This window comes from Mauremys reevesii, linkage group 6 (genome assembly GCF_016161935.1).
Source record: "Mauremys reevesii isolate NIE-2019 linkage group 6, ASM1616193v1, whole genome shotgun sequence".
In the NCBI taxonomy this organism is placed as follows: Eukaryota; Metazoa; Chordata; order Testudines; family Geoemydidae; genus Mauremys; species Mauremys reevesii.
The window spans coordinates 94,509,026-94,745,634 of NC_052628.1; the positions used below are offsets into that span (position 1 = coordinate 94,509,026).

The window sequence follows — 236,609 nt, forward strand, 5'->3', positions numbered from 1 at the left end:
AGCTCAGTATGTGTGGGGCCATGAAGGCTTTAAGCTACCTTTGCACCCTCTTGATCCTGGACTGCTTTGTGTACTTGTCATAACTGGACAGGCCTGGGAACCAGTCAAACTTATGGCAGCCTCTCTGCATTGCCCTATGGGTGGAAGCCCTGCTCCGAATCTCTTCAGTGCTACCTGCTGGAGTCCCATCCCAACCCTCCTTCCTCCAACATATCCACCATGCCAGAGCTTGTAATTGGGTCCTCAGAAGGCAGCTTTACAGTGGTCTTCCTCAGTTCCAGCACCAGGGGAATGGTTTCCTGTTTGGATCCAGGATTTTAGAGGCCTTTTATATCCCATGCCAGCCTGTTTAACCTGACACAGAGGGCAGAGAGAGAGAATCTCAGCCTGGTCCATTATTATTACAATCAAGTCTCGGAACCAACCAGCCCAGAGGTAACAGCTTCAGAGAAGTGCTGGTATCTTGTTCTTCAGAGTCTCAGCTTACTTTTTTTTTTTTTTTAAATGAAAGTGTCTAGTTTATGGTGTTGTGAAGAAAACCACCAAAAAGGCGAACTGGGTGTAACTGATGCAGAGATGTCCATATGATTTTTACAGAGAGCCTGGACCAGTAGCTTTGTGGTACAACCTGCCCCATTCCTATAATTAAAATGTTAACTCAGATGCCCAGTGACTGGCCATTTTAAATGTCTATATTGTTGACTATTCCATTCCTCATGTAAGGAAAGAAAGGAAGGACCACAGAGCTGCAAACTTACTGTGAGAGACTACCACCTTTTTTTTTTTTCTTTCAGCAATCAAGAAAAAGCTCAGCAAGCTGCTCAGTAGAACCCCTAAGTATATTCAAGCCCAAATGAGGAGGAGCCCAGTGGAATGCAGAGAGCCACAAAGTCATATTTTGAACATCTGCACAATGTGGTGAGTGGAATCTCTTTCTGGTGACTCACATGGGTGGAGCTTGAAAGACTACCACTTCCTCTGCCTACCACCTTTAATAGTGCAGTGTCATTGAGAAGCCACTTGCATTTTCAAATGAATACTTGAAAATGCAGTAGAGCCTCTTCCTGAACAACATTCTATGGAGCGATCAAACTGATCTAGTTCACATGAATATTTCAGATGCCAATCATATAAAGCTAAACTGACTGCATCATTCGCAGTTTCATCTTTGACAGCTTATTCTTATTTTAATGTATAACATGAGTCTGCTTCAGGCCTATGTTCTGGGTTCTTTTATATCATTCACAGGTCACAATATTAAAAAAAAAATACAGACTGTGTATCCTAGGGTAACAAATATCCACCAGTAGAGCCCTGCACAGGACTATATTTTTTTTTTAAATCCTTCTCCTGTCCTGCCCACAATACCTACTCCCACTCCCTCCTGCTCCTTCATTGTTTCTTGCATTCTTATCTCACTTTCACTCACAAAAACCTTAGATTCCCCCATGCTATGTTTAAAAAAAAAAAAAGTCAGTTAATATATGAAAACTGAATTCAGATACAATTTTTACCACTAAAAGAATAAAACAAATCTTGCTTAAAGCATCTTGTTATAAAAGATATCAAATCTTTCTACTCCTTACTTAAGTATTAAAACCTTTATTTTTCTTGAGAGACACTTGCTCTACATTGCTGAAATTCTGTTTATGATAAATTGATGTGAGATTTAGTGTTTTCCTGCAAATTACCGCAGTCTGTATTTTTGGTGGTTGGTTGGTTTTTTTCGGGGGTGGGGTGGGGTGGTGTTTGTTTTTTGCCCACCCAATCCCGCTTGCAACACAGTACATTTTTTCCTGCTATTGTGGTAGCGGGTTCTCTGGGACCTATGGAATCCCAGTCCCATTGCAGGACTCTACCTATTAGCACACAATCATAAAAATAACCCCCCTCTACAGCAGGGCTAAGAGCCTTGTCAGCCCTCAACCTACCCCTTTCCCAAATGCTAATGTCCAATTTAAAGAAAGGGAGGGTTCTAAAGTTTGTTAAAATGTCAATTGTGCAGAATATTTGCTTAGCGTGTATGATAACATTCTTCCCTTTCTTTGAATGGCAATGATGACATGCTAGCCAGCTTCTCTCTTCCTCCTACCCCCAAACCACGTGGTAATTTACATGCTATCGAGTAGGAGTGTGTGACTTATCTAGTTCATTTAGCCGTTGTAGCTATTGCTTGCAGCACATGGATTCGTTACAACATTCATCAAACTGCAGAATGGAGATTCGGGGACCATTTTTCAAACTAAATACAGTTTTTAGGCAAGTGAATGGCTACGTAAGTACCCAACTCTTGTTGCAAGTGTATTCATTTGAGTGCCCAAACTGTGTGATCTGGTTTTTAGGCTGGGATCCCTGAGTCTTTTTAATTTTTAGAAAGGTCATACTCTCCAAAAAGGACAATGGCTGACATAAAACTGAAGTTTTTCAACAGCTCAGACTGATTCATAGTGGGGATATGAACTCTGCCAAGGACATTTTATAGATTTATATGTTTTCACCATACATGGTTTGTGACTGAGTTTTACAGAGCTGGGACACAGAATTTCTTTCTCCTTCCTGTTTGTCCTCTGTTTATCAAACACCACTCTTTCTCTCACACCCTTCTCTGAAATGCTGTCAAGACTATTTTTGTTTACTGCCTTGTTCATCCTGTAGGAAACCGAAACTATGTCCAAGTTATATTTTAATAACATATCAAGTGCACTACATTGTTTTGAGGGCCACACAAAAAGTGACACTATTTTAAAAAATCTTTGATTGTAAAACAATTTTAAAAACACAGCAAAAATAGCAAAAAAAACTTTACAAAAACTAAAGTTTGATCTATCATTCCACCTTATTCTCTACCACACTCCTAAAGACTTTCACAATTGTGCTTTTCTTTAGATAAGAAATAAATATAGACCATTATCACAACCTATCCCAGTCCCCCTCACTGGACAAACACCAGTCTGTTGTAAGGGGACCCAATCTCTTGATTCCATCTGCTTCTCAGGGCCTCTAGGTATGGATAGTTACAGGTCTCTGTTCATAGCTCTGGGTCTCTTGAGTGCAGACCCCATGTCTGACACTCTTCTTGGACCTACAGTCCATTAGCTTTAGACCCCAGCCTCAGTGTCACAGCCCTCCTGAACTCTCTGTTGTTTAGACATGTTTTCCCAGAGCCCACCTAGCCAGGGCCGGCTCCAGACCCCAGCGCACCAAGCGCGCGCTTGGGGTGGCATTTTGCCAGCAGGGCAGCAGGCAGCTCCGGCAGACTTTCCGCAGTCATGCCTGCGGGAGGTCCACCGGAGCCGCGGGACCAGCAGACCTCCCGCAGGCATGCCTGCGGAGGGTGCGCTGCTCCTGCAGCTCGGGTGGACCTCCCGCAGGCATAACTGTGGAAGCTCCGCTGGAGCCGCCTACCGCCCTGCCAGCACACCCTCCGCAGGCGCGTCTGGAAGAGGTCCCCCGGAGCCGCGGGACCGGCAGCACGCCCCACAGGAAGTGGGGACAACTTTGCCTAAGTGGACTTTACTAGCTGCTTTAAAATGGCTCTGCTCAGACTTCAGATCTGCCAACGCATTCTCAGTTGTCATCAGCCTCCACTGTTTCACAATTAGTAAGTACAGGTGCCCCAGGTCGTTAGCAGAACACTGAAGGAGCTTCCCACACTGTTCCTGAGACCTCAATGGTACTGCAGTCTCCCTCAATGACGAAGTCATTCAGAAAGTGTCTATTTGAGAACAGCAAATGACTTAAAGCTATAAAAAGACACATTTCTATCCAAGTTTGAGTAGAGTTTGCATTAAACTGTCAACAGAATCTTTAAAAGAACAGGAGTACTTGTGGCACCTTAGAGACTAACAAATTTATCTGAGCATAAGCTTTCGTGTGCTACAACCCACTTCATCAGATGCATGCAGTGGAAAATACAGTAGGAAGATATATATACACACAGAGAACATGAAACAATGGGTGTTACCATACGCACTCTAATGAGAGTGATCAGTTAAGGTGAGCTATTACCAGCAGGAGAGAGAAAAACTTTTTGTAGTGGTAATCAAACTGGTCCATTTGCAGCCGTTGACAAGACATTGTGAGGAACAGTGGTGCGCCGGAGAGGATGGGGGGAGATAAACATGGGGAAATAGTTTTACTTTCTGTAATGACCCATCCACTACCAGTCTTTATTTAAGACTAATTTAATGGTATCCATTTTGCAAATTAATTCCAATTCAGCAGTCTCTCGTTGGAGTCTGTTTTTGAATCTTAGAGACTACAGCATGAAAAATGGCATAGAATGGTATTGTGGAGCTAGACTTGCTGGAAGAAAAACCAAAGAAGGATATGAAGTAGTATTTGGATTCCTGAATTGGGGATTTCATAGCAATATAAATGAACATGGCATTTAAAGATAGGTCAAGGAGACATGGGTTTTATGAAAAGAGACATACACAAAACAAAGGGAGGACAGGACAGTGAATAGAAGGAATGTCGGCCAGAGACACAGTAGAGACCTGCGTGGATACAAAATTTGTATCTGCATCCGATTTGTGATCTGCGAACATGGTCCACAGATATCCACAGATTTGAAGGGCTCTAGATATAAAATTAGGATCCTCATCCATCCACAATCTGCAAACATGGTCCGCAGCTATCCACAGATTCACAGGGCTCTACGTATATGGTCTTATGTTCTACATTAGAACAAACAAGAGGTTGAGGGGAGGGTATGGTAGGTCAAAGATTGTAAAAGAGAGCGTGAACTTGTTCATCGTTGCTCATTTGGAGATGGCTGGTCTGAGCCACTGATTTATGGAGCAAAGCTGAGGGATTCCTGTACGTCCCAGATAAGCTATGAATCAGACAACTTATAACATAGATACCTTCAGGCTTACAAAGCACTGACATGGAACACATATACAAAGTTTTTAATTATTTCAGAGTGTCAAAGAAAATGATGTACCAGTCACCGTGGTAATAATCTTTCAAACGTTTATGCTATTTATAGGATAAATAAATCTCTGAAGGTACACAGTCGTTATAGCTACACAGCTGTGATGGCGTGTGTGTAGGGGTGGTTTTCCAATGGAAAAGCTTACTAGGTTGCATGGTATTGCTGTGAATGGGATTAATTAGGGCTAATGCGTATTAAAAAATTGTAGTCACATCACTGAGATGGGTGTGGGAGTAATTTATAACCAGGGCTAGAATGAATCATCAGATAATCCTCATACTGTAGCATAAAATAACTGACTCACAGTAATAAAAACATTTAATCAAAACTAAGACTATTTTTGGTGATTATAGCTAATGGATTATTGCAGTGCAACTCCCACTCAGACCAATGGGGTGACATGCTATTGTTCTTTATTGGGGCTGCATGGCATATCAGGCCAGGGGTGAAACAGTGACACATCCCTGCCTTGAGGGGCTATAATCTGAAAGCCCAAGTCTACAAACCCTTTCTGGTAGATTTGTTTTCTTTCACAGGCGTAGTCTCCTTGCCTCCAGGCCCAAAGTGAGACCTGATACAATAGGGATGACAAATAGTGGGGGAGGAGGTGTGTGAGAAAGACAAGAGCTGCCGCTGCTGTGTAGTATAAGGGCACAATATACAATTTTGTTGGTTCCTTTTTATAAGGACCGTGGAGTTGGAGAATTTGTTTTCAGCCACACAGCTGCCAACCTTGCAGGGTTCTGTGTGTACGGCATTTCAGTGTTCCTGTGATGGCATTTCCAGTTATATAGTTCATTAATTATCTATGAGCATCATTATTAAAGAGCAACAGGACAGTAGCCTGAGCCCTTTGACCCAGGCAGGAAGAAGATGGGTTTTCCCTAGGGTGACCAGGTATCTGGTTTTCGACAGTTGGCGGCACCACACAGCAGGGCAGGAAGGCTCCCTGATATCCTCCACGCTGTGTGGCTCCCGGGAAGCAGACGGCATGTCCCCTCTCCGGCTCCTACGTGTAGGGGCAGCCAGGGTGCTCCGCACGTTTCCCCCGCCCCAAGGGCCGCTCCCATTACCTGGGAATCACGGCCAATGGGAGCTGTGGGGGCAGCACCTGCAGACATTGCAGCGCACAGAGCTGCCTAGCCGTGCCTCCATGTAGGAACCTGAAGGAGGACATGCCACTGCTTCTGGGAGCTGCTTGAGGTAAGTGCCACCGAGAGCCTGCACCCCTGTCCCTCTCCTGCACCCCAGCCCTGATCCCCCTCCCATCTTCTGAACAACCTCGATCCCAGCCTGGAGCTCACTCCTGCACCCCAAACTCCTTGTCCCCAGACCCACCCCAGAGTCTGCACCCCCAGCCTGAGCCCTCCCACACACACCCACACCCCAAACCCCTGCCCCAGCCCCGATACCCCTCCCACACGCTGAACTCCTCAGTCCTAGCCTGGAGCACCCACCTACACCCTAAACCCCTCATCCCCAGCCCCACCTCAGAGTCTGCACTCCCACCCAGAGCCCTCCCACACCTCAACCCCCTGCCCCAGCCCAGAGCCCCCCCACCCACACACTGAACCCATCGGTCCTAGCCTGGAGCACCCTCCTCCAGCCCAAATCCCTCATCTCCGGCCTCACGTCAGAGCCCACACCCCCAGCCAGAGCCCTCACCCCCCGCACACTCCAACCAGGTGCCCCCGCCCACACCCTGAACCCCTAAATTCTATCCCCACCCTGGAACCCACACCCCACAGCCCATACCTCCTCCCACACCCCAACCCCCTGCCTCAGCCCAGAGACCCCTATCATATTCCAACCCCCTTGGCTCCACCCCCTAGCCCAGAGCCCCCTCCTGCACCCCAAACAGGGGCGGCTCTAGAGCCCAGCGGGGCAAGCACCCGCCTGGGGCGGCCCTTTCCCAGGGGGGCGGCAGGCTGCGCCGGTGGACCTGCCGCAGTCATGCCTGCGGGAGGTCCTCCGGAGCCCCGGGACGACCGGACCTGCCGCAGGCATGACTGCGGACGGTTCGCTGGTCCCGCGGCTCAGCTGGACCTCCCGCAGGCATGACTGCGGCAGCTCAACCGGAGCCGCCGGACCAGCGAACCGCGCGGGAGGTCCAGCTGAGCCGCGCGACCAGCGGACCGTCCGCAGTCATGCCTGCGGCAGTTCCGCTGCTCCTGCAGCTCGGGGGCGCCTCCCGGGCATGATTGCTTGGGGCGGCCAAATTTGTAGAGCCGCCCCTGACCCCAAAGCCCCCATCCCTGGCCCCACCCCAGAGCCCACACCCCCAGCCAGAGCCCTCATCCCCTCTCACATCCCAACCCACTCCCTCAGCCCAGAGCCCCATCCTGCACTCTGAACTCCTCATTTCTGGCCCACCCTGGAGCCCTCACCCCCTCCCATACCGCAGCCCCCTGAGCCAGCCAAGTGAAAATGAGAGAGTGAGTGAGGGTGGGGAGAGCAAGCAACAGAGGGTTGGAGTAAGCAGGGGCAGCACCTCAGAGAAGGGACGGGGCCTGGGCAGGGTCTCAGAGGAGGAGTGGGGCAGGGGACAGGACAAAGGTGTTCGGTTTTGTGCAAGTAGAAAGCTGGCAACCCTAAGCATGACAGAGCAGTGAAGCACACCTCTTAATGCTAGATCAGTTTAAAAGGTGAATGGTATCAGGTGAGTTGCCTAAACCACATCTTGCTCATAAAGTTTCCCTGCCTGTTGATCATTTGTTAGTGGGAGGAAATATAGCCCAGAGCATTCTCCTGACAAGAAAATGGAGGGACTTCCTCAGGTGATGGGGACCATCTCAGGCTTGTCCAGCAAAAGCCCCTATTGATTCAATATGTGCCAGAGGAAAGTTAACTTTTTGTGCCAATTAGTGCTAAACGTTCCCTTTGTTACTGTGCCTCTGAATGACATTCATTCTTTTCACTGTTCTCCCTTTGTTTTGTGTATCTCTCTTTTCATAAAACCATCTCTCTCATGCCCATCTCCATTGCTTCCTCATGCATGTCTTGCATTTTGCTCTTTCCTTTCTGTATTTAGTTCCCTGTTTTTTGTCTTCACTCTTTCTTCAGGATGTCTGTACTACAGCTGCAGCTACACCACTGTAGCATAGGTGCTTCCTATATTGATGGAAGGGTTCCCCCCCCCCCCCCATCCATGTAAATAATCCACATGTAGGTAATCTCCAAGAGATGGTAGTTAGGTCAATGGGCACAACATTTTTCACAAACCTGAGCTCCAAAGCCAGGCTGATCTAAGTTTCATGTGTAAACAGGACCTTATTAGTATTTTCTTGATTTGTTTTGGGTCCCCCCCCCCCCGCAACTTCTGTTCATCATCTTCCCAGTAGTCATTTATTTCCTGCCTTCTCTCCCTTCTTCTGTTTCTTGCTGTCTAGTTGCCTTCATCTCTTCCCACTTCCCAGTCTCTGATAAGTAAATATTTCTTCCCTTTTTTATCCCCAAAGGCTAAATCCTTCATTAATAGTCTATAGTTCTCCTCTCCATTCCCCCAAGGTTGATGGTTTAATGTAAACTCTACCAAAACCTCAAAAGAATAAAGGAGCAGATGAAGATCTTACAGGCTCTTGCTGACTTTAATGCTGGTCTGTCATAAGCCAATGCTTTTATATAGTCTTGTTTTCTCTCTCTCACTTCTTCCTCCTTCCTCGAGGGAGACAGTTTTACATCTAGAGCCTCAGGAGCTGTATGGGAAGCACTCTGTGGACTCTGAAATACCTACCAGAGAGGCAAGAAGTTTAGGTATTGACATTTCTAACATTTTGAATTGTTCAGAGATTTGTGTGTGGGGGGAGCGGTGTTTTTGTTTATCTGACTAGATATCAGGAAGGAGATTTTTGTAAATGATTTCTGCATGTGAATCTAATGCTACTGAGGAGTGCTCGCTGCACATCCCTGAAGAATGTCATGATAATAAAATATAAGCAGCAGTGCAAACTTCGCTGCATTACTCCACCAATATTTCTCAACCCTGAGCTGAAGGGACTGACTGTGAAAGAACCAACAGTTCATTCTTTACACCTCATCCTTCACCTCTCAGAGTGTTAATAAGGATCCTCATTAGTGCCAGTTTTGCGATATGGACACCTGTCCATTGGTCTGAGACCACCAAGCATTTAATGCAGGTCAAACATTTTTCAGACGGTAACAGCTTTCAGTTGACACAATCTGAGTTGGGTTCAAACTGGCAACCAGTAGGTAAAAGATTCATTAACCTTTTGCCAAGAGTGAATCAGAATTAATAGCATGCGTGTGAAATGTGAAAGGGTAGATAAAGTAGAATAATTACATGTTAATGATGTATTAGCATTGCTCAGGGCAGGCTCCAGACCCCAGTGCGCCAAGCGCGCGCTTGGGGCGGCATTTTGCCGGCAGGGCGGCAGGCGGCTCCGGCGGACCTTCCGCAGTCATGCCTGCGGGAGGTCCACCGGAGCTGCGGGACTAGCGGACCTCCCGCAGGCATGACTGCGGAAGGTCCGCCGGAGCCACCTGCCGCCCTCCCAGCGCACCCTCCGCAGGCACGTCTGCAAGAGGTCCCCCGGAGCCGCGGGACCAGCAGTGCGCCCCCTGCGGCATGCCGCCATGCTTGGGGCGGCCAAATTCCTAGAGCCGCCCCTGGCATTGCTATCTAATATAATTACTGGTATTCCATTTTTCTGTTTCAGAACTGATGCAATATAAACTATACACATTAGAATGCACCATGATAACACAAGGCCAAATTCTGACTCCACTGATACTAATAAGTTTTGCTAATGAAGTTGATAAAAGCAGGATTTAGCCTATAGAAATTATTTGTAAAGCTAATAAATTAGAACTCCCTTAAATTTTTATATAAAATCTTGACATTGAGTGAACAGAAATTGACTTTAGTGCAGTACATTTAAAAAACACACCTGTTTTTAATGGCTTTAGCTTTTTTTCTGATTTGATTGCATGATGCACATTGGATTTCCATAAAGGAAAAAAGGAGATAGATGCTGTGAGTAGATTTCTATAATACTCATTGCACAAGGGTTTTTTCCTTACTCAATAGATAAGTGTTTGAATAAAATTCACAACTCTGCAGAGGGCCAGCACAAGGCCTATTCATTATTTAAAGGTTGAAATTTACACTTGGGTAGAATAAGACTCAATAGGGATTTGGTTTTAATTCAATAAAGCTGAGTTTGATAGTAATATTTTTGAGGAAGAGAAAAAGTTGTCCTATACGACTTATTCTTTAAAAAAAAAATTCATTTCCACTGTGACTCAGCCGTTCCATCTGGTACCCTTCTGAAAGCAGGTGTAATGAACATTTATGGTATCTTGAGTGTATTTGACTTATACCCATATAAAAATGGATATGGTGCATGGCTAATCTCTAATACTGTCTGAGCACAGACCCTTCTGAGTGGGAACAGCAAACACTGGAGAAACAAAAGCTCGATTTCATATTCATTCTTCTGGGGGAAGAAGGAATAGTTTGCCACCTGCAGTGGCACTTAGGGGTTCCACATGAATCAGGTGGAGCATCAAGAGGACACCCAAGGACTCCGGCCTTGCGCAGCTCCCACATAGCATGGTTATTGCAGTAGCTAGGGAGGAGGAAGAAGCACAAGTTAGTACAACTTCAGGCTACTTTTACTTGCACACTTGTGAAGGGGAGACTCTGGAGGAGCCTCGCTGGCTCCTCTGCCCCCAGAGAGCTGGAATCCTAACAATGTCACTGTGACGGAGCTTCTAGGGGAGTGGGGTGAAGGGGCAGCATGCTGTGGCCACCAAACGCCCACTTCTGCTGGAACAGGCTGTTCTCCGTGTGCAAACAGACGGGAGGCACGAAGCTCAAGCATTTTAGGAAGCTGGGGTTAACTCAAAAAGGGACGTATGAGAGTATCTACTTTTCCTGAGGGCTCTACTGCTCCACAGCAAGCAGTAGGGTACAAAACCAGCCTGAGCCAGGCACAGTGCAGGAAGGAGCTGTGGAAACAAATGCTTTATCAGTGAGCTCAGTATTTCCCCTGCTATTCTATTTCTGGTCGCCTCTTGAGTACAGATAGCTGATCATGCAGAACAATAGTTTAAGTTCTATGTAATAAAATTTCTTTATCAAAAGAAATAGCTGACTTCTAAGTCACTTACATGCAGATCATCACATCTATCGCTGCATATTTTTAAGGTGAAAACAAAATTAGTCTGGAAGCCTCCACTGCAAAAAATCTCATTGCTGAAAGGCACATATAACTTGCTGATTTTTTAACTACAAACTTGAGAAGTGAAAGGCTCCCCAGAGCCCTGCTTGCATTCACCTACGGAAAACCCCCAGAATAAAAAGAGAACAGGTCATGTCCTTAGCATGAAGAAAGGGAAAACACAGCAAAAAGGGCAGTTAAAGCATTTACATTTAGAAGAGAAAAAGATACAGGAAATAGCAGCCCATTACAAAATAGCTACTTTAAGGCTACAGCTGTTTGACGTTGCTCAATTTAAACAGCCAGCCCACAGGAAGGAAGGCATGCTGGGGGGAAAAATCCTATAAAAGGGCATCCCTCCACACCAGGAGGGTTAATAGGAATTAGATAGTCTGGAAAGAAGGTATTGCTAGGGAAAGGGTTCTTGTGCTTTATATACTTCTGTTACATGAGCATGAGAGAGATAAATAAAGTGAAGTGTAAAACTGCTGTTTTACAGCTGTGGAGGTCTCCTATATCATGAGCCAGGGTGGTGTTTTTTTTTTTAAAAGACAGTTTTCCAAATAAACCTGTTACTCCCCTAGTCAGTGGAGGTATTTAGATGCATGCTGATGGATTTAAGTCCTCATTGTTTCCTAAATATTAATTAGGCAATTGTCAATCACTCTGTGAGGTAGGGGAGTAAAAAGTAAGATCCAGGAGTAGTAATGTGCATTTTACAGCTGGGAAACTAAGGATAAGTGACTTAATTAGGGTCCTAGGGGGAGCCAGGATTAGAATGTAGGACTCCCTTTCTCTCATACTAGGCTGCTTCTTATACTACCCACTCTGTGGCAAGAAGCAAGGTTGGCTCCACAACCACAACTATAGATAGTTGTCTCGGACAGAGATTGTATTGCCTTCGGTAGGGGACTGGGAAACATTGCTCTCAGTGACCAACTGAACTGGGTATGGAATTTGGAAAACTGGGCCATGCATTTTGTAGGTGTAGAAGAGCAGCCCTGCACTAGTCAATTAGCTCATATTTTGAAAGTTGCAGTATTGCAAACGTAGGCATTCAAAAATCATGAGCCCAAAAAATCACAAGTGTCTTGAAAATCATGACGCTCCTGTAATGTTTTGAGCTTTTTGTTTGCCTTTGTTTTTTGAGAGTTTAGAGTTTGTTGTTGAGCTTTACTGTGTGACAAAAAACTCATGTGACTTGCACTAAAATCAGAAGATTTGTCAACTCTGAAGCTATCTCCACAATGAAGAGTGTTAGAAACTTACTTTTATTTTTAATGAAAATTGAGATCAGTCTTGGCACTTACTTTTACTCTAACTGTATGACTATAAGCCCCAAAAGCTGACTTGGTAATAGCAGGTTCTTGCCTTAGAAGGTATAGCATAGCTCAGATTCTTTGTCCATCACAGAAAACAATTCACTTCTCAATATTTTCTGTTATTGCATCAAAGAATGAATCAACCTGAATATAAATCATTGGGAAGCATGGAGGCAGAAAATTAATGCAGTCAGGGAAAGAGCATAGCAGTGTTAAATCCACTGCACTCACCATGATATATTTCCCTTCAAGTTTGGACTACAAACTTAATTCACAAGAAACCGCCATTCAAAGCAAAGTTTGTGGTAAAGGAAAACATGCTTTTTCAGCTTCTGAAGAAACAATAAAGGAATGAGAATAGATGGCGTTCACATTTTAACAGTGTAACTAAGTTCACGCTAGATTCACATCAGGCTTTAGGGGGAAAAAAAACCAAAGAATCCCAAATATCTGAGCTGCTTGAGGATCACAAAATATGTTTGGATAACTGGGGATTAATAGAAAAGGGATACACTTTAGCAGTAAATTAGCGGGAGGTTTGGATAATCAGGATTCTGCTCTATTTCTCTCTGGCATCCATGTGCAAATAGACGTTATCACTGCACTAATGTCCACAGATACTAAATCCATCAATCGGTGGCCTGACACTAGCAAAATTATTAGGAACAGTCAAATATCAGATATTGTAGAGAAGAAAAGAAAAGGGAAAGAAACAGTTTAGAGTTCTGATACCTTTCTAGCTACCATATATACATGTACTATCAATTATTATAAACAGTCATCATGCATTTTGAAGTATTTGCAGAGTGTTTTATTACAGAAACTATATCTGGGTTCTCTCTACAACATTTAGTCTATAACTGGTCCATAATTATCATATCTCAATAACTAATTGCAAACAAAGTATTTAAACTACAACAGTAATACTAACAAGAGTTAAGATTCTAGAGAAGGCCCATCCAAAGCAAAGAAATCCTAACACATAACTGTACATCCCCAAGGTTTGCCATATTTTAGCTACATGTAGGAGGGGACCTTAACTGCCAATTTCTTTACCTTCTGTGCTCCTCTGTAAGTATCAAGGGGCCACAGCAATTGAAGACTTTAGCAGAGATAGTCCTGTTTTCTTTCTATGCCAAGTCTTTGGGAATAAATGTGATTAGCTTCAGTGGAATGAGGATTTGGACACGTGGTAGGAGAGTTGGATGAGCACCTGAAAATTTTATTTAACCCAAACATGAATATTTTGCAAGGAGTTTGTGGGGAAAGTGAGATGGCCAGAGAGAGAAAAGGAAGATAGGGGGAGAGAGGTAAAGTTATTTGTAATGACTTACAATAATATGATGAGTGAAGTGGCTAATTCTTTCATAGACTATGGTGAATGATGGAAGGAAAGCATCAGAGCTATCAGAATAACCTGTAACATTGTGAGCTACAAAAAATTTGGAGCAGTGCTGAAATGAGGCACTTTTAATGCTGGATTGCAGCTTTTTATTTCTGAATCAGACATACATATTGTACATACAGTGATATTACATATCCTTGTATTGCTTAGTCTACAATTTAGTGAGCATAGGTTTTTTGTTTGTTTCTTTTTTTAACAAAACAAATCGTAAGTTAATTTATATCTTGCTCTGAGCACTGATACATGGTAGGGAAAAAAATCTGTGTATAAAAGAGTACACTTGTGCAATTCTAATACAATATTCCTCTTTGAACAAACCACTGATTTTTTGGTTAGATATTGCATATACTTGTTAGTATAATATATTGTTGCTATATCAGAACATTAATATATTTTAAAAATATATTTTTAATGAGCAAAGATAACCACACCTTTTCTTTAAGCCACAGTGATCTTTTTTACACCATCATATTGGCAGTCCTATTTTTTTTTTTAACATGACATTTGGTTTAAATGTGTCCTTTCCATCACCAGATGCCGTTATCAAATTAGTCTGCTCCGACTGATCAAATAGTTTTGCATGAAAGTGCCTCTAGAGTGAAATTCACCTCCTATGCAGAGGGCCAGTGCAAGACTACATGGCACTTAAGCCTCAATCGGGCTCTGAAAATAGGTGCATCGGATTTCTGTTGAGGCCCTGCAGCGGAGTAAATTTCACCCTCCATGAACATTTCTGTCCCCCAGAGTGTAATATATGTGATCCAGCTCATTCTAGGTTGCTTTAACTGCAGGTTTACAGATGATATGAGTTCATGCTGTTATGCATTTTTAATTATTCATATCCAGATTAATCTTAATTAACATCTGGAAGTTTAACACAAATATTAATTCCTAAATAAAGCGTTTATCTCCAGTATTTTAAATAGTATTACTTCTGTAAGCCATATCAAAGCCAAGACTCAAATATCTGGAATATTGGGCAAACAACCGGATACTAATTTTGGGCTCGTCACTGTGAAGTTAACAGGAATTGATGATCAGCACCTCGTAGGATCGGGCCCTTTCCCTGTGAAAATTCACAGGACTTGATAGAAAGCAGAGATAAAATATATTATCTGGTATAACCTATTAATGTGATGACATTTCAGGTTTGCTTGGTGGTAGATAAGTAAGATTTTGGCAACTTCTTGTCCTTCTGACACTTAATCTGCATTAGAGTAGCTGAACAAATGGGCACACAATGATATTCATTCTCTTGTTTGCAGTATGACTCATTATTGATATAAGAGAATAATCTACAGAGACGGAGATGTGCTCACTTTAAAACAAAAATGTAGATTTTATTTTGCTATAGGACAAAAACAGATCAGATTCTGTTCTCACTTTAGATTTTACTAAGAACAATTCTCACATCATTTCTGTCCTGACTAACCTCTTTGCTCTCAGTCTAGTGATTCTCTCTTCTGTTAATTACTAATACAGGATGCTGAGAATTAGTTCACATGTAAGCTGTGAGATGAACAAAGCATCTAGAATTGCTTCCTACAATGATCTGCTTATTTCAGCCAAATCAGTGCTGAATTTTGGGGCATAACAGTGACTCTGAGTGGTGAACCATGTTTATTCCAAACTCTGTGTTTCCTACAGGATCTATACATCTACTACCAGACTCTCTTGTTTGAAAGAGACAAGTAGAATGAATTTGGTTATCAATTACATTGTCAGGCCCGCCCCCAGGCATATCAGCATATGCAGCTGCGTAGGGCACCCAAAAATTTGGGGCACCCTCGTGCCTCTTCCTATCCCTGTTCTGACCCTTCCTGCAGGCTCCCACCACTGCTGGCTGCTGCAGCCTGGTGAGTCTTCCTCCAGAGGGGATCTAGTACTTAAAAGTGAAAAAGCCTTCCAGCCTGCCAGACCTATTAGCACAACACTGAAACTGTTAAAGAGCCATTCAAGTGGTAATGAGGCCATTGAACAGGCATTTGCCAACCCCCAGGTATATACCATCAGTTTCTGAATTCACTGACAAACAGTTGTGCATAACTGTCACATTTACTTTACTCAGAACATGTTAGTCTACAGGACCTTAGTTTAAATTTTGCTTTAAAAGTTGTTCATTAGTGTGTTGCTGAAGATGATAAAAATCACATCTCTAAAAAATCCTTGCATAGATTTTTTAGATGCACAATCTGAGTATTCATCTTTAGCCTTAAATACTTGGATCTTCAGACATACAGTTTTTTAAATAAAGCCTTCAAAAGACCCTTATCTAAAATACACATGAGAGCCCGGGCTACCATCAGGCATAGGGGCACCAGTTTAATAATACTGTATAGGGCCCCATAAATCCTAAGGCTGGCCCTGCATTCTGTTATGCAAATACAGTGGTCACCATTAGAAAAAATCAACATTTACCCATCACCACCACAGCAAGTATTTCCCATGTTTAGCACACGGCCATGCTGTAATGTCTTACATACCAGAATGTGATATAGCAGCTGTGAATAAATGTTATTTTTGGGGGGTGGGGGTTATTTTCTGGTGAGTTCTCTTGCTACATAACTCAAATTGCTTTTCAATCATTACTTTACTGATATAAAATATATTCTCAGACTATTTTGATAAATACATTGAATGATCATGGCACCACGCTATAGATTTGTATATTTTATTTAGCACTTTGAGGATTTTCTGTGTTAATACTACAAACCTGGAATAATCAGCCTGTCTTACTTGAGCTAAAGATGCCGTTTTGAATTATCACAGTTTTAGATATACTGAGTTTGCTTTTTTTAATTTTTCCAACACTGTTAGATCATGAGATAATCATTTAGAATATTAATCACTTTAAAAAAAAGACTGACATTACAAAATAAAAGCACTGAACTCAATTACTAAAATAAAACTTTCAATTAGTTATTTTCTCTCTGAGAAATCTCGTTAATAATTCAAATATTTATTAAAAAATTAGGCTTCTCTCTGGCCAAGCAAATGATTATGTAATGTTATCAGTAGCACAACCTGAACAAGTAGCGTTTCACAGACAGCAAGAGCTATCAACACAGTCAGAGAAAAATATGCAGCTTCTCTAGAAGTATTTTAAACAGTAGTGTTATAGCTAATCTGTGAAACAAACTAAGCTAAGTGTTTATTGTAATAATATCACTTTGTTAAGATAGGCATAAATGTTAAAATACTGAAGACAAAACATAACTACTCCCTTGTGAAGGTTCCACTGAATTACCCATGAGGCACATTGTTGGTTAACTCTGATATTTTTAAATTAAAAATATACACAGTTACATAAAACAATGCTAAATCCATTTTCTTATTGCAAACGATACCTCTGAAGATAATCTACAAAGTGAGAGCCAAAGCCTGCAGCCTCTATGGCAACAGGGTCGGGCCCTTAGCTTTCTTCAGAAATTCTGAACAGCACGGAGCTAATCATAAAACTAAAGGAAATGAACCAAACTGCCCCTTCCTCCATGGCCTTCTGCGTCAGAGAGACAAATCCAGACAACCCCTCTTCTTCGAGTGCCTGGAAGTTATGGTTTTTCTTTTTGCAGCGTCACATCAAGTCTTTAAAATAAACAAAACAATAAGTCAATGCTATGCAACACATTGCTACTTCTTTTCCCAGTCTTGAGGTTCCAGTCCTGCAGTGTGCTGAGAACGCTCATTGACTTCAATGCTTCAGTGTTAAATACTTCAGACAGTCCCTTTGGGCCCTATCTTGCTTCTACTTAATATGGAAAATTTAAAGGCCTGATGCTGCTCCCTTTGTTGTCAATTGCCAAATTCTCTTTGATTGAGCTGGAGTAGAATTGGGCCCAAAGTGTGGAGGGTGGGAGAAACTAGGCTACACATTGGCTTCATTAAGGATGTATCCAGAAACACATTTTTGCCATCCATCTCAAAGAAGCCCTGGCAGCAATGTGGTCATATTTACTGGAATTTAAAATAAACTTGCAATGCAGACACCCCATATCCTGCCAGCACAGATGGGCAACTCATCCATTTGCTCGAGCACGTTGATTACTGAAATCTGAGATATACTTATAAATGGAAGTGAATGTAGATTTATATTTGTACTATATCATTTTAAAGCAGAGAGCTAGATTCCTTAAAGGAATAATATAGAGACATTATTTATGGAACTTTCTGCCATGAAAATGAAGAAATGATTAGACTAATAGTTATTCCTAAATGTCAATATTTATAGAAGGCCAGTGTTTTATTTTAAAAAGGCTTTGATCTCTAAAAATACAGCAAGGTTCATTGCAAGGGTGGACTTCCCCCTGCCATGCTTTCTGCTGCATCCGTTGGCTATGCCCTTTGTATACATTTCTTCCTCTGAAAGACAGGCACAGAAACCCTGGAATGGATGCTTCTACCACCATTAACTCCTGTATGGCTGGTGAATGAGAATTCTCTTGGGTCCCTGAGGGACCTGCCAGGGACAGCAGAAGTTCCCCATATCCAAACCATCCTCCGACCCCCTGAATGTGCCCCCTGTCCAACCTCTGGTTGTGCCCTGGCCCTGCAGTGTTCTTTAGGAGGGGAGCATCATAGATTTGGGATGTGAGAAGTATTCTATGAAGCTCTTGTTCATTCCTTCCATATCCCTGTTTCCATCCCACACAGCTTTGCTCCCCTCTATCTTTGCAAATCGAGAAGAGAATCAGGGCACCAGTAATCAGCAACATACCTGTCTGTAAGTGATGGTGTCTCTAATTGTAATAAGAGTAGCATTTATTAGTTAAAATTAAAAATCTGAAAAATATCTCCCCATTATGCCTTTGATGAATCCATCCCCCAGTTTCATTGGTATTCTTTAGAATAAGGAGCTACCACCACATTAGATCATTATTTTTCTTTGTAGAATACAGAGTGCTGTAAAGCGCTCCTGGAGGCATACTGCATATTTATGTTCCCACAAGATCAGTATTGTTTTTAAAACATGCAAAATGCTTCAGCGTACTGAATACTTTGTTTAAAGGAAAAAAAAGAAAGTTGTCATTCAAACCACAAAACAGAAAACATGGGAGCACACCACCAGACAAAAGCCTTGCAAATGGATATAAAGAAAAAAACACAACAAGCTAAGGGCTGGGCAGACTCCAGAGAGGCTTCAGCAGAAAGGATATTGAACAGATTTGTGCAAAACTATCAATGTCAATGAGAGGGTGTTTATGGGTGAAAACTGATTTTTGCAAGAATTAATTTTTATGAACAAGGGTGAATTTTTGCCATTTTGGAAAATGGACACACATTTTTTTTGGCATGAGAAATAGCAATTCAGCTCAGAATTCATCCCAAATGTTCACACATTAGACCCAATGAAAATTTGATGTTCTCACTGATGAACTGTGTCATTTTTGCTGCAAAAACAGTCTTTTGCTTTTGTGGAAAACAGAAAAATTGGTGATGCCATAACATTTTTTTGCTTTTTTGTCAAGCCCCATTATTATTTTTAAAATCTGTTTTGATAGTGGTACACATTTTTTTCCCAGAGCTCCAAGACTGAGGCTATGTCTACACTACGGACCTTACAGCGGCACAGCTATAAGTTGTGTCGCTGTAAGATCTCCTGTTTAGCCGCTCTTTGCTGGCAGGAGAGAGCTCTCCTGCTGGCATAATTAAACCACACCCAATGAGCAGTGTTAGCTATGTCAACAGGAGACCCTCTCCTGCCGACATAGCACTGTCCATACCAGCACTTTTGCCGGCAAAACGTATGTCGGTCAGGGAGGTGTTTTTTCACGTCCGTGGCCGACAAAAGTTTTACTGACAAAAGTGGTAGTATAGACAAAGCCTAAGTTTTAACTAGGTATCCTATGCCTGGGGGGAAAAAAATATATGTGTGTGTTTTAATAGGTGGACAGGCCTGCATGCCAGGGTTCTATTCTTGGTTCTGCCACGGATACCAGGTACAACCTTGAGACAGTTTAAAGTACAGTTTTATTCTGAAAAGCGACTATATAAAAATGGTTCCTTCTTATTCCACATCTCAGTTCTCCATGGGAAGTCAGAGTCCTATCTGCTTGCTTATTTATAATTGTGCTACTAATAGAACAGAATTTTTCAATGAATCAGTAATGCTATACTGCTTCCGGAATTAGGAGTTAACACCTAGGGAGTGCTGTTTTGTACATTAGAGACCCATTTTTTGTTGATGTGATTTAGAATGAGTTTAATAGACTATTTTGATATGTATAATTAGTCCAAAGTGAAATAGTGAAAGCAATGTTAGGGTAAAAGGTTCAACAGCTGATAGATACTGGAAGTCAATGGAACTGTTCAAAGTATTTATAGCTACACTAAAATCTTTTTTTTTTCTTCTTTTTTTTTAATTTTAGAAAATTTGTCCATTTTCTTGATTTTAATTTTTAAAATTGACATTTTTGGGGAAAACCCTTTAACATTTGGAATTTTCTTTCAATAAAGATTAGTTTTCACAATGAAATATTGTAAAACTTCATTGAAAAGCAACATTGTGGGACCATGAAGCTGCTCAAAATGAATCTGCAAAATTTTAAATGAAATTTCACACAAAAGTGGTAATTCTTGCATGGCCCAAGTGGTTGTTTTAAGGGTAGAATCTATATTTTCCCTGAATTATACAGCTGAATAAAAAAACCCAGTGACAATAATGAAAAGTCCCATTATTCCCTGTTTTGGCACATTTCCAATTCATTATAGACAAGATCATGATGTTATACTTCACCCTAAGTACCAGGCAGCAGCTGTTGTGCTGCCCCTGGAGCAGTCTGAAGGGGACATTGCGACCCTGAGTGTCCCAACCTCCATCCTGGTCTTCCCAGTGCTCTGGTGAAGGTATTAAACAGTGCTGGGTCTATCCTTGGTGCAGTATTATAACACACTGCTACACAGCCCAGTGCACTGGGTGGGTATAGCCAAGGTCTACCCATAATGCACCCCTTCCCACCCACCAGTGCAGGTGGGGCACGTAGCAGCTCTGTGGAACCTGCTGCCCATCACTGGCTGCCACCAATGACAGGAATTGGCAGTGCAAGAAAGAACCTTACATGCCTTACATACCTTTGCAGCCATACAGGATGGGCCGCAGTCTTACCCTCTGCTCGCCTACTTCAGTTATGAGGTGGCTTTAGGAGCCGTGTGCCAAAATACTGTCTCAATGTTAACAACTGTGACTGATTATTGAACTGCTCCCATTACCCAAAGTCCAATTTTGGGAAGGAGGGGCATAAACACACTGGAAATGAAGTCAGGGATTGCTGTGAAGGACATCAAGAGAAGAAGGGAATTTAGAGCCTGATCCAGAGCTCATTAAAATAAATGCAATGACTCCCATTTACTTCAATGAGCTTTGTAGCAGAAGCTTGGAATGTGCCATTGAAAAACAAACTTGTAACTAGTGAGACGTGCCCTTCATCGCCCTGATCACTTTATACCTTTTCCAATTTCCCCCACCCCACCTGCCATATTTAAACCTGTACAGTCACCAGGACAAGGACTGTGTTTGCCTCTGTTTGGAAAGCAGCTAGAACATTTTAAACTCCACTGCACTATAAATACGTACAATTCAATCATCTTGAGTGCAGCAATGAAACACCATTTTTTCTGTTTGAACACCCTGGATTAGGCTCTTGAAAAGAAAATTGAAAAGCATTTGGTTTTGCAACAAATGATATGGAGTTTACCTAGCCCTCAGAGTCAAACCGCATGGTCATAACATTACAATATTATTGTCATTAGTTGTGAATTCTTACTCCTGCTCCATAGAAGTCATTTCTGGCTCATTTGAGAGGCAGCTAGTTCTGGGTTCAAGAGAAAATAGGCAGCAATAAACATTTTCTCTGCATTTCTCTCTTAAAATATGAAATTATATTTTGGGATGTAACTAACTGTAGTGAATACTGGTGATTGGGCAATAACATAAAACGATGTTAACATGAATATAACAGTTCAGTGTGTACATTACACTGATTAACTCAGAGGAGTCTTTTTATGGCTATTTCCTTAGAACATATTTGACTGTGGATGGGACATGTACTACAAACAGACTCTGTACACCTAACAATAATGTCCCCACATGCCTCTCCAGTCCCCCCTGCACTTCCTGTGCTATAATTTGCAACCTACACAGGAAAGGTTATTAACAAGATAGCAATTTTCTCCCATGCAGTTTTCCTTCTCAGGTATCCTGATTTATTTGGCACATACGGAATGCTGACAGCCCACAGAAGGATGTTTTGAATAGAATGGATGCAGTCCCACTTCTCACCGTGTTCTTCTTCTGTCCCTGTTTTAGGTGTCTGGGTAAATCCCTGATGGCACATGCCTGATGTGTCATGCCCACAAATGTCAGATATTTGCCGTTTACAAGACAGATTTAAATGTGAGTTTTTGCTACAGGCACCGAGTCAGTCAAGTTTCTCCAGGACTAACAGCTGGTGTATATAAGGTGAATACAAGTATTTTGGATTTTTTATGTCAGCTTTCTCTTCTGTGGCTATATAGGCTGAATTCTCAAAAGGATTTGATGGGAATGTCTGACCACAAATGAGAAGGCATCAGGAATCAATACAACAGACATAAAACTGCATGGCTGAAAATGTAAACTGCATAAAGAAAAAGAGGGGGACTGAAGAGAATCTTCAAAAACAGTGGCTGGTTCCAAAAAAGTAGGGAAAGAAGTCAGATAGGCCCTGCAGATGCAACCTCCTTCTTCAGAGACATTACGACTAATGTGCACAGAAAAAAATAGACTTTACCAAAAAAATACACTATCATCTATCTTTTGGTGTAGCACTGGAATAACAGTTTAATCATCAAAAGGGCAATTTGAATTAATGTCTTTGATAAATTTTAACTTCTTCAGAAATGGCAATGTTGAGCCATCTATATAGTTATGAATCTGAAATGGAAAACCAGGATTGTATTTTAAGGCTGTGCTGGCTAAAGATCATGCAGTTAATTCAAGACCCATTTGCCAGAACACTGCAAAATTGCTTTATCCCAGATAAACTCTGGAACAGGCCATATTTTAAAAGTTTTTGCAGGGCCACGCGGGGGGACAAGTGGGGCAATTTGCCCCGGGCTCCGCAGGGGCCCTCACAAGAGTTTTTCGGGGGCCCTGGAGCAGGGTCCTTCACTCGCTCCAGTGGCCCCGGAAAACTCTTGCATCTTCCGCTCCGGATCTTCAGGGGTGGGGGGTCCTTCCGCCCTGACCCCCCACCGCCGAAAACCGCCGAAGCGGGGGCCCCCCGCCGCTGAAGACCCCAGGCCCCCTGAATCCTCTGGGCGGCACTGAGGTTTTGTCATCATAGTATCCACTCTCATTCCCCATAACTTGGTGAAAGTGAAGTGTTGTGTGTCTCTAGGGATTTCTACAGTGCTCTTCTTCCATACTGTCTGAGTGTGTCTTAGGGTCAGAGCAAAGGCATGGGAGCCAGAAGGGTACTAGGGTCTGATCCCCAGCTGAACCACTGATTTACTGTGTACGCAGTTTAAGGTATGTCAGTCAACCCATCTGGCAATTTGAGTACATCATGGTCCAGCTTAACTGAGTAAATCAGTGGAATTTTTTGTTTCTGAAAAGTGTCCAAACTCCATACTATACATGGAGTAAGTCATCTAATGAGTGGGGTAGGTGGATCCTAGAAATCAGTTTGCCGCAGAAAAATGTGGAATTTGCATTTTCACAAAGAATCTTTAGTTTTATTTTGTGAAAAACTAAAAACATATACAGCAGAACCCTGTTTATCTGAGGCTCCATTATCTGGTTCTCCGTATTAACCAAACCGGGGCTGACAGTCTGAGCCCCGCAACCTGGGGCTGACCCTGGTCCCAATTAGACCAGATAAACAGGGTTCAATAAACCATTGTGTTCAACTGATACCTATATATATTGTGTCTAGGGAAGTTAAACTTCAGCGTTTCATTTTAATCACAGAAAAACGTGGGGGGTTATGTTTTATTGGAGAATTTGGGTTTTTTATCACAGAAAACTAGGTCCCTGCTGGTCAGGCACTCACTGATGTCAAGAGCAAAACCTTTGTGAGAGAGGAGGAAATGGATTCTCGAATGTGGCATCCTTATACAGTAATTCAGATAATGATTTTCAGTGCTTAATTTGTAATGAAAGAGGTGCTGGGGCTCAAGTAAATAGATGCCAGGGCTCAAGCAACTGTTTTACATTCATAACTGATGCAGCAAGCCCAGAGGTGCTGGGGCTATCAACTGCCAAGCCTAGAGGTACCAGGGCTCAGCCCTGAAGCACTGATGATCTCATTGCAGTGGCAAACATAATGTGGTTTCACCCAATCATTCCTGTAAACCAAGTAAACGTAATGCCAGCAGCTAGCTGAAAACTGTCTTACTTAGCTGTTTCTGATGCTTCCCTCAGCTCTTCATCCAGTCTGCGTGAGTAAAAGTTATTGATGTAGAGAAGAAACAAAGAAGAAGCAAGCAGAGCATAAGAGAGAAGCAGAGCAATAGCAAAGCAAAGAACAAGTAAGGTACATGCTTCTAAAATATTCACTCTATTTTCTGCACTGTCCCTAACGTTCTTATATTCAATATTGCGTCATTTCTGCCTTTTACCCTCTTTTACTCTGTAACTCCTTGTTGAGCTCATCTGGAGGCAGACACATACAAGTAGCAGGGGTTTGAGGCATGCTCGCTGGATAAAGCTGAAAACATTCCATTGCTCTACCAGATACAATTACATTAGCTGCAGCCTCGGCCAAGACAAGGATTTTTCCAGTTTAGTAGGTTTTAGTTGCAAAGGAGGCTGATCTCAACAGCTCGAAGGGGGAAGTAAGACAGGAAATTACATAAAAGTAAATGCACAGGAAACCTCTCTCAATCAGCTGTTGAGGTCACCTATATGTGAAAGGCTGTTTCACACATGTTTGCTCCATTATGGACAGTAGCATGAGCTGCAGAGCAAGAGTTTTACCTCATTCTTCTCTTAAAACACTTCTCTTCATCATACCTTACAAGATAAAAGTGAATGAAGGGGAAACATCTATAAATTCAAATAATATAGAAGTAGAAAAATGAGCAAACTTTATTTCACTGTTGTCCTCAATTAAAAACCAAACCAAACCCCAAAACAAAAACCTAATCTATTTTGAATACCTCCTGATTAAAAACAAAACAAGAAGAAAAACTGGCATGAATCCATCTTTTGTCCATGGGTCCAGCTGTCCCAAAATATCGGGACACATGGGTGGGGGAGAAGGTCCTGCCAGTGGAGGGGAAAAAAAAAACAGGAGTGCAAAATATCGGGACAAATTGCGTCCCGACCGAACATCGGTCAGGACGCAATTTGTCCCGGTCTTTTGCACTCCTGTTTTTTTTTTTCTCCACTGGCGGGATCTTCCCCTCCCCCCCTCCATGTGTCCCGATATTTTCTTCATCCCATCTGGTCACCCTAGGTCCAGCAGACTTGCTATTGGTTAAGGGGCAAACCCTGCACTAGTCAACAAAGGAACCAGGATGCTAACTGTTGCATTCTCTGCTATATTAATTCTTCTGATCAGAGCAGGATTACTCATGGCAGGCAGGGAGGAGGCAAACTGGAGCACAGTATACTGCTCTTCTTGCTGCTGGCAGCAGCATATGCCCTCACAGCCTGAGATGCAAGACACATCTCCTGGCCCCTCAGATCACACCCCTTGTACAGATACAGAAATGTGTACAGGAAAAGTAGGGAGGGGGAAAAAGAGACAAGGGGAATGACAATGACTTAAAAAAGGATCAAGAAGGGAGGGATGAGAAAGTTGCCATGAAGTACAGAAGGAGAAAGGAAAGAAAAAATAAAAGAGAAAGGGTTGCGGACATTTGTAGAGAGCGTTTACACTTTTCTGGGACATCAATCCATTTCAACTTTTTCAGATCAAAAACTGCTAGCTGAGTATTATAACTACTCCTCATCAACACATTTATCCTGCCGGTAAAGTAGTTGCACAGACAATTTAAATATCCTCGATCTGTGCATCATCTTACTCCCCAGAACATCCTTCCTCAATTGCACTGAACTGTCTTTACCAGTATCACTATGCTTTCCAGAGCTATTGAACCTGAGGAGCTTGCATGTCTCAAAACATCTCATTTCCTGCCCCCTGCACCAATATGTTTTATAAATGCAATTGAAAGATGTTTGTTAAATCTATCGTATAGATTGAGGTATTTTTGTATGCATCTCTGACAGCTACACTGAATAGCTTGTGAAATATAGGACAGCATCCATACTCATCTCAGATTGTCATCTACTGCAGAACTGAAGACGAGGGAGAGGCTGAAATTATTTAGTAAGATTAAAAAACTTGGAAAACAATCATAGTTTCTTTATGGATCATTATTGCAAAGCTACATTATCTCTGACATGCATTATTTTTTAATTCTGTATGTTAGACATACCCAGTTTTGAACAAGGCAAAGGAAGTGTGCTAAGACCCCTTCTTTGCAAAATAAATCTTCACAAAGGGAAGAGTATGTACACCCTAGTGTGAAGAACCTTTCTTTTAGAGATGTCACAAGCACCTCCAACGAGGGCCGGTATTTCCTTGCTTGCCCCACTACTACTTATGGAAGCAATATGGTTTCCTCACCAGGCTAATATGATTTGACAAAAGATAATAGATGAGCCCCAGGACTTTCACTGTGCAAAATATAGTGATCTTATCAACTGGCTATCTTTGAATTGTTGCTTCCGTCCTAAATGCAGTAAGATTAAAGACAAAAAGTACAGTAAGACTTAACTGCAGAGCAATCATTCGAAATGCAGTGTGATACTCATGAAAGGATTAAGCTTTCCTGTGTGGCCTTCAGGTTACGATTAGTGAATGAAGAGTTTTCTCTGATTAGATAATAACTCTTTCTTGTGTTTCATTGACTGAATGCTTTACTGCTTCAGAGTGGGATGGAGTTCTTGTGGAACCAGGCAAAACTGGAATTGGCTCACTCCTGCTCGTGCAGCTGAATTAGTGCTGACTCTTAATAATTCTTAATAAAATTAAAAGTTTTCTAACTCCCATACAGACTCTTGAATACTAGCCCTCCAATCCAAACATTGTAAATAATCACATCACTCCATGTGAAGTGGGATTTAGAAGCATAATCTGGTTACAGTTCAGGCTTGCAAATAACAATACCTTGCTTGGATGATGGTACCTTTTTTCACCAGTATAAGTACATTTTTTCTTATTATGCTTCACTTACTTGACAATACTCTCTGGTATGTGTACATATTCCATTGGAATCACATCACTGAGTTCTGCCAATGTGCCAACATACTGGATTTTGCTGCTGAATTTTGAACTGAAACACAGAAATGCCACAGATGATTTCATTTCCCCCCTTCACAATCTCACACTTAAAGAAAACATAGGGGGTGGAGCCTTCCCTTTTGTTGTGAGTGCTCACTGAGGGATTACCTGATTATAACATAAGAATAGCCACACAGGCTCAGACCAAAGGTCCATCTAGCCCAGTATCCTGTCTTCCAACAGTGGCCAATGCCAGGTGCCCCAGAGGGAATGAACAGAACAGGTAATCATCAAATGATCCATCCCCTTTCAGCCATTCCCAGCTTCTGGCAAACAGAGGCTAGGGACACCATCCCTGCCCATCCTGGCTAATAGCCATTGATGGACCTATCCTCCATGAATTTATCTAGTTCTTTTTTGAACCCTGTTATAGTCTTGGCCTTCACAAAATCCTTTGGCAAGGAGTTCCACAGGTTGAATGTGCATTGTGTGGAAAAAAATACATCCTTTTGTTTGTTTTAAACCTGCTGCCTATTAATTTAATTGGGTAATCCCTATTTCTTGTGTTATGAGAAGAAACAAATAATGCTTCCTTATTTACTTTCTTAACACCAATCATGATTTTATAGACCGCTATCATATCACCCCTTAGTCATTTCTTCCAAGCTGAAAAGTTCCAGTTTTATTAATCTCTCCTCATACAGCAGCCGTTCCATACCCCTAATCATTTTCATTGCCCTTTTCTGAACCTTTTCCAGTTCCAGTATATCTTTTTTGAGATGAGGCGACCCACATCTGCATGCAGTATTCAAGATGTGGCATACTGTGCTATGGATTTATATAGAAGCAATATTATATTTTCTGTCTTATTATTTATCTTCCCAACATTCTGTTTGCTTTTCTGACTGCCTATGCATATTGATTGGATGTTTTCAGGGGACTATTCACAATGATGCCAAGATCTGTTTCTTGAGTGGTAACAGCAAATTTAGACCCCACCATTTTATATGTGTAGTTGGGATTATGTTTTCTAATATGTATTACTTTGCATTTATCAACATTAAATTCATCTGCCATGTTGTTGCCCAGTCACCCAGTTTTGAGAGATCCTTTTGTAGCTCTTTGCAGTTTGCCTGGGACTTAAACTATCTTAAGTAGTTTTGTATCATCTGCAAATTTTGCCACCTCACTGTTTACTCCTTGTCATAAACAGATAGTTAAGGGTTAATGCCTCTTTTACCTGTAAAGGGTTAAGAAGTTCACCTAGCCTAGCTGACACCTGACCAGAGGAACCAATGGGGGAACAAGATGTTTAAAAAGGAAGGAGGGAAGTTTCTGTTGTTGAGTCAGTTTCAGTTTCACTCGGAGAAAAAAAGATCAAGGAACCAGCCTCTTATCAGAGTAGTAAGTTTTAGAAAGGAATAAATAGGTTTATGTTTATTTCTTTGTAGCCTGTCTTGTGCAATTAGAGGAAGAATCAAATTGGGTATTTGGGTATTTTTTTGGTGTAACTAAGGTTTTGCCCAGGGGAACATCCTCTGTGTTTGGAATCTGTTGTCTGTGGGAGTAGCTGGTATGCTAATCTCTCCCAGAGGTTTTTCTTTTACCTTTCTTTTCTTTAATTAAAAGCCTTTTTTAAATAACCTGATTGATTTTTCCTTGTTTTTAGATCCAAGGGGGTTGGATCTGGATCCACCAGGAGTTGATGGGAGAAAGGAGGGGGGATGGTTAATTTCTCCTTGTTTTAAGATCCAAGGGGTTTGGATCTGTGTTCACCAGGAAATTGGTGAAGTCTCTCAAGGCTACCCAGGGAAGGAAAGTAGTGCTTGTGAGTGGTGGCAGCCAGACCAGAACTAAGCTGTTAATTGAGCTTAGAGCTTCTCATGCAGGTCCCCCACATCTGTACCCTAAAGTTCAGAGTGGGGAAGGAACCTTGACACTCCTTTTTTCCAGATCATTTATGAATATGTTGAATAGGACTGGGCACAGTACAGATCCCAGCGGGACACCACTATTTACCTCGCTCCATTCTGAAAACTGACCATTTACTCCTACCCTTTGTTTCCTATCTTTTAACCAGCTACCAATCCATGAGAGAACCTTCCCTCTTATCCCATGACTGCTTACTTTGCTTAGGAGCGTTTGAGGGACCTTGTCAAAGGGTTTCTGAAAATCTACATACACTATATCCACTGGATCCCCTTTGTCCACATGCTTGTTGAGCCCCTCAAAGAATTCTAGTAGATTGGTGAAGCATGATTTCCCTTTACGAAAACCATGTTGACTCTTTCCTAACAAATTATGTTCTTCTATGTGTCTGACAATGTTGTTCTTTACTATAGTTTCAACCAGCATTTACAAGAAAACTGAGGATAAAGGCCTGTTTTCATTTTCATCTTCAGGCTGGATGTGCAGCTCAGTCATTGCTCTCTGGCTTTTTTTAAGTGCCGATCAGGAGCTTGAGCACTGGACAATAAGTAATTAAGTAATCCACATCAGGAGTTTTCTTATTAAGAAATTTCAATAAAACACCCACTTGGGCTTTGTGCAGAGGTGATCCAAGATACCCTTAACATTTTTTAAAAAATGAGAGTCCCACTTGTACACACAAATACAGATGTCCAATTGTGTGCCTCTGATATATGCAATTTATTACTCCAGTTGTTCATGTGTATTAAGTTTTTGCAAATATCCGAATACATACTTCATCTTTCAGAACTTGGGAAGTGATGTGCAGGGACTTGTAAATTAAGCATGCGTCTGTGGAAGGTCATCAGGAACAAGCAAGTCCTGTGCTAAAGCCATTTCTGACCATTCATGGGCTTCTATGTTTTGAAGGACACTGAGTGAAAATAAAACTGACGTGTATTACATACCTTATAAAAGGTCGCGTCACTGCTAGAATAGTTCTGATAAACCAAGAAGGGTGAACGATTATAAATGATTTCAAATTCTTCCTTAACCTAAATTGGAAAGAAAAATGCTTCATCTTAAAAATAAAAATGTCACATAGAAAGACTATATGCAATCAATAATATAAAAGCAGGCTCGATAATAAGCAGTGTTAAAGGATGGCATTTAAAACAGGGGGTGTGGTCAAGGAGGAAAATATACAGTGCTCACCGTCGATCAATCATCTGGTAACATTTTTTCATCCAGCCAAATCCAGGCATCTTTCTTCGTGGTGTTGCTCCATTCAAGTAAACAATCATATAGTCTTCAGCTACCATCAGCTCTAAGGTACTTATTACATATCTGATTGGAGGATAAAAGCCTGTGAGTGAACAATCTTTTATCCATTCATCCCTGATCAAAACCACATAATAAGGCATAAATTAATTAATAGAAGCACACTTAGAATAAAACAGCATTTCATTTTGCTTTACATTACAAGCAGACATTGACAACTGACTCAAAGCTAGTTTGTGGCAGCTTATCCTGCAAGCTATACACATATCTTCAGCTTTAGAAAAATGTAGTTTCCTTAGGAAAACTTCCTTTCAGAAAGTGAGTCTGGAACACTTCCAACATTACGGGTGGGGACAGAGTCAACAAGGGAGACCATGATAATTACATTTCAAGTGATGCTGAGATCTAACTAGTGCAGTCAAAGAGAAACTTAGCTTCATCATTAATCATTGGCATGTTTCTGAGGGAAAATATGACCCAAAAAAAGGAACATAAAGACACTTAGTTGTAATTCTTGTTCTGAGAAGATGCAACAGATCCCATCTCCTGAGTCTGTGAATGACAGGTATTACCTGAATTCCAAAACTATTAAACCAGCTAGGAGGCAGTGTGAAACTACCTGCTTCTGCTGAGGGGATAAAATACCCCTTAGTACTTCTAACCATAGGGTCCTTTTTTTAACATAAAAATCCTGAGGCATACATAATACTAATATGAATTCCCAACCCTGCAATAGTTTATGACAGGACTGCACTCTGTTGGCCAGATTCACCCCCATGGGAGTAGCCACTAACAGGGCAATTTAAATTCTGGTCCTGTCTCCACAGAAGCAGATGATCACCTCTCTTTCCCCTCCGCCCCCAACCCCATTAGGTCTCATCCAGCTCTGCAACCCTGATGCCACTGGTAGAAAAGCTGAGCACATTTGCAGAGTCTTTTCCTTTGAGAGAGGAAAAAGTTGAACAACGACCTTCAGAAATGGGATGTGTGTTGTGCCTAAACATAGCATCTTCCATGAAAGGCCTTGTTATCACCAGAACAGCCTAATGCCTGGGCAATCTGCTGAAATGTTTGTTAGAAGCCTGTAGATGTTAGCAGAACAAAGCAACTTTGCTCTGAAATAGTTAGAAATTGGCTTATATCCTGAAGCATCAAGTTTAATATCCCTTCCAAAAAATTTTGGACTCCACCATCCAGCCCCAGGGCTGTGTCTGTACAAAAATAGCAGGGGAACCTTTACCTGTGTATTAATTGGGCCTCATCACTATTGTTTTTGAGCACCTCACAGTCTACTCTCCTCCTTTAAATCCTTTCTTGAAATATTGTTCTTTCAAACAAGAATCTGAAGGCAAGTTCTCACCTCCAGGAAGTGCTTGTAATCCCATTTTAAATAAATATAAGGATACATTAATTACATTAAATGCATGGAACTATCCAGACTAGTGTCACACTTCACTACTGATTCACAGTACTATTGCCTCTCTTCCCTTTTGCATTTGTATGTACTTAGGCCTCAATCCTGCAAAGACTCATACCTATGTTGAACTTTATGCACTGTGAGTAATCCTGTGGAATTTAAAGCTGCTCTCTCATTGCAGTGAATCATCAGCGGGATTACTCACAATGCAAAAGGTTAAGCATGCGAGTAAGTCTTTGTGGGACTGGGACCATGGAAAAGGGAGCAAGTCTTTTTATGTGTATAAAATGCAGAGGGTTGGTGGGTGCTATACAAATAGTCAATCATAATAAACATCAAGAATAAAGAGAGTGATTTATAGATTTTTAAGACTAGAGATGACCATTATGATCATCTAATCTGACCTTCTGCATAACACAAGCCATAGAATTTCACCTAGTAATTCCTGAAGTGGAGAGACTGATTCCTCCCTGTTCCATTAGTGAACACTACTGAGATCAATAACGTGGCTGAATTACAGCAACTGCCATTTTAGGGAAAAATAGCCGCCCTTATGATGCCTGGCTCCTCATCTACCTCATGAGAATGAAAGGTTTGTTCTTTTTTTTTCTTTTTAATAAAATAAATCGTGGGTGAAAGGAAATGTCTTAGTGACTGGAGCGATTCTTCTGCAACGCTCTACTTGAGTTTGAAAGCACAAACTCTCTCTTCAGACTTAAGCAAATAATTTTAGCAGGTTGTGGACTGATTCTTGTGTGGAACTTGTAATTGTTTGCCGCTAACATGCTGAGGATTAAGCAGCTGCAGCTGAGACAGCAGGCATTTCAGTCTGGGTCTACAGCATCCCAGGGAAGGGCATCAGCAGCTGCTGTCTCCTGGGGTTTGGCTCTCGGCCCAGACTCTCACTATCCAACCGGATTAGTCAAGGTAACAAATTGATGACAGAAAGCTTTGATGACCCACAGGGCATCGTAACCGCAGTAGGTAAAATATGTAAACAACTAAATGCACAATTGCTGGTCATAGGCTGAAAAATCACTGATAGGGAGCTGACATCTGGGGAATACAGCATTTCAGTTGTGGGCTTATCTATGCAAAGTACTTTGCTTAAGGCCAAGAAGTGATAGAAAATAAAATGAGGGAGCGCAGGACTCCCCGAGATTCCTCATATGATTAACTAGGAAGAATTTGTGCGCATATATTCGTAGCCTGATGTACTAGGGATCAGTATACTGACATCTCTTTAGTTCAATGAATATACCTCTTCTGCCCCACAAACAAAATAAATGGGTGGCCATATACTTCCTCTGTAGTTTCATTATCCTGCACTTCTGCGTATAAAAGAAACAGGAGTCTGTCAGTTGCAAGACAAGTTGAAGACACAGATCCAAATTCTGCTCTCATTTACACTGGTACAAATCTGAAGTAATCCCAGTGAAGACAATGGAGTAAAAAAAAAAAAGGGTGGGGGGGACCCTGCTGCTAGCCTTGAGTGGGGAAATCTTTAAGTCCTGAAGGCAACAAAATTACTTTGTATTTATTGTAGCATAACCGAGAGAAGAATCTGGCCCTTAACTCTTAAAAGATTTCTCCTCTATAAGAGTCTATCCTGGTTAGACATAACTTTACTTAAAAACTGAGGGGTTCAATTAAGTCACAGAATAATTGTTCAATCTGAGTCATAATTATGCTCTCTTGTTTTTTGCCAGGTTTAGGACTATTGCGGTATTTCTCCCCACCCCCCCTTCATATCTTGAAGATGCTACTCTGATTGCTGGTGATGATAGGTAGGATTTAGATGCAGCATCTGCTTTCAGAAGAATAGTAGTAATGATCTGAACAGGGAGGAAATCAATTGCTGTTGTTTTTCTGTTTATGGTGGTGTTGCAGGTAGGGGTGCTGGAACAATTTGTATAGTGGGGGTGTTGAGAAGCACTAAACCAAATGGTAAATCCTGTATATAATGGAAACCACTTCAAGCCAGTGGATGTGGCAGCACCCCTAATTCCAGCACCTATGGTTGCAGGGTTTCTTTTTGCTGTATTGAGTTTTGCTTACCTTATCAGGGTATGCTTCAAATATGATCCACCATTAAGGCTTATATTGTATGGGCCATATTTTATCCGGAGCTGAGACAATCTTTCTTATGAATTAGGCATGAAGCCCCTATTGGGGTTCCAGGGGATGGAACTACAGGGAGTTGTGCTCTAATGGTCAGGTTCACCATTTCCTTATGCAGCAGCCTCTGCAAGGTCAGGCTTTGGTTGGCATTTGAATTGTGCATACTTACCAGGACTAGAGAATACTTAGTCTTGCCATGAGTGCAGGGGAATGGACTAGACGACCTCTCGAGGTCCCTTCCAGTCCTATGATTCTATGACTTTCATTTTAAACATGGGCCTTGGAGGGTCAGGCAGATTATGATTTCAGCAGCAAAGAGAGGCAGACTGGAGACAGCTCAGGGCAGCCATTGCCTTCTCCATCTATTTGCTGCCAGAACAAGTTGCCATTAGGAGTTACCTTTGTTGTTAAAAATTAAAACAAAGTTGGGTTCACTTGGTCAAATTCGTATGTCCTTCCTCACTGGCAATTGCCATTCGTAGTGACTGACTCAGAAGCAGCTGGAGTCGGGAAATGTCCTAAACTCTTTGGGGCAGTGACTGCAGGGGTGCCATTTAGGGAAGGTGGGGGAGGGGAGTACCTGCCCCCTCCTCTGAGTTTTGTACCACATTTGGGTGAAGTTTGCAGTAGGAGGGAAGATGCTGCCCTTCCTTCCCCCTCTGCCCTGCTCCACTGCAGTCTCCAGCCGCCACACTGCCCCCGCGTCCCCACCACGGAGCCCCCACTGGCCATGCCGCTTGGGACTGAGAGCCTGCCTCCTGATCTGCTGTGCAGAGCTGGCCGCAGGCTGACGTTGTGGAGTTCCACTCCTCCTGCCCATTGTGTACCTAGGTGGGCAGATCACGCCCCTCACCCCAGCTCCTGCCCCGCAGATCTGCCCCCACTGTGCCAACTAGGGACTGAGCACACAGCTGGCCCAGCAACAGCAGCAGCACCACTTTAGATACAGCCCCTCCCTGCACCTTGAGCTCCACTCCTGCCTGCATGCCCCTAGCTACCCGTGTCCCTGCACCCTGAGCGGTTCTCTCCTCCCAGTACACAGCCCCTAGATATCCCCTGCCTTCACCCTGAGCGGTTCTCTCCTCCCAGTACACAGCCCCTAGATATCCCCTGCCTTCACCCTGAGCGGTTTTCAAACTTTTTGAGCTGAGGCACCTCTCCTTGAGTTATAATTTTTGGTTGTGCCCCACCCCCTTCTATCTGCAAAAAACCTAGAGTTTCCAGGTTTCTAAGTAACCCTTGGAATCATGATTAAATTTGCCCCTCCTCCCCCCATCTGAAATGGTGCCCCTGTGTGACAGTCTTTTTGTTCTGTGTTTATGCAGCACCTAGGACAACTGGTCCCTGGTCCAAGACTGAGACTCTTAGGTGCTACGCAATACAACAAATAATATTTGAAAAATGAACTGAGGGTTAAAGGCAGGGAAGGCTGCTCTCCCCTACAAGTAGGTCTGGCACTCACTGGTGAAGTGGTTTCAGGATTTTAGAGCCAAGGAGTGCTTCATTGAGCATTCTACCTAAGGCGGTTTTTTCCTATAGTATTCAAGTCACCCCCTTTAATATCTTAAATTATCTCTTACTTAAAGACAGGTTCTCTCAGTATGTAATTATACATATTAACACAAAAGACTGTCACATTGTTCACACATATCACTCACAGGAAAAGATTTTCCATGACATAGTTGTAATCAGCTCGACTGCTGTCTGGCAGGAAACATGCAGCAAACACAATGATGGCATTTAGACCATCACCATAGTATCCTGTGGAACAAACAAAAAGGCATTTGTCTCTCAGTAAAGGGCTTTTAACAAGATCATCTTAAAAAGAAGAATACCGGTAATTACGGTAGGCCTGGAATATGGTGATTTTTTTAATCTAATTTTTTAAGCCTAATGGAGATCAAGTAAATCTCCCTCCTTTTTTTTTTTTTAAGTCCAGTTTTTTAAAATCCCACCTACCTCTGCCGCCAGCAGAGATGGAGACTTGGTATATTCACAAGGGGGGCATGCATGAGTTGGCTCCCATAAAAGGGAACACTAGCTCAGGACAAACATTGATTGCTGTAGTTAATCTAAAGAAATGGAAATCACCAGAGCGTTAGACATATCAGCTTGGCAATGAGAAAGCTGAGAGAAATTTAGTTGTGGGGGAGAGGTGGTTAGAAGATTATCCTGGTAAGGGCAACCCTGACTGACCTTTTCCCTGGACAGGAGTCATGCAAAACCATTCCTATGGAAATGTAGAGGAGACCCTCCTGAATCTAGTAATGAACACCTGATAAACAGGTTGGGTGTAGGAGCAAAAGAGGAATTCTCTCTGTGCAGGAAGAGCAGCTGACAGGCTGATCAAGGAAGATCAGAGAGGACTAGGTTTTTAGACATGTAAGAGTAAGAGCATTCTTTTGTCTCTAGAACTAAGATGAAAATGCCTTTCATAATTTAGCTAGTAAGAAGGTAAGCGAGAGATAGCTGTATTAGTCAAACTGTTCCTTATGTGTTAATTCCCTTTTCTCTCTGTTTTCAATCTTGTTTTAAGGAAATCTGCTGCTGGGTGGGTATTTCAAGTAGACCACTCCTCAAGGGAGCAAAGTTTTCAACATCTAAAGAACAGGAGGCAAAAGGATTTCTGGAGATTAATTCCCCCCCTGTTTTATTCTTCCTTTTTTTTCAGACTTAAGTACCAATCTCAAAGGGGAGAGCAGCAGCTGATACAACCTTCAACTGAGACAAGATGGGTGAGATAATATCTCCTCTTGGACCAGTTTCTGTTGGTGAAAGAGACAACATAGCCTTCAGCTAACCAATAACATGAGCTATATTAGCTGTCTTAAATAGTGGGCTCTATTAAGTCCATATACCGGTATTCAAGAATAAGGCAGTATTTTTCGCCTCTTCTTTGAAAGTTGGGATGGGATTTTCTTGCTTATGTAAATTATGAAATCTCCAGGGATTCCCTATACAACTAACACAGTGAAATCAAGAGCCAGTCCTTTCCGCTGGCCCAGGAACTTGGCCTTACCAGGACACAGTGGCAGATGTGTCCAGTATTTTATACAGTGCTGCTAAGGGCCTTATCTTGCAGTTCCACATTAACCCAAAAAGATAATATGCACCTAACCACCTAGAAAAAAAGATTCCACAGATCAACCTAACACACACTATTTTTATGCTCTCTTATGGACAAGCAATGTTCATGCACGACAGTGGTGCTTTTTAATCCTTCACCAGAAGACGCTAACAAGAGTTGGCACAAATTCCTTGCCCACAGTTCAGCGGAAGCAGCCAGACCGATCACTGAGGAATTTCCCCAGGGGCGGGTGTGGAAGGAAACCTCCTCCCTAGGCTGTAGAGCTGTATCCACTATCCATTCCTCCTCGCTCACATTCTGGCCACCACTCAGATTCTGAACACCACCATCCCTCTCAGGAGTATGGCCAGTGAATCAATATAGTGGTGGATCTAGCTAAACTCTAGTTAATTTATTTCTCAAGCACCTTTCTTTGCTATCTAAGCTGACAGGCTCCACCAGCCCCACTCCTGCTCCTGAATATCTATGCAAAGGACTCTGATGGAGGTGGACTTTGTAGTAATGCCATACCAATCGCTCAGGCACTCCAAAATCCTGCCCCATGCATATGCAATGAAATTGCATCATTTCCACATCCACAGCCCGGGGAAGGAAGGATCTGACTCTTGATAAATAAAGGTTGTAATCTCATTGACTTCAGTGGGCTCAGGATTTCACTCAATGTTTCTAAGTTGGTCAATGTAGTGTCGGTGTGTATAGCTGATTCTTATGCTTCCTTTATGAGAATTAAACTAAGTTCTAGTTGCAGTAGTTTTGAAAGCAAATCATGCAGATTCAAGGTGTTGGGCTAGAAGACTTAGTAGAGGTTTCCAGCTCAGATTTGTGTGGTTCTTTACAAAACTTTGCATGGGAATGAGAACATCTGCCACACTTTTCTGTCTGAAGAATAAGAAGATGCCAGAAAAAAATTCACCAAATAGCACACAGCTTGCTGTTGTGGGTGAACATGTCATGCACATATTGCTGATAAAACATCAGCCATGTCAATGACCAGCTGCTCACTATCTCTTAGCACACAACAGCCTGGAAAGACGGAAGACTGCAGAAGCAAAATAAGGGGTCAGTTTAACAGGTTATTATCCTGAAGAAAATGGTCACCACTTCCAAAATGAGTGCTAGAGGTGAGGCAGGGCCACTTCTCTTGGAAACAGTATTATCATAAATTACTGTCACAGCAGACAGCTTCATTTCTACTTTTGGCAGCTTGCCAGATTCAGCTAGTGTCACCTAATTTAACTGGCTCTTTCATGCAAGAACAGGATGAACAATAAAGTTGAAAGCATGTGTCAAACAGATATGAGACAATTCACACTTGTTATAGAGCTGCACAATGCTCATCTTTTTTCATTCAAGTTAAGTCATCATTTGTATTACATTGATGTAAACCTGGTGTAATGCCATGAAGAATCAGACCCAGAGCACCTAAATGGTAGGGAATGGGTTAGACCACTTGGCTTTTACTCCTGGAGAACTGAATTTAAATCCTAATTAGTTCATACATAAAACTGAATTGAGTGGTCTGGTCCCCAATGGGAAAACTGTCTATGTTTACAAAGCCATCAGAGGATAAGGTGGAGTTCAGCACAAAAGTAACTTTAACAGTAATATTGTGTGACAAAGAGCCTGTTCCTGCTCCCACTGAAATCACATGACAGTCATATCACGGACTCATTTTCATTTTAACAGAAACCATTGTAAATGCATATATAAGGGCATGAATCTGGAAAGTTGTATAAATGTTTTCATAGTATATGCATCTAGAGTGTTTATTCGGCACATACATTAAAACGTAAATAAATACCACTAGCAATGTTGCAATTCTTTGTTTTTCTGTAATGATACTGTCCATTTATGAAATACCTCCAGGGTCTTTAATTGTGTTATGGTTGAAAACTGTTTTTTTCTGGCTGTTAAAATGTTTTTATTAGCTTATAATTAATCCTTTTGTGCACTCGGTGATGTGAGTCTCTGCAGGCTTTAACACAGGTCTGCAGGAGGTCACACTAGATGATCATGATGGTGCCTTCTGACCTTTAAGTCTGTGTCTATGAGTGATTGATGTACTTCTGTAATTCTATTAACTTCAAGGGAGCTATACTGCTTTATACTAGCTAAGGATCTGGCCCTGAAAATGTAGTGGAAATTATAGCTTAAATTTCATTAACACAGCTAGTGAGCAACACTGCAACAGTGGAAAAACTCATAAGACCTCAGTGGTTATACTGTGTTAACAGCCATTCAAAGTTAATAAACAGCACTCCCATTAATCTTCTCATATGCACAGTGTATCCAAAGGGATCATGAACCTGATATGTCAATGGAAAGACATTTTTATTTATTTTTAATTTTCTTATTTTAAGTATCTATGGTAACAAGTCCAATGGGGTAAATAACTTGGGGTGGGCTTAGCTACTGTATCAACACTGGTGGTGCTCTTAGGTTGTTAGTGACCAGAAAGATTGAGGAAGACCTGACCGGACCTGAAGTAGAGTCTGTATGGCTTGATAGCTTGTCTCTCTCACCAACAGAAGTTGATCCAATAAGATACTATCTCACCCACTTTGCCTCTCCAGTACTACAAGTACACAGCTTAAATGGGGTCACTTTCCTGGTTATATTTGATGGATTGTCTAATAATTACCAAGTATGCGAGGAACACGGAATAAAATATTTGCTCGGATTGCTGGTGAAAGGCTGATTGATGCTCATGAATGGCATAAAATAACGTTAGCAATGTTCCAGGTTAATCAACGGCACATATGCTGAAGCCCCAGGGAAGCACTGCATACATTATGGGCAGTTTTTCCTTTAACCGCATGTCCTATTTGGAACTGTACACCCTTGCTCTGGAAAATGGTTGCAGTCATGCACAGAATAAGAGTAGATTAATGAATCATAGAACAGCATACTTCATGAGGCAAAAACTATTACATCTATAGCCTACAGAGTAGATTTTTCAGTCAGCTGGCTATAGAAAAACCAAATCATTCCCTCTTTACTGAAAGGGAATTTTATGCTATGAGTATCATGTTGCTAATAAGGCATCTATATTAGTATATTTGCTGTTTGAGATGCTCAGGTATTTAAAGTACCTATCATTGGAGATTTTTAAGAGCAGTTAGACAAACATCTGTCAGGAATGGTCTAGATAATACTTAGTCCTTCCATGAGCGCAGGGGACTGGACTAGATGACCTCTTGAGGTCCCTTCCAGTCCTATGATTCTATGATCATCTCATTTCTATCTTTGCCAGGTTGAATCAAACATTAGGCCTGACTTAGGTAGATCTCCCTTTACACCAGTTTTACACTGGATGAAATCAATTTACTTCATTGGGGTTACTTCTGATTTGCCCCAGTGTAAGTTAGAACAGAATCAGGCCCATTGCCTCTCCCAGAAATAATTCAGCACAGCAAGGGATACTGCTGAGGGATGTAACCCATACCCCATTGTTGGAGGTAATCTAGTCTTTTCAAGTGAACTTCCAAACTCTGTGAGTTAAATTCACCCATGGAACAGAAACATGAAAATGATAGCTCCTTGAACCAGTTGATCTCCCTGTATCTCCCAAAAGACCACCTACCCTCCCTGTAGGGTGAATATTTCTATACAATTATTCTCCTATGCGGTTTCTGCCACAGATGAGCGGCTTTCAGTTCCACTGGGGGCGCTATAAGATCCCAGCTGCTCAGGAAATGTGCTGAGTCAGGGCATGTCCCCTTGCTGACAATACCACTCAGTTTTGGGTCTAAGCTAGTGGCCCACTGGCCCTCTGATGGACAGGCGTTTGCAGCTGCTTTTTTGCCATCACAGTGGACTTTTGGCAAATGGGGCTCTGCACCTGGGTCTTCAGCAACAGCCCAGGCATGAATCTGGCCCCCTAGTATTTACTGTAATGTGAGAGTCTGAGAGTTGTCTATACAGGGGCTGAAAAATGAACTCAGTTTTCCCACTGGCTGATGAAGCATGGTTTTTCACATCACTGTAAAAATGCTTTTAGGAGTTCCCTACCTCCATGAGAAATAACTTTTTTGTAAGGCTCAATGACTTTCATATCAATCCTCTGCTCCTGTTCGCCAATCACTACCGTTCTCCATAACCTGTTGTCTTGTCGCTCTTCCTCAGCAGTATACTCTGGAATGGATTCAGACTCTTCTTGGAAAACATCCTTAACAGGTGCTTGGTCTTCTGAAAAAATAAAACAGCACATAATACTATAGTATCTTCATAATTGGAGTGGTCCAAATTTGTGGTAACTCAGTGAACTCAACTGTCCCTTTAAAGCCATTAGAGTTAGTCTGGATTTACAGTGCTATAAATGAGAACAGAATGTGACCCTGTAACAGCCACTTGGTCAGATCTGCCTCTCTTTTCACCATTTTGAACATGATAATAGTAAATAATCACAGTGCAGAATTGCCTTTATGTTTTGCAGGTAACAAAATGGAATGTAACACTGATCAGCAACTTGCAGTGGCTATTGAACTGCAGCTCTTCAATGATATGGGTTGCTGGTGTGATAACTATACCAAAAATGTAAAGTACAAAGTTAAAATGGAAAAATTAAGCCCTTGGTCATACCAGTGCTTGTCGAGGGAGGGGGCAGAGAAGGAAAACAATAGGGCTGCATTGTTCTCAACTTTTTCCCTTTTATCAAGTGTTCCTCCTCTTTTTTATTTTTTTGGTGGACATCAAAGAGGTCTGAAATTGAGAAATATCAGATTAAACCAAACAACATTCAGAGTACTACTTCACATCCAAAAACATCAGACTCCACATGGCTGGCTGCTCCAATATATTAAACAAAATTTTCAGGGTGTGCATTTTATTCCTTGTAATCCCTTTCATCTAAGGATGAAATCTTTGTCCCCTGCTAAAAAGATCAAATAAAAGCATGGATGGAGGAACTACAAACTCCCTTCCTGGACGTAAAGTGTGGAGCAGGGATTGTGATGCACTGGTACATAAAATTCAAGCACTCAGCAGCCACACTCACATTCAAAGCCCACAGAGGCCTATGGAGTCCCTCAGTACAGCCCCTCTGTTTCCCAGTCCCCCCAGCCCATGCAGGATGTCACTGTATTTCTGCTGCATTTTGGGAGTTGCATAGTCACAAAAGATGCTGCAGAATTTAGTTCTAAATTAGGAGTAAATAGATTAACGGAATAACAAGGGACCAGAGTTGGTTTCTGATACTCCTGCGAGTATGTCAAGTAATTAGCAAAACACATATATCCATTCTGCATTGAAAAGCATGGCTGCTAATGTATGTCTAATTATATCCCCGGTTGTGAGATTTAGTGGCTGGCCACATAAAAATTAGCATACAGTACTAACTTCATTTGTAGTTGGAATTACTTAATTTCTTTTCCTAGCTATTGACTACAATATAGGATTTTTGAGTGAATCTGTTCCTCGTTTCCATCCATTTTTTATTAATCTTCCTGGGGCATTTTAGCATTGTGAACACACACCACGAATAAGCAGGCAGTCTGAGCAAACATCTCCTCGTCAGAAAGAGAGGAAACAGCCCTGAAGACAGATATGGCAGAGAAGCAGAGAATTTTTTTCAGTGCATGACACATATAAATAGCAAAAAAAACAGGAGTACTTGTGGCACCTTAGAGACTAACAAATTTATTTCAGCATGAGCTTTCGTGAGCTAAAGCTCACTTCTTCGGATGCATAGAATGGAACACACAGACAGGAGATATTTATACATACAGAGAACATGAAAAGGTGGAAGTATGCATACCAACAGGCAGAGTGTAATCAATTGAGATGAGCTATCGTTAGCAGGAGGAAAAAAAACTTTTTGAAGTGATAATTAAGATGGCCCATAGAAGGTGTGAGGAGAACTTAACATAGGGAAATAGATTCAATTGGTGTAATGACCCAACCATTCCCAGTCTTTGTTTAAACCACAGTTAATTGTATCTAGTTTGCATATTAATTCAAGTTCAGCAGTCTCTCTTTGGAGTCTGTTTTTGAAGTTTTTTTGTTGCAAAACTGCCACCTTCAAGTCTGTCACTGAGTGGTTAGAAAGGTTGAAGTGTTCTCCCACTGGTTTTTGAATGTTATGATTCCTGATGTCAGATTTGTGTCCATTTATTCTTTTGCGTAGAGACTGTCCGGTTTGGCCAATGTACATGGCAGAGGGGCATTGCTGGCACATGATGGCATATATCACGTTGGTAGATGTGCAGGTGTACGAGCCCCTGATGGTGTGTCTGATGTGATTAGGTCCTGTGATGGTGTCACTTGAATGGATATGTGGACAGAGCTGGCATCGGGCTTTATTGCAAGGATAAATAGCAAGCTCAGTCTTAAGTGGAAAGACTAAATATAGCTAGCAAGAAAATTTGGGGAAAAAATGGAAGCATTTTAAACCCTAACAAAAAAACCCCAAGAATCTAATTAGTTTGGCTGAATTGCCAAATATATTTATATTTTGTGTTTATTTTGACATATCTGTTCTGTTTAATGCAGCATTCCTAACTGAGCTGACGAAGACACACTATTTTAATACAAACAGTGTCCACATTAGCCATGCATACCCATGTACTGAACCACTGTAGTTTTGCCCTATGTGCATGCTAGCATTGTCCCCTGGGTATTTGTCCTGCAGTTCTTGTCACAATTTCCCAGAAGCAGTGGTTTCTGGGCCTGGGGGTTTGAAAGGCCACGAGTGTTCTGTGGGGCAGTAAGGGGACCATTATCTGAAACACTTCAGTCTGAACTGTTTAGTGATGTCGGTACTGGTTCTAAACCAGTGCAGGCTGAAACAGATCCAACTGAACTAATACGGAGCCCTACTGAAAGCAGAGCTTTGGCCCACATGTAACTCACTTGGAGCACTTCTGTGTATGGACTAAAGGGGACAGCTCCTCAGCTAATGTAAATCAGACTAGCTTCACTGTTTTCAAGGTGTTTTACAAGCATGCTAAGAGGCCCAAAGTTTCTTATCAAATTCTCCAGTGCAAACAAGGCCTTAAGCCTTCTAGGAGAAAAAGGCCAGTATTTCTTGTATTACTACTCAAAAAATATTCATGAATAAATCAGATTATTTCTGTAAACTTTTGAATTAATGAGCTGCTGAAACTTCTGGTACTTACCACCATGGGGGAAAAAGAAGTATGTATTAGTATTTTATATACAAGCTCTTTTGCAACAGTCCCCATTTTGTGTTTAAATTACGTGTTTAAATTCATGGTCCAGAAAAAGAAGATGACTAGTTCTTCAGGATACAAAATCCAGGTCTAGTATCAGAGATGCTCAGAGACAGTAGATCCCACTCCAGCCATACCCTTACTCGATAAGTTGATAGCAATGAAAAACAGGAGAGCTAGAGTTGTCATTAACCACCATTTGCACAAACTGGGCTTGTCTGTCACTTGTGCTGTACCAGAAAGATAATGGCTCTGCTCCTTTCTTAACTTCCAAGATCAAACTTCAATTTTATTGAGAAGGATCTGGAGTCTTGCTCTTTGGATTTGGGTACTTGAGACAGAACGTGTTGACACTGTGATTGGCTATAGAGGTAGTCAGGGTTCCCTTCCCCCCACTCTGAACTCTGGGGTACAGATGTAGGGACCCACATGAGAGACTCCCTAAGCTTATTTCTACCAGCTTAGGTTAAAAACTTCCCCAAGGTACAAATTCCTTTCCTTGTCCTTGTATGGTATTCCTGCCACCACCAAGTGATTTACACAAAAATTCAGGAAAGGGTCACTTGGAGTCTCTATTTCCCCAAACCCTTTCACCTCCTTTCCTGGGGAGGCTTGAGAATAATACACCAACCAATTGGTTAGCAATGTGAGCACAGACCAGACCCTTTGTCTTTAGGACACTGAAAATCAATCAGGTTCTTAAAAGAAGAAATTTATTTATAAAGAAAAAATAAAAGAATCACACCTGCAAAATCAGGATGGAAGGTAACTTTACAGGGTAAATAAAAAGATTTAAAATACAGAGGATTCCCCTCTGGCTCAGCTTCACAGTTACAAAACAGGAATGAAACTACCTCTTTAGCGTAGGGAAAATTCACAAGCTAAAACAAAAGATAACTTAATGCAGTTCCTTGCCTACTTACAATTTCTGTAATTTTAGATCGATCATTCCAGGTATATTTTCAGGAGATGTTGCTTGGTGTCTCTCTCCATCCGGAGAGGGAACAAGAAAGAGAGCCACAAACAACCCCCACTTTCCCCAGATTTGAAAGTATCTTCTTTTCTCTTGGTCCTTCCGGTTAGGTGCCAACTAGGTTATTTGCACTTCTTAACCCCTTACAGGTAAAGCGATTTAGAACAGCTGCCAAGGAGGGATTTTTATGCTACCCTTCTTTCTATGTTTATGACAGAGGTAAATCAAATAATTTGATTCAGACCCTATTTTCTCACTATACACAGCTTTGTAAAGACACGAATCCCCAAGGAAGATTTTCTTCCTACTCAGCCAGTCTGTTTTCTGATTTTAATGGGTTTTTTTCACATGAGGTACATGGAGCACTTAAATCAACTTAAAGCTTTTTTTTTTTAATGTTTTTTTTGGCTAATCTGAGTAATGGAATAAATTCCCTGAGCAAAGTTCTGTCAGTTCACATAGACATTTCAGGTCCAATCTAGGACATAACCCTCCAAGTATAAGAAATAATAGGAATGGAAACCTTGAACTCTTTAAGTTAATGGTACTTGGCAAATGGCTCATATTTAGTGAGTAAATGATGAACTGTCTGATTTAGAAAGTGACATAAAAACATGGGGCCAAATTCAGACTTGGAGTAAATGGGAACAATTCCCATTGAAATCATTGGTATTTGCATCCAGCTGATTCCTCCCTCCCCCCTTAGCTAACTATTTCTGAATATAAGAATTCATCCAGTATTCAATATAGTCAAATTCTGAAAACCTCTCTGCAGAAACCAGGGATTTTTTTTTTTTTTATTTTTTTTAACATTTCAACCATCTAGTCAGCTCATCATCACTTTCCACATCTGCCCATAACAAGCTTTATCCTCTAACCGGAGGTGACATTAGAAATGCTTATGGATGGCTGAGTACACACAGTGATATCCTCTTTAGCAATAACAGCTTAAGCTGACATTACTGTTCCTTGCATGTTTAAATGATCATTCCAAGTACTTTTAATTTACAATGTCCTCTCTGGTAACAGAACATTTATATGCAAGGAAGAATTTAGTTTAAATGTATTAAAAAGTTGTCCTCTGTTGTTGGTTGTGAATGTGTGCTTCCCCACATAGAAACAAATTATAATTATTATTCATTTACCCAAATTGTATATAAGGCCAGTTATGTACCAAAAAAGAATTAGCACAATAACCAGATCCCTCGTACTATCAGAACAGTTGAATTAAGCAATGCTATAAATTGTTTTACATAAGTAGTATGAGAGAGACAATAGTATCTGGGTTAAGGCACTAGAATTAGATTCAGTTGATCATGGTTCAGTTACTTGGTTCTGCCATATGCAAGCTTACATGACCTTGGAAAAATCCCTTCATCTCTGTGTCCTTTAGCTCCCTATATATGAAACAGGGCTAATACTACTTCCTTCATCCAACACTTTGTCTTGTCTATTTAGGCTGTATAGTCTTCATTGCAGGGACTGCTGTGCCTAGCATATCAGAGCACAAGAATTGGTTGCAGCTTCTAGGCAATACTGTAACACAAATAACAATAATACATTCATTGTGAAACATGTTAAGTTTCACTGCTGACTTTCAGAATACTGCTGATCAATGCAACATGCACAGTAGATTTGTTCTGGTAAATGTCAAAGTCTGAACTGACTTTTATTCAGATATAATATCTGTCTAGAACTATATGAGCAGAACAAAAAAACTCTCTGTCTCCTTATCTGATGACTATCAAGATTTGGCCAGGTGTTCACAGAAATTTTGTAACAGGGTGACTTTTTTCTGCTGTAATATGTCCCATAAGGACTTTCATTGTACTGTGTTTTTTCTTTGCAGGACTGCGATTACAGGTGCACATGCTTCATTAACTGCATATAGTTTTGCAGCATTTTCTCTAAAATGGGAAGAGAGATTAATATTAACTGATATTTTATTATAAAAACTTGCAGTCCAAATACTGACTCCAAACAATGATGTCCATTTATTTGCTAGCAACACAAAATCTAACTTGCTTTAACTTAATCAAGGAAGAATGCTGAATTCACTAGAACTCTACAGTCTATTACAGACAATCCATCCAGCTGGAGAAGCATTTCATATACAGAATTAAGGCTTTGGGTAAGTAAACGCATAGCATGTGCTTAAGTTTGTAGTAGTCCCATTGACTCCAAGGTCCTAAATGCAATGTTGGATTAGGGCCTAATGGGCAATAATTTAAATGCCGAACCAGCTTTCATCTTAATAACATGTACAGTACTCTATAACATAATTAGGGCCAGATTAATTTCCACTGGTACAGGATAGGGTAGTAGTTTGGCCCACTGCACCAGATGGGGATAACTGCTGTGGAGGGTTGGTGGTGTTTGCACTGACACCATCTCTCAGGGGAAAGACAGCTTTAATTTCTGCCTGGAGCTCAACAGGAGCTCTGCCAGCACAGGTGCTTAGTCAATGCACTGAATCAACACTTCCCCTTCTGTCCTGGGCCCTCCCTGTCAGTGATACACGCTTTTGGAACTGCAATGGTCCTGTACGTTCCATTGCTGGCACATACCAGAATATCCCTTACTGAAATTATCCCTTTATCTCTAAGAACAATGAGCTTTTCATATTTTTTTACGATGAGACCCTTATTTTTAAAAAGGCACGGAAAAGTGGGCTTGTACCAAAAGTAGTAAGGATGGTCTTGTCTAGTAAGGAATCCTGTGGCACCTTATAGACTAACAGATGTTTTGCAGCATGAGCTTTCGTGGGTGAATACCCACTTCTTCGGATGCAAGCAGTGGAAATTTCCAGGGGCAGGTGTGTATATATAAGCAAGCAAGAAGCAAGCTAGAGATAACGAGGTTAGATCAATCAGGGAGGATGGGGCCCTGTTCCAGCAGCTGAGGTGTGAAAACCAAGGGAGGAGAAACTGGTTCTGTAATTGGCAAGCCATTCACAGTCTTTGTTTAGTCCTAAACTGATGGTGTTAAATTTGCATATGAACTGGAGCTCAGCAGTTTCTCTCTGGAGTCTGGTCCTAAAGTTTTTTTGCTGGAGGATGGCCACCTTAAAATCTGCTATTGTGTGGTCAGGGAGGTTGAAGTGTTCTCCTACAGGTTTTTGTATATTGCCATTCCTAATGTCTGATTTGTGTCCATTTATCCTTTTCCTTAGAGACTGTCCAGTTTGGCCGATGTACATAGCAGAGGGGCATTGCTGGCATATGATGGCATATATTACATTGGTGGACGTGCAGGTGAATGAACCGGTGATGGTGTGGCTGATCTGGTTAGGTCCTGTGATGGTATTGCTGGTGTAGATATGTGGGCAGAGTTGGCATCGAGGTTTGTTGCATGGGTTGGTTCCTGAGCTAGAGTTACTATGGTGCGGTGTGCAGTTGCTGGTGAGAATATGCTTCAGGTTAGCAGGTTGTCTGTGGGCGAGGACTGGCCTGCCACCCAAGGCCTGTGAAAGTGTGGGATCATTGTCCAGGATGGGTTGTAGATCCCTGATGATGCGCTGGAGGGGTTTGAGCTGGGGACTGTATGTGATGGCCAGTGGAGTCCTGTTGGTTTCTTTCTTGGGCTTGTCTTGCAGTAGGAGGCTTCTGGGTACACATCTGGCTCTGTTGATCTGTTTCCTTATTTCCTCATGTGGGTACTGTAGTCTTGAGAATGCTTGGTGGAGATTTTCTAAGTGTTGGTCTCTGTCTGCGGGGTTAGAGCAGATGCGGTTGTACCTCAGTGCTTGGCTGTAGACAATGGATCTTGTGGTGTGCCCGGGATGGAAGCTGGAGGCATGAAGGTAGGCATAGCGGTCGGTAGGTTTTCGGTATAGGGTGGTGTTAATGTGACCACCACTTATTTATCTTCCTAGACACCACAGTGCAAATAAGTGGTGGTCACATTAACACCACCCTATACCGAAAACCTACCGACCGCTATGCCTACCTTCATGCCTCCAGCTTCCATCCCGGGCACACCACAAGATCCATTGTCAACAGCCAAGCACTGAGGTACAACAGTATCTGCTCTAACCCCGCAGACAGAGACCAACACTTAGAAAATCTCCACCAAGCATTCTCAAGACTACAGTACCCACATGAGGAAATAAGGAAACAGATCAACAGAGCCAGATGTGTACCCAGAAGCCTCCTACTGCAAGACAAGCCCAAGAAAGAAACCAACAGGACTCCACTGGCCATCACATACAGTCCCCAGCTCAAACCCTCCAGCGCATCATCAGGATCTACAACCCATCCTGGACAATGATCCCACACTTTCACAGGCCTTGGGTGGCAGGCCAGTCCTCGCCCACAGACAACCTGCTAACCTGAAGCATATTCTCACCAGCAACTGCACACCGCACCATAGTAACTCTAGCTCAGGAACCAACCCATGCAACAAACCTCGATGCCAACTCTGCCCACATATCTACACCAGCAACACCATCACAGGACCTAACCAGATCAGCCACACCATCACCGGTTCATTCACCTGCATGTCCACCAATGTAATATATGCCATCATATGCTAGCAATGCCCCTCTGCTATGTACATCGCCAAACTGACAGTCTCTAAGGAAAAGGATAAATGGACACAAATCAGACATTAGGAATGGCAATATACAAAACCTGTAGGAGAACACTTCAACCTCCCTGACCACACAATAGCAGATTTTAAGGTGGCCATCCTCCAGCAAAAACTTTAGGACCAGACTCAGAGAGAAACTGCTGAGCTCCAGTTCATATGCAAATTTAACACCATCAGTTTAGGACTAAACAAAGACTGTGAATGGCTTGCCAATTACAGAACCAGTTTCTCCTCCCTTGGTTTTCACACCTCAGCTGCTGGAACAGGGCCCCATCCTCCCTGATTGATCTAACCTCGTTATCTCTAGCTTGCTTCTTGCTTGCTTATATATACACACCTGCCCCTGGAAATTTCCACTGCTTGCATCCGAAGAAGTGGGTATTCACCCACGAAAGCTCATGCTGCAAAACATCTGTTAGTCTATAAGGTGCCACAGGATTCTTTGCTGCTTCTACAGAACCAGACTAACACGGCTACCCCTCTGATACTTGTCTAGTAAGGCACTGCATGGGGAATTGGGAGATGTGTATTCAGTTCCCAGCTCAACTGCAGACTCTGTGTGTGACCTTCGGCAAGTTACATAATTCACCTTACACCTCAGTTCCTTCTCTGTAAAATGGGGATAATTCCCTAACTCACAGAGAAGTTGAGAGGATAACATCCATTAATGATTGGTATCTCAGCTCCTCACATAGTGATGAGGATCAACTAAGTGCCTAGAGAGAGTATTGCCCAAGAAATAAGTAAGCGTGATCCTGACAATTCTTTTATAAGTCTCGCCTCTGTCTCCAGGAACACAATAAACAAATATGGAGAGAGGAAAAAAATCACTATACATGTAAAGGATAATGGAACCATGTGCAATAAGAAGCATTGCTTATTAAGAACTAGTCTTGCCAAATAAATTCAAATTTTTTTTTAAAGAGAATTACTAAATTAATAACTGGTAAATGAAGGAAAAGGAGTAGATAGAATAATTAGGATTTTAGTAAACCATTTACTACAGTATATCATGAAATTTCTCTCAATATTAATTCAAACTGACTTGGATGTGAACAGTCCCACGGTATAAAAACTGGCTGAAGGTCCACAAAGGGTTATGACAAAACATTAACTTTTGGTTGAGGAAGTTGTCTACTAGGTATTGCCAGGAACTGTGTTCGATTGAGTTTTATGTAATATCTTCATTAATGATCTAGATTCTAGAAGAAGAGGTAAAGAGAACTTTTATGAAACACATAAATGTTGTTATCCCAAACACTGATGAGGACAAAGAGAACACAAAGGAACCTAGGGAGGTTAGACTAATGGACAGAAAATAAAAAAATAAGATTCATCTTGCTAAAATGCAAGCTATGATATCAGCAAAAATAATCTGAAACAAAGATATTAACTGGGAAGGCGAAATCTGGAAATGAATAATGTCAAGAGAGACTTAGGATCACATTTTCTAAACTGCCAACGTACTTCCTAGTTATGCAATATAAACATACTGAAAACCAAAGTAGTAATACCTATAACTGTACCTAACCCAGTACTGTCTGTCAAAGAACTGGTAAATTCTAAGATATGTTCCTAACCAAAGAGGGATTTTTCTCAGGACAAGTCCCAAAGTAGTGCCAGGGAGTGAGAGGAGTCTGAACTTCTGCATTTCTATGGCCAGCTGTTCTTACCTCCATGATAATCAGCTAATCAGTTAAGCTAATTCTCCGAGTGGCCCTAAAGAAGTAGACACCATTGATTATCTTCCATGGAGAAGAGACAGATGTTCCTTATAAACGGAAAATGGAACTATTTGGAAACCTTGCCTCCAGTCTGAAGTATTAGATTTACTTACACTGCCTAAAGCCTGACACACAAGAGACAGCAGCAAAGAGTCCTGTGGCACCTTATAGACTAACAGACGTATTGGGGCATGAGCTTTCATGGGTGAATACCCTCTTGCATCCGAAGAAGTGGGTATTCATCCACGAAAGCTCATGCTCCAATACGTCTGTTAGTCTATAAGGTGCCACAGAACTCTTTGCTGCTTTTACAGATCCAGACTAACACGGCTACCCCTCTGATACTTGACACAAGAGACAGACCTACGCCCATCTAAAGCAATGAGGAAAAGCCTACTTTATTTCTGCAACATGTCTTCCAGTCTAGTTCATTACCATTTCCAGTGTATTCAAAAGAATCTGCTTCATCAGGTGTGTCAAGGTCATCTACATTGATGTCAATTTCATCTGGTGTATCCAGATTATCATCAGAAAGGACAGACCCTTCACTTCGGTCCAAAGAAAGGTTGATGTTTGGAGCAGTGAGCTTTATCTTTCTGGGATGGGAGCCATTAAGATCCAGAGAATTAGGTGGCTCTAAATAAATATGAAGAAAGAGAAGAGCATCTGTATCAGATAAAACTGCTCTATTGAATGCTTTTGAATAACGTCAAACACATTTAACAAAGAGATTTTCTATCAACCAGTCATTTAAAATTGTATAATATACAAAATCAATTGTAAAAAAATGTTTACAAGAAACCAAAATAGAATTATGTCTTCAGAAATGTCAAATGTACCTAGAAGCTCTAAATTACATGAAGTCCCAATGACCTCAGTGAGATACATATAGAAGCATCCACAAGGACAGAATTTGGCCCCATAAATGTAGTAAAAATTATCATTATATTTAAATAACAGATGAAGGATTTGTATTGCCATGTTCCAAACTCTAATAGTAACACCATTATTAATCATAATCACTTTCTCTTAAATTGTTCAAAATGGGATCTAGCTCCTTTGAAGACAGGCCGGAGCTAGAAAGTTCAGATCTGGTTCCCACCTTTTCCAAAATTCTGTAATATTTAGATACGGGTGCACTTTTTTCTTATTACAAAATTATGGGTCAAAAGCAAAGTTCAGATGTGCTTCTGAGAGTATATGTGGATCACACAGTTCATTTCAATGTTGACCCAAGGTACCTTTGAATCCAGAAAGAATGAATACACCTCTAGGTATCTATTGTAGTTTGTGTTTGGTATCACTCCTGTAGTATTATTTTGCAAATATGCTGCTTTGCATTTTTTCTGATTATATAATGTCAAATTCTCTACAGTGGTAGTTACAAATATGTAACATAACCATGTTCCTCATAGCTGGGTGTAAATTAAGGTATTCTCAGTTAATTAAAATATAAATTGGCCATGGTTTCTTTCCTGCTATCGCATTTTACGCAATATTTTAAGCTCTTTTCTTTGGATTAGTATATTTTAATATCTGAACTTACTTACCCCATTTAGACTGAAGTCAAATTTAGCATACTTAAGGCAGAGTACTTAATGCATTTAGTTCTTGTAATAATTAACAGACAGATGACACCAAGGCACCAGGGAAAATATGTGGCACATTGCTAATTATTATCATTTGTCAAGTGAAGTACAGAATTAACTAAATAAAACAAACTTAACACTTTTTTTTTCCTAACACTGAAATGATGCCTTATCAGCACAGAAACATCCTTCTCACTGAATAATTAAATGTCATGGAAATCAGACATAACTGAATGAATGAATGAATAAATGTTTCTCTTACCAGGTCTGATCTCTGTAGCATTAGGACTTAGTACACCCTCCTCAAAGGGGATGTCCATTCCCACATCCTCTGGTACCAATCTGGGGGGAAAAAAAAAAGGGAACACCTTAAATTGGTATATTTTATGTGCAAGATGCCCAAGATCAAAAGATGATAATTTGATCTAATTTGGAGCACTGTCTTTCTTCAGACATGTCTAATTTTAATATTTGATTTGCAAACAGGCTACAGTAATAAAGAGGTGACCAAAATGTGGCTGATGGAACGTGTCTAAGTAGCTCTTAGTTACCCCTATTGTTGATATGGAGATGTGGCCCCTGGAGACTGTAAACCCCACCACATAATCACGCACTTGCGTTTGGATTAAGACATAGCATTGTGTAACCACACTTCAGCAGACTGCAGTTGTTTCGATTTTATGCAAATTAAGTGCAGCTCTTGGGCTTCTCGCAAGTTGCCAGTGCAGCATTAGGCAGCAGAAAGTTGTGGCTATCCTGAGCCACTGCCCGCAAATCTCATATCATAGCAAGACTTCCATAATAATTTAATTACCATAATCACATTTGCTGTATATCAACATTAAGACTAAAAGGATATTAAATTATTTTGATTTTATTAATATTTTAGGGCTATTTTGCAGGAAAATCCATCATTTCACACCTTTAGAGAAGGTTGAATATGCATGTGAATCAGCTAAAGTGTCTCATTCTGTCATGGAGTTTCAGAAAGGCATGTATAGGACTGAAAGAACTCAGAAGCACAAAAATAATATCCTGGAATTTTGTGACAGGTTTTCTGTTGCAAAAACTCCTACCAAATGTTTAACTTTCATATCAAGTAATATTAGAAAAATATTAGGGAATTATACTAATAATTATACCTAAAAATGACTATTAATTGGGATAATGTACAGCAAATGCTGGTGGGAAATTCATTTTTTTTTTAAATAAATCATTTCAGCTGTGTTCATTCCCCTTTTGTATTCACTTTCTATAAAAAATTTACAAATAAGTTTGCTAGTAGGAATGTCACAGAAACAGCAAATTTGAAATGAATGTGACAATATTAATTGAAAGTGAATTTCAGTTTCATAACTGTGACTATTTACACCATAAACCTTATTCTGAAAAGTTACACTAAATCAATCAGAATAAACATACTGCGTGACCTATGTGTCCTTTCCAAACAGCTCAGTTTTAAATTATGAGTACTGATTACGCAAAGCAATATTCGCAGGAAACAATTCATAGGAAATCCAGAGTGAAATATCTTCACATAAAAATTTAGTTGAATAACTTTAAAAAAAGAAAAAAAAATTGTTTTAAACATAATTTTGTTTGCAAATAGTTTGTGAACTGAAAAAAAAGGCCATAATGCGATGGCTAAATAGCGTTTTGAGAATAGGCAACCAACTCTTTATAAACATCCAACTGGAATGTTGTAAATAACTACTAATTAATTATTGAAAATAAATACAAGATCAAAGATGTTAATGTAACAGGGGAGTTTCTAATACCATCATCAGACCAGATCCTGCTTCCCTTGCTCACTCAAAAAAATATCATTGATTACATTGTGAAATATGCCTTCTTATGGAAGGCAAGGACACACAAAACACACAGTATTCATGTAACTTTTAAACTTCATTATAGTGAATATGCAAATGTGTAGCCTCAGGCATATTCTTACAGTAGCAATTTAAATTAAAAAATAGTCTGACTTTTTTTTTGCTTTTTTTTTAGCAGCAGAAAAATAATTTTGTTTTCACATCTGGATCACACAAAACTGGCTTCTCTCCTCCCCCCCTCAAAATCACACTCTGGATCTGATTTTTGGGCTGGGACTGGATATTCTAGTTATGGAGATATCATCTGCATCATCGTGAGATTATGACCATATGCAGAATGATGTTATAGCTTGTCCTGTCCAGATGAGAAGACCTGTTTTGATGGAGCCAGTTTCCATTCAGTTGTATCTATAGGAGGCTCTGCTTATCCACTGAACAGCTCTGCTAATGGTTTAGGACAGGGGTCGGCAACCTTTGTCACGTGGCTCGCCAGGATAAGCACATCCCTTGGCCCGCACCGCTTCCTGCCACCGCTATTGGCCTGGAGCAGCAAACCGCGGCTAGTGGGAGCCACGATCGGCTGAACCTGCAGACGCGGCAGGTAAACAAACTGGCCTGGCCTACCAGGGTGCTTACCCTGGCAAGCTGCGTGCCAAAGGTTGCCGACCCCTGGTTTAGGAGAATATTATAACAATTGACTGCCACCTAGATGTCTCCTGTACACATTATCATCATCACAGGGTGCCAAGGGAAACAATCTTGGAATTAAGAATTGACAAAGAAGGAGGTTAAAGTAATGGTTGTGGAAAAGACAGTATGAGGCAGATCAGTTGCAGTATAGAAAATTTTAACATTCCTATGCTGGAGCTGTGATAAGGGCAAAGTAGTAAGTATTTTCCTCTGATATATCTTCAGCAGAGTCTCATCCAGCAGACTCATGTGAACTGATGGGGAGCCTAATTAATCCAACTTGCCTTAGTTCTTTGTTACAGCTTTCCTGGCTGTACATTCTTTCTATATACTTTGCTGGGGAAAAAAAAAATCCTATCTGGCTGTTTGGCCAGCACCCTGGGAGCAGTGTCAGAGCATGGCCTTCTTTGGTTATTTATTATTATTATGTATTTATCGTATGACAGTAGTGTATAGAGACCCCAACCAACATCTGGGCCCTATTGTGCTAATCACTATGCAAACACACAGTAAGAGACAGTCCCTGCCCTGAACAACTTACAATCTAAATAGACATGCCAGACAAAGGGAACTATTACCTCCAGTTTACAGATAGGGAACTGAAGCACAGAATGTTTAAGGGCCCGATCTAAAGCTCAATGATGTAAATAGAAAAATTCCACTGATTTCAATGGGCCTTGGATCAGGCCTTAAGTGATTTGTGCAAGGTCACAGAGGAAGACTGCGGCATAGGAAGGAATTGAGCCCCAAAGTACTGATTCCAGTCCAATTCTTTTACCATAAGATTAGCTTTCCTCTGACAGAGTGTCACCCAGCTCCTTTCAATGAGCTCTTAGAATTGGTGGTCTGTACAATCTCCCTAGATATCAATCAGCTGGGCAAACCTATGCCCATGAAGGAACATCAGAGGAGGCACCTTATTATCTAGCCTCATGCAACAATGCCATGTCTAGACTCTGCATGGGCCGGAGCTAGGTGGACAAGTTTTCATTTTAGGATTCCATGTGACTATGGAGGCTGGGAATTGTATAGAGGACCAAAGGCTTGTACATTCTGGATTACGCATGGGCAGGCCTTCTCCCTAAATGAAATGCTTTGTCATCACTTCACTAGATTTACTGCACAATGAATTTTCCATGCAAAGTTGAATAACTTGAGTACTGAAAAAGGAATTGTTTTAATTACTTAATTTCATCTACAAAACACACCACTTTGGAATATGTCTGGTGGTTGTCAAAGAGGCTTTGTATTTTTCTTTCTTGTTTTGGACAACAGTAGAATAAATGAAAAAGTCTCATCAAAGCACCCTGCTAATGGATAAAATAAATGGCATTACATTGTTTGTAAGTGTTAATACTAAATAGTAGAATCAAAATAAATGTTATCTGTGCACAGAAGCTCTACAGAAAACTGACACTTTGAATGTCATCACTGTTTCCTTACCAAATGTAAATACATGATTAAAGATTTAACTGCTTTGACCAATACATAGTAAAATTCTGTTATTAAAACTAACTCATCCTTTTAAACTAACATGAAATGAAGCCTGAGTTTTATAATGACATTTAGATGTCCCAGTAAAACTAAATAAGATACTATATGCAAACATCAGTGGGGGAGTGAACATATTTGTGAATATATTCACTTAAGTGTTCACATTCAGGTTTTATTTAAAATGTGTTTTATTAACATTTTAAAATTTAGGTGCCTAAATCTAAGCATGAGAACTGCAGGAGTTCAGCACTTCTGAAAATCAGGCCACTTATTTAGGTGTCTAACTATAGGCACAAGTTTGAAAAGGTTGGCCAATATGAATAGACATGTTTTCTTGATATTGCAAAAATGTTGCTAAAATAGGGTTTGATTTTAAATTTAAATTTCCCTTATTGTTCTGTGAAACAGAAAAATATTCTGTCATTGCATAAGTATCAGAAAGCAACAGTCAGCACAAAGTGATTATAAAGAGAAGTGAAAGTGACTAGGTAATTTTTATTCCTTATAATGAGCAAAAAGCAAAAATAAAACAGGCAACATAAATGGAGAACAGTAAATTTAAAAAATACTTTGTTTCATAATCTCAGGTGTAAAGATACATTTAAAATTAGTTTTATCCCAATTGTGTCCATTTTAATTAAAAATTTTCTGTAGCAAAACAAAAGACCAACCTAAGATATTATTGTAAGCTCTTTGAGGGAGGGACCACCTTTTTGATCTGTGTTTGTTCCATGCCGAGAGCAATGGGGTCCTGGTCTCTGGTTGGTTTCCTAGGCGCTACTGCTATTAAAATAATATCTAAAAGAGCAATTTTCTGAAATGAATTAAACTGACTTAATAATTTGTTATTAATGAGCTGTTAAAGTTTTACACCCCAAGCGTGAATTGAATCTCTACTGCAGTGCAGCTTCGCCTACCCCTATAAACTACATCCGCTTCAGAGGTTGAACTAGTCCATTGATTTCAATAGCAGTGAAAGTCAAGTAACTGAGAACAGAATTTGGCCAAGAATCTCTAAGCTCAATTTGATGGAACAGCATTTTTTATGTAATTAATATACAATATTCAACATGAGATATTTGTTGTGTGACAGCTGTAGAAGCAAGAGGGGACCCTCCTCCAGATGGAGACTTGACAGATTTGGGACACTGCAGGTACGTAAAAAATAATTTAAAATATTATCATAAACAGCCTTGTTGACATAAGGTCATCTCCTGCATTTCAAATCAAAGCGGGGCACATCTTATGGCCTTACAGCAAAGCTGAATGTAAATATCTAAGCGGTTTTTGCTGAGATAATGCTTATTTTTTCAGTGTCAAGTTTGCTTTTTCTATGAAATAAACAATGAACAATGAGAAAAATATGTCCTGAGAATGATAATATTTTTAGAGTCCTTGTATATGCCCTAGACCAGTGGTGGGCAAACTTTTTGGCCTGAGGGCCACATCGGGGTTGCAAAACTGTATGGAGGGCCAGGTAGGGAAGGCTGTGCCTCCCCAAACAGCCTGGTCCCCACCCACTCCCACTTCCCGTCCCCTGACTGCCCCCCTCAGAATCTCCGACCCATCCAACTGCCCCCTTCTGGGACCCCCTGACCCTAACCACTCCCCCAGGACCCACCCCCTATCCAACCCCCCCTGCTCCCTGTCCACTGACTGCCCCAACCTGTATCCAGACCCCGCCCCCTGACAAGGCCCCCCGGGACTCCCATGTTTATCCAACTCCCCCTGCTCCCCATCCCGACCGTCCCCCCAGAATCTCCACCCCATCCAACCACACCACTCCCTGTCCCCTGACTGCCCCCCTGGGACCTCCTGCCCCTTATCCAACCCCCTGGTCCCGGCCCCCTTACCATGCTGCTCAGAGCAGCAGGTCTGGCAGCCGCGCCACTCGGCCGGAGCCAGACACTCTGCCGCACTGCCCTGCAGGAGCTCGCAGCCCCGCTGCCCAGAGCTCTGCCCGCAAGCAGCGTACCTGCGGGGCAGGGTGGACAGCAAGAGAGGGCCAGGGGGCTAGCCTCCCCGGCCAGGAGCTCAAGGGCCGGGCAGGACGGTCCCGCCGGCCGGATGTGGCCTGTGGGCCATAGTTTGCCCACCTCTGCCCTAGACTGACCGACCAAGCATGTCATGCTGGAAACATGAGCTCTAATATGGTCAGTAAACATAAAGTTTTTACAAAATGAAGACGTGATTAATATGTATTTACTTATAAATTAATATGCAAAGCAGACATTTAAAAAAAATAGACGGGAACTAGCCTTAGTTACTCTCAAATGACTATTGTTTTCACTTCCCCTTTCACAGCCAGAGTGAGTAAAATCCTGGTGGACTGGGGGAAGGGCATGGAATGGAGAAGTACTGCTTCTACTGTATTGTACACTTCTTCCTCAAATTCCCCAGCAGGGCAGAAATGGGCACGGTGGGAACATGTTGACTCTCTGCAGCACTATCACCCCAAATCTTGCAGGATTTTTGTAAAACCTGACGTTCTCTGCATTAACGGACTTGGGTTCCTCCACCATGTTCTGAAGGGAATTCTGGAGGCAGCAGATAATAGAAAAATCCTTGGCAGAGCGTAGGCTGGAAGCCCACTTACAGGCACTGGGCCTCCACAAATGTAAACAGAATCCTCTGGTAATGCAGGCACTACAGTGGGCAAACCCTTGCCCCTCCTTCACCCACAGAGGGAAGCATTAGTACATCGGAAACCCCTTATGCCCATGCTTGAAGAATTTCCTGGCACACAAGATGACGGTGACCACAATATTAGGAAAAGAGAGAATACTTTTTCTTTCCAGTGAATGCTCCTTGCTGAAAGACTACTCAGTTGCATTAGAGGCTCCATTACAGTCATGCACAATTTAGTGGATTGATAAAAAGATGTTTTCTCCTGAAACTGAGGTCAAAGTAAATTAAACTCTTTGTGTCCTAAATGACTTCTTTTGTGTGGTACACAGACCAGTCATTCAAGGATCAGCTGCATTAGGAGTCATATTACGGAACACTAGCTTTGATACATAAGATTTGCACAAAAGTAAGTCCAAAAAAGTGTATTTCTTAAAGGTAGTTCAAAGCCAGATATCAGATTTGTCTGAGAGGGGATAAGGGTGGGGAAAGCTGACTCGCAGCTAAACTTTTTTAGAACATTCCCTTTTTATGGTTTAGTCAGCCACACATCTGATGAAACATCCTCTAGAGCAGTGGTGGGCACTCTGCGGCCCGTCAGGGTAATCTGCTGGTGGGCTACCAGACAGTTTGTTTACACTTTCACAGACACCCACAGCTCCGAGTGGCCGCGGTTTGCTGTTCCCAGCCAATGGGAACTGCAGGAAGCAGCGCGTGCCTTTGACCCTCCCGTTTTTTCTGTGGCTACATCATGTTTAGGCTGGAGAAGGCCCCTACGCCAGGAAACTGCACATTGACATTTTCTAAGTTTTTTCACAGATCTTGCATATTTTCCCCATCTGTGCTCAGAAATGTATTTTTTTTTTATTCTACAGGACACTACGTTCAGGGTTTTTGTAAAGTGGTCAAAGAAAGGTAAATGCAAAGAATGTCACGCCCATAATCACATAAAAATTCTGCTTATCCATGTTTGTTTTAAAAAATAATAATGGTAAGACTGGAGACACAAAGTACAAAGAGAATGCCATTCAGAAAGGAGACTGGAAAATTAGGCATATTAAAAACAAACAAGCTTCTCAAATTTCATAGATAGCCCAGGTGCACCATGGCCTTGCAATTAACATCAGGCTTGGTTAGTGCTTGTTTTCTCACTGATTCTCAATGAAAGACGTGAAAATGAAAGCCATGTGAGATGGCTCAATAGATCTAAAAATAATGTTAGGGGATTTGAGATCCTCCCTCTATTGCCTCTGTCTAGTGGATTTAAAACAAAAACAAAACAAAACACAGTATAGAATTTATTCTCTATTCATTCTTATCCCAATTTCAGATATAATACAAATCACAAAAATGAGGGAAGGAAAAGTAGTAAAACATGGTATTGGACATCATAATGCAATTTGTTTTTTATTCTTGTTTCTTCCTCCCTTATAAAAATCCTTCCTTGTGTCCCTTCTTTCACAAAAAAATTATTTTGTCTCTCCAAGGAGCCAAAGTAGCACTCCCTTCCTGCTCAACATGTGTTCTCTTTCCCCCTCCACTTGTAATCTGTTCTTTCTTGCCTACCCTTCTCTTTCCCTTCCTAGGGCTCGATTCTGCAGAGCTCAGTTCTGCTGATCCAGCAAAGCACTTACGCGTGTTCTTAACTTGACTTCAGTTAAACTACTTTCATGCTTAAAGTTCAGCATGGATTTGGTGTGCTCAGTACCATGTGGGATCCAGCCATCAGCTCTTTCACCTTACCATTACCAGCACTAACCTAGAGCCAGGCCTGAACTATCCAATGCTGGCCCAAGGACTTCTTCCCCTTCCTCAGGGGCGGCTCCAGGCCCCAGCATGCCAAGCGCGTGCTTGGGGCGGCATGCAGCGGGGGGCGCTCTGCTGGTCGCTGGGAGGGCGGCAGGCAGGGTCCCTTCGGCGGCATGCCTGTGGAGGGTCCGCTGGTCCCGTGGCTCCAGTGGACCTGCACGCCTGCGGGAGGTCCACCGAAGCCGCGGGATCAGTGGACCCTCTGCAGGCACGCCTGCGGGAGGTTCACCGGAGCCATGGGACCGGCGACCGGCAGAGCGCCCCCCGTGGCATGCCGCCGTGCTTGGGGCAGCGAAATGTCTAGAGCCGCCGTGCTTGGGGAGGTGAAATGTCTAGAGCCACCCCTGCCCTTCGTGAGTACTTACTCGGGGCCAACTAAAATCTGGCCCTCTGTCTGAATGAGCCAAATTAATATGACAACAGAATGGAAGTTAATGGAATTACACCGGGGATGAATTTGGCAAAATATCTTTGCTTAATTGCTAATGATATTTCTCTTCCATTTACAATTCTATGCTACAAAATAAGACATCTTTTTCAGCTTAAGGCACATGGATCCAAAATAATCCCTTCAGATAACACACATGGGGTAACTCTCACTAGTTTCAATGGGGGGAGGGTCATATATCCCTTTCCAACATTGTACCTGCTTTAACTTTCCCTTTAGCATTCAGGTAACACAACTGCAGAACCCATCATTACTGCAGATCAAACTCTTGTCAGACATACATTTTTTAGAATTAGAAACTGTTTGGCAGTTTTGCTTTTATTCCAAAAAGAAAAGGCCTTTCTGCTTTCTTTTTATTAAAAAAAAATTACTACGTGTTTACGTGATTGTATTGTGATGTCCTGTAACTAGAGTTCTTTCCCTATTTGGAAAGATAACTGAATACCAGGGCCTTTCTCTATCAATATTTCTCATGAGAAATATTACCATAAATATCAATGTTCTAGGGTCATCCACCATTCTTGGGCTACTTTTTCAAAATTACAACAGAAAAGATTAAAAATATAGTCAGTTGGTGGTGCATTCTGAATAGGAAACTATTCTTCTGGCATCAGATGGGAACTAGATAACTGTTACAAATGAGATGGGTTATTTCAAGTGACATATTAAGCTACAAGAACTAATAGGAAAGTACATTAATTGTATGTGTGTGCTTTTGCTTTTTGAAGCTGATCATCTAACATGGGCAAGTGGAAGGGATTTGCAGGCTCAGCCAGAAACATGCTATGCAGACAATATCAAACAATCACAACAGAAAACAGGAGATTCAGGAAATACAGTATCATTATACACAATTAGGAAGGGAGAAGATAGAGTATTTGCCATAAGCTCCCACTCCAAAAAATATATATAAAAGTTGTCAGTAAGTACTCAGCTAGAAAGAGAAATATAAACCATAAGTAAGACCCATTAGCCCAAGCCAATCAAGGGAGAGAAAAAATATATTGACATGAAAATCTTCAAAATGACTTCCTAGAACCACTTCCTAACTACAACATTTCTGTGCTACAAATCTGTAAGTAGGAAATTTCTACAGCTTGTTTTTAAAAGAGGCTTTAGGAAGGGATTCTTAGTTGGTAAACTGAAGATCCCCAAAATACAGTACAATATTTAACAAATCAAAGTAACATGTATTGCGCAGCTTGGATTCAATGGAGGAAGGACATTACAGTTCAAGTGGACTTTTTAGTGGTTCCCTATCACACCTATATCTGCATGCCAAAAAAAAAAAAAAAAAGAGCAGCCTAGAGAGAATCCATATCTGGACATCTGAGATTAGGAAAAAGAAGCCATTACTTTTACCCACAGTGGTGTAACAGATCCTGTAGTATAATCATATTACATGCAAGTGACTAGTGTAAGCTGATTAATTATTTCTAATTAAGATCTCCAAATTAAGAAGAAATAAGTCCAGGGTTGATTTAATCATGTAGTACAGAATATGTCCACATGGTTACTAAATTTAATTCTTGGGAGGTAATAAAATTAAGGTAGAAAAATCTAAATCCTAAATGTTGGAATTTATTCATCGCTAAAAAACCTTGACTCATCTTTCTAGTTACATACTATACAATATTGGACAATGGGTATGCAAGTGCCATTATTCTCATTTTATAGATGGAGATACTGAGATAGACAAGTTAGATGACTTACCAGAGCCCTTAGAGGTAGGTAGTCATTTTCAGAACTAGGATTCAAACTCATGACTTCCTAGGTCCCTGTCCTGTGTGCCTCACATCTAAAAGTTGTTTGACAGTGAACATTAGAGCTGGTTGAAATTTTCTGAATTTCAATTCTTTTAGTCAATTTTTCACTGACATTTCAAAGTTAGAGCAGAAAAGTGATTGATTTTGTTGTAAAAATTTCCCCCTAAAAATGCATCACGTTGTTCAACTAGATATAAGCTAAATGGCTGAAATTTTCTGAATTTCAAAATTTCAGTGAAAAATTTTGTTGAAACTTTAATTTTGACAAAAAGGGATGGATTGTTCACAAAAGAAATCTTGAAGAAGTTTTCCTATTTTTCAATTAGCTTTAGTATTTGTACTGTTTATCTTATTTGTGTCTGTTTTTGCCATAATAGAAGATGCAGAAAATCTTCAGGAAGGTGTATGTTGTGCTCCACACAAGGACTTCCAATATGCTTGGCACTATGAGAATTCCCCTTCACCTATTCCTGTAAGACTAAAATTTCTTTAAATAGTTCTGATGAAGAAATTCACAATGGCCTTGACAATTTTAAAAGGCAACTAGTGTTATTCCTGTACAACTGATCTGTTTGTCTCTGCAACTTTGTTGGCTTTCTCCAGTGTTATTTTTTTTAATTAAATCTTTTTTTGTTTTTCATTGTCTACCTTTTGCACTGCTTAACACATTTGCCTCTTTTGGTAGCGATGTCTACCACTGTCCTCTATTGGATGGAATCAGATCTGTCAACAGTGGGTCAAAGGTCCTATTCTACTAACAAATACACCCTCTTTTTTCTCAAAAAAGATTACTCTTTAACACAAGTGATGGAGGCTTTTGGGCCTGATTTTCAGAGGTGTTAAGCATCCACAACTCTAGCTGAAATCAATAGGCACTGCAGATACTCAGCACTTCTGCAAATTGGTTTATCAGAACACTGGGATCTGAATTCAGTTCCTTTGTTGCTGCCAAGTTCAGAATTGGCACGATTTGCAGTATATTGATACTTTTAAAGGGGTATGTGCATACAAATTTCTTATGCTACAGATCCCTTCTCATTGTCACCATATCTGTCTCCATGTGGCATTTGATTTTACCTTTTTTCCTATGTAATATTTCTATACTGTGCAATTGCACCTCTAGTCTAACATATAATTTGCTACATAACCCTGAACATGATTCTCTTACCTCTTTTTGCTCCTTTTATCTGTTGTATTGCTTTCTCTTTTATTCTCTTGCTATTGCTATACTTCTCCCTTATTTTTGCATTTTTACCTATTTTTCCTCTTTCCTACAATATCTAGCTTTTTCCCCCCCTTTTGCATCGTTCTACCTAAAATTTTAGTCTCAATTTTGAATTTCTGTAATTTCATAGTTCAGGTTAGGACTTCAATATAAATGTATATCTTAAATTGCTGTAGTGAGCCTGCAGCTCAAGATATAAATTTATACTGAAGTTCTAACCTGAACTATGAAATCATAGAAAGTCAAAGTTAAGACTAAAATTCCCCCATCTGGACTTGAAGGGCCAGCCACAGGTCAACTGACAAGAAAGGCAGGGACACAGAGCAATACCACAGCTTTAGAAGAACAGGTGGGTGAATGGATACTTTGGGACCCTTTAAGAACTGGATCCCAGAAGACATCTGACATAAGAAGCAGGGAAGATCTACCCCCTTAGTCTCATCTGAAGGCCTCAGATTGTCTTACAGATGCAGTGTGTGTGTGTGTCACGGAGATGAGAGAACAGGGGAATGTGAGAGATGATGCCACTCACAAGCTGGTCCTGCAGGTGGCTTTAACGGGAAGCAGCCCAATGGCTGTAGCAAGGAGCTGCTGAGGACAGGCAACAGCAAGCCATTGTAAGGTGCAGCCAGGAACAATGTGAGGCAGGTCCATACAGGAGCCAAAGGAGGTCGTCTGATCAAGCAAATAACAGCTAGCTGAGGAGAAAGCTGGCACCAAGCAGCCTACTTCTGCAGCCTGTGGAAGGAGGGTGTTCAACTGAGGGAGACTCTGAAGCATGGGAAGTGGCCAGGCCTGTAAATACATGTGTGAGTGGGGGACAGGCTGGGCAGAGAATCACCATCAACTACCCGAAGAAGACAGCTATGATAAATCAGTGGGGCCCTTGAAGCCAGTAAGAGGCTGCAGACCAGCCAAATCTGGACACACAAGGAAACATTGGTCAGACAGGGATACTATGAAAGTGCCAGAGCCAGTGTGTCAGGGAATGCATGGCTGACAATAGCTGGATTGGAACCAGGGAAGAAGGAAAGCAGGGGAGCCCTGAGACTGAAAGAGAAAGCCGTTGGAATGCAGCCAACGAGCTGGATAGACAGAGCTTGTGAGAACTGATCCAAGGATGTTTTATTCAAACTGTTCAAAATACCCTTCTATAGGCAAATGTTCCCAGGGCATTGTGGCCTAACCTCACGGAAGACGAGCATGAATAAACCATGCCACAGGCCTATGCTGGAGGGGCCTCAGCTGTGCTTAAAATGACAATGACCACATCAGGATGCATTGCCTAAAAGGGACAGGATCTCATATTATGGGGTCCTAACTGGGGCAGTTTCCAGCCCCAGGAGAAGAGGGAAAGAAAATTGAAAGGTCGGGAATAGAGCCAGTAGGAGAAGTAGCATGCAGGAGACACTAGGTGTGGCAAACCCAAGGGGAGGAGTTAGGCAAGGGGCTCATAATCCAGTGTCAAGGAGAGACCCTTGAGCAGAGCATGCTGGGCTACTGATACAATTATCCAGCAAGGGCACAATGCACAATGGCCCCAGAAAGAGCATTAGTGATGTGCAGGGCATCAGATATAGGGTTTGGAAGGTAAAACATCATGTCTGTGAAATCAAAGAACAAAGGGTCAAGGTCAGTTCTCGTGTAAGAGGGTGCAGCTGACATCAGTGGAGTTACACCAGGATTGAATATGATACAAAGACTTTACAAGGGAAGATGGGTTTAAGTCCACAATTCAGGAAAACTTCAGCACATGCTAGGTCCCGTTTAGTTAAAGTTCAACACATACTTCAGTGCTTTCCTGAACAGGGATGTTTTCCTCAATTAGATCTTAAATGGGCATCTTGGAGAGTATGCTCTATAGCCCTTTTCCAGCCTGGGTGGATTGCCCTGTGGCACTTTAACTAAGAGTTTCATGGCTTTATTTATTTCATAACCAACAACAAAGTGTGTGCACCAACTCTGCTTGCACCCTTTCCTTTCTGCCTTTCTTAATAAAGACTCCTTTCCTGTCAGACATATAATAGTGTCTCACATCATGTGCTACAGCATATAGGGACTCCTGTTTGAAACACCTGCTGAGTCTGTGGCATACCCAGTACAATACCATGTACCTACAGCCACGTGTTTCACCATGAACCTCACAATGACTCTAGTGGCAGCTGGTTGGAAGGCTATACTGTATCCATGTACACCACGCAACCACTTGTGCTATCTGTGCAGATGAGTGTGCAATATAATGTTCACTAATTGTGCCCCAGAGTTCTCTCCAACATTATCTCCTGTACTGAATATATGTTGAGAAGCTTCCTCTCCAGGAGTTGATATTTCTGGGAATGACATTTCATTGCCATCTCATTGGCATTTCTGGAGCAGGAATATTATTTCCATAAGTAACACATCTCATGTGATCCTCCAGAAAGGACATGTGGCATTCAGCACATGGGGAGTTGACAGCTGACTCTTTTTGAAGGGAATTTCACAATGTAATATTTATTCCTTATATTTCAGAACTGAAAGCACTAAAATTTCTAACACTAAGGACTAGCTTCCGCTTTCACTGGGAACAAATACAGAAGAATTTGTTTTACTATTGAAAAGTAAATGTGCCTTTTGCCTCTAGATATTTGGATTGAATCTGTTCCACATCAGCAGTGTATGAAAGTCATTAGCATATGTGATAGCTATTTGATGTCTATTGTGAAATGAGAGTTGATGGAGTCAATCCACATCCTACTGGGCAGGTTTCCACATCAGAAAAAGCACCATCATAATTTTGGGCAGAAAGCACAGAGGCCTGGGATAGAATAGACACTGATCTCCCCTGTTTCATCAGGACTTTATCCTTGTAGATCAAAGGTTGGTGCACTTTGGTGTGGGGTTGGCTATAGGTCCTGCTGCTTTAGGTAATTTGGCAAATGTTTGATCCGTACTAGCCTGCAGTCGCTCACACGAAGACCATTTCTATACATTTTGCTGTCTATAATATTTTCCTGCTACAGGCAAACACCTTTCATCCTCTGTGAGAGAGCCAGCCCTGTATTGGTGAGATGAAATAGGGAAGCTTGCAGTCTTGCTGTCCAATCTGCATTTATCCCATAGATAAAGGGCCTCTGTCTCCAGAAGTATAAATCTTTTGCAGGACTAAATTTGCGTAACAATATTTTAATCAGTTAATGTGCTGTCAGTCCATTAACAAGTAAGCCATTTTTTTCAATATTCAAGAGAGAACAGTTGGTTCAACCACATGACATTATTATCGTCACTCTCATTCTCCTCTGCTTCGCTCTTCTTGTTTATTTTTGCATCATATTGCATGACTGTATCTTTCTATGTGTTTGCACAGCATCTAATACAATAGGGCCCCATTCCTGGGACCCTTGGGTGCTACTGTGATATAAATAATCTGAACCATATTTACTTACGCTGACAGAATTGCATTCTTTACCACCTAGGACCCATATCTTACTGATTTTTTTAAGCCCACACATTTATCTGAACACAGGGATTTGACTTAAACAGTGACTCTTCCTTACTAGAGTAGCTGCTCAGATAAGAATGCCAATATATCACAGGCTCTTAACATTTATTTGCTCTGCACTGTAATTGCTTTTTCCAGCTCTGATCTGTCATTTTTCCCGTTTGTCTCTGCTGTTAGAGCTAGATGTTAAGGGCATGCTGTAAAACTACAATGAACTCCTGTTATTAGGTTGGAGATGGACTAGCAGTAACCACTGGCTAACACTGTAGATAGATGTAACTCTATGGACTTTCTGTAGCTCTGCCCTGATACACTCCATGCTACTTTTCTCCCATGCAGGGAGAAACCACACTCTGGATGGCGGGACAGGAGAGTGTGGTCTGAAGAAATGAGTGAAGGTAGCTAGGACTATGGGGAACATTAGTGGCCTCGAAAGGATGTGTCTTGACAGGGTGAGGGAAGGGAAGGGCTCCTCCCCGCATGTGGCTGGATGGCTGTTCTGGCTTGATGTATGGTACTCAGGGCCGGCTCCAGGCACCAGCTTACCAAGCAGGTGCTTGGGGCGGCAACTCCGTTGCGGGGTGGCACTTTAAGGTATTCAGCGGCAATTCAGCGGAGAGTCCCTCACTCCCGCTCGAAGCAAAGGACCTCCCACTGAATTTTTTTTTTTTTTTTGGCTGCTTGGGGCGGCAAAACCCCTGGAGCCGGCCCTGATGGTACTTTTCTTTTCACAGCCCAATGTGTTCCCCCAGGAGACAGTATGACTAAGAAAGGCATGATGCCTCCTGGCACTGCTGAGTGCCTGCTCCCTCTCCCAAGCACAGCTCTGCTTCTTAAGAGGTATAAATGAGTCCAAATCGTAACCCCTCATTTACTCAAAATTATACTTAACTACACCTACCAACACAACACATTTCCTCCCCACGCTGTTTTAAGTATGTCATAGTTAGATATTCTATATATATTCTGCAACTTCTTCTGCACCACTGTCATTTCTCTGGACTAGATAAAAGTATTTGTTTACAAAAATTCCTCCACAAGAATAATTTTCATTCTCTCTTCACAGATTAAAAAATGAAAATGAGCTAATAAAACCGGTAAGCTCCTGACACTAAAAAGAAATGAAAGTAATTCCTGTACAAAGCAACTTTTGCAGTAGTTCTTCAGCACTCATATCGGTTGACATTCTTAACTTTATAATTCTTGTAACCTTGTGAGAGAGAGCAAAAGATCCCTTGCTCCCTCACAAGGTTACAAGACTCTTTGTACTACAATAATTTAAAAGGGTGTTGCAAGGGTGGGCAGGAAATGTTACATGCTTCAGTTGATAGCAAAGGACCAAAAACAATAGACTGTCAAGTACTGCACTGTTAGTGCTGTCTCAAATTCTTGCTATGCCAGTAGTTAAGCAATCATTTAAAAACACAATGACAATGCCTCGGTTTTCTCTCCCCCCTTCCCATGCCCTGAAAGCTATGCAAATGAACTGAAAATACACTGTAATCAGAAGTGTTAGGTGATTGATTGTACACTGAAGTTTTGTTCCCTAATTATAAATACCACGTCTGCTCCCTGACAAAACAAGTCCATCGAATGGATGTAAGCTCCTCTCTGAAAGAGTTGCAGCATAATTAAAATACAGCTGCCTGATTTTCAGTAATGATGAACTAGATGCTTTGCAGCCTGCTAACAAACATTCCTCTCATCCCTTCTTTTTTCTCTGAATGAACTGCAACAATAGAACTGTTAACCAGAAAAGCACTTTGCATATCATTCTCATAATGCAAAGAGATGCTTACCTTCCAAAGACTTGAGGAGGGGTTTTTTTTAGAGGGAAAATAATACAGATGCTTTATTGCTGCACTTCAGCATCCCTCTTCCTGTAGCAGTTTACTGGGAATACAGATCCTCCACCATTTTCTGGTCACATGACTAGTGGTACTTCTAAATAAGGATGATCACCTGCCTTCGGGTAGCCTGCTGTATGTACCAGAAACCACAGCCACTCTGGTTGGGTGAATGAGAGAGAGCTGAATGGAACTTTATCTGTGGGAAATATCTTTGTAATGGTCCTGTGGAGCTCTGTCACAGTATCCCCAAACTTTTATAGGGGGAGTTAGCTGTCTGTTGTGAAAAGCTGCTTGCTGTTTCATTTCAGAGCCTGAGGAAAGCTTGCAGTGAGAGAGGAGACAAAAGTTCGTGTGGATCCAGCTCATCCCAGCCCTCATTTTTGTTTGCCTCTTGTGGTTATATAACACATACAGATTCAAGCGTGCTTTAGGTGACTTGTTTCAGTTTAATAGTTTAGTTATGAAAATGTAAATATTATTAAAACCCTCATATGGAGCAGGGTGTGCTCAATACAACAATATCTCAGGGGCTTTACTAAAGGCTCTATGCTCTCCTCTGAGAGCACAGGAGGTGGGGAACCTGCACTTGCAGGAAAGGGAATTTCTTCCCCTGGAGCATGGTGAGCCTGGTTCTGTGAAAGCCCCATTGGGGGCATGGTCTCCTTGTGCTTCCAGTATTACAGAGAAGGAGAAAAAGAGGGGAGTGGGCTGGGCTTTTCTGGATTTTTCCCTCACAGTCTTGGAGAGAAGGGGGACACAGGAAGTCAGTAGCCCCTGAGGCTGTATTAACTTCAGCTGGCCTGTGAAACTCCCCTTTCGGCCAGACTGTAAGTATATCAGGGGTGTTTGCATGATCAAGCCCCTAGACCGCAACCATCTCAGGGCACAGGCCTGCTATTTTTTTTTAATTTGTCTATGAATTCCTTGCAAGCCTACAGCATTTCATGAAAAAAGATTCAGACATTGTGATCTCGTGCTGCATTTGAATCAGTATTCCAGCAGTGAAAGATCTTGGATTCCATTATCAATCTCCTGAGTAATCAGCCCTCCTCCCTTACCTTTTAAAGATACCAGACAACTACTGAGCATTTAAAGAGATATAAAACATGCTCCTTCTCAAAGATGTTGCTGTAGAAATGTGATTAGTAGTGCTGCAGCCAGTGTAACAGTTCTTTAAATCAAGTTCCTTTATGATTGTTGGTGGGGTTGTTGGGTTTTGTATTGGTTTGGTTTGGTTTTGGTTTTACTAGCAGACTTCCAATGTGTCTGAAATTTTAATCTCATTTTATGCTGGGCATTTAGGAAAAAAAAATCCGTAGTAAAAAATACAAAATTATGCTTCTGCAATGATAGACAAGGTGAGTGAGGTAATTTATTTTATTGGACCAAACTTCTGTTGGTGAGAGAGACAAGCTTTTGAGCCACACAGAGCTCTTCAGGTCTGGGAATGGTACTCTGAGATTACCTCACCCACACTGTCTCTCTAATATCCTGGGACCAACACGGCTACAACAACACTGCATACAACTTGTGCAATTATGTCATTATTAACCTGATAATCACATACCCCAATGAAATTAGAAATGTAATAAAAGCTAAGTTTCCAGTACGACAATTAGATCTACTACAATTAAATTCCCTGTGCAGAGCCCCACCGACTTCACTGTGACTCATTGCCAGAGTGAGGGTCAACCCATGTGGATCAGATTGCAAGAATGGGGTCGGCATTGTTAATGCTTTGAGCTGAAATAGAGTACAGCTGATCTACAGTGAACAGAACGTAGTACATTTATTCAGAAAAACTAGGGTTGGATAGGAGGGGGAGTTTTTCGTATAACAGATGCACTTTAGCAATAACCTACATTCAGAATAATTTTATTGTTTTTACTTTAGAAGGAGATCTATTATCTGTGTTTCCTGAATTAAATAAAAGATACAATTCACAAAGTGAGTTAGTAATGGAATAGCTGTCCAGGTCTTATTAAAAGCTGGTTATAAAGTACTTGTTGTGTGGCATGCGGTAAATAATAAAGCTGTTTTTTTTACAAAAATGGGATTATCACCATATTGGCTTCTGCTATTTTTTAAAATCTGGCTCTTCAATGCAAAACTGGCATAAAATTGTAATTATTTTCCAGCATCCAAATGGTAGTATCACCCCAAAACTGGCAACAAAAAGATAGTTGGCATGGCTTGCTGGGTCGCAGGAAGTGTGGGGGAATAAAGGATGTTAAGAAAGCTAAGTGTGAAAAGTAAGTTTTGTTATTTCCATCATGTTAAAACTTCAATAATTCAATTCACTGTTATTAAATTGGAGTGATGCAGAAAATATTGGAAAAAGGAAATGCTTGAATGAGGTCAATTATGTATTTACTAAAGTGCCCTAAAATGCATCCAGGCTGGGTATGCCTGTTTCATTCTTCTACTTTCATAGAAGTAACTTTGCAAATGATGATAGTATCTTTGCAAATGATGAAATATCAGTAAAAAAACATATAATGAGTAAAGCTGGGTAGGAATAGTTTTCCCATCCTGGGAAAAATTGGGTTTTGAAACATTTTCCTGTCTCAAATAGGGGTGAAATGTCCAAATCTCAAAAAAAAAAAAATTGAGAACCAATAATCTGGAAAAAAAAATCAGTGTGGGTCAGTTGAAATATTTCATTTTGATAATTCTGAAACATTTAATTTTGATTTTAAAAAACAGCAAATACTATAAATTAACTTACATTTCAAAACAAAAAGTTATTTTGAATCAAAACATTGACTTTTTTTTTTTTTTGAAAATGTCCAGATGGGATGTTTTGACAAATTCAAAAGTTTCTTATTCAAAAGCTTTTCAACACAGCAATTTGTCAAAACTTACCCTTTCCCATGCACACTTTGTGTTTTGCTGAATTGGCATTTTTGAGACAGCAATTCCGGACCAGTTTTTATGACAAGTCCATTGTGGCATCCTAATGGCAATTAATATGGTAAGGTACAAGGGGCTGGGATCTTGCCAGATTTAGTACTTGTAAAGCACCATGCCACACCTATGATGCTGTTTAAATAATAATGAATAACAATGCCAGTAGTAATAATGTGCTCTACTGTCAGACCTCGGTTCAAATCTCCGTTCAAGTCTCTAATCCTATATTTCATCAGGGACTGAAAGTACTACTAAAGCAATATGTTCAGTCCCCAGAGTGCCTGGCATTGCTGTAGAGTGACACTGATCAATTAAGGAACAATTGTGGTAGGAGTGAATAAAGTCCTGTCCACTTCTCCTCAGGTTTCAAGATGATGGCTTTGAGAACTCCCTAGGGAGAGGCTGGCCTATAAAGCAGCATGGAGGCGGAGGACTACAATGCAGAATACTGAAGAATCCAGCTGTTCATGATTACAACAAATGTAAAGAAATATTTTTTGCTTAATAAACATAATGGGCCAGATTCTCTGTTGGGCCCAGATTGTGCTGACACAGAAGAGACGGGACACCAAGGGTCCTGCTGGCCTTCCTGATTCTCTGCCCAATAGGGTGACCAGACAGCAAGTGTGAAAAATCAGGGCAGGGGATGGGGGATAATAGGAGCCTATATAAAAGAAAGCCCTTAATATCGGGACTGTCCCTATAAAATCAGGACACCTGGTCGCCCTACTGCCCAACCGTGGCCTTGGGTTCACACTAGAGCAGACTGAAGAAAAATATCTGCAGTGAAATCCTGAAGTCACTTGGAGTTTTGCTATAGACTTCTTTGGGATCAGTGTTTCACCTTAATGTTGGATTTTGGTATCTGAACTTTAAAACAGGTGGCCTAAGTCACTAATGGCTTTGACATTATATTATGTGCATTTGACTAAATAACACAGCCCATTTTCAAAGTTCCTTGAATTTGTCTACACTAAAGGGCTCAGAAGGGCAGAACTGACCCAAAGCCCTGTTATTCATGAAATAGTCACAATTTTTTTCCTCCTCGGTATTTTATGATCTTTGATCTCTGCTAATATAAACACAGGCTCTCTCAGTCAAGATTTCCTGTACTGTTTACATGGCATAACAATTTGACCCTTTCTCTGAAGAGCAATGATGGTGACCAGAGGAGGGCAAAAAAACCTTTCCCCAGGAATCATGTTACAAATGAGAGGAGGGCCTGGAATCCTCCTCCCTGTAGAGTACTGTGGGTTGGGGTAGAAAAGGAGCTGAAGCCTCCCCTGTGGAGAATGGAAAAAAACATTTCAGGGGAAAATGCAGATTCAGTAACACTGAAATGTTTTCCCAATTTGTATCAATTTTTCCAACTTCTCATTTCTGGGGAAAAACACACCAAAACTCCCCCCAAAATTGAAATATTTTGTTTTCACATTTTCAGAATGAAACATTTTGATTTCTCAATTCAAAACAACTTTACATTTTGAAATTTCCTTTAACTTTTTAAATTCTTTTTTAAATATTAAAAATGTTTTAAATCAAAACAAAGCATTTTGTTTTGGGCCAAACAAAATGTTTTATTTGACCCAAATCGGTTATTTTTCTTTTTCAGAATTGCTGAAGAACTAATAAATCTATTATTTTGCCCAGCTCCTCTTCTGTCCTGCTCCCCTTCCCATATACACCTGATTCTATTACTGCTCTCACCAATCCTGACTCCTCAAACAGCCCCTTCCTGGCATTCATGATCCCTTCTCCAGCTCATTCTACCCCTCTTTTCCGCCTCCCACAATTCATCTTCCTATCTGCCTGCCTCTCCAGCAGCCATTCTAGCTTCCTTACCTCTTACTCAATTCTCCTTGTTCCCTAGACTGAACCATGCTTTTATTCCTGCCCCTCCATCTCCTCCTCCTTCACCCTTCCGTTCTGCCTCAGCCTTTTTGGTTTGTTTGTTTGGGTTTTTTTAAAATCATCCCCATCCTTTAGCTTTTTTTGGCTACACCTCTTCTGTTCCACCAGACAGCCCTCTTGAGGTTCATGGCTATCCTGACCTTTGAGCTGCAGAAATTATTTTACCCACTGGTAGGGTAACCAGACAGGAAGAGTGAAAAATCGGGATGGGGGTGGGGGGTAATAGGAGTCTATATAAGAAAAAGACCCAAAAATCGGGACTGTCCCTATAAAATCGGGACATCTGGTCACCCTACCCACTGGGTTCTTATTCTTAAATCTACTTCTAATCCTCAACTATCCTGACCTGTGGTAAGGGGAGGAGGTGGATGCAAGGGGTTTATGACACAAAAACATGAAGGGGGAACAGAGACAATGTGAGGGCATGAGTCTACCGGCCAAGGACAAACAGGCGCAGGGCTATCACTGGGAGAGTGTACATGCTTCTATATGTTGTTCCAGTACCTATCATTCCAGTGCTTGTGAGATGAAACCTCTTTCCTTGAGAAATACTCTTATCATTTCCCACCACCACTATCTACCATACATGCAAACATACCTGGGATGATGCCTACAGTAGAGCTGGGCAAATTTTTTGGGTTGAACAGTACATTTGCTGAAAAATGTAAATCAAATTAGGCACATAGTTTTGTATGGATAAAAAATGGAAAAAAAATAAAAATAGAAAAAGGTGAAATGTTTTGATATTTTTAAATGAAACATTTTGATTTTTTGTTTTGCAATTTAGCTAGATGTGTTTTTTAAAAGAGTAATAAACACCTGAAAACATAACAAAATAAAACAAAAAAATTGAATAATAATTGGTTTTGTTCAAAGAAAATGTTTTGTTTGATCCAAAATATTTTTTGTTTTGTTTTTTGTTTTGGCAAGAAAACATTTTTTTTTTCAGTTTCAGTTCACAACGAACAGGGGTTTTTTTTTAATTGTTTTTTAATTTTTCAGTTTAGCCACCAAACTGGAAAATCAATTTTTCCTCTCAGCTCCAGCCTACAGAGCCTCTTCCAATGACTGCTGCTGCCTCCAGAGGAGAAGCGAGAGGGGAAGCCCCAACCCCAAAGCACAGATAGGGGGCAGGAATATACTTCCAACAATATTTTACAGCCTTTCTAAAAATGACGTATTTTACAAACATTACTTTGAACATGCACAGAAAAGAGTGGTTATATGTGAGCTAATACCACCATCTATTGTGCCTCAGTCCTTAATTACTGTGGCACTATCCAGTTTCATATAGTTATGTAAGATGAGTTACTCTGCCACAAAAAAATGACCTTCAGACTCCGGAAATTTTACTGTTGGCATCATATCAGCGCTAGCAGAGAAAGATGTTATTCTAGACATCCTAGACCTGTACAGTACTCCATGAATTTTTTCTTTCTAAATTAGTCATTCTTGGCTGTTCACGTAAGAAAAGCCATATAAAAAGCTATTTTCTTTCCAATGAGAATGACATTAATAATGTGCTATCAGATCTTTTTGCATTTTACATGAGGCCAAATAAATGGCAGGACTTAGTATTTCTAGTGTTCAGCTCTTATTGACATTGGTTTATGGTCTTTCTTACATATTTTAATGCAAGAAATAAATGTTTTAAAAGATTCTGTGAACACAGTCTGCCCTGTGTTATTACATTTCTTATTGCTTCTGTTTTTCTGATATTGTTGTGGGTGTCTCAAGGTACGGCAGTAGGAAGAGGACATTCATGGCCTACTACAGACCCTCTCGCAACCTGCTTGACCCCCTTCTACCAACTCTTGACAAGGAATTTCTTGATCTGCCACTAGGAAGTGACAGGACAGTGACTGATTTAAGGAAGGGGGACTTCAAGTTTTTATGTCTTGTTTTTATTTATTGTCTCTCGTTCATAATTTCTTCCCCAACAAAACAGTCAAACTGACTACATTGAATTTTCATAGCTGAACTGTCAGACAGTGACTGGAGGAGGGCCGACAATTATGTAACCTGCATTTTCTCCCTCCCCTCATTCTACCAATTGAAGGCCCTGATTCAGCAATCGACCAAAAAGAGAATATCCATAGGTTGTTCCTTTACATGGGTACATGGATGCTCTTGTGGCAGTATCTTGTGCTAACCAGCCAGTCATTGGATTGAGAAATTTGTGCTTCTCTGCTGCTTCAAACTTTATCCTCTAAACAGGATATTTATTTCAGACAAAGGAGCAGCCCCCAGAGGGATTTCATCCTAGAGCAAATTAAAGAAATATTTTTTCTTTTTTAATGTGTCACCAAAATGCATTTAAAAGAGTCCCTAATGACACACACCAAATCAGAGTAGTTCCCAAGTTGCTGATTGCTTCATTTATACAACAGGCTTAATAAAATCACTATAGGACCTTGTAAATAATTGTTCCTACATGTGTTTTGTCCCTTTCCATTCAGCAAATACATGTATATGTGTTTTTAATACAGCAGCAGCCTAACTGGCTCACTTTCCTTTACTTCTTTGGGCCTCAACATTAATACAGAGAACAGAAATACCTGGAGCTGTGGGAAAGGCACTTGGTATTTAGCTGTCACTGCAAAGCCAGAGGGGGAGAGTAGACTCATATAATAGGATGTGGCCACTCTAGAAAAATTTGATGATAGCCGTATTATATCAAGAGCTAGCATCAGTGTAGGTGCAAGCTGCTACTGTAGACAGAACTCAGGTAGTTTTACCACCGTGGGCAGTGGTGCTGGAACACTTTGTATAGTGGGGGTGCTGAAAGCCATTGAACCAAACTGTAAACCCTCTACATGATGGAAACCACTTTGTCAGGCAGTGCGGCAGCACCCCTAGTTCCAGCACCTCTGCTTGTGGGTACGTCTAGCTAGACTGCAATCCCTAAGTGTGACTTCAGCTTGAGCAGACATACCTGAGCTAACTAAGGGCTTGCACTGGTCATCCAGCTGTGTAGGAGCAGCGCTGGTGTGTAGCCACATTTGCAACATTTTGCGGCATTATGGGCAGCTATCCAGCATTCAAGTGTGGCAACGTGCTTTTCAAAAGAGGGGGTGGGGGGGGGGTGTGTGTGAGCGGGGGGGAGGGAGAGGGATTTTGGAGCCAACACTGTGTGTTTAGCTTCCTGCATTGAAAAATCAGAACATCAACACGGACTCCCCGCTGTTCACTCCTCCTGTGGTGTGTACTGTGACGGGAGGGGGGAAAGAGAGAGAGTGGATTTTTGAGCCAACAGTTTAGCTTCCTGGATTGAAAAAATCAAAATGTTTTCGAAAACCCTTAATTGCTTGCAAACTTGATGAGCAGCGTTGGATCACCAGCGCGTGCAACACCCCCAACCTGGGCCAGGTGTACAGCCAGCGCTGCAGCCAGGAGTTGTTGCGCTGGGATGTGCTTGCAGGTGTGGGATTACTAAACTGCAGCGCTGAAAGCTCTACCAGCGCACGCTTGCAAGTGTAGCCAAGCCCTAATACAGCTAGCTCGGGTCCCAGAATAGTAAAGCCACTGCAGCGTGAGCTTCAGCGTTGGCTCACCCCGTGACTAATTACCCAGGGCTCCAGACGGGCTAGTTCTACCCACACTAAAGCACACGCTGCTACAACTTCACTGCTCCAGGACCCAAGATAACTAGATTAAAGCTAGCTCAAGTATGTCAGTTTAAGCTACAATCCTACCCTTTGATTGCTGTCTAGACACACCCTGTGCCACAAACATGCTCTGAAAAGCCTGAGGGTATGGCTACAATTGCAGCTGTACAGCGCTGGGAATTAAACCTGTCTTCGTACAGCTGAGTAGGGAAAGCGCTGCAGTCTGTCCACACTGACAGCTGACAGCGCTCTGTCGTGGCCACATTTGCAGCATCTGCAGCGGCATTGGGAGAGGTGCATTATGGGCAGCTATCCCAGTGTTCAAGTGGCTGCAACGTGCTTTTCAAAAGGGGTGGGGTGGAGTGTGACAGGGAGTGTGGGGGTGGGGGAGAGTGGGTTTTTGGAGCCGATACTCTGTCAGCAACTGCCTTGCAAGTTCTGACCCTCTCCCCCACCCCTCTCTCGCTCACTGAAAGCAAATATCCCTCTTTGTTTTTTTCCTCACAGACCAGATAAGCAGCCGCTCCTAAACGGACCCCCTCTCCCGCCCGCCATGCTGCTTCTCTCCTCAAGCCCCTTCCTTCCCCCTCTCTTCAAGCAAACACTAGCTGTGGGTGTTCCAAAGGGAGCTCCCTGCCTCTGCTTTGTCACAGCAAACAGGAGCTGTGTTTGTTTTTTTGATAAGCAGCTTCAGGAGCCCTGAGTTCACAACAAAACAAACAGAGGCATCGCAACAAAACAAAGAGAGTTATCTTTACTTAAAAGGATTATGGGAAGCTTCCGGAGGTCAGTTACAGCGCACTAAGATTATTCCCTGTTTACACTGGCACCCAGCACTGCTATTGTGTGGCCAGGGAGGTTGAAGTGTTCTCCTACAGGTTTTTGTATATTGCCATTCCTAATGTCTGATTTGTGTCCATTTATCCTTTTCCTTAGAGACTGTCCAGTTTGGCCGATGTACATACAATAGCAGATTTTAAGGTGGCCATCCTACAGCAAAAAAACTTTAGGACCAGACTTCAAAGAGAAACTGCTGAGCTCCAGTTCATCTGCAAATTTAACACCATCAGCTCAGGACTAAACAAAGACTGTGAATGGCTTGCCAATTACAGAACCAGTTTCTCCTCCCTTGGTTTTCACACCTCAGCTGCTGGAACAGGGCCTCATCCTCCCTGATTGATCTAACCTCGTTATCTCTAGCTTGCTTCTTGCTTGCTTATATATACACCTGCCCCTGGAAATTTCCACTGCTTGCATCCGAAGAAGTGGGTATTCACCCACGAAAGCTCATGCTGCAAACGTCTGTTAGTCTATAAGGTGCCACAGGATTCTTTGCTGCTTTTATTCCTTTCGTAGAGGTGGAGTACAGGCAGCGCTGTAGCCACGGAGATACAGCGCTGTATGTGCCTTGCCAGTGTGGACGGGGAGTGAGTTACAGCGCTATAAAGCCACCACCAGCGCTGCAACTCTCAAGTGTAGCCAAGGCCTGAGCCTTGCCTCTACTAGCACTTACCCCATTGCTACCACTGGTAGTAGTTGCTGTAACAGAGGGCCAGATTTTCAAATGCTCAGAACCCACAACTGGGCTAGACTTACAAACAAGCTCAGCATCCAACATGCCGCATTCCTTTGGAAATCTGGCCCCCCTGGGCTCCCAGACAGGACTGAGATCTTCTGAAAATTGGGTTCCAGCAGAGGGTGCTGAGCACTTTGACAAATTCAGGCCTACAGGACAACCGGTTCCTATAAAAAGTCTGATTTAAGGAGGGGGTGGGGGGGGGGGGGGGGGGGGGAACTTGCCCCCTAGTAGAGCTGAGCTCCCCCCCGCCCTCCTTGCCGCCCCGGGCTCAAAGCAGGATGACTGGGAGCAACAGGATGGTGTTCTTTGCCCACCCCCCTTTGCCTACAGGGACTCATTTTTCTAGTGTCTGTGTAAGACCAGAATCAGCCCCCATATTTTGAGGAATCACACCAAAAAGTTAGCTATTTTGTGTTTGCTTCTTCAAAACTTTTCTCAGATCCACAGCGGTGACATAAAAATAACAGTGAAAAATGGATATTTAGAATTATTCTCACTTCCTGTGTGAAGACATTAACACCACTGAGTAGTGCAGGCATGGCAGGCGAGAAGCCTAGGATGCTGACTCCATGTAATTAATCAGGGTGACTTAAGCAGGGCCAGCATCTGGCAGCTTTTAATTGAAAATGCTTTTAGTGGGAGGCTAAAGAGCCTACAGCTGACTTGCATTTGTGAGACTAACAAACCCACACCTTTCTTAAGTAACCCGTCCAATTTGTTGTCCCATTTGGACATCTGTTCTGAAAGTCTCAAGGTCAAGCACTGGGACAGAGTTTCCATTGCATTACTTTTTTACTGCACAGAAATTGATAAGCACTGACCGTCTCTGCCTTCAAACCCCTCCTGAAGATTTGCTTCTTCCTCTACGGCAATAAATGTTAACCGGTACCAGTTAAGCTACCATCATCCTCAATGCATTCTTGTGCTGTCCATCTATTGACTATAAATAATTTGAGATAGGGACAGTGTATTCTTCCTTTATGTTTTGTACAGCAACAAACAATGTTAGTTTTTTGAACAACTAAGGCGCCAATCCTGCCAAAAATTTATGCAGGTGCTTAACTTTCAGCATGCAAGTAGTGCCATTGAAGTCAAATGTTTGCAGGATCAGGGCCTACGCTTAGAATGAAACCAATGTTTATCTGAGATAAAAAACAAAATAGCTGAAGTATTCTACAGAAGGTTTTTTTTAACCATGTGTGGATTGAAACAGAACAGGAGAGGGAGGTCTCTAACTTGTCTAGAGGGAAAAAATCAGTGAGGGAACTATTAAGGTTCTGAGATTGCCAACATTAATCTTAGATGAGGTGGGTGAGATTATACCTTTGATTGGACCAACTTCTTTTGGTGAGATAGACAAACTTTTGAGCTTACACAGAGCTCTTCTTCGGGTCTGAGAACTATACTCGGAGTGGTGTCACGGCTATATACAAGCCTTGTCTCTCCAATAGCTTGGGATCAACACAGCTACAAAAACACTGAGTACAACATTAATCTTATTCAAATGTGATTTGTTTTTGGCCAGCAAATTGTAGTTGTTTGGTATATTACATGCTGTCAGTACATGCAATTATCAGTGTATGCTGCCGCAGTAATGCATGCAGGCCTTCTTGAAAACAGGCTGACTGTCAACACTGCTGCTTGTTAGTGAAATTTTCAGGATGCCTAAAACAATATGTAAACCAATTATAGCAGGGTAATGGAAGTTCTAAATGTCATCAAGCACTCTGTTTCCAATTAAGTGCCAATGCTGCTATGCAATAAGAAATATCCCTCACAGGGGCAGTATCTAGCATTTCAAATGAACAACTTCCCCATTAAAAAAAAAATGCCACCAAACTGCAGCTGTAAAGGGGCAAAGCAAGAACAAGCCAATTAAATCCTTTTATTTGATTCCCAAAAAGAAGCTTCCCTCACATTTCCCAGGATCCTTACTTTGAAAAACAAAGTGAGGGTCAGGTTTAGTTATAGGACTATTGTTTTAAAATGATGGCGTAGGAAGGGGACCCTAACAGGAATAAGCCCAGCCTACTCCTGAAACATCAGAAAGGGAGCCCCGTAGGATTCCATCATGGCAGGAGCAGGAGGAAAGCAGACTCTTCGGCAGCTGTGGGGCAGGGGAATAGACACAAACACCCTAAAGACAGTTGTGAAGCAGACGGAAGACAGAGGAAGTACCTCCACCCCCAAAATACTGCAATCCTTGGTGCAGAGGAGGGTAGTCACCAGCAACTCCCTCTCTCCCTAGAGATACTCAGCAGAGAGGGAGCAGGCATCAGTGGTACATAAGAACATAAGAACGGCCGTACCGGGTCAGACCAAAGGTCCATCTAGCCCAGTATCTGTCTACCGACAGTGGCCAATGCCAGGTGCCCCAGAGGGAGTGAACCTAACAGGCAATGATCAAGTGATCTTCCTCCTGCCATCCATCTCCATCCTCTGACAAACAGAGGCTAGGGACACCATTCTTACCCATCCTGGCTAGTAGCCATTTATGGACTTAGCCACCATAAATTTATCCAGTTCCCTTTTAAACATTGTTATAGTCCTAGCCTTCACAACCTCCTCAGGTAAGGAGTTCCACAAGTTGACTGTGTGCTCCGTGAAGAAGAACTTCCTTTTATTTGTTTTAAACCTGCTGCCTATTAATTTCATTTGGTGACCCCTAGTTCTCGTATTATGGGAATAAGTAAATAACTTCTCCTTATCCACTTTCTCAACATCACTCATGATTTTATATACCTCTATCATATCCCCCCTTAGTCTCCTCTTTTCCAAGCTGAAAAGTCCTAGCCTCTTTAATCTTTCCTTGTATGGGATTTATGACTTATGAGGAGAGGCTGAGGGAACTGGGATTATTTAGTCTGCAGAAGAGAAGAATGAGGGGGGATTTGATAGCTGCTTTCAACTACCTGAAAGGGGGTTCCAAAGAGGATGGATCTAGACTGTTCTCAGTGGTAGAAGATGACAGAACAAGGAGTAATGGTCTCAAGTTGCAGAGGGGGAGGTTTAGGTTGGACATTAGGAAAAACTTTTTCACTAGTAGGGTGGTGAGGCACTGGAATGGGTTACCTAGGGAGGTAGTGGAATCTCCTTCCTTAGAGGTTTTTAAGGTCAGGCGCTGGGATGATTTAGTTGGGTTTGGTCCTGCTTTGAGCAGGGGGTTGGACTAGATGACCTCCTGAGGTCCCTTCCAACCCTGAGATTCTATGATTCTATGATTCCTTTCCAAACCCCTAATCATTTTAGTTGCCCTTTTCTGAACCTTTTCTAGTGCTAGAATATCTTTTTTGAGGTGAGGAGACCATATCTGTACACAGTATTCGAGATGTGGGCGTACCATGGATTTATATAAGGGCAATACTATATTCTCAGTCTTATTCTCTATCCCCTTTTTAATAATTCCTAACATCCTGTTTGCTTTTTTCACCACCTCTGCACACTGCGTGGACATCTTCAGAGAACTATCCACAATGACTCCAAGATCTTTTTTAGCCCCCATCATATTGTACGGTTTATCCACATTAAATTTCATTTGCCATTTTGTTGCCCAATCACTTAGTTTTGTGAGATCTTTTTGAAGTTCTTCACAATCTGCTTTGGTCTTAACTATCTTGAGCAGTTTAGTATCATCTGCAAACCTCATTGTTTACCCCTTTCTCCAGATCATTTATGAATAAATTGAATAGGATTGGTCCTAGGACTGACCCTTGGGGAACACCACTAGTTACCCCTCTCCATTCTGAGAATTTACCATTAATTCCTACCCTTTGTTCCCTGTCTTTTAACCAGTTCTCAGTCCATGAAAGGACCTTTCCTTTTATCCCATGACAGCTTAATTTACGTAAGAGCCTTTGGTGAGGGACCTTGTCAAAGGCTTTCTGGAAATCCAAGTACACTATGTCCACCGGATCCCCCTTGTCCACATGTTTGTTGACCCCTTCAAAGAGCTCTAATAGATTAGTAAGACACGATTTCCCTTTACAGAAACCATGTTGACTACTGCTCAATAATTTGTTTTTCTATGTGTCTGACAATTTTATTCTTTACTATTGTTTCAACTAATTTGCCCGGTACCGACGTTAGACTTACCAGTCTGTAATTGCCAGGATCACCTCTAGATCCCTTTTTAAATATTGGCGTTACATTAGCTAACTTCCAATCATTGGGTACCGAAGCCGATTTAAAGGACAGGTTACAAACCTTAGTTAATAGTTCCACAACCTCACATTTGAGTTCTTTCAGAACTCTTGGGTGAATGCCATCTGGTCCCGGTGACTTGTTAATGTTGAGTTTATCAATTAATTCCAAAACCTCCTCTAGTGACACTTCAATCTGTGACAGTTCCTCAGATTTGTCACCTACAAAAGCCAGCTCAGGTTTGGGAATCTCCCTAACATCCTCAGCCGTGAAGACTGAAGCAAAGAATCCATTTAGTTTCTCCGCAATGACTTTATCGTCTTTAAGCGCTCCTTTTGTATTTTGATCGTCAAGGGGCCCCATTGGTTGTTTAGCAGGCTTCCCGCTTCTGATGTACTTAAAAAACATTTTGTTATTACCTTTGGAGTTTTTGGCTAGCCGTTCTTCAAACTCCTCTTTGGCTTTTCTTATTACACTCTTGCACTTAAGTTGGCAGTGTTTGTGCTCCTTTCTATTTGCCTCACTAGGATTTGACTTCCACTTTTTAAAGGAAGTCTTTTTATCCCTCACTGCTTCTTTTACATGATTGTTAAGCCACAGTGGCTCTTTTTTAGTTCTTTTACTGTGTTTCTTAATTTGGGGTATACATTGAAGTTGGGCCTCTATTATGGTGTCTTTAAAAAGGGCCCACGCAACTTGCAGGGATTTCACTTTAGTCACTGTACCTTTTAACTTTTGTCTAACTAACCCCCTCATTTTTGTATAGTTCCCCCTTTTGAAATTAAATGCCACTGTGTTGGGCTGTTGAGGTGTTCTTCCCACCACAGGGATGTTGAATGCTATTGTATTATGGTCACTATTTCCAAGCGGTCCTGCTATAGTTACCTCTTGGACCAGCTCCTGCGCTCCAATCAGGATTAAATCTAGAGTAGACACAAAGAGCTGTGTGCAACACACATCATTTTCAGATTTCCTCAGCTATCACTCCAGTCAGAGTGGGAAGAGACGCAGAAAGGGAGCACTGCAGTTGCTTTCACTGGCTCTTGGAATCGCTCATGTGAACTTTGAACTCCCTCACTCTCTTTCCTCTGCATGTAAGAAGGATTGCTTTTTCACTTCCTAAAGGAGGGCAGCCCTTTGCTTACTGCCGGAAAGGCAGAAGAAATGAAGGGATTGTGTCTGACAAGCCCCCATCTTTTCTTCCAGTCTCTCCTCCCTCTTGACAGAATTATGGAAATAATCCTTCCCTCCAAATCCCATCTTTATTGCAGCACCTTGCAGTCAGGTGGGGCTTGATGCTGTCCTCCCAGCTCTCTGCTGGCTGTAGCAGATCCTACTCTTGTTAACCCTCTTCTACCCTCCCCCATCACAGCCACTTCAGATTCAGTCTACCCTGGAGGGACTTTCTCTGAGACATAGGGTATGTCTACACTGCGAAGTTGTCGATAAAACTTTTGTCTTTCACTAGTACTTAAAAAAGCCTCCCCCCCCCCGCAAAAGACAAAAGTTTTGTCGATGCAAATGGCAGTGTGAACGTGGCTTTGTGCTGCTGACAAAGCTAACACTTCTCGCGGAGCTGGAAGTTTTTTGTCGGCAAAACTGCTGACTTTTAGCAACAAGGCTGTGTTGCTAAAAGCTGCATGGTGTAGACAAGCCCATAGACTGGGATTGGAATTATTTCTGTGAGGGAAAGGTAATCCCTGGAGTTCCTATAATCTCCTTCAAAATTATGAAACAATTTTAAATGGACCCACTTTGAGCCAGGGCCGCCCAGAGGATTCCGGGGGCCCGGGGTCTTCGGCGGCGGGGGGCCCTGCTTCGGCGGTAAGTCGGCGGTGGGGGGGTCCTTCCATTCCGGGACCCGCCGCCAAAGTGCCCCAAAGACCCACGGCGGGGACCCCCCTCCGCCAAATTACCGCCGATGCGGGACCCGCCGCCGAAGTGCAGCCCCCACCGCGGGTCTTCGGGGCACTTCGGCAGCGGGTCCCGGAATAGAAGGAGCCCCCCACCGCCGAATACCCGGCTGCACTCCGGCGGCGGGTCCCGCTTCGGTGGTAATTCAGCGGCCGGGGGTCCTTCTGCCCCGGAGAGGAAGGACCCCCCGCCAGCAAAGACCGGGAGCGAAGAAGCTCCGGGGGCCTGGGCCCCGCGAGAGTTTTCCTGGGCCCCCGGAGCGAGTGAAGGACCCCACTCCAGGGCCCCCGAAAAACTCTCGTGGGGGCCCCTGCTGGGCCCGGGGCCTGGCGCAAACTGCCCCACTTGTCCCCACCCCGTCTGGGCGGCCCTGCTTTGAGCTATCACTAACCTAGGCTGTGTTTGTTACAAAAGGAGAGAGAGAAATCCTGTAAATACAACTAATATTGTATTTTTGAATGTTGTCACCTTTGTTTGACCCCACCCCCATCTATTTAAATAACACTGACCATAGTTTCCTAGAAGATTCTCATAAAGAGAGTGTGTGGGCGTTTCCTTACCCTGATACTCGATTTAGTTCTCTTTCACTGTTGAGAAACTCTGTTTCCTCCTCCATTTCTTGTTCAGTTACCATGCCATCTCCAGGATGCTGCTGTGATTGCACTTCCCATATACCATGACCACCAACAACCTGCAATAAAAGAGCATCTGTCCTTATGATGCTTGAATTCTTGTCCTCCCTCATCAGACTGTCTAAGGGAGAATATTCCTCTTGTTCAAATGATTTGTGAGGGGTTTTTTTTAGTTGAACTCCAGATTGTTTGTCATGGATCAACTCCTGGTCTAAAACTGTTTCCAGTTCTTTGACAGAATGTCCAGACCCTGAGTCCATTGTTTCTGTCCTGCTTGAAATGTCTTCAGGTGATATATCACTGGCTTCATTTTTGCCCAGCACTGTCCAACCGTGATCTTGCACAGGGCTTTCAGGGGATCTCTTTTCATCACCCAGTCTTTGAGGCAAAACAGAAGGACTTTTCTCTGCTAAATGAAAAGAACCCCATTCACTACTCAAAAAAGATTGCTCTTTACTTTCATTTATTATGGAGATTGACTGAAACATATCCGAGGAGCCTGCTGAAAAGGCTTCATGAGACTCTGTTTGTTCAGCCACATTAGCTTTTCGAAATGCAAAATCACTTTCCTTTGTTTCAAGGATATCCTTCTTCACAGATCCATTTTCTTCAGCAGTAACAAGAATGTAATCCATCTCTAGTGCAGTCTGATCTTTGTTCACCTGTGTCCTCATATCTTCCATACTCTCTGTACTTGTCAGTTCAGGGCTCTCAGTGGAATTTCTTCCATTCCCCTCAGTATAAAGGGGGTCACTGGCAGCTTCTAAAATGAAAAACAAACAAAATTTTAGTTTTATCAGTTAGCAATTATTGTTTTTCAAATGAGTCCTGTAAAATAAACCCATTTTTATTTGCTTTTGATAGCCTATGTTCTGTGTTAATTTATTCTTGAATTTTATATTAACTATTTATTATTATTATTATTATTATTAATTTTTTATTTTGTGGTAGTGCCTAGAGGCCAGTGAGGCTGGGGTCATTTATGCTAGGCATTACACAAATATGTGGTAAATGACTCTCCCTCCTTCAAAGTTTCAGTTTTTGATCTAGCTACAATGAAGAGAATACAGGTCTTTCCAAGGTCCAGAATTTCAGGAAGACACATGTATTCCCAATGCCATTCAATTAAAGTCTCACCATTCATTAATTACACTGTATCTTACTGTTCAGTATCAATACTCTTTCTCAGACATTTACTACTTTGTCCCATTAACTTATTTTATTAGACAGTGCATAATTTCTTACCATTGGGTGATCCTGTGACTCCACCTGCTGGTGAATCAGTATTACTTGTTTCTGCTTCATGTTCTAATCCTTTCGAGGTATCAGAGGATTCAGGCATCACTTCAGACTCTAATGGTAAAGATCCCAATGCATGGTCTTCCTGGTGGCACTCTGCAAATGTGTCAAATGACTGATCTTTGGTAATGCTGTCTTTGGTCTCTAAAAAGCCCATTTCATCTTTTTGAGGCGTAAGTGGAGATAATGGCATTTCCACTGAAACATTGCCAGAAAACTGCTGCTTTAATGAAATCTCCTTTACATCAGATGGAGAAGAGTACACCACTGGTGACTGTTCATTAGGTGTTTCTTTAAACCAAGGATTATGACTCTCAAGCACATTTTCAGGTTCTTTTACTACACTGTCAGCATGCTGACTAACTGCAGCATCTCTATCATTATCATCCAATGAGGTTTTTAAGAAGAGTGTTTGTTCATCAGTTGCATCCCTTTCTACTGCTACTTTGTGTTTACTGTCTAATATTGTCAGTTTGCTCACTTCACCTAATGACTGGATGTTAGTGATTGAGGTATTGGAGCTATTTTCAATACCAGTCTCATTCCCATCAACACACATGTCTGATATTTCTACTTTATCAATAGTCACTGCTGTATGGTCAATAGCAGGAATTTGGCCAGTTTCAGCTGAGACACTCAGATCTTTTATGCTTTCTTCCAAATTATCAAGGGGAAAGAAAGCAGTGGCAACTAAATGTCTCTGGGAGCAAACATTGACAGAAGCTGCAAGATTATTATTTTCATAGCAAGTATCTTTAAGATTTAAGGAAGCCATTCCTAAATCTTCAGCAGAGGAGCCTGCTGAATCCATTAGTTCAACAACTGGTTTCTTTTCTAAATCAGATTTTTTCAAGATATTTTCCTTTCTGAATTCAGAAGCTTCAAAAGCTTTAGGAGATATTAGCTGATCAGCCTGTGTTCCATCATTATTTTCTGGACTATTTCTATCAGGATATGTCTCTACTTTGTGAGTTACTAATTGCTGTTTAAAATCAAAGTCTGCTTCTTTGCTTATATTTGACATTGTGAGAACCAACTGACTAACTTCTCCTCCAGCCTCAGCCAAAGCATGAGTAGATTGTGAAGATGCATGCTTAGCTTCATATTCATGGCAAACATCAGGCCTTTTTGAGGCCTGTGAACTGCTGTCTTGGTCACAGTGACTTAATATATCAGGATTTTCACCATCAGCTTTCAAAATGAAAAGCTGTTCTGCATCAGTCCACAAATCAGGATCTACTGAGAATAGCTGATTACTTTCCTGAGTCTTGTCCTGTAAAGTATATGGGGAACATGTAATTTGGGGAACTTCAGCTAACTCATTCCATCTCAGGCTTGACTTTTCTATCAATTTTGGGGATGAGTCATTCGCAATGAAAGTATTTTTGAGGGAGCTGCAAACTTCTAAAGTTCCACTGGTATTCCATTGTTCTTGAACAAATAGATCTTTATTTGAAGTGTTGAGTATTACATCCACATTATCTCTTGAAAGATCAAGTATTAGGTTTTCCTGGGCGAATGTGTTTGGCATATCTGGTTGCCACTTTTCTGAAAAAGGATTTTTAGAAGTATCTTGATCACCATCAATTGTGACAAAAGGTTGCTCTTTTAAATCCCTTTCTTTCTTATCCAGTGCCAGTGGATCAGATAGTTTAAGCTGTACAGTATCTGGATCAATTTGACTCTCGTGAATATTCCCGGAATACACTATACTTTCATATTTCTCTTCATTAAAGTACAGAGGGGGAGACTGATTTGTGTGGCTACCTGGATAAGCAGGATATGCATCTTCTAGTTCTTCACTTTGTACTGGTGCTCCCCAGGCATCAAGCTTATTGTTTGCTAATTGATTAATTTCTAAACCATCATCTGAATTAGAATATTGCCCTTCTATTGGCTTGTCTTTATGCGGTTGTGAATTCCACCATTCTGAATTGTCATCTGGAAATCCAAATGTTTCCATGGTGGACCTTTCATTTATTTCAGAATCAGCCTGCAATGATATATTCCATGTATCTGAATTCTTTGAAGAATATTCTTTGTTATGTCCTGTTGTAGAAGTTGGGGCAATACAGTAATCCATTGTATATGAATTCCAAACATGTGGATGGTCTGGATTTTCATGGAAAGTATTCACTTGAAATTCTCCCTGACTTGTTTCCCAACCATCTAAATATTCAAAAGCTTCACATGTACCATTGTTAGTTGTGTTCAAGTGTATAATATCCTGTTCCATTGATATATTCCAAGGTTTTTCATTTTCAGAGTTTTTATTTAAGATGGCCATCTGCACCTCTTTCTCCAGTTCAGTTTCAGCATCTAAACTGTCTTCAGAACTCACTGCATTGGATTGTGCATAATCATGTTCTTTCGTTTCAGAAACTTTATGCTCATTTGCTTGATAGTTGGAATCTATCTCTATCACTGCCTGAGGTGCCTCTGAATTTTCAGAATCCTCATTTGCTTCAGGACTTGAGACAGAGGATGCTGTATCATCATCTACGTGTGCATTCCAAAGATCTAAATTTTTAGGAACTCTGTGATCATTGTTCTCTTCAGATTCTTCCTGACTTTTATTCTCAAAGCCCCCTTTTTCAGGAACTTTTTCTAATTTATCATTGGTGATATTCCAAATGTCTTCACTTTCTCTATGATAGGTAGCGGGCATGCTTCCCCAAACATGCACATTTGCAGAGGCATCACTTATATCAGGGCTTGTGGCACTGGACTGTGTATAATCATTTGTTGAACCACTCCATACATTATCTTCTTCACAATCACTTTTGATTTGTGTATCTCCTGGAAGGCTACTCATGGTGTTTGTCATTTCAAGAACCTCACTTGTCTCAGGACTTCTTCTAGGAGACTGTGTATCTTCAGACGTGTGTGAATTCCAAACACCTAGAATTTGGGGAAAATCATGATGAGATGTGATGTCAACATATTCCTCATCTGGAAGTTTGTTCCCAGATTCTAAACCTTCAGAAGCATCACTTCCCCCAGAATCCATTTCATGTGATAATGAATTATCCACCATAGACATATTTGTAATGTCAGGCACTTCAGCAGATTCAGAAGAGGGATTCACTTGAATTTTAATCTGCAGAGTCTCGCTCATGAAAGGTGTTTCATGAGCATCACTTATCTCTGGACTATGTTCAGAAAAACCTAATTCAAAACTGCAGATGTCTAAATTGCTAGGAACTTCCTCACATAAACTTTCTTGAGCCTCTCTTAACATCTCGGGTGCTTCATTTATCAAAGGACTTGATGCAACTGATTGAGAACTACTCTTCGCAGAGTCATTCCAGATATCTAGATTTTCAGGCACTATAGGAGAATAATTTTCTTGGCTATCCTCGCCTCTGTTATAACTTTTAGAGGCACTTTTCATCTCGGGACTTGTTGCACCCTCTGTAGCAGTACTTTCCTTATCAGTATTTGTAGGAAGTGACTGTGATATGTTACTTTGGCTGTAATTTTGTGGATGATAGAAATCTAAATATCCAGAATGTCTTTCTTCCTCAGGACTTGTTGCAGAAGATTCTGCATTGTTCTGCAAAGGTCCTTTCCTCTGTTGCTGATTGGCAGGGTTAGACGGACAAGAAAAGGGCATATTTATTTCTGATTTCTCTGTTTCTAAAGCTTTGTAAATGTCACAGTTCCTTATTTTTTCTGGTGAGTTAGGAATTTCAGATGCTGATGTACTTTCTTCTGAATCTGTTATACATGATAATTTAGATAACACTGATGGTGACACTTTGTTATCTTGCATGGTTGTGTTCCAAACGTTGCTAATGGTTAGCTGTCCACTCATCTCATCCATTCTTTTATAGTCATCTATTCCTTGTTGAGAAGTACCAGAGATACCATTATTCTCCCATCCTGCCTGATGATTCTGCTGAAGGTGTACACTCCACAGATTCAACTGTGGCTCTGAAAGCTGAGTCCTCACCTCTGAATCTTTATTAATGCTTCCTTGTACTTGCCCATTAACTGAAACCTCATTTTCTAAGTCACTTGCTTTCAAGTCCAAACCCATCTCTGAAGTTCTTGCAGATAACTGTGTATCCCCAAGGATGACCCTGTTCCATATTTCTACATTTTTTTCAGTTGCAGTTGGTTTGGTATTCAATCCACCATGTGGCTGAGATAAATGGTTGACTCTTTGATTATACACCTGCATGACTCCAATGTCCTCAGAACTAGAATAACTTTCACTGATATTCTCATCACCTGAAAAATACTTACTAGCTATTTGTTCTGAATTCAGTGAAACTGTACAAGTGTTTGGAAGAGCAGTAATCTCAGAGTTTTCTGCTTTTAACTGACTGACATTATTAAGAGACACATCCCACATTTCTGTGTTTCCTAAGCTTAGAAAAGGCATGCTTCTAGTGGACGGCTGTGGTAATGATTCCTTATCTGTTTCCTCCAATATTTTAGGTTCATCTGAATTTGAGTTAATCACTCCATCAAAAATTGTTTCTCTGTCAAAATGCTTGTCCTCATTTTCCCTTTCGTCCCCTATAAATGTAGGTGATATGTATGAATCAGATGTTGAATAATTGGTATCTGGTGGAGAAACAACTAAATCTTCACCTGCATTTGATGAACTAAAGTCTGAGCATCTATATGACAAGACAGAATCTTCCCATGGAACCAGAGTTTCTAGTACATCTTTCTCTATGTCTTTTTCATACAGATCCCAGATATCCATATTTTCAAATTGTTTTGGTCTACATTTAGTGTCACCTAATACATTTTGATTTTCTATGGCTAGATTTGAATTGTTCTGAACATTATCAATACTGGACTTTGTATTTTCAAATGTGCTGTATTCTTCCACTGGATAAGCTCTCCCTTTGTTCCAGGCTTCTAAAGATACTTCATTGTTTGGGTTTTCAGACTCATTTTCTGCAGTGATTTCTGAAGAATATGAAAGACTAGTTTTGGACATGGCCCAGGCTTCAAGACTCCTCACGGAAGTTTGATCAGTGTCCAGTTTCGGCATACTCCATACGTTTTCTGAGGGCTTAGTACTATCTTCTTGATCAAACTCTGTCCAAACATCATAAGATTCTGCATCAAGTTGTCCACTTTCACCTACAGTGTTACACCATGGAGCTGATGTCACTGGGGTCAGTTGACTGGACTTCCACAAATCAGTAAATGCTTCCATTTGTTGCTGTGTCTCCTCTAAAGATGCACTTTGCCCATGTGAGTGTTCAGTGCTTTTCTTCTGCAGCTCTAAGCTATGTTTATCTTGGACAGGGTTAAACTGATTCTCCCACAGACCTGTTCTTGAATATTCCATCTGCCTTGGTTGTTTTTGCAGGAATACAGAATCTGAGGCTCTTCTATCAAAGTGCTCCCGAAGTAATGGGCTTGCTTTACGATCTTTCCATGAATCAGGGCTTTGAAATACAGATTCTTGTTCACTTGAACTCCACGCATCAGCATTTTTAGAATCCAATTCAAAACCATCCCACCAGCTTCCGTACCTAGCACGTGACTGAGAATAGCTTGCACTATCTATTTCATTAATTTTTTTAATTACATCTTGTGGAAAAAACAAAGGTGGTCCATTATCTAATGGTGAACTTTCTACAAGACTGTTCATAGGAGTTGGTGGAATTCTTGTTTCAACATTTTTCAACACCCCAGGCGAAGAAGAATCATCTTCCACTAAATCTGTCAAACTTGAAGTTTTTTCAGACAAATCTCCAGGATTTTCTTGCCTAAATCTATCATCAAATTCTACTAAATTGTCTTCTTCATTTGTAGTCATTAGTAAATCAGTTGAATAATTAGCCATGTCATTTTCTGATAGATTTGTCTCATCAAGTTGTTTCTGCACAATAGGTGGTTGTCCTTCTGATGAATCACTATTCAAGAAGAAGTCATCTGCTGGGGAATAATCAACAGAATGAGAAGAAGATTCAGATCGAATTGTAACCATAGGTGCTAGATCAAAACTGAAAAGATCAAAGTTATCACTGTTGTTTCTAGATTGAGGTTGTTGTTCTTCTGGTATTACCCCTTCAGGAATGGGGCTATAGGAATCAAAACCTGGAATGAGACTGTGATGAGCACCTTCTGCAACTGGGCTATCATCACTGAGAAAAACTGAGCTCTCCTTGGAAGACCGGCTGCTTCTAATGGTAGCCAATCCACTGTCTGGACTCACAAGGTCTATATTAACATCAACATGGGCTTGGATAGAGCCATTGAGATCTTGAGGATTTTCTATAAAGTTGACAGAACTGGGCTGTGGTTCTATGTCAGAACCATATAGCTCCATGATACCAGAAGATCCCTGTGAAAGTGGAGCACTCCCAGCAACAGCTTCAGTAGAAGAAGTTCTGCTGTTTGGTACCATTTCTGGCTGTCTCCTGTTAATAACTTCTTTAATTATTAGAAAAATTTGATCACCAGTCACCAAAGTATTGTCTTGGTGATAAACGAGGAATTGGTCACATCCACATTCTAAAGGTTCCAGCTCCAGGCAAGGATTCTGACATTCTTCTAATTCACAGCAAATCTGTTGGAAAATACAGTGGTTTCAAAAAGTCATTGTAAGAATAGTTACAAATGTAAACTAATAGTATTACTGCCCACCTATTCTTGTCGGTTGATTTCTCAGCTATCTTGCTTTACCTATCTTTTTAATGAACGTTGAACACACTAATCCCCTTAAACTCAAGGAGCAAAGAGTCCTGTGGAACCTTATAGACTAACAGACGTATTGGAGCATGAGCTTTCATGGGTGAATACCCACTTCGTCGGATGCAAGAAGATCATTGCATAAAATTTATTATTTAATAAACAAATAAACTCAGATTTTTGTTTGCTATTCTAAGAAAGCTGACAAAAATCTGTAAAAGGTGAAAAAGAAACTGAATGCTCCCAGAAAGTGTTAAAGAAATGCATTTCTACACCAATGGGGGGAAGTACTTATTTAGGCCACTGTCCTGCAATCAGATTCATGTCCATGAGCTCCTGGGATGGTACAAAGTCTCCTCAAAGTCAAGTGGGCTCCACCCTGGTACAAGGCTCTGCCCATGCAGATCCAGTTGTGGGATTAGCACCTCAGTGCGCACTGCACTTAAAATCATTAAAAAACAAGTCTAGAATACTAAAAATCATTTTCATTTAATAGTAAAACTATATGGTGCTCAAAGATCCAGTGAAATATTTATACTATTCATAACATAAAATCAAAACCTTGAATCGGAACCCTTTCACATTTTGAATAGGTAGCAGGAGTCTGATTTAAATTCCTGGATCTCAACCAATTCCAGTCGTCTGGTTTACAGGTTGGAACCAAAACTAGAAATTTGTTTCCTCTATTTCTGGTTTGGATGTGGCCAAAATTACCTTGTGAGATTTTCACTTAAGATGAAGAAAATCTTACAAGATGGGCTCAGAGTGGAGCTCAGAAGCACTTCCATTTTCGACCAAAATGTTTGTTGCTGTTAAAACCTAAACTCAAATCAGAATATGAACTTTATCTTGTATCTAATCCAAATCTAAACATGAAAACAATGAAACACACAATCAAGTTAAATCAACACAAACATGTTCTGAACATTTTTTACTGAAAAGTCTCTGTATATCCCCTTTCTCTTTCTTTTGACCACTGGATCCTGCTGTATGACTGCTCTGGAACACTGACAAATACAGAGTGCTTTGTTATGCAATACATAAACAATCCAAGAGATAAAGTGCATGTGGTAATATCTTTTATTTGACCAACTTTTGCTGGAAGAAGGAACAAGCTCAAATCTGGGGAAGAGCTCTGTGAAGCTTAAAAGCATCTTTCTCCCGTCTTTCATAAGCAGAAGATGGTCTAATAAAAGATACTGCATCACCCACTTTAACTCTCTCATATGCTGGGCCCAACATAGCTTCAGCAATACTGCAAACATAAATAATGCAAAAAGCGACAGAGTCCTGTGGCAGCTTATAGACTATCAGACGTATTGGAGCATAAGCTTTCGAAAGAAACCAATATATCTTTGAAAATAGAAAGAAACCAATATATCTTTCGAAAGCTCATGCTCCAATATGTCTGTTAGTCTATAAGGTGCCACAGGACTCTGTCGCTTTTTACAGATCCAGACTAACCCGGCTGACCCCTCTGATACATAAATAATGTAGTCATTCTATATCCATGACAATAAAGTGTTGTAGCACCCACACCATCACGTTAAATGGTTATTCAGTGTTTAACGCATTTAATTATACAATAACTATTTTCAAGCACACTCAGTTAGGAAGGACAATGTTTCATTCTTTCTTTATAGTACTTACTTGATTGCATAGCTCTAAGTTTTCCGAGTACACCACTATCTGTCGCTTAGTCTGCTCGTCCTCTGATAAATAGTTGGCCAAAATCACAAGAACATCAAAACCATATTTATCTATAAATGCTTTCAGGTCACCAGTGATATTCCTATGAAATATGCAATCCTGGAATATGACAAGAAATTATATATTAAAGGATTTGATAGCTTATTCCTAGAACTCATCATCAAAGATATATTGGTTTCCACAAAACTTTTGTTAAGAAGGGTCTGGGGTGAGAGACAGACACTCTACAGCTAGATGGTTAGGGAACTGACCTGGGATGTGGGACATTCTCTGTTCTTTCTGATTTAGAACTGAATTTTTCATCCTACAGCACTCAAAATCAAGAATAACAGAGACTTGACCCTGGGTCTCCCACATCAGTGCCTTAACCACCAGGATACCTGTGCACACATGCACAAGACCTTTTTTGTGAAAATATTTGAGAGGTTTTGGTTTTGTTTGCGTTGGAATGAAAACAAATTCTGAAACCTTGAGAATTTTCATAAAATGGAATTGTCATCCTCCGGGCAATTCTTATTTATTTCCCTTGCTCTTCAGAGCTGAATGTTTGGGCAAGCCAGCAACCATGTTAAAGTACAAGTCAGTGTGGTAGCATGGGTGTAACTGAGAGCAGAAACATATCCTAATCGTTATAACCACTATCACCAGCCTTAATAAAGTCAAATAACTGTTGTGATTTCAAGAACCATCCTCACAGCACAATTAAAAGACACATTACTTTTCATAATTTTTATTCACCGTTTGCAGTATATCTACCCTCTTAGAAGTTTGCAATTATCCTTGCCTCACCTTACCTGATTTGTTATTGTAGGGCTGCTTATGAGCAATGGGCTGCTGCAATGTCCAGAATGGAAACAAATATTTCCAAAAAATGTAGATATAAAGGATTTATAGATTTTTGTCATAATGTTACATTTAAAATAATGATGCTAACAGAATGTTATTAAGGTTGCAAAGTCAAACACTGAAAAATTAGGAAAAGCCACATTTAAGTTGCCCATGCAACTTTAATTTTGTCCCCTTTACATATACATTATGATATAGCCTTTAATTATATTATCACAAACTATTTTATTCACAGAATTCCTGCCTCATTCAGCGCCTAAACCAATGCTCTTTGAAGTCATGCAATTCTTTCTAAAATAGTGACAGGTTGTAATCTCCAGCAATAGAGATATGTTAACAGGTTCTATAAGAAACAGGTGTGACACAATGTAGTTTTAAAATTTGTACACAAGAGTGGCTATCATAATTCACTGAATAACAAATACACATAATTAAGAAGAAGAAAATTGCACCAAATACTATTGGGCTAGATTCTCATTTACTTAAGGCCCCTCTAGACCACTTTGACACTGTAAATGAGCTTTAAAGTAGGTCTAAATATACAAAATTACACTACAAAATTATGTTGACCTAATTTACGGCACCGTAAAGCCACTGCAGTAATTAAATGGCTTTTGCATGTCCACACTACTCTCCTTCTGTCAGCGATGAGTGTCCTAACCAGGGTATTTGAGTGGATTTAGTTGCCTTATGTCAACCTAACTCTGTAGTGTAGACCAGGCCTTAGATTTTCCAACACAAACCAGGTGTAGCTCTTTCAAGTGTTGATAACAGAAATACATGCAGTATTTATGATCTCTGTCTTTCTTTAGTTCTCAGTTCTGACAGCCACCCTGTGAAATAATGAGCAAAGTCTGAGAAAACATTTGTATTCTTCCCTTATGCTTGTGCTATTTGTATTTGAGATAATTTATTGTTGTCTTCTAGCTAAGCACGTCATATGCTGTGATGGTTCTTCTGTTGCTGCAAAGCTATGCTGTCCCTGAATAAACAGTAGTTCATCATCAGTACAGCACAACTGTATATACACGTTGGCATTTTATTCCCACTCCCATTTCCCCAGCCCCCATCTGACTTCTATCTGATAAATTGCTGTTTTGGTTACATGTATACAAATACTATTTATTAATCTGCCCAAACATGTTCAAAAATGTGTTTCATCTTCCCTTAAGTTAAAATTAAAACAAAAAACTCTTTTTGTCAACTGTTTAATGTAGAAAAACAATATTTTTACTTTGTAAAGATTCATGTCCATCTTGCTATTTGTATGGTACGTAACAATGAGATTCAATGAGTGTTAGGATTGCTACACAATGAACACTGAGTGTTAGAACAATGAGTGTTACTAGGACTGCTACACAAACTGATGGTAGCATCCTATTGTTGGGCCTCCATATCAGGTTCCAATAGACTTACATCACAAATAGTGCACAATGGCAAAAAGCCGTGAGAGACTGTGGTAAAATGGTCTGAATTTCCAAAATAAACACATTGTACATCTATTATCCTTTCTGAGGGCCAACTTGTCAGATGTGCTGAAAAAGCCCAGTGTGCACCTACATTGGGAGCATGACTTTCTGCTACCTTTTTGCTCCTGGGGGCAGCCAGTGGCCACTGCAGTCTCTAGTGTAACTTACAGCAGCCTGAAGACCACATAAGTCACATGGGTTCATAAAAATCTCCTAGAGGATTGTATATGGTCTATGATTGCAGTCATGCATCCTATGCCAAGGGGCAGCTGGAAGGTGCTGACAAAGAGCTGGCTATGCAGACTCAAAATCATCTAAGGATTCTCCCACAGCAGGGACTTTTCAGTTTATAATACCTCCTTCCCGCCCCCTCCCTTTACGCTACTGGAGCAGCATAAAGGGGACTTAACATGGGCCAGAATCTGGCCTGCAGCCTGTTTGTTGGCCATACAAAATAACATTAGTTAATTAGAGCACTAAATTATGTTTCAATCCTGGACCTCATACTAACATTCCTTTTTAGTTTTTATATTGGATTTTTCTCACGGGAGTTGTAAAGGAGTTATTAAACATTCTTTAGAGAATAAAATGATCCAGTTTAACAAGAAGCTAAACGAAGATGGATTTGATTGTCAGAATTCCTATCTCCATTGGAGCAGCAGGAGTAGACAGCAGAATTGTCAACAGGCTTTAGACTGAACCACATTACTATAAACTGTGACTGGTCAATATTATACGTCATTACAGATGCTCTGACCAAAATTGGCCAGGTGCTATACGTTAGATTCATGCTCTGAAGTCTGGAGTTGAGCATTCCTTGTTCACAGTGTCACCAGAGGTGCCAAGGATTGAAAGAAGCATGAGGATGAACTATAAAGATACTATCTCTAGACATTTTCCCTCTCCAGTTCAGGGATGAGCAACTCCAGGAGGTCAGTGTGCCCACCATTTGCTTTCAACCTCTTGTGCAGATAAAGAGAGGATTGTATCAGCAGACTGGGATTCTTTCTGTCTTTCCAGTCATGATTTAGGAATATCAATATGGCAACTTTAATTATTTTAAATGGCACTAAATAAGTTCTAAAATACAAAATACAGAAGCTGGATATCTTGATTCAAAAAATAAGAGTCTAGTCATACTTTTTTTTTCTCATCACAGGAAAGGTTGTGGGGAGTGGAGTGCAACCAGACAGCTGGATTCAGCTCCTTGATTCCCGGGATAAGTTATGGCCCTGATGCAACTTATTGTCATTATTATTTATTTGTATTACCATATGACTAGGAGCCCTAATCATGCACCAGGACCCCGGTGTGCTAGGCTGTACAAACACAGATCAAAAGACAGCCTCAGTCCCAAAGAGCTTACAATCTAAGTACAAAACAAGAGACAAGCAGATGGGGGAGTACAAGGATACAATGAGATAATATTGGCCAGCATGCTAGGCTGTGATCTAAGCACAACAATAGGCTGTGATCTAAGCACAACCTAACCATTGTCAAGTTGTTTGTAGACACCAGTGCAACTGGTTTAAAATAAATGAATGGATTTATATCAGTGAGACTGAGGACAGAATTTGGCCAAAGAATGCCAGATTGAACACAAGCTTCCAAGGTCAGGAGCATCTATGGGAGGACTGGGATAAGGCTGTGTGAATAGCCTGAGCCTAGGTTTGGGAACCATGGCACATTTCTAATAGAACTGAACTCCAATCCCCTCTTGATTTCAAATGGGTTCTGCATTCCATGCAAACTGCTCACACGGCCCTAATATAAACACAAATATTCTAACTGAAACCGTTCTGATTTATGCTAGCCAATTTCCATTATTATGTTTAAAAGATTCAGTATTAATAAATTATGGAAATGTTGACAGGAAAATGATTTATGAGAACATAAAATGCATAAATTATAAATGTTATTTATTCACTTTTTGTCATTCACTCTACAACTGGTAAACAAAGATGTTTTTCCATTTTTGCCACAAATTGGTTTTCTATTTATTTTCATCAGGCATCCATGGAACTTGTGGGATTTAATATTTAGGGCCTGATTCTCATTTACACTAGATCCTCTTTGCACCTACCTGGCAGTGTAAAGAAGGTCTTAAAGTGCATATACATTTAAAATTTTTTGCCTCAGTACACTCCTATTCTGAATTCTACCATCCCAACATGGTCTGAAACTTAGATTCTCCATCACAAAAGACATTAATTCCATCTGAGAGGAAGACTAAAAGTTGTGAAATCATTACTGCAGGGGAGCAGCAAAAATGGAAATGGAAATACTCATTTTTGCATCTTCAAAGGTGTTTTTACTAAATAGATCTAGCTAATTACACTGCCCCCAGAGCTTTTTTGTATCTGGTTCTGTTTGGGTTCTGTACTATAATAAACTTATATTTCTTCAACTTTCATATATTGTATGATATGGGTGTAGCCCACGGGTGGGCAAACTACTACATTTTAATCTGGCCCTTGAGCTCCTGCCGGGGAGCAGAGTCTGAGGTTTGCCCTGCTCCACATGTGCCATGGCTCTGCACGGCTATCGGAAGCAGCAGCATGTCCCCACTCTGGCTCTTATGTGTAGGGGCAGCCAGGGGGCTCCGCACGCTGTCCCCACTCCAAGCACCACACACATAGTTCCCATTGGCTGGCAACCATGGCCAATGGGAGCTACAGGGGTGGCGCCTGTGGACGGGGCAGTGTGCAGAGCCGCCTGGCCGTGCCTCTGCGTAGGAGCCAGAGGGAGGACATGCCCTGCTTCCGGGAGCTGCTTGAGGTAAGTGCCACCCGGAGCCTGCCCCCCTGCCCCCCTCCAGTGCCCCACCCCACTGCCCCAGCCATGATCCCCCCCCCGCCCTCTGAATCCTTTGGTCCCACCTTCCTGCACCCCAGAGCCTGCACCCCCAGGTGGAGCCCTCACACCCACACCCCAACCCCAGCCCAGAGCCCCCTCCCACATCATGAACTCCTCATTTCTGGCCCACAGTCCCAGCCAGAGCCCTCACCCCCTCCCACACCCCAACCCCCAATTTCATGAGCATTCATGGCCCACCATACAATTTCCCTAGCCAGATGTGGCCCTTGGGCCAAAAAGTTTGCCCGCCCCTGTTGTAGCCAGTCTGGCAATTTTGGGAAGTCTGACTGTACCATTTATGTATTCTGGTTCATACTATAAAATTGCTGTATCATGGAAGGCCTCTCTGTCGCTGAGGATCCACCTTTGCTGGTTAGCCTTTAGGCATATACCTCCCAGACCAGAGACAATACCTCATAGTTAAAGACTATCAGTGCCTGAATAGGCCTTCCTTGGGGAGAACAAAAGAATAACTGTCTCCTAGGGGGTAACCAATTCTCCTTCAACAGGTAGTTGGGAACTCAGAGTGTGGAACCTTACCAAGGACAGAACAAAGATACCAAGGTGGTGATACTATCTTGTAAAAATGACTCACAGGAGTAAGACCCAGGGAAACACACAGGAATTTTGGGGAAGAGGATGGTCTGACTAAGTTCAGGGAAGGCAAACTTGTGGGAGAAGGCCCAATGTTTCAGAATCCAAGCAGTGCACTAAAGCAGAAGGACCCTGGATGACTACCCATTACTCTGGCCCAACCCCAAAGAATGCTCTAGAAGAGTGGTGAGGGAACAGAGGGAGGGAAACATGTGTTGGGTTTATTAATTTTTTGTAGATGTGTGTATTTCTCGTGCTATTAAAGAAAGAGCAATAGGGTTTTAGAATCCTGTGCAAAGTGCCTGTGTGTGTTAAGTGTTACACCTACCAAGTGCTCTCTTTAAAAGGTAAACCAGGAGGCGCTCACCTTCTAGTGGAGTTATAGGAGAGGGTGTCTTTAAGTAATGGGAGAACCTGAGTGGTCAGCACTGGTTTTCAGGGCTGGGCAAGGAACCATGTGGTCACAGCTCCCAGGAGAGGCTGCCATATAGAAGATCTGTACCCCAAGAGTGTGCCCAGAGGCCCTAAGACAGCAGGAGGGCCTGGACTTTGTTCAGACTGTGGAGGCTTAACACATATGGCATCCAATGACTGGATCCTCTCACAGCAATCTGGTGAGTGGCCAAGAGGTGGCTCTTGGTGGAGTTGTGACAGCCAGGGATTCTTATCTTGGGACAAGATAGAAACAGTGGCTCATTTTACATGCCTTCCTTTCATTCCATTCTCCACGATCTCCTAGAAGATATCAGGAGGAAATGTCTGAGTTGTGGCTGTGTTGTCTAGGGCTTACCCTTGATTTTTGTGTGTGTGTGACTGCATAGTCTAAGGGGAAGATTTTCAAAGGCACACAGGGGAGCTAGGTGCTCAACTCTCACTGTAAGTCAACTGGAGTTAAGTACCTAACATGCTTAGACACACAAGGTGAGATTTTCACGAGTGCCAAATGCCCTGTTGAGAATCTTCCTCCAAGTCTTCTGTATCTGGTGATGGTGAACATGAAGAGATGGAGGATACAACCCAGAGAGTAAAGCTAATAAGGTATTTGGGGATGTGTCATGGACTGAGTGAATATTTCCTAAGAGTATATAGATTGTCTCAGTATTTTCCCAGGTCAGCCTTCATATCACATTTTGCTGTTCAGAAGTTGGCTTTGACAAAGGAGATGCAGTTGGCTTTTTATATTGAAACCACCAGTGCAGTATCCTGGTTCAATTCAGACAGCAGCATAGCATCTCTCCCTAACACAGCAATATATAAGGAACGAGGAACGGCCAGCTCTGTAGTTAACATTTTGAATTACACCCAGGGTGGACTGGCAGCCAGTGTAGAGTACAGAGGAGTAATATGCTCACTTCTGACTGTCCCTCTGATGTGGTAAGCAGCCAGTCTGTACTAGTTGAACCTTTTGGGGTGGGGTGGGGTAGTGGGTTACAGTAGTTAGCTTGGAGATGATAAAGACATAGAAAACTCAGACAAAGTCTGCATCGGAGAGGAAAGGGCACAATCTCTGTGACAGCTGAGCTGATAATAGGAAAAAGAATTTCTGGCTACGGATGCTATTCGGAAATCTGAGAACACTGATGGATACAACAAGACCCTGAGATTTCAAACCCACTGAGACAAAGGGAAGGGACACCTATTCAATAGTGAACAGTCATAACCTCAATCATTTCCTCAGAATACTCTCCCCAACCATCAGTGTCACTCCCATCTCACAAAATAAAGAATTCCTCGCAAAGTAAACCTGCACCCCTCATTCCAATAGATTCCATGGTGATTGAGGCAAGACAAAGAGATTCCTGCCTCAAGAAGAAAATTTGTCATGTAACAGTCAAATACAACTAGTACTCTGTATGGTAGCTCAGCGTGATGCAGTTCTCTTATTTCTGAGTCAGAGGGCTTCAAGTTCAAATACCAGCTGAGGAACCCAGCCATGCTCCCTCGAATATTACCCAAGTATGTCTCTGAGATGCTGTGCTGCTGATAGCGTCATTCTTCAGAAGAGACATAAAACCAATGTCTCCTTATTCACTCTGTGTTGTCAGGAAGATTTAAACCATATGGCCAACAAAATGACAACATCGCTCAATTTAGTATTACCAGACAGTAGCTACCATTATTTCAAATATTTAAGAATGGCTGCTTGCTAGTAAAAGTTTCTAAAGTTTCCTGAATAATGCTGGTATATCAATAATGATATATGTTTCATAAAGTGCTTTTGAATAGTCACTTCAGTGAAGTGTGTCCATAAAGTAGCTAAAACAACATGTTGTACTCTGAGATAGATTTCTGTAATTATTCCAGCTAACATAAAATATAGGCTTCATTTGTGACAAGCAAGATAAATATCCTCTTAAAAAAAAGATTTTCTACTACTCATCATCATAAGTCAGGTTCTTCCAAATGGCAGAGTATCACAAAATGTAGACAATTCATGGAAGATTGGAACTGTGGAACCTTTAAGAACAAACTTTCTATAGCTGAGTAAATAATCATCAGTAGAATACTGCATTTATTGCAAATGTTAACTGGGAATATATTATTTCCTGCAGAAATGGAAGACTACCAATGATTTCACAAGATTAACTGCCACATTCAAAATTCATTATAAACACTGTAAAAAAATGCTAATTGAGTTAATGAAATAGCATAATAAGAAATACAATGAGGGCCCAATGAAACAATGGTAAGGTCAATTACCTATTACTTTTTGGTAAGATTTTTTTACTTTAATATTTTAGCTTTTGTTGGTTTAAAAATTGTTTGCACAGCACTCTGCAGCTTGTAAAGCACTATGTACATGTTTTATTAGTTTACATGCTGTCCTTTATTTACTTCTGCAAGGAAGGCAAAACTATTGTGAACAGGTACAGTATAATTTTAAATAAGTGTCCCAAATTATGTGTGTAGTGATCAGCTCTTTGCAAGAAAAGCCAATATCTTAGCATTCCTACAACAAACTCCAAACCACTTCCTTCAAAGTGTGAGTTGTGAGTCAAAGCAGGTTGTATACATAATGTATATAAGAAGGCTCATATTAATATAACATGATGAAATGATGTAAATAACAAAACTGAACTGTAAACTTTAAAAAAGAATATTTTGTTTTCTTTTCCAGGTCATTTACCCAATGTATTCCCCAAAGGAAACTTGAGTTTAAGAAATCTGAATAATTTTCAAGCATTTCTAGGCTTGACAAATTCAATAATTGTGTCTTTATTTTAACTTACAGTAAGTAGATTACATATGTTTAATTGTATTGGTAAAAATGAAACTATCTTTTCTCCATGCAAGGTAATGTTTCAGCGGTTATAGGAATATTGTCTATTTACCAGTGGTCATGTTTGCAAATCTGAACAATTTTACTTGACAAGAAACCTCTGAACAATACTCAAAAGTGAATTGTAATTTCTTCCTCTCTAGTAACACCTTCTGATTTATGACATCCAACAGTCAATTACCCAAGTGATCACTGTAAATGTACATTACACACACTTCTGAGTCTTCTGAGCTAACTGTGTCAATATTAACCTGACCATATTAAGAACAAACTGTCTCTTTTGTTCTCCACACTTCTCACATGGAGAGCACAATATGGCTTTTGTCAGAGGTGCTCCATCATTTTGGCTCAAGGAAACTGTCAGTACAGTTTGGGATTCGTTATTCATGGGCAGATATCCTGATGGGTCTAATGAAGCCTTTCTGCTGACAACTCATTTGCTAAAAATACCCAACCATCACAAAGTAAAAGTGAGGAATATAATTGTGTCTCTGTTATAATTTTCTCAATAAAAGCAATTATTTCTAACCATAATGATCCACAAGTTGAGACATGCTTTATCTCATTAGACCCTCTTTGTATTTCATGGTAACTACTTCTGCTTTCCTGTTTCTTTCTGTGTGCTCACTGATAAACTTTATGACATACGTAAATTGCAGTATAATACGGTAAACACCAATGTTATAGCACACATGCAGAGCTAACAGTCTGTATGCCATTTGTTGTAAATTCAGACTAATTACCGGAAGCCCCCTCCTGAAAACAGACACAATCCACTTTTATACAAGTTTTCAGGTAAGGTCATGAAATTGAAAAAAAATTATGGAGAAATAATATAGATATTTATCAGAATAGATCTAAAGCGCATAGATGCATTTATTGTTCTAGCCCTCTTTGGTATCCACCACTGGTGCATCTGCTTAATACAAAATCCTTTGCTCTTTTGGAGACCATGAGAGAGGTTTATGTTCATCTGGCGTATGTACCAATCTATCTATAAGCAGTTTTGCTGTTCCCACCACTAATATTCAAGCACCATGTATATGAATAAAAGTAATATAAGTCTGCCCTAAAAAGGATCTAAATTCTCCTCTTTTTATAGCTGCCATTCTAAGCTTCCAGGAAAAGGTCAAGTGAAGGTGCTAAAGCAAAGAAATAGGAAGAGAAGTGGTATCTGAGAAAGCCGCTTCTATTCTATTCTATTCTATTCTATATAAGTTCCGATAGCACATTCTTCACTATAGAATCTGAGCACCTTGTATCTTGAGCATAGCCAATTAAGGAATTTAAACTTTAGGTCCCATATCCTGAAGTAGAATTTGAATTGGATACAGAACAATTAAAAAGCACAATACCCAGGTGTCTCTGCTGAACATTAATTGTAACGATAAATTCTTGCTCTTCCTATTCAGAGCTGTGTTGCAAGAATAAAGTGGATTGGTGATGGTTATGTGGCTCAGCAAGAATCACCCTGCCTATGTAAGGCAGAATAATTTTTCAGAGAAGCATAGAGGAAATGAGACAATGGAAGTAAACCAAGAATTGAAGTATAACCAATGGAATTATCACATTGTGTTCAATGGAGGTGTGGCTGAATAGTTTCACTGATGCATTACATTCTCCACATCAGACATACATTTCCTGTTTGTTCACACAGAGTATAATAATCCATGCTTTTGAAGGAGTAATCCAAGATAAATAGCCTTTATCCACTGTTGATAAAATTTCAGATGAGTACGGATTAAAACTCTGGTTTGTCTATTTCCATTAGTCTTTTTTAACAAATCATTGTAACTAATTTAAAATGGCTGTGCTTTATATGCATGTAGCACAAGCCGAGATGGGGTTCTGGGAGTGCAAAAGCTGAAAAGTTTCAAAATTCTGAAAAAAAAGTTATACAGGTAAACAACCAAATCTCAGTTAACCAGCATTTTCAAAGCTGTGTGGGGCAGCCAGCATATTTTAGCCACGCTTTGGGTTTGGTAATAGCAGTATGTCCTTTCCATATGTTTAGAAGAAAATGAGAACTGTTATATTGGTTCAGGCCATTGATCCAGCCAGTGGAACATCCTGCCTTCAGCAGTGGCCCGCACCTGACAATTCAGAAGTGACTCATCCACCACCATAATAGACTTACATAAACTGTGCATTTTCCTCCATAGGTAAGAAGGAATCCTTCTGTTATGGGTAGGCAATATATACCCTAGACTAGAACATTGACTGATTACCCTTTTCAGAGTCCTAAAGCCCAATCTTTGAAACATTACAGTACAGAAAGTTCACTAATACGAGTAGTTTCATAGCTTCCGATAAGTTTGTTAAGGCTTTTTGAAAGTCTACACAAATTAACTTAACATGCTCAAAGAATTTTGCTAGAGTGGAAAGGCAGAAGCAGAAATAATTGGTTAACTCCTGTTGTTACTGCATGAGAGATAAGAAATGATTAAGAGAGACAAGGTGGGTGAGGTTATATATTTTACTGGACCAACTTCTGTTGGTGGAAGGGACAATCTTTTGGCCTTCACAGAACTCTTCCTCAGGATTGGATGTTCCACAGAATGTTACCCTAGGTGTGAGGAAGAACATTGTGAAGGCCAAAAGCTTGTCCCCTCCATTACTTCACCCTCCTCGTGTCCCTCAGATCCTGGGACCAACACTGTTACAACACCACTACAAACAAGAAATGATTACTCCATCTAATATTAAATAAACAGCAACTGACATTTGTCAATGGTGTACAGACTGAGATGGTGTGCACTGGTATAACATGATGGCACTTACTGACTGGAATCATTAAGTCCAGCAGAGGCAAAGTTGGGTACAAGTTCAGGAGTTAAGGTCGGGATGGGTATGATTCTGAACTGGTGAGCTAGAGGGGAAACTCTCTGTTTACCGTATATTTGCTTGCCACATTTAAGAAAAGAAATTGATTTGCCCAAGAGCTGGTAAATCTTCCACTTGTTAATGGCTTTAGGCTGTTCCTTTTTAATCAACATATTGTATCTATTCCTACAATAATAAATGAAACTGCCACTTTGACTACAAATGCTTTTGTAGCTTTAAGTTTTTAAGGTTTACACTTCCCCATAGGCTGAAGCCCCAGCTTCCCTTTTTCAGGTGCATTTTGGGCCTGTACAATTTGTGTCTATAACTTTGTCCCTGAAAAATAAATTACAGGAGCAAACCAGAGACTTTGCATTGCTAACTGCCTGATTTGTGTCTATATCATGGAATTGCAATCACAAGTACTCAGATTTGCACCCACCATTCATACTGAGGGCACAAAAAATGGGTACAAATTGTACGGGGGCAAATTGGATATGGAAAAAAAGAAGTAACTCTTTTGAAAATCTAGCTCTATACATCCAGGACAGAAAGATATAACAGAAGAAGGTATATGTTAGGGATTTGCTAAAGCGCTGTACTTTTAAATACAGGCCCACCTGCCATTGAAAAGAGCAATTATATCTGTTTATACCCTTGTCAGTATTCTCTGTATTACATTTTTCTTGCTATGTAATATGCTAAGAACTTATATCCAAATTTTCAGTTCTTTTATTACAGGAAATCCACTTAAAATATTATTGAGAAAACACAAACTTGCCAGGTGCACTCATAAGATCAATGCTGAATCAAGTGTAATATTTGATTTCATTGTTGACAGAGTAGCAAGAGATAACAGGCAATATTAGCATGGGCCATCCTGCCGGGTGTGGTGTACTAAGCTGTACAGAGACCTCACTAGTATACATACTGACCAGGAGCTGTACATTTTAGCCAGATAACTCTCAGATGTAAATGTATATGCAATAATTCATACCTTACAAAATAACTCGCATGCAAACATGGTAATAAAAAAACACATTTCTAGCTGTCAAGAAAATTTCTGGGAAAATTAATCAACCATTCATCCATTCAGGCTCTTTGCATACCCTTTTGTCAAAGAGGGAATACTAAGACATTTCTTTCCTCTTCCACGCACTCATTGCAATGGTTTGTAGAATCCATCAAGCTTGAGTTGATTTATTGAACTGTCTCTTAGCTCAGCAGTATAACTACGGCAAATGAACTGATAACTTTTCCAAAAACAGCCGTGATTCAACAATATCTGGTTTATTTAATTCCTTCAAAGTTCAGATTAAAGATTTCTTAAAGGGCCTGACATGCATTCTTCCACAGCTCTATATGCAACCTGATCCTGAATATTTCACTTAAATTCAATTTCTTAGTGATCCAATGGTTTTGATTTACAAATGGCTGAACCTAGTATCAGCCAAGTATCTTTATACTAAATAGTGCAGTTCTACAGTTAGTTTGTCTGCAGAGACATTACATTTTAATTCAATGTTTTATAAAGAGGACAAATTAAAATTGTTTATTTCATTTACGTGAGGTACTTTACATACTGTAGTTTCCCATGTTCATTATCACTCTAAAAACTCGCAGTTCTTCAATCGCTTAGAGGGGTTGTTTTATTTTTTTTTCCATTTAAGCAAATAAGTTGCATGCAAGCTAAAGTTATTTTCATATTTATTTCAGATATATCACGGTAAAGAAGATGATTATAAAGGGTACTTAAACTATAAAGAATGCAGATATGCCAAACAGCCTGCAATACTGTTTAAACATGGATTTTATCCCTGAGCACCGTCCACTGAACCCCACAGAGCACATTCATCACTCACCAGCTTTGCATTTTTCTTCACAAAGATATATGACCTTTGCCTATTAGATTTCATTAGCAGGGCACCATACAAGGCTCCTCCGCAGATGACAGGATAGAGAGCTAAACATCCTCGCCTGAAGGATTTGTGGGAACAAGCCCATCTTCAATCTTTGTCCCTGGGAGGCACTTTTAACACCTGCCAACCACAGCACTATCATCAGAAAAACATTTAGAGATTTATCTTCAGGCTGGTGATTATAAGAGATAATTTGTTTGGAGTATGTATAAAGTTGGTCTAGCATAAACAAACTAGAGGTTCGAATTACATCATGAACCTCATTAACTATTGATTTAACCACTGCAAACCCGTGAAGGAACAGACATTATCTCAAAACATTAATTCTTCCTTAACATAATCAAGAAATGCAGGGCATGACTGTTTAAAAATGCTCTGTTTTAATACTGATTCTTACAGACACTTTTAGTTTTCTCCCCTAGGCTGCAATTGGAGGGTAGTTACAAAAATGATAATGCAAATATCTGTAGTTTTCTTTTTTTTTTAAAGTGCTATATCTCACAGGTCATCATCATCATACTAGGGATACAGTTCCCCCTTAACTTCAGTGGGACATTTACCTGAGAACAGCAAGACTGGGCCACTGTAGAAATGGTTTTGGCAGGAGGAAGCTAGCTATACTATGGGTGAAGTTCTTTGCACAATGGGTGCCATCGGACACACATTGCCAGAAAAATGATGTACCAGTGTGTGTCTTCAAATCTTTGGAAAACGTGCTCATTCAAGTTAATAAAACATCAGTTCATTTCTGAGCAAAGAGCATATTTATAAAAAAATGCAATTGGATTTACCTCTGAAGACATTAATTCTGTAGTATGGTGTTCACCCCATACAGTCCAGAAAGGATGAAGGAAGCTGAGAAAGGGGCCAATTAGTGAGATGACCACACATGCGAGGTTTAGACTGGAGAAGCAACCCGATTGGAAGATGGAGCTCAGCTGAGCAGTAGCGGCTGGGCTAGTATAAAACCAGGATGTGGACAACAGAAATGGTTGCAGTGAGGCAGTCTGCAGCTACCCTCTGTGCATTAGAGAGGGAAGGAGGGAACCCAGGGAAAGAGAGCAGAAAGTTCAGCAAATAAACATCCAGGATATGAGAATTTCTGTATAGTTAAGTTGTAAGAATAAACGACATATAAATGTAAATGTACATCACTTCACTTAGCATGAAGTGGCTGGATATCCAGAAAAAATGGAACAAAGGAAACAATTGTGGTTGAAAATATTTTCTTTATCAATGATGCTGTTTCCTATAGAGAAATGCAGCCACAGTGCCAAATGTACAGCCAACTGTAAGGGTCCAGATTTACATACCTCTCACATTCTTTTGGCTCACTCTGCATTTAAATTACACCATCTTAGAATTAACCTCAGAATTTGGCCCAAAGTGTCAACTTAAAATCCCTCTTAAAAGAGCCAAATTGTGGATTTTATCTAACAATGTCATATTTTCTTCAGTAAATTATCAGCTGGCATTTACCCGAAAGAAGCTACTCAGCGCAATAATGGTAGGTGGGGAAGAGGTTCTGCCCTCAAGGTTCTTTGCTTAACAGGGTATTTTTGACAATTTTGCCACTAATGTTTCCACAATCTCAGCCCTTCACACTTTCTTTCTTCTTCTGGCAACCTTTCTTCTAGTCCCTATCTTCAAGGAACTGCTGCTCCCTTCTCTCTCCTCACTCTATCTCACATTTTGTTTGACTCCTTCCCACAATCTTTCATTCCTCCAATCACACTCTCTCCTCCAGAACTGCATTGTAAACCCGGTCTGCAAGACCAGGTTTGTGGACTCAGTGTTTTCAAGCCCACACTTAAGTGTTCACACTGCATTGTAAACCTGGATGTACAATTGCTAGACCTGTGTCTCTCAGTCATGCTAGCACATCCATACTGCACTACACAGACCTTCTGGCTCAAGTCTGTGGTTTTAGCTGCATCCACACTGCAAACCAACAGGGTCTCTGGCTCTGACTCACCCTCCCACCAGCAAGGTTCTACAACCCAGGTTCTGAGTTCTTGCTGATCTGAATGAGACCAATTTGTGTGTGGATGGAACAGGGACTTAGACTCAAACCTGAGTCAGTGCCTGTGCCTAGTATCAAGTGTAGATATAGCCTTTCTTCTTCTACAGTCTCTTTCTCCACTCCAGTACTGCTGCCACTTCCCAGTACATATTCTCTCCTTTGGACACCTGGTAATGCTCACAAGTTTCATGTCACCATTTCCAAATTTGTCACTCTCCCTGTTACTGGATGGCCAGCTGGAATTGCTGATACCCATTCTATTTATTTGGCTAGTTATATCTAATATTTGACCATTTGAAAGTCTCTCAATCCTCAGGTTGTGCATATAGCTGGTCTACCCAACCATGTGGTCCTGTCACTGTTATCTTTCTCCTATCTTCCCTATTCTGTCCTTGTGTTTATACTGTCTTCTCTTAAATTATACTGTAAGATCTTCAGGACGGGGACCATGTCCTTCTACTTGTGTGCACAGTATTCAATAAAATGGGGCCCAGATCTCACTAGAATCTCTGGCATTACTGCAATGCAAATAGTCATTACTTGCCCCATCTGTCTGAATCCATCTGAATCCATTACTTACTCATATTGCATTCCTAGGCAAATCCAAAGCCCACAGAAGTTAATGGAAAGACTCATTAGTATCAATGGGCTTTGGAACAGGTCCGTATTACTATTTAAATACTTCTTGCCATGATCAGCTCACTCAGCTGAAAATTGTCAGTAGCCATACCATTTCTGGAGGCCCGTGACTAGCAAAATGTACCACTTTCATGGAACAGCAACCCCACAAACTTTCAAAAGGTGAGATCCCATAAATAAATTCTTAATCCATGAAGCAGAATGGGTGTGTAATTTACCTCAGTATATTATCTCAGCCATTAGTACCAGATAGTCTAAACAATGTTCTACTCACACTATCCAAAAGAGAGAGAAATATAATTACAGTATATGTTATTTTTTAGTACATTTGCTTCCCGTAAAATGAGCTGAATTGGGATCACTGAACTGAACCCTACTATTATAGATTCAGCATGGGCAGCAGCAAAATAGACCATCACATTTTCTTATCAATGTACAGGAACCGTGACCTGGAAAACTTCTGAGGTGAAAGAGTAGTTCATTCTCCGTGCTCATTCAGTTCTTGACCTCTCTGCTGAGGCTATCCAAGGTTCTGATCCAGTTCCCCCTGAAGTTAAGGAGAATCTTTCCATTAACTTCAATGGAGTTGGATCTAGTCTAAAAGGGCGCCATTTATGATGACTGTTTCAGATTTATGATGTGATGTGGACACCTGTCCATTAGGAACTGGACAGAGACTACCAAATATTTTGGATCAGCCACCAAAAAAGTTCCAATCTGTTTACAAAGATTATAGCAGTTCTTTGTAATTCACTGAAGTTTTGATAAGGATACTAATAAGCACTCATGGTTACGCGAGTTAAGAGATGCCTTCAGCAACTCATTTGTTAAACAGTCAGTTCCTTCAGATGAGATATAAGAGTCATTATCTACCCAAGCAAGAAAAAAAAGTTCTTTGCAGATGCTTATCCTATGCCATGCACTCAGCTACACTTGGTGAAAGCTCAGCAACTACATATGGGTTTGTTTTATACTGAAAATGGCGAAGGCAGAAAGAGTAAATGTTGAAATAATCAAAGGTTCTACAAACAAAATATAAGTGGAATCACTTAATGAGTGGATTGCACAGGTATTAATAAGGAGAGAATCTGGCTCAATCGTACTGAACTGAAAGCTATCAACATGCAAGGCCTAATTCTCCACTGTTCTACAACTTATTCAACTGTATATTTTATAACAGTATGGTTTTGCACTCATTATGCACAGGTATAAATGGATACACAATGTGCAAAGCAGTGTGTCTAAGTCCCAGAGTTTCTAAGATAACTTATTTGAGATTCAGGGCCAGATACACTGCTGTAGGGGCATTAAAGTGATAAACCTGGCTTACCTGACCAGCTAATGCAGTGGCACAAAGCAGCTGGAGTGTACTGGTGAATCTGGCACATATTCGCCACTTACTTCTTGTAAGTAACACCCAATGGTTATAACTGAGAATGTGTATGTGGGTGGCTAGGGGAGAATATCCCTCTTTCTCTGCTAAAGAATGATAGTAGCCCAATGGGAGTTTAGTAAAGAAGTCAAATCTTGTGCTTGCTTGTAAGTTTCCATAAATTGCTAGAGTGGCTTACAAAATATTTACCTCCAAATAGGCTCAACATCCAATCCATTCAGCTTCCAAGGATGATACTACACTGATCTTGGTAGATGTTAGGTCCACTTGGTATTTCCACAACAGCACAAAGCAGATCTAAAGCTGGCCTATGTGGCTCGTAGAAACGTCCACCAGCATAAGGTGGGTGTTCATGTCAAGGGTGACTGCTCCAACGATCGTTAGATGATATAACAGCCTTTAGGGGCTGTGACGCTATTGACATAAACTGTGACTGTATAGATCATTGTTGCAACCACTGTTATATATTTGCAGCAAATATTGTACAAAGGTTGTCGTGTGAGGTGTCTATAAAAAGGTTATGATTTGCTGGTTATGATTATGCTAGCTGTATGTGTGTATCATTTTTGTAGTTGAAATTATGAATATTGGCTATGTACTTGTATCTCAATGTGTTTGATTCTAAGTAGCATTAGTGAAGCATTTGGTCAATTTCTTGCAGATTAAGTGCCCAATCAAGAAACAACGGACCTTGGAAGACTCCCATCCACATATGCAAAGTCTTCCTAAGACGTTCAATGTAGCATGTGATCAATGGCTGCCGCAGGCAAACCGAGTCATGCATGGACATGTGACTTGCACAGGTGGCTACAAATTCCATCTTGTTGCTGTGATTTTGCACAGGATAACAAAGGGGTTTTTGCCCATGAGAGAATATAAAAGGTCCTGGAAACCCCTCCATTTTGTCTTCAGTCCTGCTTCTTACCTCTGGAGGAACCTTGCTACACTGAAGCTCTGAACAAAAGACTGAATGACTCATCCAAGCTGTGGATATACTCCAGAGACTTGATTTAAGCCTGCAGTTTATTCCATCACTGCTATAAGCCTGAACCAAGAACTTTGCCATTATTGTATATAATTGATTCCATTTAACCAATTTTAACTCTCATCAATATTTCTTTCTTTTTATAAATAAACCTTTAGATTTTAGATTCTAAAGGATTACAGCGTGATTTGTGGGTAAGATCTGATTGTATATTGACCTGGGTCTGGGGCTTGGTCCTTTGGGATTGGGAGAACCTTTTCTCTTTTACTGGGGTATTGGTTTTCATAACCATTCGTCCCCATAACAAGTGGTACCGGTGGTGATACTGGGAAACTGGAGTGTCTAAGGGAATTGCTTGTATGACTTCTGGTTAGCCAGTGGGGTGAGACCAAAGTCCTCTCTGTTCGGCTGGTTTGGTGTGTCTTAGTAATAAAGGACACCCAGCTTTGGGCTGTGACTGCCCTGCTCTAAGCAATTTGTCCTGAATTGATACTCACAGTAATGTCCCGCCAGATGCTGCATCATTACAGGGACTCTTTACTAGCTGGCATAGGTTAGAACACCTTAGAGCAACCTCTCCTACCGTTTAGGTCCTGAGTTAAGTGTTGTCTGGCTGGTCCCAAGGCTCATTTCCTACATAAATAAAGGTGTACGCACACTATACAGAGAACATTTATAAAGTTCATTCCCATTCTATAGCTAGTACCATGTATAGCATCATTTCTCAATTTAAACATAGGGAATACCACTCAAACCTGTAATATCTCTTAACACAGAGATTACCGTATATACTCATTCATAAGCCGATTTTTTTTTAGTAAAAAATGGAAGCACCAGAGATGGGGGTCGGCTTATGAATGGGTATAGAGAGGGAGAGGTGGGACACAGCCCCTCCCCCCCCACAAGTGAGCAAGGAGAGGCAGCACAGCCAGCAGAGACAGAAGGGAAGAGTCGGGGCCAGAGTCTCTCCACTTCTGGCCATGCTGCTTTCCCCTCAGCCTCCGAAGCAGCTGCAGCTCCAGGGCTGGCAGGCTGCAGCCGTGCTGCTCAGCCCCCCCACCACTCCCCGAGCAGGCTGTGACCGTGCTGCCCGGGCACCTGCTGCAGCCACGCCATCCGGCCCAGCCCGCTGGAACATGCTGCAGCCACGCTGCCCGGTCTGGCCCGCTGGAACATGCGGCAGCCGCGCTGCCCAGTCTGGCCCACTGGAACATGCTGCGGCCGCGCTGCCCAGCCTGCCGGAGCAGCTCCAGAGACATCCTCCCCTGGCCCTCCCCAGATAAGGTGGGAAGGGATAGGATGGGGAGAGTGTGAGGGTCCCAGGCTAGGGGTGGGGTTATGTGGGGGGTGGTCACAGGGGTTACTCCCCTGACTCCCAGCTTCCCTCCCCCCCCAAAAAAAATTTCCCCACCAGTTGTTGTCCCGGCCCGTCAGGGTAAGCAGCTGGTGCTTTCTTTACTTAGGTTTACCTCCGTGCCTGCGGGTGCTCGAGGTAAACAAACCATCTCAGACCACCAGCAGCTTATCCTGATGGCCCGGGAGCCAAAGTTTGCTGATCCCTGAATTATAGGGTCATCTTATGAACAGGTTATAAAAAATTTCCATTTTTACTTATCCATCTTGGGGGGGTCAGCTTATAAACGAACTGCCTTATGATCGAGTACATACGGTAACTTTTAAAGTACATCTGCAGTACATAGCCATACACAATACACTCCGCTGCTGTATATAAAGTTATCCTTCAAAACTTTTCTTGATCTAAGGAAAAGGCTAGAATATTCTGTGAATGAATCAAATGGAAAGTTTCACTAAACAAAGTAAAGAGCCAAATTCTCTTCTGATGGACCTCCATTGACCTCAATGGAGCCAGATGAGAATTTGACCCCAAATATTTAAAAATAATTTTTCAAATTCTAAAATTGTTTTCATGCATAAATAGTAACAAGGCTAAGCAAAAATAGAGGGATCAGTGCAGAAAGCAGGAATGTGTTCATAACAGGTAGCAACACTTGTAGCTCCTGATACAGCAAATCACTTCAACATGTGCTTAAATCCCATTGAAGGCAATAGTGCTTAAATGCCGGCATAAAGTTACAAAGGTGTTTCAGTGTTTTCTAAATTAGGGCCATAGTACAGAGCATTCTATTGCTTTCTACCAAAGAGTTACATGTGCGTAGGGGAATTTCTTTTATTTTTCATTTTTACTTCTTAAAAGACGCAGGAAATTCCATACCTGAAAGTTACACTGCTGCAAAGCAAAGCACTAAGAGGCAAGAAAATAAAAAAGTTAAGGCTGTACAACCTTAACTCTGCACCCTTCTGTGTATACATTATGAGAGGTGGCCTAAATCACCATTGTGTTCCTCTGGTTTCACAGTGAGGCAATTCCACTGATTTATGCCAGCACAAAACTGGAGTAAAGCAATAGTGAATCAGACCCATAGCCTAACTACATAACTACATGCTATATTTGTCTCAAAACTCCTGCCTCATTCAGTGGACAAATGGATGATGTTCAGTGAATATTTTTGTGTTCTTGTCATTCAGTTTGTGGGTTTTTTTATTGTATACCACCTAAATTCTAAGGATTTTTAAATAAAAGATATGTGAAATCTTTGGTACTTTGTGGCTTCTGAATGCATCTTATCAGTCTTTAAGGTAGCTTTTCTAAGTGGATATATTGTAATTACACTTATAGACAATAAGGGTGAAATTCAGGGTCACATGCTAGAATTATAGCCACAGTTTTATATATTAAAGGTGTACATTATTTAAGCAATTCATGATAAAAAATATTACTGCTTATTTTCTTTAAAAGTGAACAACTGGCACAGCAAGTAATTTCCAAGTAACTTCCTCCATATTCTTCCCACCCCAACATCTTGAAAAATATTTAAATAACTTAACGTGAAGTACTTTCAAGCCCAACTCAAGTGGCAGTTTGCTTCCAGCTTCAGGCAGCTCCACTGTGCTGTTTAGCACAGCTGCCTCCTTATCACCCAGCTGGCCAAATTCAATGCCAACTAGAAGAGACCAAAAATACCAGCAATAGTATGGGACCTCTGCTAGGAGGGGAAATCACAAAGTATTGGCAGCTGCTTCAGCAGTGCTAAGATATTTAAGATGTTAAAACAATACTGATTTCTCTCCTACTCACTCCCACCCCTAGGAATGTGCTCTGTGCTGTTGCCACTCTGGATTTTCTTTGCATGATAATAGGGATACACAACAGTAAAGAACATTTGACAGCCCTACTGACAGGCAGAGGAAGGAAGATATATTAGTCTCCCTTTCATCTGGGCAACTGGGTGAGGATATACTGACACCTCACTGCCTCTCCAGAATGGACCATGGGAATGCAGGAGGAAGAGGACATAGTATTAATTATTATACTTTATTTGTATTATAGTAACTCCTCAGCCTTTTGTGCAAGACACTGTACATATATATAGTAGTAAGAGACAGTCCCTGCCCTGAGGAACTTACAGTATGAATATTATGAAGTCCCCTCCTTCTCTTCCATGGAAGAATGAGCCACTACTGGGGCAGGAGGGAGACTCTTCTCCCTCATGACCATGGTATTCCATTATTGTTGAGGGGAGTAATAGAGAAATGGGTTGGGAGTCAAGAAAAAGAGTTTTAGGGAAATGGAGGGGAGAGTTTGGTCAAAGACTGGGTTTGGGCTAGGAAACAGAAAGAGTTGGAGGTAGTTTAGAGCACAGACAGGGAGGAGAGTTAAGTTGTTGGAGCATGGGGTACAAGGAGCAATTGAAGAAGTCTGAAATGGAAAGGAAGAAAAGAAGTAAATATAGGATACACCAGGTGTAGGAAACAAAGGAAATAGGACGGTATCAGTGGAAAAGAGACGAGGAAAGGAAAGAGAAAGGAGAAAGGGCAAAGATAAAGACAGAAAATACTGAGGGGAGAAAATGAGTAGATAGAGAACTAAGAAAATGAAGCAGAATAAGAAAGCAAAAACTATACTGGAAAGAAGGATAGTGTTAGAGAAAAATGAACAGATGAGAAATATTGTGTGTGTGTCTATATATACAACTGTCCATAAGTACAAACATTATTTATAAAGAATTCTCTGACAAGGTATTCAGAGCACTGTAGAGCAGTAGAATAAACATTATAAAACTATCAAATAAAATTAAAATAAACCAAAACATCATATACTCAAAGAGACAGGAAGCAAATAGTACACTCAGCAAGAACTGATTATCCCATGTTTAAAACGTTGAAATTAAGGTTTAGGCTGCTACACTTTCTCATCCACCAGATGGCGATCTTGAAGCATCAGTGAATGGTAAACAATATATATCTGCTTCTGGAGAGTTAGTCTAGATTTAACTCTAATAATTGAATTGTTCCTGTAAGAGGAGAGTTCCTGTATTATATTTGACTGCACATTTTTCAAAATCTCATTAGAAATCTGACCAATTCTGGCAGAAACATGAACTGTAGCCTGCCCCTCCCTGAAGGCAGTTGGCATCCTATACGTTATGAATCTGTAAGCAGGAATAGGCGACAGTTCCGAGTAAACTGCAATACTTTAAAAATAGTAGGATTGTTTGCTTTTTGTTTGTGTTTTGCCCCTTAAATTACAAATATGGAAATATTTGATCTACGTAGGAAATATATTTTTGCCAGTAGCAAAATAGTGATGGAGAAAACCTTACACTTATTCGAATCAATTTGTTTATATTTGCCCAGTGACATTTAAATTGGAGAATATGCAGCATTCTTCAAAGTTTGATTGGCTGGTGCAAGCAAAGTACATAATTGGTGCTAATCTCCTAGTCTGTTGCCACTGTTTTATTTAATCTAAAGATTTTTGGTAAAAAATATTTAGAAAGAAATGCTGTTCAGAGCAAATGATGCATCAAATTCAAAGAGGCCATCAAGATTGCTAATGGATTTTAATAGCAGCTATTACAGCATAATGGTATTTTCCCAACAGCTGTTTGTTTATAAAAATTTCAGTTTACAAGACCTTTATGTCCAATCCCAGGAGATATTTCACAATTCATCTATAATCATTTGCTTCAACTTACAAATAAATGCTGTCCTATTCACATTGTGTGTAAGAGACTTGACCAACTTCCACTTCAATTAAATTGACAGTGAACATTACAAGCTAAATTCATTAGTTATTATCTCTTGACTGACAAAAGGAAGGTTTTGTTGGTTTTTATCCTCCAGTTAGCCCTGAACACCCACCACAGGAAAAAGACAGCAGGCTGGATTCTATTGCATTTTTTGTCTCAGACATGATTAAGTTCCAAATAGGTACATCTGTCCAAGGCTTTTGAAGATAATGAAATAACACAAGTATCACTAGGGCATAACTAGAGATCAGTGAGGTCATCTGGCCTGCCGAACATTTATCAATGGAGGGGAAGCATTAGATAGAAAGTATCCTGCTTGCCTTTCAGAGCTTGAACTGAATTAACAAGTCTGGTAGTTAAAGAAAAAAAATTAACTTAAAAACTGAACATATTTGACCTGAAATCACTGATAGGACAAACATGGAACCCCACCTTGCCATTTTCATGGAGTCACTTTTCAGAGTAGAACAACGCTTTTAAAACAAGCGATTTTTTTTTTTAGGTAGTAATTGAGTAGATAATTGGGAAAGGACGTTAACTATTAATTAAGAGGAAGAATTTGATAATTATATTGAGGATTTTTAAGAATAGGAAACACTTCTTGAAGAAGGCCCAGAAAGAGCTATTGTTTTACCCAATCTTCTCCCTGCCTCTTAAGCATTGTGTGTATGGAATAAATTTGTAAATAAAAGTTAATGGTGCACTCTGGCTAATGGTCTTTATTTTATTATATATGTTCATGGACAAGTTATTTCCAGAAACACCCAGATCCAATTAATTTGCATACAACTTGTTGTTTATAACATTTGAGGGTCTTTCAGGATGTGACTAAAGTGGAAAAAATAAGTGTGCATTTTACTGCTTTAGATATTTTTTCTCTTAGACACTAGGTGGCTCTGACTTTCCAGAGAAAAGAAGACTTCTCTAAAATTCTCAGCCATGACAATGACTTAGTTTTCTCAGGTCACAGGGAAATACCTGACACTTTAAAACAAGGATTCTCAAACTTTTTCAGAGTGGAACACACCTGTGTAAAGAGCTTGTCTGTGGGCCTGTCCTCTTTGCTTGATCGAGGCTCACCTCCTATTTCACTCCTAGCTTTGCAGATCACCTCTCCCATTCATGATCACAAAACAAAGTCTTTACTGCAATTGCTCAAATAACTTCAGTAATTTCTTACATGGAAAAATAATATTAGGAAAGTATGTAGGTATTTTTAATGGTCTTAATGTAATTATGGTTTTTTCTTACTATTGTATCTCTGTTTCACATTTGTCCTGTTCCTCTTGCTCTGCCATATTGCTTGGGTCCTTACTCCCCTGAACATGCCACCCACACCGCTAGTTCGCTTCTCTTCCTGCTCTCCCCACATGTGACCAGCCATCCTTCTGTGGGCCACCAGCACTGGAGAACAAACGCCCGGATTTGACACAGAAATGTAGACTCAAAAGTTTGCTGATGTTCTGTCCCACATGCACCCATGGTCAAGGATGTAGGGCTTGAAGTGCTACTAAATTTGCTTTTCTCCATCTATAGGCACAGAGACTGTATTTCACGACAACTGTACCATGGCTCACTTGTGGAGTTGGTTTCAAGGGTTTCCTCCTGGGAACTGCAGACAGTCTGAGGTTAGCCTGTGGAGATTCCAGAGCAACCCTCAGTGCTCATCTTTCATGTGAGACATCAGCTCTCTTTCCCACTATCCTGCACTTGTCTTATTGCAATTTTTCATATAAGCGTCATAGAAGTTAGACATTTTGAGGGGGTTTGCTTTGTATGAAGCAGGGCTAAAAAGATCAACAAGACCCTTTCTTCCTGAACGCTTGAATTAACTAAGAGCATTTGCCTCTTCCATTAAAAGTAATAGAGCCACACAAGTTTTACACCAGAAGCAGCCTCTGGTCCATGTAGATGATAATAGGAAAGAAATTGGAATGTAAAATCTAAATGTCATGTAAGTAAAGAATATATCACTTATATGCCCATCTTTAAAAAGGGGGGAAAGGAGGAGCTGGGGAAACTATAGACCAGTCAGCCCGACCTCGATACCTGGGAAGCTATTAGAGCAATGTATAAAACATTCAATTTGCAAATACCTGGAGGAAGAAGGGGTGATAACAAGCAGCTAGCATGGATTTACCAAGAACAAATCATGCCAAAGCAGTTTGATTTCCTTCCTTGATAACTGGTTTGGTGGATGGGGGAATGCAGTGGACATAATATACCTGGACTTTAGCAAGACTTTTTACACAATCCCACATGACATTCTCATAATTAAGCTGGAGAAATATGGGCTCGGTGGAAGTACCATTAAGTGGATATGTAACTGGTTAAACAACTGCAAACAAAGCATAACTATTAATGGAATGATGTCAGATTGAAAGGAGGTCTCATGTGAGGTTCCACAGGGATCTGTTCTGGGTCCTGTGTTATTTAACATCTTTATTAATGACCCGATTGTAGGAATAGAGAGCATACTGATCAAATTTTCAGACAACACAAAGCTAGAGGAGGTTGCAAACACTATGGAGGAGAGAAATAAAATTCAAAGGGATCTTGGTAAATTGGAGAACTGGGCAATGGACAACAAAATGAAATGCAACAAAGACAAATGCACCAGTTAGATCAGATTGCAGGGCCTATAGTTGCCACCCTTAAAAGGGTGTCAATTTTTCCTACAATAACCAGATACTTCATTTCCTAAGGAAACTCTATTATCTAAACTTCATTCTCGATTAACACACAGGCTTCACAGTCATGGGCTCGGGGCCCCAGCCCCTATGCTCATGTGTTTACATGAGACGTTCAGCTTTCATTTACAAAAGATTGTTTCTAGCTGTCATCATTGTGAAGAACACCTTGAAAACATGGCTCATGAGCAACTGATGCAGTGATGTCAAGTCGCAGATGACATGAAACAAATGCTCTAACAGGTCTGATCTGCCCCATTCATCTTATTGGGCTGTTAAAGGGTTAAGTTACTAGAAGAGTACTTGGGATGACTGGGGCCTGAGTCATTTCTCCTCCAGAATAGACAGGGAGTGGTAGTTTGGGGTGCGTCTGTCCAAAGAAGTATGATGATGGGGCTCAACCAACCCTGCAAATTATTTGTGTATGGGTGGCTTCTTCCACTACCACCCAGGCAGGGCAAGGTTTAGGGTAACCCCCATGTGGGATGTTTCATGGGGCAGGCCTGACTTGCTTTAATGGAGCCCTGCTTACAGTATTCTACATACTGTAAATATGAAGGAAAAGTTATTGATTTATCTAAGGCACTATCAAAAGTTACTGGAAACTGTATTAAGAGCATAGAACTTGGCTTTTACAAGCCACAGAAACTTCAAAATACGGGACCAGTTACCATGTGTGTAGTAAAATAAAGAATATGTGAGGCTGCTCCCCCAATTTGATTAAAAAGCATTGTGTGTGGGAGTACGGGGTAGCCTTTATACAAGCACAATACTAACAGCATGACACTCAGATTTATTATTATACCTAATAAACAAAACCCATGTGTTAGATTCAAGATAATTCACAATTTTACAAGTGAACAAACTCAATGAAAATTAACTAAGAGTAGTTACATTTTACAATGTCTTTACATTTGAAGACACTTTAATTAAAAATATTATTTCATGAATAACATTTAGGTGAGCTGCTAGATAGACAGATTCCCCACAAACTGAGATAATAAATCTTACTACATATCTTATTTGCCTTTTACTTGACAGTTTGTTCTAGTTCTCACTACATGTGCTCAGGGACTTTTCAAGAAATTAGATAACATGATATGCTGATAACAAACAGAAGAAAGTAAGTGGCTGACTTCTAAACTGAGGTTAAGCTTCTCATGGCTTCAATGTTGGCCAGTCCATTGACTGAAACTCTGTCCTGCTGTAATCACATTTTAATCAAGCTGCCACAATACCCAGAGTAGAAGAACTAGAAGTTTGCATCCACAATCAAAAGGAAATTTCAAGCTCAAATGAATCAGAAGCAAGAACGCATAAAGAATGAAAAGGGAGGGTCTGGTGAGAGTGGAAAGCACTCTGCACTTCTCCCACTGTAATAGTCACAAGCTACCTTCTAAGATGAGGAAACTGACAGAAATCAAAGCCAGGGGCTGAAAGGAAGAGCCTATAAACTTAGCGAGCACAACATTCGGACTTGAGGGCAATACTTTTCCCTACAATTATGAGCTTTTTAGGGGAAACAGTCTAAACAAATCTATTCATATAAGGGCAACGCTCTAAAGTCCTATTCTTCAAGGTATCTCTAAGGGCTCTATGCTGTTAGGAATTGAGTTCTCCTTCGAGATGCTCAGCACCCTCAACTCCCATTTAAGTCGGTGGAATGAAAGCCAAGCAACATGTAGGATCTTGCCCTGGGTAAAAAAATCCAAGTCAATTGAAGAAAAAGTGCATCATATAAATGTGATAAGTTACAGCAGAATTGTTTTCTCCCCCATTTTAAATCATGATTTCAAAATGACCCATAAAGTAACATAGGCCATATCCTCAGATTTGGATTTGCTCTGCTCAGTGCAGGACCCAAGGTAGGGGAAGAGCACCTTTAACCGCCTGGTACTAGGACTGTCTCTAACTTGTGCCCAGTTGCAATGGGCCCCAAGGGGTAGTCTAGAACTTAATAACTGCTGGAGCACAGCAGTTCTCTGGCCATACACCTGACCACAGCAGAATCAGGATCTAGCCCATGACTGACAGGTCAAGCATTTCTTCTTCAAAACACAGTTTACTCAGACTATATTTGCTAAAACATATCGTACGGTCGGCTATCCAAAATAGCACAGCCAACAGAAAGGGGGAGGGATGGTCTTGAGATTACAGGAGGAGATTGGATTCATTTCCTGGATCTGTTAAAGACTTTTGGGGTGACCTTGGACAAGTGACTGGGGGGGGGGGCTGATTAAAGGCCCACTGTAGTCAAGGGGAGTCTTTCCATTGACTTCAGCGTGCTTAGATGAGCCCCTTAATCTCTTTGTGCCTCAGTTTACCATCTGTAAAATGGGGACATTAGTACTTCCCTATCTCACAGGGCTATTTGTGAGGATGAACACATTAGTGACTGCAATGTGGAAGGTGCCCAAACTAAGCAATTCTTATCTACTTGTAATGCCTAAAAGTATCAGCCCCATTGTGCTAGGAATACTACAACCATATAACAAAGCGATGGTCCCTGCCCCTAAAGAGCTATCATTGTAAATATAGCACAAGAGACTACAGGTAGAAAGATGGAGAGAGCACAGTGTAACTGAGATGATACTGATCAACGTGAAAAACTACGGTCACCAACAAAAGTCACATTTGTATAAGTCTTTTACAGTTTCCAACACTTTCATTTGGTCTTATTTATAAATTGAAAACAGTTTTCAATACAAAAAAGAGCCTATAAGAAAGCATAAGAAAAAAAGGAAAATTGGCTTCAGAAGCAGTCAATAGAAAGATAAAGTACTTTTACAGCTCCAGATCTAAAGAGACGTATCTCTCTTAGCCCTCTTTTCCCATAGACTGCCTATGTGCTCCTTGCATTTTCAGTTGTATTCCTCACTTTCTAGTCTGAAATATTGCATTGGGTCTCTTTGTATTGTTAAACAGCTGTCACCCTTCTACACAGAGAAACTGTTGATGAATGAAGTGAGAGTGACATAGATTAAATATAGACCTTGATGTGAGGGAAGGGTGTTAGTAAGTACTAAGTAAGAACTTCAGGATTTGGTTTAGGATTCTAAGTGTTATATAAATATAACGTTGATTGTTTATTATCATTATTTATTATTAATGTATTTCAAACTACTAGAATGAAGAGCGTGTGGAGCATGGCTCTTCCTCAGAAGCACTATAAGAAATTAATATTCACCCACTCAAACACTTTGTCCAGATAATGAGAAATATGGCTACTACAGAATGAGAAAACTGTCCAAATAAACAAGTTGCAGTCCAACATAGATATAAAACATATGACACAGTATAGACAGTGTATAACTTTCCATGGCAACATTAAACAGCCTTTAAAGGAGATTAACTGATCTTCAATAATTTTGAGTCAAATATATTTTCTCTTTTCATCAATTTTATTTTAAATCAAGTGCATTTATGTAACTCATTGAAAAGAAAATTCACTCTAATTTTGTGTTCACAGGTCTCCATGTCCTTGTAGGCTATTTCTACTAAATATATCTATGCATTTCTTGGAATATTATTTATTGTATTGTGCCATTTATATACAGCCAAATGCAGCCCTGATAAATGGGAATGGGAGAGGCACTTTCTTACCTCAGGACTGAATTTAGCCCACAGTTTCTAGTTGCTGTATAATATTTTAAAAGGCATTAATAAATTGTTAACTACTGCCAACTTTGGAAGGCAGTCACTCTCATCTTTATAGCACCTTAAATATATGATTCCACACAAGTTCTGTACCTTCTCTTGAACTAGCTTGCCTCCTGTGTGATTATTGAGAATTATTTTATGTGCAGTATATGTAATTTTTTTGAACATTTACGACACGTCACACAATGGGTCAGATTCTGATCTCAATTACACCACTGTAATATGAAATAACTTCAGTTAAGTCAATTTAAGTCATTTGAGACAATTTACACTGCAGTAGTTGAGATCAGAATCTTTCCCAATAACTTTATACTGAAAATTGTCTAGACATTGCGAGCTTTAATGTCGCTCATATTTCTTCCTGTTCCACATTGTATTGCTTGCAGCATAGCTTAGGGTCTTGTGACTTTTCTGTAGAGTTACTTTAAACTAATGGATAAAATATTTCCATATGACAAGATATTTCATCAGGAAATTCAAAACACTGTCCAGGATACTCATAAATACTGTAATGTCTGAAATGACTTATCTCAGTAGTGACTTGGGCTCAGATTTATTGTACAGTTCATCAACTTCTCAGCATGTTAGATAATGAATGTTTCATTTACATTGCTAATTGCCAAGCCATGGTTCCTTCAACCTTTAACCCTTATGCTTTATCACATTATCACCATATGTCAATATAATTGCACTTAACATTCCAAATAAACAAACTTTCGCTAGTTGAAGAGAAACATTTTTACAAAATATAACCTCAGAAGTAGCTACAAACCTTAACAAGAGAGCAGGACTGAAGCAGCACTGCAGAGATATTGCATAACTACTATGATCTTTTCCTCAAGAAAAAGTTACTCTAATCTTTTGACCAAAAAAAGAGCATTTTCCAAAGATTTTTGTGTAGCTTGGCCTAATTAAACAGCAACAAGCAAAAAGTTCTCAGTTAAACTTTTATGAAGAGCTTCAACAGTACTTCCCGTGCTTATGTCTCAAATGCTATTGGATACAGTTCAGATTCAGTATAAAACTCCCTTCTATATTTGGATAGTGGGTGTTTTCCTCCAGTTTTCTTTAATCTATGGAATTGGCATTAATTTTACATACCATATAACCATGATAGACATCCCACTTTCTCTAGAAGGCAAAATGTTTTGGTTTTGAGCACCCCAGATTCTTTTAGTCCTTTCAAAACTCACGTGTAACACGAAAACCATTCAGAGACTGAACCCATTTCCGAGAAAGCTCTAAACCACCACAGGAGAAGGCTCCCAAACAGACAAGTGCATGGGGTTAATAAGTACCAACCTATTAGGATTAAAAAGAAAAAAGGAGGGAGAGGGAATCGAAGACAAAAAGACAATGGAGCAAACACATCTGTACACATCACATAGCGGAATGTCCTGTTTATCCAGATATGTAGGTGACGCTTAAGTGAGATAGTCCAACATTTCTCACGGAAACAAATCAAAGCACTGTGAGAAAAGACACTGCTTATACAAGGCATTACATATCCATCTATCTCTATTTATATAGATGTCTCTTTACCTCACATACAGCGTTCAGAACTAGTCATCCTATCTCTGAAAGTAGTGGTTTTCTACATTTTACTGTTCCTGTGTCTTTTTTTATTTAGATCAAGTTCATTTACAGTACAAGGGATAGAGTTTCAAACCAAGATTTTAATCATGCATTGAGGGACAATTCAGTGGCACAGTTTGATGTGCAAATACCAATATTTTCGCAAGTGCAATTTAATATGTAATTATGTTGAGAAATTGTCGATGTAAAAATGGCACCTTCTTAGTCCATAAATCTGCTCTTCGTGTCTATTCTGGGTCACACCTCATCTCTTGGTACCCCTCACTCTTCCCCTGGTGCTATGCTCTGCCATTTCAGCCTGCCTGGATGCTCTTCTGCTTGCCTTTCTCACAGGGGACTCTGTCTCATGTTGTCCCCTACCTCTAAAATGGCCTCCCTGACCTGGTAGACGCTGCAAACTCACTCTCCTGCATCAGGCTCACTCCCGTCAGTTACCAGTCATCACTGACTTCCACCATGGACTCTTTTCCTGACTCACTGTCGAAATATTAATATATTTTTAAAACACCAAACTAACATGAAGTGGATGGTGTGCAACAATCAGCTTATCTCATGCCTTGCACATGCCCTCCCTGGAGTTATTGTTAAATATATTTGGTTTTAAAAACCAACATACGTAACGTTTTAAAAAAGAATAGTTGTTATACTAATTAAACGATGGTCTTCGTGACGCACCTTGTGGCAAGCACACACTGGGGTGCAGTTAGAGACAGATTAAGATTTATTGGGGCCCTGGGCACAAAGAACATTTGGACCCTCCACACCCCAGAAGCCCCGGGGGGCCCAGGCCTCCCTTCACTTTTAAAAGTGTGAGCGCCATGTCTGCCCCCTTTTTAACATGGGTGTAGTAGGCTCAGGTAAGCGCGGCGCGGCGGTGGCAGGGGCTGTGCTTCGCGGCAGGAGAGCTGATAAGGTGATACGCTCCCCTCCCATGAAGCGTAGCCTGTTAGTGGTGCCAGCCTCTTCCCAGTAGGAGGCTGAGGTGGGCCTTAGCCCTCCCTCACCAGGGGGCCCTGACCCTTGCTCCTCCTCTTCCTCCCCAAGGCCCCATCCCCTGGCCAGGCCAGAAGCTGGAGCCAGGCAGTAGTAAGAGCTGCCCGGGGAGGGCCGAGCTGCTGTGGGGAGCCCCGGACCCTCCCGTTGCCCAGGTCAGAGTGCCCTGGGGGCTGAGGACATAGGTTGAGGGCTGCTCTCTGGCACCCCGCCCAGGGCAGGTGGAGGCCCGGGGCTCCCCACGGTGGCCTGGCTCCCTGGGCTGCTCTTACTATGGCCCAGCTCTGGCTTCCAGCCTGGCCAGGGGGCAGGACCTCAGGGGGAAGAGGAGGAGCAGGGGGTGAGGTCACAGTTCTAGCACCAGTGACCCTCCATTTCTACACAGGTTTAAGTGCTCCTGGGGGGACCTCCAAATTCGCTGGGGCCCCTGGGCATGAGCCTGTGCAGTAGTGAGGCAAAGGGCATAGAAAGTTTCTCCCACTATGCAGCAACTAGTGAGAGAGAGGAGAAACATGATATCAGGGTGAGCTACACAGCACAGCCCCAAGTAGGTGTGGTCTGATGGTCAGAGGATATGGACGGCTGCAAAGTTGGCTAATGTGCATAGTGGTGTCAGCAGCAGGCATTCGCCATGATGTACGCTGTTCCTTTTCAGAGGAGCAGTAATCCACACCCCAGTGTAGAACCCTTAGCCAATCCCTTTGAAATCTTACCCAGGATGTCATGGTCCCTGTAGCATATTATGCACTGGGGAACTGTGTTCCTGTTCCCCATCACAGTACAGGCTAGTGCAGGATTTGGCCTTTCATTACCAATAAAACACAAGGAAAGATTATGAAATCATTGGCATAAAAAGTTTTTGGACTTGATTATCACCTGAAATGTATGGTCCTTCTCACCAATATGTTCCAAAACCCGTTCAACATCTCAGAGAGATGAAAAGAAATACAAATTCTGGATTGCCACTAAACAACGAATATTCCCAAATTTATTCATGTACCATACCAACTGCGTTCCAGTGCAAGTATTTTGCTCAAAATGAATGCTAACTATGAGGAACTTTTAACAATATATATCAGTGTGCATCTAATGGTAGGAATTAGATTTATGCATATTGCGGTTGTCCACTTCCAGCTGCTTTTGTGGAGTCAAACTTTTTTTTTATGTTAACACATCACATTATTATCACATCTAGAGAAGAATAATGGCATAGGGTGTTGATACATCATTGGCAGCGCACAGTGTCATTTGAAAACATGCTTGCCTTTTGAATCTGTAATAATGGGTCGAAGATTTATTCTGGATTTAGCACCTAGTACTTGCTCACTGGTTCCAAATGAAATAAATGAGTGTCTATTACATGTGAGATGTCTTATCCCTTAATATATAAGAAACCCTAACTCTTTTCCAGTTGGCATATGAAGCTGTAAGTAGAGTTTTTAATAGGCTGAAATTAAACTATTATTGAATGTGTCTGTGGGATCTGATGGGACCATTGAGTCCAATTCATTTATGGATTTAGGATGGGATTTTTCTAAAACACTTAAACGTTAAGGGATACAAACCTCCATGCTTCTGGGTACAAGAAAACTCCTAACTTACCAGGATTCAAATTTTCCATAATTGGCCAATACACGATTATCTTGCACCTTCTTCTTAAGCACATGGACACAAAGAGGCAAGATACCTGACTAGACGGACCACTGGTCTGATCTGGCATGGAGATCCCTAAGTTTCTAACCAGCATTGGTCAGAACACCTCTGGAAAGGGAGTTAGTAAACTGTTGTTGCTGCAGAACCAATAAAGAGGGAGCCCAAGCCATGCCTAGTTTTGTATTTTATTTTTGTAACTTTACAGGGCCATAGGTCTGTGATCATACCGTCAAACAGATGTGTCCATTTATGTAGCAAAACTGAAAGCACTCAAGTGGAAGCAAGTTTTTTTGTACAGTTGAGTGTACATATATCTTAACTGTTCCTAGATTTTTTTTTTAAAAGCTTGAAACTTTAAGGCATGTTGCCAGCACAGTGTGTCGTGATACTGTTCTGATTTCCCATGTGGTTAACCCTACGTCATTTCCCTCTCCCCTTCTCCTGCTCACTGTGCTGGGGACATTGAGGAAAAAACACGCAGCCTTTTGGAGGAGGGAGTACTTCCTGTTGGTCCACAGTAGTCTGCCCCATAGATAGACCAAAGAATGGTATTGACAAAGCTGCAATGGGACTCCGCTTCTCCTCTGTCTGAAGGATAGGAGCCCCAACAAGGGCCTCCAGTACAGAGAGGTACATGTATCACGGCAATTTTTGTACAGAGACATCACAGGATCTGCAGAAGACAACAGAATCTCAAAGAAAATAGAACCCTTTGAAAATATCAATGATACAGCTTTTCTGTTTTAAAATATGGAGGAAAAAACCACCTGGGGTTTATTCTGGCTTCTGCTGTTGTAGATGCTGGCAGAGGATGACAGAATCAGCTCATCTGTTCAGCTTGTGGCACCCCAGTCAAAAAATAAAGCTCCCCTTTCCACAAGGAAAGTGGTACCATCTCCTGCTACCTACTCTCCATCGTGTAAATATTCCCCTAGATGCACGCCTAGCAGTGTGCCGAACTGGCACAGTGAAGTATAATTCACACATTGTCACACCAGCTTTAGTCAGTCCCATGGCAAGAAATATGTGTGAGACCTTAGTCTTTAGAAACTCTATTTTATGGTATATACCAAAGCTGCATATCCCAACTGTATGGACTTAACCTGAATATATTTGGGACACTAAAATAAGAGAAAATATTAATTTTGTGGTATTTTCTTTGTATCATCTTTTCTTCTGTCAATGTGAATCAATGTGAGTTTGCCATAAATTAGGCCTGCTGAGAGACTGATGCTGAGCCTTCCATATGGCAAATATTGAATTGAGAGATGTGAAAGAGAAATCACATTTTTATTCTTGAATTCATTCTTTTCCCTTTACGTGGAATGTCAGGTTAAGCCACAAGTGCAGAGAAACAATACTGCTAGTGATGTTTCTAAATACAAAAGGAAATGGCTAATGAAAAAAAAATTAAGTCAAAAAAAAAAAAAGGCAAGTCCATAGAGGGCATAATCAAATACCTAGAACGGATTTTGCATCAGGCTCAGTGCTAGGACTTTTAGGCTATAAAGCACAGTTCTTTTGTTTCAAGGAACAGCAGTTCACTATTACAATCAGAGTTCATTCAAACACATAACTGCATTTTTTTATTAGACACAGTAATCCTCAGGTCGGGTAAATCAGCACAGAACCATTGAAATCAGTGATGCTATGCAAATGTATAGCAGCTGAGGATATGATACAATGATTCCCGCTGTAGGTAATCTATTCTAACATCTTTTCTGCCTAGTACTCTATACGCAGTAGGGGAACAATTCAGAAAAAAATATATGAAAAAATCAACTTTTGTGCAAAGATGCCAAGCATATTTTTTGCAGGTTCGGGCCCTCTGTGAAGCTAGTAATAGAGTGCAGAGTGAATTTCATGGTGCTGCTGAGTTATATGGAAATAAAAGATTAAGACTTTTATTGGTGGTTTTGTCATTTCTGAAGATTAATTGTGCAATCCCTTGGAAACCTCACTAAAAAAAATACAAAGAAATTTTTAAATTGTAAAATGTGACCATAGTCAAAATTATACAATGTATGTAAGCCTCTCTCTTTCTGAACACCAGGGGTTAAAACTTCCAAAGGGGCTTTTTCATTTTGTATTTGCAGTTTCATGCCTCCAATTAGTTATTTCTGTAATTTTGCACCCATAACAAATGTAAGCACAAATAGGAGCAAACAGACACCCAGTTACTGGTTTTTGGTGGAAAAATTAGAATTCAGGTTCCAATTTTCAAAAGTGCTCAGCATTGACCTAATTCTGTTCCTAATGAAGACAGTATAAACACTCCTATAGCCTTCAGTGGGAGAAGAGTTACGCCAATACTGAGCACTGTGAAAATCCCACCCATTAAGGCCTGGCTGGAACCAAACCCTAGAAGAGGAAGCATGGTCTTGTGGTCAAGGCAAAAGACAGGCCCTCAGGGAACTGGGTTCCGTTTCCTGTTTTAGCACAGACTTCTTGTGTGATGCTGGACAAAGGGTCTGGACTGAGGGTGAGAGGTTTACAGACCCTATGCAAAACCAAGCAAGACATGGAGCAGTATTGGGCCAGGGAGGCCCCAATCCTGAACAGCTGCAAGGTATGCTCCAGGTGATGGGACAATTTAAAAGGGCAGTGGTAGGCCAGTGACAGGGGGAAGGTATTACAGGCTGCACCAGAGCTGTGAACCCACAAGAGGCCCTGAAGAATGGGATGTTGTACCCCGCAGGTGAAGCAAATATTACTAAAACTGTGACCACACCCTAAATGGAGGAGCCACACCTGATAGGAAGTGACCCTGGGGGAATGTAACTTGGGGTGGGCTAACAAGTGGTCCAGACACTGCAACATCCCTTTAGGGCCCTATGTTGGGATCTGGGGGAGCGGAATGACCTGCATCGTCCTCTCCTGCTCCCCTTCCTCGCTGTTGTGAAGGAACCTGAAGTGGGGAAGAAGGGACACACAGGAGAGACTGAGGCCTGCTGTATAGGACCTGACAGGGCTCTGTCCAGGATGGGCATACTGAAAAGCCACTGCCTGACCACTAGGCCAGCTGGCTATCAGACTGACCTGCTACACTGAGCAACTCTTATTCATGCTCCATGAGCACTTTTTCACACAACCTAGACTGAGCATTCACCCGTGTGAGTAAAAGTTGCACAATCTCATCCCATGTCTCTCTGTGTCTCAATACCTCATCTGTAAAATGCAGATAAGATTTCCCTACCTCGCAGGAGTGTTTTAAGGATAAATTCATTGACTCCTATTCCCCCCTCACTCTGGCTTTACATGGGTGTCACCCCATTGACATCAATGGAGTTACTTCTGATTTACACCAGTGCAAATGAGAGATGTTTAAGTATGAAGATGAAGGGAGCCATAAAAGTACCTAGAAAGAGAAATACCCTTGCAGTTGATTCCCATAAGTCATCAAATACACACATAAAACTCCATTTAAGTAAATGGGAACTGCACATTTATATCTGAGAATGGCCCTGTGATTTTCACTTGTAAGTAAGAATTAAGAAGTAAGACACAACAGGGTCTGGTGGAAAGGTAGACAGTATCTCTATTGTAAATAACTATTGCATGTTGTAAGGGGATTTTTGTAAATTAGATCTTAATAAAAAGTTGGAAATCATGGATTAGAATTTTCAATGACCAATCAGATAGTTCCTTTTGGTAATATTCTACTTCAGTTAGAGGTTCTGTAACTTTTTATAGCTAGAATAAATGGCATATGTATTTGTCTTCATTAGTAATTTTATATTACACCACATACATATCCAAACATTTCAGCAAATTATAATAGAAGAAAGTGACTCTACTTTTTTATTTAAATTTGGTATTTGGTAACATTACTGGGTTAACAGTTTAACATCCTGCCTAGATGATCTCCTACAAAAGAAACAAAATGAATACTACATAGTACAAGATCGAATTTAAATCTACAACAACTTTTGTTAATAGGTTCTAAATCAATATGTTCAAACAATGTATTGTCACATATTAAAATTGCTTTTGTATTAAATATCCAGGCTATAGATTTCTATAGGGATAAAAAAATGTGTATGATACATAATATGAACATATTTTTATGCTGAACATTTCTCAAAATAGCACCTCCCGCTGTCAGTGTCTATGCCCCATGAACAGCTGAGCTGAAGTGCTACTGACAAAAACAAGAAGGGTACAAAAATGATAAATTAGTCAAATTTATACAAGTCAGGAATGAAGTCCAATAATGAGCCTTTTCTTTACCACCGAAATGAAACTGTAGATGTTCTGTTATATATATATGTGTAGGAGAGAGACACTTGCTCAACATCATACAATGAAGAGTTCATATTCTATAAAGAAACAGTATTATTTTCTTTACACCTAGAAACAAATATTCTTGTAAACTTCTAATGAAAGGAAAAATCTACTAACTTTCTTAAATGGCAGATATATTTAAAAACATAAAAAATATTTGCCTATTATAGAAAATTAGATTAGAACAAGCTAATGTATGGGGTAAGCTAATGTATGCAGGGCGTTGGAATGGGTCCCATATGAGGAGAGATTAAAGAGGCTAGGACTTTTCAGCTTGGAAAAGAGGAGACTAACGGGGGATATGACAGAGGTATATAAAACATGTGTGATGTGGAGAAAGTACATACGGAAAAGTTATTTACTTATTCCCATAATACAAGAACTAGGGGCCACCAAATGAAATTAATGGGCAGCAGGTTTAAAACAAATAAAAGGAAGTTCTTCTTCACACAGCGCACGGTCAACTTGTGGAACTCCTTGCCTGAGAAGGTTGTGAAGGCTAGGACTATAACAGCATTTAAAAGAGAACTGGATAAATTCATAGAGGTTAAGTCCATTAATGGGTAAGGAATGGTGCCCCTAGCCTCTGTTTGTCAGAGGGTGGAGATGGATGGCAGGAGAGAGATCACTTGATCATTACCTGTTAGGTACAATCCCTCTGGAGCACCTGGCATTTGCCACTGTCAGTAGACAGGATACTGGGCTAGCTGGACCTTTGGTCTGACCCAGTACGGCCGTTCTTATGGGTACACTTATAAGATTATATCTTTTTAAAATTTATTTATTTAGCCAATTCATACCAGCTATCTGAATTTTAAACTGAGATTGACTAGCAAAGAAATAATATGGGCAAAACTCCCTTAATTACAGCATATGCCAGAAACAGATTTACATCTGATACCAAACAAAATATAGCACAGGTCACTGGAACTTCATTAAACATAAACTGCTACTGAAAGAAATGGGGAAAACAAATAAAATATTATTATGAATGACATTATAGTGTACCAAGAGCATTCTTAAATGACACCAGCAGTACAAATCTTGTTTCTGTTTTTCCAGTTTATACTGTGTATAATGGTGGTAGCTGTAGAATAAAATAAGCAAATATACCTTACAAAATATTATGCACCATCTTCAAGCTCAACATGACTTGAATTTACTAGTACATTCCCTGAGACTGGTCATGTTATTCATAGATTTTAAGGCTAGAAGGGACAAATATGATCACCTACTCTGACCTCCTACCTAACGCAGGCTATAATAGCTCACCCAGTAATTTCCACATCAAGCCCATAACTTCTTTCTTGGCTATCGTATGTTTTGTAGAAGGCTATCTAATCCTGATTTAAAGACTAGAAGGGATGGAAATAATCACTACAACCATTGTTGATGACACTTTTTGCTTTCCTACAGTCAATTAATAAGCAGTTACGGTCATAAATAAACAATCTGAGATGACCCATACGCATTCCAACCTGTTTCCTTTCTGCACTTGTAGAGCAGACTAGACAACCACAAAAGAAAATCCACATGCTTTGCCTAGCTTGTCAGCATCTAGAACCAATCTGTATTCACTGCAAATGGGATTCTTCATCCAACCTGGGGCATCAATAGCACAGGTACCATCTTCCAGAATGGTAGAGTTGCGTAATTATGGTATTTTCATTAATGGATCTTTGACTGTTCTATTCATTCTTGTAATGTAATGACTTAACTCTCTGAATACTTCTGGAATAGAAAATTAAAGTACATTTAGCTCTGTGTGTGTGTGTGTGTGTGTGTGTGTGTATACACACGTACACCTATAGACAGATCTCACACACTGACATTTTTAAAAAACTTAATTAAGGTTGATTTATTTACAAATGCAATGTTTTCAATACACACAAAAGATGTATTTAATGTTTTATTTTTAAACACAATTAAAAAATAATATATAAATATATACATACTGCAAATGTAATACAGATAACAAATTCATTTAAGCCCATTTATGCACATTAGTAACACACCATGTGGCAGAAAGACTATGACTACAAGAAGACCCCTTGGCGATTTATTTTATATTAAATCCCTAATGGCCTCTCCTCATCTTTGTAAAAATATGCACAAAAGTCCAGACTATGCAGCCATTGAAATGAATGGTTATTTATTTGCTAAACGAGAACCCTATGTTTAATGTTCCTTAGACATAAGGTAGCCTGCAAAAGTCGCATTCCTACAGCTCCATACATCATTTATTTTACATACCCTAACTTCTCACAACAGGCATCAGAAAAATATCTCTGAACAGCATTGTAAGTTGCTGAGAATTTTGTTTCCAATTCCATTACTGGAAGATTAAATGTTAACATGTTTACTTGCTTTTTTAGCATCAAAAACAAATCCATGTACCAATCTGACACCATTTCAAAAACATAATGTGTATATTTATACTGGAAAATAAAAGTTTGCCACGTCTGTGATGTGATCATCAAAACCAGACAATGGAAGTTCAACCTTCAAATAAAATTAAATTAGAATACATTATGATTTATGTAGGAACCCAACTAATTTAAAAGTTGTTTGAAAATGCCTGCCATACTACAGCTGAGAGAGTTACTTGTTTTTATATAGGTATATTGTGTAATACTTAAATAAAAATCTGTCTTCATAATACACAAAACACCATACAAACCTGCCAGAAAAAAACTGCAAATGTACACATTGTGCTACTACTAATGCTATTTTGAAAAATATTTTGAAATTTAACCAAGGAGTTTTCCTTCTTTTGGACACAAGTTGGGCTGGTTAGGAGATTAAAAACTAGGACTAGATCCGTGGGTCTGGCCAACATTTGTCAGGATCAAAGGAGAGGAGGCATAGGAGATGTTATGCCACCTTTCTGTCCTTCCCCTATCCAATCCTTGAGGCCTGGTCTACACTAGGCGTTTAAACCGGTTTTAGGAGCGTAAAACCGATTTAACGCCACACCCGTCCACACTGAGAGGCCCTTTATATCGGTATAAAGGGCTCTTTAAACCGGTTTCTGTACTCCTCCCTAAAGAGAGGAGTAGCGCTAGTATCGGAATTACCATATCGGATTAGGGTTAGTGTGGCCGCAGATCGACGGTATTGGCCTCCGGGCGGTATCCCACAGTGCACCACTGACCGCTCTGGACAGCAATCTGAACTCGGATGCAGTGGCCAGGTAGACAGGAAAAGCCCCGCGAACTTTTGAATATTTCCTGTTTGCCTAGCGTGGAGCTCAGATCAGCACGTGTGGCGATGCATTTAAAAATCAAAATAAAGAAAGAGCTCCCGCATGGACCATGCGGATGTGATCGCTGTAAGGGCAGGCAAATCTCTTCTATCAGCGCTCCGTTACAGAAGACAAAATTCAAAATAATTTTTAAAAAATCTCCAGACAGACGCCATAGCAGGGGCTCAGCGCACTGCTGCGTGACAAACGTAACGGAAAGCCAAAGAATCAAATGGACGCTCATGGACTGGAGGACTCAAGCTATCCCACAGTTCCTGCAGTCTCCGAAAAGTATTTGCATTCTTGGCTGAGCTCCAAATGCTTCTAGGGTCAAACACAGTGTCCGCGGTGGGTCAGGGCATAGCTCGGCAATTTACGCACCCCCCCCACCCCCAGAAGTGAAAGGGAAAACAATCCTCTCTTGACTCTTTAACATGTCACCCTATCTTTACTGAATGCTGCAGATAGACCCGATGCTGCAGCACTCAACACCAACATCCTTGCTCCCCCCCGCCATGGGTGGCTGATGGTGCAATACGACTGGTATCCGTCCTCGTCATCAGCCTATTGGCACATGGGGCAGTGCAAAAGGACTGGTAACCATGCAGACTAGCATCGGTGAGGTCTATCAAGGGTGCCTGGCCCTAATTTTTCCTGGTAGATGGTACAGTATGGCTGATAACCATCGTCGTCATAGCAACAGGGGGCTGAGCTCTGTCAGCCCCCACCCTTCATGTGTAAAAAAAAGATTCAATTGCCCCTGGACTAGCAGAGGGAGGCTGGGCTCCTCTCCTCCACACTCCTTACTGTCCTGTCTGGACTATCATAGCAGCTGGAGGCTGCCTTCCACTCATTTCTCACTAACAAGTCAGTGTGTCTTATTCCTGCATTCTTTATTACTTCATCACACAAGTGGGGGGACAATGCTACAGTAGCCCAGGAAGGCTGGGGGAAGAACGGAATCAACAGGTGGGGTTGTTGCAGGAGCACCCCCTGTGAATAGAATACAGCTCATAATTTCTGCAGGATCTGACACAGAGCAGCTGTGCTCTCTGATACAGTGGTTCTCTAGTACACTTGCCCATATTCTAGGCAGGACTGATCTATTTTTAGATACCAAAAAGGAGGGATTGACTCTGGGAGTCATTCCCAATTTTGGCTTTTGCGCCCCTGGCTAAGAGCAGCCAGGGGCACTTATGACAGCAGCAAATGGTGCAAAACGACTGGTAGCCATGCTCATCTTTTTACCAATTTATGGATTGGTAGATGGTACAGTATGGCTGGTAACCATCTCTGCTGTTATGCAAAAGCAAAAGCATGCTGCTGTGTAGCGCTGCTGAATCGCCTCTGTCAGCGGCATCTAGTACACATACGGTGACAGTCACAAAAGGCAAAACAGGCTCCATGATTGCCATGCTATGGCATCTGCCAGGGCAATCCAGGGAAAAAAGGCGTGAAATGCTTGTCTGCCGTTGCTTTCCCAGAGGAAGGAGTGACTGATGACATTTACCCAGAACCACCCGCGACAATGATTTTTGCCCCATCAGGCACTGGGATCTCAACCCGGAAATTCCAAGGGGCGGGGGAGGCTGTGGGAACTATGGGATAGCTACGGAATAGCTACCCACAGTGCAACGCTCCAGAAGTTGATGCTAGCCTCGGACCGTGGACGCACACCACCGATTTAATGTGTTTAGTGTGGCCGCGCGCACTCGATTTTATACAATCTGTTTTACAAAACTGGTTTATGCAAATTCGGAATAGTCCCGTAGTGTAGACGTACCCTGAGACAGCTGAGGGCTGTTTCAAACCCAAGTGAAATTTATAAGGGCCTCCAGGCTGCTCTAAGTTATACTGGCTGTAACAGCCTCTTAGGGAGTTGTTCCACCGGCCCCAGATCAGCAGAGCACAAAGTGCTGTGTCCATCCCCTCTTCCATTCCTGGAACACACCCCACCCTGACCGGGAGGGTCAGCAGCGGGAAGTATAGAGTCAGCTACACTATCATGTGGGGATTGCCCTATGTAAATAACACTTTACAAAATTATAAATTGTGCTCAGATATTAGGGTCAGGAATGTGACATAAGAACCTTGATAGAGCACTATCTCATCAGTCAATCAGCATTCAGTTTCTCTCACGTATACTGATCAAGACCAGATACTCATATACTTGTTGGCCATGTTTTTTAACTGGCTTCCTTAAGTCTCCTCTAGGAATCTCTATTTATGTTATTTTTCTTCTCTTTAAAGATATTGCTCGTTGTGTTATCATTAAGTGGTCCAACTGACAGCCTGCGGGCTGAACCTGGCCTACAGGACAATTCCATCCAGCCCCAGAACTCCTGTGGCATCCACTCCCCCAGCAGCTTCCCAGAACATAGAGAGTATTGCAGTGAGTGAAATGCTGCACAAGCCACATGTCGAGACAAAATGGCGTCCTGCATGTGAGGTCACGCCATGCCGAAGAGGCCATTTTAAAGAGCCAGTCTCCCTCTGGCATATGCAGCACTTCTCTCCAGCAGCAGGAAGGTAAAGGTAGCTGATGAGGTAGCCAGCGAGCAATGGTGACATCAGAGTCATCTCTCTGGAATTCTGTTTTGGTAATGGGCCTATGGGGGTGCCTCCAGTCCAAACTAGCATCCGGCCCATAGCATTGAAACGGTTGGACCACAGACTCCAGCAAAAATATCATCAAGCTTTCATAAGAAACTATAAAGAAAATGGGGTTCCATGAAAGCTGCATGTCTTGTTCACTATACTGCATCTTGAGGAAAGAGGAGAAATGGAAAGTTCAATTCACAAAGTATTATTCATCTCTCAGAAAAAAATGACTTTCCCGGAAAGTCACATTGAGAAGATGCTTCTCATTTCCAAGGGAATTCCAACAGAGAACAAGCAAAATATACTCTCGGGGTATAACATAATAAAACAGAAATTAACAGTAGTGCAAGCACTCAGTTTTGCTACAATAACCTATGAATAATCTCCATCATGACTTGGAGAAACTTCCCAGTAAAAGTAATGAAAACAACAGCCACTTGGGCCATGTTACTTCTTGAACAAATGCTGCCATGCATGTAAATAAGATAGTTTGTGTGTGATATGGCTCTGTTCATTTCTTGTTTTAACCTAGAACTTCACTGTAATTTAAATCTATAAAACCCCAAACAGAAAGAGCATTATCTGAAAAATGCAAAGCTGTGTACATCCAGCTCCTCACAAAAATCCTCATTTGTATGCATGAAATGCCTTCCCTGAATTGATCAGTAAGGCCCAGTATTCCTTTAACACTACTCTCTATTGCTTTAAAACTCTCCTCAAGATCCATCTCTGCCAAGATGCCTATAAGAGATCAGAAAATTGATGCTGGGCAGATGGGGATACGTGACACTTTATTAATATAATAACCGCAGTAAATCTACTCACATATACACAAAATGTATATATTTGATTGTATTTCAACCCATCACACCCCTCATATGTCCCTTGTCTTCCCAAATTGTAAACATATTGGAGCAGGGATTGTGCCTTCCTATGTGTTTGTATAGCACCGAGAACCATAGACCTTGATACTTTTCAGGCCTCTCAGTGTTACTGCAATGTAAATATTGACTAGTGATACTAATAGTGAATTAGTTGGTAACGGAAGTAATTATTGAATTATTACCACTATTACCTTCCTCCTAAACCAAAGAACATTTTAGCAAACATTTTCTCTAACAAGAGATATTAGCATCTATATTTTTAATAGAAAAATCAGGGCTTAACTCCATAGTAACTGAACAGTTCACAAATATTGCGGAATTTATCTTCACAACTCATCTAGGAGGTAAAGAAGTATTATTATCCTCATTTTACTGAGGCAGAGTGACTTATTCAAGATTGCACAGGATGTCAATGGCAGAGCTGGGATATGAACTCAAACATCCTGAGTTCCAGCCCAGTGCCTAACCATAAAACCATCCTTCCTCTCAGAAACACAGGAGCTAAGACAGACTCTAATTTCATTATAGAACTGTAAAACCAATAATAAAAGATAGCACACTTTTTATGGGTATATGAAAGACTATGTAAGGTATTTCATTTATTAGAATATTAACGCCACTTGATATATTGGTTTTAAAAAGACTTTATCATTCTTAAATACTCATTTAACCCATTCACAGCCTGAGTGTTTCAGGTGTGACATTTTCATTCTTCATGACACATGGCAACTATAGCAATAAACATGCATCTGTGAATGACACACTATTCCTGATGGGTTGCAGTAGATATAATCATGTTATTATCACTGTTAGTAGCAACAGCAGCAGCAGCTGTGTAACCATCAGAATCAATAAATCCTACCAGATTAGGAGAGAGCATGAAACCAAAGGAAATAATCAGGCCTAAGAAAACTCTTCACCAAAAGATGCTCTTATGTATCTGTTGGCTGGAAGAACAGTTTGACCCTGTTGGTTTTCTAAAGAAGCAAACACATTATAGATGCAACATCTGTGGCATTAAAGCAAAGCAAAACCTGTGTCTCATGTCCTCATTGATGTTTAACTAGTTAATGTCTGTGCAGCACTTAGAACACAGAAAGCACTGCATAAGAGCTACGTAATATAAATTATTATCATTATTACTGGAGCAAATCCGGAAGTATTTATACAAGCAAAACTCACAGGAAGTTGAACATGAGTTTTATCTGAGTAAAGACTCATATCTTCAGGATTTTACCTGAAGTAAAAGACTCAGGTTTTCCAATTTTTGCCTATTGTTAATTATTATTCCTATTATGCGACACAGAGTTCTGCCTGCTGGAGGTGTGGCAGGCAGAGCAATACACTATGGTTTTGCAAATCCATCCCTGTCTCTACTGGTGCTGTTGCAGATTGCTCTATCCCTGACAAGGCTGTGAATCTGAACAAGCCAACAACTGTCCTCCTGTGTGCTTCTGTCAAGCACTGTGAGCCAGACAGAGTTCTGGAAGTGTTTGAACAGAGTATAGTAACTCAGCATCACAAAAACTACCTCCACCCAGAGGGGCTGGAGCAACGCCACGTCAGTTACAGCATGTTTCTTTTGCAAAGAGAAGAACTAGAAGGAATGACTTCTAGAACTTCTAGGAATCACAAAACACGCTAAAATATGCTTCTCTGAGCAATTATAAAGTGTTTTGAATAAGTCAGGAAAGAAAATCCAAGTCTGACATTTTAAATACACCAGGATGATATTCAGCAGTACAAAGCTACAGACTAGATCCAGCAGACCTAAGCCTCTGGAACTGCTATCCCTGGAATTTCCATAGGCCTTGCGGTGTTTGCAAAGATGAAGACTAACCTCTATTTTCAAGGGGAACTATCCCTCTCTTGTACCCCAAAATGCTGTGTTTCATGGACTCTCCCATTCTGTACTGTCCAACTGCCATAATTGGAGTAAATTAGGTTATTTGATATTATACCAAAATACTCTTTACCTGAGCATGCTTAATGCCCTACCTGTCCTAACAGGTTCTTCTCCAACTGACTAAACATCACTCAATGAGGGACAAGTTTGAAGGGCTCACACCGTTAAGACACTAGGCTCTCCCCTTGCTGACAGTGTCACTGCAGAGGGACAGCCAATGAGAGCATGAAGAAGACCACAAAATTGAAAGGCCAAAGATTAATTCACACTTCACGGCTTGGCAACAGAAAGAAAGATGCCCAGCACCTTAGCTCCTATTGAGTTCAGTGGAGTTGTGGGAGCTCTTAAAATCAAGACCTTGGTGATTGGGGATGGGGTAGAACCCCATGACCTACTTGCAACATTCATCTACCAATAAGAGAGCCATGACGGCTACTCCCAGGCAGCCTATTTAAAATAACAAAGGAAGGGAGAAAGAATAAAACATGACCGAATCATAAAACATCTGTTCCCCACTTCCCTCCAGTTTAACTCTGCTTGTCTCATAGTCAGCGAGGCGTGAAATTTGCAGAGTTTGAGAGTCAATCTTTGTGGCACATAAGGGTCTCATTCACTGGTAGCCATAAAGCTCATTTTTACTTGTTTGAGTTGGTGATGCAGCACAAATACAGTCTTGGGTGTTGGCCAGATTGGCCCTCTGTATGTAGGGTGACCAGATGTCCCATTAGCGGGACGGTCCCAATATTAGCGGCTTTGTTTTATATAGGCAACTATTCTCCCAGGGGGAAAAAAAGTCTCCTGATTTTTCATTCCTGCTATCTGGTCACCCTATCTGCATGTAAAGGATCATTTTGGCTAACACAAGATAAAGGAGTCAGTAATACAAAACACAATGCTGTTAGATGAGGTGTGCTTTATATGCACCTGCTCAGTGTGTGAGGACTGGGCTGGAACTAAAAGCGAACACCTGCACTGATGGGATATGTGAAGTGACTGCAATGTAGTAAAAGCCCCCAGGAGAAATAGGAGCAAATGTAACAGCTGCCTTAGGCTCATGTCTTACCCCACTTCTTTTGAGGTGACTTGCAGGACTACTCACACTCAGTGGCTAGTCCCTGAAGAGGGGCTTAAGGGGAAGGGGAAGGTTCCTCGCGTGTCCCTTTGCTCTCTCACACCTGTGAAGAGCCAGCCTCGACCTGGGCCTGAATGATTTTGATCTGTACTTCTACACATATAACAGCTAAATCTAAAGTGGTATCAGCACAATATTCATTAAAAACAGTACACTAGAAGGGAAAGAACATCTGTAAAATATGCATAACACTGAACGGCTAATAGTTATGCACACATTTAACTAAGAGCACTCCAGCTTAAGTGGGGTCAGTTCAGAGGTGTGACACTGAAAACCAGCAATCAAAAAAATGACTTTCATAGTACTGCTAACACAGGAAATGCCTGAGACAAGCAGCCATCTAATTAACAAATTGGAAGGATTTCTTATCAGTCCTGGAACTTCTATAATTTATGACCAATGTGACTGTTTTCAGCACATTCAAAGCAGGTGTATAAAAGTAAAAAAACAAGGGGACACTTTTCTCAACGAGTTGAGAGACTATTAACCCCACTGCACGGAAGAGTAAGTTATGATCCAAGCATTGCAATTTTCTGCAGCTGTCACTCTAAAGCATCCTGGTAAATTACTTTTATTTGAAAGGATATTCAGATGCATAATAATGAAAGTCAGACCACAAATAACTACAGCATTCATAAAAATGAATTACATCATTGACAAAATCTGCACATACTCTATCCTGAGAAAACAAGTAACTGAAAATCTATGTGAAAGAACAGGCCACCTTCTTCAGCTTGGTTGTTTAGCAGCTATATTCTATTTATGTTTCCTCTTACCTCAAGGGTCATGTACATCGTGCTAACTGCAACTTTAATTTCTCCATCTGACAGCTCCTTGAGATCCTTCAACATAGCCTCCTCAATATTTAAACCTGTTTGAGATACAGAAAAACTGTTCGGTACATACAAGTTTCAGGGCTAGTCAAATGCAACAGGATAAGTTAAGACCAGAATTTTAGCCTTAATGTTAACTCTTCTGGCTTTTATGGGTTCACATCAGAAAATTAACATTATTATTTTGTAATTTAAATTAATATTAATAGTATGGCACTACTACTTTAATATCAGAGTAAACAAAGTTCAAAAGAATTAAAAGACAAAGATACTCATATTCAGTTTCCCTCGATGAAGTTGTAAAGGCTCTGATCTGGAAGCATATCGAATACTACTTGTCAAAGAGTGCACATAATCTTTACTCTTCAGATCATGGATATAAGACTTTTGGCACTAATAGAATTGTTGTAACAAATCATTCAGAGCTCAAGCAATTAAGGTACATGCTGTAAATACAAACTTCAGATTGCATTCTACCATGGACCTTCCTTAAATTAACATTTTACCAATGGATGTTTCTGTGTGGGATTAAAGATTAATATAACCCTCAGGAACAGATTAACGTGTATTGTTGACACAGGAGATTTTATCATCATCATCTAGTGGGTGACTTTAATTGTGGGATCTGGATTCCTCTATATAGGAGCCAGGAATGTTGTGAATTTTCAAAATATTTCATTTAACCATATAGCTTTCATTTACTGTAATGGGAGATGTCCAGCTAAAAGGCTGCAACATTCTCTAAACTATATTTAAATAATTCATGACGCACAGGAACATGGTCAGTTGATCCCTACTGATAACGCAGATAATATAGCCAAATAGCCACTCATGACTGAAACAGTCATATAAATCATAACTGCTCATCAATGAATGCAGTAGCTAGATTCTCTTCTATCAGCAATCTATTGACAAGATGAACTGGCAGTTCTCATGTATATTCAAAATCTTTGATATTTTCATTTTGAAAATTACTATATATAGACAGTAGAGTCTTTAATAAGCAGAATATCTATTCTCATTGTGCCCAAAATAACCAGTACACCTATGGATTCAGGTTTGTAAATGAGTGCTGCTTCTTAGATGAAACCTGGAACTGCTATTTTGTTGAATTGTTCCACTTCTGCCTAACAAACTAGATACTAATATATGGTGATGTACCTATCTCATAGAGCTAGAAGGGACATTCAAAGGTCATTGAGTCCAGTCCCCTGCCTTCACTAGCAGGACCAAGTACTGATTTTGCCCCAGATCTGTAAATGGCCCCCTCAAGGATTGAACTCATGACCTTGGCTTTAGCAGGTCAATGTTCAAACCACTGAGCTATCTGTCCCCTATCAGGGCTGGTTCCAGTGTTTTTGTCGCCCCAAGTGGTGGGGAAAAAAAAAAAGCCACAATCAGCGGCACTTCGGCTGCAGCTCTACCACCGCTGCTTCATTCTTCAGCAGCAATTCGGCAGCAGCTCTATCACCGCCACTTCATTCTTCGGCAGCAATTTGGTGGCAGGTCCTTCCCTCCAAGAGGGACTGAGGGACCCGCTGCCGAATTGCCCCTGAAGAGCCGGACGTGCTGCCCCTTTCTGTTGGCCACTCCAAGCACCTGCTTGCTGTGCTGGTGCCTGGAGCCGGCCCTCCCCCTATAAAGAGTACATAAAGGCAAAACTTTCATATGATTTGCAAAGGACCTCAGAATCTCATCCCCATCTATCTGCACATAGAGCACACAAACATGCAATGCTAACTATGTAATTTGTAATAAAATCATAAACAATATTGATAAAACACAGAAAAATTTAGCTGGCACACTATGTCCCTGTTCAGGGGCACTTAAAATTATGAGGCATCCATGGCCATACTAAAGCTGCTTCCAAGAGTAGTAGCAAAGTGGCTAACTTTTTTTTACAGTGTAGTTTCATTAACAGCCAATCCTAAAAAGACACACACGCAGACTTCACTTGACACATTGTTAGTAATCCTGTTAGGTAAAATCCTGGCCTTACTGAAGTCAATGGGAGTTTTGCCACTGACTTTCGTACATTGAAGTCAATAGGCCTACACATAATGAGCAAAGTTATGCTCATTTATTAGTCTTTGTAGAATCGGGGCCATGAATGTCAAATATGAACAGTGCCCGTGATCACAGGCAGTGTATGGCCTTTTAAATATAATTAAACATTTTGATTAATGATCTAAAAGAGGATCTAAGAGCATATTGGTGTAAACTGGCAACACCCATCAGGCACCTAAAGGGACCAGAAATATGAAAATAAAATTCAGTTCATTTCAACTGTGCAAACAGAAAGCTAACACATCTGGGAGGAATCATCCAAAAAAAAATTAACTCAATCGGAGGGAGACGTCCTAGGGAAGCAGTGATGATTAAAGGGATTTCGGGGTAATAATGAAAAGCAAAATGGACATGAGTTTGCAATGAGACATGGCAGCAAAACAAGGCCATTGACATTCTTAATGTATATACAGAGACTGTACATGGCAGAGCTGGGAAGCACTAGAACCATGTCAACTGCTTTATTCAAGCTGCAGAAACCACTGAAATCAGGCTTTATTCACTTTTATATTGTATCAATGAAGTGACAACGTTTCACTGAATTTTGTTCATATGCATGAACTCTTAATAGAAGCTTTTTGTATGTGTCTTTTGTTTTGTATATTGCTTTACCTAGATGTTGGAGCACAGCTAATAACACATAAGGAACAATGAGCCTGATTCTGCCCTCACTTACTCCAGTTTCACTTCAATATAGGTCCACTGATTTCAATGGCACTGCTACTGATTTATACCAGTGTGTTTAGGAAAACCAGGCCCAATGTTCAGAAATTCTACCCCACTGCTGTTTACAATGTATTTCAAGTTTGATGCTGAATATTAGGGCAGATCACTTGAGCCAAGCCATGTGGTGGATGTCACACATTCTTCCTCCTTTGCCCCTGACTGGCTGAACCTAGCTCATGCAATCAGGGAGGTCAGCCAGCTCAGCGGGAGCCATTTTCACCTGGTTTCTCACAGAGAGGCTGCATTGACGTTGCACTCTCTAATCCAGCTGGGGAAAGACTTTTTTCTCCCAGCCTCCATGTTTTTCTGGATTGTGGGAGAACTTCTCTGTCGACCTGGGCACATGGCGGGAACTGAGGGAAAGCACTGAAGGACTATCAGTGCTCAAGTGAATTAGCCTGTGTCTTCATTAAAAAGTGGGTGGATTACCAACCTGCCTGAAAGCAGCACCAGGGAGCACTAGCCTATACCCCAGCCAGGGTAGCTAGCCCAGGTTTAAAGCACCTTCAAACCCAGATAGTGAATGTTTTTGGAGGCATGGAGTAAAAATGGTTCAGTCTCATTTCTGAGTGACAATGAACAAGAAATATACTTTTCCATTATTAAAATAACTTCTTGCTATTTCAAGCTTTATTTAGGGTTAAAGTCACGTCACCAGCATAGAGCCCAAGAAATTGAGCTCTATCCAGGTGAAATAGGTTCAGTAGGTAAAATCCACCCCCAAGATGGCATTGAGCTGTAGCTGAGTATCCTGCCTATGGCTGGAGCGGTGCCTATAGCCCACCATGTTGTGTTGGGGCCCACTAGACAATATTACTAGACAATATTAATTATCTCATTTAGAATCTCAGATAGCGCTGATAGTCCACAGAAACAAGACTTCTATGCTCCATTTTTTATTTTTTTATTTCAACTACTGTCATCTCACATAATGATCCATTCTGTCTAGATGTAGCCACATGACAAAAATGCCAAGCTGCCTGAGGAATGGAAGTAAACTGCATTACCTTGAGCCTTAAATGGGGTCTGCTGGAAAACAGAGATAATGTCTTCTCGAGGCGGCAACTCTGGAAATTTTTCTTCTAGAATTGACAGTATTTCTTCCTGTTGTTCTGTAATTCTTTCGGGTTCCATAGACATACACTGGAAGAGAATGCTTCCTGAAATGTGAAACAGCAAAGTCAACCCCTCCTGTACAACAGTGAAAAGGTACTAGAGAAACTACAATTCTTACTGTACCCTTGTTCTCCCTTCCCCCTTTAAAGTCCTTTCCTCCTTTGGGCTTGTCTTCACTGTAGAGTTAACTCAAGTTATAACATGCCTTAACTGGCATGTGTTGGTGCTTTTTTTTAATTTGAGTAGGCTGGCCTGTCAGGGGATATAGATTTGTAGGTTACAGCTAGACTTAGCATAACGCATCAGCTGCTAACAATCACCCCATAAAGTAATCCAGTCACTCTTGTGTAGCTCAAGTGTTATTTCCCAGTGTGGTCACTCTCACTAGAGCTACGCTTACTCAAGATGCCTTAATTCAAGTGTAGATAACTCTGCAGTGAGGCTATAGCCTTCATATACTTGTTACAAGGACCAGTACAAACTGACATGCCAAATTTCCATTTTCTAAGCAGCCAAAATATCAAATTCTTTAAAAATCTACACTGTTAATTTTTTATTTTGATAAATCTAGCATATTAGGAAAAGCTACTTCAATTTATCATATACTTTCTATTTCTATAGGGGTTTGTTATATTTAAACATAACAATCCCAATCTTGCCCCAGGAAGCCAATGGCAACATTCCCATTGACTTCATGATAGGGCCCAAAAATTAGCATGAAGTTTTTTTAAGTGAATGTCTCTTTAAGTACATGTAATTGCTTTTTCTGGGAGCCACCTGTTTACAAATCCATCCTGCTTGGTAGCTGATCTCCCTTCTTTTTCCCCACACGGGATGTCAGTATCAATGGACATAGAGGGTGACTGCTAAAATACAGCCAGCAGAACCTTGAAATAAGTACACAAATACATACACAATATCACCCATACTACAATTAAGCAAAACTAGATTAAGCATTTCAAGCAAATGATTGATTTTATCATATTTATTGACTCCATTATTTCTATGCCTGAGGATTTCTAATTGCCCTTCTTATTATCAATACAACACAAAACTCTTCCCGAATACAGCACACAAGTAACAACTTCACAAAGGACTTTGAGGATAACCTTAAACTTATGATTTAAGTCAGTCACTAGTCATTCCAGTGTAATCGACTCAAGATGACTCCATGCCAATGTATTTCTAGATGAAAGCACAGCACGTTCAGCCAAATACGACATATTAATTTCAAAGTTAAAAAAATGAGTCCATTAAATAATTGCAGCACAATTGGCACTCTGTTAAAAGACCTAAATAGAGTTGATGTATTTTCAGAGGATTACATAGAGCATACCATCCTTCAAATTCCATCCTTGATGTGACAGATATTGCTGGCGGGGTAAGGATTCAAGGTCATCCTTTAACTCTCAGAAGGCTTTGTTCCCATTTGCTAATATGCCCAAAGAAAACATTCATTGCCAATTATTCATGCTAAATTAAGAATAATACAATCTTATACTTCAGCATTATTATTTATATTACAGTAGCTCATAGAGACTCCAACCAAGATCAGGGCTCCATTATGCTAGGACATGTACAAACACATAGGAAGAGACAGTTAGACCCAGATCCACAAAGATACGTTGGCACCTAACCCCAGACTTAGGCATCTAAGTCCCAGTTTTAGGCTCCACTGTGATTCACAAAACCCCTGCCTAACCCTGTAGCACCTGAAATCACTCAGCGCCTAAGTTTCTTCCTGGCATGCAAACTGCTGCCTCACTGTAGACATCTAGACACCTGTCTCCCACCTAAGCCCCTGAGCAATCCACAAAACAGGGGAAGACATGCATTCACCTGCCTATCTTGTATGCAGGGCTCAATCAAGTAGATGTGATCAGAGTGCCCCTGTGTATAAATAATTAGTCATTGGAGTTGGGGGACTGGACTTTGGGTCTCCCACCTCCCAGGTGGGTGCCCTAACCAGGGGACTCATAGGGTCATTCTCACTCTCTCTCGGGCCCAATGACTCTTTAATTATTTATACATAGTGGAACAATTTCAACAGGAGAGACTGAGGGAGCCCGACATCAGAGTGTCCCATAGCTCTGTGGTTAGGGCACCCTCCTGAGAGGTGAGTGTCCCTTATTCAAATCCATTCTTCCCATCAGGTAGAGTGGGGAATGGAACCTCATCCTAGATGAGTAATCTAACCACTGGGCTACCACCACCTCCTCTTTCTCTGGCTGTTGTGTGTGTAGCAAGGGCACCAGAATCCACCTCCCTCTCCACAGCTGCCTGCTCCAGTGGTGAGCCAGCTGCTGTCTCTTCTGGTGCCACAGCAACCCCTAGTGGGCAAAAGGTGTAATTGCAGTGCCTCCCCAGCAGAATCTATTATTATGCGGGGGCGGGGGGAGAATCTGCAGGGCACATGAATTCTGTGCTTGTGCAGTGGCACAGAATTCCCCCAGGAGTACATAGTGCATGTTGGCCTTTAGCAATACGATTACGTTTTTCCCACAGCAAATATGTTTCTTTTGTTATAAAGTGGGAGGCCTGATCCTCTCCAACCCCTCAGTTCCAGCGCTGGTAGTGTGCAGTGAAGCAGGCACCTAACCCATTCTCATAAAAACCCACGTAGGTATTTAAGCCATCTGATTCTGGGAAAGGAGTTCCTGATTGCGGATCGCTAGCAGCCCAGACTCTGGCACCTATCTCTGGGAAAGGCTCTCATCAGCATCTCCCATTGGCTAGCTTAGGGGGTCCCTGCCTAGCATTGCTGGCTTTGTGGATCACATTCTTAAGTGCCAATTTCTCTTCAGCCATTGTACAGGAAGTCTAAGCCCCTAATTCAGACGTGTGGATAGCTGTGCTGTTCCTGTGATTCTCTAGGTGCTTGAAATGCATTGTAATGTTTAAGTCCCTTTGTGGATCCAGGCCTTAGTCCCTATCCCAAAGAGTTCATAATCTAACTAGGCAAGATGCACAGAGAGCTAAGTGACTTGCATAGCATCACGAAGCAGGTTAAAGGTTCCAGGTTGAACTGGAACAGGTTCAGAGAAGGGCTACTAGGATGATCCAAGGAATGGAAAACCTGTCATATGAAAGGAGACTCAAAGAGCTTGGCTTGTTTAGCCTAACCAAAAGAAACGCTGAAGGGAGATATGATTGCTCTCTATAAACATATCAGAGGGATAAATACCAGGGAGGGAGAGGAATTATTTAAGCTCAGTACCAATGTGGACACAAGAACAAATGGATATAAACTGGCTATCAGGAAGTTTAGACTTAAAATTAGACAAAGGTTTCTAACCATCAGAGGAGTGAAGTTCTGGAACAGCCTACCAAGGGGAGTAGTGGGGGCAAAAGACATATCCGGCTTCAAGACTAAGCTTGATAAGTTTATGGAGGGGATGGTATGATGGGATAGCCTAATTTTGGCAATTAATTTGTCTTTGACTACTAGCGGTAAATATGCCCAATGGCTTGTGATGGGATTTTAGATGGGATGGTATCTAAGTTACTATAGAGAATTCTTTCCTGAGTGTCTGGCTGGTGAGTCTTGCCCACATGCTCAGGGTTTAGCTGATTGCCATATTTGGGGTCGGGAAGGAATTTTCCTCCACGGCAGATTGGCAGAAGCCCTGGGGGGTTTTCGCCTTCCTCTGCAGCGTGGGGCATGGGTCTCTTGTTGGAAGATTCTCTGCACCTTGAAGTCTTTAAAGGTGTTCTCATGATTTGAGGACTTCAATGGCTCAGACACAGGTCTGATACAGGAGTGGGTGGGTGAGATTCTGTGGCCTGCATTGTGCAGGAGGTCAGACTAGATGATCATAATGGCCTCTTCTGACCTTAGAGTCTATGATTCTAAAGGCAGAGCTAGGAACTGAATCCAGGTCTCCTGACTCCCACTCCAGTACTCTGTTCATTAGACCACAAACTTGTAAAATGAGTGGAATCCCCCACTCTTTCAATGTAAAACACTGAATAGCTGGGTAAGTGCCTTACTGGGAGGGGGGTCAACTCCCTGTGAACAGGGCCGCCCAGAGGATACAGGGGGCCTGGGGTCTTCGGCAGCGGGCGGATCCCGCTTCGGTGGTAATTCGGAGGCATGAGGTCCTTCCGCTCTGGGACCCGCTGCCAAAGTGCCCCAAAGACCCACGGCGGGGGCCCCCCGCCACTGAATTACCGCCAAAGACCCGGCACTTTGGCGGCAGGTCCCACTTCGGTGGTAATTGGCTGGCGAGGGGTCCTTCCGCCCCGGAGCGGAAGGACACCCTGCCGCCGAAGACCTGGAGCGGAAGAAGCTCCGGGGGCCCAGGCCCCACGAGAGTTTTCTGGGGCACCTGGAGAGGGTGAAGGACCCCACTCCAGGGGCCCCAAAAACTCTCGTGGGGGCCCCTGCAGGGCCCGGGGCAAATTGCCCCACTTTCCCCCCCCGGGCGGCCCTGCCTGTGAAGCAGCAAAGATTTTTACAACCTAGCAAATACACTCCTCTCCTCAAGGATTATTTGCATGTTAAATTCTTTTAAATTTCAAATTTTGGTTGTTTTTGGCATAGTCCTGTCAAAAAAGTATAGTTTAAATGTTTTTAAATTGGAAAAGTGGGGGGGGGGGGTTTCCACCCTTTGATCACTGAAAGGATTTTCCTCAAACTTTACAACCATCACCTTTGGATAGATTAATGTTTTATTCTCAATAGTAACTTTCTTCAAAAAGTTACAAGTGCATGAAAGCAGGATGATCTGCTACTGGAAACAATTTTGCAACTGAAGTATAGGCCTCACTAGCAGGCAAATGCTGGTGTGGGAGTAGTACTCTGAAGTAGGGAGTGAATCTCTCTGAGAAACAGAGATTAGTTGACATATTGGTTCAAGGGATGAATTTGGCCTAACTTTAATATGGAGACATATAACCTGAAAATACGTAGAGCCATAAAAAATATTGTAACATACCACTCCCTGGAGAGACTGTAGATACTTTTAATATTTATTGTAGGGTGAATCCAGGATGGAATTTCTTTCTTATCTCAGAATTTCCAGAATTTCTCTCTTATGTCTTAATACCCTTACTTTTCTTGGGTTTATGGCAGTCCTATTTTTTTAAATATCCCTCTCTGTGTGGTAGTATTAAAAATCATATAAGAAACAGACTGTATAGAAAAATATATACTGTGGCCCACATTTTCACAAGTTGGTAGTGATTTAGGCATCCCAATTTTTGGACACCTTAAGGGTTCTGATTTTCAGGTATGTAAAGTTGGGTATCCAAAAACTGAAGCACCCACAATCTTTATTCATTTTTCAAAATGTAGGCCTGTATCTTTAGTGGTGGTTCAGTTGGTTGGGTTTTTTAAATATAAGAAATGGAATAGTTATTATTGTATGTGTCATCTGAAACATCAACCAATGGGTTTAAAAAATAATACCTTAAGAAGCAGAGAAAATCAGAGCACAAAGTACTGGAAAGTGCAATAAAGTAACAGGTATTAGATATAAAACCATACACGCTCATCAATTCAGAATTAAAGATTCATAGAAAGTCAACCCAGATCTGTGTACCTAATTGTATAGAAAGAACTAAGATCAAGTAAGCCATGCTTCAGTAAAATTACAATAATATTATTTTACTAATTTTCTTTTAATATATCAGATAGTCTAATTACAATTGATTACAGATTGAGCAATAATTACACTACAGCTTTTGTATAATCAATCCAGGTTTTCAGTTAAGCTGTGAGATAAGTGCATGATTATGTAATTCTAAAAAAAATGATGAAGGCAAAGGCAATACAGAAACAGTAAAAGGGAAATAAATATTGATTCTCGCAATTTGAGCAAAATATTTTTTTCTGTGTTTCTCACACAGTCAATTTCTATTTCTTTTAAATAAATAGTGGAGTTCAGGTAAATGAAAATCTAGGGCTCAGAGTTTCAAGATAATTAGGCCCCTAATGCCCATGGACATCACTGTGAGCTAGGGGTTTTTGAAGATCTGACTCCAAGACGCTATGGCAGCTGGATTCTAATCTCACACCAGCCTTATACTGGCATAAATCCCTTGACTTTAAGTTACTCCTGATATACACGTGTGAGGGAAAGGAGAATTAAGCCCCTTAAATCAGAACGAATCTTCATAATAAAAATTCTTACCAGTGACAATTCCATTTTTCAGTTCAAGAACAGTTTTATTATAGAGCATTGTAAAAATGATTTTCTGAACATTCATGAAGCTAGTTTAAATTAATCTGCCAATCCTTATAAATATATTTTAAAATAGGGACTTCTAATGTTTCTAAACGTTTTTACCTTTAGCTCCCAAATGAAAAGAGCTTGAAGGATTGTTTGAAGATAACACTATACTGCTATGTCCCTGTATCTGGTTTTCACTGGCATGATATGTTCTTGTGAATTTCTCTTAGAATTTGAGCAGACCCTCATTAGGATACACACATGTGAGTTATTGCATATTTTTAAAATCAGAGTTTGAACATGGGTGCAAGAAAGAGTACAGATATGCATTTCAACTGGCTATTTGAAAGCAGCTTGAACTCTTGATTGCTAGGTTCCTCTCAATAGTTGCAACTTGAGATATTCTGGTTGTGTGCAAAACATTCTGATCGGAAACCCATTTTCGGTTTTAAGAGGAATAAGCATTCTCATCCCAACATGAAATGTAGACCTTATAGCATTAATGGAGTAATTAATCAAACAGGCACCCAATTTTAAAAGCTTTTTTTGTCGTAAGCCTTCTGTTGTTTAATTCTTCTGCTAAGAAAAAAGGAAGAGAGAAAGAGTCTTCTCAAACTAATGTAGGAACATCTGCAATTCCCAATGTCAACACAGGGCTGTATTCTTCCTTCAATGTATACCATGTGCTTGTTAGCATTAATAGGACATACACACAAAATCCCTGCATATTAGTGGGATATTGACCCCTCAATTTCTTTATGGGGTTTAAGATCCCACATAGTTTAGAAAAACAACAAACTCAGTTTGTGTCCTAAGTAACATTGCATCACCTCATTTCTCTTCATCGTAGGCATGCTTTCATTAGCACTTTCCCAGACTGAGTCAGGTCAGCAGTCCATTTAAGTCATGTACTATTTTAAGTATCTGTTATAAAGGATATCCATCAGCTAAAAACACTGTGGCATTACGCCCCATATTCTTCATCGAGATATTTTGATGTGAATATGGTATAACTAAGATATGTTTTATGCAAGATGAGTCATGTGAGGTATCATTGGAAAGGTTATGATGAACTGACTATGATTATCCTATTGGTATGCATGTATCATTTCTGTATCTGAAGTTAGGAACATTGACTATGTATAAATTACTAAAGTGTTTGCACCTGGGGAATGCCCACCAGACAGTAGGCAATCTGGCTGGATGGGCCATTAGGACTTTGAAGATGCTAATTTCCCTCCTTCCTGAGAAGCTTTCTGGGATGCTGCTTTGACACTGCCGAGTCAGGTGATTATGTCACCTGGTACTGGACCCCATCTTGGTCTGCTAGTATTTTTCTATAAAAGGGGTGGAGATCAAACTGGGAAACAAAGGATTCCCACCATATGTAAATCCTATTTCAGGCAGGGAAGCAAGAGTTAATCAGGGCTCCTTCTTCACTGACTCCCTGCCCAGGATGACTGCTGAGACTATCTAAGAAACAAGGACTGAGAGGGGGGAGAAGAGCTGAGCCTGGACCCGAAAAGGTGTCTGGCCTGTGAAAGAAATGCCTAAAACAACATTTAGGGTGAGAAATTATTACTTCTAACCCGTTTCTTTAGTGTATTGAGCTTAGTTTGCATATTTATTTGCTCACTAATCTGCTTTGATCTGTTTGCTATCCCTTATAATCACTTAAAATCTATCCTTTGTAGTTAATAAACTTGCTTTGTTTTCTAAAACCCAGTTTGTGCAATTCATGTGGGGCGGGGGGGGAAGCTGCGCATATCTTCCTCCACATTGAGGGAGGGGGCAATTTTCATGAGCTTACACTGTATGGATTTCTGGGCAGCACAAGACAATACAATTTTGGGTTTATGCTCCTGAGGGAGTGTGCACTGGAGCGCTGAGCAATCCCTGAGCTGTCGTCCCATGCAGAGCAGATCTCAGTGTCTGTGTCTTTTGCAGCTGGGTGTGGCCCTACCTGTGTGTGTGCTGGAGGAGGCTTGAGGGCTTGGCACTGCAGGACAGAGTGAGGGAGCCCAGGCTGGTGGAATGGGTGGGCTCAGTGGGACCCCAGTATATCACTTTCATTACCACTCTCCCAGACTGAATCAAGTCAGCAGTCCATTTAGTCATGTACTCTTTTAAATATCTGTTTTAAAGGAGATCCATCAGCTAAGAACACCTCCTTCCAACAACTTGTTTTTACTGAGAGCTAGTGCAACTCCCATTGGATTCCTGAAAGGACTCCAGAAGCTCTTCTGTCCACCGAGACATAAGCAAAAGAAAATACAATATATAACCCAAGGGTTGATATTACTTACTATGTGCATCACACTGCATTACTGGGTTTTGGGGGTGGGGTGAGGGGAGAGGACATTGGATAATATGCTATGCCACTTTAAAAAAATGATGGGCATTTTATTCTTTTTGCAAAGCAGTTCAGAAGCACCACTTTTGCCAAAAGCAATTGCTGTGCATTAATATTCAACATGATCTAATGAAGGCAGAAGTTGTTTTGGGAAAACATTAAAAACAGCACAGGCATCTCTTGCATGATAAGTTTGTGGCTGAAAAGAACAGTGCAGTGAAAATACAGACACCTCCCTTTTTCACTTAGGTTTTGATCATTAAGCTAAAAAAGAAAGGATGGTAGGGGGGTGGGGAAAGAAGCAACCTTTCATGAAAACTGTACATAGAGCAAAAAAACAGCTCTCATTGATGATCAGCAGTTAATAAAAAGATTCATATCTGAAATGCTACACAATCTTGCTGGCAAAAATAGCTGCCTTCCAGAAAATGCTTTGTTTCTAGACACACTAGGAAAAACATCTTATCAGGCCAAAAAATCATTGTTTGGTGGAGCTGAAAATGTTCCCCTTTCTCTTTCATATTATATGTATAATAAGGGATGCAATTCACTTGGACTCCATGACCATTTAAGAAAAGTGTGAGTCATCCATCTGATAAATGCTGGCACCTTTCCCAAACTCCCAAAAAGAACCTTTTAAAAAAAATGTTACTGGTGTGAGTTGCTAAAATAACAAACTAATTTTGAAAGCCAAACTGCACCAGCACCACCTGAAATGTATTAATGCTTCAGCTCATATCCAGAAAAATCAAATTCAGTATCCGTAAATATTGTTGTTCATCTTGGTAAAAAATTGCCAGTATTTACATGTTGTAATCTGCATCTTGTGGCATCCTTCAAGGCCTTATACAAATAAACAGCAGGAGGCATTTTCGAGAATGCACTGACTCAAGGTACCTGACAATCAGTGTTTTGAATCACTCCTTGCCAGCTGGCTCTAACAGAAAATGTAATGATTCAGCAATTTAATGGATCTTGAGTTTGGCAACAGTCCCCTACTAAACATCTCTGGGGAAATAAAGTAATACAGGCCCAAGACTCTGGCAGATTTTATAATTGTTTGCTTCTGGCACAAATCCAGAGTCAGAACAAGCACTGGATTAAGGCAGATATGATTGTGCAGTACTTTGACTCTTGGAGCAGGTTCTGATTAAGGCCCAAGAGTAGAATTAACTTATAGTGTGTCTGAAGAAGAGACAAAGATATCAGGAACGCATGCAGCTTAAAAAAGACCTTAAATATTAATACTGCCTACATTAATGATGTTAAATTTTGCATGGATATGCCTTTTCTTCCCTTCTCACTTTTTTCCATTCAAAAGCATGTCTAATTTGTTCAAACTTATAATAGTACACGTCAGAGTATTTTTAAATACTTTCAGCTATTATTAAAATTAATTAATAGTGCTAACAGGCTGTGGGCCAAAGTTTCAGAATTCCAAAGAAGTCTATTGAGATGGCACCTAATTAAACTGTCACAACTGGTACAGCACAACTGAAAAGATATCTCTAAACCTAGGCATTTGAATCATGTTACTAACCTTGCAAAATCACCCCTCCATGCATTCTAGAGGTCTGCATCAGTGCCCACTAAAGTAAATGTCAAAGCTCCCATTGACTTCAGTGCTGATATCTCCGCTCAGCAATTTTATGAAATCAAATCCAAATTTATAGCACTGACTTTCACGTTAGCTCGCTGAACCTAAACTCCAACAAAAATTGCTCCATGTAAATTATACAATTATTTTATGCTATTGTAGAAAAAGAGGAATAGTAGTGTCGGTACTTCTATACTGGCTTTATGCCACTGGAATATCACCTATGCCCTGGGGCAATCCTGCTAGACTGAGATATGTCAGCTTTACAGCATATATCCACTGGCAGTGCAGCACAAAACAGCCATTCCTCACCCCCGAATATGGTCCTTTGCTGGTAGCTACAAAGTCAGAATGGCCATGAAGAGCAAATCATTTTGATATCTGTATATGAGTATCTGTATATCTTCTACATTTTCAGTACTGTAATTGATTGGCTTGTTCTCCATGGCTGCTCCCAACAGTGATTCGAGATCCCAAAATTTGACAGTCCTCTTGCAAAAGGCAAGACTCTCATAACAGTTCAGCTCTATATGTAGGATTTGGGTAAGTTGTAAGGACAGAATTTGGTCTACTATCTGTAAATATTTATAGTCTTAACAGCTTGGACAATGTATTAAAAATTAAAATTAAGAGATGTTGGTATTTACTATTTTTTCCTGAATTTGTAAATGTGGTTTCCTAACTACTAATTTTTTTTAAATCACATCAGAGCTTATTATACTGTTTAATTCAGTACCTTAAGATTTTTTTATATCATTAGCTAGCAACAGAGTAACTAGATACCATTGTTGTTGAAGCTGTATTAATAAGATAGATACTGTAATTCCATTAGGCATGGGCCCAATTCCGCAAACACTTACTACCAAATAATAATGTTTACAATCATGAATAATCCTCGTGATTTCAACAGCACTAATTATGGTGCTAAGCACTATACACAGTAACAAGTATCTGCAGGATTGGGCCCTTATGGTTGCATCAAAAGAAAAATCTTGTCTATGTTTAACTTTTATAGCAAATATATTTAAAGTGTTTGAATAATAAGCTATAATTCTACCTCTAAATAATGAACTACATAAAGGCTTTATTATCTGTAATATCCTACTAGCTTCAGTCACTTTGCATTGTCACAGAGGCCTCTTGACATAAATCCCCCAAATGCCTTTTTTTTTGGTTCTGTCACAAAGATAAATGATTATTCTTACTTGGTTAGTTGAGGGCACAGTTTCCCATAGCGCTATTCTACAGAGATCTGCAGACTGCGAAATATTTAATGGCAGCTTTACTGGGGACCATTAGTTATGAAACATGTAAAGAGATTTGGCCAAATTCTGTATTACTGGTAACACCCTCTCCTCATGAACACATGAAAATACCAAATTTTGTAGTCTCTCAGTATAAATTCAATAGCTCAGATACCATGGTGAAGGGCATGTTATGAGGTCCCGAACAGAACAGAGTAAAATAAACTTCTATCTTTTCTTAAACTTAGGTGTATGCAAAAATTCAGCACTGGAGTTTTAACATTTGTCTAAGTTAATTTTTCAGAAAAAAAATGTAGCAACTATGAGTTCACAATTTAAACTGGTTATTTTTTAAAGTATGTTCTGAAGCGGGAATGATAAAATTACATAACTGACTTATGGGAAACAGTCAGTTCTTTTACAGCTTCAGCTTTCTATCTAACAGATATCACAAATTTAAATGCAGTGACTGCAAAAACTGAAGATATCGACAAATGTAACAAGCTAAAAAGGAAAACTGAGAAACATTTGTGACTATACTGAAGCCCCCCTGCTTAATACTGTGGTGCACAAACGAGGCAAACTGAGAAGAAAGTGTCATGCTAATTTGATTATGGCATTCTTAGATCATGAAAGTTACACATTATACCACCAAAACAAGATTAAATAAACATGGCTTTGATTAGGAGACGTTTTAACATGCAAGCATGAGATCTTGAGCCATATTCATTGTACACCACAGGGTAAGAGTGTCTTTACTGCCAATACCACACAATCCCTGGAAACAAAGTTAGAACTATAAGAGCTATTCCATCTACCCAACTGATGTGCAGATAGCTCCATTTAATATTCCTCTCTAGTGATACAGTAAAGACCCCTCATGCCTGTTTTTAAATGCACATTTTTAATATTAAATATAATGTTACTCTTTAACAAACTCTTTACTCCCTGCTTCTTTTATGGAGCTTCCCGTGGTCTTTAAAGGGATTGTTAACCAAAGAATGGATCGCACTCTTTCTGCATGAGCAAATTCTGCAACACTCCATTAAATCTTTCAGTATTTAATATAAAGAGTAATCTCTCACCTCTGAGGAGATGAGCCAGTTGCTGAGTGATTAACTCTGGTGCCTCTTGAAGAATCTCTTTTACTACTAAAGAGGAAGAAGACGCCTGTAACCCCAAGTTGGCATCACATCGCTCATCTGGATTGATGACTTTGACAACCGCTGATTCCAAACTTTTATCATCACTATCATACAAAATTTTTAAAATTACAAATTACAAAAATTTTAATAATTTGATCTGTAAACACACCAGTGTCGCTTTTTCAGTTACTTTGCTATGGTTAATAGTATAATTTTTTTTTTTTAAATAACAGCTGCTAGCACAATGGTACATTCTAGTCATTCTTATTCAAATTCTACTGTGAATGAAACAATACAAAAATGTTAATTAACTCCTTGACCACAATGTCCTAAACTTAAGTCACCATTGTAGAGTGACAGATTCTTAGCTTCTTTAAAATAACTACTGTTTGATATTTAGAATGTACTCAGACTTGAATGCTTGTAAGAGACAAGGTGGGTGAGATCATATCTTTTATTGGACCAACTTCTGTTGGTGAGAGAGACAAGCAGTTGAGCTATACAGAGCTCTTCCTCATGTCTGGGAAAGGTACTTTTAGAATGTCACAGCTAAATACAAGGTCAAACAGATAGTTTAGCATAAGTAGTTAGCACATATTCTAAGGGACTGTTCAAAGTGAAGTGACCCATTAACACCCCTGTAGTCATAGGAAAAAAAGGGGATGGGGTTTAGAGGGTTACAGATTGTTGTAATAACCCCTAAATCCAGTCTCTTTAGTAAGATCATGATTTTTAGTGTCTAGCAAAGTTATGAATTTAAGATCCCATGCTTGGCTTTTGAAAGTGCTGTGCAGGTTTCCTTTGAAGATGAGGACTGATAGGTCAGATATAGAGTGATCGCTTTGGGAAAATTTTCACCCAAGGATGATACGGTGTTTTTGTCTTTTATCATTTTCCTCTGTAAGTTCATTCAAAAGCGTAGTGATTGTCTGGTTTCAACCACATAGTTATTACTGGGGCGTGTAGTGCACAAGACACATTGTGATAGGCATGTGTAGGACTCATGGATCTTCACACGTGTGTTGTGGGGGCATTGATCATTGTAGCAGTTGACATATGTCTGCAGGTTTTGCATTTGTTATTCTGGCAGGGTCTGGTGCCACTTTGAATTGGTGTGTCTTGGTCTGTGGGGACCTTGCTTCTGATGACGACTTTGGAGAGGCTAGGGGGTTGTTTGAAGGCCAGAAGAGGAGGTTCAGGAAAGATTCTTCAGGATGGGGGTCCCCGTTGAGTAAGGGTTATAGTTGTTTGATGATACCCTGTATGGGTTCCAGTTTGGGGTGGTAGGTGACAACGAGGGATATGTGGTTGGAGGGGATTTTATTTCCATATTGAAGCAGGCTCTCTAGGGGTATTTGGGTGGCCCATTCATGATGCAAAGACTTGACAGCCACGAAGTTAAAGAAGTTGGAGTTTTATGTAAAACTTTTAATTCACATTTTAGCAGGGTTTCCACATTTCAAAGAATTGTTTTTTTCCTCTCACTAGTACAGATACAACGTTGTTTATCTTAAAGCAAAAAGAAAAATTCACTGGTAAAGGTGCAAAGAAGAGAGGCTGGTGACTCAGTAAGTGGCGTTTTTCACTCTGAGAGCCTCACCCCAACTCTAGCCACTTTACAACGGCCAGAGCAATGCCAAGGAGCTCTAAAAGCTCCACTTTGGTCTGCGGGGAGGATTTACCCAGAACATGAATAATGCCATTTTCCAAGGAACCATTCTCACAAACCCTGGCATACAGGCTGCAGCATATAGGACTGCAGAGATTCTGGCCCATAGGCAGTCAGGGACAGGATGTTGTAAGAGACAGGCCCCATGGCTGTCTGCATTATGCTGGGGACACTAACCATCCCAGAATTGGGAGGATGCAAAGGTGGCCTAAAGTCACTATACCCTTCCCTGGGCATCCTCTGAGTTTATACTGAACCAAAGATATTAAGGGTTTGCCATATTTTTGGATGAGACCTCAACCTGAGCTCCTAAGCACATCTAATCATTAAGGAGCCCATGGCACTTTTTTGTAATATGATGTGTTAATCCTTGTGCCCTGGCCAAACGCAACTTGGGTAGTTCCCTCTATAGTTTCAACTAGATACAATAATCTTTTTCACTTCCTATCCCAAAGGATTGTGTAGTGCTTCTGTGTAGTGTTAAATAAATGCTGCATGTGGATTTACCGTGCCTAACATTGGGAGGGGGGGGAATTAAATTTATATAAAATTAAACATGGAGAATTAAACTTATATAAAAACTATATATAGGGATAAGTTTGTACAGTTTAGAATCCTTTGGGATGGAAAGCTTTGTGTACATGTACCTTATTGATATTATTAAAATTGATGGATAGTTTATCAGAGATGAAAGGGGAAGCCTTTATATTAGCCAGGTTGCTTTTCACATTATCCAAGCCACTGACAACCAGTAGAGACTGTAGAGGTATGAAATTGCCAACCCTATCCATAAATAAGTGGGTATTCTATGTTCAGGAGGTACCAAGGGCCCACTGGTCACAAACCTTGTGTTCCAAACTGCATGCATCAGGCATTGCATGTGCTCCGGCCGTGTGCATACAAATCTGAAATTTTGATTCAACAACACAAGAGTCTACGTTCCTACACTTTAGAACTGATGTCTAATTCTCCTGATCTATAAAGGGTCAATACAAAGGAGTTGCATTTTTCACAAGACATGTATTTACATATTAATTAAATCGTTGTTTGGAAAAATTCCCATAAACATTTTTCATTTATCCTAGGAGCTATGCAGTGTTCCATTTCCTAATTGTCCATAACCAAATGAACATCATTGTCAATAATCAACAATGAACATCATTGATAAGAACATTGTGGTTTCACTTGACCGAAATGCATATGCCAAATGAATAACCAAACTGAGGGTACAATCTGTTACACCCATTTACTTCAGTGAGACTGTACTGGTGCAAGTGTGGGCAGAACTAAGCATGCTGTGTTTAATGCCCTATCAGTCTACGTGCTTATATGGCCTCCTCACGATAGACTCTGAGTGCCATACTGGGAAGTTTCTGTGTCTATGGATCTGTTCTTAATATATCCAGGATATGAAGTATTTCTGAAGCTTGGAGGGAATATAAGATATGTTTTAATGAAAAGTCAATTAGCTAAAATAATTAAGAAAACTAGTATTACGGCTTTTTTAGTCAACTACAATAAGAGGCAAAAGTCCCAAAAAAATGAAAATAGAGCTGGGAGCCTTACAGACAAATCGGGTGAAAATCCTGACCCCACTGAAGTCAATGGCAACTCTCTTTGACTTCAGTAGGGCCAGAAAAATCCATCAGAGAGGTGGGGTATTCTGTTTTAGACCCCCCCCCCCTCCCAAAAAAGGCAAAGATGGGCTTTGTAACTGTGTTTTTTCTTCTACTGTCTTTATTATTGCATTTATAATTTAAGAATACTGAGCCAATTTCTGCCCTCAGATACTCACACACAAGTCAGTGGGGCTGCATCAACACTGAGGGCAGAGTTTAGCTTATTGTAACTTGCATTTAGAGCATGTATTGTGTTTAAAGGTTAGCCTGTTTTAGATACCTCATTTTCTAGACTGAAAATTCCCCTTATACTTAAATTCTAATCTGTTCTTAGTGGAATGTTAAAAGCAACTGAGCAAGTATTTGGCTATCTCCGAAGGAACATGATAGTTAGCCCTTGCTAAAGGAAGAAGGCTAACCGGCAGTGAAAGTGTGACCTGCTGTTTACAGACCTTACATAAAACTCTAGGATTATAAATCTAATTCAGTAGTGTCTAAACTGAGATCTGTGAAGGTACATCAAGGGCTTTTAACAAAATACATTAAATGGTCCATCAGAAAAGTGAAACAGACTAATACGTGTAGCATGTTGTATTCAATGGTCATAATGAAGGGAAAACAATGTTGGGTCTTCTATCTCTTCTGTGATTCCACATTGTGTCACAGAAATAGAACAGAAAATGTTAATACAGCATTTATAGTCATAAAACTACTTAAAATATAACCTTTAAAACAGCTCAATCTAACATGGCCACATTATCGTACACAGAACACTATACCTTGCCAGCATGTTGCTGTTAACAAGCGTTAAAGACAATTTCCCTTCATCATTCAGCTGATGCAAATTGATTTCATCTTGGAAGATATGGAATGATTCTGGGATATTCAGCTCTTCCAAAATAAACCTTGTTTCTGGGTAGTAGCTGAATTCTCTTCTTGGTATGTTCAGCACGGGCAAGCATAGAACATCCGGGGGACTAACCTGTAACAGGAGAATGTGTATCTGTCAGAATGATATAAAACAATAACTGACTTTCATTGGGACAATTTTGTCTGAATTTTTGCCCATCAATAAATCTTATTTGCCCCCAGATAATTCCTTTTTGCTGATTCCTCTTTATGTAGCTGTAGTAGAGATGTTGGAAAAATGAGTGGGGGGGGGAATTACTAAAAATTCTATTTCTGTTTTTTCAGCATGTGCCTAAATCCCCATCACCTGCAGCAGGGGCGGCTCTAGGATTTGAGCCTCCCCAAGCAGAGCGGCATGCCGTGGGGGGCACTCTGGCGGTCGCCGGTCCCGCGGCTCCGGTGGACCTCCCGCAGGCATGCCTGCGGATGCTCCACCGGAGTCGCGGGACCAGCGGACCCTCCGCAGGCACGTCTGCGGGAGGTCCACCAGAGCCACCTGCCGCCCTCCCGCGGGACGCCGCCCCAAGCACGCGCTTGGCGCGCTGGGGTCTGGAGCCGGCCCTGACCTGCAGTCAATGTTTACCTTTCAAACTTAGTTTGGTCTCATGGTTAAACTGTTGCTCTAAAAATCAGGAGATCTTAGTTCAATTCCCAGCTACAACACATATCTTGAATGACTATAGACAAGTTACTTAATCACTCTTGGTGAAATTGTGATCCCACTAAAGTCAAGATAAAAAATTCTGACCCCATAAAATTCCATTGACTTCAGAGGGGTCAAAATTTCACTTTCTGTGGTGACTGACTTTTACTATGCATATGTACAATGCTTAGAGCAAAGGGTTCTTATAGGTGCAACTGTGACACAAGTAGTAAGTAAATAACAGTAATTTGTCCTCTGTTTCCTGTGAATCAACAGTCTAATAAACCAAAAGGATAACAATGGATAAGTTATTTGTATCAAAGATTTTAGGATGAAACTCAACCCTGTGCAGAGGATTAGGATTTGCATGAGTTCTATGCATCACTTAAATCAGATTTTAGCAATGAATAGGCCATGTGCTGGCAATGAATTTCACCTAAACTGCATTAAGATGTTCTTCGGGTTTTCACTATTGCCATTCGTTTCTTGTATGCAGATAATCTCTAGATCATTACTTCTGTATAACAAAGGGCTGCCATCTGCTCCCACTTAACTCAAAGGGAGTCTTGTCTTTGACTGCAAAGGGAGAAGACCCTAATTTTGTACATGCATGTTTTTATTTGCTGAACATTATTACGTATATAACAAATAAGTCAGGATCTCATTTTTCTTTTTACCTTGTCTAGGAAGTAGGCATACGTTAATGCAGAAATGAGAGAATCCAAATCACATGGTTTATTCCCAAGAACAACATGGACTCTCCCAAGTCGTTTGCTCCGGTTCTGAAACATATAAGACCATTTTAAAAGGTGACTGTGAAAAACAGCAAGGAATGCAAACATTTAACTTACCAACTGAAGTATCTAAATGTTTTGCTTAATTGTAAAACTTCTCAATCAGCATAATAAATGTGCTCATTATGGGTTCAGTCCAATCCCTATGCACCCATAATTCCCTATGAAGTCAATATGAGCTTGGAGTGCATAGGGGACCTATGTTTAGACCCTATGGACTGAACCCACAAGGGTCAGTTCCCACTAAAATGAATGGTGTAGGTAGAATAATGGGAAAAGCAGCTTCCAATGTGAATGGTGAGATGCTAAAAATACTACACAGACCTAGTGAGAAAAGCAGCATCGAGGCAAGGGGTGAAGACCTACTTGACAAACACCTGAATCACAAAGCATGGTAAGTTCTTCTGGTTGTAGCTGTTTTCCTCTGCCACTTGGCCTGATATTTGCAACTTAAAAAATGTAACTAGCCTTAAGCAATGATCCTGCAAGAAGATGAGCACACCTCTGTGAGGTGCTGCATGTCTTTAATTCCCACTGACAGCAATAGGAATTAAGGGCATTCAATATCAGGTAAAATTGGGTCCCTTCCAAACAATAGACAGGGAAATGCCAAACATGTTGTGTAAATGCAAAGTATTTCAGAGAGGTTCATGCACAATTCATACACCCCCACACACACACGTCAGATGATTGTGAACACATCATTAATGAGATGCCAACTGTACAGAAAGAAATGTTCTAGCCTATTGCTTTTAATGAGCTGTGCATCTTAATTTGAGAAACAAATCTGACTGACACTAAGGTAGGTGTCTCACATCCAAACATACACAATTAAACAGGTTCTTTTCCATGTCTGAAGGTTGAAGTGCATTTTGTTATTTTGAGTTAATTTTCTACACTTTCTCAAGTGAAATCTAATCTTCCTATAAAGGGCTATAATTAGCATACCAGCCTCAGTTACCTGTTAAGAAAAAAATACAAATGTCTAATCTTCACTCTACCAGGACAGAAAAAAGAGGTACAGCTCTTTTTTCATTATGTAGAACACAATGATTCAAAATACTCTTGGGTAATAAAACCAGGTCAATTGTTCCCAATCTCCTATGCACTTGGAAGGAAACTACTTAAGCAAGATACCTTTCTGAACAATGCAGTTGTAAAAACTCTCTAGAACAGACACCTATGAATTAAACATACATCTTTTCTATCATCAATATTCCTCTACGTCTTTATTTCCCTATGTCAAGCTGTCTAGAGCTGCTCATGACCATGAGTGCCAACCTCAGGGCAGACTGTGAAGAAGCAGGACACAAACCCCAAACAGGTTGTGTGTTCTATACTTAGATTTCACCAACCAAGTATCAAGTGTGAACTCCTCAAGCACTACAACAGCCTTAATATGGAGTCACAGACAGTCCCCTTGGATACTCGGTCTATCTTGCCCCCTATCTTTGTGACAGATGGTCCCTTATGCCAAAAAAATCAAAATATTCAGGTTACTTCCAGTCCCAAAGGACTAGTGACTTACCCTCAGCTCAATTGTACCTTAGATATCTCACCAAAGAAAATGCTTGTAGCCCATCCTATAATAAACTAACTAAAGACTTACTAAGAAAAAGAAATGAGTTATTTACAAGGTTAAAGCAGGTAAACATACACACACAAATAAGTCACTGTCTTAGGGCATGTCTACACTACAAAACTACATTAAACTAACTTATGGCATCGCACAGTAATTACATCACTTGTGCATGTCTATACTTCACTCCTTGTGTTAGCAGTGCACTTCCTCACCAGGAGTGCTTGTACCGATTATACTGTCTGCGCATCTTTAATACAAACTGAAATGTATTGAAATTCTTTTTCTTGAGCTCCTTGACATATGTGCTATACTGGCCTTTGGGTTCTTTTTGTGGCATTTGTCTATTCTACAAAAACAATAAGAGACTGAATGGATCAGGGAGTTGATAATTGGATAGAGAGCCCGTCACCTCTCAGAATCCAATCCAACCAGTAGTATCTGAAATTGGGATCTAATGGCAGTCATGGTGCCTTTATAAAATGAGTTTCTTGATCTTGTCTATTTTCCAGTGAACACATGACCACATCCTAAAAATGTGACACTAGCAAGCAAGCAACCACAGTGGCGGTCCCAGCAAAAGGCCTAGCTTGAATAGACACAGAGATTAAACTCCAGCTCCAACTTCAGCTCCATATGATTGCTCAGACACCATCGTGTTTTCTTAAATAAAAATAAAACAAAGAGAGAGAACTTCAGTCTCCAGCATTGTTAATGTGGCACCTTTCCTATGCACTAAAACTCACACAAAATATCCATGTTACTAGTTAGCAGTGGCTTTGCTATAAAGATATGCTGCAGTTCCAAAGAGAAACAGATTGGGGAGGTGAGATAAAAACCTAAATATAGCAGCTGCCAATAATCCTTTGTCTTTGTAGTTGCTTTAAAGGACAAGGAGGGTTCAAATTTCTAAACCAACATTTGCCTTCTTCACATGCCCACATTTAGTCTGCTTTTATTTCCCCATCCCATTATCTACCTATCTTCTTCTCAACCCTCTTGTGACTGAGATGGTATTAGTACGTAATAGTCTAAGAATACTGAGATATAATAATTTTGTGAACCCTATACATGTCTTGGGTAGGGAGATAAAATTATTGTACAACTGTGGTGGGCTATAAGAATTTCCTGTAGGAATGTATTGATATAACTCAGTAGTGGCCAGTGGGAAAAACAAGCAGGGAAGCGACACAATGACCCCAGATAAGCAACCTTGGAACAACACTTCGGAGGCAGTTACAAGACAATGAGAAAAGTATTAGATTCATGCAGACTATATCCTGTCTCCAACTAAGTGACACAGCTGTTCTGCTGGGAACTAAGAGATGGAAAGAACTTCAGACCTGAAGAAGAGCTCTGTGGAGTGCCAAAGCGAGTCTCTTTCACCAACAGAAGTTGGTCCAATAAAAGATACTGCCTCACCCACCTTGTCTCTCTCGGACTTTAAACATTTGTAAAATTCTCTTCTCAAGAGAGAAGGCGGGGAGTGGGGGCATGTCAACTGCTGTTAAGGGGGACATGCTGACACAGAAAGAGGCTCTGCAGAGGGAGAAAAGACCCTGGACTTTCCCTAGCTTCCAGTAATGGTATGCCTTAGAGAAAGACAGGCAAGCATGTAGACTGTTTATTGTTTTAAGATCTATTTTCTCCTAAATGCTTTTGTTCTAAATAAATAATGCTTTGCTTTAAGAAGGCAATGTAGTCACTGGTTACCATTGTCTTTGTCCTGGAGAGGATGCAACTGGAGGAACTGAAGACAAACCAGGACAGCTAAGTAATCACAGTTGATCACTGGAACTGCAGCCGAGTCTGAGAGTGGGAGAATTGCATGACTCTACCTTGAGGTGATGGCTACAGACCCGAGACCTGGGAGGGGGTGCACTTGAACAGACAAGAAGGGTTCAGACTCAAGGTGCAGTTAGCCTGGTAACTGTAACATCTCCTTCCTAAATTCCCATTCTCTAATCCTCTTCCATACTGCCACTTCTGTGGGAATTTCACTGCCCCTCAATGTGTGCCAGAAGAACCAAGAATCCCATGTAATGGAATGTTCCTAATCAAACACTGGCACTGTCCTCAACATGCCTCCAGATTTTTAAAGAACAAAGTCAGGTTAAAAGTCCTATATTTAATAAAAAATACATTAAAATGTCCTTATCTATGTTTCTCATAACACCCAAAACTATTAAAAATGAAAGAATGTTTAAAAAATAACTTTCACTATTTTTGCTGCTTGTTCACCATTAGTTTCACTGTCATGAACCACAAAGAGCATAGACTAGTAGGTTTCACTTTAATTTTCAGGATCCCATACTTTAAAATAATGCTGCAGTGTCCAGAAATATGGTAGCTGGATTTTAAAACCAGTTCCAATTTTTTTATTTTATTTTATGAAAACATTCTAATTGCACTGGGAGTCTGCAAAAAAGTTTTCACAAAATCTATATTTTTATCACATTTGATCAGAAAACATTCCTTTACAAAATGTATATCCAAAAGACCTTCCAATGTTATTTCATAGATTTATAGCATTTAAGGCCAGAAGAAACCATTAGATCATCTAGTCTGACCTGGTGTATAACTCCCCATTCATAGTTTGAGCCTATTCCCAGTTATGGAGAGCCAATTATCATCTGTCTTCATATTTTCTAAAAGTGTAAAAAAAACAATGACTCTGAGAAAAAGGCTTGAGACCTCATCTTGTTTCTCCATCCTAAAGATTATTTATTGCAAAATAGTGTGTCTGCAGTAGTTTTAAAGAGGCACTCTGCATTAGCTGAATTATGCATGATCAAACTAATTATTAATGAAAAGTCCAGTAAGTAGATATTAAAATGTTACTTTATAGGAATAAAAGTTCTGCCTGTCAATGTCCCCTATAAAAATCATTAAAAAACAAGTCATCTTTAATTATTATTAAAAGGTAGATCTTAACCTAAAGCTAAGTTAATTTTTATGTTCCTATATGAAATTCTCCATTATCAGAATAAATATCCTTATCTGTTAAAGCATCCTGATCTCATTAGGCCAAGATGCTCTTGGGAAAAAAGCAGCAGCATAGATTTGTAATAGTTTTTCCTGGCTACCTCCACAAGCTTGTAGAAGTGCATTAGATACCGTGTATCAGACAATTGGTAGATAGCATATACCAGCTACACTAAAAGTAACTATGAGAACTCACCACTAATACCCACTCCACAGGTAACTTTCTGTATTTAAGGCCACTCATTTAAATACATCCAAGAGAAATGCAAAAGAATTGAATCGTTGGAAATGAAGCAAATACAAAGATTAGAAACTTTGGGTCAAATGATGCTCTTGCGGAGTGTGGAGCCCCACTCCCAAGACCAACGGTGGTGCTGTGAAATTTGGCACTGGTCCCAGAGCCCTGGCTGGCAGGAGAAGCAGCTGGCCCCTCACCCGCACAGAGCTCTGACTGGCTAGAGAGCTGGCACAAGATCCCACCCCTACTCCCTGCTGAGATCTGAGCTTTCCTGCTCCTGGATTAGAAGAGGATGTGCAACTGCATCTTGCATAGGCTGAGCTCTAAGCTGGGGTCCAGACTGCAGCCTGAGTTTGTAGTCCTTCAGCCTGCACCTCACTGCATATGAGGATCAGGCAGAGCCCAGAGGAAAGGAGGCCCCAGTCAATGCTGCAAACTGAGAGGCAGGGATAGTCCACTGAAGAACCAAGAAAGGTTCCTATGAACATTTTTTTTTTTTTACATTTTTAAAAGGATTAAAGGAGAGAGAAAAGAACAGTAAAATATAAGGAACCATCACAAGGCCATTTAAATAGTTTTTTATCTATCAAATCACAAATTAGCATAACACCTTATAGCTCATATGGGGAGTCAGGTTTCTGCCTGCTCCCATGCTCCCTCCAGCAGCATCTAAATTCTAGCAAGTAAGGCTGCTTTGACTTAGGGAGTTTATCCCTAATCCCGCCCCTAAAAAGTCAAATGCTGCTTCATTCTAAAACAAACAAAAATTACTCATATGTGATACAAACTGAGCAGGGAACTCACTGTGCCATTTGCATATACAAAAATAATTCTTAGTAGCACATTCTCCAGTGTAACCAATAACATACAGGCAACAGAAACACAACCAGGGGCGGCTCCAGGCCCCAGCACGCCAAGCGCGTGCGTGGGGCGGCATGCCACGGGGGGCGCTCTGCCGGTCGCCGGGAGGGCGGCAGGCGGCTCCGGTGGACCTCCCGCAGGCGTGCCTGCGGAGGGTCTGCTGGTCCCGCGGCTCCGGTGGAGCATCTGCAGGCATGCCTGCGGGAGGTCCACCAGAGCCGCGGGACCGGCGACTGGCACAGCGCCCCCCGCAGCGTGCCGCCGTGCTTGGGGCGGCGAAATGGCTAGGGCCGCCCCTGAACACAATGACCCTTTGTTATTTCATTTGATTTCCCAGAACACAAAAGGCATGTGGTCAGGCTCACACCCTCTCTGTAAGTACATCTCCTCCAGGAAGTTCCTGCTGCAAGAACAAGTGGAGCAGAAAACCTTTTAGCTCTTGCTGCCCATCCTGTGTAGCACAATCAAGCACATGTTTGATTCTAACAACAAAATACATAGTTTGGGTCCCTCTATAAATATATCATTGACCTCCTAGATATTTAATTTTCTATCTATGTTATGTACTTATGACCCCCATTACCACAGTATGCGAGCACATGTCTTTAACATGTTTATTCTCACTCATCCCTGTGAGGTAGGAATGTACTATCCCCATTTTATGGATGGGGAACTGAGGTCCAGAGAAACTAAGTTGCTTGCCCTGGGTCATACAGGAAAACTTATGGAGTAGGGAACTGAACCCCTGACTCCAGCTAGTGCCCTAACTTGCAAATCATCTTTCCTCTTTTTCCTAGCAATAACTACTTAAATAACTCAATTAATATCCAGCGATTCATATAAGCCAGCATCACACACATACTGGCAGTGATTAGTGTTTCCTGTCCCAAGCATCTCTACCACTTGATCCAGGCATTTATTGGACACCATAATTATACTGAGTCTTATAGTGTAAGTCTTTATATTCCAACATATATTACCCAGATAGCTAACTAGTGGCTGCTGTGCCTCACAGAAACATAGGAAACCTGTTTGTTCCAACAGTGCAAATACCTTACCCATCACAAGCATGTTATCAGTGTGCTATATTAGTTAGAATTTGTTTCATACTGTCCTCTGATGTATGGAATATCAGACCTGTTCACATGTACGTGATCACCTAGACCTCTACCACCAGCAGCTTGTAGATGGTACAGTATAAGCTTTAGTGCTACTCAGTGCATATCAACTTACTATTTAGCTCAAGTGGGAAAAGTTTGTGTGTTTGGAGCCAAATATCCTGGGGTTTTTCTCCAATTCTGCATGTGTGCAATTTAGCTAGTGATCACTCAGTCAGCTGTTTTTAACCTTGGATCTGTTCTGCTGAGGATGCAGAGTTTGAAATACAATCTCCAAAAGGCAGTATTTCCTGGAATGACATCACTGTCTCAGCTAATGATTATTGACAAATAATGCAACATCATCCATGGGTTACTTAGGGAAGTAACATGAATTCATGACAGATTATAACTTATCAAACATAGTTCCAGAAACAGCCAACATTTTCACTGTTTAAAGCTAAATTGTCTTCTGATGGTGTCAAAAAAAGATGTTAATAGGCAATTAAGATCTTGCAAAGAAAATAGCACAAATAGGTTTGAGATTATAGTAAAGAGAATACAGTATTTGAAAAAATATTATAATGTTATTTTTTCTGATTGCAAAATTTAAAAATATAATTTTATCTTCAAAATTTAGCATTTAGGGCTTAATCTTGTAATGTGTCTGTGACAATATAATCAATGCACAAGGTACTGCTTCCCTAAGACAACTTCATACTGCATTTTAAGTTCATTGTAAACAAAGAGATACTATCCCTTTTCAGCATCATGGTCAAATAGTAGTGGTCAAAATTTGTATTAATGCACGCAGAACCATACCATACCTGCGGTATTACGTTACACTGATGATCACCTCAATCTGCTTCCAAAGATTTTTCTGAGAAATCCATTTTGTTAATTTGTCACAGCTTCTTCAGAAACTAGCAGATACTCCAGGTCAACAATCAACATGATGCAGGCAGCCTGTGTTCACTTTTGATGTGACTTAGCTAGCTTCTTGGCTTTCAGAGAATAACTCCTCATTAACAGGAAGACTCCACAAGGCCTATACTCCTTGGGGAGTTTAGCTACACAGTCCTGCCAACCTCTCCTCACGTCTGCTGTTTTATTTAATAGGAATGATCATGCTCTCTTCTCCTATGATGCTCTAAACAGTGCCTTTGCTCTTCCTGCAGAGCCCCAGTGCTTGCTTTCATCAGCATTTTCTCTCCTGAGCACAGCTCCTCTGAAAGGCTGCTTCAGTGCTTCCTCTTTAGTCCCAGCCTCCCAGGAGCTGCTGAACTGCCATTGTATTCTCAATGAGAACACCCCTGACATGCTTTATAGTGCTGTAGGCCCAGGGTTAGTAGAACTGGAATTAGCAAACCTTGAGTTTGTTAACCTAGGGCGGGAGCATCTATGCTCATTTGTAACCCCAGGTTCGGAATTACTGAACGCTGTGTCCCAACCTGGGGCTTCAGAATCTATGCTGCATTATGTGGCCCTCAGTCCAACCGTCTGTTGGTGCCATTAGGCATATCCCTAGATAACTTAGGAGGGTAGAAAAACACAGTGTTAATGAAGCTTTTCTGTACCAGGCCTGAAATGGACCAATATTTTATGCTGCTGGCTGAGTAGTCCCTTATGTAAAACTCTCTTGAATTCCTAAATTTAGAAGCATTTAGAATGGTGTAAACTGCTCCATCACTTCAGAGTGGAGGACAGCAAGAAGATAGTAAGGGGCCCTACTTGTGTTTAGTTTAGTAGAGGAAGGAGAGACAAATAAATAAATTCAGAAGTAAAAAAAGTGAAGAAAGCAGAAAAGAAGATGAGTTGTTGTTGTTGTTTGTTTAATTAAATTGATGTAATTTGTATTAATAATAAATACATATAAATATGGGATATGGGAGGGAGGAAGGGGGAGAGGGGAGGGGGGGCAATGGGGGTAATGAGAATGCCTTGTTGAAATCATGTATACAGGACACACACAGGTGTTGGGGGTGTGTGTGTAAAGGCCTCCTGGCACATTACCTCCTTTCACCTTACTTTTCTAAAAATTTTCTTTTTCTGCATTCTCCACCTGGTAGTGCCCTTAGTGCGACGCACACCAACCCTTGCTGTTGCTTGCTGCCCCAGCCCACGTCCATATTCCAGACTTCCTAGCGCCCTCCCAAAACATGACCACTCTAGCCCTTTGTACATGGTGCAGTGTGGGAAAACTTGATTGTTCACCAAACTTGACTGTCCAGAGGGCAAACAAAGTCTGCCTGTGGAATTGTGGGATAATTTTGGTGGACACAAAGAGCATGAGTCTGGTGGGTGTGCATCTACACTGCAAAGGAATAGGGCTTGAACCCTGGGTCCTGACTTGATTCAGGCTCTCAGACCCTCTACTCCTGTGCGGTCCTGGGATCCAGGGTCTGAGCCCTGGGTAGCACAATTTGTATGTAGATGGACGAGGAGTTAGGCTTGAGCCTGAGCTTGAACCCTAGGTTTACATTGCAGTGGAGACATACTTTCAGAGAACAGCAGCTCTTCCCCCACATACAAACCTAGCCTGCATGTCCTGGGGCTAATTAACTAGCTAGAAGAAAAATACGGAGGTCAAATGTAAAGCTTCCTCTTCCAGCTCAGCAAAATTTGTAAAGGAATCCATTCTGCCTAGCAGAGCCCCCTTGTACTGATGCAGACCCATACTCAATTGTTAGTAATTCTGAGAACCTGAAAGCAGACTAGTTAGATGAGTGAGATTTGCATTTCTAAACAAATCTCTGTCCCTCTGAGTGGAACCCACAGATTTCTGTTATAATTAATAAGTTTCTATACTTTATAAAAAAGATATATTCTGTGCAATAGTCACACTGTAACAACGTATTCACTTTTAAAAGACTGACTCTTGGTATTCTACGTGTGAGGTATGAAATTAATTAGACACAGGGTCACATTCTCAGCTGGTGTAAATCAATATAGCTCAATTTAAGCCAACAGAGCTACACCAATTTACATCAGCTGAGGATTAAGCCCATCTTGATAAAAAAAGCACAACACAGTTTGAGATTTATGTATATTATTAAACAATAAACTGTCCCTGCAGTCTGGTACCCAAATAGAAGATGGACTTTGGTATTTTATTGTAACACTTCTTTTTCTACTCAGCTCTGTTCTCTGCAAATAAGACATTAGACAACTGTGGTAAGAAACCTGTTTTATTCATTCTTATCTATAGCAAGCCGCTGACTCATTCATATGTCTTACATATGCTTTGAATCAGGATTGCAACAACTTCAGCTAATACCGTATATACTGGAACAGTGGCTAACCACATCATATCTCAATTACAATCAAGACATCATCTTCCTTTCCTCCTTACTGTATTAATACAAGGTTGAAATGTTCCTATGTAGAAGGGGCTGCTGTGAGCTGACTTCCTCTTATATAAAAAGAAAATCATACATTATGTTCACAATCTCCTGTACTCCTGCCCAAGTTCTTCTCACTCTCTCCCCAACAAAAAAAATTACCATGCCCTCGCATTCTGAATTAGGGGTTTTTCATTCTCATTGGCCCAAATCTTACTCTGTACTCTGTGCATGTGGGCGGACCCTGCCTGCAATAGAACCACTGCAACATATGCTCCCTGGGACAGGGGCAAGATTTAGGGCACTCCTGAAGAGAGTACAGAGGGCAGCCTTATGAGGATTCTCTGCATGTCTCTATGCAGTAGTTCGTTGGAAGAGGAAAGTGCATGGGATGATGGGAATATGGCTAGTAGGTGAGATACTGCACAGTCACTGCCCACTGGCAACCACGTGGTGGGTGATGTGTCTGTGAAGGCTACTCCAGTCCTGACGCTGGAGTAGCGATCATGGAGCAGTTCTGCTGCCACAGTGTGGCCCAGAGAATTGAATTCTGCCCCGGTGGGAGAATCCTCAGCACTAAACCTGGCTGCCTTAGCTGGGAGCATGGAACAGGATTCGTCCCTTTGGGAACAGGGTATTAATACATACTGTGAACAGAATGTGACTTTAAACCATTCAACAGAGAATTTGTTCAATGGATATTAAGGGCTCAGTTCTACCTTCTGATCCATGAGCACAACCCTGAGCAGTAATTTCTGAATATTCTCTGAATTTGTCTCAGAATAGCAGTCAGCATGGCTCCATTGGCCTGAGGGCTCCATGAAAAGAGGACTTATGTTGGGCTTAAGTGGTGAATATGTAACAAACACACATTCAGTGGGGAGTTCTGTCCCCCTCTAGTAGTGGCTGGACTACATGCAAAAAGTTGATGAGCCTGCTATAGGCTTTGTTAACAGATGTGGGTCAGTTAGCTCAGGCAGTAAAGGCTCGTACTTTAAAATCCAGAGTAGAACCGGTTGCAAAATTTCTGATGGAACAGTTTTCCATCTATTCTGTTGAATTTTCATTAATGAAACCAGGCTGGCTGGCTGGCCGAGCAGTTGGGGAGCCAGCCAACCCCCTGACTGCCTGGCTGGTGGAGCTCAACTAAATTGTTCCATTTTGCCGGAAATTCTGTGACGTCAACATTACATTCCAATGCAAATCAAAGCAAAACTCTGACAACCTGGAATTTCCTGAAAAATGGACATTCCTTTTCCTGGTCCATTCTAATCCCCAGGTTCGGGTCCCACTGCCGACAGTCCATCCAGGGAATCAGCATTACACATTCTGGCCCTCTGCACAAAAGTAAATTCACTTCTATGCAAGAAATAGTTTCCAGTGATTTAAAATATGCATTTGAAGTGATTGATGAGTTTGTTTACATGCTAATCAGCTCTTCCTATTTCTGGATTCTACCTCTACGCAGTCTAACTTATTCATCACAGCAACTACCCACATTGTGAAAAACAGATTTTTAAAAAATGATCTCTGCATGCCATTCCCCCCTAAAAAGGATGCTTGAAAGCACAAATAAAGCACAGAAACTATTTAAATATCAAGAGAACTGCCACAGAACTAACAACATTCCTCAAAAGCTTTGTCTGCTCCTTTAAAATCAGATCTATTCCATCAATTGATTTTCCTTGATATTTTCTAACCTTTAAATGTTAAATGTTCAGTTGTCGAGTATTTCCATAATTTACTATTTGGGCCAGATTTTCAGACCTTGTGCTGCTTATGGACTTGGCATGTATACACATCATGTGTCTAATACCACCTGACATCCAAAACTGCTCATTGCTCAAGAAAACAGGGACATACATATGCAACTGCATATTTTGATCACGTTGTAGATGTGTGTACAAATTTTTGGGGCACAACTTTGGCACCACTGTCTGAAAAGTTTCTCTTAGAGCCCAATTCTGCACTTACTCCTGGGAACAACTCCCACTGAAGTCAGTCAGATATTAAACTAACTTGATGTTAGCCAAAAAAAAAAATAAAAAAACTTTTGTGACAACACAAGAGAAAAGAAAAATCCACTTAAATGATCTCAGGCCAAATAATGATATCTAACTGCTTTCCCTGGCAAGACAAAAGCAGGATATATTTTCTATGACTGAACAACGAAACTGTTCTCAGCAGAACTATTATTTAAGCCTGAATCAGTAATACTTCAGAGTCAAGAGGACTCTATCAAAGAGGTACGGGGTCTTGGATGCAGTAAGTACAAGTTCTCTTCCTGCCTGTGCCACAGATTCCCCACCTTGGGCAAGTTACTGTGCGTCTCAGTTCTCTAACTCTAAAACGGGGATAGTCACTTAACATCTAAAAATAAAATAACAAGATATATAAATAATAAAACGATAAATGTATCAAGACTCAGACACTGCATGCCAGATGAGAGCCATAATAAAGCCTATAGCAAACAAACATTTCTTATTCAGTCATGGTTTGGATGGTATGTAGTACATGAAACATGTGGTCACACACAGAACTGAGGCCGGGGTCCCTGGGAAAAAATTGTATGTAACCATGTCATTAGACTATATTTTAATGTATTTGTACTGGGGAGCAAAGTTAAGATTGTACAGGCAGTATTAACACTGTCATTTTCTGACTTGAGTGCTTTACCTGGCAATCTTAAGATTTTTATTTTTTTTATTTGAATATATGTTCTGTCTGTGTGTGTGTTGTTTGGAATATATATGTGTGAAATTGCATATTTTGCATACATGCGCACACACAATTATATAATATGCATGGTTACATTTTATTTTGCTACAGATCTTCTATGTGAGCTTCTGTTTCATATTCATCATTAACAATACTCAAAATTATGTTGGATGCATAGTGGATTGAAAAGGGATTAGCAGTAATTGCACTGACCCCATCTTGGGTTTCAGGTTTGCTTCCCCATACCTGTGAATGAATTGAGGTGAAATATAATGAACCAGAACATATTACTTATAGATGAGGGCAAAAATAATCTATAAGTAGCAAGAGCAAATGACTGAGCTGTTGAAGTCAATTTTTAAATTTGCCTTTTTTAAAAAAGAACATTTTAACATAATTAAATTTTTTAAATTCCCTCTTTTTTGTCTGTAGCATGGATGGCTTTGGATATGTCCAATATTATCTTATATTAATATTATTTTATTAATAATTTTTTTCCTGGTTGAAAATGTAGAAATTAATTAGCATGACTCCCCTAACTCCCTTTATGCCCACTAGAAACCCCATTTCCTGGAAGGTTTTTCCCAAAAGACTCTCTTTACCATAGGCAACTTTTCTTTTTCACCGGGGAGATCTTTTGTAATACTGTTGAGTGCAAGTGTCTTTGTGAGCGTTGTATGTCAAGGTGATAGCCCATAGAAACTGGGCATGTATGAAAGAGAAAATAGGCTTCCAACCTTGGCTACATTAATGCAATTATGGTATACTAGAAAATGCTGTACTGGAAAAGATAGATAATTACTGCTTTTCCAAAATTGCAGTCATGAATGCCATTATTTGAATATAATATGTTATATTATTTATCAATAACTAAAGAGTGCTTAGCCTCCATTTGCTGCCCCCACTTTTAGCACAGAAGAGTAACTGTTACAGTGAGAAAGAGGTTTCTTTTTTCCAACAAATTCCTAAACCAAAACAGCTGTAGAGCAGGTAATACTCTAATTCTCCAAATGAATTAATAATACATGTATAAAATCACAGTTGTTAATATTAATAGGAAATATATTGGAACTGATAAACTAATCCCGAGTGCTCTGTTTTTTGTAACTCTGTCGACTTGTCAGTGTGGTTCATTCTTGTAATGAAATGTCCGTCTTCACAAATACAGGATGCACAAAACAGAAAGACAGAACATTCTGCACTTATATATTCATAACCCCTGGATGCTTTATAACCATTTAAAAATGACAAATATATAAGCAATCCATATGGATGTAAAACCACTGCCCCTGAACACAAAAATATTATGTCTGTTTTTACATGCTCACACCCATCTGAAAATTTCATCTTTTTGGATAAAGCTTTTCATGGTTGGTCTCCACCCAAAAGTTTTCTGGTAGTTCCCACTTCCCTTTGGAGAATTAGAGCTTTACCTGTGCTATCCTGTTTTTGACTTAGGAATGTGTTGGAAAAAGGAAACACAAATCCCACTTGAAGACACCATTGCTACCTTTTCCCTACCCACAAATAACGTGAATGACTAAAGACTGAAACTTGAAATTTGGCATGTAAATAGTCCTGACTGAAGAGGACCTCTAGGATCAAGTTTGCGTGGAAAAAGAAGTAGAAATTAAAAGCTATGAAGGTTTGCATATGATATGCTATTTTATATGGGTTTTTGTACTACCCTCATCACTGTAGTAATCAGAGAGCATAATGTGTATTGGGTATGGCCAGTGGAAAATATCACAGTTCTAGAGAGATGTCATGTTCATGTATCATCTTTTTCCCTACAAGTACACTTTTCAACATATGTCAATAGTCACCAGTAAGTCTTCAGTCTCCAAAGAAGCTCATCCTTGTGAGGATGATATAAGAAGAGGGAGAACTGGGGAGTTCTCTATTTATAGTCATGGATAAAAACAAGCTTGATTATGTCCAGCCCTCCAGAGGTCAGAAAGGGATGGGGGGGAGGAAACAATTAACCTTTTGTATCTATATGTGAGGGCTACACCCTTGCAATTCCCCGAGTGTAGGAATTACTCTGCATCCCTTCTGATCATGGGCTGTAGCTTATAACTTTTGCTGAGCCCATAAAATCCAAATAGACTATTAACAGAGTAACCCATGCAGTATTATTTCTCACAGCAATCTGAAACCCACTGGTTCAGTCTGCCTCAGAGGGCAAAACAATTAAACCGTCCACACTGACAGGAGAACAGGTGAGCCCTAACTCAAACCCTAGAATGTAATGGTCTAACTGTGACAAGGCTGTAGCCCACATTCCTTCAGTCACCACTAATTTAGCTTACACTGCATCTGAAAGGGAGCGCTCTTTTTTAGTCAGCCCAGTTTTCTTTTGTACTAGAAGTCTCTTATCAGAACAGTGTTGGAGCTGGTGTATCAAAAGTGGGACACCACAGATTTAGGACCTGATACCCTACTCCATTACACAGCATAACACCAGAATAACTCCTCTGAAGTCAATGGAGTTAACGCTGATAATATAACACTGGTATTAAGCATTAGGCACCATATATTTTGTCTTCTTTGCTTTTCATGTTCCCAGGGCTGTCCTTAGGCATACGCGGCTGTGTAGGGCACCAGAAAATTTGGGGCACTACCGGGACCAGGGCTGGGCAGCTGGGCGGGTGCCCAGGGCAGCCGCCAAAGAGGGCACCATGCGCTGGCCCAGCCCAATGCTCCATGCACACAGCAACCAAGTGGCCACGGCACAGGTTCCTCTCCGGCCAAGCCCCTCCCCCTGGCTGCTTTCAGCTGGCAGGCCCTAGGCCGCCTTCTCCCTCTCCCCTCCCCCCACCTCCTCTCAGCCAGCCAGCTGCCAGTGACGGGGGCAGAGAGGAGCTCTCAGCCGCCGCAGCTCTGCTCCGGCCCCATCTCCTCCCCCCAGAGGCTCGTACCACTTGGTGGTGTGAGGTGGGGAGGCTCAGTGGCAGGCCCGGGGGTTTCTGGTTGCTGCGCCACCGTGCACCACAGACAGCTGGGTTCCCCAGGACGCAGCTGCCTCCTCCTTGCACTCTCAGGCCCCTGCCAGGCCTGGGGCAGCACTGGTGCAAGGGTCCTGTGCATGCAGCTCCCCCCTCGCCCCGTGCTCCCATCCCAGCCCCACCACTATGCAAATGCAGAGGCTTGGGAGCATGGGGTTCCCGGACCAAGCTGGGCAGGAGGTGGCACCGGCACCCAGCGGATGGACACCCCGACCAGTGGGTGCTCCTTGTTCCAGATAAGCCACCTCGGCCCTGGCCCCACAGAGCAACTGGAGACTCAGTTCCCCCTGGCCCCCACCTGCACCCCTGGGGGAGACCCAGTTTCCCCTGCCCCATCCCCTCCCCCCCACCTGTACCCCTGGGGGAGACCCAGTTCCCCCTGCCCCATCTGCCCCACCAGCAGGGCGGCTCAGTATCCTTTGCTGCCTCGTCCCTCCCCTCTGGACTGCGAACCCGGATTGCCACAGTGTCTGCTCCGTATGAAGCTCGGTGTGTGTCAGCAGTTGGGGGGCGGGGCTGGGGAAACATAGTCCATCAGCATTACAGTGTGCTTAATTTGTTTAAACTGGTTTTAATAAAGTGCATTTGGTAAGTTTTCCAATACTGTAAGCTTATGTTTGTGTTGCTAAGAGCAAGTTGGGCATAGGAGCACCAGTTTAATAATACTGCGTAGGGCCCCATAAATCCTAAGGACAGCCCTGCATGTTCCCAGCAGTATATATTCCTCTCGTCGTAACTGCAAGCAAGCCTCTACAGTGCTTTCCAAACTGCTCCCAACTAACAAAATACATTTTACTATGGCACCGTAACCCATCACAGGGACACTACACAACACCACATCATCAATTTATGAAGACTAACCAACTGGACAACACAGTTGCAACAACACTGCATTCAAAATATATTTCAACATAAACACTATGTAAAAGCTTTCAGGAACCAGACTCCCCCACCCCCCATACAACATCCTTACACTATTGAAAATGGACCTTAATACCATTTGGCACACTATGGGGTGTTGTTTTTAAGTTCATTATAATTGCATTAAATAATATCATCGTCACATTTAGAGGCAAAGTGATCTATTGCCACTAATGTACTAAAATATATGATAACAAATACAGTCAGCATTTTCCATACCGTATGCTGGTAAATGTTATTCTACAGGGAACCAATTAAAACTCTGGAAAACTTGGAACACAGACGTATGGAACAAAACAAAGGAACTTACCTTGTCACTGTGGTGCTTGCTCAGTACAATGATTAGGGAATGGTAATATTGTAGGACAAATACACATTACTTTAATTAAATGCACTGAAAGGTAATATACAGTGGCAATCTAAAACTTTTGTCTGTGGAGATTTTAATAGTAATGAGATGGAAAAAATAAAGCCATTACTGTAAAAACAATAATATCAACACAAATTTTTACATATGCTCACAACAGGAACACAATATGGGAATTAATTTACTAGAGATTTTTCTATTGCAACACACAAAGGCAGAGGGGTGGGAGACTGAAACAGGGCAACTTTGGTCAGAGTGAGTGCTTTGAAATGCGGCTAAGAGTATATGATGCTTCTGTCTAAAAAGATGTGTGTGTCTGGCATCTTAGCAGCCCATGTAGACCAAGAGGGTCTAGTAACTGTTATTGCAGTGCCATGGTGGAAAATCAGGACAATAGTTCTTACTGAGGATTAGATTCTGCCTAGTGTAGTTGTCAGTCTGAGGGGAAAGAATTGCCATCCCTGCTCTCTAAGTACCCCACAGCATGCCCAGAGACAGGTGTCCCAAAAGGAGCAGGGAGGAGAGAGAGTAAGCGGAGCCATCGCTGTCTCCTCTGCACTGGCCAGAGCTGGCCATATTCACAGAAAGAAGCATACTTAACCCTGCATACCTATGGTGGAGAAAGCAACTAGGGGCGAGGCTGTTCTAGGGTGACCACATGTCCCGATTTTAAAGGGACAGTCCCAATATTTGGGGCTTTTTCTTATATGGGCTCCTATTATCCCCCACCCCCGTCCCAATTTTTCACGCTTGCTGTCTGGTCACCCTAGGCTGTTCTAGATTTGATTTTGGCAAATAGGGAGGAACTGGTTGAGAATTTGAAAGTAGAAGGCAGCTTGGGTAAAAGTGATCATGAAAGGATAGATGTCATGATTCTAAGGAATGGTAGGAGAGAAAACTGCAGAATAAAGATAATGGATTTCAGGAAGGCAAACTTCAACAAACTCCGGGTGTTGGTAGGTGAGATCCCATGGGAAGGAAGTCTAAAGGCAAAACAGTTTGAGAGAGCTGGTGTTTTTTCAAAGAGATATTATTAAGGGCACGAGCAAATTATCTCACTGCGTAGGAAGACAGACCACCCTGAGTTAACCAGGAGATCTTCAATGATCTGAAACTCAAAAAAGAGTCCTACAAAAAGTGGAAAGTAGGTCAAATTACAAAGGATGAATATTAAAAAAAACCACAAGCATTATAGGGACAAATTAGAAAGGCCAGAGACAAAATGAGATTCAATTAGCTAGAGACATAAACAGTAACAAGAAAACATTCTACAAAATACATTAGAAGCAAGAAGAAGACCAAGGAGAGAGTAGGCCCATTACTCAATGACGGGGAAAGACAATAACAGAAAATGTGGAAATGGAGGAAGTGCTAAATGCCTTTTTTGTTTCAGTTTTCACCAAATAGGTTAGTAGCGATTGGATGCCTAACACAGTGAATGCCAGTGAAAATGAGGTAGGCTCAGAGGCTAAAACAGGGAAGGAACAAGTAAAAAATTACTTAGGGCATGTCTCCGTGTACAGTGCTGCAACGGTGCAGCTGTACTGATGCAGCTGCGCCCCTGCAGCACGCCTGGTGAAGATGCTTTATGCCAGTGGGAGAGAGCACTCCCATGGGCACAATAAAACCACCTCCGCGAATGGCAGAAGTTATGTTGATGGGAGAAGCTCTCCCGCCAACATACCACTGTGCACATGAGCACATATGTCAGTGTAAACTTATGTTGCTCGGGGTGGTGGATTATTTACACCCCCTGAAAAACATAAATTATGCTGACATAAGATGTAGTGTAGACATAGCCTTAGACAAGTTAGATATTTCAGGTCAGCTGATGAAATACATCCTAGAATACTCAAGGAGCTGACTGGGGAGATATTTGAGCCATTGCCAATTATCTTTGAAAACTTCTGGAATACAGCGTGGAGAGCCAGGGACCCAAGCAGGCCAGGCAGCTCCTACCAGCATCCGATCTACCGGCTCCTGGCAGGAGGTGACACATGCACACCTCCTCCTTCTGCTTGACTTTTTTTTTTAAATGGGGCCTGATCCGGTGGACAGCCTAGGTGGCTGAACACCTCTCTTCCCATCCCCAGTTTGTGTATCACTCGGGGGCTTAGGAGATAGGTACCTGGGTGCCTAGAGGGAGGCATAGAAATGTAGGCACTGAGGGAACTTTTACTCTGAAAATGTAAGTGCCAAGTGAGTTTGGGTGGCTACAGGGGTTAGGAAGAAGTTTTGTGCATCACAGTGGAGCCAAAACTAGCAATTAGATGCCTGAAACAAGGACTTCAGCAGCTAACTCCTTTTGTAGATCCAGGCCATTGTTATAATACATTTATAGTACTTTTTGCCAATATTAGGGAGCTATGATACTAACTGTAGTGCTATATTAGCATTATAATATCTACATGGAAAGTTTCCAATTTAAAAAAAAAATCTAAAGTACAATGTGTACATTAGCATATTAAAGTTTTTGTTATTAAGTGTATACCTTGAAATATATGGGATGTGCAATGTGTGTGAGTTAACATTACCACAAGGAGCTTAAATTTTAATGTCCTGACTTCTGGATTGTGCAATCAATTAACATCAGAGATACAGTACTTAGCATCAAAATAAATCCTGGCTTTAAATGTCACTTTGAAATACTCAAGGACAAGGAGATCTTTGAATCATAGTTTAAACAGAATCAGGTGTAGATTCTTTTTTCCTGAATGTCACCTTTTCAATAACGCTCCACCAAAGAAACAGCATTTGGAGAATACAGTGGAGTCACTTAAATGGCAAATCTTCTTAATACAGACATATCTCAGGAACAGATGCCAATCAGATTTAGGGATCTGAATAATAGGATGTCTAATAAAAATATCATTCAAGTCTAAACAACAGGTTCTTCACCAATTATTGCTATGTGTTAACTAAAACATGACAATGTCCAAGACTAATTAAACCATCAGAGGCTTCAATTTAATTACTGTAAAATACAAAAGTCTACAGGCCCTGCACAAATTTTCCCCATAGCAAAAAACCAAACCAAACAAAAAACAGTGCCAGTATAGAATCAGTTTATCAGGTGTTACTTGCTTGTATTATTGTCCACAGATTTTCAAATTTCTCTTATGCTGACATATTAAGTGCAGTGGATTCTCAACTTGCCACAATATTGATCTTAATACAAACTACCACTCATATTGAACCTTGCATTAGAAAAATTCTTGACAAGAACACTGCAGAAATGTTGACAGCTTTTAGAAGTAGCAGTATTAGGTTTCCTCTGTTTCCTCTAAGATATTTTCAGTCTTGCATGTTAGGGGGCTTATTCCTTTACCCTTTCACTTCCCTGGTCCTTCTCGCATGAACAGAGAGCAACAATACCCGAAGCCGAAGTCCAAAGGCGCAAACAATTTGATGTTTATTGGGGTGAACTTCCAGCAAGCATGATTCCAGTTTCCTTCCTTAGTGTTCCCCTTCCCAGTTCTGACACCACAGAGCCTTGCCTGTGTCGCTGTTTTTATTTCCATCCCCTGTTCCCATTTCCCCCTTTAGCAAAACATGATCCCAATTCCCCCATCCCCAGTCCCTGTTCCCACCCAGCCACCTTACTTCCTGATTGACTGCAGACTATATAGTAAAAGTTGAGTTCTGCTTAGCTATACCTTAACCCAGGGGTCCCCAACGCGGTGCCCATGGGCGCCATGGCGCCCGCGGATGCATCTAAATGTGCCCGCGTCCTGGCCGGCGGTGGAGCATCCACCGAAATGCCACCGAATTTCTGCAGCGTTTCAGCGGCGACACCTCTCGATGACGTCACTTGTCAGCAGCAAGTCTCGTCATCGAGAGGCATCACCGCCAAAACGCCACGGAAATTTGGCGACTCCGCCTCTCGATGACGTCACTTGTCGGCGACAAGCGACGTCATCGAGAGGCGTCGCCACCGAAATGCCGCAGAAATTTGGCGGCATTTCGGCGGGTGCTCCACTGCCGCCACGGTCCTTCGTCTGGCACCCGCCAGACGAAAAGGTTGGGGACCACTGCCTTAACCAATCATTTTACTGAAATTTAACTAACCAATTCTAACATATTGTAACATGGTTATTTAACCAATTATATCCCACCACCTTAATTGGTTTACACCCAACTAAATTAATTATACAGCAGACAGAAACAATTACAGAATCAGACAGATACCATGCAAATAAACATACAAAACAATACAGAAGTGAGGATTTTACAACTACATTTATATAGACATAAGGGTTTTTCAGCTGTGTCTATTGATAAGTGAGTTCTTACCAGACAGGATGCTATCAAACTAAATTTTCTTTTACATCTTCTGGGCTCTTCCCTTTTTCTGGAGGTGATAGATCAGATCACCTTCCTAACAGCCCCAGATTGCCTTATTTTAATATGACTAAACAGGGCCTCAGACTGTCACAGTAAGAGGAGGCCATTACACAGACAGATAGTGATCTTTAATTCTTTCTTTTATATCTTTATAACTAGCTAAGTGATAAGAATACACCTAAATTCTTAAAGTATAGGCCTTTGCAGACAGGCCTGAATATCTATATCCTAACATTGCACCGGAACAGTGAGTCGTGTTAGTGGAAATAATAGGACAAACATCCTATTTATTTATGCAACTCTTGTCTCTTATCTGTTGGAAAAGATACTATGTCCTTTCCTCTCTCACCAGCTTTGTTGTTCAAGTGATTACTCCGGTGAACTCCATCTCTACAGAATACTAAAGAGGCTGCTTAACCAGTAAAAATCTCTAATTTACAACAATTTTGTGCATGGCTAATGATAATCACCAAGCTATTTATCAGTATATGCAGGTGAATGAATGACAGACACATAGGATAAATTTAAGCAGCAGGCTGCAATTTTATTTATATATTAAATACTGCAAGGGGCATTATATGCCTCACCAAGCAGTCTCTCATGACAGGCATTTCACTGGGTCCAGTGCAATGTTCAGGAAATCATTTTAGTGTCATTTCCCACATACTATTCTGCTATTTGCCACACTTCTCCTTTTTATTTATTTTCATACAATAGGCCTGATTCTGATCTCCTTCACATTCGTTTTGCACTAGAATAGCTCCATTGACTTTAAGTGAGCTGCTCTTTATTTTCACAGGTGTGAGATTGGAATCAGGCCCATCATTCTTAAGAAGTATTTTGGATTATGGAGTATTTTTGTGATTATTTTGACAGAACAAGTCCCTTAGAGAAATAAACACTAACAAGACTGATTGTTTTCTTTCCCTTTTATTTATTTTTATTAACTAGTGATGTGAATATTTCTTGCCCACTTGTGTTAGGAGAAAAATTATGAGAAATAGGATCCTGCGCCCAGATTTTCGATGAAATTGTGCTATGTAATAGGAAGACTCAATCCCAACTCTAGGGAGTTTAAAATCGATACATAGGGACTAATTAATCCTTGTGTAATTCCAATTGTCAGCTGAAGTACATCAGGATGAATCTGGTGCACTGAGCCAAATTCAGAGGTGACATACGTGTTATATGAGTAAGTATGAGTGTAACATTCAATGGATGGAAAGTAGGGTTACAGTCTTATGACGTGTTGATTGCTTTTACTGCTACAATCCTACCCTTCTACCCCTTTGGCACTCAAGTCACACTTACACTAACTTACCAACATGTATTACTGCTATTGTTATTTTTCAAGCACTCTGAAATGTGCTAGGCACCTCACAAGACAAGCATGCTTCAAAACAATATGCCACATAGTCCGTCTGGGCTATGAAGTATTTCACTGTCTAGCTACCCAAGACTTTCATATCTGACCTGCTTATCATGAGGGTTGACTTTTTTACTTCAAGATAAATGATCTTTCAGCTGTTGCTGTATAAAGCACTGGTGACATCAAGTCATCTGTTATATTAGTCACAGATGTGTACTCTTTATGGATCTCTGGAGAATGCAGCCAGGCTCTACTTCCTGTTAAGTGACAGTCAGTTGACTTTAAATGTGTTATCAAATACCTGTGATGCTCTGAATATCTCTACTAATGACATACTCATTAATCTCCAACTTTGAAAATACATATCAGAGCATGTCAGATGATGACTGCATAGAATATCAGACCTAATTTTGTTATGGGAAAAGAGCTGCAGAAATTTAACTGTTGTACACTTATTTCAACATTTAGCTCATTTTGAGGGTAAGCAATAAAAGGTTCTTCCAAACCAAATTAAAAAATAATGTAAAAGACTGTTTATTTCCTTACCTGCCTTACCTCTCAATATAAGGCCCTTTCTCTGAAATGCAAAGCCCGTGGTCTGAAAGGGCAGAGATGTAGGGTCTAGTTTATTCTACCTTTTACTTTTGAGTGTGTGTTTAGTACTGATGAAAGATGCTGTATTGACAGACCTGGAGACTGAAGTCTTCTCATCCACAAGATAGAAAGTGCAGAGGGCTTCCCTGCACTGCACGCCTCAACCCTTTCTTGGAGAATCCCTCTCTGGAAGCAACAGAGGAGGAGAAAGACCCGTGTATTGGCTTATCACAGGATGACTATGAGCCGCCAATACAATGCAACCGTGAAAAAGGCTGAGGCAGTCCTAAGATGCATCAGGAGAGGTATTTCCAGTAGACAGGGAAGTGTTAGTAACAATATGTGAGGCACTGGTGAGACCTCATCTGGAATACTGTGGGCAATTCTGGTCTCCCATATTTAAGGAAGATTAATTCAAACTGAAACAGGTGCACAGAAGGGCTACTAGGATGATCAGAGGAATGGAAAACCTATCTGATGTGCAGAGATTCAAAGAGGTGGGCTTATTTAGTCTAACCAAAAGAAAGTGATTGCTCTCTATAAAAACATCAGAGGGATAAATATGAGGGGGGTGCATTATTTAAGTTAAGCACCAGTGTTGACACAAGAACAAATGGATATAAACTATCCATCAATAAATGTAGGTTTTACATTAGATGAAGGTTTCTAACCATCAGAGGAATGAAGTTCTGGAACAGCCTTCCAAGGGCAGTAGTGAGGGGCAAAAAATCTAACTGGCTTCAAGACTTGATAAGTTTATGGAAGGTATGATATGGTGATCTTGATAAGTTTGTGGAGGGGATGGTCTGATGAGACTACCTACAATGGCATGTAGCCAATCTGTGACTGCTAGTAGCAAAAATCTTCAATAGTTGGCGATGGAACACTAGAAGGGGAGGACTCTGCATTACTACAGACAATTCTTTCCCAGATTGACTTCTGGGTCTTGCCCACAAGCTCAGGGTCTAACTGATCGCCATATTTTGGGTCAGGAAGGAATTTTCCCCAGGTCAGTGTGATGGCGTGTCCACCTTACACTCACCCTGCAGGGGTTAATGGAGGCCACATGGGCTAATTAATCTATTAGGAATTAAGACTGAGAGAAGCCTTAATTAGAAGAAGCTCACCTGTGCAGGAATAAGCCAGGAAGCTGAGAACAGAGGGGGCTATGTGAAAAGGCTGCAGTCACGCCCTGGGAAGAGGGAGGAGTATTTGGAGGTTGCAGAACTGTATCCCCTGAAGCAGCTCCTGGGAGGAAAGAGTGGTGAAGCTAGCAGACCCAGAGAAGGAAAGGAAATGGAGCAAGGTACAGGGTGGAACACACTCTGACTGCTAGCTAGAGGGTCCCTGAGCAGGAAGCCAAAGTAGAGGGTGGGCCTGGGTTCCCCAACCAACCACTGAGCAAGGGGCACCAGAAGGGCAGTGGGTAGGAAAACAGCCTGAGCCTGTGTGTAAAAAGAGCCTTTCCACCCCCCAGAAGGGGAAACCACAGTAGTGATCCAGCCAGAATGCTCTCGCTAAGAGGCCACAGCACCTTCTGAGATGTGAGGGGTACAGACACAGAGACTGAGACTGGAAGGACAGCATGCAACTGCAGGAAGGGGAGTTGACATGTGATGAGCTATTCCCCAGAGTGGCCAGGAAGAGGCGCCATACCAGCAGTGAGTAGAGCATCCTGTAACAGACAAATTGGTAGAAACCCTGGGATCGGGGGGTTTCCATCTTCTGCTGCAGCATGGACCATGGGTCACTTGCTGGTTGAACTGGTGTAAATGATGAATTCTGTGTAACTTCTTTACAGTAAGCTATGAGGGCTTCAGTAACTCAGAGAGAGGTTATGGGCCTATTTACAGGAGTGGGTAGGTGAGGTTCTGTGGCCTACATTGCACAGGTGGTCAGACTAGATTATCATGATGGTCCCTTCTGGCCTTAAAATCTGAGTCTATGAAGTTGATTAGGAAAGTCACTCTTCAAGTCCATTCAGCCCTTGGCTAAGTCTCAACAAAGGTGACAATTAGTGCCAATTGCCACTAAGGACAGAAACCAACAAACTCATTTACATAGGCCACCAGGGGAAGCACCAGCTGGCAGTCCTTTTCAGTCACAATCATATGGGGTGTAGAAAGACTTTATGTCCATTACTTGATCCATTTTCTACTCATTTCAGCGTACTCTCTCTTTAGTTTATAATGGAACCCACATACATCAGGAGGAGAATAACTCGAAAGCGTTAATCCACTGATTCCGCTTTTGCAGAATGTGAACTCCACATCTTAAAACATCAATACTTTTAAAACTACAGTTGGCTGAAAATAAAGGGCAGGGGGAAGGGGAATTTGGAAAAAATTTAAAACAAAATTTTAAATATCTGAATATTCATGTTAGCAACAGAATACCTACAAAATGTCCATATGTTATACCAAACAAAACCTGCAGAAGGGGGCAAAGATGACTTTATGCTATGTGAGCAATTCCTGATCCTGGGGCCAGCTGGGGGCTGGCTTGAAACAATTTAGAGCAACCTCATGACCATACACCCTCCCAGCAGCCATGCTCCCCTTATATCCCTTACACTAGTGGCTACAAGGGAAAGATAGCACAAAGCTTGCTATGCTGGTTCTACCCCAGGGCTTCTTCCATGCTGGGGAAATCTTCAGCTGTCCACTTAGGCTAGCTTTAAAGCCCCTTTGTGCCAAGAGAAAGAGCTGCAGGGGTCAGAATCTCCATTTCTAGATCAGTCTTGAGTCTGTGACCTTTTCATTATATTGACAACAGTGGTGCAATTTTGCTAGTATCTGAGGTGTGGTCTCTTGCCTACTAGGAACTGAAATGAAACCACTAAACTCAATTCATGTGCAAAACAGCCATTAGATGATAATGACACTTTACTTGTGTTGGCTGACCTGTGATCTGACCACATGTGTATAAAAGGGTCTATACCCCAAGACCAATCCTTACAGCCACCAAAATTCCTACTGGCTTCACAAAATAATCCTGTGAGCAAAGCCTAGTCACACAAGGATACACGTTGTCTGTCTGAAGGAAGCTTAGGGCACTATTTATCCAATTTGGAGCTATTACAATCCATTAGTTCAATAATCTGCACTTAAAAAGAGCCCAGAGCTCTTACAGTATAATCAATCAATAACATACATTTAAAAATCTCCGTGCAGGACGTTTTCACTTTAAAATGCCTTGAATGCAAACAATAGTCTACGATATCATCTTCAAAGATGAGACACAAACTATAAAAAGCAAAGAAATCCATCCTTAATTTCTCTTGTTGCACTAGGAGAGCTCATGTGACTGACTGGTGCTGCTATGGCTTATTACTGTGGGATTGGGTTAAGGATGAAGGTTTAACTTCTTTGGTTTCTGCCACAACCCTAATATTTCTTAAACAGAGTTTGTTATAGGTTACTATGCACTTCTGTCACTATATAACTACTCCTGATTGAGGGGAAGCAAAGAGCACCCAGGCAGATTCTGTTCTTCCAGCTCCTTGTTAAATCCCGATTGGAAATTATTAGCTGGTCTTCAAAGACGTACTTAGGTATTAATGACTACAGTAGCTCCTCACTTAACATCGTCCCGGTTAATGTTGTTTCATTGTTACGTTGCTTATCAATTAGAGAACATGTTTGTTTAAAGTTGAGCTATGCTCCCTTATAATGTTGTTTGGCAGCTGCCTGCTTTGTCCACTGCTTGCAGAAAGAGCAGCCCGTTGGAGCTAGCTGGTGGACCAGCAGCCCCCCATCAGCTCCCCACTCCCCTAAGTTCCCTGTGCAGCAGCCACCCAGCAGGCTATCAATTGCCGGCAGTTCATCTGTCCCTCCCGCCACTGCCATGTGCTGCTCCTGCCCTCTGCCTTGGATCTGCTCCTGGGAGCCTCCTGCTTGCTGTGTGGGGGATGGGAGGAAGAGGGGGATTAATATTAGGGTGTCCCTCTGCTCCTGCCCCCCTGCTTATCCCATCTCCACGGAACAGGGGGGACACGACAGAGCTCAGGACAGAGGAAGTTTGCTGGCAGAAGCTGCTGTCTCAACTTCCTGGTCTACTTAAAAAGGCAATGTACTTAGAGTGGTTCAGTGTACTTAAAGAGGCAATGCACATCTCTCTCTCTCTCACACACACACAAGGTGTGTGTCTCTGTCTGTCATGCTGTCTTCCCTCCCTCCATTCGTGATGCCTTGTAGAGTGTGAGGATACATTAACAACAATGTGTTAACCCTTGAGGGCTCAGCCAAGTTCTAGTTCACCATTTAACAGTAAGGCATTCCCTGGGAAATATCCCACCCTCTGATTTCACCACCTCAACCAAACTTCACAATCATCATTGCTGTGCACAGTATTAAATTGATTGTTTAAAACTTATACTGTGTGTATATATATAAATTTTTTTCACCAGACAAAAGATTATATATATATAAGTTTTAAACAATCAATTTAATACTGTGCACAGCAATGATATATATATATATATAAAATCTTTTGTCTGGTGAAAAAAATTTCGCTGGAACCTAGCCCTCACTATTTACATTAATTCTTATGGGGAAATTGGATTTGCTTAACATCGTTTCGCTTAAAGTCACATTTTTCAGGAACATATCTACAACGTTAAGCAAGGAGTTACTGTATTTAAGGAAGCAATAACTAGGTTTGATTTTTAATGATATTTTTAGGGAAATGTGGGGATCCAGCCATCACCAAGTGGTCTCAGTCTGAACACTGGAAATGGAGATTTTTGTACATTTAAAAATTGCAACTTAAATTTATGAATTTCAGTTGGAGGATACAGTGATTAATGTGGGTTTGAAAGGTCTAGAATGCCATTCTCTCTCCTTGATTGTATTTTGCTACACTCCTGGAATGCAATCAGGGACAACCTCATGGGAATATAGCATCCAAGTGCAGACAGGCTGGGCTGGCTGTTCGCATAGGTAAGTGGCCAGCTATGTAACACTGTAAGAAGTGAAAATGGCAGCCCCATACTATTTTTTTATTTGCTACAGATAAGACAGGTAAATAAGGGAGGTTTGTGGAGAGAAGCAGGTAAGTAGGAAGTGGAGGTTATGGGGGGAGAGAGAGGAGGGGAACAGTGAGTACAGTTTGCCTGGTTTGGGCATGCCTGAGGAATCCCAGATACTTTAATTCCTAAGGGGCAGAATGAAGAGGTTGTCTAGGTGGAAAGTGAGAAACCGCATCTTGAAAATTCTGCTCTGGGAGGGAATATTTGGGTAGAGAGTAAATGCCCCCACCTTTCCTTCTTCCCCCCAAACACTCCATGAGCATGCACACACACATTAGCTTCTAGGGGGTGGGGGGACTATGGTTCTAAGTGGAACCACTGGGTGGATGTCTTTCAGACATATAAATCTATCTATGCCACTCTTTTTGGCATAGTAGCAATAATCTGCCTGGAAAAGCTGGCCCAATATATGAAGTTGCAGATGCCCACAAAATAATTGTGCTATAGGGTCCTGAGATGGTGTTATGAAGTTAGCATTGTGAGATTATCACACATGATGAGAACACAACGCAATGTGATGTCATGTGTGACACTGGCAAATGAGGTGCCAACACTTGACAAGGCTTTAGATCTTAGCTGAGCACGGACAAATTCATTGCTGGAAAGCAGCCTGTTTCACCTGTGTGTTAGTATGGTTAAGATGAGTACTGAACTTATAACAATGTGTTTACAGCATTTAGACTTTAATGCATGTGGCAGTTCATAAGAAGTTCACAATCTCACTTATAATATCTTCATCACCTACTACAAGGTAATATTTAAGTTTTTGCTTTATAACTGTAAAAAAAGTTTGCTGTGAACCTGTTGGGGGGGGATATTTCCCTGTTCATCAAGAAGACTATCAAAACTAAAGGGGCCATCGTGGGACATCACAATAAAAAGACTTTAATTGCCCCTTCACATCCATGAAGAGGCTACATGTGTAGCCCCTTCACATCCATGAAGAGGCTACAGGCTTGTGCCATCAGCTTGAATTCTGGAAGAAGGAAATTATAGCTGAAAAGAAAAGTTTTCATTTCTCATTTGTTGTTTGGATTCTGTCAGGGTCGGAGCCATAAAACAGAAGCAGAGATCCCCAGGGTCCATCTGGGTTAGGCCTAAAAGACATTCAGAAATGACAGATTATGACAACTGTCACCTTTTTAGACCCATATAACATAACTCATTTGTGTATATGTGTCCACCTTGTAATAACTCATTTCTTTTTCCTAATTAATAAATCGTTAGTTGGTTTATTACAGGACTGACTGCAAGCATTCTCTCTGGTGAGAGATATAAGGTACAAATTGACCTGGGGCTAGTGACTGGTCTCTTGGGACTGGAAACAACCTGAATATTATGTGATTTTTGGTGTATAGCAACCAGCTATCACTAAATCCAGTTTGCCTGGATGGTAAGCTAGATTGGAACACCCAAAGCCTATCTGTGATACCATGGTAAGGCAGTACTTCAGGAGTTCACATTTGTTACTGCATTGGTGAAATCTAATTACAGAACATACAACCAGTTTGGGGTGTCTGCGCTGCTTCTTAACAGTCTGCTCTGAGGTTGGCGTTCACGGTCGGGAAACAGCATGACATCATGATTATTTAGTGGCTTTCTATGACTTTCAACACACTATCTTCTCCCTCCTTCCCATCCTACTTTCGCTGCTTGGATGGCAGGGTGGGATGTTTCTCTTTCCTTTCCTCCCACTAACCTTGCTTACACTAGGAAATAGAAGATGTTTCAACTTTTCTCCTATCTCTCTACTTTCCATACCTTGCAAGCTGTATGGTGCAGGGGAAAGGGACTTAAGAGTTCAGCTCCAGTTACTTAATGATGTGTTATGTATGTAAGAACATACAGGGAGTATTCTAATGAATAGTTCTCCATTGTTCAGCTGAAACCAGTCAAACAGTGGGGGCAAATTCTCTTGTTTTTCTAGTGTAAATACCTGTTGACAGGTAGAAGGGAACACACTGCATCCTGCTAAGGGGTGGCAAAGAGTCTGCACTCCTCAGGACAATAACAGACCACTCCCTACTCTAGGTTGGGCCTGAATGGCACAATCTACATCATAATCCTTTTGTGAAGTAAACAGAACTTCTTCATTTTTAAAGAAAAACTTTTTTTTTCTATTAAGTTAGGTAAACTTTGAGAACTAATCACCATATTTTGGCTTAGCAAATGAACTGTCCATCATGACTACCATCTCCTCTGTTTTTCAGACCAAGTCAAGTGAAAGGACAGAAAAGTCAAACTTTACAGAAGAGGGAAATTTTGCTTATTTTCTCAACACCAAACGATCAAAGTCAGATGAAAATATTTTCTTTTCTGCTGCCTGAATTTAAAAAAAATCCAGAAAACAATAGTAAACCAGAATAATTAATCCAAATAACTTTGAGATGGGGGGGATAAAATCTGGATTTGAATAGTATGACTCAAGTTTCTCTAGAAAAAAAATTCAACTGATTTCTATTGAACACAAAAGCATAATAGTAACTAATCAGGTGACTCAGAGGATCCCTACATAAAAACCCAGCGCTTCTGAGGGTATTTTTTTTCCAACTGCTGCCTGGCAAAATTCAAGCATTCATTAAACTTCTCAGGTTGCTATACTTTCGTTGCTGTTGTTCAGTAATAAATCATTATAAAATGAGATTAGCTATTAGAAAGAAAGAGACTTATTCCAATGTGGTGGTCTACTGCCTAATCAGAGAGGTAGCCCGCCTAGATTAGTTTTTTAGAGAGTGCCAATAACTGCAGGAAAAAAATACAGACTTTCCCACGTAGGGATCAGAACTGTGCTGATTACAACATTTAAACACAGCTGTTTCTAGAAAGATCTAGCAGCATTTCTCTGATCATTATGGACAGGGAGGCTTAGTCTGAGAGCTGTGCTATAGAACTGCTCCGGATAAGGAGACCATATTTTCAAAATCAAGATCCCAGGATATTTTTGTGGCAACATCTTTATGGTTGCAAAATAATCATTTTTTTAATGTATTATAGTTTTCTGAATGTGTTTGTCATGTAACACTGAACAAGACTCATAAAAATTCACTGTGAACACCTTAAATGAGTATAAATACTATCAAAGCTTTCTCTTCACACCAAAAATTTATTACATTGACTATTCATTCCACTGGACTGTTTTCTGTAAACACAGAGCAAATTCTATTTAGTATTGCAGTGTCTTGGAAAAAAAATTGTAGTTATAAAAAACTCAAATGTTTTGATTGAAATTAAACACTAGGCCATTTCAGTTGTTCCAAAAGAAGTTCCCAGAAAAATGGACCATTACATGGAAACCCAGAACTGTCCTGAAAGTCACTTTTGCTTTTGGAGATGGTCTATAGAATGGTTTGGCTAATGCAGTTCTCAGACAAAAATCGCTGTGTATACTGCTTACGGGAAACAATAGATTGTAACAATTGAATTAAGAAACACTTCTAAGATAGCATTATGATTTCACAATGGACAGGAATTAAAATATACACACACGGAGGTGAAATCCATGTAACAAATGGCAGATCCATGCAATGAATAAAACCTCTCCTTTCCTCTACCCACCAATTCATCTGCCTAAGACTTTCTACCTGTTTCTGGTCAGGAATTTTTCAACAAAATGCTTATGTCAAAAAATGCCAATTTGTTGGATCTAAAACTTTTTACAGAAATATATTATTTTTACAAAACTTTTGTTAGGAAGGTTTTTGCAGGTCCAGGATGGAATTTTGAGGGAGACAGAGACCTGGTCCACCCTAAAGCAGTCAATAAACTACTGGCTACAGTATTTATTTGAGCTGTAGGAGACCCGAATTCAAGGCCTGGCTCTACCTGATTGTAGGAGGGACTAGAATGGGGGGTCTCCTACATGCTAGGTGAGTGCCCCAACCATGTAGCTAAACAGCCACTCTCTCTGATGCTCAATGTCTCTTGTTGAAGTTGTTCCACTTTATATAAATTCAGCATTCATTGGGCCAGAGAGAGCAAATTCAAATGACTGGATTTTTTTTTAATTTATACTACCAGAGAAATATTTCTTCTTTCCTCCCTCTCCCCAAAAGTTAAAATCTTCTTCCCCAAAACTTCCTCTGTCCAAGACCCAGGATAGGGCAAGGTTCAGTTTCTTGTAGATTTTGCTAGAATTTTAAGCCCTGATTCAGCAAATGAAACATTTGCCATTGACTTCAAGGGGACTGCTCATATGCTTTATGTAAGGCACATGCTTAAGTACACTGCTGAACTGGAGACTTATTAATTTTACAGGGACAAAGTAAATTAATAGTATTTATTAACCTCTGAAAAATTACTTATTTCTGGGAAGGAACTGCACTATCAATAAACATTACATGGCACTATATAGTTGTTACATTTTGAAAACGTACAAATATTAATACATTTAAAAGCATTGGTGTCCTGATTATGTGTATGTGACATTGTCCTATATTAGGAAGTACTGAAAATTAACACATTTGAACAAACAACGAACCAGCTTCACTGAACTCCAATATATTTCTTCAAACATTTATACTTTCTATTCAGAATAACACAATCCATCAGCTTTGCATCAATCATTACAAATCTTTCATACCACAGCCACATTTCAGTGATTCCTGTAAAAAACTCTGAATGCTATCTCTTGGGTGGAACATAACAGCTCTTTAATAGCAGTTTAGAACAGGAAGTTTAAGAATACTGAACTAAAACTTCAGGGGAATTTATATAGCCAGGATGTAATTGCACAGACACGATCAGGGCCAGCACAGTGGAGCTATTACATACTGTACGTTTATCATCAAATGACAAAGTAAACAAAACATGGTTATGAACAAAATGAAAAGAGAACATTGTTTGACAGCTTCCACATGTAATTTTTTTAAAAGTCCTTAACCCTTTCACTGCCACTCTTTCCACTGCATGTATTGTGCTGCCATCTCACATTAAACTTTCAGTAGGTCATATGGCATCATTCAAATGCTTAACAATCATTCTAATATTATTGGCACAAGACTCTGTATCTTTTCTGGAGGAAAAAAATACAGACACAATGTCAGGTAGTTTAGACTTTGAATGTATCCTCCCACTTCAATATGTGTGTGCGTGTGTGCGCACGTTTGCATATATATAAATTATGCCGCAAATCAAACTTCCTGCCACTAAGAACAAATTTACTTTTGTGTGGCACACCCATGAACAATATGTGGGCAACCTCAGCTGTCTTCCAGCAGAAATGCCATATTAAACAGTATCCCTACAACCATACATATTCCAACTGATAAAGGCCTCTGTGTTGCACGACAACTGCAAAAGCCTTACCAACAAATACAGGTCAAATGTGGCATATGAGCCCTGAAAGAAGGACCCAGAGGCTACAAAAAAAGCATGTACACAAATGCACCCTCTTAAGCCAGGAGCAGCCCCTCTATGTCCTTTGTATCCTGGTATTTCAGGGATATAACTGGCTGGCAGTGGGGGCAGAACCAAGAATGAGTTGTGAGTGCTAGCATGCTCCCCGAGCAAACTGGGCTCTGATGCAGCTGAAATCCCTTTGGAACTTAATGTTGCTCTTGCAAAATAATGATCAGTGATGCAGGCTAACCATGCAGATGTCCCAATATTAAGAGGTTGGGGAGGCTAGGATTTCTCGTGCATTCTCAGGCTCCAACTGTTCCGATGCACTTCACCCTTCCACTTCAAAGGGAGAATGCACAAAGATATTTATAGTACCTTTTCCCTTTCCATTCATTTTTGTGTGAACAGAAGAATGTTATTTATTTGAAAATGCCAGTGCAAGATATATTAATTATAACAAGAAAGAAAACATTTATCTGTGCTATCTGCAAAGGAGAAAAATCAATAGGGAAGTACTTTTTTATTTTTATCTTAGTGCTACATACTGGCATTCTGTGTGGCTTTGCATAGAAACACAGAAGGCTAATAGACTGCATAATCGATCTCCTAGCCAATGCAAAATTGTTCTCTACCCCACATTATAGCAGAGTATAGCTAAGGGTATAGTGTTCTGTCTAGTTTAGTTTTAAAAAGCGTCAAAGGATAGGGCTTCCACCACTTCCTTAAGGAAACTATTCCACAGTCTCGTCTTCCATCCCCTCACTCCTCTCTTGGTCTATTGAAACTCCACACCCCCGCTTCCCAAAATGGACTCCACACAATGTGGACAGCCCTCTATAGTATCTGAAAAAGGAAGAAATGGTTCCTCAGCAGCACCTGAGTCACTCTTTAGCATCTGGTAGGGGTGATCCACTTACAGAGAATCCCTCCACATGTAGGGGGATGGTTCGGCCCATTACCAATATCTGTGTTGCAGTGGAGTTCAAACCCCCACTAAGTTAAGTGGTGTGACTAGTTTTAACTTGTTCTCTAGTTGGAGACCTTCACTTGTGTATTTTGGAAGTTCTTTTTTCCATAATATAATAATCCTTAAAGAGAAAGCAAAACTAGCAGTTCCAATTCAGTACTGCCCTTCCAGGAGCCAGAGCATAGAAGGACAGCCACAGGACAGGAAGGAGTAAATTGTGGCTTTCTGCCACCTTTCTGCTCTCTGGATTCAAGACTGTTTGAGGGGCCAAAAGATCCTAAGCTGCCTATGATGAAGGCCAGAACTACTGTAGCAGCATATGTCACTTATTCCCACCTCTGATCCCCTCCCCTCAGCCCCATCCCCAGAATTTGTCCTACACCAGGGCCATTGACATACTCAGCACTTACTTAAGCAAAACGCTCATTGATTTCAAGTGGAATTTTGCCTGAGAAAGAATTGCAGGACTGGATCATAAAGGTGGATCATTTCAGGATAATTACTGTTCCACCCCTTAATATTTTTGTCGCTAGTATTTTTTTCCTTCAGCGTTAGAACAACAGGTTGTCTTGTAATCCTACACAAACATATCCCTGGATTGCATTTTTGTAACTAAAAATTCTGCACTGAACGTTACTGAGAATAATCTGACACTGCATATCAAATAACAGTAAAATTTATTTTTTTTTAAATAATATATTAATGGAGATATAATTAGAGGCTGTGTAGAGATTTTTACTTTTTGCAGTTATAGAGTGCTACATAATACTGTATTATTGTAAAACATGAAATAGGACAGTCCTGTCCATGATTAAGATTAAGATTGTGTCATGATTATTTTTAGTAAAAGTCACCGACAGGTCGCAGACAATAAACAAAAATTCACAAGCGCTTGTGACCTGTGTGTGACTTTACTAAAAATAACCGGGGAGCAGCGCTGGGGAGGGGGAAGACAGCTGGAGCCTCATGGGGGGACTGACAGCCTGAGCTCCATTGCCATGGGGTGGGGGGCACAGCCCTAGCTCCAGCCCCAGCCACGGGAGGGGAGGGGACTCCAGCACTGGCCACCGCTGCAGGGCAGAGGCACACAGTTCCAGCTCCAACTCCAGTCGTAGGCTCGGGCGGGGGGGGCGGAGGGGAGCGGGAGATACACAGTCCTGGCTCCAGCCCCAGGGTAGGTGTGCACAGCCCCAGCTCCAGTGGAACCAGGGGTGGGGGGAACACAGCTCCAGCCTCAAGGGGGGAGCGCACCCCCCTGGCTCCAGCCCTGACAGCAGCCACTGACAGCTGAAGCTGAAGAAGTCACAGAGGTCTGGTAAAGTCACAAAATCCATGACTGCCATGACCTCTGTGACTAAATCATATCATACAGCCTAGAACTTCTGCCATGAAAGAAAACCAGCATTGATTAACGTTGTGGCTGGAGTCAGATACAAATGAATGATGAAGCACTCACGGTAATAAGCTTTCCTGTATAATCTGAATAAATTGTTCATTTAAAGACAGATTCTGCCACCCTTACTCTAACTGAGTGGTACTCTGCAAGCCATTCTACTGTAATCACTTTAAACCAAAGGGACTATTATGGCCTAAGGTACCACTCACTGTAAGTAAGGATTGCACAATCTGACCCTTAAAGTAAATATATAGAGCTCGAATCTCCACTGTATCTAAGCAAAACATAGGTGCACTGGAGTGAGGAGCTCATAGACTCAGACTTTAAGGCCAGAAGGGGCCATCATGATGAGCTAGTCTGACCTCCTGCACATTGCAGGACACAGAACCTCACCCATCCAGTCCTCTAATAGGCCCATAGCCTCTGGCTGAGTTAGTGAAGTCCTCAAATCAATAAAGACTTCAGGTTACCCCACCATTTACTCTACTTTAAACCATCAAGTGACCCATGCCCCATACTGCAGAGGAAGGTAAAAAAACCAACAACCAGGATCTCCATCAATCTGACTTGCGGGAACATTCCTTCCTGACTCCAAATATGGTGATCAGTTAGACCCTAAGCATGTCAGCACCCACCAGCCAGGCACCTGGGAAAGAATTCTTGGTAGTAACTCAGAGCCCTCCCCATCCAGTGTCCTATCTCTGGCAGTTGGAGATATTTGCTAATAGCAGTTGCAGATGAGCCATATGCCATGGCAGGGAATCTCATCAGACCATCCCCTCCACCAACTAATCAAGTTCATTCTTGAAACCAGTTAGGTTTTTGCCCCCACGGCTCCCCTTGGAAGGCTGTTCCAGAACTTCACTTCTCTGATGGTTAGAATGCATCCCAAAAGCATAACAGGAGAACACTTAACCTTTTAACAGGCAGAGTTACAATGATGCAACTGCACATTTTCTGCCATGTGATCAAGTAGACACGCCCAATGTAGTTTAGTGCTTGCTTGCACACCGTGCTTAACATTAAGGGGATCAGCAGTTAAGAATTTCCTCTTGTGCTTTGCTACCCCTCCTAGAAGGTGCCTTCATTGTCAAATTAAAGCATTGTTTTTAACTAGATACACGACAGTGAAAGACAGTTTAATAACATCCAAGTTATTACAAGTAGGGTGTGGTGGGCCTTCTCCAGTGTAGTGCCTCTCTCTCTCCAAAGCTTCAAAACAGGTCTGGAAATCAGGAAGTTACTGCTACTGGAAGTATCAACGTTGAAGTTTATTGTTCTTTTATGATAACAGTCCAGGAAAAAAAAATACAAGCATGCAGGGCCTGATTTCCATAAATTACTGAGGCAAAACTCCCATGACTTCAATGGGAATTTTGCCTGAACAAGGACACCAGTATTAGCTGCCCAATGGGTAACATTATCCTAACCTGCATGTGAACACATGAATAGCAGGCAGCCCACTAAAGGCAACTAATGTGGGACTGGTTCTTTAACAGATTATAGATCCTAATAGGTGGACATAAGGTAGCCTGAAATCATCACAAGCTCCAAAACATTCTGGTTTTGCACTGCACCTATATGAAGAAAGGGATGCATATATAGTAAATATCTGGGGCCAGATCGTCAACTGGTGCAGCTCCACTGCCTGATTTCAATAGAGTGACATCAGCTAACACCAGCTAAGGATCTGACCCTAGGTATATGAACTCATGTGTATACAGGATTAACAACCTCAGGTATCTAAAACACTATTACCCAAGGTGGTCCCAGCCCCTGCCTACCTTGCAAATTCCTTTGATTATCTGAAAACTTGATTACTCAAACTTATTCTGTGTTCCAAATGACATTCAGATCATAGAGGTTGCACAGTAGATAGAAATATATCAAAAATAGAGGAGAAAACATTCTATGTTTTGGTCATTTTTACAGCAACTTGATGCATATGAAAGACACTTTACAAACTCATAAACAACCTCCTGAAGTGTCCCATTTACTGTTATTCCCTATATACAAATCAAATATGGTTTAGAACACTCCATAAAATGATCAAAGAGTGCTAACCGCAGGGTTACAATTCGTTTATTTTAGGTAAAACAACAAAAGAAAAACAAAACATGTGATCCACACAAAGATGTCTTGCCCCAGCTGCTGGTTAACTCTTATTAACAGATTATCCTTTTGCATAGACTAAAAAGACGCCCATAGGGATTTTGTGTACAGCGCACAAATGCAAACAGACCCGCAGAGTAACAGTCACCTAACGCTTTGCTGCCCCCTCCCTTTTTAACTCTTCTCCATAACTTACCAGCTTGGATTTGGTGCGCTGCAAAAATTCTTCCATGTTGTCATAAGGAATCCGAGCAGGCAGGGCAAAGTTCCATGCACTGAGCCTCTGGGCTGACTGGGGCGGCTCCTTCCAGCTGCGGCTGCCGGGGCTGCTCCTGCTGCTGTCTCCGTCCTCTCCCGCCCCCTCAGCGCAGCGCAGCGCTGCCCGGCCAACTCCTCTCTAGTCTGGCCAGTGGGAGGAAGCGACAGGGGTGCCCGGGACGGAGTGGGGCGGGACGGGGTTGCGCGCACAATTCCAGAGGTCGGCCTGGCTCCTCCGCCAATAGCATGGGCGTCTCCGGCTGGCTGACGTCAAGCAGGCAAGTGCTGCAACCATGGACAGCGCCCAAAAGTGAGGACAAAGTGAGGGGATGCAGGGAACTCTGCAGCAAAGATGCACTGAGGAAGCGCTGGGTGTGGGTGTGTGTCTCCAGCGCCTGGCTGGCGCTGCAGTGGGTTTTACTGGCTGGGGAAGGAATGGAAGCGCTGTCTGGACAAGGCAATGCACTCGGATGGCTCATAGTCGGAGGTGCCTGCTCCAGAGGAGTGATTTAAAACAGAATTACACAGAAGTGTTGCTCTGCCCCCACACACGTTGCCTCGGGGCCACTACATTAGGATAAACTTACCTCAGTGAGGAACAATAGATTAGAGCCTACAAGGATCTAGTCTGATAAGAGAGATGGGGATTTAAATGGGTAACCATCTAAGGACAAAGCGACAAAAAGTCCTGTGGCACCTTATAGACTAACAGACGTATTGGAGCATGAGCTTTCCTGGGTGAATACCCACTTCGTCAGTGTGGTTGCTACTCCAAACTGCCAGTCCTGTGCTTTAAATACAAGAGCATCCTTTCTTTACAGTAATTACTTATACAGCATCTCTCAGTTGGCGCCCTCAGTCAATGTACAAAGGTTAATTAATTCAGCCTAATTCACCTGTGTGGTAGTTTAACAGTTCTGCCCAGAGGTGCTGGAACAATTTGTATAGTGGGGGTGCTGAGAGCCATTGAACCAAAGGGTAAACTCTGTATTTGATGTAAACTACTTCAAGCCGGGGGGGGGGGCTGTAGCACCCCAGACACCAGAACCTATGGTTCTGCCCCCATTTTACAAAGGGACAAACTGAAATGCAAAGGGATTGAAGGCCCTATCCAGGGCCCACTGAGGTCAATGGACATTGCTAACTCAAGATTACACAGTGAGTCAATAGCAAAGATGCGAATAAAACCCAGAAGTCCTGGCTGACTCTACTTCTCTGATCACTAGTACCCCTTGGCTTATATCCCTTACTATAGATAACTAACCTGAATATGAAGTCACCAAAATTATTACTCCCAATCAATCATGCTTCATCTGTGGAGTTAGTAACTGGTGATTATCAATAAATTTGGTACTCTGAGGTCTGGGAATTTTTCTCTCTTGTATTATTTTACAGCCTATTGAAAATATTTCAGTAAAATCCAACAGCATCTGATTCCTCATTAACATGAACCTTTTCTGTGGGCTCTACTTCACTCCCACTTGGTTTAATAGTTCTTTCATGATATTTTGCAGATGATATTATTGATCTGTCTGTCACAAACTATATATCCTACATGGTAATATGCCCCTATTCTAATTTGTTGTGTGGAACAGAAAAACTGAACTGCACCCCAACCACTCAAATTTTAAAGATAAATCAATATTAAAATATTTAGTTGTTTGTAGTATAGGCCGAAGGGCATGGCTCTCAGAAACAATAACTGGAAAAGACAGAGTATTCAGGAAAAAACATATTTCATCCTACAAAATTTCACAGTAGAATAGAGGGGATATTACTACATTTATTAGTGGTGTTTGGGTTTTTTTAATTTGAAACCCATTACTTTAATGACCCTGTCTTTGGCTCTAGATTTTCACTTGCCACTTAGAAAGTATAGCCCTTTTAAGTGATTATATATTTTGCAAAATATAATCTTATAATTACAGTTGTGTCTTACACCTGAAACAGATTTAACTGCAACATAGAGATGGCTGCATAATTTGAGACCTTGCAGTTTGAGGTCTGTTTAAAACTTTGTCTCTATGTGTAATCAATACTGTCTTGTGAAAACTGAGGCTGAGAGTAACACAAACATTTCCTTTCAACAAAACCAATGAAAATATTCAATGCAGTTTAGCAGGAAAACTGAAGTTTGTGGAATAAATGCTTAAAGTAGAAATCTGTCTCATGAGTACCTCAAAAAATGAGATAGAATGCAGGTTTGGGGAAGCATATAGTACTTGGTTGAAGATTTACTGGACAATGAAGACTGACTTTTCTCAGAGGATGCAAAGCTGCATTTTTACATTGTCAGCAAACCCTGTTTGCACGCATCATTAAGAGACTTGTTTGAATGTGAGGGGTTTGTGGGTATAGTAGGTGAACACATTTTTACTTCCTACCCTTTTTGTCTCCCTCTGGCTCCCTTAGTGGTCTCTCAAAAGGTACTGGCAAAACCATTCTTCATGTCCTCCTACTTGCAGACCACAGCTCTACCTGACACACTCTATGTTGCTTTATTCTAATGTATAGGTGTGTGAGTCCTGGCTTGTTAGTGAATAGCTGTAGATTGCCACCAGGTAAAGTATTGACAAGACAGAGAACTGGAGGAAAATATTTGTAAAAATATACTCTGAAGATGTAAATCTCTTGAAACTGCATTTTAAAAGATGCATTTATGCAAATAATTCCATTAATTATTCATTGTTAATTGTAAAGAATGTACTGAAGTTGTAGATAGTATTTGATGGAGATCCTAGCCCTGATTCTCCTCTCATGTACACTAATATACCACCATTGGTGGCCATGGAGTTACTCCTGATTTATAGTGAAGTAAATGAGAGGAGAACCAGGCCTCTTATTATTTCTAGTTATTCATTCATCTTTCTGATGTACCTAAACAAAGTAAATTAGTAATCCTTTCAGAGGCCCCTCCTAAGGGAGATAGTCTCCCGTTGATATGTATGCATAATTCCCATTGACATCAATGGGAATTATGTGCATGAATCAAAATGAGAATTTACCCCTGAATCTCATTCATTGATTTATTTAAATTATTATAACAGTCTCCTTTGTAATGCTGAGTTTCCATTCAAAGTATAGCAGATTTGTTCACAAAATATCCTGTAATCAAGTAGAGAGAGAAACTAGGATCAATGGGTACACTTTTTTATGCTTTTGTGCTTCTGAATATGCAAATATAAATGATAACTTGCTTCCAAGTGAAAGCAAGTCAGAAGGGCATGCCTTCTTTTCTCATAGGTCTTGGGAAAAGGTCCTGTTTTAAACTTTTGCTGTTACTAAAACAATGCAAGGATTTACAATGACTGCAATAACATTTACTGTCTGTGTCCTAGAGAATGATAGCCCTAGTGATTATGTAGAAATGGAATGCCTAGACATTATGATCTTGTAAAAATCTCTGTGGAGGAAAAATGGTCTAAGGCCTAAACTTTGGCCAAGTGAACTGTATGTATGGTCAGGTGAACTGTATGTGTGGCCTGGAGGAAGGAGGAAAGGTGGGGGGTAAAAGGAGAAGGGTAGGCAGAAACTACAAAAGCAGAACTAACTGTAGAAATTATAAAAGCAGAACTAACTGTAGAAATTATAAAAGTAGAATTAACCTTTTGTAACAGCTTATGATTAATAGCTGCCAGGTGACAGAGCAAGAAACTGCAAAGGACAAAAGTAAGGAAAAACAGAAAAGGCTTGCTTTGCTTTATTCCTTATAGGGATGTAAAACTTTAAGGAAGTGTATGTAATTTTTGTGGTTTTATCCTATATAAGCTCTCGCATTTTATCTGTTGGGAGGTTCGGTTTCCTTGGCTGATTCCCCCATGCATGCATGTTTGATTGATCAATAAAGGAGCCTCAGGCTGTCTGATCGAAAATCAACCATGTGGTCAGTTTTCCACAACAGCTCTTTGCATCACCGCTGTAATTTTCCAGTCGAAAGTACATAAAGTATATTTAGAATTATATTCCCAGATATACTACATGGTACAGGACGTTATGAACACTTCATGTAGGTCTTTGTTACTTTCCATTGTTTCCGTAATCTAGCTCCACCTTATTTCCTACATAAGAAAATATTTGGGATGTTTTGATTCCTTATTAGAGAGGAGCACAAATAGGAACCCCATTTCTTAATTATTCAAACCCTGAGAAAGTTTAGATTCAGATTTGAGCTTTGTATCTGGGGCCTATCTCTAATAATTACTAATTCCCAGGGGTGTTGGAGAGGTGGTAACATTCCTGTGGAAATCCACTGGCTGGGCAATTCCATTGTAAGCATATGTCAACACAAGTAAACATTTGAGTATGAGTTTTAATTTGTATTGTGATAGTGTTTCAAGGCCCAGTCAGGACTGAGACCTTATTTTAATGGTTGCTCCACAAATACATGAGACAGTACAGTGCCTGTGCACGTGCCTAATAGAGAGATATCTGTTTAAGCAATCTATTGAGGGGTAGGTAGGAGTGAGTTGTATCTGAGTCGTTGCTAGACTGATGCACAATTAGCAGTCCACATCCAGAAGTTTCTGGAATTGGGTGTGGTAGTTTTGGGTATGCTCAATAGGTTCCCTCTAGCTGGACTCAGACTCCATGAGAGCAAGTAGTCAGGGCAGCTGCTTCACAAAGGGCCATGTGCCCTGTGTGGGTTGGGAGAAGCTGAGCCCAGGAGCAGAAAGGAGGCTGTTTTCCAAACTCTGAAGCATTATGCAGCAGGTTAGTGATATTGTTAACCCTGCAACAGGGAAGCCCTGACAGTGTTAATTATAGAAATGGGAAGGGAAAATAATTTTATTTTAATTGTATACTTCAAATGTTTGATTTTAGCAAAACTGATTTAGTTAAATTGTCTCAACTAATATGATTCACCAACTTCTTTTTAAATGTGATAATGGGGAAAGAGTTGTTTATATTTTGCTATTCTCAGTTTTGTATTTTCTTGTAACAGGATATTTTTTTTAATCTATTTATTTAACTGAGCTTGGTTAATCAGTTAGCTGACTGGCTAACAGTGATTTCAGCAGAGGAAGAGTCTGCATGGATTCCAACTGAAGATTCCTACAAGCAAGTGGAGGAAAGATGCAGCTTTTGACTGCATAGATTTGGTGGTCGAAGACTCCAACTCAGGTGAACTCAACCTAAAGCTTTTGGGAGCTCTGAGTTTCCTCTCACTGTGTTTCTGTGGGGACTGACCTGTTTAGATTTAATTTGTTTTCTTTATTTATGCTCACGTATAATTGTGAAGATAATAAATGTAGATTATAAAATAGCCATGTTATGTTTTAAAATTAAGTATTATTGTTATGTTTCTTCCTCATAAGATTTCTAAAGTTGGTACTTTTCATTCCTTTTAGGACTTGAATGTGGGGAGGTTGACCCTGTGCAATCCTTGCTGAAAATCCTTAGAGACTGAATTCTGGGTCTTCTGCTTCTTTTCTATGGGAGTTGGGGGAGAGGCGGGGGTTAGGCACTGGAGAAGGGCAATGAAGTGAACTCTAGCCCACCCAAAGGTTACACCTGCCATATAGACCTTACACTCTTACTTAAGACAAGAGAGAATATGTGAATGTTTTTGTAACATAGCTTGCCCTATGGCCTGGAGAGCCTGGGACAAAGCCAGTCCTGATTACAGGATGAGCCCCACCTGAGCAGAACCAGGTGATTCCAATACAAAAGGAGCAAGAAGTTGCAGTGAAGGGGGAAAACCCAGGAAACTTCAGCTATGTCTGGAGGGAATAAGAAGACTCCTACAGGACCCTGAGTCAGCAGGGGAGAAGCTCAGGAAGCAGGAGCTAGTGAAGAAAGCTCCAGGCAAGGAGGTCTGTGAGAAAACCCGTGCAAGTAGGGGAGAGACTACATAAACTCATCTGGAAAGGCCTGTGGAGAAGGACAAACTCCTGGCAAAAGGGGCTAGGGAAACAAAGTCCCTCAGAGAGGGTAGGGCTGTGCCTTGAAGAAATTAGGATGAAGACTGAGAGTTTGTGGGGGTTTTTTTTTTTTGAAAGACTTTGTGTTATTTTGGACTATGGGATGGGGGGGAGAGAGAGAGAAACTAAACTAGGGTTGGGGCCTGAGGGGCCACTGTGCACCTGAGGATTCAGTAAATGGGGCTCCTTGTGGGGATTCTTTGAACTGAGTGAATTCTTAAAGGGCTCGGGGGGCAGGGGGAGGAAACAGCAGGGACGGAGGCAGGGTACCTCTGGCCCCAAGAGGGTACTCAAGAGGTGGCTGCTCATGTTACAGCACTCTGGAATTATATTCAAGATTAATGGAGTGAATGGATCACACTTATAGTACAAGTAATTAAAAAAGAATGGGGCTGCCTGTACCTATGGTGATTTCAAGGTTGCCATTAACCCAACTATTGTATATGGATCAGTCACATTCTCCTAGAATGGAGAATGTATTTTCTTCATTAGCCGGTGGTAGGTTTTTCTCTATTGATCTTGCTTAAACCTACCTATAAATGGAGATCGAAGATAGTGACAAGAAGTATCTTACTATTAACACCCACAAAGTCCTTTTAAAATATAATAGAATAGTGTTTGGAATAGCATCCACACCTGCTCTTTGCCAGTGAGCTATGAATCAGGTATGACATTATTCCTAGCATTCAGTGTTACTTGGGTGATATATTGGTCATGGGATCTAGTGATAAAGAGCACAGTGGGAACCTCCCAAATGTACTTGTCAGACTGTGTCTGAGAATGGTCTTAGAGTAAACAAGGAAAATATGTAAACGAGTCTTTGAATTTTCACATTGTGGTCATACTATTGACAAAGATGACTGGCATAAATCACAGTACAGAGCTGAAACTATCCTTAAGGCACCCCAACCACAAAGATTGTCACATTTGCATGCCTTTCAGGCCATAATTGGTTATTTATATAGACTCTTGCCTAACACAGCAACAGTGTTACAACCTCTAAGCAAACTGTTACATAATGGAGGGTCCACCCAGTGTAGGAAGGCTTTTGATGAAGCAAAAGACACTTATCAGGTGTAAAAGAGTTCTTTTAGACGCAAGACTTTGCTATTAAGTTAGCATATGATGTTTTCCCCATATGGAATAGGAGTAGTAATTTCCCATGTGATGGAATATCCTACTGAAAGGCCTATTGTATTGTCTTTTGCTTCTAGATTTCTTATTTCTGGAAAAACATAACTATGCTGAAATTGATAAAAGATCAGAGTTTTGTCTTGGGGACATTAAAAAGTTTAACCAATATCTGTCTGGGAAATTACTTTGTGTGGTTACCAATAAGCAACCACTAGTTTCATTTTTTCTTTTTTAACCCGAAAGAAAGGATTAGTACTAACGGCTGCAGTGCAGTTACAGAGGTGGGTGATGCTTGTGGGCACACGCACTCAGGGTATGTCTACACTGCAGTTAAAAACCCCTGGCTGGCCCCTGCCAGCTGACTCAAGCTCATGGGCTGCAGAGATGTTTAATTGCAAGGTAGGCTTCCAGGCTTGGGCTGGAGCCTTGGCCCAAGGACCCTGAGAGGTGGGAGGGTCCCACACCAAGGGTGGATGTCTACACTGCAGTGAAACCAGGGCTGGCTCCAGGCACCAGCACAGCAAGCAGGCACTCGGGGCGGCCAAGGGGAGGGGGCGGCACTCCCGGTAATTCTCAGAGGGAAGGACCTGCCGCCGAAGAAGAAAGCAGTGTGGTGGAGCTGCCGCCAATCGCAATTGCGGCCTTCTCCCCCTGGCCCCCGCACTTGGGGCAGCAAACACCCTGGAGCCAGCCCTGAATGAAGCAGCCCCACAACCTGAGCCCCATGAGCCCAAGTCAGTTGGCCTAGGCTAGCTGCAGTCTTTTAATTGCAGTAAAGACATAGCCATAGAGTTCAAATATAGCAACCAACAGGCAAATGCCATTGCTTATCATGCTTGCCCTTAGAAGTGGCAGGTAAAGACATTGAAGTGGAACCAGGGATAGTAGATGTTCTATTTGGCACAAATTGCACCCTCTTCAGTGACAGATGCCATGATACAAAGTGAAACTAGTCAGCACTGGATCATTTTTAATGTGTATGATATAATAAATAGATGGACTTCTGCACACAAACAACTGTGTCCAGCTCTCTTTGTTCAAAAAGAACAATTAAGTGTATAATAAAGTTGCCTAATGTGTGACACCAGAGAAACTTTGTAGGAATAACTAAGGTGTCTCACACTCCAAAAATTATTTGACGACCACTCAGGGATTGTAACAATGAAAGTTGCCAGGTGTTTTGTGTGGTGGCCAGGGATTGATGCACAAATAGAGGAAATAGCAAAACAATGTCAAGGTTGTCAGCAAATGCAACACATACCTAAACATACTCCTTTATATCCTTGGGAATGGCCAACTACACTGGATCACTTATGAATCATGGGTTTTGATTGCAATAGGCCACCTCTGATCTATCTGTGGCTCCGGAGCCACATGCCGCTCTTCAGAAGTTAATATGTGGCTCCTTGTATAGGCACCGACTCCAGGGCTAGAGCTATAGGTGCCAATGTGCTGGGGGGTGCTTGCTGCTCAACCCCTGGCTCTGCCACAGGCCCTGCCCCCACTCCACCCCTTCCTGCCTACTCCCCTGAGCCTGTTGTGCCCTCGCTCCTCACCCCAAGAGCCTCCTGCATGCCACAAAACAGCTGATTGGGAAGTGTGGGGAGGGATGGGGAGGCGCTGATTGGCAGGGCTGCTGGTGGGAGGGAGGTGCTGGGAGTGGGGTGGGGGGAGAAGCTGATGAGGGGGGCTGATGATGTATTTCTTTGGCAATGTACACTGGTAAATTCTGGCTCCTTCTCAGGCTCAGGTTGGCCACCCCTGCAATAGATGCTCATTTTGCATGAATTCAGCATAGTGTTGAAAGTATTAAGACTTGTTTTCAAGGAACAGACTTCCTGAACAGATTGTGACAATAGAACTCAGTTAACATCTGAAGATCTTCAACTGTTTGTCAAGAGAAATGATGTCAGACATATTACATCTGTTAACTATCATCCTGCTGCAATTGGAATACTGGAAAGATTTATCCAGACAGTCAAATAAGCAATTTGTGCTATGGCTCTGTATAAAGGCAGCCTAGAACACAAGATTGCAAACTTTCTAATGTCCTCTAGGAATTCAGTGTATGGTGTAATAAATTGGATAGCAGTGATGATGATGATGATGATTCTAGAATGTAATTTAAGGGGTTGCCTGGACTTGGTGATGTCCAATCTACAGAGGGACATTAAGAAACAGTGTGATCAAATAGTCACACCCAGCTGTGCAGTTTTCACCTGGGAGAAAATGTCCATGCATATGTCTACACGTTGAGCTGGAGGTATAAATTCCAGCTTGAGGAGACATGCCTGCATTAGCTTTTATTGAGCTATTAATCTAAATATAGAATGTAGCCACTGTGGCACAAGGAAGATGAGGAGCTAGCAGGCCAAGTACGTACCTTGGGATGGCTATGTACTCAGTGTGGCTACCCCCTCCTACCGCTTGCCTCACAGCAGCTACGCTCCTCTTTAGCATGATAGCTCAATAAGAGCTAACGCAGATATGTCTCCTCAAGCTGAAATTTTAACCTACAGAAGGTATGCATACACTTTGATATGTAAGAGAGCAGTGAGACTGTGATGTAATCACTCCCGGATTCCATAAACTGAGTAGCACCAAATGTCATGGCAAAGACATAAAACCAGCTTTTGAGCATAAGTTCCTCAGGATGTTCTACACCAGAGATGCTTGTTGAAACTAGTGAGCCAACAATACCACCACAGACAGGGATATGTGACAGTACCAGTGAGCCTCGTGTCCCTGTTTCTACTACAAGTGACCCTAACACTACAAAGAAGGAAGATGTTCCTGATACAGCTACCCCAGAAAATACAGATGCTGATCCAGATACTGTTGTGATGCCTACAAGATGCTCTCCAGAGAAGTCATAATCTACCTCTCAAACTTAATTTGGAGCATGTTGTATAATTAATGATTAAAGCATTTGAGGCCCTTTTTCTGCAGCTATATTGGGAGAGCAGCAGTCATGAGCCAAAAAGCAGAAAGTCACATCCTCATATTCCATCTAAATTACATTTAAAATAATGTAATATCAGTCTGTTAAGAAGGAGATCCTGTCCTAATAGTACCCATTACCACCAGATAAAGAAACGGCTCTTAAGATATTTAAAGCAAACTTTGTTTGATAGCAGTCTGTCTTGCCAGGAATCACTTATCAACAGTTTTAGGTGTGGAAATCTCTACTTTATTGTTTTGCTTTATAGTCCCTACTAATTGATTGTTTATCTGTATAGTCTCTGTCTGGTTCTTTGATTAGTTATGCAACAGACAGAAACAATTTTGAAAGGTGTAAATCAACTAAAGTGGTGGGGTCTGATAGGGTAAAGATTGTTTCACAATGGGCTAGGATTGGTGAAAAATAGTCTTGTAGTACTTTAGTAAAATGATTGATTAAGGTACAGCTAAGCAGGACTCAAGTTTCACTATCTAACCTGGAATCCAAAAGGAAGTTCTTTGCCACCTTTAAGTTCCAATCTTGCAACAGAAAAGCTTCAAAAACAGATTCCAACGAGAAACTGCTGAACTTGAATTAATATGCAAACTAGATACCATCAATTTAGGTCTGAATAGAGACTGGGAATGGCTGAGCCATTATTCACATTGAATCTATTTCCCCATGTTAAGTATCCTCACACCTTCTTGTCAAACTGTCTGAAATGGGCCATCTTGATTATCACTACAAAAGTTTTTTTTTCTCCTGCTGATAATTGCTCACCTTCATTAGTCTCTTACAGTTTTTTCATGTTCTCTGTGTGTGTATTCTGACTATATGTTCCATTTTATGCATCTGATGAAGTGGGCTGTAGCCCATGCAACCTTATGCTCAAATAAATTTATTAGTCTCTAAGGTGCCACAAGTACTCCTTTTCTTCGGAAAAGGGACAAGGTCCCGAGATCAGAGCTGATTGACTTCAACACCCTGCCAATTATACTGTTCAGAAGCTGGAGTCCCTGGATGACGACCTGTTCCTGAATGGCCAGCAGGAAAAGTTCATCTACCTTGTTGGGAGTGGTGAGTATTGTATGCCTAGTGTGTGTATTCTGTTTTGGTAACTGTTGATAAATAGAGGCTAAGGATATTACTGTGTCAGGCTCTTTCACTGGTAAAAGACCCTGCAAACCTGCAGAAGAGTATGCCCTGAGCCATAGGAACTGAGTAAGGGAAGGTGCCCTTCACTCAGAGCCCTAAGAACTGGGAAAGGGTGGGGGTGCCTAAATCAGCTGGGTTATGCCTTGAGTCCTAGTAAAAGTGGGTGCAGGTAACACAAGTGACCATAACACTACAGAACAGGAAGATGTTCCTGATACACCTACCCCCGAAAGTACAGACTCTGATCCAGATACTGCTGTGATGCCTACAAGATGCTATCCAGAGAGAAGTCATAATCTACTCCTTAGAATTAATGTGGAGCATGTTGTATAATTAATTATAAAGCATTTGTAATATTTGTATGTTCTCTTACTTTAAAGGGGGAGGTGTATGCCATCTATAGGAATTGGGTAGTTACCTTGATCAATCGGTCCATCAGCCCTCACAGAGAGAGCGCCAATCACAACACGTCTGTTATGGTGTTCTAGCCAGTCCTTCAGCCACTCCGCTGGCCAGGCTGTCAGTGGTACCGGACACCTGATCAGCATAGCACACCGCAGCCCAGAACCCCTGAGCGATCTGCTAGCCTCAGTCTCCCAAGTAGCTGAGATTACAGGCACGTACAACCATACCAGGGAGGAATTTGGTAGTATCTCTTCAAAAAGTTGAGCCGTCTAATGGCACTCACTGTTCCTTGTTTTAGAAACTAGCCAGAGCTGTAGTATATTGCTAGGCCTTGCATGTCTGCATATAGAAAGTAAACATGGTTACGTGAAAGCCTACTGTGCCCATGTGGCTTCTTCATATTATTGTTGCTTAAAGATCAAAGGAGACAACAGGTTTTTACATTTGATATAGATTTCAGGAGATTATTGCAGGATAATGAGTGTTGCTGATATATTTTTTTTCCATTTATTTTCTGCTTCAATAGCAGTGTATTCTGCACTCATAAGGCTCTTCAGCGAAGAATGCATAGTGTAAAGCTAACAGTCTTGGCTATTAATGATCATTAGTGTCACTACTATGAAAAGATTCATGTTGGTATTACTTATTAAAGGCAATCAAAATGTGCTATTACGTTCCTAATTACAATATTTACTCAGATTCCCCTACTTACACACAGTACAAATACAGTGCAGGCAGCTGTTGTAGGAGCTTCCCCATGCAGCACTGGAAATGCCATCATCCTTCAGCTGAAGGCACTGCTATTTTTAAAGGGGGAGACTGGACTCCATCCGAATCTTTGTGTTTAAAGAGCCAATTCTCTACCTTTTGTATGTATTGAGTCACTGGTAGTTTTGCTGGGATAAGTGCTGAAGCAATGGAGCAGAAGTGAATAGGAGCTGTGTGATATGCCTAACAGCAAAATTTGGGCTTCAAATTAAGCTTCTTGATTAGAAACCAATACGCTTTTCTTAAATATATGTTGTTCTTGTTATCCTTTATACTGTAACTCCTCGGTAGAGACAGACCCTCCGAAATACTAGAAAGTATTTTTGAGGGACTTTGTTGTTGTTGTTACATGGAAGAATACCAACACAGGAAGCAGTTCTGAGGCTACAGCAACACTTTAGAGCTATGGGAGTGATTGCCAGCTTATGCAGACATATTAGCACTAGCTCTCATCAAGCAGGTACACTTAAAAATAGTGTAGCAGGGGCAGCGGTGAACAGTGGCATGGCCTAGCTGTCCTGAGTACAAACCCACCTGGGCCCTGTTTGTATGTACTTGAGACAGCTAGCTCATGTCAACATGCGCCACTGGCCATGTTACCACAGCTACACTACTATTTTTAGCGCACTCGCTTATGACAGCTGGCGTGAGTGTGTCTGCATGAGCTCGGATTTGCATCCCTAGCTCCAAGTGTAGACCTAGCTCGAGAGCAGTCAAAATAGGCTCTCAGCAGAGGTTTTAGTTTAACAAAAGCTCTTTTTTGTGCCATCTTACAGGAGAACCAGGAAGCAGCAGGAACAAATTAACTCTTACAAATGATCCAGATTTACGATCTAGCAATAACCAGATTAATATCAGAAGCACAGGGTATGGCATTTGATACCTTTTCTCATGCTATCCCAATATTCACAACAAACTCTTCATGATCTGGTCCTAATAACGCTCTATCTTTGTATATTTGTGCTCTATAAAACTTATATTTTAACTGATGCTGTTTAGGTATTTCTAAAATTCAGGTACCTCTTTAGTCTTTTTTTTTCTTCCCCCCGACTTTTGTAAGTAATTCCCATATGTCCATGCTGACCTCTGGAACCCTATCTGTCAGCTATACTCAATTGGCGTCATTCACCTCTGCCTTACTCCAATTTGGAACTAGACTAATTCTATTGATTTCAGTGATGAAGCTGGTCTAGTTGATGTAAGAAATAGTTAAATTTAAAGGCTCATCTCTTCATCATGTTTACATTGGTGACCTCTGAGTTTAGGTAAAACCAGGCTTTTTTATTTTGCTAAAAGACAACTAAAACCATCACAGAAGCCATTTAAAAGCTGTCCGTCTTCTGTTTTGGTTAAGTCAATGTCCAAACCAATTTATGAGAAAATTTTATAAAAAATACTATCAAAAGAATAATTTCCCTTGAAAACAGAGAATAATAGTGGAAGAACAGAGATTACCTGGGCTGGATTGTGTTGTCACAGATAAACTGTGATTCTGTGCTCTACTCTACAGCACATTCTGTATGGGTGCAAGGTGGGTCCGTAGGTCAGGATATTCAGGAAGGCTAGCTTTCACTGACTCCTCCGCCTTTTCTGATTTTCTCGTAGTTAATAAATCCTTGTGGAAATGCATTTTTCTGTCATTTGAACCGTTGTTAACTGAAAGTGAGACTAAACGCTAGGGAAAAGTAGAAATTAGAGCTGCCTGAAATGCTACAGCTGAATGAGGGGTTTAACAAAATTCCCCCCCCCCTTTAGCAATGGTACATGACTAGCATTGTTTGTTGCAAATGTAGTATAGTACAATACCAAAAAAATGCATTATTGAGTTTTATTTTTTTCTTCTCAGCAACCTCTTCAAGAAACCCAGAAGGAATTTGCTTGGCAATTAATCTATCCACTTCTGTGGTTAGACTGTATTTTCTTCTCCTCTATCTCTCCTTCACATGGATGTGTCCAAGGTAGGGATGGAGGACATTGTGTTCAGGGATCCCCCTATCAATGCTCATTTTCTACCTTGGAGAGCCAATTAAACAGAAATTGCCTAGAGCTTTAAGCTGTCCACAGAGCAGTAGAGCTAACTTATTTTCTAGCAAAATGCTGTTTTCAAGTGTTCTACACAAAAAAACTTAATTCAAATAGGAGTGGTGTTATTTCTGTCAAAGGTCAGAATTTTCTAATTTACCTGCCAATCAAAATTCTTTTACTTCTGTTCATCTAGTAACTTGCTTCTGCTTTTATTAGGTGGTAACTTGCTTCCACTGTCATTGCACCACCAACATTATACATTTAAGATACAGAAAATATGGCTGTTAAAATCAGTCTGGTTTTCCTGAACTCACTTTGGAGACTTGCATCTTAGTTTCTTACATTAGCTTGATTTATAGCATGATTACTGATGATGCCTCTTAAATCCTTGTTAAGGCTCTGATCCTGCAAGCACATAAGCATGTGCTTACATTTACTCACATGTATAGCAACTATTCATTTGATTAAAGTGAAAAACATGCTTGCTAGATCAGGGCCTAAATTAGCAATACTCTGCATAATGTTTACTTATAAAATTCTTCTCTATTTTTTTAAAGTGTGTGTGTGGGGGGAGGATCTAGTACTAGAAATTGCCAAACCACTCAGCTAATGTGTTTTTTTTCTTTCCAATGTAGTAGTAATATCTTCCATATAAAATATATAGTACCTCTTATCTGTGTATGGCACCACTCAGCTAATGGTTTCCCCCACCCATTTCTTTAGATACATTATCTAAGAAGGAAACATTTCTATAACACCTTTCATCTGAAGATTTCAAATTGTGGTAGAAATATTCCTTAAGCCTCACAAGACCATATGAGACAGGCAAGTATTCTATCCATTTTACACATGGTTAAATTGATACACAGTGAAATGACTTGCTCAAAGATTACAGTGGCACTACAGAGTTGGGGGGGGTGATTTTTTTCCCTTACTTGTGTACCCATACTCAAGCTACTGGAAGTAGACATGTAGCCACAGTAGGACAGGCAGTGGAGGTGCTCCTTAGCTGGGCTGTGCACATAGTCACCAGCTTCAGGAAGGTTTGTACTCAACACAGCTAAGCCATGCCTCTGCTGCTGGTGGTGCTACCACGGCTACACTTCTACTTGCACTAGCTCTGTCAGGGTTGGCGTGAGTATGTGTACATGAGCAGGGGCATCATACCCCTAGCTCGAAGTGTAGATGTAGCCACAATGAGTCAATGGATGAATCAGGAATAAAACCAAGGAGTTCTGCCCCCCCCCCAGTCTCTTGCTCTAACTGCTACACCACTATTTCTCATCCGTTTCATACTATACTCATGGGCAATGTAGGAGCTGAAGATATACAAATGATCTCATTGCATTCTGCTTGTGGCAACTATGGGGATTGAACAGCTTCGATAATTCTTTTTAAAGGGCCTGCTGCCTCAGTCCTTATCCAAAGAGTTGAGTGAGTAATATATTTGAACTTTTAATTTTTTGCTGGCCACCTTCATGCCCAAATGTCTTCACTTTCTGTGACCTTTCAAGTTGTTGCTTTGTTTGGCTAGTAAAATTAAACAACAAAATTGTGGAAAGCCAACTTCAAAGCTGCATGTACAGTAACTCCTCGCTTAGCGTTGTAGTTATGTTCCTGAAAAATGCTACTTTAAGCAAAACAATGTTAAGCGAATCCAATTTCTCCATAAGAATTAATGTAAATGGGGGGGGAGGGGAGGGGAGGTTCCAGGGGAATTTTTTTACCAGATAAGACTATATTTTATTCATACACGCACACACACACACACACACAGTATAAGTTTTAAACTAACAATTTAATACTGTACACAGCAATGGTGATTGTAAAGCTTGGTCGAGGTGGTGGAGTCAAAGGGTGGGATATTTCCCAGGGAATGCCTTACTGCTAAATGAAGAACTAACACTTGGCTGAGCCCTCAAGGGTTAACACATTGTTGTTAATGTAGCCTCCCACTCTACAAGGCAGCAGGAATGGAGGGAGGAGACACAGCATGGCAGAGAGAGACATAGACACACACTGTGTGTGTGTGTGTGTGTGTGTGTGTGAGAGAGAGAGAGAGCCACGCGCTTTGCCCCTTTAAGTACTCTGACCCCTCTCTAAGTACACTGCCTCGTTAGTAGGTCAGCAAGTTGAGACAGCAGCTGCTGCCAGCACACTCCCTCCCTCCTGAGTCCTGTCATGTCCCCAAACCCCCCACCCCCCCGGCTCTGTGGGGTTAAGGTACAGGAGCAGGGAGAGGGAGACACCCTGACATTAGCATCCCCCTCCCCCTCTGTACAGCAAGCAGCAGGCTCCTGGGTGCAGCTCCAAGGCAGAGGGCAGGAGCAGCACACGGCAATGGCGGGAGGGACAGCTGAACTGCCCAGCAATTGATAGCCTGCTGGGTGGCTGCTGCACAGGGAACTTAGGGGAGTTGATGGGGGCGCTGCCGGTCCACCCTGGTTCCAATGGTTGCTCTTCCTGCAAGCAGTGGACAAAGCAGGCGGGTGCCAAACAATGTTATAAGGGAGCATTGCACAACTTTAAACAAGCACGTTCTGTAATTGATCAGCAACATAACAACGACAACCTTAAATGAGGAGTTACTGTACAAGTATGCACTGATTCTATTTTAAATTTGCATACATTCACTTTGGTACTCATAATTGGAGAGCAAAACAATAATTTCAGCACTACCAAGTGATAGCAGAAGTCAGGGCCTTACAGGTCTACTTCCCATTGAAAGAGACCTCAGTAATGTGGAGTCTAGCAATCTTGCTGCAGCTTGTCTTATTTACACATTAATCCTGGAACAGAGGTAGTCACAAATGGCACACAGGCAACCTCTTCTTTCAGAGATCTTAACCCAAACACCAGTTCCCAGGGAGCAACTCTGTCCCAAGAATTCTCTCAATTATAGAGAGTAAGACAGAGAGAACTCCCTGGCTGCTTGCCACAGCTTTCCCCAAACGATACTACGTCAGAAAACTAACACACTTCCAAGACAAAAAACAAACTAGCCCACTAAGAGGGATCTTGTAAGACTATGTATAGCAGCACCATGGTGACTCTTGCCATAACAATATTATTTGACCAATCACAACTATCTCAAATATTCATAAAAAATCCTTAAATTAAAATTCACAGAGATTTTTCTTGAATAAATTCAAATGAGATAATTTGAGGAAATCACAGTTTATGTATGGATATTTTTTTGACAAAAGACTAAAATAATCTAACAAATTCCTTGTGAATTATTTGCTTAGTTTTACTAACAAGTTCCCTTCTTTTGTTCCAGTTCTGTTCTTCTATTGACATGCTCATTGACTTAATGTATTGAAGATGTAACTGACTTATTTGATCTTGTAATGTAATGATACTGTATCCAGCTATTGATTTCTATTCAACATGTTAGCATCCACTTCAGCTGTAATCTGCATCTGCAAAGCGTGGTCAGCCAAACCATTTCAATTGTAGGGAGGGCTTTAGTGGCATAACATCTTTCTTCACATATACTTAGTTGTGTCTGCATTACAGAGGATAACTCTTAGCAGAGATGTTGCCCCATAGGGACAAAAGGCAATGAAAAGAAGTAATGAGAACTTTCTCATGGTCCCTATAAACAAAACACTAAACCAGATGGGAACACTGCCCATTTAATTACAGTAACATTTGTACAATTTTTCCAAAAGCAGATTTGGAAGGTTTTGGTTTTTAATGTCTCTTCCTCTCTAAATTAAATTCAACTAATAGAGTCAGAAAATTCCCACTTTGTCTTTTGTCTCATTTATATTGCAAGCTTTTCTGTGCAGGAACTTTGTCTTCCAACATGTCTGTAAAGTGCTAGATACCTGTAATAAATGATGACATGGGATGAAAGAGTATCTAGATAATGGGAGATGAGCCTTCTGTGTGTCCAGGGTTTTAATGATACCTAGACTCAGATGAATTCTAGAAGATCCAGTAAAATGATGGTGAAGTTCAGAGAAAGGTGGCAGTCTAGGCAGGATTCAGGTGGCAAAATGGAACAGCTCATTCTCCCTGCTTTCTCAGAGCCATTGGGGTGGGAGGCACTCACAACGTAAACAACACTCTCTATCATTTGCTACACTGGCTAACTTTATTTAAAAAAAAAAGTCATAGCTTTCAAAGATCCTTGTGCTCCTGTTGTGCAGAAGCCAGGAGAATCTTGCTCCCAGAGTAATGGAGAGGTTTTAAATCATCTCTGGCTTCTGTTCTATAAAATTATATTCAGATTTAATTAGAAGCTTTTTTCTTTATTTTTGAGAGGCTCTGTTTCTGTTTTATAACATTAGCCTTTCTTTTCCTTGCCACTGACATCCTGGTTGCTGAATTCCTTGTTATCCTTACATTTCCACAGAAAGAAATGGTTTGTTAATTGGGTCATTAAAAATGGATGGTGCACTTTAAAATTTAATATTTAAACAAAACATGTAACGTTTACTAATGTCTACTGTGCTTTTTAAGTCACTGTACAAAACAGCGTGCCAGGCTGTTTCTGGGTAGTAGTGATATTATGAGCGCTGGGTGGTGTTTTAATATTTGGTGTAAATATATTATTCAAATGTCACACATGCTTTTACAATGTCAGTGCAGTATTATGCATCACTCCACGTTTTTGGGCCTTAACAATGTTAGTCTACTGATACTACAGCATAATAATGGAATCTGATTTTGAATCCCTTCAATCTCTCTTCACTACCTCTGGAGTCGCACCAATGATGTCACTATTCAACAGTGTCTGCCATTAGTAGCAGACTCAAATAAGCATTTTATTTAAAATTAAAACATTTTCAATTTCAGAGTTAATTCCTAGTGCTACATGCTTCCCACTCAGGGCTTCATCCTGTAAGGCGCTGAGCACTCTCGCCCTGATCCACCAAATCACTTAAACAAGTGTTTTGGGTTCCCTACCTTTCAAAGAAGTTGGTGGGTTGCTGGGGGGGTCTTGGTGTTACTATACCTCAGCCATTCCTATCTGCTTGCCCTAGGAAGTGTTCTTCCACCTGATGGGCCCCATGCTATGGCCTGGTATGCGGGTGATCAGTCTAGATGATCTTAATGGTCCCTTTTGGACTTGAAATCTATGAATCATCTCCATCACTGTCACTTGTCTGTCAGACAAGGAGGCTCTTACTTCCCCCAACCCAGTTGTGATGGTAGGGAACACTTCTTCCCTGATATTATCCCCCATATCTCTGTATAGGACAGAGCACTTTGCAAAATAGGCAAATATTCCTTTTTAATTTCACTAGGAAGACTGTTGCAGGGCTGTTAAAGATCTTTCAATTCAACCAAACAAAATAAAACAGTGGCCCAAGTCAGGAGTTCTTGGTTAGTGAGATTTCTGTCCAGGTCACACAGCAAAAAGGTAACCGCCCTAAAGCTATCTTCCCAGTGCTGCATTTGCTTTTTAAGACTCAGAAGAATTTTTATTCTTTTACACATTAAGTCTGGATATGCCTGAGCTTATTTCCCTTCTTTCTGAGAATGAATATGAACAGAAAAGGAGTGTATTTTGCTGATTCAGATTAATTTGCACTTCACAATTATGCAAACAAAACCTAAGTTATCAAAATCTAAGGTTTTTAATGTAGTTAGAATATCAATTCCAGGGGAAGATGTTTTTGTTATATCTCCCTTTTAGAAGCTATACTCAAGAGTTCTTCTACCAGTGGGAATATTAGCTGGAAGAAGAGACAAATTTACTTGCCCCTCTGTTTACAAGTATCAGAGGGGTAGCCATGTTAGTCTGGATCTGTAAAAGCAGCAGAGAGTCCTGTGGTACCTTATAGACTAAAAGATGTATTGGAGCATGAGCTTTTGTGGGTGAATACCCACTTCGTCGGATGCATGACGACGAAGTGGGTATTCACCCATGAAAGCTCATGCTCCAATACATCTGTTACTCTATTTACAAGAAACTGATCAAATATTTCCTCTCATTCACACTGGTTTTACACTAGTTCAACTTGCTAGGGTTGCTAGTGTCCAGGTTTTGACCAGAATGCTCAGTTGAAAAGGGACCCTGGCAGCTTTGGTTAGCACCGCTGACCAAGCCATTAAAAGTCTGGTGGATGGCACAGTGGGGCTAAGGCAGGCTCCCTGCCTGCCATGGGTCCGCACAGCTGCCAGAAGCAGCGGCATGTTCCCCCTCCAGCTCCTACGTGTAGGGGCAGCCAGGGGACTCCACACGCTGCACCCGCCCCAAGAACCAACTCTGTAGCACCCACTGACAGGAACCACAGCCAATGGGAGCAGCAGGGGCAGTGCCTTTGGATGAGGCAGCACACACAGCCACCTGGCCATGCCTCTATGTGGGAACTGGAGGGGGGACATCCACTGCTTCCGGGAGCTGCCTGAGGTAAGCGCCACCTGGACCCTGCACCCCTGACCACCTCCCATGCCCCAACCTCCTCCCCCAGTCCTGATCCCCTCCCATCCTCTGAACCCCTTGGTCCTAGCCCAGAGCACCTTCCTACACCCCAAACCCCTCATCCCCATCCCATCCCGGAGTCCGCACCCTCGCTGGAGCCCTCACACTCCCTGCACCTCAACCTCCTGCCCCATCCCAGAGCCTCCTCCCACACTCCAAACCCTTCAGCCCAGAGCCCTCTCTTGCACCCCAAATCCCTTATCCCCAGCCCCACACCAAGCCGTCACCCCCCTGCCCCAGTCTAGAGCCCCCTCCCACACTCTGAACTCCTCATTTCTGGCCCTACTCTGGAACCCGCATCCCCAGCCCAGAGCCCCCTCCCACACTCTGAACTCCTCATTTCTGGCCCTACTCTGGAACCCGCATCCCCAGCCCAGAGCCCATACCGCCTCCCACACTCCAACCCCCTTCCTCAGCCTGGAGCGCCTCCCAAACGCTGAACCCCGCAGCTCTACCCACCAGCCCAGAGCCCCCTCCCTCATCCTGAACTCCTTATTTCTGGCCCCTCCCATAGCCCGCACCCCCAGTCGGAACTCTCACACCCATCTAGCACCCCAATCCTCTGTCCCAGGCTGGTGAAAATGAGCAAGCGAGTGAGTGATGGTGGGGAGAGTAAGCGACAGAAGAGGAGATAGAGTGAGCAGGGGTGGAGGCTTGGAGAAGGGGCAGGGCAGGGGTGGGACAGGGCAAAGGAGTTTGTTTTTATGTGAGTGGAAAGTTGCCAACCCTATCAACTTCACAGGTGTAAATTGAGTTAATTCCTGCTATATACCAATGTGGGCCATAAACATTTGAGGCCCAATCCTCTTCCCAATAATTTCCAGCAAAAACTCCTTTTATTGCAATAAAAGGAGGAGGGCCCTGAAATGCAGAAAGGAACCCACTCTTTGGCCAGAAGGGAACTATTCTAGTCTTTTAAATATGGGATGCCCTCTAGTGGCTGGTCAAAGAGCAGCACAAATGTCTTTCACAGAAACAGCAGCTCAATCTCCCTCCCAAGTAGAAGAGATCAACAAATCATCAGGCCCGCTGAAACTGCAGAATTTCAAAGCTTCTAATTATTGTAAGGGAACATTACATTAGAGGAGGGCAGTAGAGAATTCTATGGCACAGTTTAGTTCTGAGGCACTTTTGCTGCAGTACCACTGTATAACTCTTTATATTTCTACACCTGCAGAATCCACTCTGGGCTGCAGATTTCTAGGAGCACTGGACTTTCCAAACCATCACAGCTCTCAGCTCACTTCCTATGGAGTTTATTTTCCATTGCAGTAGACTTGGATGAACAATCCACATCTGGGAAAAATGGACAGATACCGTATATCACAGTATTATATGGTGAGAAAGAAAAACCATAGAGAGCAATCCTGGGACTATTCACCTAACTACATATAGTGCTGATTTTTTCTTTGGATTAATAAAATAGTCATGGGCCTAAGCCACAAAGTTCACATCTAGAGTCTGATTCAAAGTCACAGGCTGAACATCTTAAAACTAGAATTTCTGGAATTTTTTTTAAGCCAGCATTTGGCATCAGCATTACAGGCGATGTTGCCAGATTAATTGTTTAGGGCCTGATTGTTTCGTCTATTTCTGTGAGTAGAAGGGACAAAGATCCGGCACACCTGGCAAGGCTGGACAGGATGACAGAAGTGGTGGAGTGCCAGTTCTGAAACATCACCCTGTGCCCCACCTTGCTGAGACCCCACAAAAAGCTCCTTTGCTGGAATACTCTGGGCTTGAGACTCAAGGTTTTCAGAACTTTGTAGCAGCCACTGCCTGTGACATCCCCACACACTTATTGGTGGCAAGTATCATTGCCTAACTTAATGGTGCTAAAAGCAACATTAACTTAAGCCCATTGGCTCCACTCCCAGAGAGAGCTTTTCTCCACAAATATGGGTGGGTACCCAATGTCGACATCATTCCTGAAAAAGCCAGGTTGCTAAAGAACTAAAAGAGGGGCTGACCTGCTAGGGACTAGAGCACCACTTCCATGCAGATCCCTTGACTCTATTTGGTTGGGAGGCTGCACCCACTACTTTCTTCATGGCCAAGCTGCTTAAACTATCAGTAGGAGGAAGAGTGAGTTGATATTTGACTACCTGAGCTGCGTGAATATGTTCAAAGTTTTGAAATTTTAACAAACTTTTTACACAAATGTCCTTAATTTTTTGTGGAAATTTTCTTTTACTATCTGTTAGTGTTCAACGTTGTTCAAAAATTCAAAATTTCAGTGAAAAATAAATTATAAACAAAATAAAAATATTTTGCATTCTTCCACCAGCACTATTGATCTGTTTTGTGTGTGTGTGTGTGACCTAACTGGATACACGGCCACAAAAAAACTTTTTTATATAGTTATTGCTCTGGCAAATACCCTGGAGATTTCATCTATGATTCCCTGAGCCTTAACACTCTGACCACTTGAGGATGTCTTTTATGAGTTCTGGTAATTCTTTAGACATGAATCTGACTTGAATTTATTTAGAGGCATCCCAAGAAATGTTTTCTCCCTGTCTCCAGGATTGGAATATTTTTGTCTTTATATTTGTACGTGTTTTACTAGATCCCACAAGTCTTAGTCTCAAATGTTTTTACTTTGGTTTTACTACATTAGAAGGTATAGAAGTCAGAGAGAGCTCATGGATGTAGGGATGTATATGTTGTATCATTTGTCTGTGGTATTTTTCTTTTGAAAATCAATCTTAAAATGTTAACTCACTCTTATAACCATAAAAAATGTGCATTGTATTTGCAGCTAGACAGGAATAATATAATGTGACCTCAAAGAGAACAACAAACAGGAAAGGTTCATACTCAAATCTCTCTTTCTCTTCAGCAGCACATGGAAGGAGACAACATTTGTACCTGTGATGGGGCATGTGCTCCACACTGGCAAATAAAGAGTTAACAGGAATCTTAGGGCCTAATTAGCCCACCAGGTTACACGTGAGTGGGTGGGGAATCAGGCCAATTTTAGTACTGGGCCCCGCTGAGGAGAAGGGTGGAGCTCCATAAAGGAGGGCTCATGGTAAAGTAGGGTGGAGAGTCTGGAGCTCTTGAGCAGTTGGAAGTGGCCCTGAGGAAGTGCCTAGGAGAAGAAGCTACATGAGAAGACAGAACTCCAGAGCAGAAATAATGGAGGCCACAGCCCTGTGAGTGATACTGACAAGTATGGGAGAGGTAAGAGCAGTTTAGCTGCTCACCAATGAGTACTGGGCTGGAACCCGGAGAAGAGAGTGAGCCTGGGTTACTTTGGCCCTCCACCAGCAGAGGAGGAAGAGGAAGCTTTGGCTTTGGAACAAGGCAGGGAGGAGTGATGAGAAAGAAGGGGGAAATAAAATATATATAAAGGCTTTTTTTTTTTTTTTTTTTTGGATGATGGATATTAAACTTGAACCTGGCTGGAGGATTGGGCCACAGAAACTACAGGCTGCTGCAAAACCAGAATGGCAGACAATGGAGGGGGTGCTAGCATAGAAGAACTCCTGCAGTGCTGTGTCCTGGTTTGAGGTGGCACTTGGTGGTAAGTCTCCCCTCTCTACCCCTATGGTACCTTTCTAGAAAGGCAAGGTGGGTGAGGTAATATCTTTTATTGAACCAACTTCTACTACACTGCATACCTCAGAATCATACAGTTTTGTCCCTATTTTGCTTACAGATAAATATATATCTTGGTTTTAAAATAAATCAGAGAAGCAAGAATGTTTGAAATGTATTTAAAATGGAAACCAGTTAGGTACATTCAGCAGCATTTGAGAAAGAGAAATATAATCCCAGATGTTGAGGCTGGACGACAGGGGATGGATCACACAATAATTGTCCTGTTCTGTTCATTCCCTCTGAAAGATTCTGGCATTGGCCACTGTCAGAAGACCAGATACTGAGCTAGATGAATCATTGGTCTGACCTAGTATGGCTGTTCTTAATTCATTAAAGGCTCAAGGACCTCTTGCACACCAAAATAATGGGAATGTTAATGCCTTAGTTCTACAGAGTTGTCAGGCCAGTGTGGAGCCACTGTTTTAAGAACTATCAGGGCTGAGCAGAGCAGGTGCAGCGTGGCTTTGAAGACATTCTTCACTCAGAACTAATTGTATTGCTGACAAACATGGACTTCCTGCGTGGCACTCCATAGATTCTGTTCCTTTATGCTGAGAAAGATCTGTGCAGACTACTGCAGATCTGAGTTTGCAGGGAGGAACAATAATGCACATGGACATAATGACTCTGTGATACAACTGCCCCCATTATTTGAACAAACTTTCACAGATTGTCAGTTCTCCTACCAACATTAAGAACATGTATCAGCAATTAAAATGCCTTGTCCACTACTATCCCTGATACTCCCAACAGGCTTGTTCTGATCTCTTGATTCATACATTTCCATTTTCACTTGGAGAGAGAAATAGCAAAGAATCAAATACAAAACGCTTTGGGCAGCAAAGGACTCGGAACTGGTTCTACCAAACATCAACTTCTATCAGGCAGATTACCTAATAGACTGGATAATATATCTTTGTACCACACAGAGAGCTTGAGTACATACAAAAAAGTCAACCCTTCCATGACCATACTGGCCTTTGTAGATTCCACAAAGGTAAAGCCACATCAACTGTTTGGAAGTACATAATAAAGAAACTGCATGTCTATTCTTCTGTCCTATTCAGTAAACACTTTGAAATGGAAGACTTTGCCCCTGATTTCCCCCATAAAACCATATATAGATAGAAGCAGAATAAATGTACTTCTCCGCAGCAACTGTTTTCCAGATTTCAGTGTTGCATTCATTTGAACCCCGCACTCAAAAATAAAATCTTCAAAGATCAGATCATCAATATCTCCAACTAGGATGGCACTAACTCCATCTATGGGAAAACATTCAGAAACCCCCCTAAAATTGAAAAAAAATATTGAAATGCCTCAGAAAAGCAGGCATGTCTAAAGGACAAATGTCATGATCTGTGCAGCTCTGAATAATGGGCAGCACATACTGTTTTTGTTTCCTTTTTTAAAAGGAAGCAGAATTGCAAGGTACTATACCTAACATCTGGCCAGGCATCCTCCAAAACACATTGCCCACCACCTTTATATTGTTTTTGACTGGGCTTACCAGACAGTGCTATAGCCTTACTGGGCTTTACTCATGTGATCTATTACAGCAACACATATAGATTTTTCTGGGATTTCCCAGAGAGGCAGACATTTTGGTCACACACAAATAAGAGTTTTGATGGAAAAACCCAATCTATCGTGTTCTAGGATGCACTCTTCCAACACTACAAAAAAACATTGAAACTAAAGGAAGCTGTGTGTTCCTAGCACGTCTGAAAATCATGATGAAGTTAGCTAAACAACACCTGCAAGATTGCATAGCAATTTCCTGTCTGTGTAACTCTCTATGTATAAAAACTGTACCGCAGTTACTAGTTGACCTACCAGCATACAACAATGGGGGGGATAGCTCAATGGTTTGAGCATTAGCCTGTGAGTTCAATCCTTGAGGGGGCCATTTAGGGAACTGGGGTAAAAATCTGTCTATTGGTCCTACTTTGAGCAGGGGGTTGGACTAGATGATCTCCTGAGGTCCCTTCTAACCCTGATATTCTGTGAATATTACATTAAACACTTACATATAAAAATATAGCACCAAATATGGTGTATATTAGGTAGAACCAAATACATGCCTTTTCCTTACAGATCACAATACTGCACTTAAAACCTATATGCGTACCTTTGTATTCTATGTGTATATTTACCTGCAAATACCCACATAAACACATACAGCCTCTTTAAAAGAGAGAAAAACTGCTCCCCATATCCAAACTCAAGAGTTATTTTATTTAACATTTTTATCCTGTATTAAACTTCAAAACAAAATGGAGAAGACTAGAACAACAGGTTTGTCAGTTAACTTGTGCTTCCTCTGCTGGCTGCATTACAAACAGCAACTGTACCCAAAACTATTGCAATAAGGAATGGGCAACTATTTTTTAAGGAATTGTGGGTAGGGAGGTTGTTTTTGTTTTGTTTTGTTTTTTGGATAATTTTGGATGATAAAATCAATAGTTATTCCAGCTGGGAAGAGAGTTTGTCAGATTAGTTAAAGTTAGAATGGATTTCTTTTTTTCTGGAACAGAATCTAAGGTACAAATGAGTGAGTATTTTTGCAGTCCTAAAAGCTGGAAGCAAATCTTACTTTGCCCAGCTATAAGAATTCAAAGACATGTCATTACTAATGACGAGCTAGTCACTTTTTAACCTGTGCTCATAGGAGTATAAATACTAAAGAAAATAAGTGTACTTTTATGGCAATGATATCATATTAGAAAATAATTCAGTGCTTTGATTTGCAAAGACTTCATTATGGAGTTGGGAGGTAGTAGTTCCCCCATAAATTGCTCTGATGACCACACAGAGCATTTATTCAGCTCTGTACAACTCATTACCAGCAAGATGTAGACTAACTGGATGCAATTAAAAAAAAAAGCAGCCAAAGTGATCAGGGGGGTGGAGGAAATGACTTATGAGAAACATATATGTGGGTATTTTAATATCCTGGCTAAAGGGGTGCTACATGATAACCATCTACAAATATTTGAAAGGTATAAGCACCAAATACTGTAAAGAATTTTTTAGTATGGTACAGAGGGGAACAGCTTGGAGTAGTGTGATAAAATAAAAGGAAGCTTAGGCTGAATATCAAGAAAATCTTCCAGACAGTGAGATCTATTCAATTTAGAATAGCCTCTAAAGGAGGGTAATGGGAGTCCTGTTGCTTAAGGCATTTTAAATTAGACTGGAGAAAACACTTGAAAATGTATTGTAGGAAACAATCTGCATTGGTCAGGAGATAAACCTAATAGGTCTTTATATTTCCAATGTGTATGATTTCCAGAGTTTGGACATCATAATGTATAGAAAATTCAAGCCAGTTAACCCTATACAGGCTCAGGAGTTAATGCAGTTATTGTTTGAGTGAGTTGAGTGTCTTATAGTGTGACATACACATACTGTTGCCTAATCAAATATCCTGCCTAGTGTCCAAGCCCATTTCAAGGTATATACCATAGTGAAATATGGCTGTCAGTCTGCTGGCTGAGGATATTGTGATGTAGACCATGCAGTCAGATCCCAGACAAATGGATCTAACTCTGTGCTACCTTTTAGATCTAAGTTTTACCCAGAATGGTGACCTCACTTGTGAGCCTTTCTCCATGTTTGTCACTGTCAGAGCTGGCCTTTGGGGCACTCACCAAACAGACAAAGCAAGGTGGAAAGAGTGCAGACATGAATGTACGGAGAGATCATTCATCTCCCACCTAAAAAATGTCATATATGTGCCCTCGATATAAAACATTGCCCCCACACTTGCAGTGCTTCACTCTCTTACACTTTTAACAAAACGAAAGATTTTTTCAGGCTGCCCCAGCATCTTATGCTAAAAAATGATGCTTCTAACATCTCTGTCTAACAGTAGGATAGGATTTTCTTTTGTTTTGAAGTTTCCTGAGCTGCAGAGTTGGGATCTATGTTTGGTTTTAAAGCCAAACTTCCCCAAAGTCCAAATGTGGTGGTCACGGTTGCATTAATTTCTGCATTTTTGTTTAAACTCAAACCCTTACATTATGGGATATTATAACTTCTTTGTGAATGGGTCACCACCACATTAAGGCAGTCCTAGCCTAGCCATCATGTTTTGATTATGGCCAGGTCATCAGTCATTTGTAAAAACAATATATGCGTGGGGAAAGGTTTGCTGTATCACATGAGCTTGAGCTAGGAGTAAAACATCCTGGATGTCTAGCTCTTCAAACAATAGTAGTTTGCAGAGGCGCTCAGCCCATAAATGTATATCATGACCATGCACTGTCAGCACTCAAAAAATGGAATTTTCCTTAAGTGTTCTAAAGAAGCAAATTCTTCTATACATATCTAATGAAGTTCAAGGGTGAAATTTTTACTATCTTATTTTCATTTTTTATTTGTCTGAAGCTCTATTTTAGAATAAAATAGTGAACTACAAAAAGGCTTTATTTACCAAAAAAAAAAAAAGCAATTAGTTAAATGGTTTAAAAACTACCCTTGCCCCTGAATAACAAAAATCCTATTATGAATATGTTAGTGTTTGCTTCTAAACTCTGTAGAAGGAATTAGGCCCCCAAGCTTTACAGTTTCATAAAGACTTTCTATATATAGGAAATTAAACTGAAATTTGTCAGTTTGTTAATGGCAGCTCTTAAAACCATAGCAGTTAATTAACTAATTAACAACTTAATTAACTCAGCACTTAATTTACTTACTTGAGTTCACTTAAATTCCCTAGATGAGATTTAATGAACTTTCAGTGTAATTTCTGACTAGCCATGTAAATTATGTGATGTACGTTTCCCTTATCTAGAAGATATTTCATGAAACTAAATGATTTAAGACAGAGCACTGATCCCAATAGTAAGTTTTGACTTTGCTTTCTGCCTACAAATCCCAAAAATTTGATACTATGGGATTTGGGGGACCTTTTGATTGGTTAGTTATTTGAAAAGTACTTTATTTTTGAGTACTTTATTTTTCTTGTTCTTGTGTAATACCATTCTTTGTGTGGGTCAGATTAAATCCTTCTACAGGTCAGCACTTGTAAAGTGCTCACTTCGGTGAGTCATCAGCAGTGGGGATCAAATGCAAGATCTCTGAATCTAAAACCATCAGCCTCTACTGCCTCAGCTGCTTAAAAAATAAAAACACCACATTATGTGGTTATGTAAATAAAGTCTGTATCCTAATGCATACACACAAGAGCTGAATTCACATTGCACCGGAACTTTTAATTCTGGCATTTCCTTACTTTTGAGTGTGTCACTTTGCAAACTTAATGTTCTTTAAACATAGTTTCTTGTGTGTAATTTCCTAAGCTTTTAAGAAGCAAACTTAAAAAACCCAGGAATTCAATTATGTAGAACCCCATGATTTATCAAGAAGGTTGGAACCTTTAGATCCACAGCACACACATCTGATACTTGAGCTAATCAAGTAACTGATAGAAGTAGTAAGCTGTCATCCTCCATGTGAAGCAGCCACTAGAGAGGGATGACGCACACAATTTGCCGGTTGGTGTCACAGATATTTGCTTACAGCAGAGGAATGTTAGCCTAGATCCACAGAGGGACTTTTGCCTTGTGGTTAGGTTAGGGCACTCTTCTGCAAGATCTCTGCTGAAGTACTTTCTCTGCATCAGGCAGAGGTGGGGATTTTAGTCCAGATCTCTC

At 41.1% G+C, this 236,609-nt stretch overlaps 1 protein-coding gene and 4 long non-coding RNA genes across 8 annotated transcripts; 4 read left to right on the forward strand and 1 right to left on the reverse strand.

Annotated features, from left to right (window-relative positions):
• Nucleotides 1-876: 876 nt before the first annotated feature.
• Nucleotides 877-24,397, forward strand: LOC120408077. The gene is made up of 3 exons (XR_005600408.1): nt 877-918; nt 22,151-22,303; nt 24,248-24,397. It is a non-coding gene; the product is annotated as an uncharacterized LOC120408077 (long non-coding RNA).
• PRUNE2 (prune homolog 2 with BCH domain) lies at nt 16,159-206,657 on the reverse strand. 3 transcript variants are annotated; one of them, XM_039544597.1, is made up of 21 exons: nt 206,494-206,657; nt 167,915-168,019; nt 166,465-166,667; nt 162,338-162,501; nt 149,777-149,929; nt 145,920-146,014; nt 96,503-96,661; nt 88,133-94,730; nt 86,816-87,650; nt 53,239-53,318; nt 51,823-52,023; nt 41,513-41,632; nt 40,943-41,119; nt 35,502-35,604; nt 30,240-30,371; nt 29,993-30,079; nt 27,070-27,168; nt 24,803-24,838; nt 24,222-24,260; nt 21,609-21,656; nt 16,159-17,433 (listed from the first exon to the last, which is right to left on the reverse strand). In XM_039544597.1, exons 1-21 carry the CDS (start codon nt 206,527-206,529, stop codon nt 17,400-17,402), a joined length of 9,504 nt encoding a protein of 3,167 aa, XP_039400531.1. In that variant the 5' UTR covers nt 206,530-206,657; the 3' UTR covers nt 16,159-17,399. The 3 variants fall into 3 exon arrangements, with proteins under 3 accessions (XP_039400531.1, XP_039400532.1, XP_039400533.1); XM_039544598.1 differs by lacking the exons at nt 21,609-21,656; nt 24,222-24,260; XM_039544599.1 differs by lacking the exons at nt 21,609-21,656; nt 24,222-24,260; nt 24,803-24,838.
• On the forward strand, nt 47,117-73,857 carry LOC120408075. Its single transcript, XR_005600405.1, has 7 exons — nt 47,117-47,204; nt 58,083-58,143; nt 64,015-64,109; nt 69,410-69,440; nt 70,502-70,624; nt 72,332-72,445; nt 73,467-73,857. It is a non-coding gene; the product is annotated as an uncharacterized LOC120408075 (long non-coding RNA).
• Nucleotides 153,746-170,256, forward strand: LOC120408076. Of its 2 annotated transcripts, none has more exons than XR_005600407.1 (4): nt 153,746-153,862; nt 157,514-157,625; nt 167,924-168,046; nt 170,123-170,256. It is a non-coding gene; the product is annotated as an uncharacterized LOC120408076 (long non-coding RNA). The 2 variants fall into 2 exon arrangements; XR_005600406.1 differs by having other exon boundaries at nt 153,769-153,862; nt 157,462-157,625.
• On the forward strand, nt 197,044-221,729 carry LOC120408074. Its single transcript, XR_005600404.1, has 7 exons — nt 197,044-197,233; nt 211,498-211,676; nt 211,904-212,368; nt 217,457-217,628; nt 219,656-219,746; nt 220,726-220,837; nt 221,628-221,729. It is a non-coding gene; the product is annotated as an uncharacterized LOC120408074 (long non-coding RNA).
• The last annotated feature ends 14,880 nt before the right edge of the window (nt 221,730-236,609 follow it).

Bases quoted from the DNA above. Each gene is read 5' to 3' on its own strand.
- PRUNE2 (XM_039544597.1), bottom strand. From the start codon at position 206,529: ATGGAAGAATTTTTGCAGCGCACCAAATCCAAGCTG. The intron at 30,080-30,239 runs GTGAGCACTGTA...TTTCCAATTTAG, and splicing joins TACCAGATGATTGATCGACG to GTTAAGGAAGAATTTGAAAT. The intron at 24,839-27,069 runs GTAAGTGAAGCA...TTATCTTGTAAG, and splicing joins ATACCAGAGAGTATTGTCAA to GTATGATGAAGAGAAGTGTT.